Source organism: Ischnura elegans, chromosome 2, assembly GCF_921293095.1.
Source record: "Ischnura elegans chromosome 2, ioIscEleg1.1, whole genome shotgun sequence".
Classification (NCBI taxonomy): Eukaryota; Metazoa; Arthropoda; class Insecta; order Odonata; family Coenagrionidae; genus Ischnura; species Ischnura elegans.
In genome coordinates, this window is record NC_060247.1 from 118,497,568 (window position 1) to 118,741,360 (window position 243,793).

The following is a 243,793-nucleotide window of genomic DNA, read 5'->3' on the forward strand; positions in this document are numbered from 1 at the left end:
AATCAACGAAGCAGCCAGAATGACTAGACAATGAGCTACCTGTTCAGATCATGTAATCACTCGGTGGTTTAACACATTTAATGTAGACCTCAAAGCCAAGTTTATGCATATAGGTATAACGCATCACTCTCGAGTCCAACCCAATTCCAATCTTTCTGCTCGCGAAGAAAACGAAAGTACACCATCTAATGTCACTGCCGTAAATCATTAAATGAAAATGTTCGACTGTATTCTTGGAAAGTATTGTATGAAGAACATGAAATTTCCTAAACTTTTAATTCATTTTCAAAGATACTGTTAACATGTGTCGATGAGTCTTAAGTATGGTCAGGAATGAACGTGCCGTAAAATTAAAGCCCTGGATGACTGACTCCTCGATGAGCAAAGTTGCGCGTAAAAAAATCTTTTTCTAAAACTACGCCATCACCCGCACAATAACGGCTTGAGAAAAGAGTACGTAAAGATAAGAATAAACTGTGTATATGTGTCCGTAATGCGGCTAACTCCTATTACATGGAACAATTGGACAAAGTAAATCGAAATAAAAAGGAACAGTGCATGAACAAGGAAATCGGACCTTAAATGACCCAGTTATTATTGATATAGACTTCAAGAAGGAGTTCGTAAGCACATTTGAGCCTCCTAAATTGTATCCATTTGTAAATAATAATTCAATGATTGATAATTCATCAAATAGTAAAAATCATCTAAGCCTAAACTCCTTTTTGGAACCAGTCACTACGCCTGATGTATTAAAAATTGCCAATAGCCAATCTTTAAAAAAGCTGCCCGTCCGGATCAAATAAATGCTGGATTGATAAAATTATCATATAGGACATTGCAGATGTACTCTGCCATTTCTTCAATGAAAGCTTGCCAAATTTGAGGTTCCCTGCATCCTTGAAGCAAGAAATTATTGTTCCCGTTCGCGAAAAATTCGTACTACGCGGTATTCACAATTACCGTCCGATTTCTTTGCTCTAAATTTATTCTAACGTACTTGAAAAACTTGTGAAAAGAATACTGGTAAATTTTCCGGAATAGGAAGTAGTTCTGTGACAATCAATATAGTTCGAGGGTCGTTCAATAAGTCTTTAGAAAAAGGTATAAGAACAAATTGTATTGGACCAATTATTATATATGTTTGATTTTAGTTTCCTTTCAGCTCTATACTTTTTTGTAAGCAAACGTTGTCCTCTACAATCGGTAACAACAAAGAAACTATGGGGTGGATACAGTTCAAACTTCAACTGTTGACGAGTCACAAGTGCTAATTTCTGACTTATATTAATTTTGGAAACTAAGAGAGCAATTTTTCGGAAATTCCAAGGACTCATAGAACGAACCTCGTATTAGGATAGGTAAAAGTACTCAGGACGCTTGAAAAACTTAATCACCCCAATTTTTCAGTCCATTAAATGTAATAAATAAACTGCTGCTGTATACATAGTTATAAAAAAGCCTTTGATACAATAAAATACAAGATTTTTTTGGATAAACAACATATTGCAGAAATTCGTAGCATTTCTATAAAGTCATTTCGAAAGTTTCTTGACTGCGCGCTTAAAGTTTTTAAGGTACTACAATAGTCATAGAAGTTCCGAAAATATTTGTTCTGGAGTGGTTCAAGTATCAGCGTTAGGTCCAATATCATTTTTATTGTGAATCAATCATCTGTGTAATCTAAATTTCGGTGGTAAACTAACCGCCTTTGCGGATAACCTAGTCCTGTCTTACAAAAGTGTGAACCGGATTGATTTACAGCAAAGCATACATAAAATGTGATATAAACGATATCAACCAATGGTTTGCATCGAACAAACTTAAATTGAGCGAGAAAACCTAAATTATGTTAAAATTTATACAACAGCTTCCCCATTGACTAATGTTGTGTAACGTTCTTCCAAGCGTACTAAAATGACATGCTGACAGCTTCACACTGGTTCGAGTTGAGGAATACCATGGATTAGCAATTGATGAGCATCTAAAATGGAAGAATTATACATATAACATTGCAAATAGTTTGAAAAATTGTAGAACGAAACACTACTTTATTCGTAATAAGTGTTCTTTAACTGTGATTTACAATATTTATTATGCTATCGTATATTCTGGGGTAAATTATGGTATGTTGAGCTAGGCTAGTGCATTTAAAATTCGCTCAAACGTACACATACAGCTCTAAGAGCAATCACACTTGCTCCTGCAGCCGGAGCAGATGGCCTTTCACTCTCTTTTCCTATAATTTTTAAACTGCAGGTACTTACTACCCCTGAGACACTGATACATCTATTAAATGCTAAGGTTTTCTACCTTCGTGGTGGTGGAGGTAGTCCAAAAGTCTTGGATGAGCCCCAATAATACTATCTACGAACAAATACTTCATATGAATTGCCCAAACTCAATGTTATTTTATTAAAGCTTTATTTTCTTGGGACCAAAAATTTGCACTAGTTTGCGAAAAACAATCAATGAGAGTAACAACATGTATACGACTACGAGAGTAACAACATATATACCATCCTTAAGCAAGTGAACCTGGCTGTATACTAAAAAAATATTATAGGGGATATCTAATAGAACTATTTTCAAACCATATTCCTTTTTTATTGTTAATTCCATTTTTAGTTTATATTTACTGTGTGTTTCTAATGTATCAAAAGTTCATCTGGAAGGCATTTCTTGTTTCGCAGCAATATGTAAAGAATTACGACTGTATTTCTGAAGGTGATCCCTCCAACAGACAATAGACTCTGGGTCAACAATAGCTCCAAAATTATTTATGTATGTATGATATTTAACTTTTTAAATTGTTTAAGGAGAAATACATGTAACTATTATGGAGAACTGATGATAAAAATAAAAGGTAGGCATTTCACCATTGCAAGTCAAAGCCAGTGGTTAAAATCAACGGGAAACTTAAAAACGATAAACACGTTTTATTACATTTGGGTTTTAGATGCTTGCATTAATATGGCGACAGGTATGAATAAAACCGTAGGAGAAAAAGATGACTGAATAATCGACTCACTATTGTACAATTGGCTTCATAAGTAAATGTCTAGTTGCGACAGGCCACAGATAGTAGGCATAATTCGCTTGACATTTTTCCACTTTGGAAAACAGGCACGACAAGAAGAGGAAGACTCAGAGAAAATCATATTTGAACAACACTATATTTCCAGTTCCCTCAGAAACGATAATAAGAGATATTTTTTCGAATGGATGAATAATTGAATTTGTTTTCCTTCCGCACGATAAAAGAATTTAATAAATTCTGGGTAGGACTTCGTCACAGCCTTTCCTTTTTATTCGTTGACGGCTGGTTTCCTAACACTCCCTGCCACACGCTTATTGACGCGGCTTGCTGCGTAGTATACATATGTAGAATAGTAGGTACTGAGAAGTAAAGGGGGGAAGCTTCGCCTAATATATTGTGCACGAAAGTCTGCTCGTAGTCTAGACCCTATGTGGGAGGTCAATGGAAAAAGTTCGCAAAGTAACCGATCTACCACCACAAATGTTTTCACAGGAAAACTCCTGATTGGTTTCACAGGATCAAATCTAGACCTCTAAGGTCTCCCCTGTCATCACACCACCAACCCTCACCTCACATTCCATATTACATCCCTAAAGTCTTCCCTTTCAAGATTTTGAAACGACATTCATTTGATATGTCTTTCAAAACTAAAGTTATGCGAGCATTTATTGAAAGAACGAAATTTGAGTTGCGGTTGGTTCGGCATAGTTATAATTTCAGGCATTCGAGAGAAAAGAAAAGAAAATCATATTTTGTAACAAATGAAAATGACGTGTCATTACCATTAGTCAATGTTGACCTGTAATTGATTGAAACATGCTAATAATTAGTGGAAACTATTGTGCATCCTTGCATAGATGTGGAAGAAGTGTACTTGGTATTTTGTGACGTGTCCTAGATCAATGAATTTATATCAGTATCAAGAATTTCTTTTTCTTACATATATCCTTATAGATTGCCTCCTATTCCCTTCGGCAGCAGAGATAAGAGGTCTTAAGCATTTTCACGCCTAATTTGGGGGAGAGGAACCCTACTCATGTGTATGATAACAAGGAAGTTAGTTTTAGCCACGATGAGAAATACGAGAACAGGCCGGGTCGTTGTGCGCAAGTCAGTCGAAGTAAGCTAAAATCATGCATTGGGCAATTATAAATAAACGGCTCTTAAGACACTTATTTGACTTTAATGCCTACCGACTGAGAAATTGAAAAAATTATCACGAAGTGAAAGGAGAGCCTGGACTGCCCAACAGTGAACCAAGCACTAGAGACCCACGCCGCGCCGCTAAGTAAGTATTTCGCTGCAGCCCTTAGAAGGCAAAATGTCACAATAGGGTCGATTACTCAGACAAGGAACCGCAATTCATTATTAGAATTCGGTTGATGAAGTGGGAAGATTACTTACGAGGAAAAATTATTTTCTTCACTCAGCCATTCTCTGTTTAAAATGAAAAGATACGAGAAGGTACCCCCACATATCATGAGTTGGTGATGCCATTACATCTCTGATAAATCAGAACCGATCAGAGAGGGAAAGCATTTCTAACTAGAGAACCGTCTAGTTGCTCTCTTATAATAAAAGCCTAACCTTCCGAGACTAATAATTGTTGTATTTATTTTGTAAGCAGTTATTTTTTAATTGTACTCACAGTGGTGAACATTATAACACAATCTATGGGGGGGGGGCTAAGGGGACCATAGCCCCCCCCCCCTTGGGTGTCCAATTCACTTTAGATAAAATACTTATTTTATTCGGACCCCCACTACTGCTGGTCGGCTAACCCCCACTTAGCCTCCCCCCTTTTCCCTATTCTGGATCCGCCACTGCTGATCCGCATCTTACTATATTTCTACTGTTTTCATTCATGTAATGAAAGTGTTATCGTCGGAAGAAATAATTAAAATAAGCGGCAATTAACTTCGCTTGTTACGCGAGAGATGCTTGGGAGTATCTAGGGGCGGTGACTCGCTCCGCATTAATTTGTGACGGTATCAAATTTCCTGCCAAAGTCTCGACATCTTCGATTTTTCACCGAGAATTGCTCGATAAGTGGACGACGGGTTGTAAACGGAAAAATTTGTCCGTGCCATTATCAAAATCGACGATAAAAGAAAGTCCTAAACTGGTCTATTGTGTCAAAAACAAGTGTGAGCTCAAATAAAGACGTGTCACTCGAGCTGAGAAATAGATCGAAGTAAGAATGGAGCATAGGAGGCAAAGGGGACAAGTAAGCTGGGCAAATCGCAGTGCGCAAGTCATTCAAATTAACCTATAATGCTGATTATTCATGGTTATAGGTAAACCTATTTATCTGAATGAAGCTGAACAAAACTGTGAATCCTCGCAATGGATTAACATGACGACTATTAACTTATCACTGTGAAGCTGAAACATACGTTTCATTCGTTGATGATTGAAACATAATTCTAAAAAGGTTTCTTGAATGTTCTCGTGATACATGACCCTACCTAATGCCACCTCATTGCATAAAATTTTTGAGTATATTTTGGATATTTTTTCCTGGGAGTCTCCCTCGCGGAGAAACAAAGCAGACAGAGGAATCTATGTCGAGAAAAAGTTTACAATGCCCGTGAATCACCAAATGAATGGTCACTACGTCGTTAAATAGTTCTACTTTGCGAGTGCATTGAGACAATGTGAAGTAAAAGCAAAATGTAAATGAAGCAAAGGCTAAAGGAAGCGAATGAACCACCAAGGATATATAAAATTAAAATGAACGAAAATTTGACTGACTTACCATATCTTAATCAGCACACCTCTCCCATGTGACCTTATAAGGATTTCCCGCAAAATCTGATTTCACTTCACACAATCGACAGCGACAACGGATTTGCATTGCTGTAAAGAAAGAAAAATAACAAATTAAATTTCGCCTCGACTTAGTGCTCGATTCAAACGATTACTATCCTTTGTAAACCTCTAGCCACACTATAAATATTATCACTAGAAAGAATTAAAATATGCGAGAATGTCTGAGTGAGCCATATTGATACATTTTTCAAGTAGAAATAAACGAAATTAAAGAAATTTATTGGAATTCAATCCCTACCGACTGAGAATTTTAAAAAAATTCGTTCCTAATAGTGAACCAAGCGCTGCTAGTAGTCACCAGTAGTCACCCATGTATTTCGCTGCAGTATTTAGGAGGCAAAATGCCACAGTAGGGTAGATTTTTAAGACCCGAACCGCAATTCATTATACGTATTCGGTAAATGGAAGTGGGGACATTGTATTAGTTAAGAGGAAAGTCCGAAGATTATTAAGTTACGAGGAAAAATAATCTTCATAACTAAGCCATTCTCAGTTTAAAATGAAAAACATGCGAAGCTAACGCCCACATTTCACGATTTGATGACGTCATTACATCTCCGGTAAATTTAACCGTTCAGCTGGAACCAATCATACAGGGAAAGAATTTCTAACTTCTTGTGGTCTAATTTCTAATTCTTATTTCCAACTCCCTCAGAATTATGGCCCAACCTTAGTTTCAAAGAAGCGTTCCACATTATGTATAAATGTACTCATTTCCTAGACCAATCCGTGGAATAAGTGGCAGCAAGGTGGAATATACCAATTAAGATTGGCAAAATATATGATGTCACAGATTCTGATTCACATCACTACATAGTTATGGAATATACGAATACTTTGATTAACAATTTTTGACGCAACCAATATAATACACCGGTGAAAACTTGAAAAGACAACGTCAGTACCAACTGATGATGACGGTTTAGAGCAATGCACAGTCCCGAGAATCGCCGATTCAAAAGCTTACATTGAAACCCTGGTCTAAAAATTTCTGGAGCACTTCTTACGACCTTGGTTCACGCTTGCCGAGAAATAGTGAATTTAAAATTTGAGAGGCGAGAGAAATTCACCACACACAAAAATGGATATTTCATACGTTGCAAGTATTTTGCAAGTCCCAAAACATGACCAAACTAGAACGGTTCAGGTAAACGAACGATGGAAACTTCCCTCCGAAAAATATATTCACGACCATCATATCGATAACGATTACATTACGTAGCCTCAAACATCGAATAAAATATGAGAATTACTCTTGATAAGCTTGAAGACTATACGGGGTCACTGGTTCTCAGCACTTCGTTGAACACGATTTTCCGCAAAATTAATTTACTTTACGGGTTCCATAGTCACTCGCTACAACAATTATTTCACATGCCTAAAGTCGAAATCACACACAATCAACACTGAAGAAAACTTAGAAAATCCAAGTTGTTAACTTTTTTGGGAACACTCCCGTACTCACCTCTAAACTCAATGCAAGTTGCCGCCAGACTGATGAAAGATTTTCAGGAGAAGCATTGTGGGCCTCTTCGAGTGTCACGTGACAACTAGCCACCACAATAAATAGTTCCGATAAATTTAAAAAAAAAGTAAAAAGCAAGCTACAGCATAGCATAAATAACTTATAATATATTTAAATCTATTAATTTTGATATTTGATGTTGCTTATTAATTTAATAATACGTTTAGGTGCGATTAGAAAATTGATTCGATTCGCGGAAGAACGAATTTAATTTTAAGTCTTCGCGGAATAACTTTAGCGGAAAACAGTATCCTTCCGCGAGGGTCTCGATGCAATTTTTCCAACCTTTTTCGCGCCTTCTAGAAAAATCATCCCATTGTGGGAGGGGGAAAATCTGCTTCAAAGGTCATTCAAAGACGTCATCCGCAAGATTATCATCGTTTCACGAAAGTATTGCATTGTTCCATTGCCTCTCGTAACAGTCTGCTCCGCGACGTAAAATTGGGCAGTAGTCATGGCTGTTTGATGTCGAGCCTGCCTTAATTCGACGGCCTCAGTAACTGCCTTACCCCGCCTCCTATCAGGTCTTACCCCCCTCTAGTCAACTCGTCACGAACCTTGGTGCCATTTCAAGCAACTTATTTCTTGATTAGACAGCTGATAAACAAACCAACCCTCTTCGTCAATATCGCCTTCTTTCTCAGCAGTTACGAAGTTAGTGTAAGAAGACAGTGCGAAGGAGACTACGAAAGAAACATAATAACTCTTCGGATGGCAATTTACGTGAGTACGAGAATGTTTTACTGGCGGTGGAACAATTCATAGGACAAACTTACTTTGAAAAAGTCATGCGATCTATTTTACGATAATGTTCGTAATTATTTTACTGGTTGTATTTGTAGGGTGGGAAGAATCGAAAAGAAAGTGATAGGCATTTGTAAAATCTCGCTATTTGAGATGTGATTTTTTCGTCAAAATAGCAGTGCAATTAAAGGACGCAAAAATCGGTCGCTAACTGATCTCCATGACAGTGTTGAAAGCATTAAAATTATTATTTAAATGAGATAATTTGCTGCACTTTTAAGTGGGTGGTTGAGTTGTACGTTAAGATTCAATCGGATTGCTGTTTTTGTGTTGCTTATCACTTTCCATATATTTACGGTTTCGGTAGTTCCACATAGTACATTAAGAACTTAATGGTAAAGATCAACTCATCCGCATTTGCATGTATTTTCGTAATGTTTTTTCAATGAAATAATGGTAATAGCTTAAGGACATTGGCTTGGTAGCGGTGGGAAAGTCAGGGAGTTCTCAATTCCTCTTCCTATCGAAATTCAGGAGGGAATGATCATATGCGAAATCCCTCATAATGAACCCCTCCCACCCGGGCATTTTATGTGTATGGCTGGAGCAGTCGTTGTACATCGTTGTTTAGGGGGTTCATTAACTTCCATACCGCGACTTGGTGGTGTGCAATACCTGTTAGTGATATTACGTATGAAGCCTGATATACGCGGACGAGTGACTGTGGTTTTCATAAATTATTTTAAAACATTGTTCAATGATCTGGTCATGCGAAAATTTTCATTGGTAAGCCACCTAAAAGCAATTGCAATATTTTCAATTTTCCCAGAAATTACATGGGTGGTTCTATCCCCACTATGTTACGACTGCGGCCTAGATTTGAATAACGGTAAAGGTAATATAGTAACTCTCTCACGCATGGCTCACACCAATGCGATGCCTCTTCAAGTGTTTATTCAAGTGTCGAATTACTCTATTTTCTGTGCCAATTCACATAACATTCCAAAAATCATTCAAAATTCTCTGTCCATCTTGATGATTATTTTCTGCCATTTGCGTGAATATTTTCGAGACCGCAACGATTTCAACAAGTTGGGCTAAACGATGAAATTTATAGTGCCTGAGAAGTATTTTTTCTGCTGCTGCTTTCCCGTTGAGCTGCAGCGATGACTTTTTCTCTCTGGGTTTCCGTCCGGGTTAGGCTCCCCAATTTCTGCCGACGTTTCGATGGACGCGTCTCACTGTATTGCGTATGTCGGAAGTCCGAGAAAAATTCATGGCATATCCATTGCTATTCCCGTAAATACTGGGGGGCGGAAATGTTTCTCTAGGGCATGCAATTAACTGCAGGGGAATGGTGTGGCCAATTTTCTTCAATAAAAACCTTCGGTTTGCATAAATGTAACTTATTTCCTGCTAACTTTCATCTGTTGAGGCGTTAGACCTATTTACCACTCACAATAAATCTCCAGCTATTTTCCACACGTTGATATGACCGGTTAGATCCAACTTCGCATTACCTCTTTTTGGGGTGAATCAGGTAGACTCAACTGGACTGAACCTCTCTGCTCGAGTAAAGTGCCCATGTACCAATACATACCATTCTACCTCCTAACCTTTAAGATCCCACCTCTTGTCCTTGCTTCGGCCTGCACTAACCAACCAGGACAAGAAATGAACTTCTCGGCCTAAGCTAGGATCTTATCTTCGAATAACTCCTATATTTTAAGCTTTGGTTTTTCTTTTGTCTCTAGACAGGTTTGTTTTCCTTGCCTAACTTTTGCAAAGCAGCTATCGGTCTTCTACAACTCCTTACACACCTCTTAGAACTCATTTTCAGTGACGTCGCCTTGCCACAGCTCCGTTGCTTATCAGTTGCCAGCCCTAGTTAACAGCTTCGATTTATTATGCGAAAAAAATGTGCTCATACAAAAACTATCACGTAGTGCCCTACATCAGCGCTGATATTCAGTTTTAGTTTTTAAGAGGACGCATACCTCGAGCTCAATCGGTCTTTTTTGTGACGGATTACTAGCTTAAAACTCATGTACCAACTTTTCAGGGAATTTTCAGGGTGCATAAAAGAGATCTGCAAGGCAGCTGAGATGGGGAAACATCAGGCTGAGACCCTGCAAGGAGCCAAACCCGTGGATGCAGTCAGCAGGAAAAGAACGAGAGCTGAAGCATTGAAGGATTCAGAGAGGCATACTGATAAGTACCTACCTGAGACAGTAGTGAATTTGTGTAAAACGTGCAATTTTAAGCATAAAAAAAGGAGAATGTCGAGCATTTGGTAAAATTTTCAATAATTGTGGAAAGCAAAATCATTTTGCAATTGCATGTAAATTTAGAAAATTGTATAATAATACTAAAGTAAAATCAGTTGACTTATCTGCCCTAGACGTAATTGTTGAACACGATCTTAATGATTTTGTAATTGAAAGTGTTGTGAACAGTTTAAGAATGAAAGGTGATTCGAATGTCTGGTCTGAGACTATTAATGTTAATGGCGTAAACGTCAAATTTAAACTAGATATCGGTGCTCAAGTGAATGTTTTGCCTTACAGAATACTGACACATTGTAAAAGTGATAATTTGATGAAGGTGGAATTGAAACCCACGTCATAAATATTAGAATCATTTGATGGTCATAAAGTGAAGCCACTTGGAGTGGCAAGTCAAAACACTACGCAGAGGAATTTTCAAATGTTCTGGATTTCTGGATTCCGGATTTGAGGTCCTCAACTGTAATATGCAGGGAAAGTTCGTCAAGAATCGCTCTTTTTACTGAAAAGGATGAAAATTAACAGTGAAATCTACCTCTTTATCTAAATGAATTAATTAACCAGAACTTAACAACATCACTAACTCCTGAAAAATAAGTGGTAAATTTTGCATTTTTTCACTTAAAAGTTATGAGAAAATGACTGAATGAGAAATACCTTTTTTGTCATGACTTATCTTTTCCATCCACTAACAGAATTGCCTGGTAGAATTGTAATATTGGGTCTGACTGAAGGACCCCATAGGAAATGAACATGAGCTCTCGAGCATGAGCTGATTTTTTTCCCTTACCTTACACTCAATAGATGTTGGATGAAGAACATGATATTAGAATACCACTATATTTCCGGGTCCGACAGAAACGACAAATTGAGAGAGATATGAGAGAGAGATAGAGAAAAAATTGATTACTTCGGACTTGAACCCTCGCAAAATTTTCATTAAATTACAGCGCACAGTATAGACCCACTCGGCTACGGAGCCATGTATTGTTCAAATTTCCCTCCCACTGGTACTGAAAATACCGAAACTCGATTTCAAAACTGTGGCGAAAGTGGCGCCGCACCATTTGTTGCAATACTTTTGAATCCGACTGTTTCTCCCGTGCTCTCTGTCTGAATATAGTGATAGCTATTAACACGAATGGATAATTGTACGCAATGCAGGAAAAGGAAAGAGGGGAGATTAAATGCTCAAATATTTTGTCTAGATAGTTTAATCATCGATCATCATAAAACTCAAATGAAAATACTTCAACTTAATGCTAATAAATTAATCGATGAAGAGAATTGGGGAAACTCGGGGGTGGGGGGGAGGCGGATGTTAGAGGATGGGGGAGTGGTCCTTCTTTGGGAAAGGATTGCCAGAAAATTGTTTTTTACCTTCATTTTGTCCTTTTTTGTCTCTTTATTTTTTAAAATTGTGAAATCGCATTTAAATAGGTTTTTGAGGAGATTTGTAGGTTTAGGTACGATATCTGGGGAAATTTCGCAGGCTTTGTAGTGTGGTCCATCCTCGGAAGGGTCGCTAATCCGCAATTCTTTCCTCGATTAGCTTACCCTTGCTGGCTTCTGTCCTTGGCTCCCAAAGCGAAGGAATCCCCCCCGAAAACCGACCACTCTGGCTGCAATTATAAAGTTTGAAACTAGATAAGGTTAGGAAAATGATCGTTTGCATCGTACAATCGTACTATCAAGTACGTCTTTGAACCACGTTTCTGCGATAAAAATTAACCGTTTTGTGAACCATGCTCAAAATTTGGCAAATGATATCAGCAGTTACGAATGGTTGAGTTAGATATGGTCGTTTGAGTGAGTTTCTAGCATGATTTGGCCGACTCATACTAACCATTTCCCCACAGAGGCGTCGGTTACTTTACCAGAGAAGAAGTGATAATTGGCGATTTGAATTTGGCGTTCCTGGCTTCAGTGAGTGATGGATTAGTACCGATAAAATGTGAATTGGTTATTAAATGACGTAACATGACGATCTACAGTAGAATAGTTAGAAATACAAAAAGAAATATATTCGTTCATACATTTGAGTCTAGATCTAATTGATTTCTATTTTATTTCTCTGTTGTAGCCCTACTTGAATTAGGATGATTCACGAAGTTCTGACCTATGGAAGTGGCTTACGGTACTGTAAATGTACCCCCAACCCAGAGTATCCTCTCCGCATGTCATATTATAATTTACCATTTTTCTGATAAATGCTATTACCTCGTACATGTTGGCTTCATCTTGTGGTCCATTGCCTTGGTGATTGCATTCTCTTTCCATAAACGTAAGTGTAAAAGCTCTAATGAGCTTTCGACTGACCTACAACAACATAGCACCCTGCAATCCACCGCTATGGTGTTTCTCAGGGGATGACTATTCGTCATCGATATCACATTCGTCAAATCATGCTCTCACATGGGTGGCCCTGGTTCGATACTTCGTCACAACAGTACATTTTGTAGTTTTCATTTTGATCACACGGCGACGAGTTTTTCAATAATGTTACTTGCAACAAGCGTAGGCACGAGAAAAATTTTTTATCGTCACAGCGGTGTTTAGGTACTTAAATCGGTGTCATTTCGAACACGGAAATATAAAAACTACACTTGCTACCGTCCTCAAGAATATGCGGAAAAATTAACTGTGGGTAATAACAGTGGCTTTTTTTCGAAGAAATTACATTTGTAGGTGATCCTCTTGTTATTATGCTGGAGGGCTGCGGAAGATTCTGGAAGGCGGCGAGCACAAGACACATTTGGCGTAATTGTTGATTTTAAATAATCAACTTTTATTCCATCCTATTTGTTAATAGAATTAATATTTCGAAATGGCTCTTTTAGTATGTAGGTTCTTGAAATTAACTTTGGAATAATGTGATTTACAAGTGTTCGAGATATATGGTAATTTATATTCGTTTTGTCTTCTGATTTATTACATCTGCACGCATATTGCCTATCGCCACTGGCCTTGAGGACATCTGCTCTCAAAAAAAGGGGTTTTTATATTTAATCTGGAAGCTGATCAACATAAGCAATACACAAAATTTACAATTTAGCGCAAACCAAACCTTGCTTGAGTTGTCCTCATATCTCCGCGCTCGAAATTACACTGCTTAAATACCTAAAAGCCGTTATGACGATAAAAAAATTTTTCATGACTATAGTCATGAGAAAAATTTAAAGCATATAAGTCAAGCATATATGCTTCCTGCAATTAACATTAGTGAAAAACTTGTCGCGGTATGATCAAAATGAAAACTACAAAATATACTGTCGTGATGAAGTGTCGAACCCGGATCCCCGATGTGAGAGCCGGAACGGACCCTGGTAAATGGATGGTGTTATTTTGGGATTATATAACGCTTGTTAAAAATACCGCTTAGAAATTAATTAATTACAGCCAAACTTAGGCCCATTCAATGGAAGCACTATCAGTTCAGAGATGTGTTCGCCGTTCCGAATGCCATAAAAAATACGGCATTGAAAAAGGCGGAGCAAGGTAGGTACGTGGTCTCCCCTTGTTAGATTCATCTGCTTTATCTTGCGCCTGACAACAAAACAAAAACAGCTGTTTATCAGAAGGTTCTTGGCGCAAGGCATTAAACCCGAATGTGTGGGTACACCGTGGTGCGTTTACGCCAGCAGCACTTTCACGCAGTGGATTTTTTTCCAAACAGAGACACTATAACTGGCGCGCCTAAAGTCATTTGATAATAATGCTGCTTCATAGGGGCTTTTCTTGCACGATTTTGACGGATAATAACAAAAATAGCCAAAAACTGAATGCGTATAATTTTTATTTCATTTACTGCTTTATAAAACCACAATGCCTAAAATTTCTTAAGTTAAAACGTAAGAAAATTCATTGAAAAAAAATCCGCGTAAACGTGCTCCGATCCACCCTACGTAGATTCAATAAAGAAAATGTCTTTCTGACAAGCAATTTTGATACTCATTTACGTAGTTTTATTGAATTTGTACCCTTATTTTATTAAAATAAATCAAATATGTTTAAAAACGATAAAGCCGCTCTTGATTTATAAAGTGCAAGTTCTACTAACTGCAAGTTCATTGATTGTTAGGCGGTACGAAGTTCGCCGGGTCAGCTAGTCTAAAGGCCTGTTTACACGATACATTAACACGTATGAGTTAATGTCTGTTTGCGTGAATGATTTTTGTGGACCGGAACGGAACATGTACGAATGCATGAACAAAAGTAGAACAGGTTCTATTTTCTGTGTATGCATTCGCACAAGTGGGTGGTTACATGGTGCATTTTGGCGTTCATTCTCGCGTTCATACATGTAGACATAAACCCGTACGTGTTAATGTACCGTGTAAACAGGACTTAATGTATGTGCGTAAAAATACTTTCTATATATTCGTGTTTACAGCTTCAATTCCGATTCCATCAATTAGAAAACGTGAAGAAACATGACACTGAAGCTATGTATTTCTAAAAATCCGTTCAATTTAAGGATTTTTCACTTTTTTCACATTTGTCAATTTCCCTAGGGAATGCGATGCCACTCCACGTGACGTCATAGGGACCTAGTTTCTATACGAGTAGATAGGAGTTTTACATCGTCTGAGGTTACCAATGCACGCATGAGGCACAGAGCTCAGGGAAACATGTCTTAATAATCACCTATTAAAACTGCCTAAGGTCGGACAGTTTTCTTCGTTTGATAATGTATTAATAATCCTTATTTAAGCCAAGCGCTACCAGCTAGTATGGTACTCTGCTACCTGATAGCATCCTGCGTCGTATCAGCGCTCAGAGCCTCGCCCCAAGGTCACCTCAGTTGCGGCAGCGGGAACCAGAACGACGTCACACGGACTCTCTCCCGGCATTCATACTTACCCGTCGCGTTTTCGCGTGCTTGAAAATTTTCACTTTTCATTTAATCGCGAAAAATAGATATCGTCATTTAAAAATCTAAAAGCGTGAAATCGTACTCCAGGAGCAATAATCTTTCGATTTAGGCAATAAAAAAAATAATAGGAAACCACCCTATTATCCCTACCATACTCCGTTAAAGTTATTTTTTGGGTTATTTTTTTAAAATTCTTTGCCATTAAAATCTCAATGAAATACTTGCTGAATTACATTACACTATTTTCTAATTATCTTGCCAAATATTACTCCAACATTTCAGTAGCAAAATAGCTCAATATTATTTCATAGTATCAACCTTCAAATGTTACTCCTAGAACCAGGGGCGGATCTAGGATTTCTTTCTAGTGGGGGCACAAGCAAGGCTGTATGCAGGATTTTGTTCTGGGGGGGGCACAAAGATACTTCGTAATACAAAATGAGCGCTATTGTAATTGGATCGTATTAAAAATCTTGCATATTTATTTAAGAGTCTGGGGGGCACGTGCCCCCGTGCTCCCCGTCCTCCCTAGAACTTTGTCAAGGAAGATTGAATTTTTCTTTAAACATGATTTCTTTCTATAAATTTCAGCCGATAAAATTTTTTTATTTCAAAATAAAAAATGTTTCTTTGTTTATTCATTCAGGGTTAACTTCTTCAATCATTGTACGTGAAAATTCATTAGATGGTATTTCTGAATATGTAAGCAGCAACTTATTAGAGCAGGTGAAGAGAAATGTCTACTCACTACTGACAAATATTTCTCGGGTTTGCATCCAGGTTAAAGCTTTTATGTAAGCCGACGTTTCGGAAGACGACTTGTCTTCCATCCTCAAGGCTGTGTTACTTTATCGAAGTTCAATTTCACACTGAACTGGATCGACCGTTTACCGAGGACAACAATACGGCTCAGGTGTCGTCCGATTGGCTGTAGGTCTTTTGAAATTCTTCACGTTTAACCCTTATGTTTTTCATGCAGCTGATTACAGGTCTCCATGTAGTGCTTAGATGAAAGCCGGTGTCCCGATTGAAATTTTTGGGATTGAGGCGGATCTCTATTGCTTCCTTAACTAAGCGGTCCCAGTAACGTTGAGCTTGGCAAAGGATTTTGGTGTCGTCCCATTTAATAGCATGGTCTTCATTAATGCTGTGTTCCGCCACGGCCGACTTTTCTGGTTGCGCTAATCTGAAAAATCTCCGGTGTTCTTTCAGCCTCGTCTCAATCGTTCGGCCTGTCTCCCCCACATACATTTTACCACATTCACAAGGTATTCCATAAACCCCTGGTGTCTTCAACCCAATCGGATCATTCCAGCCTGGTGTTGAATTTCTCTTTGGTGGTTTTTTAAATAATACTTCTGTCAGTCTTTGGCATATATAATGCAATTAATATATTTTTTATTGGTTTTCAAGGATACGTGCTGTATATCAGCAAATTTTAACAACCCTCACCAAGCGGTGCCTTAATTTAGGTGGTGGCAGATGGACAGTTTTGATATTATACCGTCGTAGAATGCGGTGGATCTTACCATATATGGTTGACACATATGGGATTAAGGCTGTTGATAGCGGTTTTTCAGGCGGCTCATCCGGGCAACTCTTTTGTTTTATGTTGAATCTGCTTAGCGCCTTAAAAATCTCTTGTTTTCCATAGCCATTCCGTAAAAATGTTGTCTTAAGGTGGTCTAACTTGGCTGAGATGCTTGTATTATCTGATATTAACTTGGCTCTATGGACCAAGGTAGAAAATACAGCGGCCTTCTGCGATGGATGGTGGTGGCTCTGTCCGTTGAGATACAGGTCAGTATGCGTTGGCTTCCTATAAACGGAATGACCTAGGCTCCCATCTTCTTTCCTATGTATTAGGATGTCCAGGAAAGGAAGTCGCCCATTCTCTTCTACCTCCATGGTAAATGTGATGCTCGGGTGTTGGTTGTTCATATGTGTCAAAATCTTAAATCGTTTATTGTCTACTCACTAATTTTCAGGTGAATGTCTAAGCACAAGTTATGAAAGGTGCTACTTTAATAAATGATTTAATTTTAGGGGATAACAAAAATAAATTTGGGCATCAATAAAAATCATTGTTTTAATGAGAATTTGAAGCCCAGTTATCCTTGAATTTAAATTCAGCAATAATTTTTTTGAATATTGAAAAATAAATGCTATGAGTATCAAAATGAGTGGGCAATGAGGAATTACCATGAAAAATAGGAGAGAAAAGGAATCTTATGAAAATTTTAATGAAGAGATGGAAGGCTGAATTGACCATTACTCGAAGAATGATGGCAGTTGAACCCCCAAATTAATGCTCCAAGTAGAATATACATTTTTAGGTTTCTCCAATGAAGATGAATTTAACATATTTTTAAATCAAAGGTAATACATTCTTATAAATACATAATTGCTACCAGTTTTAAACTTTAATACATATGTAGTGAATTATGATATGAAACTAATGGATTGTTGAATACAGTAAAAATATAATATAACTCTACCAAAACATAATGAGAGCAATTTTTGGTGTCCCGAATACTTTCGGACAAGATAAATATGAGCTTTGGTATTCACAGGTTAGCATCAGGGTCTGTTCCATCACTGTGAATTAGTTAAGAAAAGTTCTTACATACACCCACAGCAATGACACTGTCTTCGCCATCAGAATCAATTTTTGAGAATTGATTCCTTGAAAAATTAAGCTCATTCCAGCCTGGTGTTGAATTGTTGAATTTCTCTTTGGTGGTTTTTAAAATAATACTTCTGTCAGTCTTTGGCATATATAATGCAATTAATATATTTTTTATTGGTTTTTAACGACACGTGCTGTATATCAGCAAATTTTAACTACTATTTTCATTTATTTCCTTTCTATGAGCCACAAAGCCAAGAATTTTAAATATTTATTTGGCACACGTATAAGTATCAAGTTTGAAATGAATACTCTCCTTTTTGTACACTACTTTTATGATCGCAGCGGTGATTAATTTAATTTGTGTATGTGGCCTTTTCACGTTTTTTTGCCACATATAACTTTTGAATTAAAATTTTTGTTGCCAATAAGGTAATTACAAGCAGGAGCAATTAATTTATTGTTATTAGTTTACCTCTATGGCACTGTGGATACTTTGTGAATTGCTGAGTACCCACAAAAATTTGCAACATGCACTTCATATTCAGGCTGGATTGGCAGAAGTAATTAGAGAGATCCTTAGCCAATAGCTAGTAATAAATGAAATAACCTACCAGATTGCCACATTACCGGTATAGCAGCAGCTAAGTCTGAAGCTGCATTCAAAGTTTTATCAACAGGAGTGTGTGATTGTTATGTAGCGGATCTACTGCTGTTTCATCATCAGTGGGAAAATAATGATCAGGAATGAATAAAGCATACCATTTCAGCAACAATTTTTAATTTTTATATAAAATATAAATAGTACATATTTTGAGAGTTAGCAGACATATAGGAGAAGTTTGGAGAAAGCAGTTGACAGATAAGGGAAAATCCAGATAGTTATGAAATAAATTATATAGCACCAGACTAGCCTTAATGATAGATAATCATAATAATGAAAAACTATCAACAAACTTTTTAATATTGCTCTAATAATTATTGGAATCCGAAAACTCAAGAAAATGCAAAATAAGACGTCCTTAACATAAAGCAATTTTACTATCTTGAATTAAATAATCACTTCATTATGGTTAGCTTGACTCGCTAGTCATATGGTCAAGCCAAGTCATTCCGTAGCATAAGTTTAGATATTTACAACTTTCTTGCTTAGTCTAAATTATATTTAAGAATTTATAATATTTATACAATTAGAAATAAAGAAAAACCCTCTGAGAAGCATAAGCAAAGAGTAGTTCATGATGAGATGTAATATACGTCACAATTACATTAGATTTTAAAGATACTCAGGGGTAAATAATCACCTCTAACAACATTGATTCCCTAAAAGCCACTTCTATCACAAAGAAGACATTTTTTCATTTATTTTCAGAAAACAAGTTAATTTAATCAAAATTACCAATCATAAGTTATTTAAAGCTACTGAAATTATCAAAATCATCAGGCTTGGAAAACATTCTTACCATCTGTGATTCGGATTCATAATGGGAAAAAAACATAACAAAAATATGTAGGAATACACAGTTAACTATTATGAAAGGCTTGACCATTTATCAGGTGTCAAGTTGAGACCAACAGCCGGTAAACTCTATGCCTTTTAACAATAGGAGTGTCGTCATTGAGATGTGGACATCCGCGGAATGCTTGCTGAGAAGAAACTGAGAGGTGGGCATCAGGCTGGGACCTGCAAATGAAATAGGAACTGCATTATATATGCAGCAGATTAAGAAAAATTTGTTCTTCATTCACAGAAGATTTTGCAGCTCAAAAATGCCATTTACTAATCATTTGAATCTCCAAGTCATTACAAAAATTAGTACAGTATTCTCTACTGGTCTTGCCATATGGAAGTGAAGTCAGTATCTCAGAAGAAATACAGTTGCTCCCACCTTCATAGAATACATAGATCCTACAGATGGTGTCAGAGGAAATGTTTAAACAATGCATTATCTCCTGCAAGTAGGTGTACATTTAGACAAATGCTCGGTTGGATGCACGAAATCAGAATGGGGGCTATTTCCTGGATAGGCCTTCATGCAATTTTGGTTGTGTACACTGTGCAACTTAGATGGTGAATGTGTTTACTCATCAGGTAAATGCATCATGTCAACAAGGCGAAATGAATGTTGACAAGAAGTCACTTATTAGTAGGAATTATGTGGCAATAAACAGGTTGGATACAATGATTGCCATGTGAAAATTCTTGGAAAATCATGCCCCTGTATATATATACATTCAGTATTAGCATCATTACAAATAAATTTTTAAATAAAATTTGATGCTCATGTTCCGAAACCCTTAAATAAATGGATTTTGGTGCTGAAATAACTGTGCTTTCTTTTGAAAATGAGCTCATCACCGAAAAATAAACGAAAAATTTGCAAATCATAAATGCCATAAAAGTATTAATCAGGTGAATCCTCTGCTTCTTAAATTTCATGATTTAGTGGATAATATGTCCCCTAAAATAAATGAACAAGCATGAAGAGTCAAACAAACAGGCTCATTCAAATCGATGTAGCCGTTTAACTGCTTTCTTGGTATGGATATATGTAGCTGGGGATCGGGCGTGGGCCTGGGTTCAAATCTCAACAATAGAAAAGAATTATCAGAGGTCATCCAATCCCTGCTTGAGTGTTGTACGTAGCACATTTCGAGCATAACACTTCATCCGTCAGATAAGACGTTAAGCCGTAGTCTCTTTGGCACCTATCGTTAATAGCAGGCTAATGCCAACACCGGGTTTTCCTCCACCCTTCCCCCATGGTGCAAATGCCTTAGCTGCCGCATACTCCAAATACCATACCATAAACATAATTACCCAGGTTCTGTGTTAGGGCCAAAAGGTGAATACCAATATATTGGGTGAATATCTATATAACCGGACAAATTGGAATTTGCTCGTTGTCTAATGTGTGACGATGGAAACTGTTTCAAATATTTATGATACATTTTCAGAGGAAAAAATCGCAATGTTTAATCAGGTCAAGATGGTCAAGGTTAAGGAGAATAATTTTTCCTTTCTAGAACTTTCGCACTTTAGCATTAATAAGTAAGACTTTCCGCTAGCTACATCTACATACTACCCCGCAAGCCACCTCAATAGGTGTTTGGCAGGGGGTGTTAGGACACCAGCAGTGAACAAATAACAACGAGATTTTTTTAAGAAGATCTGCTTAGCCTTTATTTAAGTCCTTAAATTTTTGGGAAAAAACGAAATCCCACACCTATATGATCGGCAAAATATCTCTACTAATTTATCGTTTCCGTTGGACCTGGAAATAAATAGGTGTCGAATATGATGCTCTCGTGTTGTTCTTAAAGATATCATGTATTCTCATTTGCTCGAGCTATCAACGCCTAGCGCGCAGCCCCCGAGGCTCTGCCTAATTTGTTTACCATCAGTGTAAACTCTTTGCATGCCCGTAGCAGTGTTTGACGAATCGCGAAGCTTTCCTTTGTATTTTATCAAGTTCACGGATTAAGTCTTTCTCCACCGGATCCCATACAATTGCTGCGTATTCAAAGCATAGCCAGAGGAGTGCAAAATAGCACCCATCTTTCACTTTTTCATCAGAAAATTTTCCCACAACCAGTAACAGATACACAAAAAAAAAACAAGGGAGGGGGCGCAGAAGATACTTTGAGCTGCCTATACTTTTATCTTAATGAAATATAATCTAGTTACAAGCAAAGTTTAAGATATTTTATTTGAAATGATTATACGCATATACAAGAGAACATTATCTTATGATTTAAAAAAGTTACGATTGAGGTTCTGTAATGTTTGGTAATGCGGGCAACTCCGCAGAGGGGGGGAGGCGCGTGCCCCCTGCGCTCCTCATATGCAGGGGCGCAACTAGGATTTAGGGCTGGGGGGGAGGTTTAGGTGCAACTAGTAATACCGTGGTGAGTGAGGGTATGGTATACCCACCAGGATAAGCGGTAGGTGCAAGATTGATAAATTGTGGAATCTTAAGATAAATGGTTCAAAATGGTGAGTTTTACGTTTTTCCGAGGGGTATTTTATTAATCCTTACACTATTCTATTAGTGATATCAATCAAATGAAGTGAAATGGATTAAACTCAAAAATTTCTCTGAGCTCTGGGGGGGGGGGGTTTATCCCCCCAACCCCCCCCTCTCACTGCGCCATTGCTCATTTGTATCCGGCCCTGCCCACAACATGCTTGGCGAATCCAAGCTTCTTACGGACTATGCCACAAATATATCTCATGTGTGTTCCCGAAGATAGATTCGAAGTTATTTTAACTCCCAGAAACTTCATCTGTCGCCTTTATGTTGACACCATCCGCAACATTTTGGGATAGTTGGACGAACTACATTTGCGTAGCCAGGAATTTCGTTCGGGGGTCCAAAACCAGGGCGGGGGGGAATTTTTGAAAAACGCTGTACTAAGTAATGGGTTTTAAACTAATTTTTACACTTTTCATAATCGAAAAAACTTTATTTGATAAAGAAATGTTTTTTAAATTCATGAATTTTCAATAATTTGCTTTCTTTTATGAAGGAAAATGATTGTGCATGATCTTAGGTTTTCTCGGCGTATCAGTCGCTGAAAAGTTTCTCGGTTTTTTTACCGGTTGATGTCGTCCATGTCTCCCGATGCGACGTTTCGATCAGCGACTCGCTGATCATTCTCAGGGGATCTTCTGAATGATCTTGGACGAGCGATGAACGATGATCTTCGGAAGATCCCCTGAGGATGATCAGCAAGTCGCTGATCGAAACGTCGGGAGACATGGACTACATCAACCGGTGGAAAACCCGAGAAATTTTTCAGAAAATGTTTGTGGTTTTTTTTATTTCGGAGGGGTCCAGACCCCCCCTGGCTACGCCACTGACGATCTAATATACGGTTGTTTCTTTAATCATACAACATAATCCTATTTCCTTTCCCGAGGGGTCAATAGAGGGTTCACAATCAATTTCCGTTTCATTTGCAAATTAAACGTCAACTTGTTCATCTACGGAATCACGAGATTTCCTTGCGGGAAATAAAAAAAACGATCGATTGGCCAGCGAGAGAAATGGAACGGAAAAATCTAGCTCTCTGTTCTTATATCGAACGATGGAATGCGGATTAGAAGGGAAAAATGTGGGTTATAAGCATTGGAATGGAATACGATAGATCTAGGAGGGATACAGTTGGTGCTGCGGCAAAAGTGTTGGCTTCCAACCCAGTAAATCCGGATTCGGATCTCGATTCGGTGACGGAGATTTTTCACAGAATGCCAGAGGCGTAGCCACGAATTTCGTTCGGGGGGGTTCCAAAACCAGGGGGGAAAATTTTTGAAAAACCGGGCTAAGTAATGGGTTTTAAACTAATTTTAACACTTTTCATAATCGAAAAAACGTAATTTGTTAAGGAGACATTTTGTAAATTCCTGATTTTTCAATATTTTGTTTTCTTTTATGGAGAAAAATGATTGTGTTTTTATATTTCGGAGAGGGGGGTACGGACCCCCAGGACAATCCCTGGCTACGCCACTGCAGAATGTTCGATCCTTGCTTGAGTGCTTTGCGCTTCCTATTATTTTTTTATTGCCTAAATCGAAAGATTATTACTCCTGGAGTACGTATTTCACGCTTTCAGATTTATAAATGACGATATATATATTTCGCGATTAAATGAAAAGTGAAAAATTTCAAGCGCGCGGAAAGGCGACCGCTAAGTATGAATGCCAGGAAAACTCCGTGTGACGTCGTTCTAGTTCCCGCTGCCGCAAGTGAGGTGACTGTAAAAATGACTGATTATGAATATGTGTTGATGCTTTGTCAGGTATTCATCATTATTCTTCATCCTCTCTGATGCTCAGGGGAACTTATAGCTTTCGCGGCTTTCCGTCTGTCATTAAAAAAATCCCCGCCCCATTCTCTCCCGTCCCCGACTACAATCACATAGAAAATTAATTTACAATGCCCTTAACTCCCACTGTTAATGTCCTAACATTGTTTCCTTCTTCAACTTCAGAGTACCTTCCCACCACACCGGTTCGACCTCCCTACTCCACATGAAAATACCCAAGCTATCAGTAATAGGGTAGTTTCCTATTATTTTTTATTGCCTAAATCGAAAGATTATTACTCCTGGAATACGTATTTCACGCTTTTAGATTTTTAAATGACGATATCTATTTTTCGCGATTAAATGAAAAGTGAAAATTTTCAAGCGCGCGAAAACACGACGGCTAAGTATGAATGCTGGGAAAACCCCGTGTGACGTCGTTCTAGTTCCCGCTGCCGCCAGTGAGGTGACCTTAGGGCGAGGCTTTGGGCGCTGATACTACGCAGGATGCTAGCAGGTAGCAGAGCACCCTGCTAGCTGGTAGCGCTTGGCTTAAATAAGGATTATTATACCTTATCAAACGAAGAAAATTTTCCGACCTTGGCCAGTTTTAATAGGTGATTATTAAGACATGTTTCCCTGAGCTTTGTGCCTCATGCATGCATTGGTAATCTCAGACGATGTAAAACTCCTATCTATTCGTATAGAAACTAGGTCCCTGTGACGTCACGTGGAGTGAAATCGCGTTGGCGCTAATCTGACCGTTTTCAAATGCGGATATAATTGACCATTGCCATTCGTCTAAACTGGGATTTCTAAAAACAAATAATTTGTATATTATGAATACACTAATGGTGGGTAACGAATCGCAATCAGTGCCTTTCGTTTTCTTTGATGAAGGAAACTACCCTATTGTTGGATGGAACGCTAACTCCAAAATCCAGAACACGCGATCATTTTTTCCGTCCCTCAGAGTGATAGGTCCAGTGATAGGTTCTCAGGGACCAATAATGTGATCGCTCGACCCATCATTTTCTGATTCACACGGTTATTCCCACCGTTCCTTTTTCTATAGATTGTTCCGTCACTTTCAGCATTGGGGGAGAGGGGATTTGAGGGGGGGAGGGCATGGCGGCACGTGCCCCCCCTCCCAGACCTTAAGAAATAGGCATTTTTAATACGGATATCATTGCTTTCATTTTGATGTGTATTACGGAGCCTCAATCATTTGATTTCATATTAATAACTTTCATATTAAAATAAAGACAATATGTTGAGAATGCCTATTTATTATGTGAATAATTTTGTAGTAACAATGTGAAATATGCCCCGTTCACATTACCATCTTTCTTAACCAGCGTAAGATGACGTCAGAACCAACGCGCGTTCACACTCAACCATGGTTAGACCCTGGCGACATCTGATGAGTGGTAGAGGAATTCCAAGTGAAAAATGAATTGACAAGAGCGAATAACTTGTTGGAAGGAAATATAGAATGTGCAGGGAAAAGTTCTTGTGTTAATTGCAATGATATTGATGATGAATTTAAACATATGTGCATATTATGAGCTGCTTATGAATTAAAAATTGCATTCCAGAGTCGACAATCATTGTTCCTTGCTACGTAGAAGGTAATTCAAATGTGTTCGTCCAACTAATCATTTCATCCATAGTGTGGCTTGCATTCTTCTACTGCTCTATTTAATACGAATGAAAGCGAATATTACTGATAATTAGGTTGATATCAACAACATATACTACTACTTGCCCTTGATTCGGATGTGTCGACAAATCATTGATGTAGGTGAAGAAAATCGAGGACCTAATCTTGAGACTTGAGCCTCAATTTGAGACACTTGTGATTTGGGATGGAGATACACTTTTCGCTGCATTACATTCTTAGCTATTATTGTATTCTGACTTTGACAAAGGACATGATCCAATCTGATGCTATACCGTAAATTAAAACTCTTTTACCTCTTCTTCAAATGTGGACGAATAACTTGCAGAAATGTGACGATTGTTGAAATTTAACTTATGAAATAAGAGAGACAACGTGGTAATTTTTGCGATATGTGGTATCACCCGACGTTTCTAAATTTATTTTCTATCGTTACATCTGACTAGCCGTTAGCCTGATACTTTATATTGATATGGGAAGAACTTTTGTTCAAGGATGAACATAAGTGATCTTTTTCAAACTGGGACAAAGAACTCTTACCAAAAGATTAAAATCATTGTGACCTTCGGATTTTATTATGGTAGTTTCGCACATTTTACTTATTTCTAGCAAAATCTTAATATAGATTATTCAATCTGTCCGTGACAATACAATACGAGCTAATAGCTAATTCACCACGAACTATAAAGTATATCGCATAACTTAAATCAGGTTTAAAATCTCATACTACAAACACATTACGGAATGAATCAATAGCACTTTCCTTTGAATTAATTCTGACGAATATAATTCAACAATAACGGCCGTCTCCTCTTCGAAACTTTATTTTCTGTTTTCTTTCCTCCTATCCCACTTCGTTGCTGCTTCGCCTTCTTCTTTTTCTAACCAGCTTTTAACCAACTTGCGTTCACACCCTCATGAACTACCGCCAACCATGGTCGGAAAACGGTGGTCAGAATCTCAACCACGGTTAACGGGAACTTGCGTTCACACCTCGTTTTGTAACCATGGTCGGGGCTAACCGGCGTAAAAAGGGAGTTTTAGAGATTGGAGAGAGGGATAACCTCAGAAAGCAACCTGATAACAGCGCCACCTCCGTTTGCCAATCGCCGTTTGCTCTTCAACTGTTTCCCCGCCGATTGTTCTTCAACTATTTTCCCGCGCGCAGTTGCCGAGTGTTGCTGTTGGTTGAGTGTGCTACAGACCCCAGCGGTTTCCGAGTTGGTTGTGTTGTTGTTGCTGCAAACCACGTGCGTCGTGGTACGTTGATAAATCGTGTAATGAATACATTTCCTCTGTGAATAGATTCGTTGTACTTAAGCTATCTTATTTTTCGCAGCATCGCCCATTCATCATTTGGTCCGTGACTATCTGCTGATTTGGTCCGTGACTATTTGCTGATTTTCTGTTCTTGGTAAGTGGTTCCCACTATATTTACTGATTATATGATTTCAAGTCGTCCTTTCCAAAGATTCCGTTTATTTATCCCTCTACGCTATCTCGTTTCAGATTGGTACCCCAAATTTTATTTTGCCCTGTTTTCCCCTCGATAAGTAGCCGTTTTCTTGGTAAGTAAATGCATAATCAAATATCCTCAAGCGGGGAGCAACAGTATTTTTCCTTTTTATTGCCAGATTTCTCCTCTGATGTTTGGTTCCTGACCCACCGATGGCTAGTTAAGTAGTAGACTACATCGTGTACAAGCTCTGCTTCGCCTTGAAGCCATTTCATTGATACTTTCTAAGTTATCTCAGTTTTTTACAGTTACGTTTTTTTATTTTATCATGCTATCATATCTTGTTTCAGATTTCCATCCCCATTGTCTTCGCCTCTTCGTGTAGCCTTTTGTTCCCGTTTTTCCTTCCGTATTGTATAATTTCTTTTGGTAAGTAATTCCACTACATACAAAATATTTGGCTTTGGTGTGTTGACTAAGCATTGCATATTGTTTGGTGTTTTGGGTGAGAACTTTCAGTGAGTATTGTGTATTTAGGAGATAAATTTCATTCTCAGTGACTATAATTTGCTTAATAATAACTTGCCGCAGGTATATCAGTAGCAGATATACCGTATGATTAGTTTGTTAATATTAATTATGAATTTAATTATACTCTCGGCACATATTTTCAGTTGTGATTATGAAGTTTTGCCTAAATTGTCACTCATCAATCTTTCAGTGTAGTACTGATTAAATTTATGACTTCTCTGTGACAGTTTGACCATGGCTGCACCTGGATTACTAGTAATTAGTGATTCCCAGTGGAAGTATGCCGTTCCTGAAGTACAGGAGTTTGGTGAATTTGATGTCAGTGTGATACCCGTATCTGGGATGCAAGTTCACCAGGTGGATTCAACAATGTTGTTGGCCACTGAATTTTTTAATGACACGGTTGTCCATTTGGGCACCAATAATTTGATATGTGGTGAGTTTACCATTGGTATTTGTTTTCTTTGGGTGTATTTCTGTGTTGAGATTATTCTGTTAGATTTTACAACAACCCTATGTACAGGTGAGACACCGGAGAGAGTAGTAGAGCACCAGCAGGAACTGTTGACGAGGATTCGCCTGAGGAATCCAAAGGTGCGGCTTTTCCTCTCTAGTGTGTTGAAGAGGAGGGTGAATTACTTCAAATCGTGGACGTTACAGCGAAACCTGTATATAGAGGAGATGAATTTGAAGATTGACAAATTAAACATGCTTATGAAGCAACTGGCTTTGAGGTAATTCATACATTTAGTCAGGGCTGTTCTTAAACATGTGTTCCTAACTGTATTGTTTGTTATACCTAACTTTGCTTTTGGCAGGATGAATGTGGTCTTCATAGACAACTGGCGGGAGTTCGAGGCCCAGAGTCAGGATCCCTTTGAGTTCTTCTTGGGAAGGGATGGCCTTCACCTGAGTAGGCGTGGTTTAAGGGTGCTCACAGGTAATGTCTATCGTGCTTGCCTCCAAGCGAGGAGGGATTACCCTCGTTCTCTTGCCTGCCTACCACCTGCACCCTCCCCTGCCTCTTCCTCTGCTCCCTCTCCTGGCCACCATCCTTTACCTTCCCCTTCGTTTTCTGATGGCGCTGGCATGAATGCTTCTCTACCTTCTTTTTCTTACTCTGATGCTCTTTGTAGTAACTTGCCCCTTCATAATGATTTAATGCAAGTCTCCAGTTTTCAGCCTTCTGTAAGACCTCTTCACCTTCCTTCTGTAACTAGAACCAATGCTTCTTCATATTCTTCTCCGCCTCTTAGTCCTTCATCTTCTACTCCCTCGTGCTTTAAGTTTACCACCGTGACTAGGAGAGGCAATCATCACTGTAATAAACCTAAAATAGTTCCAAAGCATAGTAGCTCATTCAAAATTCCCTTAAATAACCGGTGGTCTTCTCTGTCCTCTTTGAATGACTCCTTCATGCCTTCTTTTTCTTCAGTAGCAAACTGTACAAAAAAACAGTCTTGTATCAAGAAAAAATCAATCTCTCCTAAAATGTTTCCATCTTCAGCATTCTGCCGCCCATCCTCATTGCCTTTAATATCTGATGTTCGTAACACCAACAAAGATGGGACTACTAAAGAATTCCCTGCCAGACTTTGCAGGCAAATTGGTTTCAAGTTGAAAAATCCTCTTACTGATAGATTAACTATAAAAATTCAAAACGGTGGCTCATCAGAGGGAAAACTTGATATTCATTCAACTTTATATCCAAGAAAGTGTCCTAACTGCAATAAAGTGTATGCCAATAAATCTTCATTTTGTCACCATAAAGCCACTTGTCTGAGGATTGAGAAAAGTGATAGTAATATTTCCTATCCTAGAGTGTGCCAAATATGCCTGGTGTCATATTCTAACAAGTGTAACTATAGTAGGCATAAGAAAACCTGTAACGAAAAGTCACAATATATTGTATGTCCTCATGATGGGTGTAATGTTAAATTTCAAAGCCACTCCATCCTGATTTGTCATTTACAAAGCGTACATCAGGAAGATATTTGTGTTGAAGATCATGAATTCAAAGATATGTTTGATTTTAATGCATGGAAAACTAGTCAATGTCAGCTAAATTACATGTCCTTGGTCAAACACAATGGGGAGCGTGTGAATCGTGGTAAAAGGTTCATGTATTTCATCTGCAAATTTAACAATCACCACAAGAATGGCATAGTGAGCAATAAAACAAATAGAAAAAGGAAATTTGGCCGTATGCCTAATAGTGACTGCATAGCACGTATGTTGGTAAATGAAAGTGAATCGGGTGTGTCTGTGAAATATGTGAATGCTCACAATCATGACCTGGAATTTAAAAATGTTAAATTTTATCGATGGGACAATGCAACAAAGTATAAAATAAATTCCCTTCTGGAACAAAGTGTGCCAGCACATAAAATTCAAGAGTATTTTCAGCCTGCTGATCCCAGTTTAAATGAAATGCTACCCCTTAAAGAACATTTCATCACATCAACTCAAATAAACAAAATGAAGTATGATTTGAATTCTAAAAAGCACCTAAGTGATGATGATGCAGTTGCTGTTGATTTACTTGTGCACTTAATGAAAGATGAAAGTAAGGATTCGATCTTGGTTTATAAACCTATGGGCTCAGGTACAATAATAGGCAATAAGGGTTTAGATAATTTACCACACGCTTCTGAACTTTTTGTTTTGGGTATTCAGCAGAAACTTCAGTTAAAAGAAATGATAGAGGGCTGTGGTAGAATACTATGCATAGACTCTACTCATGGCACCAATCAGTACAAATTTCATTTGCTTAACTTGATTGTACCAGATGAGTATGGTGTTGGTTACCCTGTCGCCCATTTCATCACAAGCCATTTAGATGAGGAGACACTAACTTACTTATTGCAAAGTATTATGGATAGGTCCCCTGATTTGCATGTAAATGCCATCATGACAGATGGTGATGAAGCCTTAGGTAATGCAGTGAGGCGGGTTTTTGGTCACAAAACTAAACATTTACTTTGTTTGTGGCATGTGAAAAGGAACTGGCATAAAAACCTACACCAAAAAGTTAAAAATAAGGAACTGATTACGGAAGTCAACGAAGTTTTGGAAACTTTGATTGAGGAAAAAAATGATACTGTATTCAATGCTATGCTAAACTCTTTCTTAGCCAAATATTCTGATCAAGCTGGTGAATTTACAAAATATTTCAAAGATTACTATTGTAGCAAGAAAGAGAAGTGGGCCATGTGTTACAGAAATTTTCCTCATGCTGCTACAGATACCAATATGTTCGTTGAATCATTTCATAATAAGTTGAAAAGCCACTATCTGAACAGAAAAGTAAATAGGCGCCTTGATGATTTAATTCAGGTGCTTCTTACCATTCATAAAACTGTCCATTTAGGTTTAGCATATAAAAGAATGAGTAAGAAGCCTCCATTAGGATTTCAAAACTCCTATAATAATGACCACATGAAAGGATTGAAAATTTCCGATGATGAAATTTTTTCAACATCCGATGAAAATGTCTGGCATGTTAAATCTCAAAATGACCAATCTACAATATACACGGTGGAAAATATATCCCAGAATTGTCTCTACCCTGACTTGTGTTTTATAAGGTGTAATGAGTTTTCATGCCAGGACCTTTGTTGCCACTTATATACATGCTCTTGTCCTAACAACTATGCTCTTTGTAAACATGTACATAAGGTTCATTCATTTGTTGTCCGAAATAGACCTACTCCTGCACCTATGCATGAAACAATCCTAAATTTTCCTCCAGATAAACTGTTTAAGAGTGTTTCCACCTCTAAGGATTGCAAATTAGAGCACATTAATGTACAACACAGTCATGCCATTGGTCAACACCTGGATAAATTGAAAATCTTAAGCCAGCAGTGCTCTCCTGTATTACTTCCCTACATTAGCAAATCATTAAAGCTGCTGGTGGAGACGTGTCAGGGTGCCATTGAATGCAACCAAAGCAATTCCACTTTGGGGACATTATCAGCACATGATGTACCTCCAAATGCCAAACTCAGCCCTCAGCTGAAGTTACATCCTGCTATTAAGAAGAGAAGGCCCATGGTTAATCTATTTAAAAGACCTGGTTATGTCCGAAGGAAAGATATAAAAATATCACTTTTATCTAATGAGGTGAGCAGCTTCACTGAGCCAATTGTAGATGTTGCCAGTCTATCAATGGAAGTTTGCAAGGTTGGTTCATTCTCTGTCAAAATGTATGAATTGAAGTCCTTAGATTTTCTAATACCACCGGAGGAAGTCAGTGCAATTCGTAAAGTCTTCCCTGATTTTAAGAGAGGTTGGCTGTATGACACGATCATTGCAGCTTTCTTGTGGAAAATTGCTGAGTCTGTCCCTTCAGTTTTTTCAGTGGATCCAGTTATTTCTCAATATGTCACTGGAAAAATCTCTCAATCCCGGCCAATGGCAATCTTTGGTAAATCTGACCTTTCCTGTGTTACTAGAATAGTCATTCCCCTCAATGTTTGCAACTCACACTGGATGCTTATTGTTGCTTTGCCATTAGAAAGGAAATTAGAATTCTATGACCCTGCTGCAGATGTTATTCACCACACTAATAATTTCGCCATTCAAAGATGGATTAAAGTGCTTAGTGTCTCATTTGGATGCACTGAAAGGGATTGGGAAGTGTCATCGCCAGAGCATTTTAAGCAGAGAGACAGTCATAACTGTGGAGTTTTCATTTGTTGGTATGCTGAAAGAATAATACAGGGAAGGTTGATCAAAGAGCCATTTGATGCAGACAAGTATAGGAAGTATATGTTTGACATGATAACAGTACTGGACAATTGATTTATTTACTATGTATATTATTTACCATGAGTAACGTGTCACTTTGTGTGTTGACTGCATGTTATATTTTTCATTTTCTTCTTCTCTTCAACTTCTCTGTGCCATACTTGTCACTGATTTTCTGTAAATAAGTCCCTCCTTTCCACGCTTTTCTATTTCATTTCTGCTGTTATGTTTCTTTGAATTTTTTCTTAAGTTTATATATTTTATAATTGTTATTTGTTATATTTTATTTATGGTATTTTATAATTGTTATTGGTTATATTTTATTTATTGTATTTATAATTGTTATTGGCTATATTTTATTTATTTTACTATATATAATTGTTATAATACCTCATGTTGAAAATTCTCACGTTGTTTTATCAGAGAAATACTCAAATACATAATATATTTGCTAGTAATTTATCCTCCCTCTTAGAGATGCCAAAAAAGTTAGTGTAAAACTCCATTAATCATTTGTTTGTGAACTTTCTAACCAATTATTTCCTTTTTTCATGATTTTTCCTGCCCGAGTTTACATACGAGAAAGGGGGCTGTCTTCCGACCTGTCAATGCTATGCTCATCTACCTACCAGAAAGACTTCTATTATGTGAAAGTATTGGGAGAAAGACCATTTAGTTAATGAATTCACAGACAGTGATGTAATAGTGACGACTCTCAATCCGACAAGGCTTCACATTGACTATTTTGAATTTGATTGAATATTTTGTGAGCGCAATTTGAGTGCACATATGTAAATAATAGAATAGTTACTGACGCGTGGCATTTCGCCACCAGAATCACTTTTAAAGCAGCCTTTGGTGGTCCAAAGCCCACATGAAAAATGCTGATGGGAATTGATTAAAATAGTTACTGTTAATTGATTACCTTCGGAAAGAATTTGTAATTATGGCTTTTTTTCTCTGATGCAAGTACATAATTATTCAATATTATGTGTGATGTTTTATTATTGCTATAATAATTTTTTTAGCATGTTGATGATGTGTGAATCAAATGATGTTTTTACAAGGCCGTAATAAATTGTGTATTTTATTGTACCTGGTGTTCTCATTTTCCTTTGAGGTCTCCATTTAAGCCTAAGCATCCATATCTGTATGCATATTGCATGATTAATTTACCATTTCTTGGATAGGTTTTGTAAGCAGATTATACATTTCACTTTCAAATTGTTGCGATTGCAGGGTTACCACTGTATAAGATTGGTTGCTGGTGAATAATGACATCATGTCATCGTGGTTATCTCTGTTATAGTAGAAGTTTTGTCATCATTGATTATTGAAACATTACAACTAGTCATTCTGTTAATGCTTCTTACTGGGGCATGCTTTACAGTATCATCTTAACAGAATTCTGGGTGTTGTCATCAATGGTGTCATTTAGTAGGTATACATGTATTTCATTCTTAAATTCATGTGCACACCACTAAACCTTAGTATATACCTTCAAGGGATTAATTCCTGATCTTTGGGGGATGATTGGTATAATTAGAATTCAGCAGTGCTGTACTTGGGCCGGTACGGACAGGTACGGCGTACCCCCTAAAATCCAAACTCGTCATAAGCGTACCGGTTAAACTATCTTTTTAAATCTGTAAAAAATAGACTCACTCTAAATTGTCCAATGGATTTCAGAATAAGTGATTTTTGGTGAGTACCGCCTACATTTTTTCCCAACTACAGCACTGGAATTCAGTATGTGAAAGTGACAGCTAATGTGAGAAGGCAGGTAAGTTATAAGAGCAATGTTGCCTAGTACCTGTCATATTTTATTCAACCGATGAAGCAGCCATTTATCTAAAATGAATGGCTCACAAGTATCACCATACCAAATACATATCATATGAATAACACATAAGTTAATGTGTTTAGTAAACATGGGTTGCTCTTGAGGTTATCCCAGTCCTTCGAAATGAGTTGCTGCACTGTGCTTGTGTTTATTTTATTCAACCGATGAAGCAACATTTATCTAAAATGAATGGCTCACAAGTATCACGGTAATGAGTTCTTAAATACGCATTTCTTTCAATTATTTGAAAGTCGTAGGGACTGTTCCCTGTTCTGCCAACAAAGGTTGCTTTTGAGGTTATCACTGTGCATCGGAACGCTGTTTAAGGTTTTGTCCAACTTTATTTCATATAATCTTTCGTCAATAAACGATTTGTTTACAAAAGACTGTTTCGTTTTCATCCTACATGCCTTACTGTTATTTTAGATACCAAATATATATCATTTAAATAACACATAAGTTAATACGTTTAGTAAACATGGGTTGCTCTTGAGGTTATCCCAGTCCTTCGAAATGAGTTGTTGCACTGTGCTTGTGTTTATTTTATTCAACCGATGAAGCAACATTTATCTAAAATGAATGGCTCACAAGTATCACGGTAATGAGTTCTTAAATACGCATTTCTTTCAATTATTTGACGGTCGTAGGGACTGTTCCCGGTTCTGCCAACAAAGGTTGCTTTTGAGGTTATCATTGTGCATCGGAACGCTGCTCAAGATTTTGTCCAACTTTATTTCATCTAATCTTTCGTCATTAAACTATTTGTTTACAAAAGACTGTTTCGTTTTAATCCTTAACGCCTTACTGTTATTTTAGATACCAAATATATATCATTTGAATAACACATAAGTTAATGTGTTTAGTAAACATGGGTTGCTCTTGAGGTTATCCCAGTCCATCGAAGTGAGTTGTTGCACTACGTTTTTGTTTATTTTATTCAGCCGATGAAGCAACATTTATCTAAAATGAATGGCTCACAAGTATCACGGTAATGAGTTCTTAAATACGCATTTCTTTCAATTATTTGACAGTCGTAGGGACTGTTCCCTGTTCTGCCAACAAAGGTTGCTTTTGAGGTTATCACTGTGCATCGGAACGCTGTTTAAGGTTTTGTCCAACTTTATTTCATCTAATCTTTCGTCAATAAACGATTTGTTTACAAAAGACTGTTTCGTTTTCATCCTACATGCCTTACTGTTATTTTAGATACCAAATATATATCATTTAAATAACACATAAGTTATTACGTTTAGTAAACATGGGTTGCTCTTGAGGTTATCCCAGTCCTTCGAAATGAGTTGTTGCACTGTGCTTGTGTTTATTTTATTCAACCGATGAAGCAACATTTATCTAAAATGAATGGCTCACAAGTATCACGGTAATGAGTTCTTAAATACGCATTTCTTTCAATTATTTTACGGTCGTAGGGACTGTTCCCGGTTCTGCCAACAAAGGTTGCTTTTGAGGTTATCATTGTGCATCGGAACTCTGTTCAAGATTTTGTCCAACTTTATTTCATCTAATCTTTCGTCATTAAACTATTTGTTTACAAAAGACTGTTTCGTTTTAATCCTTAACGCCTTACTGTTATTTTAGATACCAAATACATATCATATGAATAACACATAAGTTAATGTGTTTAGTAAACATGGGTTGCTCTTGAGGTTATCCCAGTCCTTCGAAATGAGTTGCTGCACTGTGCTTGTGTTTATTTTATTCAACCGATGAAGCAACATTTATCTAAAATGAATGGCTCACAAGTATCACGGTAATGAGTTCTTAAATACGCATTTCTTTCAATTATTTGAAAGTCGTAGGGACTGTTCCCTGTTCTGCCAACAAAGGTTGCTTTTGAGGTTATCACTGTGCATCGGAACGCTGTTTAAGGTTTTGTCCAACTTTATTTCATCTAATCTTTCGTCATTAAACTATTTGTTTACAAAAGACTGTTTCGTTTTCATCCTACATGCCTTACTGCTATTTTAGATACCAAATATATATCACTTAAATAACACATAAGTTAATACGTTTAGTAAACATGGGTTGCTCTTGAGGTTATCCCAGTCCATCGAAGTGAGTTGTTGCACTACGTTTTTGTTTATTTTATTCAGCCGATGAAGCAACATTTATCTAAAATGAATGGCTCACAAGTATCACGGTAATGAGTTCTTAAATACGCATTTCTTTCAATTATTTGACAGTCGTAGGGACTGTTCCCTGTTCTGCCAACAAAGGTTGCTTTTGAGGTTATCACTGTGCATCGGAACGCTGTTTAAGGTTTTGTCCAACTTTATTACATCTAATCTTTCGTCAATAAACGATTTGTTTACAAAAGACTGTTTCGTTTTCATCCTACATGCCTTACTGTTATTTTAGATACCAAATATATATCATTTAAATAACACATAAGTTAATACGTTTAGTAAACATGGGTTGCTCTTGAGGTTATCCCAGTCCTTCGAAATGAGTTGTTGCACTGTGCTTGTGTTTATTTTATTCAACCGATGAAGCAACATTTATCTAAAATGAATGGCTCACAAGTATCACGGTAATGAGTTCTTAAATACGCATTTCTTTCAATTATTTGAAAGTCGTAGGGACTGTTCCCTGTTCTGCCAACAAAGGTTGCTTTTGAGGTTATCACTGTGCATCGGAACGCTGTTTAAGGTTTTGTCCAACTTTATTTCATATAATCTTTCGTCAATAAACGATTTGTTTACAAAAGACTGTTTCGTTTTCATCCTACATGCCTTACTGTTATTTTAGATACCAAATATATATCATTTAAATAACACATAAGTTAATACGTTTAGTAAACATGGGTTGCTCTTGAGGTTATCCCAGTCCTTCGAAATGAGTTGCTGCACTGTGCTTGTGTTTATTTTATTCAACCGATGAAGCAACATTTATCTAAAATGAATGGCTCACAAGTATCACGGTAATGTGTTCTTAAATACGCATTTCTTTCAATTATTTGAAAGTCGTAGGGACTGTTCCCTGTTCTGCCAACAAAGGTTGCTTTTGAGGTTATCACTGTGCATCGGAACGCTGTTTAAGGTTTTGTCCAACTTTATTTCATCTAATCTTTCGTCATTAAACTATTTGTTTACAAAAGACTGTTTCGTTTTAATCCTTAACGCCTTACTGTTATTTTAGATACCAAATATATATCATTTGAATAACACATAAGTTAATGTGTTTAGTAAACATGGGTTGCTCTTGAGGTTATCCCAGTCCATCGAAGTGAGTTGTTGCACTACGTTTTTGTTTATTTTATTCAGCCGATGAAGCAACATTTATCTAAAATGAATGGCTCACAAGTATCACGGTAATGAGTTCTTAAATACGCATTTCTTTCAATTATTTGACAGTCGTAGGGACTGTTCCCTGTTCTGCCAACAAAGGTTGCTTTTGAGGTTATCACTGTGCATCGGAACGCTGTTTAAGGTTTTGTCCAACTTTATTTCATCTAATCTTTCGTCAATAAACGATTTGTTTACAAAAGACTGTTTCGTTTTCATCCTACATGCCTTACTGTTATTTTAGATACCAAATATATATCATTTAAATAACACATAAGTTAATACGTTTAGTAAACATGGGTTGCTCTTGAGGTTATCCCAGTCCTTCGAAATGAGTTGTTGCACTGTGCTTGTGTTTATTTTATTCAACCGATGAAGCAACATTTATCTAAAATGAATGGCTCACAAGTATCACGGTAATGAGTTCTTAAATACGCATTTCTTTCAATTATTTTACGGTCGTAGGGACTGTTCCCGGTTCTGCCAACAAAGGTTGCTTTTGAGGTTATCATTGTGCATCGGAACTCTGTTCAAGATTTTGTCCAACTTTATTTCATCTAATCTTTCGTCATTAAACTATTTGTTTACAAAAGACTGTTTCGTTTTAATCCTTAACGCCTTACTGTTATTTTAGATACCAAATATATATCATTTGAATAACACATAAGTTAATGTGTTTAGTAAACATGGGTTGCTCTTGAGGTTATCCCAGTCCATCGAAGTGAGTTGTTGCACTACGTTTTTGTTTATTTTATTCAGCCGATGAAGCAACATTTATCTAAAATGAATGGCTCACAAGTATCACGGTAATGAGTTCTTAAATACGCATTTCTTTCAATTATTTGACAGTCGTAGGGACTGTTCCCGGTTCTGCCAACAAAGGTTGCTTTTGAGGTTATCATTGTGCATCGGAACGCTGTTCAAGATTTTGTCCAACTTTATTTCATCTAATCTTTCGTCATTAAACTATTTGTTTACAAAAGACTGTTTCGTTTTAATCCTTAACGCCTTACTGTTATTTAAGATACCAAATATATATCATTTGAATAACACATAAGTTAATGTGTTTAGTAAACATGGGTTGCTCTTGAGGTTATCCCAGTCCTTCGAAATGAGTTGTTGCACTGTGCTTGTGTTTATTTTATTCAACCGATGAAGCAACATTTATCTAAAATGAATGGCTCACAAGTATCACGGTAATGAGTTCTTAAATACGCATTTCTTTCAATTATTTGAAAGTCGTAGGGTCTGTTCCCTGTTCTGCTAACAAAGGTTGCTTTTGAGGTTATCACTGTGCATCGGAACGCTGTTTAAGGTTTTGTCCAACTTTATTTCATCTAATCTTTCGTCAATAAACGATTTGTTTACAAAAGACTGTTTCGTTTTCATCCTACATGCCTTACTGCTATTTTAGATACCAAATATATATCACTTAAATAACACATAAGTTAATACGTTTAGTAAACATGGGTTGCTCTTGAGGTTATCCCAGTCCTTCGAAATGAGTTGTTGCACTGTGCTTGTGTTTATTTTATTCAACCGATGAAGCAACATTTATCTAAAATGAATGGCTCACAAGTATCACGGTAATGAGTTCTTAAATACGCATTTCTTTCAATTATTTGACAGTCGTAGGGACTGTTCCCGGTTCTGCCAACAAAGGTTGCTTTTGAGGTCATCATTGTGCATCGGAACGCTGTTCAAGATTTTGTCCAACTTTATTTCATCTAATCTTTCGTCATTAAACTATTTGTTTACAAAAGACTGTTTCGTTTTAATCCTTAACGCCTTACTGTTATTTTAGATACCAAATATATATCATTTGAATAACACATAAGTTAATGTGTTTAGTAAACATGGGTTGCTCTTGAGGTTATCCCAGTCCATCGAAATGAGTTGTTGCACTACGTTTTTGTTTATTTTATTCAGCCGATGAAGCAACATTTATCTAAAACGAATGGCTCTCAAGTATCACGGTTATGCTCATTTCATATACAGTAAACATATTAACTTATATTACTTCATATATAGTAAACATATTAACTTATATGTATAAATCTATGCAAAGAAATATCCCAATTTTTTTGCGGTTACATATGTCATATATCACAACACTTTCCAATCCTGTTTTCCTTTAAAACTACATCTCTTCATTTTCACTTAATTTTTAACTTCGCGGCGTTTTGTGCCTCTTTGCGCATTTCGCCATGACAGGTTGCTTTCTGAGGTTATCCCTCTCTCCAATAAGAAGGACTCGTAAAAAGGACGTAGTGTGAACGGGGCATCAGCGCTATCTGGTGTGTGTTTTGTGCGCATGCGCCTGCTAATTGTAGATGCTCTGTTGTGTGATGCAAGTGAGCAATAGGCAGTAGCAGCCCCATGACACTTCCTATCCCACTCCATTGGGAACCCATGGTCTTTTATTGAAGTCGTTTCCTCAACCTGCCGCACGTATGCCGGGGCGGCGCCACGTATTCTGGAGGGCAAGAATTAGCGGTAAGTTAATTTCCGTATTGTTGAGCGCATACTACAGGTGAGTGGAAATAGTCATTTTTGTAATTAATTAAGATTTACTTTTCATTTATTTTCGAATGTTAGTCTTCTGCATTATTTCCTTATTGTTCTACATTAATATTTCGTGGATATATATCGCGGATTTACTGAAAAAAGGAAAATGCCGTGGACGTGTGTGGTACCGCGTTGCACCACTGGTTATGGCCACAAGACTTCGGGGATTTCGCTTTTTAGAGTCCCCAAGGCCCTGAGAAGCGATGAAATAGCTGTACGATTCCTTTTTTTTGGTGTGCTAAAGCTCCAAAATTTATACATATTTTAAATTACAGGTTCTGCTGTTCCAGTGGTCAATGTCATTCACAGTGGAGGAATGAAGTAACACTGAGAAAATGCAAGATGTGCGACGGCTTTCATCAACTATTCATCATTCTCTCCTACTAAATTGAATCTCTTAGAATGATTAGTAATTAGAAATAGAAATTAGTAATAGAAAGAATTAATAGAAATGTTAAATTTGAGTACTTAAAATTTATTTTTCATGACATTACCTTGCATTGATTGTATAAATAATCTCAGTTTCAATAGCATTGTGTAATCATTCTAGAAATGTAGATTTGATGTGTGTGTACATTATATAAGTTGGAAAAATGTGAATCGTTTTCATTCTTAATACCTCTTTCGATGCTTTCTTTTAATGCAGCTGTTATCGATGGTGCGTGCAACTCTCATGAAAAGTACATTTACCGCGTATTAGCAGTATTAGCCTGTGGTTTCTGTCGTACTACTCATCTTATTTTTGGGCGAGGGATAATATTTCAGATTTGCCAGCACCTGAAAGTGATCAGACATCCGCAAATCCCTTGGATTATATCCATTGCACTGATTTCGTGGAAGTTTATTCGGAAATTATTTGCAAAATCTCTTTCGTTCTTATCTTTCATATGGTATTTTACTTCCTTAAATCTCAAATTATTCCTCAAGGTGAGTAGGCAAGCATCGTTATAAAATAGCCTTTAACGGTGATAATGGTACTTCCGGAAATTATTCACCCTGTCCAACGATTAAATATGCCTATTCTATACCCGCAAAACGTCCCTAGGATAGAATCATTTTTTTAGGTTTGCTGTGCCCTGCTATTATTATTATCACTTGATCGAGACTCAGGAGATTAAAAACATTAACATACGTCACTTCATAAGAAGTATTTCACTTCCGCCTTGTAAAAAGCAGTTTGCGTTTCTCATATTATATTTGTTAATAGTGTTTGAAAGCAAGGAATAACATCTATATTCTTATAAGGCCGTGGAAACATGCCGATGGGCTCAGAGGCAATGGTGCGTACGTAGCTTCTATGACAACTTATATTAACGTTTACCACAATATAGCTATAAATAATTATTTCCTCAAAAATACCTTTCCTCACTACATAAGGTTTTAACTGCTGACAATCTTTCGTTATGGCTGTAACTGATTTTACAAAGGTATGGAAGCAGACGAAGCTGAAATCCAACGCCTTCCATTCGATTAATACTCACGTATGAGAACGATTTCTAGGTATTTTTCGCTATAAGATGTTAAGTGCATATGAACTTGTTAACTAGTAACCACTGTCGATGTGTTTATATTCATTTTTGCCATAAATTAGTTCATAATTACTGAAGTATCGTATACAGATACGTAGGAAACTTGCCCTTCAGGATAGGTGGCGCCCCTACCGGCCTCAACGGGAAACGGCTTCATTAAATGACCATGCTTGAACGGAGAGTGTCCAGACCTTCTCATATTCTAAGACCGTGGGCAGTAGTGATGGGCAAAGTCGATCATTTTAGTGATTCAATCATTTTGACTCGAGTCACATAAGTGATTCAATCAATTGATTCAATCACTATGATCGAAAAGACTCAAATCAAGATTCAATCACTATGATCGAAAAGACTCAAATCAAGATTCAATCACTATGATCGAAAAGACTCAAATCAAGATTCAATCACTATGATCGAAAAGACTCAAATCAAGATTCAATCACTATGATCGAAAAGACTCAATAAAGGAGTCATGATTGAAAAGACTCAAAAGGAATCATGATCGAAAAGACTCATAAGGAATCAAGATCGAAAAGACTCAATCAATGGATGTAATAAATCACTTTGAATAATCGAATAAATACTGCCTCATCTGCGAAGAGCATTGGTAACGCTGATTGCTATCCATATTATCATTTCATATACTATTTTAATTGTGAATTCCTAGATGAGTAAATTAGATTGCAAAAATGAAGGAAGCAGTGTCATGAAAATATTTGGGAAGGCGAAACTGCCACAGTTTCTTAACACTAATAAAATAATTTCTAACTATAGTTAATCAAAATATAACACAAAATACACCACACACTATGCATGAATCTGATCTGCAGGGTAATTTTATGAACGGCACAATAAAATATAACCAGCTTTAACTTCTACTTCTTAACGTTCTCCTAAAGGAGTCAACTTAATATTTTCCTTTTACGTGTATTGGTGTTATTAATACTGATAACAGCTGGAAAACATTTAAGAAAAAGATTACACAAGTATTCAGTTCTTCATAACATAGTATTTAATTTTATCACAACTATTTCTGCCCTGACGAAAAGAGATTAAGCATCGGTCGTTCCAAATTTTGAATCAAACCGGAAACTGAGATGATTGATATGAAACCGGAAGTCGGAGTGATTGATGATTGATGATCGACTTGTTTAACGAAATGAATCATGAGTCATTTGATTCACCTAGTGATTCAATCTTTTTGATCGAATCGTTCATGATCGACCCATCACTAATAGGCAGTCACTCACTAGCCAGCGTTCAGCTATGTATAGGTGAAAGATAGGAGCGAACTCTTTGTATTGAACAGTTGAATAGTTCTTTAGTTAATTAAAGCGGATCTTTAGCTTAGCTGCTTATGCGATATCCTATTTCTCGCGAACCATACCTTTCTCAACACAATATTTCGCACAGTAATTGCTGTATGTTGTTTTTAATCTCAAACATGAGAATACCTGTGATACCCTTGTGACCCCCAGAAAAAAATCCTAGATGCGCCCTTGATTTTCAGTATTTACAACTGTTATTCAATTAAAAACTAACCATTGCGTTACAATTGCTATCAGCGGTCGTTGGTTCTGTAGCCCTATCCACTAAGGCAATCTCCCGGATAGTTCGCGGTTGGTTCTCGTAAAGACGGCATAATTTCGTAATGCGCAATCCACGGTCTATCCGAACTCTCCGTCACGGAAATTGTCCGAGAGCGGCCGAATCGACGGAGGGTCTCGGAAAATTACTTTCCGTTTCTCGGAATCGGAAAGAGATGTGCCATCTGGTAGGTTATGGAATATTTTTACCGTGAAAGTGGTGCTGCAGATGCTGGTAAGAAGAACAAGTAATCTGCAATACTGGCATGGTATGTGTACTAAAAATTAAGGGAAATTGGTGATTATACACAGAATTGGGAATTAAATAAAGTTACAAGCACAACCAGTCGACAGCGTTAATACCTTTAACGCCATTAACGCTGTCAACAATGCAGTAAATTTAGCGTAGTGGATAGCATAGAAACGATTCCGAGAGACGGAAATGGAATCGGAGACGGAAACGGAAAGTTCGATTCCGAAATCTCGGAAACGAGGAGACGTAGTTACTGGATAGTGTTCCTGATGCTTGAAAGAAGGTAGCAGCGATATTTTCAGCGAGGGAAAAATGGACGAGCCCAATCATTGTGAAAGGGATGGGATTCCATCCCTGGAACTATCCTAGTAAACGATCATGCGAAACGGTCACTTTTCGCCATCATTGGAGCGATCGCTCGGAAGGGATGGAAAAAAATGATCGTTTGATTCAGGCATTAGCGTCTTTCGCTATGGCCGACGCCGGGTTTCTCTCCACTCTTCCTTCCCTACCCTTCCGTCATGCCGCAAATGTCGTAAGCTGTCTGTCGACTCCTCTGACATGAGTACTATGCCCGCAAGACCTAAGAATGCACTAAAGTCTCGCTAAGGGGAATTTTCATTCTCACACACGAGACTCATTTAATATCTTATTTTTGGAGCCGTTAAGGCCGTATTACACGGTACACGGAATTGCGCAATCTGACGTACGTGCGAAGGCGCGATCAAAATTGCGTCGTGTAAAGCGGTGAATTGCTAGAACACATGCGAGAATGCGTGGATACGAGACGGCAAAATAGCCCCTTTTCTAATTTCGTCCATGCATTCGCGCAATTCCACGCCATTTTAGAAATAAATGCAGCTCTAACCTGCGCAATTCCGTTGCCCGTGTGATACGGCCTTTAGAGCTGTGTCGTTCATGACGGAATCGTTCAAAATGAACGTATCATTGGAATGAACCGAATGAATCATAATTCTCATTACCAATGAACAAAATCATTCATGATGAACGGTGAATCCAAAATCCAATTGAGTCGATCGTAGAAGTGGTTGGTTGAGTTGCTATAGAATCAAGAAATGCGGCAGCTAATCGGTCCACCGAATATTACTCGTTATTAATGAAAGATTTTTTCAGCGGATTTATCTTTATAGTAGATATTGGATTTCGTAAAAATCCGTGAACAGGAAATTACAATTGCGACTAAGGGTATATCTTTCTTCGCCATCTTTGAAAGGGGTTTTAATACTGACAATGCAGCAGGTTGGTTGCCGTAAGGGAGAAATTTTTATCGCCGTGGATAGGAGATGTTCTGCCTAACGTATTTATTAAAGTCCTTCATTGTAAGGGGAAAAATGATTTCCCATACCAATCCGTGCGGCAAAATATCTCTCTTAAAGTATCCTTTTTGTCGGACCTGAAAATAAAATGGGGTCCTAATATGCTTTTCTCTGTGCCGCAATGATAGATATGTATTCTCATTTTCTCAAGAAATGTAAGACTAGCGCGCAGCCTCCGAGTCTCAATCAGCTCCCGGTCTAATTCGCTTAAAACCTGAGTAGCGCTTTCTGTACGCCCGCACCAGAATTGTGACGAATCGCGCTGCTTTCATTCTTATTTAATAAAGTTCACGGATAAAGTGCTTCTGCTCCGGATCCCATATACTCGCAGCGAATTCAAAGTATGGTCGGACGGTTACTCTAATTGCGTCACTGACTTTTCATGTGGGAGGAAACTATGCAAAATATTTTGTTCCTAATTTGAGAAGTCCATTTCAGAGGACATTCCTACCACATGATTACCTCAGCCTCGAAACGACTTCATTTAATTTTGTTCAAATTCATAATTTCTGCACAATAAGGGGATTATTGAACTACTGACTCCATTACACGAATCCAAAAAAAGTCTCTTAAAGGAATCATCAAGAAAAGTCATCAATCCTGACAATAAGATTGGATTGACGCAGCTCGTCACTCATTTCTCCTATCATGGAGCCTTTTATGACGTACGTATTTTTTCTGCTTTGCATCCTACATCGCCTACGCTGAGTATTTCATCCGTGGCTTACCTCTGCCGTTCTTCTTTTCAATCTGTCCTTTATCGATTTCATCAGACCATTAAATTGTCACGTCTTCTAACCAATGTTTTGAAAAGAGTTCTCTCCTATTCTTCTTGGGTATTTCACACATCTCACGCGAGCTACGCTGTTTACCTTCATAACTTTTCTGCAACAATATCTGGGAATATGGTTACTTTTTATTGGCATTGTTACTGGAAATTAACAACTACACTTGGATTTCATTGCATGAAACAAGCGACTTTGTACGCAGTCACGTGCAAATTTATGCCCACCTAGGATGAAGTTCGCCATGAAAAGATACTTAAGTTAAGCCGAATATTATTAGGGCTAAAATCCCGGCTAATTCACTGCTTTCTAATGAGTAAGGTCGATTTGTTGAAACAACAAAATTTAATCACCACAGATATGAATACTATCTTTTTATGGGGTGTTTCTTAATTTACCAAACGATACGTAGAGGGAATCCCATTCAGCTTACCTATTCATTAAAGCATCTCCACTTTCAGCCATATGGCATGTGCAATGAAGATTTTTATACCGAAACACAATTTTATTACGAGATTTGTTCACCAAACACGGCAGTTAAAAATTATAAATTGATGTAGTATATCAAAGAGTTACATCCGATTGACTCATTTCTGCACAGCAAACTTTCTGCTTGCGGTTGTGAAGGATTTTAGGTGCGAGGATGTCATGGTCGTCTTTAGGGATTCAATGAAATATTTTGATGTCGCATGAACTTGCTCCTTCAAAATGTCCCGTAGCTACATAACATATCGTTAAGGCCGTTTTACACGGTACACGGAATTGCATTAATTTCTAAAATGGCGTGGAATAGCTCGAATGCATGAACGAAATTAGAACATGGGCTATTTTGCCGTCTCGCATCCACGCATTCTCGCAATTCACCGCTTTACACGACGCAATTTTGATTGCGCCTTCACACGTACGTCAGACTGCGCAATTCCGTGTACCGTGTAAAACGGCCTTTACACTGAGCGGTGACGAGGTACTAACGAGGATCTAACGTGGCTCAATTTCTAGGAGCAACCTTGATAGAGATGATTAATATTAAGGGAAAGCATACACGATGAAGGAAAGTTGAAATAATATATACAATTCCATTTCCTTTTTATTTTTATGTTACTTGCATGTATGTAAAGCCTGAACCACACGATTATTTTTTCATCATTTTCGAGTGACCACTCCAGCGATCACTCGGAAATAATCGTCGCGCGCAATTGTTTTTCGCGATCACTCCAATGATGTGGATTCCCATCACTTATTTCATCACTCGTCTGGTCGCTTTTTCCGGCGGTGAAACCGTCCCGGAAACACCATATCAGCCAATCAGAACGCAAGCCAGTATGGAGCGATTGGAGCGCAACGTTTGACAATAGTGGGAACTGCATAGGTAAGCATAAACATGCTATATATATTTACGTGATGCCGTATCTACGACAACGAGCTGTGATATCGGAAGTGATGCGAAAGGCGACGGCGGGAGGAACCGTGTGATTAATAAAAATGATCACTAGAGCGATCACCTTTCCCGTCGCGAAAAGCGATCGCTTTAATGATCACTTTTCGCGATGAAAGAAAATGATCGTGTGATTCAGGCTTTACAGAAAATTGGCGTCCATGTATTGAATTTCCTTTCCGTCAGTGGACTTATTTCGACCGCCTTCAAAAATATGATAATGATTGGATTAAGTTACTGCAAGCCTCGACAACATATTTTTGACGATTCGATAGTAAAATGGGGTTCGGATTTCTTCAAGAGCCTTATCTATGCTCCCAATGGTAATATGTGGCCATATAGATACGGTGAGCGGAAATGGATAAATCTCATTTATGGGTAACTCAATTGCACACAACTAAAATTTTCGTGGTTAGGGTTTCCGGCTGGTGCAGTGACAAGTGTAGGCTTCCAGCCCCGTGGGCCGGGTTTCAAATCCCAGCGGTGACAGTTTTTCATTGACGTTGCTTGAGTGCTCTGGGGAGGGCGCTTCCAGAGCAGCACTCCGTCCGTCGGATGGGACTCTATGCTGTGGTCCCCTTGGCGCCTTTCGTTAAAAGCAGGCTAATGCCAAAGCCAGTTTTCCCTCCTCCCTTTTCTTCTCTATGTCGCGAATGGCCTTAGCTTTCGATAGAAGAAAGCGCCGCTCAAACCCTCCAGCTTTCACTCGGTTAACGGTAGAATCGAGCGTATACACTGAAACGTTTATTTTATTACGCAAATCAAATTAACACAAATTACAAAAACAATTGCCCTGTGTAATTACTCACGAAGAAAATTTGGGCGCGACGACACGTACCATTACTTCACAATTCAAATTATTACAACTTGCAAACACAATTGATAAATTCGGACGAAAAATCTGGAGCGACGACACGTACAACCGAACGTCATCATTACGTGACACCTTTTGTTTATTTTCGCGTCGTCAACGAGAACCAGTGTTTACCATTATTTGACTCTCATTGTTTTCTCCCGTCGTCAAGGAGAATTGTAACAACACTCGAGCCTCAAGTTAACCGAGTGCGGCTGTACTCGACCGCTCACTCGCCTCAAATCCACGGTCAGCCGTAGAATATGAACAGATTTGGGCGATTCGGCAGTTGTAACTCAAATTTGTAACCACTAAGAGCATTCTCAGGAGCTGCGACAGCGCATACAACCGAACGCCACCATTACATGACACCTTTTGTTTATTTTCGCGTCGTCAACGAGAACTGTTGTTTACCATTATTTGCACTATTTCTCGGACAGCCGGGTGAGTATGAATGTACTCTAAAGATTCGTCGTCGACCGTTGCAGAACTCGCCCTAAGTATTCCGATTATATTTTTATGGATTTATCTCCCAAACATAAAATCTATTATCGGAGTAGGTGTCTTAAATGCTCGAAGGATTTTTTGTGGATTTAGGTTGTTACAGACTCGTCACCTCGTGCAGTGGCGTAACTAGGAATATGTTTCGGCGGGAGGGGGAATGGAAGGGCCTGTGAGGGCGATCCCCCCCCCCCCAGGCAGCGGGGGTCCGGTCATTTCTCCGAAAAAAGTGGTATGGGAAATTCACGTATATTACAAAAGAGGATCCTCAAGTCGGTCCCTAAATTTGCCATACACCGCGCATTTAAATGGGTTTACAGAAGTCGCCACTCGCGTCGCTGACGGACAAATTGATCCGAGTTTCACGGGGAAAAATAAGGCATAATTAAGGGTGTTGACCGAAATTTATACACATTATGATGAGATCTATCAAAATTCATTACTTTTCCAAGCCATCTCTTACAAATACAAACATTATAATGCAAAATATTGGAAAAAAGTGGATCGCATTGTACTCATCACCACGCCACGGACATTTTTGAAAACCGATTAAAATACGACCGAAGTGGCAACGGAAATCAGCCTACCATGTGATGGAATTGAGCCTCCTCTATGCAGTCCCCCTGGGAAAATGACTCCCTTATAGCAGCCGACCGATTGTGGCCGAGTACAGAAACCGTTTAGCAGGGTTCTCGCTGCTGTTTACCTCCTCCAAATTCCATACCGTTTCATTCATATACAGGGTGTTTCAGGAGGAATCTGCAATACTTCAGGAGGTGGTGACAGCAAAACTTCAGGGGACAATTTTAAGTATTTTTTGTCCCGTAAACATGAGGTCGCAACTCTTTAGTTACTGAGCCATGGCGACGCAAACATTTTTTTGGATGCACTTTGCAGTTACCATGAAAACGGTTTTTTCTTGGGTAACAAGCTTTTCCAACATTTTATTTAATGCTCTGAATTTTTTAGGACAGTAAATAATTAAGGTTGGACAAAAATGGCCGATTATAATTGCCTGAAACAATTAATCTCAAAATGAGTGACATTGCGCAATCGTATTGTTGATACTTGCTCTCGTTTGATTAAGCCAAAATATTACTTTTTCAGACTATTACAATCGCACTATTTCGTCCAACCTTAATTTAATTATTTAATGCCCTAAAAAATCCAGTGTTTAATAAAATGTCGAAAAGACTGGATACCCAAGAAAAACCGTTTCAATGGTAACTGCAAAGTGCATACAAAAAGAATGTTTGTGATGCTATAGCTCAGTAACTGAGGAATTGTGATCCCATGTTTATGGACAAAAAATGCTCAAAATTGCCATACCCTTTATTACCTATAGTCATTGATTAATTACTATCATTGAGCCATTTGAGCAGAATTAGAGAGCTAAGGGAGTGCTCAGAGTATTTATGGTAGGTGGATACGATTTCAACGTTTGAGAAACAAAGACGGATAACTTTTTAAACAGTAACTTTATTCTTTAAGTTTGGTAATTCAGATTTGGAAAATGATGTAATTCATAGAGCACGAATATTTCCGAAAAAATATACGAATATGAGGAGCACAATCACTCACAAAATGCATCATGGATTATTTGACCATTAATTTTCTTTTATCGCTCGTCATCAATTATGATTCAAGAGTTTACACATCACAAATTCATTTTTCATACATTCTCTACAATTAATATATTTTCTGAAGGTATCATCGGAATGAACTCCATTAGTATTGAAGTATTCCTATGTATAAAATTGCTCACTAATTGCTTCTTAGTCATTTGATTCTGAGAAAGATTAAAATTACAAACACATAAGGAAACTCACCGAAATTATGCTGAATAGTGCTCTGTCGGCGGTAAAGGCCAATTGAAGGTCAAATACAACAAAAATCACTCACTCCAATTGCGGAAATATAGAAAAATTAAATTGAGCAATCACTTGTCCATCACAATATCATACTTTAGGCTGAGCCGAAAAAATACATTTCTTCTCTTCGAATAATTCTTACTTTTTCAATTTTTACCTTTTAATAGGGTCGCCGATGTTACCGTTAATTAATCCTCACAGTGAAAGAACTGGATTTCTTCAAACATTTCCTTTCCAAAAATAATAGGGTACCTATGCCATAAAAATACTGATCGAAGGTATCATGGTGAATATTTCCTTGATGATTAATAGACAATGAAGCGAAAACACAGCGAGACAGTTTTTTTCTTGGGTCGTAAAAGGAAGGTTATATTTTGGATACATGAGTAAAAAACATATTTCCCTAAATTTAGAAAGAATTGAGTTTACTATGGATTCGGGAAATGGAAAATATTTATTCGCGCTGCAGCGCCTCAGTTATATAGGATAACAAAATTCAAAACCAAAACATCAAAAAAAATATCTTTCAAAATACACAAAAGAGAAGTAAATATTCCATCTGCTTGGTGATCACTCAGGTAGAATAAGGACTACAGAGATGAGTTCATTCGTAAAATAATTTCCAATAGTTTCTATTCTCCTTAACTTTCTCCAAATCCTTTCTCTCCGACAGACAGGTTTTTCATGTAGGATATCAAGATTTGCCTGAATTTTATTTCCTTGGGGAACAGAGACACATCTGCTGGAACAATATCTGATGAAACCGTGATACAGAACACAATTTCTGCTTAATTTTTGGCCAAATTGTCTGACGATCACCAATGGACGGGATAAGTGCCGTCATCAGGTAACAACCAATCCTTTGCTTTCTAATTGTTATAATTTATATTATTTACTATCACTTTACTTCTATTTATTTTACTATTAGTTATCACAGAGTTTTTGGCTTAAGGAGAAAAATAGCCAATAATAGCGAAGCCGAACTCGGTTTGGCTATTATTGGATAATTTATTCTATAAGCTGCATTGTAGTTTGGTTATTTGCAGGGGCAGATCCAGGATTATTTTCTGGGGGGGATGGCACAAGGGTCTGACAGGCTGACGATCTTCTCATACTCGAGATTAAAAACAAGATACAACAATCACTGTGCGACATATTCTCTTTATTTTAACATGAAAGCTATAAATATGAAATTAAATGATTGAGACCCCGTAATACTCAAAATAACGAACGTAATGATAACTGTATAAAAACTTATGTCTATTTTTAAGCGTCTGAGGGGGGGGGGGGGGAGGCACATGCCACCGTTATAGGTGATTTTTTTATAATAGAGATTAGGTCCAGTTCGATGCAATGTTTTCAGAAAGAAAAAAATAAATGTAAACACTTTGTCTTTTAATATTAAGAATCCAAAATGGTTCTTGTATTTATATGAACAGCTGTAAATAATAATTACCTTTAACTTAATGGACCTCATCCGTTTCTTCCATACCGTGCCTCTTGGTACGGCATGGGAGAAAGGGAAAACTGGAATTCCAAGGAAATGAGGGACTGATGAGGAGAATTGAAGCAGGATTAATCTCCTTAGTAGATGCACAAGAAAAAGGTGATGCGAATGGAAATGTATGTAAATGAAAACTATGTAAATAAGTATAATGTAAAGGCTGGATTTCATATTTTGAAGTCAATCAGAATCAAAAAAATATATAACATCATCAACTAACCTTACATATGATATTTAGCTCAAAATTTAACAAAATGATTTTTTTTTCAAAAATAACCTACTCTTACCAAAATTGAAAAAGTGGTCCTATAATCGTCCCCTACCAATATATATTGTAGAAGAGATATTAACAGTTTAAAAACAGAGTAATTATAACAAAGATATGTTACACATTGATTTCATATTTTAACGTTAATTTTTCCCTTAGTTGTAATGAGAAAAAAGTTTTAGACAAAAGTGCCCATCGCATTATCCTTTAAGTAATCCTTACGAGTTGCCCTAGGTACACTAAATGTCTTACTCGCAGCTTTTTATCCCATTTCCTTGTTTTTCACCACACTTATAGCCGATATCATCCCTAGGTGGCATCTAAAACAAAATAAAAATATATGTTCCAAATTTCGTCCCCAGGACGGAATTATGAACAGATGGGGGGATGAAAATAGAAACATACCACTTCTCAATATGGCGGCTTCCTACGTGAAGTGAATCAAACAAAGCAAAACCCTCAGATCATTCAGTTTATATGTAAAATACAGCTAAATAAACAATAAATTGATTCGTAAAGATCACTTACAAATAGTATTTCGACAACTCACCTTTTCAAAAATCAGAGTAAGTGTTCTCAAGGGTGGACACAGCCGACTAGACGCATGAAACACTACTAACTGGTTGCCACGAGCACAAGTAACTATATATATATCACCGATGGCGCACCTGTCCTCGGAACAGAGAACCTTAGGGGGACGAAATTATGCACGGGGACGAAATTTGGTGCCTTTACCTTACGTAGAGTATATCCGCGAGACGACTGAGCTAGTGCGTGTTTGTGTCAATTTTCTTTTTCTTTTCATGACCTTTTCTTCTTTGCATTATAATCGCTTCTTTTCCTGTTTCTACCCAATACTTTTCTATTGCCATGCTCTTTCCTCTCCAACCAAAGAGTGGGGGGCTGTGGCGTTTCATTAACCCTTAGCTGGCATTGGGGGTAGCTCGTTTCCACAACCTCAGAAAGAGTGAAATTAGAGGACTAAAACGTTTGAAATTGATAAAATTAACTACATCAGTAGGTAGTAGACAAATTTTATGTGAGATCCCATAACACAGGAACCCGAAAAAACGCATCTTCGAGCGTTTCATTTATCGGTGTTGAGTAACTAATTACCGCGGTGCGGCAGCAACCGTTGCTCGGGTCAAATCATTTTTTCTCGAAATAAAACTGTTAGTTTTTTCGAGAAAGGAAGATAGAAAAACGCGGGTTTGATGTTTCTTCTGCAGAAGGCCGGCTTACGAGGAGCATAGGTTGACTTTGTGCATGACGTTCGCAGTTCAATATATTGGTTTTTATAAAATATATTGAAAATAATATTTTTTCATTTTTATAAGCGTAAATATGCATATAGAAGCCAATAAAAGCCCAAAAAAGCCAACTTCATGATGAGTTACTTTTCCCGACTGTAAATTTGCAAAATTAAAATACTTTTTGCCACATCGGCACATACTTACAGTTATTTTTATGGTAGTGCGTGCATCCCTAAAAGTTTAGATCTTAATATCGAAAAATAGCGGAGTAATGAATTAGTTTCTGAAAAAAGATCATTTACATTTTTCGGAATTCTCACATATATGACCAGTTCCTAGAGCGTCATCTATAAATAGACCGATGAAATTTATTAGGATTGTTGAAGAACTGTTTGAAAAACATAAAGCACCCAGTTAAAAGCACTAATATAGCCGTATGTTTTGAAGAACTAGTTTTTTTTCGGCGTGGGGTAACGAATTATCACGCGTAGTCGCGATTTGGGCTGGCTGAGGTGTGGCCGCTAAGGTTTAAGTAAATCCCCCAATCCACGTTACCATTTTACCTGTTTTTCTTGCAGTTCCAGTCCACCTGGACATTGCCGGTAAGAATTTTCCAAAATCGTAGCAGACGACAGTTGGCCAATCATCGCTTGTAAAAGCTCTCTCACCCAACTGCATTGAAACCACATGGAATCAACATACCTCTCAATATATAATTTTCCCACCTCTCTTAACTCTCGTACAACCGCTTTCCTTTAAGTGTAATTATAGCCATTTTCGTATTTTGATTGGTATTACTCGTTGTTGAGCTTCTTTGAAGTATAAATTCTTGTTGATTTTTTTAATTTGGGTTTGTTTTTCGTGGAGTTTTCCCTCATGTGTGCCATTGACAGGTGGAAACACTTCTTGTTCTCCACAGGACCAACGTTAGTGACCACCGGTTCGCAAACGTTACGCCACAATCTCCATGAAATCTACTCTCACCCAAAGTTTAACAGCTAATTCCCCATCCAACCCTGTGGGTCTTCAGCATCAGAGCAGAACATGTTGAGCTGTTTCATACGAAGCTGAAATACAGTCCTCCAGGTACATGTAGGAGAAGGAGAGCAGGTAAGAGGAATTATCTAAGGAATAAATATCCTCCTGTTCGGAAACGTTACGCCACACGGCCGGGGGGAATTATTTCGATCAACTCGTTTATACGTATAAAAAGGACCTATTACGATGTGTAAATAGTCTAAACTACGACTGTGATAAATCCTTTCAAATATTCACTAGTGGAAAAGAGCTCTAACCTATCCAATCTCACCAGTCTTTCGATGGTATTTCCACCGTCAATCATCAAGCCAAGCGTCGGTCTTTAAGAAGGTGACTTCGGAACCCGTTTTACATCTTGGGGCTGGAAGTCGCTAGAGACTCGGATGCTGCGCGCTAGGCTTAGATTGCTCGGACAATTTAGAATAGATATCTTTCTCAGAGACGCGGATAACATCAAATTAGAACCCCAATATATTTCCTGGTGCGACACAGGCGATGTGCTAAGAGTGATATTTTACCGAACGGATAGGTATGGGAATTTGTTTTTCCCCCGAACAATTAAGGACTTTAATAAAATGACAGTCGTAATCTCGTTTGAGCATTTTCTTTTTATTTTTTAAGGGCTGTTGTCCTAACACCTCCCACCACACGTCTAATGGGGCGGCTAGCGGGTATGTCTGATTCGCCACTGGAAGGATGCCGTCCATATCTTCGGGGATCATTCTATTATTGTTTAAACTCACGATTTTGTTAGAAACAAGGGTAGGAAATATATAAATATAATTGTATAAAATATAATTGTACTATCGATACAGGTGGTCAATTCATTCAGAGTACCACTATTTGCAACAGGAAACAAATATTTAAATATTATACCTCCAAACACACAATTGATAATGGTTTTGGCGTGATGGAATATTATTGCGCGCGTGAATATTTCACCGCAGGGACCAAACTCCATCCTCTCAACGGGTTTTGCCAACTTTACATTAACTCACATACACATACATACAACGAAACCGAATCCTTTGTTAGGGCGACCACACTACTGTTTCCTGGTTAGAACCAGGGATTCTTCACCATCTCCATTAGTCAACAATCCTAAGATTGGTTTCACGCAGCTCTCCATTCCTCTCTCCTATCCGCTATCCTTTTCTTAACTACGCATTTCTTCTCTTTTACATCCTTTACAATCTGTTCTATGTAACTCACTCGGTTCCATTCTTCCCTCCTATCAGCTAGACTTTTCATAGCTACGTAATCCTTCTCTTTTGCATCATTTATCAGGGGCGCAGCTAGGAATTAAGGCTAGGGGGGTTTCAGGCGCAACTAATACTGGGGTGCTTGGGGTATTGCATACCCTCCAGGGTTCGCAGGAGTTGCGGAGGCCTTCCGCTGGAAAAAAATTAAGATAAATGGTTCAAAATGGTGATTTTTACGGCCTTCTGAGGGATATTTTATTAAACCTCACACTATTCTATAAGCAATATTAATACAATTAGGTTAAATAGATTTAACTTAAAAATTTCTGTGAGCTCTGGGGGGGGGAGGGGGTTAATCCCCCAAAACCCCCCCCCTCGCTGCGCCACTGTCCTTTATAACCTCACCTATATAACTCATTCGGGGCCATCCCTTGCCCTTCTTCCCTTCCACCCGTCCTTCTACGATTGTCTTCATCAGGCCACCAAGCCTCAAAGTGTGGCGAACCAAGTTGTCCCGTTTTCTGATTAAGGTTTTTAGGAGGCTTCTCTTTTCTCCCACTCTTCTTAGCACATCGTCAAAACTCAATCGGTCGAACCATTTTATATTCATCATTCTTCGGTAGCACCACATTTCGAATGCTTCCACTCTTGACTTCTCTGCTGCTGTCAACGTCCAAGCCCCTCCACCAGAGAGAAACATGCTCCATATGTAGCATGTGATGAATTGTTTCTTCACTTCATTGCTTGTACTCTCAGCTGTAAGAAGATTCTTTTTTTGGTAGAAAGCCCCCTTGGCCTGCGCTATTCTACTATTCCTTTCTTGCTGTGTCCATCGTTGGTAAGAAGGCTTCCTAGGCAACAAAAGTCTTTCCTCCTCTTAAAGCTTATACTTTCTTAGGATAATTGTTGTTCTAACCCCCCTCTCTTTTTAGAGATTCTTCACAGAATCGAAAAGACCCTTTTAAGGATGCCTGGTTAATATAGCTGATGAGAACACAATCACAATGAAAAACAAATCATACACAATTTCAACCACATGCAGATGGCTCCGAATTTCCAGAGAAAAATAGCTCCAGTAGAGTGCAGTCAGATGACCGAAGGAGGAGTCGGAGGAGCATCACATACGCTTGATTACCCTTTTCCAAATACCACCTCCTGTGTGTCGAAAACCCTCATTTAAACCATCATTGGGTTTATTCATTTTTCACCCATCGCTAGAAGTAACCAAGGCCACAATATAGAGACTTCAAGTCCGAAAACATTTCGTGCAGAATGCGCACATTGTAAGTAGCACATACAAACACGATGATAGCCAAATTAATTGACATCAACAAGATTATTAACTTTTTAAGTTTTTACATGCATTTTGCTACCAATATATTTTGATGAGTTTTTGCAACTAATTAAATTTGTTGAAGCCCAATTACAATTTTTCTTTGCTGGGTTCATAACTTCAGCCGTGAGTGGAAAAGAAGCCTCTTCCCAAAGCAAATAGTGTAGCAACCAATCCTTGACACAGTTTCTGTTTTAATACTCAATTTAAAAAAATATACTGGGCTCCATTTAATTATTTATTAAATTGAAGACAACAATACTCGGAATTCCAACCAATGTTCGTCTAGATAAACACGCTTGCGTCCCCTTCAGTCTCCTAACGACACTCCCAGCAGGAGATTTATTCTGTATCTCTCAATGCAAATGCGGACCTATCTTAGTATGGGATCAACATCTGTAAGGGGAGATGAAGCAGCTGACAAAATTTCAGCGCTTAACTGGAATCTACTGCAATGAGAAATTTTAAAAGGAATAACAGAGACGATAAAAATGTTTGGCCGTAGATCATATTAAGAGTCAACGAGGAAAGAAGCACGAATTAAGGGTACATATAAAGCATACATTTGAGATCATGAGTGGGGGACCTATCAAACAGGTTAAAAGGGCCTAATTATTTGTACATAGAAAAATCATAATTTTCAAAATAGTGCCTCCAAGGAAGGTCTCAAATACACTGACACTTTCTCTCCTAAATTGGACGGAAGACTGGAATGGTGCACCCGAAGAAATATTGTCGATAGGATACCCTCCTTCATCAAAGAAAACGAAAGGTATTGATTGCGATTCGTTACCCACCCACGTGTATTCATAATATACAAATTATTTGGTTTTAGAAATCCCAGTTTAGACGAATGACAGTGGTCAATTTTAACTGCATTTGAAAAAGGCCACATTGGCGCCCATGCGATGCCACTCCATGTGACGTCACAGGGACCTAGTTTCTATAAGAGTAGATAGGAGTTTTACATCGTCTGAGAATACTAATGCATGCAATGAGTCACAGAGCTCAGGGAAACATCTCTTAATAATCACCCATTAAAACTACCTAATTTCAGAAAGTTTCGTTCGTTTGATAGGGTATTAATAATCCTTATTTAAGCCAAGCGCTACCTAATAGCAGGGTACTCTGCTACCTGCTAGCATCCTGCGTCCTATAAGCGCTCAAAGCCTCGCCCCAAGGTCACCTCACTCGCCGGCAGCGTGAACCAGAATGACGTCACACGGGATTTTCCCATTATTCATACTTACCCGTCGCGTTTTCGCGCGCTTGAAAATTTTTACTTCTCATTTGATCGCGAAAGATGGATATCGTCATTTAAAAATCTAAAAGCGTGAAATGCGTACTCCAGGAGTAATAATCTTTCGATTTAGGCAATAAAAAAAGATAATAGGAAACCACCCTATTGCCTTCCCAATTAATACCCGGATTTATATGACGAGGCTGATTAAAAATTGGGATGGTGAGGGCCTTTTTTATCATTCCAGATTTTGGACTTTATACATATTTTTGGCCTCTGAGTTATGATCCGAACACATGATCGACTTATTGCAATTTGCTTAACGATAAGAATAAAATAATAATAAATAATTACAATAAAATAATGATTATAGAAGAATTATCATCATTATTAGGATGACAATAACTCGAAGGATTGGTAAAATCGAATGGGTTTTCTTTCCACAGTGAAGATTCCCGCACCTCTTCTCCTGGAGGTAAGTTCCGAAGCACACATTCTCATCCAACATCAAAATCATGCTCCGGAGTTAGAAACCAAGAGGAGTCCCCATTCTGTCCCGTGGAAGTTTGATTTATGTCACCACTTTGGGCGCATTTTAAGCAGCTTTCAAAAAGGTCCGCAGCGCGGCGTTGAGGTGAGAGCGATCCATTTGTTCTCAATATTCACTGGATAATGTGAGAATCTTCATTTCCGGTTACTCCCACGTCGGTTGCTGTGGCTATGACAACAGTTTGTGAGGGCCTTTCGTATTTGGGATTTTATATCGCGTATTTTGGACTTCATATATTTTTGCGCAGTAGGTTACCTCTACACTGCACGATCGAGTTGTGACAATTGGTTCAGTGATGATAAATAGCGACAACAATTGTTTCGAAGCCAGGCCAAAGCAAACGGTCAATTTTGACAACAAACTGTTGTCATCGCCACAGCAACCGACGCGGTAGTAACCGGAAATGAAGGACTTCACTGAATAATACTTAGAACCGTGAGCATATAACATTGGGAAGTTGCGAATTTTATGGGTCACGCTGTCACGAATATATTTTTCGGTTTTCAGTCCTGATTATGGCTCATTTCTCAGCGAAATTCGAATCGCTCTGCCCACCAGCGATGCGAGAGTGAACTTTCGTAAACCTATTTTAAAATTCGCACGTGGGTGACATCACATCTAAATGCCAAATGGAGAATCATCTATTACAAAATTCGCGGGTTAAATAAATAATTCTCTTGGGAACACACAACAGGGAAGGTAAGAAGGCCAAACATGGAGACGGAAGAATAAGACAACCATTAGAAACAGAAACCATATATTAAATTTGTACGATAACACTAGATACCTCGTCGATGTCCGATAGAAAATGGCCGCCGATCACTTTGGAGTTCAAAAAACAGTGGAAACCAAAGGAAAATATCCCGAAGCAATTCCACTTTTGACACCCTAGGAAAGATCGGAGGATTACCTTTCTTCCATAGGTACCTGAGCCTCTTAATGTCCACGGTGTGTGGGTGTGCACGGACCGTGTAAGCCATGGTGGCATTTTCACAGTCGTCCACAATTGGCTATTAGTATTTCTATGCCTTACTATACACACAACATATGTCCCATGGAATCATCATTTAGAATTCCTGGAGTCACAGCCAGTCGGCAAAACTCGATCCGACACGCGTCTTTTTTTTTGTTCGTGTTTTCGAGATTTTAAATTGTCCTAAGAACCTTTCGGTCATTCTTTCATGTAAAATTCATCGACGCGAACGTACCCATCCTTCTCAATCTTTTCTTTGAACTGCAGGTAAGTCCTCTTGCGGTCAAAGTGCTTCACCTGAAACGACAAAAAAGAGAGACAAAAAATAAATAAATGCTCCAAAAACTCAATTACACTATTTGACACATAATGGTGAAATTAACAAAGAGAAAAACATTTAGCTCGGCCGGGATTCGAACCCGATAGAGGACTCTGGACTATCCGATCAGATATGATACCAATTATACCACCACCAAGGCGTCTTGCTCCGAAGTGACTTAAAAACGGGGTTAACCGAGCAAAGGTGCTGATGTATCAAGTCCACACTGATGCCCAATGAAACAAATGTACGCCAAGGATATTTTTTTCTATTTTTTCCAGTCTAGCTGTACGTGGTAGTTTTTTTTGCTTATTCTGTTTTATTATTTTTATATTTAATGAGATGTACTAACATCATTTGAGCAATGCAAGTAAAAACCTGTTGGTACTCTAAATACAGCCTAAGAGGGCGACTTACTAGCAAATATGTTTACAAATATTGTGTGGATCCATTTGTTTTTTTTAGAAGAATAAATTACATCAATATAAAAATATAAAAGCAAAAAACGACAAAAGATAAATAAAGTAAATATTTTAAATTAACTACATTCACATTAGATAAATGTGAATTATAGACTAACGAGTAAATCTAATGTAGGAACGTTCTTTATGAAGCCTTAACATGAAAAAGCGTGCGTAATATAGGTACACGTAACTAATGCATGCATACATGGGTAAAAATAATTCCCATTGGGAAAATCGTTTGAGAAGAGGTTTACGAAAATACTAATATCTTGGGCTAAGTCAGATTTGTGATAAGTGATATTTCTTATTAACTACGTAAGAGTACCAGTAAATTCTTAAAAAAAAAATATTTCATCACTGTTCATGGGCAGACTTTATAAAGATCTGTCCATCAAAATTACTTGTCAATCTGTATCTTGGAATGGTCATTTCATATTCTCTTAAAATTATCCTTAAGCCGGGTTGGTAGTAATGAATATAAACAGTAATACTACCTCGAATGAGGAGACAAGATAATTGGCAACAGGAGCAACACGACCAGCGGGAAGAATTAAAACGCTCTGTGCAGGTTAGTATTGATTGTTTAAGAGGATAATGTATGCACGTGGTAGAAAGTCGCAAGAGCAGGTTGTGTTTTATAAATATCGACTGGGGAGATGCACTCAGCAGGGATGTCCCCTTCAAAGTGCGCTCAACGTCGTCCAGTCAAGGGTGGAATGTGCATGGCAACGGAGGGTGTGCTCAAGTGGACGTGAGAAGCAACAGAGCGCGACCACACGGCCCATCCCGAGTTATCGGGGGAGCGGAGAAGTGTGACACGATTCCATCCCAACGGGAAATGTGTTTCTTACATAACGGTACACATTTAAATATATAAACCAAAGGTGAAGCACAAAAGAAATATATAAAGGTAATATAGGCAACTTAATTAATTAATGTTTCTGTTCTGTGACGGCTTCCTGGTGTCACCTTTGAATTTATCCTACGCTGCCTCCCCGCCAATATAAATTATTCTGTGGATTCTTGCTAGATTCTGCTTTCTTAAGGCCGTTTTACAATCTAGCAAGATTCCACAGGATAATTTATATTGGCGGAGAGACACCGGAGGATAAATTAAAAGATGACACCAGGAAGCCTTCACTCCGATACAGAACAGGAAAATTCGACTATCCTCTTCAGCTTTGAAAAAGCGGAGCGCAAAATGTGTCCATCTGTTAGATCTTAAGTTGGAGTTGGCATAGGAGGCGGGAAACTCTTCGAAGCAAGCGTTTGAAGTGCAGTGGGCGAAGGCGTGGGTTTGAGTGAATGATGATTACTTGTCAGTGGGCTGCGTGGACGTCGTAGATGCCCTAACATGAACCGGAAACCGCGAATGGTCCGTCTGTTCCCACGATAATGGAGTTCATACGCATAGAGGCAGTATAATTAAATTATTCTACCGATTAAGGTAGGTTTCCACGGAGTGCCTATGAAGAAATCCGGCACTTCCATCAAGCACTTCCATCTTCAATTCACAATAAAGTCTACTCCCCTTCATTACATCTAAAAATCCTATTCTCTTCCTTCCTCTCCCTCGTTTACCTAATATTCTACCCTTCAACATTATTTTCAACATCCCCTACCCGCTATGTACTCCCTCAATCTATACCTTATGTCTCCTCTGAATCTCATTTAAAAGTTGCCTCTCTTCACCCACCATGTCCAGTTTGGAAGTATGTAGTACTAGCTGACCCGGCGAACTTCGTACCGCCTAACATTCAATGAACTTATAGTTTAGTTGCACCATTTATAAATAAAGAGCGGCTGTATCGTTTTAATCATATTTGATTTATTATAAATTAAATGAGAAAATATTGATGAAATAAAAATTATACGCATTCAGTTGTTGCCTATTTGTGTTATTAACCGTAAAAAAAATGTTTTTAAGTCTAAGTCCGTAGCGTAAACTTGGCTCGTTCACGGGGCAGGTTAACGCAATGCTAGACCGAGACTTGACTGATGCTCAAAATAGTGTAAGAAAAGCCCCTATGAAGCAGCATTCGTATCAAATGACTTTAGGTGCGCCAGTTATAGTATCTCTGTTTGGAAAAAATGCACTGCGTAAACGTGCTGCATGCGTAAACGCACCACGGTGTGCCCTACACATTCGGGTTTAATGTCTTGCGTCAATCGCCTTCTGATAAAGATCAGTTTTTGTTTTGTTATCAGACGCAAGATAAAGCGAATGAAGCTAAATAAAAATAGCGAAGCGATGCAGGGATGCAGCGAGGGGGGTTTTTGGGGGCTAAACCCCCCCCCCCCCAAAAGCTCAGAGAATCTTTTTATAAAGCATTTGGTTATTAATATCATGACGGATGAGTCACAAAAGATTTAACTGTTCACACAGCCGCAAAACCTACCATTTTGAACCTTTTATTCTAAAAAATGCCAGCGGATGACCCCCACACCTCTCGCTTACCTTCGCGAGTTTTCTGTACCCTACAGACCCGCCAGTATTAGCTGCGCCTATCCTTAATTCCTAGCTGCGCCCTTGAAGCGAAGGGAGAAATACAGCCGATGGTTTACCGACTCGTAAACATACCACATATTATTTACCATGAGAAAATGAGAACAAACATCACAAAAACTGAAAGACTGACCATGCGATTTGTTAATCGTTATCACGAATGCAACACGAATTGGAAATTGAATACGTTTAAGCTCAAAAGGGGCATATAAGTTGGGATCATGGAATCTTCGGATTGAGAACTTCCTCATCTTTGTATTTTACTTTGAGTATAGTGTCGTGAATCACTTTCATTATCAGTTTTTTAATAAGCAAACGCTTTCCGTTGGATAGTTTTGGTTGGTTTAGGTTTCGAAACATCATGAACACAGAGCCTACCTTTAGCTGTAAATCGTGCCGTGGTAAGCCAGGTGCGTCCAAGGGCTTTAAATATTCAGATAGATAGTTGTTGGCTTCGTCTTCGTTTATTACAAAGTTAAAAGATTTGAATTCATGCAGAGTAAACGGACATTACTGATAATCAACAATTGCTTGGAGATTTGTTTACACACACGGTAGTTATGTGTTTGTTGACAACTCAATTCGAGCTGAGCCACGGCCGTCTTTAAACAGGCCGGAGGGATGATATTTGGCAACAACGCGGAGGAGGCCTGTTTATTATTTATCATTCTACAACAGTGGACTCGTGGTGAATAAGATACTCGACATGACTCGTTTGAAGTTAATTTTCTTCCTCTAAACCCTATTTTTGCAGGAGATGACGTTAGAAGATTCATTTTTTAACCTATCATATTAGCTGTAGTCGAAGGTAAGTTATCTATTTGAAGTTGAAGCGTTGGAAGAGGAGCTCATACCATGGCCATGGCTCATACTCAATCAGTTCGACCTCCTGGAAATTATGAGCAAACCAATATTAATCACTGCCGAGGAATATTCGGGTCTCAATAACGTTTGTGGGTATGGTGTCAGGAAGGCATTGCAGCACTTAATCATTGATATATGTGCATGTTCATGTATTTCAAATGAGGGTAGTGAAGATGCCTATTTCAAAGACTTTACATGGCACACGGAATTGCGCAATCTGACGTACGTGCGAAGGCGAAATCAAAATTGCGTCGTGTAAAGCGGTGAATTGCTAGAAAACATGCGAGAATGCGTGGACGCGAGACGGCAAAATAGCCCATGTTCTATTTTCGTTAGAACAGGGGCTATTTTGCCGTCTCTACTTACTACTTCCTCGGCACCACAGTCCGGTATGGGCTTTGGCCTCCGTCAAGACGCCTGTCCATTCTCTCCTGTTCTGCACTTTCTCCCACCATCTGACAATCCTCATAGCCTTTATGTCTTCTTCCACATCCTGCATCCATCTTTTCCTCGGTCTTCCTCTTTTTCTCTTTCCATCCATATTTCCATGTAGAATATTCTTAGGCATTCTTTCTTCACTCATTCTTTTTACATGACCTAGCCAAGCTAGCCGTTGGGTCTTCACAAATCTCACTATGTCTTCGCCTCGGATAATATTTTCTATTTCCTTGTTTGTTCTTATCCTCCAAGTTACCCCATCTGTTCCGGGACCATATATCTTTCGCAAAATCTTCCGTTCAAATATCCGCAGAGCTTGCTCGTTTCCAGCGGAAATGCTCCACGTTTCTGCTCCATATGTCACGACCGGTCTGATAAGTATCTTATAAATCTTGAATTTCATCTCCTTAGATAGAAAAGTTGACTTCAGGAGCTTAATATTAGCAAAGTAAGCCCTATTTCCAGCCATTATCCTCTTGTTGATCTCTTCGGTCATTGAGTTCTTACACTTTAAATTAGTACCGATGTAGCTGAAATATTTTACATTTTCAAAGTTGTACTGCCCAGGTGTAACGTTTTGAGTCCATCTTCTATCTTCCGTGGTCGACATTTTCATGTATTTCGTTTTTCTCTCATTGATTCTGAGCCCTATATTCTTACTCTTCTGTTCTAAGTTTTTGAATATTTCTTTCAGAGAATTCATATTCCGTGCCATTAGAACTATGTCGTCGGCATGGGCACATTCCTGAGTAGATTTATGCACAATTATCCCCTCTAACCCCAGTTCTTTCATGGCTTCATGTAGACACAGATTAAATAGTACTGCTGATAGAGAATCTCCTTGTCTTACTCCAGTTGTTATCTTAAAGGCTTCACTAGTCTTGCCCCCGATATAGCTTGAGATCCTTCCATAGTCATATTTACCAACTTAATTAGTTTTTTTGGTATTCCAAATTCCTCCAATACCTTCAACATTTTTCTTCTATTGACACTATCAAAAGCTTGCTGGAAATCAATGAAAAGCATATGTAGGTCAATGTTGTACTCATAACATTTCTCCATGCATGCATGTCTCATTACAAAGATTTGGTCGGTTGTTCCTCTTCCCTGCCTGAAGCCACATTGGTATTCACCAAGGATTACTTCAGCACACGTGTTAAGTCTCCTCTGCAGTATACAAGAAAGTATCTTATAAGTGACATTTAGTAATGTGATTCCCCTATAGTTGCTGCATTGCAATTTATCTCCCTTCTTGAATATAGGGCAAATTAAACCAATCTTCCATTTCTCAGGCATCTCTTCTTTCTCCCATATTTCACATATCAGTATATGTAGGTTCTTTGTTAAATTTTTTCCTCCATACTTGATTAACTCCGGTACAATTTGATCTTCCCCTGGAGCTCTCCCATTCCGCTGCCGTTTTAACGACTCCTCCACCTCCTCAATTGATGACCTACTAATACTGGTGTCCACCCTCATGTCCAACATTTCTCCATCCTCCTCATCTTCCTCATCTATCTCATTGACATTCAGCAATTCCTTAAAGTACTCGGCCCATCCTCCCATTACTTCTTCCTCTGTTCCAACCAAACTCCCATTCTTATCCTTACATGCGTTTGTTCTTGGTTGAAATTTATTTGTCATCCGTTTGATTGCCTGGTATAACTTTCTATTTTCATTTTGTGTGTTCAGTTCCTCAATCTTTTCCACATACCCTTTTAAGTACTGTTTTTTCTTTTTTCGTAGTATTTTATTTGCTTGTCTTCTGCTTTCTTTATATCTTTCGACATTTTGTCTTGTCTCTTTCTGGATGGTGTTCCTTCGATCTATATTCTTCCTTTTTATAGCTTTTCTGCACTCATCAAACGATTCTTCATTCCTTGCTCTCTTTCTTTCTCCTATGGTCTCATTTACAGTCTCTTCCATAGCCTTCTTTATATTAAGCCGTTTTCTCTCTTCCAAGTCATTTACACTCAGGTTCTCTGCTCCTTCTTCTAGTTTCTTACCCAGGATTTCCTGGTATTGGGCTACAATTTTGCCGTCTCGCATCTGTTCTAGCAATTCACCGCTTTACACGACGCAATTTTGATTGCGCCTTCGCACGTACGTCAGATTGCGCAATTCCGTGTACCGTGTAAAACGGACTTATTTCTCCTTGTATGTCGGTAATAAGTGTTGGTCTTCATGCATTGGCCATTATGACTCTAGCAGAACCTAAGTATCAGGCTACATTTCTTAAAATTATCCTCCTTGACGATAATTTAAGAGGAATTAATGACGACAGCTGTTTTCAGTGCAATGTACCGAACAGTTATTTTTTTGCAAGATTTATTAAAACTCTGACAAATGTATTTCTAAATAATTATACTAAAGTGAGGAATAACAGATTGGATGTCGCTAGACACACTTCCAATAAGAGAAAATACTCTACAATTATGTGACTGCTTTCAATTAGGTGACTAAATATTTCAATAAAATCATGTTTTATACATGACTAATTTGTAACATTCCTGTCTGCTCCTGCTCCACAATCAGCAATGATGCACGATTATCCCGTGGTAAGTAAAACAGCAGTTTTTTAGTGGATTTCCTTGCCGCAAAGCGATTTCTTTTGCCGATATTCTACGCCGAAACAATAGACTTGGTCGCAGGTGAGAGCAATCCCGCAGGCCTCCTAGATGACGGGCGCGCGACGTTGCCACATCGGTCACTCCGGCCTGTTTAAAGACGGCCGTGGCTGAGCTTACCTCTAATTCAATTATTTTAATACTATTTTAATATTACTTTAATATTTTTAACATGTTTGAACATTTAAATTTTTTAAATATTGTTAAAAATATTAGTCAATACATTAGTAAAAACGATAAAAAATTATAAATCTTATTTTTTTGACCGTCTTAACAATCAACTCCTAAAAACATATCTCTAAGGCACGTTCAGTTTGGCCTCAAGGCCCGGACTGTACAGTCCGGGCCTTGAGGCCAAACTGCGCAGTCCCGGCCTCAAGGCTCGGCCTTGAGGTCGGCAATTTTAAAATTACTAAACAATGTACATTAACTGGTAAAATTATTGACAGATTATGTACCTTCAATTTAAAGCTGTTTCAGAACCTCTGAACTATTTTATCAACCAGGATTTTTTTTCAAACCTTTGGGCCAAAGTTATCTTGAATAGGGGTCAATTAAACCAATCAAGTACAAGCATACAAATCTAATTCTCGGAGCAAAAATATTCCCCCCAAAATGTCTCTTAGAATTCTTTTTCCAGGTGTACTTTGATTTTAACCTGCAAACATATTATATCCGGGTAAATATTTAAAAAATTACTGCCACCAAAAATCCAATTTTCTACAATGCCTTCAAGTAAATATAACCACATAATGTTCAAAATTCCTTCTATTCAATGGAACTAAAATCCAAACTAATTCAGGAGTGAAGCCAGTTCTATTTATTGCCTGTCGACTGATGCGAGAACTAAGTCGATAACTAAATGCAAACGGAAAAAATTCATAACTATGAATCTTTTTAAGCCTCTGAGCCAAAGTTACCTGGAAAGATCCAAAGTTATCCCACGTGACCGTACCCTGATATCCGTAGACAACTATCCCGCACAGGGCAAATGTTATCACGAAAAAAAGTAATTTTTCGGCACGCCCCGTGTTTCACACCTTCAGTGGGGAATGACGATAAAACTGGCAGGTTTCTCGCGGACAGGGCGAGAGATCAATGCATCAACATTCACGACAGCGAGTGAAACACCCTCGGGAGCGACTGAGAAGATGGATGACGAGCAAGTATGTAGAAGCTTAAGCCGAGGATTAATCTCGCAGTGGAGGAGGAAAGCGAAATGATGGAGGTGGCAGATAAAAGGGAAAGATTCATAGCCCTGGCTCCAGCATCCACCTGTCAACGGATCCACGCGGTTCTTGGCGTGTTCCCGAGGGGCCCCACTTCATTATTTTTTGCGCGCCTGGCAACGTGTGATCTTTCTCCAGGAAAAATTCCGAAGCGTGAGCATTGTTGCAACATCTGTTGGACAAGATTTTGCCAAGGTAGAACAATCGCAGATATCACAACAATGGAATACATTTTAAACATAATACCCCGAGAGCTACCTCTAGGGTGTTTGGCAGTGGGTGACCAATCACCAGCATGCAAAACAATCCAAGGAACCAAGTAACTTATCTCCCAAGTCTCAATCTCATTCGAATCATCTGATCTGAGAAATAAAATTTTCAAAGTTGCGCGATTTCCCTAGTATTTAAGTTAGAGATATTTCCCAAGCCAAAATGAAAATCATATTTTCACTTTATTTCAATATTTCGGCAGTGGAAACACTTCTTAATTTATTTGCAATTTTTCTAAGATCCAAAAATACATGATTTTTATGTAATTTAGATTATCTATGGGCATTAAAAAAATACGCCTGAGCGAACGAATGCTGCTACGTCTTGCGCGCGTAACTTTGCTTCCTGGTAACCGGCACTGGCCCGGCGCAACCCCGTTTGGCAACATGACATTAATAGAAGTTATTAACTTTCACAAATAGAAATATTTTTATAGATTATGGATCATAAAAAATTGCAAATACATTATGAAGTGTTTCTGACAATTATATTTTTCCTTTCGGGGTAAATGTAGGTCAAGATATTGTTCAAACATTTTCGTTATTTTACAACAAAACATGCGTTCTAAAAACACGCAAAAGCCATTTTATTAATCTACACTAATGTTTGCAACTTAATGTGGAAGCTGAATGTTGTAGACGTAGTAGTTTTCCCTGGATTGAGTTACAAAGTTCATGAAGTTGACAAAACGGCTAATTTTGTGGTGCGCGGAGTCATTTATTGCACTCGCGTATCTTGATTTTTGATTTTTTTCATTAAATAAAAAATAAATCAGAATTGAGAATAAAATTTCCTTTAAATGACGTATAATTAATTGTTATGGCATGCACTGAAGTCTAGATATAAATTTGCAAAGTACAGCGGCACATCATTTTGACGCCGTCAGTAGATGGGTCAAGTCGATCGATCCATTAACCTGGCAATAGTGTTTTAGGTCAATGCTGACTATGTGCCATGCTTCACATGACGATTTTTAAGAATTAATTCTGAAAAAAACTTGATAAATCGACCGCATTTACCGAGCCTCAGGGTCCCGCGTCGCTTGGCTCAGACTTGACGCGCGATCGAAAAATCGCTCTCATTTCCTTGGTCGCAAACGTTTTTCCAAGATTTCTTCGCAGCGTTCTTAAGAAATGTCTACTTCACACTGTTATGTAAATTTCCCGATTACTGTATTTCGTAAACGAAAGATAATGTCTACTTTATTTAAAATTTCACGCGAAAATGGGTACGCCATTTTGTGTTGTAAAACCATGCAGATGTGAACCAAAATCTTCAAAAATCATGGAAAATATATCCAGAGCATTTGGTCAAAGGAATATTGTGTTTTTTATTCCATAAAAATCATACAACTGCAACACCACCTGCTTAAGTTCAAAGATTTTCGAGATCGCACGCGTTTTTAAAAAATTGGTCATGTTTGAGCTACTGTATCTCAGCAACGGATCAAATGTATGTAAAATGATATACACATCCATAATCAGCCATCATTTATGAGTATGTATGCTAAGTTTTAAGTCTCTATCTCAAGAAAAGCCATTTTGGACTTTTGTCCGGCTTTTTCCAATTTCAGACCACTGTGCGCTGTTCGTTGAAGCCACTCCCGCTCCGCACCCAGGGCGGGAGGGGGAAAACTAGAAAGGCGGCACCTTTTCATGTTGAAGCTGCTGCTGCGAGTGGATGGAGCTCATCACTCCAGGTTCTAAGACCCAAAGGACAAAGAAAGCAGTGGCGGATACATATGGGGGCGCGCGCCCCCATATGTATCCGCCAATCTCCGGCAATCCGGGTGGCCCCCCCTTCCGTTGCGGGGCCACCCGGATTGCCAAACATTGCTGAACCACAATTTTAACTTTTTTTACATCATAAGATAGCATTGCCATCTAAAAGCGTATTATCAATTTAAATAAAACTTCATTAAACTTCGCATGTGACTTAATCAATCGTCGTTACGACAAACGTGAAGTTAGCTCAAGATATCTTTTGCGCCCCCTCACCCCTTTGAGTTTTTTTTTCTGCATCCGCCACTGAAAGAACGAGAAGGCGACGGCGGAAGAAGTATGATGAAGCGGCACGAACTAAGCACACGTGATATACGTACGTGCCGGAAGAATGTGCACGCAATTAATATAGATCATGCTTCAACGACGCAATCACCTAGAAATGTTGGAGAGAAAATTCAATGTGACGCAAAGTGCTTTTCGTCGTATCCAAGAATAATACGATAGACGGTTCTCCAGACGGAAGCTAAAATGTGTCGTCACCCACTGCGCATTTAAATAGGTTTACTAAAGTCGCCACTCGTGTCGCTGATAGGTAAAGCGATCCGAATTCCAGAGAGAAACAACCTATAATTTAGGGCTATTAACCTAAATTTAACTTCTTGATGGTGTGCCGTGAGAAAATGCATGAGAAACCATTGCTACTCTTATGTTAATTTACATGTAAGGAATACCATCATGTCATATCTATGAAATTTAAAATTTGATGCACACGTTTACAAGCCCTAAATAAATTCATTTTGATGTTGGAATAAAGCCAACTGTACATTCACTGAAATATATGCTCATCACTCAATCGAAATTTTTTTTTCTGCGGCTCATAAAAGCCATAGGTATTCATTATATACTCAGAAGAATCTCCTGCTCATTACGACATTAAGGGTCAGTTTTATAACGTCCACTTCACATTTTGGTGAGTACGAAAATCGAAAATAAATAATTTCTCCAACCAAAGTAATGACTTTCTTCAAAAGTTACTCCGAGCTACTTTGCTTTTCTGTAAGTTTAAAATATTCTCAGCTTCCGGTTACGGTTATATCATGTGCCGGTCAACGCTAACCAGACATAATAAAACCGGCACTAAATGTATGCAATATCCAGAAGTAGCCCTGCAATACGAAAGTTATCTCAATACCTCCAAATGAAGACTACTGCTCGCACCATCATATAATAGGTGCAAGTGATGCTGCCTAAAGCCTTGTTTACCCGCATTTATCGCGTAAGTAGCATACGGTTTGTTATATACACGCAATCAGGCTATGGAATGGGCTATTTTTTGCACATGCAATCGTGCATTTACGCAATTTTGGATGCTCAAACCATGTAATTTCGATGGTGAATGTGTTTACGCATCTACTCGGCGGGAAAAATCTACAGTGTAAACACGCTTTAAGAATCTTCATGTCCCATAATGTAGACTATAAAGTTCTCCGATCTAGTAATTATTTTTTCCCGATGCTTTTTTTTCTCCCACAGGCGATTTTTCATTCAAAATGCATAAAAACCATTCATACAAAGTGAATAGTCAATGATGTAACTTAGTGGAAGCTACCTATCCAAGGATAATGATAAATTTTGTTGCTTACAGCACTTATTTATTCAACTAGCGTTGGCAATGTGGTAGTGTTAAGAAGAGTGGAAGAAAAGACGTCTTCTAAAAACCTCACGAAGAAGATGGGACAACGTAGTTGGCCACATTATGAGGCATGATGGCTTGATGAAAACATTCGTAGAAGGACAGGTGGAGGGGAAGAAATGTAGAGGACGGCCCCGAATGAGTTATATGGGACATGTTCTAGGACACAAAAGAGAAGATATACGTCACTATGAAAAGGCTAGCGGAATGGAGAGCTACGTCAAACCATTCTTAGGATTATTACGGAGGCTTCCGCGGTTAGTTGATTGGTGATGGTTTTCCGGGTTTACACCGCGTTGTAAACCCGGAAAACCATCACCATTCTTAGGATTGTTGACCAGCGATAACTAACCACTGGTCAACAAACCTAAGATTGGTTTGCGCAGCTCTTCACTCAATTCGACTCCTATCAGCTAATCTTTTCACACCTACGTATTTCCTCTCTTTCACATCCTTCTCTACCTGTTCCATATATTTCATTCGAGGTCTTCCTTTTCCGATTTTGCCATCTACTTGTCCCGCAACGACTTTCTTCATTAGGCCATCATATCTCAAAATATGGCCAATAAGGTAATTCCGACTTCTTATTAAGGTTTTCATGAGGCTTCTCTTCTCTCCTTAGGACTTCCTCACTACTTACTCGATCGATCCACTACACACTCATCATTCTTCTGCACAACCACATTCCGAAAGCCTCCAATCTTCTCCGCTGCTGTCAATGTCCAAGCCTCACTTCCATAGAACAGCAACATTCCATTCACAACCCCGTGGGCGCACTCGGCAGCTTTATTCTTAGACGCGAGATTTTTCACCCCAAACAGAAAAATTAATTAGCCGTGAGCCAAAAAATTCACGATTTCGCCCTTGAAAGCTATCGTAGGAATGCGACAGGGATGAGGCAAGGAGAGGTGAGGAGGAGGAGGATACATAAAATTTTCGCGCGGACACTCACGAGGAATGGCCGAGAATAAAAATAGAAACGCAAAAAATAGGAGGGGAAAAACGAGAGCGGACCTAGGGGAGGGGGGAATGGAAAAAAAATGCACGAAATGCTGTCTCGAAAAATTGCGCACTTCCGCTTTCATAAAAGAATTTCATAAACATTTGGCCCCGATGCATTAATCATACGATCTGTTAGATCAGGGGTTCCCAAACTGGGGGGCGCGCCCCCCTGGGGGGGGGGGAGCGTGGAGAAAGTCCAGGGGGGGCGTGACACCCAAATGAAATAAATAAAAAAATGACAAAAGTAATTTCCTCAGATCTTTGAAATAAAGTCTTTCTAAGTTTTCGTAATTGTTTTTGCAAAGTTTCAATAAAGTTGTAAACTTTATCAAAGAAGGTTACAGTTTTTAAGACTACAAAACACACAACTTGTACGAGTACAAGTACTTGTACAAGTAGGAGTTGGTATGTACGGCACCGTGGAAATAGGGTATTGCAAAATGGAAATCTGATATGTGTAGCGGGGGGGGGGGGGGGGGGGTGGTACAAAAAAGTTTGAGAACCCCTGTGTTAGATCTTCATATTTCTTCTATAAAACCACATTTCGAAAGCTTTTTACTACTACTAGGTAGGCAATCCGCATCATTCCGATTACTCGAGCCACGTGATTTGTTTCATGCCAACGAATCGTTCTTTCAAATCTTTCAAAATGACCCGTATGAACTGACTGCACCATCACCATGAGCCCTAACATTGGTTTGCCGCAGCCATCCACTCAAATCTCATATCGGATAATCTGTTAATACCTTCATAATTCTTCTGCTTTGCGTCCTACATCATCTGCTCCACGTATATCACCCGTGTTCTACGTCCGCCATTCTTCCCTTCTGCCTGTCCTTCAACGGTAATCTTCATTAGTCTCTCGTGTTTCATTATTTTGTTGATTATATTGTCCCGTCTCCCACCCAAGATTTGCAAAAGACCTTTTCTCTTCTACTCTTCTCAGAACTTCCACATCACTCACACGATCTATCGAATCGACCTGGGGGATCGGGTTGGTGAGGTAGCTTGAGTGTTGGCTTCCCACCCGGCGGGCCCGGGTTCAAATCCCGGAATTGGCAGAGAATTTTCAGAGACCTGCCCGATCCCTGCTTGAGTGTTGTGTGGAGGACATTTCAAGCGTGACACTCCGTCCGTCGGATGGGACGTTAAGCCGTGATCCCCTTGGCGCCTTTCGTAAAGAGCAGGCTAACGCCGACGCCGGGTTTCTCTCCACCCTTCCATCCATACCCTTCCCTCATGGCGCAAATGACCTCAGCTGTCGGTCGCCTCCTCCAAATACCATACCATACCATCGATTCCACCTCCATCATTCTCCTACAACAGCACATTTCGAAAGCTTCCAACCTTAATTTCACGGCGAATACCATCGTCCATGCCTCACTACTGAGATGCAAGCTCAAACATAAGTCCTATTAACTCGCTTCCTTGCTAATGACTCTATTCCATAATATACCCGGCTACGTTTTTCCATGACACGCGACTAATGAGGCGGTTCGCAGGGCAGAGGGTGCGCGTACATGCGCCTTGCTGCATTGTTCCCACACATCCTTATATGAGTGGGTGGGAAGACAAGGGGTGCAAGTGATTTCTTTTTCTAAACAGAGTTAGGTACAGAAATCAGCTATAGAAAACAAACGAGATCAATTAGATGTTTAGAAGTGCATTTGGTTTTCCACTCGATGTCAGCACAGAACAGAGACTCACTCGTTTCCCTTGGCAACCAGGTTTTTTTTGCTTCTCTTCTAACAATTAACCTTACTCCGCTGAGAAAAATATCACTTGTACCCCTTGGCTTCTCACCCTCTCATATTTGACTGCTTTGCCATCGATATTAATTCGGGGAAATTTTTAATATTTTGACTAGGAATCGGGGAAAAGTCAGTGAAACAGAAAATGGAAAATTGATACGAGTTGCGTCATAGGTGGAAAGAAAGGAGTCGGAGGTTGAAAGCCAGAAAGGTAAAGATAGAGTCTATAAAGGCGTAACTCGCAAAAAAGTTGTATCACTACAGTTATTGATTTTTTCAGTTTCAAAGGTAGGATAAACTTAGAACTTGACGGTGGCCGTTACTCGGTGGAAGCCGAGAGGTAGGTATATACAGTGCATTTCAGCATTCAACTATGATAAATGGTGCACGCTTGTTGAGAAAACGTGAAGAAATGAACGGTTAGGATGGAAACAGGTATTAAACATAACGACGGCTAAGTTGTAACAACACGTACCTCAAAAATAGCAACTTTTCAGAAGACCAATAGAAACTATTTATATTCTTAATTGCACACTGAAATTAAAAACAAAAAATCCATAAAACTGAAAAGAAGAATACATTTGCAAACAAAGAGTTGTTATTGCTAGAATTTTATTTTTTTAATGTCATTACACTTTTTTTAAAGATACCTGTCTCAAACCGGTCAAATTTTGAGATACGTGTTGTTAGAACTTAACCATCGATAATGAAAAGCACTTGTCTATTTCCTTGCTTATTTACTCCAACCCACCCCGGATTCGGCACATAACGCCATTTTCAAGACATTTCAACCTTCAAAATGCATTATTTGCCGAAACCTGGGTCGGGTGGAATTAAGAAGTGTGGAAATAGACAAGTACTTTTAATTACGCTAAGTGTCGCACATTTCCACCGAATTACGCCGGAAAATGTATCTTTTATAGAAGTAGGTAGTAATATTGATACTTATATGCAGATGAAATGAATGGAAATGCCTTTTATGCTATTTTTTGAAGTTGCGTACCTATGTGCACGCTAGGCCATTTATATAATTACACGTATGTTACATGTATAAAGACGCCTCGGTAGCTTAACTGGCTAAAGCACTCGACCGGAAATCGGGGGATCCGGGTTCGAATCCCGGTCAAAGCGGATGATGTTTTCTCTGTGGATCTTTCGCACGATTGTGCATTGCGGGTGACTCCCGTATAAGTTATCACCGCGGCTAGTCCCGGTATACTTTTAAGTTATATAATTACAGACTAAATCAATGCAAAAGAACACAGTTATCGATTCATCACAGTTACCTTTGGCCGATTGACTACAGATGGCCCCGATTCTGATCCGAACCAACGCCATTGGAGTTTATCCCAAGTCTTCCCGTTCCTCCATTTCGAAATATTTTATTTCGGAATAAAATGGCAAAACACATTCCGAGCGTTCAAACTAATGACACGCTTGAGAGAAACTATAAATATATAGGAGCTGGCAATAATTTTAACCGCGCTCCCAGGATAGAGTTGTAGGAGTGGGGAGAAAGAAGCCAAATCCACCACACTAGTAGCGAAGTATTTTCCACGATTTTAAAATAGACAAACTCAAGATACGCGCGAAAACTTTTCGCATGGGTACTTCGTTGTTTATAATAATTGTGAAGCTTGGACTCGCTCCACTAGATAGGAAGGAACGATCACGAATTCAAAAATAAGTTCAAGAAGTAGAAAACGGACATTTTGAAGTAATCCTTACATAAAAATCCTTAAGTAAATTTTGTGGCAATACATTAGTAACATAACATCAATAAATATGTACAAAGTTTAGAGGTATGTCAAAATTTTTTGTGTATTCTATTCTGTTCTTATACATATAGATGTGTATATATGTATATATTTTTAATTATATTATTGTGTAAAAAAATGCGATCGTAACTTTTTTATGTAAAAATATTGTACATCGTTGTTATCTTTGTATTTTATATTGTTCATGTTTTTTCTTTCATAGCTCTGATGATGATTTAAAATAAATCGAAACGTTGGCTATAACTTGTTTTCATTAAATGCATTGACCTAAACTCCAGGAAATATCATAACATGTATTAAACAAGGTCAAGATAAGAAGAGAGAAAAAATAATAGTAATCCTTCCTGCATAGAGGAATGAACGAGTGGATTGAGCTCCCTGAAGACATTTTTAAGATCTCCCTCGCAAATATTAAATTTTTTAATTTTGATTCCTCGATTCTTTGTTGATGTCATTGTGGTGTCATAGAAAAATTGTGAAAATCAAAGCGATGGATCTTGTGGGTAACGCGCGGAAGTTCTACGAAAATTAGAAGAGAAGACTCGACATCATGAAATTTTCGCGACATATCACCGGATTACGTTACTTTTATTAATTTGAAGCCATGACACTACCTTAAAACACGACCTTAATAAATAATAAGTCGAAATGTCACCACTATGAAGTTCCTTTGACAGTATGTCTTCCGAAGAGGCGATGTGCCCCATTTTCAGTTCAAAAGGTCACAGGTCATATAGGTCAAGTGTTCTAAGACTTCACTCGCTGTCGGATACAACCCACGACGCTCTGGTTCGAAGCCAATAATCTATCTTCTACGGAGATCCTCTTTAACCACAGAAATTCAAATGGTTAAAACTACCTGTATGTTGTAATTCTACACCACTTTTTTCTTTATAACTGACGGGGATGAGTCTTTAAATTATAATTAAACGTCTACCTTCATTATCAAAGCTTTGATCTTATATACGGACATCACTAGGACTGATTACAACAACATTAGTAAAAATGTTGACTCATAGAGGCGTTTTTCGGAGGTTTCTAAAGATATGTTTATGTTTTTTTTTATATTTATTCCAGTTAATACCACAAATGTTGGAGGATTGATTCAAATATGAAGTACCAATAATAATGTGCCCCAATAACTAATTCTAAGTTAATTATCCCTTTTAAAAGTGCATCGATTTTGTTACATAAGCTATGAGGTGTACGTGTGGCACCCTCACATGATTATAAACCTAAAGATGGAATTGATTAAACTCCGAAACGTTGAAAAAAGAATAATTTTTGAATTGCGCAAACTGGCGACTTACACTCGATATTTTCAATGGATACAATATAAAAAACATTGGAAATCGTCGGATAGATTTATACACGGTTCTCTTCTTTGGGGAATAAATTATGCTCTTCTTCTTCCCGACCTTCATGCATAAATACCGCCGCTCAACGCATATCCTTTGAATTTAAAAGACCCGATGATGGTGTAGCAACGATAACCAACGGAAGAATTCTGTTATAAATCAGTGGAATACACAAAGTTGTGTTAATATTTCAACATGGAAAGATTCCACGATGTGAGATCTAAGAATTACGATTTTACAAGATTTATCGGGTTCCACATCTTCCGCACACCCATCTTCTCTCAACATTTCAATAAGCGACTCGCCAATTGCGCTCAGATATTCAGCAATCCAAATGGAATGATGTATCAAAAATCTTACCCGGAATGGAACCCGATAAATATTCACAGTCATTGTTGGCCGGGAAAAAAATCAGGCATTACACAAAGTTTGCAAGTAATTTTGCAAAACAAAAACTTACACACTGGGAGCAAGAACTTTTCAAGTACTTACAAAATAATTACAATATGGTAACATGAATATAAATGATTGTACTTATCCGATGATTTTTAGTATCATTTTATTATAATTCATTACTCACGAAGTAGGAGTTTGGAGAAACAGAAAAACCGGAGAAGATAGATTTATAATGAGCCGCATTAATTGCAAAAATTAAAAGCGAACGTTTAAGATGGCTGGGCCATACATTAAGAAGGGACAAAATTAGCATGATAAAATAGGTTTTTAATGGTTTACCTAATACTTAAAGATCTCGAGGAAGACCAAGACTGTATTAGAGATAGAGCAAACACTGAAGGATATAAGAAGACTTGAAATATAAATGACGGGAGACAGCGTAGAGTTGAGACGGGTCTTTGGCGAGGTGAAAAGCCATCTTGGGTTTCCATGGCCATAGGAGTAAATAAAAATTTTATCGTAAAATTACTTACGCTATATTATTAATGGTGCTGTAATCAGCCCTGGTGATGTTTGCATAAAAGAGCAGAACGTAGGCGAAATTTTGTCAAATTATCACATTCGGAACATCACACTTCAAAAACCCATCCTCATCAGTTATTAATAAATTACAACCTTCGAATGGAATCTCTTCGATTTTTTTCACGCTCTCAGGCGAATCGCGTAAAATTGAAAGCTAATTCAGTCTCCGTGAGTGACTCAAAGGAAAGACAGTATTGATTAGCTGTTTTGATGGCTTGGTGTGAGCCACCTGGCCCGTGGCTAGTTTCGCCCCATCGAGACTGGAGTATCTTCCAAAAATAACAAAGTGAAAAAGTGGATCGCTAATTTAACATTAATTCCTCTAGCCTCTCCACGAGGCTCCGCTCAACCATAAATAAACCACACGGGAAACCAGAACAAACCTCAAGGGTCGGTTTAAAAATATCTGGTTAACGTCAATCATTAGACGACACAACCTCTGACTTTACATGGAGGGTAGTAAAAAATACGGCATTGTAACATTTGCACTGAATTCCTTTCCGCACGATCCGATTCGTTGCTACGCAATATTTGAAACATCGTTGTTGTGGCAACGCAAAATGATGTTGTTGTAACAAGGAAACGCATCGAGCGAAAATAGATTCTGAGGAAATATTGCAATGTCTATTCAACTAACATTAAGAATTTCCACCACATCCTGCCACACTTCATACAAGGTGTTATTACCTGGATAGATGGTCGAAAGTTCCGGGTAATTTCCGTTTAAGACAAGACTTCAAGCCAACCAAAACATTCAGTCAGCGCTAGATTAAGTGGAAGCTTGTATCATCTTACGGCTAGCGATAACCAGATCTCATAAAATAGCTTTAAGCGTTGGTAATTAAAAGGACTTAGCGAAACGAAAAAAAGGTCGTTAGCAAATGAAATTGAAAATGTACAATGAAATTTTCTACCAGTAAAAACTAACTCGGATCCAATATAGGCACACAGTTCCACAGCGAAAGTTGATATCTCAAAAATAAAGATATCCAATCGTATAGATAAACGACGAATAGCGAGGAACCCTCAGGATTTAACCTCGTAATATTAATAAATTGAATGAAAAAGTAAATATTATCCGGTGTGCTGTTTCCCACCCCTAACAAGAGAGTATCATTTTGCTATTTACATCTATATAAAACCCCACATCAATAGGCATCGGGCCGGGGGTGGGAAGAAATAAAAAGTAAATGCTCAAACGAATTTCGGCCTAGCATTTATTTAAGTCATTTATTTTTCGGGGGAAAAACGGATTCCCATACCTATCCGTTCGGCAAAATAACTCTCTAAATTAATCGTTTATGTCGGACCCACAAACATGGTCGGGTTCCAATATGATATTCTCCGCATAGCCCTGAAATTAGTTACCACTTCACTCCGTCTATTCCATCCCTAACAACGGTAACCAACAGTAACGTCACCGACCCATTCAATAATTGTCGGAGACTTAATTAATTCATTATAAACGTTGGTTGGCAGCGAAAAGCTTAGTTAATTATCACAGAAGGCATAATTCAGGGCAGTCAAGGTAGTCAAAATTTAACCATAGCATTACTATCAGAAATATTTTTGGCAGAGCCCTAAAGAAGCTAGGATTGGTCAAGCGTGTTTTGGGAAGATTTTCGGATGAAACAGTAAAAGAGAGGTACTATTTATCACTCATTCGGCTGCATCTAGATTATGCCGGGAGCATATGGGATCCAGCCCAGAAAGACTTAGTTCAGTAACACATCTCCCATAATTATCGTTCCTGTCGGAGTTGATCACATTGCGGGGTTCTAATTTCATGTTCTCATGCTGAAAAATATCTATTGCCAATTGCTAAAGCAATCTAAGCATAACGCGCAGGCCCCCGAGTCTCTAGCGGCTCCCAGCCTAATTTGTGCAAAAAAACGCTAGGTGTTATACTATTGTTGAATGCATTGGTAAATATCACATAGGTGTAAAGTATTTAAAAAAAGGTATCCATGTTTTACAAAGATGATACTACATAACGGCATCTAGCCCAAGATAAATTCTCTTTACTTACTAAGCGAGCGAGAAATATAAACAGATAAAGAACGCAACGGGCAAGTGATGCGAAAGAAAACATTCTCGTAAGCCATAAACACCACAAATTGCGGGAGGTCCGTAAATATAGACGCAATGTACGTTGAGTTAGAATGAGCACGCAGGCAGGAAAATGAGGCTTCCAAAGTAACTGTCGCTATTTCTAGCGCTAAATTTACAACCCGAACCTTCGAAAAGCCCCCTTCTCACATGGAATGAATCACTAATGATCTCTTCCGGAAGGAAAAAAATCCACCAATAAATTCTTTGGCGAACGCCACGGCAGCAAGGGCACTCAACCATTAAGGGCACTCGAGACCTAATTACGTCAGATCTAACAATGGTGCAGGAACCAATCAAGCTCAAGCTAAATCCTCAACGACCAACTATAAAAATGGATGAAATGTCCTTCAGGGAATTAATAATAACAGATCAATATTCATGCAAAACCATAATTGATCGAGAACTTACCTTTAAGGTACGTCTAGCTTAATAATATTCCAATTGATTCCAACTTTCCATTCGAGTCTTTGACAGCTAGTTTCCTACAGATAATACAAGTACACATATGCAAAATCTTATCATTGTTCAAATTAAAAATACTATTTATTTATATAATAAAATATTTGACGCACAATTTGTATCAATATTTATGCTACTTTAACTCATGGTGTAATTGTCTTCTTGCTCTGATTATTTGATTGCTGCGTTAAAATTGTGAAAAATTGTTGAAATTATCAATGAATGGAAAATTTATTTTGATTTCTTCGTCGAACTCTAAACTAATGATGTGAACCTATGCCATGCTTCTAAGGTGCCTAGTCACAAAATATATACAAATGTTAATACTATCATTATAACGGATATTATAAAAAGAGCATTTTTATAGGTATTAAGTGGAGACGCCAGTTAATGATAATGCCCTGACATTGGATTCGGCATTTAACAGCCTACTTCAGTGTAAATACATGTAACCTACTTCAGTGTAAATACATATAACCTACTTCAGTGTATATACATTTCAATTGATACGAGTACCTGTCAACCATAATGACGTATCTCCACAGTTCATCTTCGATCCGAAATCCAGTATCGGCAATATATCCCCCTATTTCCCATCATTTCGTCCGATTGATTATTCGATTTAGATATCCATTCGTAAGGCCTCCCCGCTGAATGGAGTCCAAAGCCATACAGCGAGGCTGAAGCTTTCAAAAGGGAGAGTACAGAACTTATGACATTCTTGTTGCAAGAACTCCGTTTTTTACCTCTAATTATGAATCTATGCTATTTTACTGGTAGTATTTTGAATTAACTAAATCATGGAGGGTAACATGAGACCAAAGCCAGTATTTTTTGCATTATGCTGACGACCAAATAAGAATTTTCAACGAAAAAATACTTCATCCATCGAAAATAGTTTCCTTTAGATAGATAATTTAAATGTTAAGCAAGACCGGGAACAACGAATAAAAATACGTCGGAACATTAATGCACTCAGAGCCTTACAAAAATCAACTAAATTGAAGACCGAAAAAGTTTAAAATAAACATCCAAAAAAGGGCAGAGTAATACACAAATTTCAACACACCATAAGAGCAGTTGCGTAATAAAAGTAGTAATAAGAATTCCACCACAGAGCACATGGTGTCCACTAAAATATTTAGCTCAAATTGCATGACCTTTTCTAACGTTCAAAGCCAATTTCGTAATTTCACACAGTTTGAAGAAAAGTATTTCATGGCATATTCATGTCTACACGAGATAAAAATAATTCCTCAACAGAATTATTATTATTACATTGAAAGGCGTCGGTTGATTAAACCCTAACAGAAATTGCAAGTTAATTTACAGCGTCAAATAATTTTTCAGTAGCTATGCAGCACACTCAATTGACATGAAGGGAATGAATGTTCAAATATCTAGTGGGTATGTATATCCATGAGTATGAAATAGAACGAGAGGTCTTACCTAAAGCGAATGAGAGGGACCAAAATCGATTCGGCGAGGACCTTCGCTCGATGACATGGATATGGTATCGATTTCCATTCTATCACTCCGCAAGAAGAAAACAATTCATCGTTTCTAATGGACCTGGAAATAAAGTCGGGTTCTAATATGGTGTACTCATTGTCGCTATGAAATTAGTTACCACTTCACTCTGTCCATTCCAGCCCTAACAACGGTAACCAACGGTAACGTCACGGCCCAATCAATAATTGACGGATACTTTATTATATATATTAATTTATCATAAACGTTGCTCAGCAACAAAAACCTAAGTTAATCATCACACATGGCATAATTCAAGGCAGTCCAGTCCAAAATTCAACCATAGCATTACTATCAGAAATATTTGTGGCAGAGTCCCGAAGAAGCTAGGACTGGTCAAGCGTGTTGTGGGAAGATTTTCGAATGAAAAAGAAAATGAGAGGTGATACTTCGTCCACTTCGTTCAATACGCAGTGAACATATGTGATCCGGCGCAGAAATACATAGTCAGTTCAGTAAAATATCTCTCTTAATTTTCGTTCCTGTCGGGCTTACTGTGGGGTCTTACTTACTGTGTCTATACTGTGGGGTTCCAATTTCATGTTCTCCATATCGAACTGAAATGCATCTCTTCTCAATTAATCAAGCAATCTAATCATAGCGGGCAAATTCATGCGGTGCGGTTCCCAGCCTAATTCGTGTAAAGTTGTACGACGCTAGATGTTACATAGTTGAATGAAACCCAAACCAAGCCCCTCGCTTAATGTATAATACAGGGACATTTTTCGAATCAAATTAGCAATAAGTTAACCATAGAGAGCACTTAGCGTGAGATTCTAGTAAACACAAGTACATAAGTGGCGGCGTAGAGAGAAAAAAATAGCGCGGAACATGGAGAAATTAGCGCAAAAATTAGTGTTGGGGTACCACGACTTTGACGAGACGGGACAATAGGGAAGATTCCTTCATGGAAAAAAACGATAGGCATTGATTGCGATTCGTAACCAACCATTAGTGTATTCATAATATTGTTAGCAGCATTTGAATTCGCGCTAGTATCACGGCGGAGGGATACGTCGGGCTGACGACGGATGTGGCGGAAGGAGCGCCGCTAGCGTGCGCGAGGGGAAGGAGAACTGACGACGAGCTAAGCCTGTCCGGAGGCGGCATATTGGATGCGAGCCCTGGCCTGAGCACACGCTTGGTCGTGTTGTACTTGTGCTAATAATGTGTAAAGCCGAGAGTTTCGTGTCATTTTTAAAAGATCTAACAATATACAAATTATTTGGTTTAAGAAATACCGGTTTAGACGAATAGCAATGGTCCATTTTAACCGCATTTGAAAAAGGCCATATTGGCGTCCATGCGATGCCACTCCACGTGACGTCACAGGGACCCAGATTCTATACGGGTAGTCGGGAGTTTTACATCGTCTTGTGAGATTACCAATGAATGCATGTGGCACAGAGCTCAGGGAAACATTTCTTAATAATCACCTATTATAATTGCCTATGGTCCGAAAGTTTCCTTCGTTTGATAGGGTATTAATAATCCTTATTTAAGCCAAGCACTACCTGCTGTCAGCCTGCATCATATCAGCGCTCATAGCGTCGCCCCAATGTCACCTCATAGGGCGGCAGCGGGAACCAGAATGACGTCACACGAGCTTTTCCCAGCATTCACACTTAGCCGTTGCGTTTTCGCACGTTTAAAATTGTTCACCTTTCATTAAATCGCAAATATAGATATAGTCATTTAAAAATCTAAAAGCGTGAAATACATATTCCAGGAGTTGTGTTAATTTTTTCCATGCGCCATTTCCCCATGTATTGTCAATGCAAATCGTGAACAATAGAGAAAAACGTATATTGGATGAAAAAAGCATAGACATAATAAGTAATGCAGAAGTTAGCCACGGAAAAGACATCGATGTAGCTAAGAAGCCACTCGATTCGATTTAAATACAGTGTGAGCGGCATATAGAGATTAGTTCTTCTGGAGAATAATAGATGGCGCCCAGTACGCGTAAATTTTTTATAAGCCCTCACAGACAGTGCTCTAATTTTTCCCATACTGTTTTCCCGTATTTTCTCAAGTGCTCCATTCTATTTTTCGCTCATTAGTTCTTCCTGGAAACAGGCCTATAGACTTCATTTATTTTAACGCCGAGGAGAGTATGCAAACGGCTGAACATTCAGTAACGCGGGTTGCGGACACAAGGCGTTGCATTATTCTTCGACAGTATCACTTGGCAATCGAAGGGACACCCATTCGATTGCCAAATGAAACCCCCCTGGACGTTGAATCAAAATCATTCATGATCCCTTTTAAGATTATGAACGCTTTCCAAAACCGAAATGCAGATAATATTTATACACGGATAACAACTCCTATAGTCTTGTACAAATCTCAATAATTCTCATTTTGTAAACATTGCTTTTTGTTGGAAGAAATAAAAACTTAAAATTATACATAATTATGCCTTCCACCACATGAATTTGAAGGAAAATACCGAAATTCCAATCCTCTTTGCAACAGGACAATGTTCAGTGATAACTACTCGTAAAGATTCAAAGTATGAAACTCATAATTAAAAAACAGCAAGAGTAAAATCATCATTATGCTTGCGGCAAAGTAAACAGTCAGGTGATTAATTAGACTGACTAGCTGTCCGATGGGCACGTGTAGTCCGGTCAAAACTTGACGGCCACTGAATGCGCAGAACTCCAGCGAGTGAAGGGAAAGTTGAAATGGGTGGGGATCTGCGGAGGGGAAGCAAAGCGCTTCGCACTGGGTCAAGTCGCAACAAACAAGGGAAAAATTTAACCTGCACAGTGTAGATACTATAAAATACCCCGCAAGCCGCCTAAAAGGCGTGTGGCAGCGGGTGTTAGGACACCAGCCATATACACATAAAAGATGAAGTGCTCTAACGAAGTTGGGACTAGCGTTTATCAAAGTCCTTAATGGTTAGGGGAAAAAACGAATTCCCATATCTATCCGTTCGGCAAAACATCTCTCTTAATTTATCGCTTCTGTCGGACCTGGAAAAATAGTGTGGCTCTAATATTATGTTCTCTGTGTCGCTCTTAAAGATATCAATTCTCAATTGTTCAAGCAATCTAAGCCTAGCGCGCAGCCTCCGAGTCTCTAGCTGCTCCCAGCCTAATTCGCTTAACATCTGAGTGACTTTGTCTGTACGCCCGTAGCGGTTTTTGACGAACTGCGCAGCCTTCATTTGCATTTTGCTGAGTTCGCGAATTAAGTCTTTCTGCATCGGATCCCATACGATCGCTGCATATTCAAGGTGCGGTCGGACGAGAGCGAAATAGCACCTTCCTTTCACTTTCTCATCCGAAAATCTTCCCACATTACGCTTGACGAATCCTAATTTCTTCAGAGCTATGCCGCAAATATTCTTTATGTGTTCCCCACGTGAGTTTCGAGGTTATCGTAACTCCCAGGTATTTCACTTCGTCTGTTGCCTTTATGTTAATACCATCCACTGCATAAACATGGCTAGAATTGGACGAATTCCGCAAGAAATGTAACGCCATGCATTTGCTCAGATTAAGTTCGAGTCCCCACTCTTGGCTCCACAAATGAACGTTGTTTAGGTCAGATGATAGAATTTCATAGTAAGAGTGATCACTATTTTCACGATAGATGACAGCGTCGTCAGCAAATAAGCATATTTTACTGCTAACGCGGGAGCAGAGATCATTAATGTATATAATGAACAAAAGGGGGCCGATTACGCTTCCTTGTGGAACACCTGATGTAACTTTTACTACATCAGAGCTAATTCCGTCGAGAACTACTTTTTGTTTGCCATCTCTGAGAAATAGGTATGACGGAAAATTTAAGAAATCAGATCAGATTGTGATAGAAGCAGGCCACTAGGTAGGAATGTCCGGAACACCAAGTACGAGGTGTGCGTAGAAAATATAGGGGCCTGCATTTTGAAATTTCTCATGATTTTGAAGAATTCGACTGTCGGAATTTTTTTATTATGTTTCATACATGCTCCTGAAATATGATAAAATTTTCAGTTGTATTTATCGTTGCATTTGTCTCTGGAAGCCGCTGAGGTTAGACGTTAGACACCTTGTGCACCACCTGTGACGTTACTTCTTCTATATAGAATAGGTCATGCCCAAAATCGACGTCTCCGCCAGGGACACCCAAGTTTTAAACGGACTTCAAACTGAACCACACGATCATTTTTTCCTTACGAGCGATAGCTACAGCGATGGCTACAATTACGTCGGAAAAATGATCGTTTCACGCAACCATTTTCAATGATGGGAATCCAAGGATGGAAATCCTACCCCTTTTTCCATAACTCGGCGATTGTTTTTTTTCTATTGCTTAAAACCATCATTTGTACCGTATGACAACCAGTCAGAACGTACGGACGCTAACAGCGATTGTAGCGCCACGGAATAACAGTTGTGAATTCGGAAAGTGAAGAAATAAGCGAAATGGTAAATGATGGGTGGAGCGATCACTCTTTTGGTCCGTGGAAATCCATCCCTGAAGCTATCACTCTGAGGAACCGAAAAAAGGATCGTGAGATTCTGGCTCGAGCGTATTTTGCGCGAAGAACATTCAAGCGCCCACGACTTTTGAATCATGATTCACACTGACAGCGATCAGGATGATCACGCTTATTTTCATCTAAAATGTAGAAATAAATAAAAGGTTCGCGAATGGGACTTACGTTTATAACGCTCACAATTGGAGTTCGAAAAAATAGCTCTCGCATTATAGAAAGCTCAATTCGCGTTAGCGTTGATTGGCGGTCGATTTATATTTACTTCCAGAATAATGCAAGACTTCTTCCGATCTGATTTCTCGACTGACCTCCACTGAAACTGAAAGGCGTCAATCGTCTCGGTGAAGGCGAGATACTTGCCCCGTCCTCATCAATCACGCCGCAGAGTGGTCCAGGAATGTGAAAAATTCGGCACGGCAAACAATCGAAATCAAAGGATGAGTATTCATAGATCTTAGAGATCGTTGATTACCAATTTCACGTCGCTACTCTGTAAAAGAATTAGGGATACTAAAAATCTGAACGCGCGTTCGGTTACTCTTCAAATCTTGTGATCTGGAAAGTCTACCCACTAAATAAGATTTGTCAATAAATTATTGCTGTGCCAAAAAATGATGCTTGTTGAGTACAGAGCACGATTTTATGACTTTTCTGTTAAAGAGATACCAGCTATATGCTCCTAAACACTTGGTTCAGAGTTGCTTGTAAAAACTACACGCAAGGTACATAATAATCAGGAGAAATTTTGGACGTTGCCGTCGTTTTTGGAGCATAACTTTCGAATCTGTAAATTTCTACACGTTATCGAACTTGCATTTTAAAAATTAAAATTTTAATAATAACAAAAATTAGATGTTTTGGCTAAGTAAGACGTAGATAAAAACCGTCCGGCACTCTCTCCCAACTTTAGGAGTTGAAGGAATAAAAACTTTGTTTCTTCCACATGGCGATTTATTCTGTCCGATCATGTTTTTCGTGACTGTGCATAGTGGGCTGAAATAAAAAAAAGCTGGCCAAAACCCCAAAAAGGATTTTTTTGGAGCTGGGAAGTTGAAACTTGGCATGTACATTGTCAAATTTGAAATATAAATTGTGCATAACTTTCCCTATTTATTCTTTCCTGAGCCCACAAGTTAACAGTATCTATGAGGTTAAAGTTGAACAAAAGCGAAAAACGACCAACCTCTAAAAATTGCCTACTTTATCCTCTTACAGTGGTTTTATGAATAGCTTTAAATACAAACTGTTAAATCATACAAATGAACACTTTTCTCTCTTCCATTTCGATGCAGCGGCGGTGAAACTCTCCCCTTTACCGCACACCAACACACAGATTTCTTTTTGTTAAGAAGACGAGCGATGGGAAATATTACACGGCCATTATGAGTTTTTCATTCCATACTGCACATTTCGTCTTCGGGCGTTTTCCTGATTTTTGCGGGGTCCCTGAACCATTGTGCACCGCCAGCAATTCCTCCCCCCTTCTCATCCCTTCCACTCCTTTATTTACAACCCCCACGAGCGCCCCCAATACGCGGGGTGCTGAAAGAATCTCTCTCTGGAGTCGATGACGGAAGAAGACGAGAATCGCCACCAATAAACAGCACGTCGAAATGAGCTCAAACAACGCGCCCCAATTCTTCCTTCAACCCCCATCCACCCGCGGTCGGAAACACGAAAACAAACCTTGATCTTTGGTTATTATTCTTTCGGCTATGACGGATTCTATGGTTTCCGCTAACACGACGTTTCAGACTGCTTCAAGTTAAGGCACAATTCGAATTCGATACATTTCAATATCCACTGCTGACGCGTATGCCCATCCTGTTGACGTTAGGTGGATAGATATATAGGTAGAATAGGTATGTTCTCCTAGTACTGCAGGTCCTTCGAACATAAAATGTATAACACAAAATTATATTAGTTTAACTTACATCATCTCTACTTTCATTAAATGAGTGGCCTTAGAAACATATCGATATCAAATTTATTTATTTAAAAAAATTGAAACTAATAGTACAAATACTAGCATTTAAGTATTCCGTAAATTACTGAAATAATACTACACTAACAATTAACACAATGATTAATAACTCATGAACAACTGCAATTACAAAAAATCAACCAATTACTAGGAATTTAAATTGATCGATTAGACCTTGCGCTGTTGCTATAGACAATTACTAACAAGACTTGTAAGACTCTTACGGGTCACCACTATAGTAGGTAACAGGTACAACCGAAAAATTGAGAAATCAGATCAGATTGCGATAGAGGCAAGCCACTTCGTAGGAATTTCCAGAACACCAAGTACGCGGTGCGTTCAGAAAACAAAGGGAACTAAATTTTTCAATTTCTCGTGATTTTGGAGAGTTCGACCGTCGGAATTTTTTTATTATGTTGGCATACATGTCCTTGAAATATGATAAAATTCACAGTTGTATGCATCGTTTAATTTGTCTGTGGAGGCCGTTGAGGTTAGACGTGTTCTTGTGATCTCGGCGATTTTCGGCTAACACTTCATTGCTTGTCCGTGAACTTTTGGTCGTACACCAATCTGAAGTCCCGTTCACAATACTTTATCTTAGGATAACTTGACTGAATACCCCGTCGTGAATGTAAACGCCGGTTTAGAATAAAATTAGCAATATACTTAAATTTAGTACTTAACGGAAAATTAGCTTTACAACTTTGAGCGTGTATGAAACAATCAGTGGAATGGACTGGACGCCATCAGCCATTCTCCCGCAATCTGCCACGCACACTGTACTGTATTTGAGGCGTTTCTTAGCTGGTTCAGTGTCTTTCCAGAGTTTATTTCTCCATTTCTCCACTATAATATCCATGTTATTGTTCATCACAAGATATTTTCTCCCGTAATTCACAGTTTTAATCGAGGGGACTGCATGGAGGATGCCCAATTCCATTCCATGAAAGGCTGACTTCTGTTGCCACTTGCCACTTCGGTCGGGTTTTAATCGGTTTACAAAAATGTCCGCGGCGCGGTGATGAGTGCAATGCAATGCTCAGTGAGAACTATGTGATTCAAAACCATACTGGAAAATTGGCTAGGTGGCAATCCATTGAACTCATTTCCAGATTACTTTGAGCTGGACTTTCCAATGGTTGTGTTGGAAACCTTTTGCTGTAATATATTGTTTTTTGAATATGTTTCAAGCAATAATTGACAACACCCGCGTGGGCTTCTCCACGCCATGTACGAATTTTAAACGAATTAGGCTGTGATCCGCTAGAAACTCGGAGGCCGCGCGCTGGCCTTAGATTGCTTGAGCAATTGAAAATTGATATCTTTCACATCGACACGGAGAAAATCACATTATAACCCCACTTTATTTCCAGGTCTGACGATAAATGCCTCTAATAAATGCTACGCTAATTTCTCATTCCATTTTATACTCTCAAAAAATGCAACACACATTGTGTGTCATGCTATACTTTTATATATTATGAGTCCTTCCTATATTTACGAATTCCGTAGATCGCATGGCAGATAAATTTTCGGTGAAAATAAAATTCTACTGTCGCATCCATACATTATTGGTCATGATTGATTTTGATTTTGGCAGGTCGTCAATACAGTGATAGCCCTCACCGTGACGGAAACTTTCTACTTCCTCGATTAAGGTTCCTCAAAATCATGTCTTCTCGATATTTCAATGTGTGAATCAAATACTTTCTCCTGAAATAATGGGTCTCTTTTAAAGTTCTCCGGGTTAAGTCAGGTGATCATTTCGCAATATTAGAATGGCTTCCTTACGACTGAAATTCACACTTCTTACACCGTTTGTCCCTTCTACGATTTTGGTCGCACAATGGGGGTTATTCTGCGTTTACGAAGGAAAATGACCACCGATTTGGAGAGCTTTTAGATATATAAATGAACTGTTCAAGAAACCATTCAATGTTGGAGGCAACGCCGATGGCACGATGGAACTGAACCGTTCCCATTGCATGGAGTCCTTTAAGTTAGAATGAAGTGGGGGGGGGGTGTTCTCGATACTGTTCGGAATTATTCCCAACGGTTGTCAACCCGAACGTTCGATTCCAATCGTTGGCAATGCGATCGGAATATGTTGTTTTTGAAAATGTTTACTCGGTCAGTTTATAGGCTCACTTCGAGGGCTGACATCGTTTTCGTGCGAATATTTTCAAATCACGAAAAGTTCCGATCGCTTTGTAAGAAATCGGACTCGACTGTTTGGAGTGCTAAACGATCGTAACAATGGGGAACATGCATGAAATTTGTTCATCATAGTAGTAAGTCTCACTGAATAGACAATTTTCTCACGAGCCCCAATGTATAAGCCAAAACTCACATAGTACTCCACAAACGTCATTAAATGCTAATTAAAAGTGCTCGAATATCGCTTGAAGTCACGTGACCCGAAACGCCTTCTGATGTCATCGGACGGTAAACTATTCACTTCGCTGAGAGAGTAGAGCGGTAAAGCCTTGAATGCAAGATATCGAAGTAAAAATAGCAGTTATTTTCGCCAAATTTGCGTTTGAGCCCCTGCATAGACCGATTTTCTATCCGCTTCCTTACTGCCATCAGTAGATACCGTACCGTGACGTCACCCTCCTTTGACGTCGTGTTTTAAAGCTGCCGATGAAGATTTATTTTTAAAGACTAATAACTCAGCTAAAAAAACATTATTCATCAGCCAGATTTTCGGCGAGTACATTCGAGGTAGGGACCTTCTTTTTATAGTACTTTTTAAAAATTCTGCATGTTCCCTATTGCGAGCGGCGTACTTCAGTCTCACGTTTGCAGTCACTTTCTGAAATGTGGCCCAAAGCGATGATTGAAGTAAATCTTTGATAAGTGTTAGGGTACTCCCATAGTGAGAAGGTAGATTTGGAGGTGGAGATACAGGTAGAGATGAAGATTAAGGTGGAGGTAGAGATTGTTTCGCAAAGTAAAGAGGTTTACGCACGCAGCTTTCCCATAGCCTCGACCACGAGCCAGTCTTTCACCATGTGGCATCAAGTATAACGGTTATTTGGTTAGTTGTAGCATTTTTACAACGTTAAGCGATAGTAGTGGTGATGGTGACGCCATGTCGTCAGTATGTAAGTGGTGGCTGATTGGTGCGTAAGGTAATCGCGAATTCAGTGCTCATACAATAAATCAAGTGCGAGAATGTCACCATCTGTATTTACAACTGAAAGAATACCTAGACAGATTTTAGGAATGCATGAGGATGTCACCTGAAACGGTCCTTGAACGCACCAATCACGGAGAAGCCTCCCGATATACCTCGTGACACACCGCACGAAAGACAAACTCGTTTGTCTTTGAAAGCGGTCTCGCGCGGCCTCCTGGTGAACCTTGAGGTAAACCTCTACCTCGACTTGCTCACTATCCTCGCGCCCGTAAAACGCAATGCATTTGTGTTACCTCGAGGTACCGCGACCTCTACCTCTATCTCCACCTCTTACCTCCTCACTATGTGTGATAGAATAATTTTGCATTTACCATTATACCCTAACGTTTTGCTTGCATCTTCACCCGTGACAATTTAGGACGGTGCTGCACCCTGTTCATCTTCCGCGGAGTTAGTTTGCGCCTCGATGCGTGCCCGCACGTTTTCGCCACCTTCCTCAGGTCCCTTCCTCAATCTCTCGTCACTCCGCCCACCCCATCAACATTGGACGCATCCCACGACTCCCTTCCCTCTCCCTTGCGAGTTGATTTACCTCGCTCTCCCGCGCTACGCCTGAAAGCCTGCCGCAGCCTCCTGGCCTCTAGGGGCTTCCAGCCTAATTCGTTCAAAATTTTATGTGACGCTTTCTGTACCTTCGATTCAATTTTTTTTTACGAACCGAGAAGATTTCCATACCAATTTACGGGTATTTATCAAGTTTATTGGTATAATTTTAGTACCTCAAGAATTTAATAAAACTCCATGTAATTAAGTTAACATGTGATAAGAAACGAACTTCAAGTAAAAATTAAAAGATGGTTGATTGAAGAATTGTATTATTCAAAATGAAAAAAAAAATTGTGTTGAGTTGAAACACGGATAAATTTAGAAATATCACCAACGAATACGAAATTTTCCTAAATATTTTATGGTGTATTGGTATTTTATGCCACATCGAATACTGGGTATTTAAATTGTACATTTGATTGCATATCGAAACCTCCACTAGGGCTAATAGATGAGCGGATTTGATTCGGTGGGCGATTGTTGAGCGTTTGCGCAGAGGAAGTATCGATAGAGAGTATTGGAACGGGATCATGCACATATATTATAAAATGGAAAACGTTGCCAAAAAATAATAAATATTTAAACGGTGACACCTTTCGACAAACCCTTAACAAGCTAGCGGTGATCTACAGAGTCCATTTATTTTATGCGCATGGATATTTTGTACTTTTTTGTGCTATTTAAGACATGTTATGGGGATTTTGGCTCACCCACTGCGCCGGACACGACGTCTCGTACAGCTTCCTGAGCTGAAGGCACTGTTCCTTCTCCTCTGGGGCGACATCCAGACAGCTCCAATATTTGTCCCTGGCGTCCCAGCATTTCTTGCGCTCGTCCTTTGTTGGGAAAGACATCGCTCTGCAAAATGAAAGCAAGCGGGAAGTGATTAGACAGCGAAAATATGATTCAATTCTTTCCCGGCGAATTATTTGCGTGAAGACTTCTCGGGATTTCGGAATATCGGTGGCATTTTAGACTTGGACATCCCGATAACTCTGCCGTGGCTGAACCGAGCATCATTAGGGACAACAAGATAAAATGAAATAGCGCCAAGTTAATCTGCCCTTTCAACAACTTCTAGAACAGGCATGCTAAGGAGGCCATTAAGATAAGATGTAATGAATTATTTTAAAAAGAGACGGAGGGTATTAACTTAGTAATGCTTGGAAATACATTCTAATAATAATAAAAATAATACAACTATAGTAATGGAATTATAATAATGGAAATATTATCATAGAACTTGACAAATTATTTAGCATTAGCATGATGACCACCAAAAGAGATCTCTACGAGTCAATATTTACAACACTCAATCGTTCATACGACAACAGAGCAACTGACTCTCGGTGAATACACTTATAAACACCAATATAAATCCTTAACACTTTGCGTGCCATGGACGTAATATTACGTCCTGTTAACCTTTCTGAAGATTGCCATGGACGTAATATTACGTCTTTCTATTAAATTGGCTTTGTATGCGTGAAGCCGTAATATTTCGCCCGTGGTACCTTTCCAGTTTACTGCTTAGTGGTTCTGTTTTTTCAAAAATCAACTGCTCTATGGAAAAAGAGTTCACTTTATGTCTTGAGGACGAAAAGTCCTCTGTAGCTACCGGCATCCTTAACTTAGGCCACTTTGTGTGAAAATTCTTTTGCGGAAAGAACCGTTCGTTGAGGGTGCAGTGACCCTTTTTGTCATCTAGGATTTATAATGCTTTGCTTGGAACAATGCTTTTTTATGATTTCCATGCTTTAAATAGTTCAAATTGAGCGTAATAAAAATTATTATGCATGTTATGGCGGTACATTATATGTTGTAACTTTTTTTATTTAAAAAAACAGTAGGTTTTCATTGTTAAATTATATATTTAAAAATTAGCAATAAATTTTATTCAACTAATTCATAAAGAAGAGAAAAGTCCATTTTTACTGAAATACACATCGATGTAAATATATTTTTGATGCTAATGTTTTAAAAAATGTACGAATTTAGTAAAAATGGCTGGATTTTTTAGTAGGGCTTTAAAATAAGCAGCCGGTACTCAAAGTGTTAAATAACAATAAAACGTAAGTTTACAGAAATATATATTCATGAATGAAAACATATATACCATCACCACATATTTTTTATGTTTTACGTGTCATTAAAAATGGTAAATGCCGACGAATTGTGCATTTCTCATCATTCTCAACGGGAAATTGAAAATAAACTCCACACGTCTCGACGTCTATGCTTCAGCTAAAGATGGGTCGATTCCAAACGTCCATTCTCGATACCACCGATTCACTGCCACGGAATCTAGAATCGATCGCCTGAAATCGATTCTTGATTCTAGGAAGATAAATATTTTGAAAATAGACTATAAGCTTGGGGCATAAATGCCTCCACACACATGAGCCATTGTTGACTATTAAGATAACAATTTATTTCTGAAACATTTAAAGTGTTCATCATTTTATTAAAGCTGAGGATATATATCAATAGTACTAATTCGCTACTTTTTGAACATATTTTTAATAAAATTGTCATTTTATTCCATTAAATTCTTAATTTTATATGACAGCGAAGCTACTGAAAATTCAACATCCCACCAGTTAGTATGAATAAGAATAGATGAAATCGGAATCGATAATCGGGAATCGATTCGAAATAATCGGAAATGGATTTAAAAAAAGTGGAATCGGCTCATCCCTAGCTTCAACACAGTCCGCCATTAATGGAGGACCTCCACGACTCCACTACTTCGCAGTTATTACGAGGAATTCTAGAGGACACTGCCTTTTGCTAGTTTTAAAATTAAAATAAAAGCATATCCTGTCCCTCCACTCGTTCGTATATTTCACAAAGCCGACCCAAGGGACGGACGTCAACTTAAAAAAAAAAACACTATCGTCTCCCGAGAGAGAGAGAATCATGGGCAGTTGGCTTAAATGTACGCCCGGCAGCTTCCGCTCCGCCAGGGATTTCAAACTTCCCCGCGCCAATAAAATCCAGAATCTCGTGGGAGAGAGAGCTTTGGTCGTCAGATGTGACCTTCCCTCCATCTCCATGGAGCCAGCCACTCCGCTGTGCTGACAGGCCACTGGATGAGGAGTCGTGTCGTTCATGAGTGAACCGTTCATCACGCACGATTCATTGCAATGAACCACATGAATTGAATCATGTTATTCTGAACTACGATTGATTACATTTTAATTGATGCTACGAATACATTGAGTGTTATAGTGTAACATGCGCCCGACATTTTTCGCTGTATACGAAGCAAATAATTTAGATACCCTGCCCGGCTCAGAACATTAATTCTCAGAAAATCCTTAGAAAAACGTGGTAGTTTATAAAATTTATTTTTATATTTTAATCTAAAATGTTTATATTGTAATCTAAAAAATACGTTCGTAAGTGGTGCTTCAATTTACTTTTAGGCCGCGCAAACGCCCTCTGCCAGGTGGGTACCCAAACAGCTCACCTAAGACCACCAGAGGCAGCGCGTGGAATGTGCTGAAGAGATTTTGGGCCATTTTGAAGAGGAAGGGGATGATTTTTGGACCATTATCACCCAGCGATTTCCACGTGTTGCTCGCCCTGAAGGAACATCTCGGAGAAATGAAGTTCGCTACGGACGACGAGGTGTAAGAGGAGATCAACGCCCATCATAGCGACACGGAAAGCTGTTATGACGACCGGATTCAAAAGTTCATCGTGCAGATGAGTAAAGTAATTGAGCTCCAGGGCAACTACGTCGAAAAAAATCTGGAGCCATTCCAACGATATATCCAAGAACGTAAATAAATATCATACTCAATTATTTAAAAAAATTGGAGACCTTACTTTTAAGTTTACCCTCGTATATGCAGGAGTGAATTATATATATGTACCATTATTTCGGTTAGGGCAATGGAATCACACGGAAAAGAATTTCGCCCATTGTAATGTCCCAAATGAAAGGATTATTCATCTAAAGAGGTGATAGTTTTGAAAATGAATAATAAATTTGGAATATTAAATATTTGAATAGAAATTTGAAATTAAATATTTTGAAATAATAATAACGAATATATTACTGGCATTTGGAGAATTTCAAGGATCGTATGACACGAAGAAGAGTAAAAAAATAATACCTCAGGCAAATGCTTGCATAAGTATTTCAAGTGAAAAATGTACAGTGTATGCACAACTGTGCAATCAACAATTTGACATTATTATCTCGGAAATACACTTCTAACATTTCAACTGGAAAATTTCGTTGTTTCAGAAATTCTGGTGGTATACCATCGATTTAATCGACAGCACCACGAAGGGCAATCTAGGAGGGATTTACTGTACGTCTTGGTCATTTTTTATCGTGCCATCGTTTGGTGCGCAGTTCTTTTTGATCGCTACAGTTCATTTGGCTCTCAAGTTAGATTTAATATCAACGCAAGGATAACAAACGTACTGGTCTGCAGAGAAAGAAAAGAGGCGAAGACCAACCTGACGCTGGGAAACCATAAACTTGCGGAGGTTAAGGCGTTCTGCTACTTCATAGGGTAGCCTTAGACATCACTTGAGTTTCGTCGAAAGAGATGATGTGGTCTCCTGATTAGTGATGAGCGATATATCGCTAACTGTAATTGAATCACCGTTACTGAAAAGTAGCTATCACTGTCGGTGACTGAATACTCGAAATCACTGTGACTGCGATTCGGTGATGATAGCCATGCTGGTGATAGGCTGCTACCTAGTGATCAGCGACGTATCGCTACCTGTGATTGAAGAGAAGTAGCCGATCACTGCCGCCGGAGACTATATCATCGAATGCTCGAAATCACTGCAACTGTGAATACGATGAAGATAGCTTCGGCTGCTACCAACAGTATAATAAAGGATGTCTTATTGATCTTTTATGATGAATAAGATATTCTTCACGAAATAAACAGCTAACGGATTTAATATAATATGTTAAAAAAATGCCGACGGGATTTTAATCATTGTCCCTTAACAATTAATTTACCGTATCAAATTTGCTTACTTATCGTAATATAAAATCATTTTCCCTCAAAAAAATATTCTGCCTAATTTTTCAATTTTCAATAAGTTTATTCGCTCACTTTGCGGAGAGCTCATTCATAGGAATTGGACAAAGTAGCAGGAATTTAAGAAACATTCTCCTCGGTGATCGCAATCACAGTTAAGAATCACCGTTACTGATGAGTAGCAGTCACAGGTAACGAAGTGATTGGAATATCACAGTTCCGCTCATCACTACTCCTGATAAGCTATGCTCATTAAATTTACACGGTTCATTGTGTTCATTTGGTTCACATGGTTAGTTGTGCTCACCTGTTTATATTTGTTTATATTTTGAAAGATTTGAAAGACCGATTCATCGGCATGAAGCAAATCACACGACTCGGATCATCGAAACGCCCGCCCCTAGTGGGTGGCTAGGTGTGTGCATGTGTTCGAGATGTGGGTGGGGAGGGAGGGAGGGAAGAAAGGGGCGGGAGGAAGGATTTACGACTTGAGTGAGTTCCCAAGGTTTGAGCCGAACGAACGGAATCCAATTAAGTGTATTCTGAGAAAATTCCCCAGAGTGAGGGACACTGATCCAAGCGGAAAAGTCCACTTAACAATTTATGCTCCAACTGGAACAACCTTGCGTAAAGACCCGTTTATACAAAAAATATCAATTAATTTAAAGCCAACGCTCAACGAAAAATTAGCTTCACAGCGTTGGGGCATTTATCGTACTAATTGGGTAAAAAAATAAATGAATGATCACTCCAAAATGAAGACTTAGCTTAGTTACCTATTATCAATGAACAAATATGAGCAAAATTAAGTTATGTCAATTTCTTTGTATTCTCTTCTTAATTTTTAAATTAATTTTGTAAAAAAACTCTTTCGTAAAAATTATTTATGTAACAATAACATATATCATTGTATTTTATTTTGTTCTCTTGTTTTCATTCATAGCCCTGATGATAGTTTTAAATAAACTGAACCGTTGGCTAACAACTTTTTTGCATCATATATGACCTATACTCCAAGAATTATTTAATCATTAATAATATGTGGTCAAGATAAGAGGAAAATGAAGACTTATCAGCATTCTAAAGGCCAATTTATAGAGAAAAAAATTAGCAATAAAGCATCCAGACGGTACATTAAGCTTGATATTGTAGTTCCCGTGCGTCAACGCTGGGCTGTCTAGAAAATAACATACGTTTTGAAATCAAAAATAAAAGTAATAATTTTTTTGTATACATTTTTAAGCCAAACTTTTTTTCTATTTTTACCCATAATCGCCATTTAAATTAAGGCATTTATCATGACGTGGTGCAAGCCCTTCAATACCCTCTCGGTGGAATTCTGCCGCCAGCGAGTTCAACCACTCGTTTAGATACGCCGCCTTGCAGTTCAGCGTCAGTGTCTAATCGTTGCGCAGCGAGCCACTTCTTCATCGATGGGGACGGGTGTTAAGTCCCGGATGTCCCTCAGCGCCGAATCCGGGCTGTGCGGCGGTTTACTGAAGACTTTCCCACCCATAACCGTCTCAGATCTCAGTGGTTCAAATTGCCATGTGTGGACGAGCGCTGTCGTGGATAAACACATTTTTCTTGCTGAGTGTTCCCCGATGCCTTGTTTTTTTGTTGCGCGTGTCAATTTTTGGAGTGATTATTCCTTGACCATACACATAACAAATCTAGCGATTAATTTCAAATGAAATCGAAACTTGAAGCTTTTACGTGGTGGAAGGGCTCCATATTTATAATGAAATACACTTTGTTACTTACACAAAATTCACGGAGTTTCTATTTTATAATTTTATTAAATGGAAACTCTGTGAATTTTGTGGAAGTAACAAAGTGTATTTCATTACTAATAATTTCAAATGGTTTGAAATTTTTCGCATACAAAAAAATTATCACAGCTCGCACTTGGCAACTGGCGGAATTTTCAATTTGAAGCGCTCATTTTAACACCCTACTATATCCTAAGTAGAATAGGTACGATGCGCAAGATACCCCAGCTGGCTGAGTGCGGAGCGTAGGAACACTCTGACGACAAGATAGCGGCGCTAATCCCACCCAGTGCCTAGCCATCGCGATACGTGCGTTACTTTATGGACAACCACAACCTAACCCTCGTAGATAAACTTAGCATGTAACATGATGGAATAGGGTGGTTTCCTATTATTTTTTTATTGCCTAAATCGAAAGATTATTACTCCTGGAGTACGTATTTCACGTTTTTAGATTTTTAAATGACGATATCTATTTTTCGCGATCAAATGAAAAGTGAAAAATTTCAAGCGCGCGAAAACGCGACGCGTAAGTAGGAATGAAGGGAAAAAGTCCGTGCGACGCATTTCTGGTTCCCCCTCCCGCCTGGTAGGTGACCTTGATCGAGTCTCTGACCGCTGATAGGACGCAGGATGCTAACGGGTAGCTGAGTACCTTCCTGTTAGCGCATGGCTTAAAAAAGGTTTATTAATACCTTATCAAGCGAAGAAAACTTTCCGACCTTAGCCAGTTTTAATAGGTGATTATTAAGACATGTTTCCCTGAGCTCTGTGCCTCATGCATGCATTGGTAGCCTCTGACGATGCATAACTCCTATCCTCTCGTGTAGAAACTAGGTCCCTGTGACGTCATGCGGAGTGGAATCGCATGGGCGCCAATCTGGCCTTTTTCAAATGAGGATAGAATTTGACCCTTGCCATTCGTCTAAACCGGTATTTCAAAAACCAAATAATTTGTGTATTATGAATACACTAATGGTGGGTAACGAATCGCCATCAATGCCTTTTGTTTTCTTTGATGAAGGAAACTACCCTATTGGCGTGGGGTTCGGCCGATTTTGAATTGACGGGAAAATTAGCATGAAAGTTTGGAGCGTGAAGGGTCGCATTCAATTTTTTCATGCTCTTTGCATTCACGTTTTGTTAGCACCGACCGTGAACTGAGGATAAAGACACCTCAGTAGGAAAAATGACGAGTATGTAAAGATGGAATAGAGAAGTAACCTCCGGAAAAAAAATCGATACGGGTAAGATACACCTCACCTCAATCTCAATAACTGGTGTGCGGAAGTAATAGTTCTGCAGAATAATAATAGATGGCGTCCAGTCCACGCTAAATTTTATATTTGAACGCCCCGAAGTAATGAAGCTAATTTTATCGTTTATTTATATTTATTAATTTTTTCCACACACCGGTCTTTAGCATCATTATTGTCAAAACTGCAGACATTCGAAAATTTACCGCGTTCCCCGGTTGACTGCTATGTTGATATTAGCATATGAGAGGTAAATAAATTACCCTTTAATCACTGAAGTCATGATGAAATGACCGCGTATTACTTCTTCATAGAAAAATTTTGTCGAGGAATTTGGATTGATGACAGGGAAATGTCAGAGAATTTTAAAGTTTCAATCTGCGGCTGCCCTATACAAGCTCTATTATCTCGCAATGCGAAGGTGTCCAAAATGAGGTTAAACTGTTCTCCATCTTAGGCCATTAAATACCATGTATTATCAACGAACAAACTTTATCGGAATGCCGGTGTAGGATAATGTTATTTATCTTGAAGGCAATCATGAGTGATTTTAATTCTTGACTTGTTATTTTCCCATTCATTGTAAAGCCCCATTTCCGTTGGCGTTGGTGATTACCAACACCAACGACTGAATAGAATTGTGCGACGCCTTATATCCGCAACCCGCGTAACTAACGGTTGAGCAGTTTGCATACTCTCCTCGTCGTTAAATTTCCTATTGTATGCACGGTAATTTTCATCCCGTGTTTTTCCATGACGCACGATTAGGACCGACAAAACAGGGGTAAAAGCGTACAAAAAATGACTACGACACTGCGTCTTTCAAATTTAAACGCTAATTTTCCCGCCAATTCAAAAATGGGCCTAACCGCGCAATAATTTATCCCACAATAAGCTTATTTCCTCGATGAACGCAGACAAATGGGCACTGGAACCTCACGATAAGAGAATTATTTACGGTTAATGTATATATATTTTCTTTCATTAAACCCGCGAAGTGGAGACGAACCGCAAGACCTTTTCGACACATTTGCATATCACGCTTGAAAAGTGCGGGGCGAGGGAAGTTTGCTTGCGTGAACGTACAACCACGGCGCTGCCAGTCAATCGACGAACGGTTAATTGGGTTTGCAGGCCCAGACGTTTTAAGACGCGCTCTCCCGCAGGCAACGCATTCCAAGTCATGAGTTATCCAGAGCATCCGGCAACAGGGCAAACTCGCGGCCAATCGGAGCGCTTGGCTCAAAGTTTCTGTAGTTTAGAAATGGTGAGTTTTCAACTTATACATCATTAGTAGATACGTGAAAATATAATTTTAATTTTAATTTTAGAGCACTTTTAATTACAGTTTAAAGCATTTTGTAAAATCTATTTTTTTCCTTATTTTCATATTTATTATATTTTTCTTACATCATTTTTAGATGACGAAAAACTGTGGTGAAAACAGTTAATTGACAAAATACGGAATTATTTAAATAATTATGGGTAGAAAAATTATAAATTAAGGATTAAAAGGCATCGTAAATAATTAAATATGAGATTAATAGCCTGAATATCATTTACACTAGTTGAACATCAACATTGAACAAGTTTCAAAGCTTTCTTCCTTCAACCGGTTGCGTCAATCAGTCACAAGTAGATTATACTGGCTGAAAAACCTCTCCGCATCCACGATGCTAATTGGTGTCCAGATTGTGTGGAGTGCAGCATTACCAAACTCAGTTATTTCTAGGCAGATGGCACGAAATGCTTGCTTAGCGTCGCAGAAGCTACCAGGTTCCTCCCTCAACCTCTCTAGCGGCTGCCGATGAAAATACATGTGAATAAACGTCTATGAAGCAGTTAGGCCCAACGTCCAGTGGCGTAGCGAGGGTCGGGCTCGGCTCTAAATATAAGAATTTTGATATCGAAAAGGCAAACTTGCTGTTTAAATATCATTTAAGTCCAGTCATCGCGCCTACGTCGAATTTATTCACGTGTATCGCATCAATATCGCATTTATCGCACACGCGATTTCCACGTATCACTAATCATTAGTAATTTTGGTTCCTAATGGCATGAGCTATCCCGCGTCAAAATGTCGTGACACAACTTTTCTCCACCCTGTAAAAGTAGGCGTTGGCTTACCCTCGGACGCGTCCGATGAAATTCGCCGCATCTTTTAGTTGGAAGAAGGCGACCAACAGCTTAGGTCATTTGCGGCAGGGTACGGGAAGAAAGGGTGAAGAGAATCCCGGAATCGGCGTCAGCCTTCTCCCAAAAAACAGTCACCAAGGCGACCACGGCTAAACATCCAATCTGACGGACGGAGTGATGTGCTTAAAGTGCACTCCACAAAGCACTCAATCAGGGATCGCACAGTACCTAAATGAAAACCTTCTGCCACCGTAATAAAAAACTGTCCCCAACGAAAACTTAGCTGAATGGCTCCGGTGCGTCTATAGAAAAAATAACGCGCAATCGACGCTATCAACCATTCTTGTGCAGACCTAAAACAGCTAATGGACGCTCTCAATGCATTGTACATGCGGTATCATTCATGTAGCAATACAAATATTCTGAAGCCTATGTTTTCCAGGGCAATTGATTTGTTTTCCATGGTGCTATATATTCGTAGACTTGAAAATTTCGTCCCCATATTCTCATGGGGTAAAAAATTACTAACCACCGAAAAAGTGGACTAGCCATTATAATGTTGTGAATAACATCTTTAGGCGAAAGAAAAAATTCTACCAACGCAAGTTATCCTGATTGAATGGGATTAAAATAAAAGTTTACATAACCTATTATAACTTCAGCCAACATTTGAAAAAAGAGTAAAAAATAGCACAGACTATATAGCACTATTCTGAGTTTCACAAATAATATCACCGCGGACGTTCTCAGGCAACTCCTCCAAAATATTTCTACCTCAAACATTCTCAGCATGACGGCGAGTATGAACTATGAACCACCTTGGATAGAAACTGCAGCGTCCTGGAATTGAAGCCCAGTATCCTCACACAGATCTGCTGACAAGTATCCAAATATGAGCTGCAAGTATGTGAATGAGTGAGGAACATCCAGTAATCAATAAATTCTGACGGAAAATTCTCGCGATTAAATGTAATTGGAAGAGGAACCTTCACTGAAGCCATTTTGAGTTATGTGAAAAATTAGAAACACGTCTATAAAAATAAAAAATATTTTATATTTTGCACTGCTCTGGGTGGTTGCTATTCATGATAATTCACTCGTGATAATTCAACTATTTAAGTCAGGGGCACAATCAACGTGTGACGTGATTCTTTACCGGCAATACGCTGAGAGGACGCCGACGAGAAAGCATACGGGGTACGGATATAACCGACGTGATTGCGAACGTGGTACGTGAACGTGAGACATGGCCAGCTTCCATCTCTTCACGCTTCTCGTTCACGAAGAACCAATCTGGATCCCTCTGGGCAAAGGGAGACACCTATCGCAAATCATAGAAGATACAAAGAGAGAAGATTTCCGAGTTGTGAACACGTTCGTCAACTGGAGAAGATGAATAATATTTTAAAGGTAATATTTTTTGCCGCTATTTTTAAAATTATTTTAAACCGTTGCCCCTGCTCAGAAAGATGCCCCTCCCCAATAGCTTAGCAATTACGAGACACGAGCCGCATCACCGTCCAACGACCGCCTGAACACCCCTGAAAGTGGTCCGCACATGTACAATAGGGCGGATCGGAAAAATCGATTATTTTCAAATCCATCTAGCCCAATGAAAAAAAGTTGTGGGACCGATCAAAAATAAGGCATGAAAAATTTGAGACCTCTAGGTGAACCCCTGACCCTCGCTCAAATGCAATTTAGGGGGGGGGGGGGAATGCTAAAATTCGAAAAATATAATATTTTATGGTCATTCCTTATAGATTTTGCCGAGTTATTGCCCTTTCACGGCAATAATGTCGTGCATTTTGACGTATCTACCACCGTTTAGCCACAAAATGTCTAATTTGAGTCCGCGCCCGCGAAGAGAATATATTACAACGCCCACTCAGCGTCGCGGATACAAGAGCGGCCGGCCGATCCCGTCCTCTCCCCGCTCGCTTCCACCCCTCCCACGCCTCGAATACAGCAAAATTCATCCCGCGTGTGCTGCTAGGAGGGCGTTCATCCTTGATAATATAGATCGGAAGATGGTAGAAGGTATGAAAGGATGCGTATTGAGTCGACTTGTTCCTTATTTGGCACCTCGTCGGCGTTAAACAAAGCGATGTTACCAAGTTTTAGAGAAGTGATGAAATATTTTTAGATCCGAGAACGCAGGAAAGGAGCTTACGGTCTATGAAAAGGCCTCTTTGATGGGAACAAAAAAACTTGGGCCGAGGGCATCTACTTGCCTATTACTCACTCCCGATGAAAGTCTCCTTTCGCCGCGGTATGCACACCGGGACGACGCTAAACAATGAAATAACCACCTATTTGACCGCAGGGCCATGCAATGTGAGTTGAAATAAGAACAGGATAACGCTTTCATTCGATAATTTCAATTAAACATTTGCACACATGAAATTAATCATACCCTGATGACGTGAAGAATGCTATGCAATGATTGGTGAAACAAATGAACAGAGATGAGAAAACGTGAAAGAATTTAAGCTAGATAACATAAATTAGTATGAAATACAATTATATTCATATGATTATTCTCTTGAGATCCTTTTCGTTGAACAGTTATTTTTAATAAAACAAAAAACGACACTGTGCACTTGGTAATAACAATCAATGGAGGGACGGGACACTTGTCAGAGACGAAAGAACAACAGCTAGATACTCTCGTACGGAGAATATCTCCGTAAATTGTGGCACGAACACTCGCAGACAAACTGCTTCAAAAGGGGTTCACTGGTTCGGAATTTCACATGCTTACGTAAACCCGGTGAGATGTCCACGGAGGATCTGCGTCACTCCGAGTAAAGTAAGGCAGCTTCACCAGTCGTTCGCTGTGAAGCTCTCTCTCTCTTCCGGCCACTTCGCGCGATCATTGCAATTCAGTCTCAATCGACCGTCCGCCTTCGTGTCATGAACCGTTCTCTCCTCTCTCTCAACCTTGTCATTTTCCTCGTCACCTTCCTCATACCCTTAATGCACCGCAAACACATAGAAACACCCTCTATCGGATTCATTTTAAATCACTTGACTCACACGCGGGAATATGAACACAAAAAACACACAGTCATACAAATCATACGTAGGTAACTAAACAATTTTGTTACAGTTAATCCTTATCTCTTGTATTTACAGTACACTCTCCGAAATGGATGTCGGAGATTTAAAAGACTCAGAACTCAGAAGGTCCGAAAAAATCATTGTGACCTACCCGAAGAGGAAGGAGAGGAGGGACCTTCAATAGGACATGTTAAAGTTTAACTAAGAATTAAACCTTTACTGAAGGGTGAAGTGGCATATATTCAAATGAAGAATGAGCACATGTTAATTGCATACCCTCCTGAAGATTATTCTTACAAATCAATCAAGTTCAAGGCATCAACATCATTTGGGTACAAGTTTTCTAGAATATATGGCCCAGAAACATCCCAAAAAGAGATGCTTGAAGTTACACTTCTGCCTATTGTAAATGAATTTTTGAAGGGAAAAGATGGTTTACTCTTCGCATATGGGACAACCAGTGCAGGGAAGACATTTACAATGCAAGGCAATGAAAAAACCCCGGGAATAATTCCAAGAACATTGGATTTACTCTTCAATAGTTAGGATGGAAAAATAATGTCCGAGATTAGGCATAAACCCACCAGTAATTACGGAGTCAAAATACTGGCTGACGAAGTTGCAGAATCTGAGGCTCATCTCAAAGAAATGATTCTGAAGTGGAATCCAAATACATTCATGAAAGATGAAGAAAATTCATTGCTAAAGAATGAGAACTCATCTCTGAAAGCTAAGGAGGAAAGTTCGGAGGCTAAAATAAAGAAACTAGAAGAAACTCTTCAGGATGGATATGTGGAATGTTCTTCTCTGACTGATACCCTGACCAATTTAGAAGGTAGAACTGAGTGATAAAAACCAAATTATTGCTAGAATGGAACTTCATATTGCTCAACTGAAAGATGAAGTTGAGGTTTCTCATAAACTAATTCAAAACTCTGACTGGGAATTGGAGAAAAAAGAGAATATCATTTTGAATCTTGAGAAAGAGTTGCAGGCCAAAGATTCAGGAATCTCAGTTGATATTCAATGTGATTTATCAATAGAGGAGCACATTAAGGAAAAGGAATCGATGGAGAAGGCCCTCGCAGGTATGAAGGTGAAATTAACACATGGCAATTCGTAATCTTGAAATATGTACCTAATTTGGAGAATTTTCAATAAATCCCATTGTGTTTACTTTAGTTTTTTCAACTTCCATTTTTCTTCACAGAAGCATTTGAAACGTGATTGGATGAAATTTGTGTGAGAGTATTATTCAATAAATGCTTATGCAGTGGATTTAATTGCTAAGCTATTGGGGAGGGGCATCCTTCTGAGCAGGGGCAACCGTTACATAATTTGGTAAAGGCAATGGGAGACACCTATCGGAAATCATAGAAGGTACAAAGAGAGAATATTTCCGAGTTGTGAACACGTTCGTCTACTGGAGAAGATGAATAATATTTTAAAGGTAATATTTTTTGCCGCTATTTTTTAAATTATTAAATTTTCGTTCCAAGAAGACCAAAAATAATTTGAATGAAATGTATTATGATAAAAAAAACTTAAAGAAGTCTAAAATACATCGCTCCGTCTTCACCCATTTCTCCGTACAATATATTTTAATCAAACGAGGTAAAAGATAGCAAGCCAACCTTTGTATACATTCGTTCTTGCTCGGATTCATGGTTGCGCTTATCGACAGTCAATTTTTCCAGGAGTCGCGCCGCTACGTCGATTGCGTCCGTGGAGGGAATCTTCCGTCATACGTCACTCGTGGCACACGGTTTCCGTCACAAGTTTACGTTGATTGCATCCCAGCCTTTAGCCATAATTTCCTAAGAAATAAATTAAGAGATGCAAACAAAAATATGAATACTACTAGTTTCCGTAAAAACTATATGTTCAGTTCTAAAGGCTAACTACATTTATATACATATTTTTAAAGTCTTGCGCTATGTACGATTCTTAGGACTCATTTAGAAGTAGCTTATTGCTCTGGAAGAAAAGGCCCCAAGCTTTTTGTAAATAATGCTGATTTATAAATACATTACGCGAATACGATTCATGAATAAAATACATACACCCTTACCCTGCCCTCATACAGATTTTACCCCCACCCCACCCTACGGCGATGGTTGCTTAGCCAACCGAAAAATTGGCTTCCGAGATATTAATTCCTATTGTAATTGGCTACATGACGTAAACTTCTAAATTTCACAGCAAATATAAACGATGAAATTTCATTAAGTTTTGGATGGATTCAAAAACATTAAGTCCAAAACAAGATAATTTCTCACCATACCATTTTATTCATCATTGGACTCGAGTTATTACGATTTAATTATTATAGAAGATTTTTAATATGTGTCCCTACCACGGACTTAGATAATTTATCTCTTTATCTTAAAGAGGAAGATTGCAAGTTATATCCGCCTCAGATTAAAGGTAGTCTGGACACGCTCGCTAAATTAAGTTGTCACGAGAGATTATGAATATTTTTTTCTCTAGATGCCTGCGCTTAAATACATAAATAAGTACACCAATAATTGTCATTGAATGCCAACAACGTCATAATTAATAATTAACACTTAAAATTTTCTTCTTTTAAATGGTTACTTACATTGTTCATGTGTCGGCCGACCCTAAGATATTTTGTTTCTGATAATGAAATACACACTAGAAAAATAAATGCTAACAGTTGTTACTTGGCATAAAGAGGACTATCAAAGGCAAAACTGTACTCTTAAGAAAGGCCAAACTACTGGTCTATAAAACCATTATAAAGCCTGTTATCTAGCACAGTTCAGAAATATGGGCAACGTTAAATCTGAATGAAAAGAAGCTGACAGTGATCGAAAATAAAATTTTAAGCTGAATTTATGGTTCTATTAACGATGTCGGAATGTGGAGGATCAGAACCATCAAAGGACAAAGAGGGATATAGGTATATTCACCCAGGCATAAAGGCACATATATCAAAAGTAGAAGACTCAGATGGGCAAGCCATCTATCGAGGAGAGAACATATCACATTGATAAAAACTGTATAAGGAGGATTACCGAGAGGAAAGCGAGATCTGGGACGGACACGACATCACTAGAGATGCGTGAAAATCGCATATGCGATAAATGCGATGTGCGCAAATAATTGCGACATAGATGAGATGACTGGACTTTTATGGTATTTTTACGCAAATTTGCCTTTTCGACGGCAAAATTCGTACATTTTGTGCCGAGCGCAGTTTAAATGCACCGCCGACACTCATCACATAAAGGATGTCAGCGACTGGCCAGCTGCTAGTTGGCTGGGACTCTACGTGGCCGCGAACTACAAGTGGGCGCGGGCAAGCTACACCTCCACCACTATATGTCTTATTCCTTAAGTTCTATCAATTAATAATTTAAAATATTCTGTATTTTGTTATATAACTGTGTTTCACCAACATTTATCATCTACCTTATTATGAAAATAAAAAATAGACGCTACAAAATACGATAAACTGTTATTGAAAGTGCGATAAAATAAAAATGAAAGTGCGATTTTCACGTATCTAAAGTGCGATATTCACATCACTGAAAGGACCAAATCGTAGACGACATGAGAAGAGTTGGAACAGAAGTCGAGAGGATGCAAGATCGAGAGAGATGGCGAGAGACTGCTGGCAAGGCCAAAAGCCTTCCGAGGTTTGAGTGGCCTCCGAGATAGGTAACACTAGCAAATTACAATTTTTTCCGTAAGAATAAACACGTTTTCCACATTTAGACATCTGCCAACCAGTGCTTTAGTAATTCAGCTCAACCAGATTTAATTGTTACGTAAATATTGCAGTGAAATTCAGTTATGTTCTTCAAATACATGATTACTGATCAATTTTATGTATGTACTATTATTAAGTTATTTCCACCATTAAGTAAAGTAGGCTACACGTCCTAGCGAAAGTAGTACGCCACACTGTGACTTAGCCATGACTATGACAATGAAAAATATTGAAATGACAAATAAATTGAAACCCTAGAAAGACAGCCTAAAGGTTGGGAATAGCGATGACATCAACTATAAATATCGGCGAAGCGTCCAAGCGAAATTATGGACTCAATTTTCCTGGGTAATTACTCACGAAGAAAATTCGAGAGCGACGACGCGTACCATTACTTCACAAATCAAATTAGCACAATTTTCAAACACAACTGATAAGTATTCAGGACGAAAGTTCGGAAATGACGTGTACGAGCGAATGACACTATTTCCATTATATGACTCCCTTTTTATTTTCTCGTCGCCAACGAGAATTGTTGTTTACTAACATTTCACTCCCATTGTTTTCTCCCGTCGCCATGGAGAATTGTTACATAGCTATGGTGAAGCAAAAACCCAGTACTGTCCTACAAACTTTTATTTGCGGTCGACTAAGTTTGAAAAGAAGTAAGTAGAAGTTCTGAAGTAAGAAGAAGTTTTATTCGAGTCGACAGCAAATAAAAGTTTGTAAACAGTACTGGGATTTATCTTCACTATGAATATCACATCGTACCACCAAGTCACGCCAAAATCAGTTGATTTCATTCGATACATAGCATTCACTGCCTACTTAATTACTTGTTTTTTTTTAGGTTTCACACGGCGGGCAGGGGAAGGTTCACAGGCGTAACCCTTGGTTATGGATTTGAAATTTTACGAGGCATTGCTTCACGTTTTTAGGTCAGTTTCACCGCTGTCAGTGCGCCTAGAGGACGCTAATCGTTTCCTCGGCGCTATAATAAAAGTCTTGAGATGAGGAAAAGGTGAGGAAACTGATTGAGAGTTGCGGGGGAGAGGGCGGGCTTTGTTGGATGAAAGATCGCGAGATTAAAATAGACTACGGATAGCCTTGAGGTCCTCTTCAATGATTCGCATCCTTATAATCCCTCCACCCGCACGCCCCAGATCGGTATATAAATATAATTTTTTAACGATCTCCGAAACTGGATTTGTCCCCGCACGAATCAAGAGTGGAATTTAATTCGGAGGCGGTCCTCTACCTACACCTGTATACTATCCGACAAGCTGCTTCAAAGAGCAAGCTAATCGCTCCAGTCGCCTGTACGGACTGTTTATCGAAATAAATATCCAGTAATCATCCAACCAGAGCACTTGGTTTAAGATTCTAGAGACCATACGACAACGGCGGATTCATAATAAATGGAAATAAAATTAAAAATATTTAAAAAATCACACTTTTCCAAAAAGCATGTAAAATGCACTAAAAAGAAAAAAATAGCTTATATAATCACTAGAATAATAAAGCGTGGGTGCTGATTAAGTTAATTAGAAATGAGTGCAGAAGAGCCTAAAAATAAGAATTGACACATATAATTTATATCTAAACCTAATCGGCACCCACGCCTAATTCTCCAATAATCACGGGGCTGAAATTTTTTAGTTGGTCCTCGAAGTGTGAGGATGCGCTAATGTGGTGGGGCGGGCGTGCGGGTGTATCGAGAGGGATATGAAGCAATATCCGCGGAAGACGCGACGGAAACTTGTTGGAAGCTTTCCGACGGAAGCGACGGAACACATCCCTCTTGAAGCACTCGAGGCGTGCGCCCCGCCGAGAGGACGCTCGCTTGCAAGGAATGCTGGACCCCGATATCCACGGCTCGAGGAAATGATGCACTTGGCACATACAGATGGGCGTCTTGCTCCTCCGGATGCAGAATGCACTAATTGATGCACGATCCGAATTCTTTTCTTTCTGTGGCGGAGATTCCTGGACGAATAAGTTGCGAATTTGAGGGAACGATTTTCGCCGGAATGCCTGCTGAGAATTAACGAGAAGTTCTCCACGATGAAAACAAGGTATAAAGTTTGAAAGTATAATACACATAGTAGCCACTCTGTAGAAACGAAAGCTGTCGCCTATGCTACCGGTAGCTAAGGCCAACAATGAAATCATATGTAACTAAGGAATTATGCTGATCATTGGAAATGAGTTCCATTTGAAATTTACATGACGGCTCCCGCGAAATTCTATCCAGTTTTCACGGAAGTTCCCGCATTTTTTATGAGACGTTATCTTAGGAAAAATATTTTTTAAATGGGAAACATTCATGCTGCAGGTTTACCGAGGAAGGGATGATTTATTAAAAATGTTAGTAATTCAATCTTTTGAAAAATATCCAAATTATAGTTATATGCCATTAGTTTAATATGAACATTGCGTTCAATGAAATTAACATTTCTACTTAAACTCGCCTTTTAAATCAAACTTAATACGGATATCTGTGGTTACATTCTGTAGGCATAACAAAGGTGGTGGGATAATTCTGCCTTTACTTGAACCTACCGCAAAGAGTAATACACTGCTTTAGAGTAATTGCAAAGCAACATTTTATTTTTCACCACCACTTGATTCAACGGGTACCGGTTGCTAGAACAAGAACGCTCGCTCGTAATAAATGCAGGACCCCGATATCCACGGCTCAAGCCAGGAGACAATGCACTTGGCACAAACAGATTAGCGTGAGTTTCTCCTCCGGATGGAGAATGCACTCATAGAAGCAGACTCCGAACTTTTTTCTGCGGCGAAGATTCCTGGACGAATAAGTTGCCAATTTGAGGGAAAGGGGGTCGCCAGAATACCTACTGAGAGTAAACGAAAAGTGCGCCACGTTGTAAACAAAGTATAAACGTAGATGCTCAATTTAAAAAAAACCGGCGTCGAGGCCAGCCAAAAAATCATACTTAATTAAATCGAAACTTGAAGCTTGTACGAGGTGGAAGGACTCCATACTAGCAATAAAAGACACTTTATTCCTTCCACAATATATTTTTAATGGATTTAAAAAAATATATATTGGAAGTAACAAAGTGTCTTTCAATGCTAAAATCATACGTAACTAAGTAACTATGCGCCGATTACTGGAAAAGAATTTTGTTTGTGGTTCCACTATGACTCGTTCGAAATTACATCCCGGTTTTTTATGTTTCTGTTGACGGCTGGTGTCCTGGCACCCTCTGCCACTCCCCTTGTCACCTACACTTAAATATTATTCCGCAAGCCGCCTAAATAAGCATGTGGCAGAAGGTATTTGTTCTCCAGCCGTTGACGAATAAAAAGGAAAGGCGCATAAGAAGTTCCGTCTAGCATTTATTAAAGTCCCTCGTTGTTCGGAGAAAAAATCATTCCCGCACCTATCCGTTCGGCAAAACATCTCTCTTATTTTATCATTTCTGTCGTTCGTAGAAATATATTGGGGTTATAATATGATGTTCTTAGAGTCCCTCTAAAAGATATCTATTCTCAATTGCTCAATCAATTTAAGCCTAACACGAAGTCTCCGAGTCTCTATCGGCTCCCGGCTTAATTCATTTAACACCAGTGTAACGCTTTCTGTATGTTCGCAGTAATTTTTACGAATCCCTCAGCTTTCCTTCGTATTTTATAAAGTTGAAGCAGCTCGAGGAGTAGTTTGTATTTGAAGATAACTTTAAGTACACAATCCTCCTACGCCTAACCAAGAGAAGGGCGATCATTGATTGAAAGTCTTTCCGTCCGATTGCAGCACTTCAGCCGTCACCCTCAAGCGCCATCCAGAGCTAACCTCTCGATATTCCTCCCTCCGAATTCTATATTTGACCGATTCAATCAAGCTATCAATGAGCATAAAGCACTGGTCCACATCATGTACATCCCACTTCAAAGTTGACGAGCTACAGAGACCTCTAAGTGGGTCACTCCACGCCAACTCGGACTAGAGCTTGGGGCAGATTAACACACTCAATGCTGAGAAAATTTATCATAACATACCGCCACGCGGAAAAAATATTTTGCAATAATATCAGATATTGTGTCTTCCTTAATCGTATACAATCATACATAGTTGAAAATCATTAAAATTTTCACTATTAATAAAAAAAATATTAAATATTATAATAAAATTATAATAAATATATTATAATAAAAAGAAGGCAAAAAATCTGCTGCAAGCAAACGACATGTATCCAGTCACAGGAGAAGACACACAGAGACGCTGGGCACAATGGCAGGGTCTAGTAGAAGACGCGGAGGCAGATGGCGGGCCGAGAAACCTAACGAGACCGATGCCTTGTATTCAAGGCATCCGCGTCCTAGGCTAGCGCGGGATGCCTTGAATTCAAGGCATCCGCATTGAGTGTGGGTCGTCGTTTTGTAAGGAGGGGAGCAGTTCCTTACATTACTCGGCGCCTTTAAGGAATGCAACCCATTCCTAAAATGCGTCTGAGGTCTGATAAGCGTAGATATGTGGCTTTTAGGACATTCATCAATTTTTATATATATATATAAGAGATCGTAGCACTTTTCCACAATTTTTTTACTGCGTACAACGCGTTTCGGCATAAATATGTCTAACTTCCACCAATTGAAGCCTGAATCTGTTGAACTCATTCATCGATTATTTTTAAACATTGTTTTTCAAATCGGTGAATTAAAAATGTTCATTGGAGAGCCACCTTAACGATAGCTATCTTTACAATGCAGGTAGATACATGCAACTTAAAAACGGCTAAAAACTGCTACGGGAGACCGGAAACCGTTAAACAGGCCGTGAGCCGCTAGAGACTCGGGAGGCTGCGCGCAAGACTTACACTGCTTAGGCAAATGAAAATGTTTCAGAGCGACTCGGAGAATATCATATTGGAGTCCCACTTTATTTCCAGGTCGGACAGAAACGATCAATTATGAGAGATATTTTGCCGAACGGATAGGTATGGTAATTCGTTTTTCCCCTAACAATTAAGGACTTTGAAACATTTTTGGCTGTACTACGTTAGAGAATTTCATTTTGATTCGTTAACGGCTGGCGTCCTAACACCCCCCATGCCACACGCCCATTGAGGCGGCTTGCGGAGTATTATGTAGATTTACAGAGAGTATTCAGGAAGAAAATCAGTAGTATATCCAATAATGATTGATGAAATACATTATACAGGACTCAGCAGTGACCATCGATTTTAAATTGAGCGAATGGAATCGAAATTAGAAGGTTTACGTTTTTTGTAGTAACTTTCCTAATTTTGGTGGTATAAAGAATTTTTTTCCTGCAAAAAGTTAGAAATAGACCAAAATCCTAATGTTAGAACCGAAATTTATGAGAACAAAAACTTCGGGTATAGTAAGCGCCCAAATGTGGAACTGAAATTTATCGCTTCATTTGGTTCCTCAAACCTTTCTTCATTTACAGGAAGTAGAGACTGACAGTACGAAATAATTGATACCAGATGAAACGGGAAAAGAAACCCTTAGAAAAACACCTTCATCACCGGAGTAATGCGTTTAAATGTTCAAGTCGATCGATCCATTACCATGCTAATAGCCTCAGTATAGAGTTTTAGGCCGATAATGAATATTTTCCGTGATTTAAACGACGATTTTCAAGAATTTTTTTAATTGGAAAAAATCGATCGCCTTTACCGAGCCTCAGGGTTCCGAGTCGTGTAGCTCAGCCTTGACGCGCGATCGAAAAATCGCTCTCATTTCTGCAGACGCAAACGTTTTTGCGAAAATTTTGCTTGGCATTCTTTTAAATCATCCCTACTTTACACTGTGATTTAAATTTCCCGAGTTTAAAATATATCGTTAAAGAAAGAAATTGTCTACTTAATATCAAATTTCACATGAAAAACGGATACGCCGTTTTGCGTTGAAAAACCAGACAGATGTGAGCCAAAATCTTCTTAAGTCTTGGACTCTATAAACAAAGCATCAGGCCAAGGGAATATTGTGTTTGTTTATTCTATAAAAATCGTACCACCGCAAAGCAAACTGATTAATTCAAAGATATTCGAAGAGAGAAGAGATAGCACGTGTTTCTGACAAAACTGTTATGTTTGGTCTACTGTAACTCAGGGTCGCATTTATGAAAAATTACACATATTAGGGTAGTTTCCTTCATCAAAGAAAACGAAAGGCATTGATTGCGATTCGTTACCCACCATTAGTGTATTCATAATATACAAAATTATTTGGTTTTAGAAATACCGGTTTAGACGAATGGCAATGGTCAATTTTATCCTCATTTGAAAAAGGCCAGATTGGCGCCCATGCGATGCCACTCCACGTGACGTCACAGGGACCTAGTTTCTATACGAGTAGATAGGAGTTTTACATCGTCTGAGATCACCAATGCATGCATGAGGCACAGAGCTCAGGGAAACATGTCTTAATAATCACCTATTAAAACTGCCTATGGTCGGCAGGAAGGTTTCTTCGTTTGATAAAGTATTAATAATCCTTATTTATGCCAATCGCTACCTGCTATCATCCTGCGTCGTATCAGCGCTTAAAGCCTCGCCCCAAGGTCACCTCACTTGCGGCAGCGGGAAGCAGAACGACGTCACACGGAGATTTCCCAGCATTCATACTTAGCCGTCGCGTTTTCGCGCGCTTGAAAATTTTCACTTTTCATTTAATCGCTAAAAATAGATACCGTCATTTAAAAATCTAAAAGCGTGAAATACGTACTCCAGGAGTAATAATCTTTCGATTTAGGCAATAAAATATAATAGGAAACTACCCTATTGGTATTAATTATGAGTATGCAGGCTAAGTTTCAAGTCGCTAACTAAAAACAAAAATATCCAACTTGGACTTTTTCTCCGGCTTTTTCCGATTTTCGGACCACTGTGCCTTAATGTAAGCGTCACGAGACTCCATTAACTTCACTTGTTTACACAACAACGGTATGATGCAGTGGATTCATATACAGGTGGTATGACTTGTGCTTCCCGCGTTCTGGCTCGGTGACAGACGCGACGATACAATACGAGGGGGAAAACGACCAGTCAAACCACGTCCGCGATGTTTGTTTCCACAAAAAAAAAAGAAGACGATCGCTGAACGAGAGTTGGCAACCCGCTCCGCATTCGCATAGATTTAACCGCACGAGCCGAGGCGGTTGAAACAAAAGAAAGATAATTGGTGGAACGTTGGCCTGACACCAAGCAATGGTTGTCATTTAACTGAGTGAATTAATGGAGTGGCCACACGATAAAAATTTAAAAAATAAAAGAAAAACACCGCCCATGATATGTAGGAGAACGACTTTAAAACTCGATAAATAAATACATTATTCTTTCACGACAGTGAGTGGTACAAGCAACACTTACCTTGCATGAGAAAAATACGACCCAGTAATGGGAGAGTGAGTGTTAGTTTTGAAAAATAAATATATTTATCTTCCAAGACAGTGGACACCGTAAGAGAAAATACAACTTATTTCCACAAAAACGAAATAAAGTCACTATTGTACATCATGTTTTTAATGCGACTATTTTTGTGAAAATATCAACGTGAACGCTCCGTGGGTCAAAGCACAGCATGATTACTGTCACCATTTCTTCATCGAGGCTTCCCATACAAACACTGGAGAGGCTATATTAACGAATCACAAACAAACTAGTAGGTATTTAAGAATTTCAACTTTCTATTTTATGCCCACATCGCGTCCTTATATCGAAGAAATAAATTCGTGCATTCCTAATTACAACTTGTCTAAAGTAATGCGATTAAAATAAAGGATTAAAACAGGATTAAAATCGATAAAAAGTACCACTCATCGACAGCTGAAGTAATTCCTGAATGTTTCAAGCTCTCCTAAATTAATTTGAGAGGTGATTACTTGAATGTACATTGAATCAGAAACTAAAGCTAACATGCATAAGAGAATCACTGATGTTTGCGGGTTTTGAAATTGTAAAATCTTCCTTTCCTTTACGTGTAATTTTAACTGCATATTTACATAACGATATGAAATAAAACAACTCCTTTATCAAGGGTCAAGGTGGGTCAAGAATTAAATTCCAAATTTACGGCGAAAAAAGCGAAACAAATGGTGACATCGCAATATGCTACAGAACTTTTGAAGGGAAAACCTAAAATTTTTTGCTAAACAAGCAAATCTCATCGAAAATATTATTTTCATGTACAAATTTATTTGGTTATTCTCAAGGTTTATTATAACTTCTCCATGCATTAAGATTAATCAATGCGAAGATCGCACAAAAGGAAGAGTAGGCACAACTACATAATACTTATGTTCATCAGTGTCTTGAATAATTTAAATGCAACTTTTTGCCAACTTCGGTACATTTTACATCTTCATCAGGGTTATGAATGAATATGGTTCATAGATTTGATACATGAAGGCATTAAATGTTATCACAATGTTTTTGCAATAATAAAATAAAAAATAACAAAAAAGAATTCAGTAGTAAATTAATTAAAAAAGAGGAGAAACTTCAACCAGTTTGAACCGGAGAAGACATTACTTTTTTTAATTAATTTAATTAAAACTTAATTTCCTAATACCTTCACCGCCCCGAAAACAGTGCATTACAGGCCTTAACAACGGGGGAATATAACGAATAACAACAATGGGCGATCAGAAACACTGACGCCATGGAGAGGGACAATATACCCCGGCGGGGCTCGAACCTTTTTGTATGGACGTGTACCTTCGGTTTGGCAAGCGTAGACTCCTACCCCCACCAACTCTGAGATGGGATAATGAATGAATGTTTTTGAAACCGACTTGGCGGACGTGAATGTTTAAGAAACAGAGCGAGGAAACTGTGAAAGTTACTCCAATAAAAAACTATTCAACCACATTGGGTTTCAAATGTTACACAGTAATTAGCGTAGAATACTCAGTTAATTGATTCCACTCCATTGTGCACGGCATAAGAATATACATATAGTCTTGAAATAACATTAAACTGTATAAAACTACCTGCGTAATTGAGCCAAAGGAAGCTTTGAAATTAGCCAAGAACTATCTTTAAATTGGTTGCGTCTTGAAAATGTCTTGTTTCAATGCAATGCAATTGCCATAACATGTCGCCACAAAATCTACTCGCAATTACTGCTGAAGATTTTAGGCATAGCGTGGTAATGGTGATGCAAAAATACCTTTTTTATGGAAATAATAATTCTCTTTTTTGCTGTTAAAAACATTAAAAATATATGAGAGACAATTCATTAGCTGAGTAAATTATATGAGAGGGTAAGAAGCCAAGGGGTATAAGTGATACTTTTCTCAATATAGTTAGAAAAAGTTAATTGTTAGAATAAATACACAAAAACTTTATTGCCAAGGGATACGAATGAGTCTCTGTTCTGCGTTGACATCGAGTGGAAAATCAAATGCACTACTAAATATCTAATCGATCTTGTTTTGTTTTCTATACCTACCTTTTCTGTACCTAACTCTGTATAAAAAAAGAAATCACTGTACCCCTTGGCTTCTTACCCACTCATATATAAAATTACCACCGATTCAGGTGAAGTAACGATAGGTTTTGAGCCCCCAGGAAGTAAATAAATGTAAAAAAAGTGGATTATGTGGACGTCCGTATTAGTGGGACTGTATGTCAAAGAAAGGTTACTTACCCCACGAAAAAGGGACTGAAAATCGCCTCGCACCACACGATAAGGGTTTAACGGCGTCGGTTCCGTCTCACTGTAGTCGCGACCTCTTTCCGCGAACCGAGAAGTAAGAGCACTGTTGCGCTTCTTCAGCCGGACGATATTCCTCGCGGGGCAGGAGGCGATCACCTTGGGGCCGGCCGGAGCTGGAAAAAGATTTCGCGACCAATGGTTAGGGATGGGAGGTGCCCGCCACCTGCGGACCAATGGCGGAATACTTCCGCACCGCCAAACCCATCGCAGTGGGGGGGGGCGCAACCCCCCCCCCCCACCCTCCTCTTGGACGACCGCGCGAAATTTGGGGGAAGAAGGAGATTATTTGGGCGGAGGGCCACCAGCTGATCGCAATACGGCGAAACTCTCGTTATACGAGGGAGGGAGAAGGAAGAATGTGAAAGACATGGAGGAAAAGGGTAATCATTCCAATGTCGCAGAGAATTGTAACAGGCGGCTCACTGTGTCCGCACAAAATGCAGACATGTCAGTGAAAATTTTTGCGATTTACTCCAAAACGGGAGAAGCTGTTTTTTTACACCGGGGAAGTCTTTATTACCGGTGAAGTGATATTATTATTTTGGCTTGCAGTAGTTGTGTTGGCATATTTAATAATAGTATTTTATTCTCGCTCTTCTATTGCAAACTTTAAAAAAAATATGCAGATGAATTTAAGTATACCGGGACTAGCCACGGTGATAACTTGATTTTTTCTCTGTGGATTTTTCGCACAATTTATGCAGATGAATTTTAATAAATGTTTTCCTATATACTTTGCACTCGGCTTTTTAAATTGTGAATAGTGCATTAATTCATATTTAATTTTTTTTACTTAATTAGAACTAAATCTATTTTTCTATTTATGTTGCTAAAAAATGTATACTCTTACGTTCTAACGCGCCAATTAATTGAGAGAAAAAAGAATTTCCGGCTTCGGTGGCGGAGGGGGGGAGGGTAACGTCCTCGCCTGCCAAACAAGAGGTCGCGGGTTCGAGTGCCGCCAGGGATAGATTTCTCCTGTCCAGCGCATGGTTGTTTGTGTACGCTTAATTGTTAAATTTGTTGAATACCCCGATATAAAATGGCCAATATGAGCTGTATTCGGTGGTTTGAGAATGAAATAAAATTTTTTTTAAAATTAAAAAAAAGAAAGATTCAGGGCTTTACCGGTGAATAGACTCCGTAACATGTTCTCGGGATCGCCACCGGGCCAGGAACTGCATAACTGCCGATATTTCGATTTCCGACTCCGCCATCGTCCTCAGGGCTGTGAGGGACGTCCAGTTCCTGACCCGGCGGCGATCCCGAGAACATTTTACGAAATAAATATAAGTCTTTTCGGGATTTCCACTGCATTAAATACCATCGCTACAACAATTTATAAAAAAAAGGTTGGAATAAAGCAAAGAGATAAGATGAATCATAAATAGGAAACGAAAAAAAAAACTTAAAAATAATAATATGGGAAAAAAGCGAAATTATGGAACCTGCCGTCCCGGCGAGAGCAGCGACTTCATGATCGAACTACATTTCGTTTGAGCCATAAAACCCACTCAGGAGGAGTACGAACACCATGCCCCTTCGAAAAATATACATCCGTTGCTCATTTATCACCTGACCTACTTCAGGGACTAAACGACCAAGGTAATAAATAAATAATTTCAGTATGAGTAAGGAGGCATCATAGCATGTTAATAAAATGAAAGTAACTGGCATTTGGTCAAAAATTATAACTTACTTTAGTTTCACTTAACGATCTGTTTCAATGCATTATTTTACTATCTTAAAGGGGTTATTTTGAATTTCCGAATGTAAATGATCACATTCGGAGAGCTGTTGTTGTATCTTCAAATGAATCACTCAACGAATGTCATCCGAATTTGAGCTCAAATTCGGAAATACAGAATAATCCTCCGGGTGTGAAAAAGTCCGAAGACAGGAAATCCAAATGGCAACTATAATTGGCAGGAAAAATATCTCCGAAACCGGTTTTTCGATTGCCTTTAGCAATCATCAACAGGGAAGAGAACAGGTGTGAATCCACCGAGGGCTTGTCAGGTGTGAAGATAAGAAGATAATACGAATGATATGAGGATAGCATAAAATGAATTTAAACCAGACGCGAGTTGAAATCAAAGTATTTGTGAAAACTCGACAGTAAATTGTAATTTACTAATAATTCAACTACCGTCTTTTTACTGAGGTCATTACGGGATTTAAACCGGTTTAATTAATTCAATACATCAGCAACGTTTCTACGGAAGACAAGCCCATCGTCATCAGGGTGAGTGAATTAGTTTAAGGTATAAAAAAACCGTTGCAACGCAACTATAAACAATCACAACAATCAGGTCACTTGTGTAACTCTAATTGGCCGTAATTATCCTGGTATTTCCATGGACGTCATTCAACGTCTTCAATCACACTCAAAAGCAAGCCGGTGAGAGGAAGAGATGGGCTTAAAAACAGACACTTAGACGCCTAAAGCATCCCTCAAAGGTGCACTCAACATACAGTGACTAAAATACGGAGAAATAGCAACAGCGCACAATGCTTGACACGAATGTTAACACAGCTGATGCATCACACGAAAGTAGACCGAAGAGCTTGCGAAATTCTAGTTTTATTTCTTAGCGCTGAGAGACACGAGTCAAAGAAGAATCACAAAAGGAAGGGAGTAGTCCCCAACCAACAACTCTTCCTCGAGCCAAAACTATTTCAACGTTGAATCGACTTTCAGCGCCCGCCTTTAAGACCACCCCGACCTCAACCTTCCTTCCTTCCTTACTCCAGATATGTTCCGAGTTCTCCAAGTGGATGAGAGAATAGTCCCGTGGTGTAGAAATGGCAAAATCAGAGTTAGGGTAGTGCTCATATGTAGCATTGGGAAGTTTAGAATCACTTCCTTCACGATTTTGACACCGCACCTCCTGCATGAATTTGAAAGGAATGGGTCTTTTATCGGTATGTGCCTACCTAATACTAAAGATTTGAAATCGTTGAAAATCACGGAAGTATCCGAACCAATGATCCATCTATACATAACAGAAGAGCGGGATACCTACCACTGGAGGTTTGGAAAGAATAACTGAAATATTGGGATGGTAATTACATTTTCAAGTTTCCTTACCAATTCACATTAATCATCTTCATCTACATTCTACCCCACAAGCCCACCCCAATAGGCGTGTAGCGGGAGGTGTTAGAACATCAGCCGGTTTTAAACAAATATTATATGTTCCAACGAAGTTCAGTACTATTACTACAATTAAAGTCCTGTACTATTCGAGGGGAAAATGAATTCCTATAGACATCCGTTATATGGAAAAATATCTCTCTTAATTCATTGTTTCTGCCGGAGCTGGAAATAGAGTAGTCACACTGCGAACTTAATGAAATGCAAAGGAAAACTTCGCGATTCTTAAGAACAAAAACTGATGCTAGAATACAGAAAGCGTTACAAATATGTTAAACGAATTAGGCTGGGAGCTGCTAGATACTGGGATGCGACGCGCTATTAGACTGCTTCAGCAATCAAGAGTAGATATATTTCAGTGCGACAGGGAAAATATATTAGAACCCCACGAAAACGTATAGGTCGACAGAAACGATAAATTACGAGATATATTTTGCTGATCGGAGTAAGTCTTTCTGCGCTGGATCCCATATGCTCGCTGCCTATTCAAGTCGTGGCTGGACGAGTGCGAAATATCACCTCTCTTTTATTTGTTCATCAGAAAACCTTCCAACTACACGACTGACGAATCTCGGCTTCTCCAGGGCTCTGCCACATATATTTCTCATAGTTATTCTATTATGGAATTTTGGCTTCCTGGACTGCCTTGAATTATGCCATCTATGATGATTATCTAAGATTTCGTTACTAAGCAGCGTCAATTACGAATGAATTATGTCACCATGAATTGTTGAATGGGTCGGTGACGTTGCCGTTGGTTACCGTCGTTAGGGCTGGAATGTACAGTGTGTAGTGGCATCGGTTTTTCGTTAGTCATGTATGGTGAAAGGGATAAAAAGTGTCAGTACTTAGTATTGGACCCTTAAAAATTAAAATTCCTGATTCTCCCGGTTTCCCCGGTCACAGGATACCCTGCTATATACGAGGGCGGTTTTTTTCAACCACCGATGGGTCATGAACAGAAGACGAAGTGATTAACTACAAATTATTTTATTGATAAATATTGAGTACAATTGTGGTGTCCTATCGACATAATGGCCTCGGCGATTGAAGGATTGGTCGTGCCTGTGGACATAGTTTACTATATCTTCTTCATAGAATGTTGCCGCCAATAACTTCCAATCAATTTTTCCTTTGCCCTGAAGTTTATTGTCCGTTTTAAAACGCTTCCCTCCTAGCCACATCTTCATTTCAGCGTAAACATGAAAGTCACAATGTGAAGATGAAGGCAATAGGTTGGCATTGCACGGCGGGTGATCGAAAATGTCCCATTGAAATTGCTCAAGGAGCAGTTGGGCTGCATCAGCGCTGAGATGACGGGCGTTGTCATGGATCAGAACACTTCCAGAAGTCAGCACGTCTCTTCTTTTGTTTTGCATAGGAATGGACGTAATGTTTCACACTCCAGCCACAGTGCATTAAAGAAAAATTCTCCTATATCGGCATAAAGGTCAAGACATGTCAATGCTGAAGCCATTCAGCGAGTTTTCTGGCTGTCGCTCCGCGGTGCGCACTTGGCGGGAGAATCAATTGAGGCAGAGTAATTAATGAGATTGCTAATAACCTTAAACTAACAACCTACGATCAGAAATGACTTGGGCGTGTGGTGCAGAGGATGCGCAGTCGCCCTATCCGCGCAGTGTCCGCATGTCGCTTTTACGGCGTTTTTGCTGAGCGGATCGGAGGTTGAAAAAAATTCCGTATAAGCCTGGCTGTTTTTTTTTTTGGAGATTACTGAAAGTGTTTTTAAAACTCCTGGGTATTACAAGCATTTTAAATATCTATTTTTTTTTATAATATTACATTTTGTCATTAATGCGCACGAATTATGATATTTTTTCATGGTGAACACTTAAACTGTGCATAAACTTGCCTTAATGCTTAGATATTATTGTTTGTCTGTGCTGTCATACATATCGGATGGTAACCACAGCAATGGAGTGCTCTTCTGGGGTGTTTCTTTTCATTTCATTATAGCTGATCCTTATTGTATGCTATGAATTACGTAAATACATGAAATGAAGATACATATCATTTCTATTATTATTCACAACTGATTGCCACACCCTGAAGCGTGGAGGTGAAATTTAAGCAAATTAAAGTGTTTTATGAAAGCATCACTCCCTTCCCCTTATCAACAGCATAGGCCGTTTCATTATCTCTCTTTTGTTTTTTTTTTACATCATGCCATTCGTTTCGTCAGTAATGTCGAGACTATGTACTTGCGAGCAAGGGGGCGACAAAACTGCGATATATCGTATGGAAAACCTCTTTTGTTTTGATTTTTCCGGAGCCCCAGTGGTCCAACGGCCTACCCAACATAGAGGCGCTGGTGTAGCCTGTTTCTCAGAGCAGTAACGAACTGGGGGCTGCCATATTGAATCTCGCTGTAAACAAACGTGATATTGAGGCTTATTGATAGTCATTAGTGTTAACTGCAGACTTTTTTTATTGCTTACAGTGTCCCTTACGATTTTGGAATGTGCTCGATGAAGGATACGAGTCTCAATGATCTTGGTTATTGCTAAATTGCGTGGGTATGAAATGTATTTGGTGATGAAAGTGTGAGTAATTCTGTTTCCTTCATTATTCCATTTTGATTTCAACCTGTGATTAGCTAACCTTTTCTCATGTTTTCAAAATTTTATGGTGTCTTGTATTCCTTATATTTCAATATGTTTTTCATTGTACTTGCAGTTTTTCTAGTGTTCAAACTACTCATTTATCGCTAGTGCTATTCTTAGGTTTGTTTAATGCTAATCATTTTGTTGGTTATGTATGTAATTTGCTATTTCAACTCTGTCCTTTCAACTGTTTAATTGTCATTAATTGAGCATTATTCATTAAGTGTTCTACGATGTTTACATTTCTTAAAACTTTAATCTCTTTCCCTTTGAAGTAAGAACTTAATTTCTACTACATTGGTATAAAATATTCTTCACTTTTCTTGTTTTCTACTTTTGGGATACTTTCTTTCGTATAAGTGATGGATATTAACTTACAAGAACCTTTCATTTTAAGACTCCTCTGCCGACATATGCTATCTTAATGGGTACTCGTCATGAACTACTACCTACGAAATAATGTCCTCCTTTCATAATTAAATAATTATCTCCCATGAAATGATATTCAAAATTGCATGCTTATTTCTAGTGAAGTAATGTTATGGTCTATGGTTTCAGGATTAGCATTATTTTCCCTGTCCCAGAGGTGTTGCAAGATACATCTACCTCAAGGAACACTGGGTCACCCTCTTTGTCTGTAACTGTGGAGTGTTTACTTAAGTAATGGAATCTTTCTCCTATTACGCAAAGGCTGCTTTCTCATGTTGTAATTGATATTTGTTGCTTGTGCATCTCATGTGCTTGTAGAATTGTTAACTTCCACAGATTTCATCTCTAGTATGTCATATTGAAATTGTTATTGTTGTATTTCTTTTACCAGTTATTGTATCAATAAATACCAATGTCCACTGAAGTAAGTTTCCGAGATCATTATTCTAACCAACCACCAGATCGCCAGTTGACTTTGCACATGAATCTTGTATTATGGTTACTAGTTAAGTAACCTGGGGAAGTTCATCAGGAAGATTTTCTTACATTCATTGCTTTTAAGTTTCTCGCAATCGCAGTAGCATTATTAAGCCTGAATAGCACGCCCTATCGTGACGCGTAAAAGAACAGGCGCCGAGATGTCCATTCAAATTTCGCGGCAGCCTTGGACCACTGGCATAGATGGCACTGATGTATCAAAACCTATACGCATTATCCTTATGGGTATGTCGCCCCCTTGCTTGCGAGGAAAGTTCGGATCCTGCGTCCAGATGCCGTTGCTGGCACAGTTGTTATTTTTAGTCGCTCGATGTAATTTACGGCGGATACACGGCATGCACACACGTCCGGCTCGGGATGACGCAGGGCACATCCCCCCCACCCCCCACCCCTAAAGGCGTTCCCACAAATTAAACCAAATAATCCAGTCCCTCGTGGGGATTGCGACGTAAACAAGACGGCCGCCCCAGGGACCCTCAAATTATACCCCCCTCATATTTCCCCTTTCTAATCGCTCGCTGGAGCCGTCAACGTGGTGGGCGAGGGATGCCTCTGAGACTCCATTCCGTCAGAGAATCTCATTTACTCGTCAACCACGCATTCTTTACCGTGAACCATATACAGTAGGACCTCGGTTAGCGAACGCCTCTGATAACGACCAAAAATTTCGAGAATAAGTTAAGAAAGGCTATACGATAGGTTGGAGTCAATCGAGCAAGCGATATCGAGATCAATAACTCATCGATATGTGGATTTCAACACTTCTTCTCTCACTCAGAAAATTAAATCCTCATCACTGGTGAACAATCCTAAGATTGGTTACACGTAACTCTCTCCTCACTTCTTCTAATTCAGCTATCTTTTCACACCTATATATTTCTCCTCTTTCACATCCCTCTTTAACCGCTCCATACATTTTATTCGAGGCTTCTCTTTTCCATTCTTTCAATACTTTTGTCCCTCGCTGATTGTATTCAAAAGGTCATCATGTCTCAAGATATAGCCGATTACGTTGTTTCGTCTCCTTGTCACGGGGCTTCTCTTCTCTCCTACCCTCTCTAAGAGCTATCACTTACTTAGTAAATTTAATTTAGCATTCTGTTAAATGAACAGTTTTAAATGGGAATTGGACGTTGCGGAAAACTTAGCTAAAGTATGACAAAAATCTGTTTCCTTAATTTCCTCAGCTCTACGGTTCATCTAAGAGAAGTCGTATTAGCTAGCGTTTCAACAGAAATCTTCAGGTTTGAAGTTCTGGTGCTGAGTATTCGTACGTAATTTGAATCTCAGGTTTCTGGCGGGCGGGATGAGGTGTCTCCTGATTGGCCGTTGAATTATAATACTTTCATCATCTTCACTAGTCAACAATTTCAAGATTAGTTTGACGCAGCTCTCCATTGAATTCTCCTATCAGTTAATCTTTTCACTTCTTGGTATTTCATTTCTTATAAAGTAATTCCGCCTTCTTATTAGGGTTTTCACGAGGCTGCTCTTCTCTCCTACTTTTCTTAGGACTTCTTCACGACTTGCCCGGTCGATCCACTATACACTCATTATTCTCCTGTGGCACAGCATTTCGAAAGCCTCCAATCTTCTCCGCTGCTCTCATTGTCCATGCCTCACTTCCGTAGAACGGCATATTCCATTCGCAACCCCGCGAACGCACTCGGGAGCATTATCCTAAGGCGCGAGACTGTTCACCCCATACATAGAAATTAATTAGCCGAGAGCCAAAAATTCACGATTTCGCCCTTGAAAGCTATCGTAGGAATGCGAAAGGGATGAGGTAAGCAGATGTAAGGAGGAGGAGGAGGATACATAAATATTCCCTGTGGACACTGATGAAGATTAGGAATGGCCGAGAATAAAAATGGACGCGCGAATAAAAATTGGAGGGGAAAAAACGACAGTGGCCCAAGGGGAAAGGAAAAAATGCAGGAAATGCTGCCTCAAAAAATCTCGCGCCCTCCAGATTTCGCGAAAGAATGCCCACACTGCATAAACAGTTGGCCCCGATTCTGATCTGTGTCACTGCAACGCACATCGGGGTTTATCCCAAATCGCCATTCCCCCCTTTCGAAATATTTCATTTCGGAATAAAATGGCAAAACACATTCCGAGGACTCCTACTAATGACACGCTTGGGAGAGACTATAAATATAGAGGAGCTGGCAGCTTACTCTCATAACTTATTCGGTCGATCCATTATGTTTTCATCTTTCTTTTGCAGCACTCCAGAACCCCCTCTCTTTTCCGTATCACATCTAAGACCTTTCTCTCCTCATCCACCATGTTTGGTACTTTGTCAATCTTTTTCATACCCGACCAATTCACCTCCTTCAGTAAGGATTACACAGGCCAACAAAAAGATTTTGTTTGAAAACTTTTTTTATTTTGATAGGTGATCTTTATAGATTTTGATGAGCCGAATCCAAACATGGCCTTAGTTTTTTTGTATCACCCATGTTTTCCAAGCAATACGTATTTAATATTTAGTCTAATACCCCTATACGGTATAAAGGGAAATCAATTAATCACTGTGTTACATCATAAAATTGTTTGTATTTACTGTTCACTACATCGTGATTAAATTGTTTGTATTTACTACAGCGTGATAATACAGGGTTCACTTGTCAGCTGGAATTGGTATACATTTTCTTTCCCTTTTTTTCTTTGAAGCTTCTTGTGTAGCTTTTTCTGCGATGAATCGCTTGCTGAACTTCTCGGTGAAGTACCAACAGTAATCCCCATTATCTTAGTTCATTAGACCTACTTTTTCAATTTTATTATAATTATAAAAAAGCTGTTAAATTCTAAAAATATTGCTTGTTTTCATAAATTTAACTGTAAAATGTGAATAAATGGTGGGTGATACAACTTTAAAACCATCATATTTGGATTCAGAAACTTTAAAAATATAAGAATAAGGTGTTTTCAGTAAAAAAAGTTTTTTCATTGTTGGCCTGTGTTATTGCACGGTGAAGATTCACTCGACTCAGCATTCCTAATCCCTCCCAAGAAAATCTCAACTATTTCTTTTCTATGGTAGACTCTTGCTTTACAATTCTAATCCGTTCATAAGGAATGATCGTAAATCGATGTCCATTGAATGCCGAATCTGCATTATTTCAGGACGAGGGATCAGTTCGTGGATCATTAGCTCAAGTATATTTTTCTGTATTAAATTTTTTAAATAATTTTTTGTTAGTTTAAATAATTTTTCGAATTGCTCCACCCTTGATGTCTATGCTTCTTCTATGGTATATGCTTCACTTCCTTAAAGAAGCAACTCCAAGTATGAGTTCTTATATATTGCTTCCTAACTCCTATGTTTAAATTTCCCACTGTGAGCGGATCTTTCTTTTTGTGGAATTCCCCCATTCATTTCTTTCGTGCTTTTTCCGGTAGTGGGCATAGAATCATGTGGATTCTTGCAAAGAGAAAGAAATCATTTTTTCAGCACGTGCGACCTTTAAAAATTTACTTTTTAATAGATTATACAGTCGAAGATCAACTACCATAAAAAATAGATAAAATTTTATCGAAGTCCACTTTTTCGAGTGAGAATCCGATAATTGGGCCAATTTACTAGGGATACTAGTGGTAGGTCTAGTATAGTCTTGTCCGGCTACGCGGTCCTATGCACAGGTTGTGATTCGTTCTTCCGTTTCAAACCGGTGTTTTTACTAATATTTCGGATGACCCGAACAATCGAGTAATTCGAACAGAGTTCGGTCCCAATCAGTTGGTATTAGCGGGACTTTGCTGTAAATTTTCCAAGTGGCAACCTCGTCCGAATTATATGAGCTGAGCACATAAATTTCACAGTTGCGCGATTCGCCACATATTTTTATCGAGCGGAATTCTGTGTGTCTTCTCAAGATGACCAGATGCGCAATTTCGTGAATAAAATTGGATAGGGAATGTTACCATTCAATTATTGAAAGTAGGCCGATGAGATAGAGGAGACACCACTCAGTTCGGTCGAAGCTTGATTTTTATGTCCACTAAGGCCACCGAGTAATCGGTTTTCAAAAATGTCCGCAAAGCGGCGATAAGATCAGAGAGATCCATTTATTCTCAACATTTACTGGGCATTATATTTTCAATCGTGAAGAATAGCACTGAAAACTTATGAATTTGATAGATCACAAATGCATGTTCAAACATGAACGATATGCATCACAAATGAAAATTTTCACCTACCAGTCTCATTTTAGCTTAACTCTCTGTAAAATTCGAATCGCTCTGCCCGTCAGCGACGCGAGTGGCGCCTTTTTGAAGCCCGTGGTGTTTGGTTTATCATAGTAAGTCAACAATCCTAAGATTGGTTTGACGCAGCTCTCCATTCCTCTCTCCCACCTGCTAAACTTTTCATAGCGACAGTATATCCAGATGCCAATTGGAGAATGCTCTATCGTGATATTCGTGGTTTAGAGTTCAATGATGGAAGTACGTAGGCATCTCTCGTATCGATGTTGATCGTATTGCGATATATCACGGCTCAGAGTCTTTCCGAACACATCCACAGCTCACACACCCACGTCGAGTGCTTCTTCCTCTCCACGCGTTCCCCACCTGGCCATTGCCCAACGAAGACGAAGGGGCGTCCAATTTTACGCGCACAGCAGAGGCGGATTTAACGAGTGAAGGAAGCGTGGGCGTCTTCGACCGGAGAAAAAACAGAAGAAGAAGAAAATGCGTGGGAGCGGAATGGAGGAGCCTCCGTGGGAGGAGAGACACGCCGACTTGAATGGGCTCAACATACATATCCATATTATTTAAACTTTCATTTTTATTAACCACTCATTTACAACTTCGAGATTTGAAAAGCTTTAGTAATTGAGAATAGATCATATACAACGAAATTAGTGATCACTTTGAATTTGGAATTCTATCGACGAAGTTAAACAACGATCATTTGTGGAGCCAAGAATGAATACTAGAATTAAATTTGAGTAAATGCACGGCTGTATATTTCTTGCGTAGATCGCCCAACTATCCCAATGTACATGTTGCGGATGGCGTCTAAATAAAGGCGAAAGATGAAGTGTGGCATTATGGGTCTTAGGGTAGCATTTAACCTGCAGGGGGGAACACAAAAGAAATGTTTGTCCCAGAGTCCTCAAGAAGCTAGGATTCGTCAGGAGTGTTGTGGGAAAATTTTAGGATGAAAAAGTAAAAAAGAGGTACTATGAGAAACATACACATACATAGGTTCGACATACGAGATGGTCTCGTATGTCCAACTCTGACCACCACACCTTTAATATACAGCTAGCATATGGGATCCGGCACTGAGAGAATTAATCTGTGAACTTAATGATATGCCACAGGAAAGCAGTGCGATTCTTCGTAACAGTACCCCGGCGTACAGAAAGCGTTACAAAGATAAATATAAAATCAGAGAAATAAAAAAAATCGGACTGAAATCGGGGAGAATCCAAAGTAGACAGTTGGTATTAAACCTTTGAGATCAGTGATGTCACTCTAGTCCTTCATGTGGCTTTTTTTGTTTCAAGGTCATTTTCATTACTTACTCTGTTCACCGCGCTATCCTTACAGCATCCAGGTTTCATGACGACACGTAACAACGTATTTTTTACTTTTCCGAAAAATGAATGTCGCCTTTTTGTTATTTTTGAAGTGAAAACTTGTTATGGCGCGTTGAGCACTTTTGTAGATGGGTAAAAGACATTGGATTCACGACACCGTCACCGTCAACGCTACTACATCCATGTATAATTAAGTATATTGAACTGAAAACTTCTTATGGCGCGTTGAGCACTTTTGTAGATGGGTAAAAGACATTGGACTCGCGACACCGTCACCGCTACTACATGTATGCATAATTAAGTATATTTTTAAGTGAAAACTTCTTATGGCGCGTTAGCCACTTTTGTAGATGGGTAAAAGACATTGGACTCACAGTATACTCGCTATATACACAGTACTTGTGGAGGGATTCAAACCATTAGACTCGCATCACCGTCACCACTCCATACTCGTGCAGGAGAGTGTACTCGATATAAGAAGAGTGAAGGTTAGTACAATATAACTCAATTTCTTTTAATAAGTTCAATTTGTGTAGCTTATTCGAATGTTGTGCCATAAAATTAATTTATAAATGTGAAGTATTTACATTTATTTTTTGTAGAAATATAAAAAAGGAAACAGGTCTACTTTCTACTGATTAATAAAACACTTCATTAGAAATTATCCCTTACACTCAAAAATGCTCACGTTATTTCAGGTTTTCACTCCTGTCGGCACTCCCGGAGTGCAGCTGCATTTTTATTTTTTATGTTAACCTTACTCTTGTTTCACAATTTATAGCATTTCACAGCAAGGCCGTAGAGAATTCGAGGAGCCCAAACCACCCGAGAAAAAGGAAAAGAATCGTATTTTTACGCACAAAACGGTGGATAAGCAAGAAAAAAATAATTTTTTCATTTATAGGACACGGTGGCTGGGCAAGTTCATTTAACTTCGACCAAAACATCAAAAACTATAGATAAGATAAATACCATCTACATCTGCACAAGCCGCCTCAAGGGGCGTTTGGCGGGGGGTATTAGCACACAAGCCGTTAACAATTAAAAAGGAAGTGCTCCAACGAACTTCCAACAAGCATTTTATTCAAGCTCCTGATTGTTCGGGGAAAAAACAAATTCCCATACCTATCCGTTCGGAGAAAATTTCTCCCTTAATTTATCCAATTCCAGGAGTCCAAATATTCCGAGAAAGAAAAGAAAACAACAATATCACATCATTCTGATTGCGTTCAGAAAAAAAGAGAGTTGGAAAGGCGGATGCAATATTCTCACGCGGAAAAGAAGCGTATCTTCATCCAAACGACTTGGCAGGATAAGGGAAATAACGAGTTAAAACGCACGTGTCACACTATATCCATGCATTATTCATCACGCTGTCGACCACACGACATTCCGACCTTCTGAGCACGGATGTAACCCGCAAATGTTGCGCACACAATGGAGTGTCGTCGGTATAATTCAACACGGGCGGAGAGTATTGTGCTCGCGGCATGAACGTCGGTCGTTGAATCCAGAGTCGAGCACGCTTTTCGAGAATCACTTTCTTTCACGCGCCACATAACCACAGCTGAGCACCAATCAGGGTCGTATTATTTTTAAACGTTCCCTCAAGGTACGACGCTACCTTTATGAAGCGTTAGTAGCGACAGCTCAACCTACAAGCCTTTTTTTTATAACGTTCCTTTTCAGTTGCCGGGTCAACGCTCCCTGCAAACAAACCGATGCTCTTCCTTAATTTAGAGGGAGGTACACTATTAACCATTCCTCTTGCGTTAAAGCGACGCCTCCAATGCCTAATATAGCGAAATGCGTTGATCACCAATGGATTTCGGCATATGATATTTCAAATTGAATATCGAGACAAGATAATTTTTACAAATCGCGATAGTGGTGACGTACCGCGGGAATGATAAAATTATGACATTTTGATATTAGGACAACGATATATACTAACATATTTCGCGATTACATCGTTCATGACTGCATAACGAACCATTTCAAAATTCAACTGGTGGAATTCGCCGGGAGAAAAGAATTCCGCTCGGCCGGGAGTCGAACCCGGATCCATCGATTAGGTAGGCTAATAGTTACATCAGTGGCAATACCTGACCAGTAATCGGAGGATCTGGTTTCGAATCCCGGCTCAGCCGAATGATTTTTTCATGGAGAATTCCACCCTTGATTGATATTTGACTGCGAGACAGCGAAGGTATCACTTATAGCAAGCAGTGCTAAATTTTATCTTCGCAGTACGTGAGTTTACTGCGATATCTGGCGATACATTTTAGTATATCGGCCATATCAAAGAACAATGCCTCTAATCTATGATTCGGAGTTCTGAAGAGGAGGTTCGGGAGATTAGGGTAGGGTGGTCAAGGAATCAAAGCTTTCAGAATGTTACCGGAGTTTCTGCTAATACACGTAGTTTCCCATGGGGAAATTTTTTAAATCACAAAAAAGGACGGCCTGACTGGATTAACGATGATGTTTTTCGTAACTGAGACACGGAACATCCCATGGTGGTTTAAAAAAAAAACTTTTTTTAGAGTTACAACTATGACAGTCAAGAGTAAGACTTGTTCGCTGGCATGCACAAAATTCCCCGTTGTACTTTTTAAAAACGCCTTTCAACATTATTCGATTAAGTTAAGATCCTGTCATTTAAAATTGCTACGGAAATAACATTCAAAAGGAAACAGTTACTGAACAAGAAGAATTGAAAATACCTGGACAAAGTCATAAGAAGAAAAATTCTGTAGCTACTACCTCTTAACCCTTCAGCTGCGGTTGCTAAATCGAAAGTCTTTCACTCAGTGGAGAAAAATTTGCCGGCGGTCCAGAGCAATTTTTCCACAGGGATGGGCGGTGCATCAAAAGACCCTCATAATCCTCTCCCGGTCCTTTTCATAAGGGTACGTGGGGAGCACCCTATCCACTAGGGCAAGGATTAGCAGAATTTCGGGTAAGTTGGAGAAATTATTTCATTTGCCAAAATCTAAGATACAAAATTATACACGAAGTTTGATCGTCATTAACTGTTCAATTTATTTTTTTATTTGAAATAAAATGGTACAAAAACAGCAAGAATTTCAATTAAAAGTGCACTTATTGCAATAAAAATAAAACAAAGAAGTTAAAAATATTACAAATCAAACCGTTACAAACCAATGAACCGATACGGCAAGTTAATAGGGTAGTTTCCTTCATCAAAGAAAACGAAAGGCATTGATTGCGATTCCTTACCCACCATTAGTGTATTCATAATATACGAATTATTTGGTTTTAGAAATCCCAGTTTAGACGAATGTTAATGGTCAATTTTAACCTCATTTGAAAAAGGCCAGATTGGCGCCCATGCGATGCCACTCCACGTGACGTCACAGGGACCTAGTTTCTATACGAGTAGATAGGAGTTTTACATCACCTGAGATTACCAATGCATGCATGAGTCACAGAGCTCAGGGAAACATGTCTTAATAATCACCCATTAAAATTGCCCAAGTTCGGAAAGTTTTCTTCGTTTGATAAGGTATTAATAATCCCTATTTAAGCCAAACGCTACCTGCTAGCAGGGTACTCTGCTACCTGCTAGGAGCCTGCGTCGTATCATTCCTCAAAGCCTCGCCCCAAGGTCACCTCACACGGCGATAGCTGGAACCAGAAATACGTTACACGGACTTTTCCCATCATTCCTACTTAGCCGTCGCGTTTTCGCACGCTTGAAAATTTTCACTTTCCGTTTAATCTGGAAAAATAGATATCGTGATTTTAAAATCTAAGAGCGTAAAATGCGTACTCCAAGAGTAATAATCTTTCGATTTAGACATGAAAAAAATAATAGGAAACCACCCTATTGGTTATTTTGTGTGCAATGAGATCATGCCAAGTCAGTAAAATATTTATTTGATAAAGGAAAGGGATCAACATTAGAAGAGAATTAGTTAATGCAGAGGGAGAGACAACACAAAAGAGAATGGTCAATAATTGATACACTGGATAAAGGCCTGTGAATTGGGGAGTTCAATCAGCTGTGGTGGGATGCCCTAGTTTACATCAAAAACCAAAGAAATTGGCTGATATTTACATGTAATGGTTAAAATGCTCTTTCATGCATCTAACTTCTCGCATCCACTCACCAGAGCACACTGAGAGGATAATTGATGGACAGGCTAGTAGCTCAACGGAATGGAATGCGAACTCTTGTTTGTAAGGGAGAGATAAGTTTGTAATAATTGAAACAGGTGAAGTAATTTTCTACACTTTTGTAATCTTTCTCGACCGGTTTCATTTACACTGTTAACAGTTACACATCATTTTCAAAGCTGTCTCTTTTCTTGTCTGTTTTCAAGACAGCTCTTGAAAATGACATGTAAGAATTTAAACTGGTCGAGAAAGATTAAAAAAGTGTAGAAAATTACTACAGCTGTTTCAATTATTACTATCCATGGACTTCTACAAAGTCAACTCGTCAACAATCAGTCTGAGATTATTTTGGGTAAGAAGGGAGGGATACCAATAGTCCAATTCATGAAAGAAAGAGTTTGGGCCATAGAGCTATGAACGGTCTAGGAGACCAGGGGAGACGAGATGGTTGAATGTTCTTGTGCCTAACTACTGCAGTCACCACTTCATTCGAGAATATAAATTACCGCAACTGAGAGCTTAAGGGTCAGCCTCCTTTTAGGTCTATTCAGCTCACTAGTTTCTTAAATATTGAAGCCTGTCTCACACAGTCTCACTTAAGATTTCAGTCAGTCACAGTTAAGGCATGACATTTGTTTCCAAGTTCTAGGCTTAAATTTTCAATGCGTGTGGCATATGGTAAACTTCTTCGGCCCTCCCTTTCCTCTCACAGCTTGGGTGAAAGGGTAATCCCATAAATTTATCTTGTTTATCCACAATAATCAGCTGCAGAGAGGTCCATCACAGTCTGTTATAAAATCATAAATTCAATGCATAAGTAACCAGATTCAACTTCAGAGGGGTAGAAGTTTAATATTTCCTGTTGCTCTCTACCTGACAGTATGTAACAGCTATGTATTAAAAATTAAGATGAGATCTCAGCTGCTGTAAAATGAGAGATCTTCTATGCAATAATGTGGTCTCTACATTCACTCGCATGATAAATGGCTGGTGCACACCTTTGCTCCTTGTATATTACAGTGTTTAATTAATCATCAGTAGAGATGCGTGAAAATCGCAAAGGAGATAAATGCGATATAGATGTGATGTGCGCAAATAAATACGACATAGATGCGATGACTGGACGTTAATGATATTTTTACAGCAACTGGCCAGCTGCTAGTTCGCTGGGACTCTACGTGGCCGCAAACTACAAGTGGGCATGGACAAGCCTCACCTCCGCCACTATATGTCTTATTCCTTAATTTATTATTGTTCTACAACATAATCATTTAAAATATTCTGTATTTTGCCAAATAACTGTGTTTCACTACTTTTCATCGTCATCTATTTCATTATGAAAATAAAAAATAGACGCTACAAAATGCGATAAACAGTTATTGAAAGTGCGATAAAATAAAAATGAAAGTGCGATTTTCACGTATCTCTAATCATCAGCCATTGGGTGAAGACTACTGATAGCATAAGATGAGTCTAAAACTTACTTTTAAAATGTCCTGGATTACTTTTTAAAACTATTTAACTTAAACATTAGACAAAACTAAATTAAAAAGGGAAAGAGAAAGATTATCTCTACTTCACAAACTTCAACTATTTCTTTTCTAACAAATAGTAAAAAGCCATGAGTATTGCCAAGAGAGTGGCTACTACAATGAAATTCCCTGACAACAGTACTTTTTGGACAAGAGTATGAGTAACCAGCTATTATTAAGCACGAATTTTGAGAAAAAATAATTCATATTGTTTGCAGGTATTATTTCATATTTTTATCATTATTGTTTATTGATAATACCCTACATTAAACAGGGAGGTAGCTGAGTTCATAACTACAGAAATTCCATCAAAACTAAGACAGTGTTCAAAGGACACAGCATCAATAGAAAAATCACTTGCAATAAGAGCAAGAGAATGCAGTTCTGGTCCCATTATCACACCAGTATTCTATTATTAAATCACTTATTACCAATACCACAAAGTAATGGATTCAGCAGCAATTTGTTACTCAAAAGAAACTTCGTCGAGGAATGAAGAAAACAACAAGGCACCGAAGAGACCCTTGTAAATACTGAGGAAACCGATCTCAAAAGCAAATGACTTGATCCACCACAACGATACATATATGGAAAGAAACTGCCACATTGAAATTAAAATATTACAAGGAGGGAGATTAAGCTGAGTGGTAAACATTTATGACAGTGAACAAGGGCCAAACGATTCTTCACCCATGGGAGCAAGACAATTAAGTGTAATTTGCTGAGGGCTTTCTAGGGGATTGCTGCATTAATGAAACTTGTAAGCCAATGAAAATATATAATAGAAAACAATGAAATGCAAGAAAAAAAATAGCAGCATTAAAATTATACCTACAGCTTGAAGAAACCTGAGCATACATTCAGTCTCAGGCATTGAAGATATGACTTGGGAATTTAATAGAATATGGTAATGGGTGGATAGAAAGGTATGATAGAAGGAAAAAATAATCACATAATTCAACAAGAATGGTAGGTTTATAATTATTGCAAGCATGCATCTGGATGTATGAAATTTGGTTGCCGGGAAGTTAAAGGAACAAGAACTACAGGGTTTGTCCGGAAAGTAATAGGACTGATTTTCTTCCACCGTGACTGTTCTTCGGAGCGTGTTTGCACCGACTGAATTTGGTAGAGGGTGTTCCTAGCTAACGAACGAGCGGCTGTTCAGTTGTCTGCGAGCACCTGGAGAGTCAGGACAGACGTTTTTGCACGACATGTTTCTGTGAGTGGTGCAAGCCGAAAATGCAGCGTTCGATACAGCAGAGGTACGCGATTGAATTCTGAGTGAAACTCGGTAAATATGCGACAGAGACGTTTGTTATGATCAAGTAGGCTTACCCAGATGTTGCTTTAGCAAGAAGTGGTGCGTTTCGGTAGCACTGGGCCTTTTTGGAGGGCCGGGAAGAGGTTGCTGATGAAGACGGTGCTGGAAGACCTGTGACTTCGGCAAACACCGACATTTTGACTCGTGTGCACAAAGTTTTGAACTCAGACCGTCGACTAAGCATTCGTTTAATTGCCCAGATGTTACATTTATCAAAGTCTGTGGTTCATGACATTGTGACGGAGCATTTGAACATGCGCAAGATGTGTGCGCGAAGATGGTCCCAAAAGTGCTCACTGACGACTAGAAATTGAGGCTCACATCGCCTTTCATGTGAACAGCTAATTAACCAATGCCGGCATCCCAACGCTTCCGCAGCCGCCCTACAGCCCAGATGTGGCCTCCAGACTTTTTTTTGTTTCCTAGTGTGAAATGGCCGATGAAAGGCAAGCATTTTGAGCCGACATAGGGGATCCAATCAGCATGCACCTCGGCTCTCGAGGCTATTTCGGAGAATGTCTTCTGTGATGCCTTCAATAATTGGAAATCGCACTGGCAGCGATGCATCAACGCAGAAGGAGCCTATTTTGAAAATTTTTAAAGAATTGTAACGATTGGCTCAATAATTTTTTTTTATTGACTCAGTCCTATTACTTTCCGGACAAACCCTGTATTTTAAAGATTTATTTGAACACGGTGCATTTTATTGTTTCAACAACGTATTTGACAATCTAATAAATCCTATGGAAATATTGCAATGTTTTATTTAACTAATACATATTAAGAACTTCCACCATACTGTGCCTCATATCATGCAATAAATGGATGAGATATAAATTAAATTAGGTTTGCAGGTGATACTGCAACTGAGGCAGGAATAACAAAAGATATAAGTAAAGAGATTCGTATAATATCCATAGACTTGGTGAAGTGGAAATGGAAAATAAACAATAAAACCAAAAAATCAATTAAAGCAAAGATAGTAACAGATAAGAAAACAGCTCCAATGTAAATTTAATGATTAAGGAATCGATAATGAACCAAGTTAAGCATTATCTATTCCTATAGTACATAGAGAAGAAACAGAAGTATATCTGCAGTGAATTTTTTTCATTGCAAACCAAAATTTTTAATCAATAAAGAGTCCTGGGGGAGTGAGCACAGTGGCTTAGTGGGCAGAGTGTTTAGCTGCCATTCCAGGGGTGCTGGGTTCAAACCCCAGATGAAGCCTTCCGACACCCCCAAATAATATCCTTGATGTATGTGGTGGCTCAGGAAAGAAAGTGCCCCCCACCCTTACCCTAAATGCGTGATTTCTGTATGCTTTTGAATAAGTCTGGGGAAAGATATAGCCCAACCTACAAAGTCATCCTTTACAGTGAGTGATAAAGAGAGGGTCCATTTGGGTAGCAATGCCGGTTGGTATATTTATATGAATCACAAACAGTCTGCAAGTGCTGACCAAGGGAAATTGCTTTCCCAGCTCTTGCATGGACTTTAAAAAAATTGCCTCCTGCCTGACCGGCAAAATAACTCAGAGCAAATTGCGATTGTTGTAAAAGTTAAGCGTTAAGAGCGATAAAGTCATTTATTATGACTAATGAAACAAAGAATTTTCTCTTCAAGGAGTAGGCCATATTTCTAAATAATTTCACAGTCAAAAGTGCATAATTTTGAGCATTTATTTTTATTTTATTTATTTTATTTTATCCTCAAACCACCGAATACAGCTCCTATTGGCCATTTTACATCGGGGTATTCAACAAATGATTTTATATGCACATGAGTAAGTTAGAGCAGTTGGGGCTACATTTTTTTGTGAATGATTCACTGGTATTGTACTTGGAGGAGGTGACCGACAGCTGAGGTCATTTGCGTCATGAGGGAAGGGTATGGAAGGACGGGTGGAGAGAAACCCGGCATTGGCATTAGCCTGCTCTTAACGAAAGGCGCCAAGGGGACCATGGCTTAACGTCCCATCCGACGGACGGAGTGTTGCGCTTGAGATGTCCTCCACACAACACTCAAGTAGGGGTAGGGCAGTCTCTGAAAATTCTCTGCCACTGCTGGGATTTGAACCCCAGCCCGCCTGGTGGGAAGCCAACACTTGTGAATGATTCACATCCTGCCATTGTCGCCCATGAGTAATTGATTCCAAGGCTATTGCCAGGAAGGTCGCGAGACGAATGTAGGGCAACGGGGACAGGAACAATCATCTAACCATGAGTGCCAATCATGAGCACCTGGTGCAGGGTTTAGGGGATAGTGCATGGCTGTCTTTGATGTTAAAATGATTTAATTTCTCAAAAACTGTTGCTCGGACGTAAAAATGGAGTGAGTTTTGGCCCACATGAACAGCAACTTTTCTCTTTCATCCTAAATATGATGTTGCTAAGTCCATTAAAAAGAATAATTGTTCCTTAATTTAGGGCTCTTGAGCCACCTCTTTCTGCTAAAAAAAATCCACATAATTTTTTCAGCATATTAATTCTACTCCCCCATAGCACATTTTCAGAATTGGCAGAAGCGTGGTGAGCATGAGATAATTCACACTCTGCTGTAGCGGCACTTGCACACCGATTACAATCATTTCATATTAAAGCATCCCTTGTGCAGTTCCATGCTTTGAAAACCCATTTCATTATTCACTTGAATTTCCAATGGAACATTAAGAGAGGCAAGAAATTCCCAACTGAAAAGTAAATTTCTCCTGAGCTTTCCCCATTTGACAGACATACTCGGGGATTCAATGCAAATGCTTATTTGGATATGTGAGGTTAGAGCACACTTTTGACTAGGCCGTAGGTATGCAAAGTTCAGTCATGCAGGGTAGGTTCCTTTCCCTGAGCCAACGCACTCAGCGGATTTTTGATTTGGGGTGTCCAAAGGCTTGACCAAGAATTTGAACCCCTCAATCAGCAGCCAATTAGTCTACCAACTAGGCTAACAAACTCTCCCCTTCCGACAGAGCGGCTATATTTTTTCCTAGAATTCCTGGTTGGTAAACCCCATCAGTCAGGAAGAGAAAGAGGGATGAATATTGCTTAGCCTTCGGAAGATGATGATGAAATAGTGATTCAAGCCAACCAAAAAGAGGTTTGGGATGGCCTAAACTAAACCATAGATGGTTAAAACCAAAAACAATAGTTAATCTTTGTGACCAGAGTTAGCTATTGTGCTTGCTCTTGACAAAATCTACAAGACCCAAATTGGTACAACCATCTACCTCACTAAGGCCTGAATCACACAATCATTTATGCCATCCCTTAAATGGTAGCTCCGGAAGTAGCTTTTCATGGACCAAAAAAGTGATCACTTAACACATCATTTTCTGAATCACTAAGTCATTGCCACCATCCCTTTCCTTATCGCTCTTCAGTCGCTTTCCTTAATTATAATTATCATTAACCCTTTTACTGCCATCCCATTTCAGGTGGGATGTGTGAAGACTGCCAAGGCTATTTTCCGGAATTTGCAACATTTCAGATTTTAAAATTTTTCAGCTATTTAATTTTATATAATGCATCTAGATTTTTTCCCAATACTTAAGAGATATTTATCTCTAATAACCATTTATAGATTTGAGGGTTTACTTAAATTACAGCTGTCGTAAAGGCCACAATCACGAAAAAAGTCAAATAAGCCGATAAATCAGTTTTCCCTCGACAAGCAAGGGCCGATATATCGGACCGGTGGCAGTAAAACGGTTAAATCAAAAACCAAATGTGGCACTACAATCCCCGTTAGCAGATGTGAGTTCCCATCAGCTGACAGATAATACCAGCATCAGCTTTAAGCGATGGAAAAAAGGACGAGTCGACTATTGAAAAAAGGGATGGGATTTCCATCCATTGAGCCATTACGGAAAATAATTGCCTGAAATGCTCATTTTTCCATTCTTTCATAGAGAGAGAGAGATAATGAAGCAAAGTCCAGTGATGAGAACAGCAAGGAATTGAAACTCTGAGATTTTAATTTATCTTCAATCCCAAAAAAAAGCTAAGGCCTATCTAACAGAAAAATCAAATATGTATTGACAAAAAAAAAAAACAGTCCAAAGCCAAGCTCTAATGATTCACATGCATTAAATTAGTAGATTGGTTGCCAACACTGTCATATCCAAGCTTACGTAGGTATTAAGATATGGTAGAAGAGGTCACCACCACAAATTCTAAGACAAGGTGGAAGAGATAAAATGCCCAGGAGGGTCCATGCAAAGGGACTTGTAAGGGTTTGTAAGCATTGGTTATTTCATAGTTATTCAAAGGCAAGGCAGTAAATACCCATAGACTCAGCCTGGCTATTACAAGTCCTGGTGAACATGGTAGTAACAACCAAACAGTATCTCATTGCTTCCCCTGGTATCTGTGAAGCATATAATTTTAGAATTTGACGATTGGGTAAAAAACACTTTGGGCAGAGATACTGTGAATATAGTTCAACAATAAGGCCTGTCCCAAAAGTTAAGGTTAACTTTACTCATTGGACATCCAAAACTCCTGGAACTTCTTGTGCTATTCATATTGCCCTTTGCAAAGGTTTGTCTACAAACTTATTATTCATCCATGTCATTTTTACCCTGTTAAATGCATAATTTAACTGCATAACGCTTCCTCAAATTTGGGAATTTGGGCCTGAAAATCGCTGATTGTGGACATGATTTCTGATTGGCTGCAAGTGGTGCTAGCGATGGCTTCAGTGACTGAAATAGGGATGTGCGAAGAGATAGAAAATGGGATTGGATTTCCATCCCTGGAGCCATCGAGTAAAATTATCGAGTGTAACTTTTCTCAGTTCCCAGCGATGTATTGACCCTAACCACAGACACTGATGGCAGGGTAATACATTGCTGGGACTTTTCGGACACAAAACCTTCCCAAGAACAGTAAAAAGAATGCAGTAATTTTTGTGTGTACTTTCAACAATTCAAATGTGTCAATTTTGATTCCACTCACAAAATATGCGATCAATTCCTTAATTGTATGTCTAATAGGGTAGTTTCCTTCTTCAAAGAAAACGAAAAGCATTGATTGCGATTCTTCACCCACCGTTAGTGTTCTGCTAATATAGAAATTATTTGGTTTTAGAAATCTCAGTTTAGACTAATGTTAATGGTCAATTATAACCTCATTTGAAAAAGGCTAGATTGGCACCCATGCAATGCCACTCCACGTGACATCACAGGGACTTAGATTCTATACGAGTAGATACCTGAGATTACCAATGCATGCATGAGGCACAGAGCTCAGGGAATCATCTTTTAATAATTACCTATTAAAACTGACTATGGTCAGAAAGTTTCCTTCGTTTGATAGGGTATTAATAATCCTTATTTAAGCCAAGCGCTACCAGCTAGCAGGGTACTCTACGCTACTGCCATGCTTGGCAGCAAGCAGCCTGCATCGTAGTGGCATTCATAGTCTCGAACCCAGGTGGCCTCACACAGCTGCAGCCAGACGTCACATGCACTTTTTCCAGCATTCATACTTAGCTTTTGCATGCTTGAAAATTTTCACTTTTTATTTGATCACGAAAAATATAAATAGTCTTTTAAAAATCTAAAAGCATGAAATACGTACTCCAGGAGTAATAATCTTTCAATTTAGGCAATAAAACAATAATAGGAAACCACCCTATTAGCTACACAAACAAATTTTTAATACTTGCAAAATATACTTGTGCTAATGATCCACAAACTGATCACTCATCCTGAAATAATGCAGATTCGGCATTCAATGGACATCGCTTAACGACCATTCCTTATGAATAGATTGGAATTGTAAAGCAGGAGTCTACCAAAGAGAAGAAATAGTTGAGATTTTCTTGGGTGGGATTAGGAATGCTGAGCCGAGTGAATTTCCACTGTCCAATAATCCTTACTGGAGGAGGTGACGTGGATGGGTATAAAAAAGATTGACAAAGTACTAAACATGGTGGATAAGGAGAGAAAGATCTTAGATGAGATCCAGAAAAGAAAGAGTGTTTGGATTGCGTGAGTATTGAGCAGGGGGGGCGTTAAAAACCGTGCTAGAGGGAAGAATGCCCAGTAGACCGGTAAGGAAGCTAAACGTAATCCATAACACATCCATCACGTGTGGATATATCTCTCAAATCTGACAAATGACTATGTCTACTCTTAACACAATACTCCATAAGCCTCAGATCACCCTTTCTCCTTGAGCAAAGTCAAATGTTTAGAGCATTCTGTTCTTCATTTTTATTCCTGCTGGCCCTTATCTCAACGCCTACGTATCAGGTAATTCTTTCCTCATCTTTCTCTTCGGCCATAATGGAGAAAGGATTCTTAAATGGCATGTAACTATTCAGTGATAAAGAATAAGGATTGCACACTTGCAATATTCCATGAGAATCAATTTTTTTTATTTGATCATATCAGTTAACATATGACCAAAAATATGAAATCAATATTGGGTAAAAAGTTCCTAGAAAATAAAAGCAAGGAAATCATTCATTAATTTTAATCAAGGAAATAAATAAATAATTTCCCAGTTACTTAATACGTGACTGACCAATGGCTATCAGACTCAAAAACGACTTGGTCACGAAATGAAGGAATTAAAATGAATACCCAATAAAAAAAATGGTGAGCTAACATGACATCATTACCAGCATTAAAGGGTTGACAATGTATTTTTTAAGGTCCAAACAGTAGATCATTGGTTTAGTAGGCTCTGATCTCTTAAACAGTTTCATATGCACCATCTGAAACCTTTCCAGTGTAGGAAGGGACAACCATGAATGACAAATATGTAAAGCCCTATAGGTCATGAGTATCCCCATACAGTCTATTTCATGTTTGAGGAGGCTGGGGACCTCTCAAGAACAAGCATAGTCAAATTTTAATCATGGTGACAACATTCAGCGATTTGAAGCAACTACCTACAAAATATTACTTTTGTTCCAGTTACATTAACTAAATGATGTTACACTGTGTGAGCTTATATATCTCCTTGCGCGAAAGTTATTGACGTAACAAACGCATGAACCATATTAAAACAGGTTCGACTTCCTATTCATGCATTCGTTCGTTGGTTACATAATGCTTAATTTATTTTCATCAGTTTATTCGCAAGTTCATTAACTCACCTGTTAACATGCATATGTTCGTGTACGCCTAACTATCTTAAGATAATACGAAGAGAGTGATTATGGAATAACATTTCGTCAGATAGCAGAGAACCAGGCCTCAATATATGAGGATGATGAGAAACACAGCATCACAGCTAGGAATATTCTCTGGACAGAAAATTACGGAAACAAAAAGCTATCGAATAGCACCAAAGGTTAACAGATTGATGATGAACATTATGAACAGAGCTCTATGAATAGTGAAAGGCGAGCTCGATGCGAAATTAAGTAGATTTTCATGTGAGTAGAAATCATGAATCGACACCTTCGGCAGACACAAGAAAAATGCTGTGACTAATCAGATTGGTATTGCTCACAAATTATAAGAAACAAATACTTCTAAATGATCCAGTGAATAAACAGAAACTAATTTCCTAAGATAATTAAGAATTCATAAATAATTATTCAACTTACAGTATTCCGGTCAATTGAACTGCAGTTGAACCTCGGAGAGCTAGCGCCACCTGATTTCATCACTTTGAAAACAAAAGCGAATCGTATTAATTAATACTCTACGTTCATTTAAAATCCTATTTTAATATTTCAAAATTTGCCCGTTAGGATATGATTTTCCTAAATAATAGTGGTTTCATCACAAATTACATAATTATACTTCAAGGCGATGACATATAAAAATATTGACGAAGCATACCCACAATGCATTGCTCAAATTTCAAGATGGTTTCTCTCTGGTAACGACGTAAAGGGAATTGCAAGTTTCCAGTGATGAACGGTTGACCATATCTTGCGGTAGAGCGAAGATGTTTGCAAATATCAGCATGAAACATATATTAGACTACTAGTATTCTCAATATCCGGAATTATATTTCTCACAAAATGGACAACGACTTGCAGGCCCTAGAAGTAAAGAGGCCTGTTGCACCTGTATTACCTCAAGTGAGGGCGAATGTGACGAAGGGAGTGCTGAGTGAAGCCTGCGAGAATGAAGACTTTTCGTCCGCTTCTGAAAAGAAAATCAGTTCGTCCTTAATTTCCACTCAAAATAATTTCAGCGACAAAACCTCCGACAAAATGAGTGCAGTGACGCAAGTATCAGTACAGCTGAAGGAAAGAATCTCCCTAAAGAATGTTTCAGGGGTCAATGGATTAATCAATGGTTTGGGGAATAGTTTGGATACATCTCATAATGACAGTGACTCCAAATCTAATGACTGTAATTTAATCTTAGATTCTACCGATGCCTCTGAACACCATAGGAATGTAAAGGAAAATGACTGTGGCTCGACGGCAGATTCTTCTAGTCCTTGTGAACAATGTGAGAAAAATTGCGACAACAGTGAAACTCATTCAGTTGAAAACTGTGAAGTTTCGTCAAATTGTGTTCATAGCGTTGCACCCACTTCTACATGCAAAGATTCTCCTAGCCTAGAGAGTAGCAAATATGAACAGACTGATGTGAAATCTGCTGTGACTCAACATGAAGAAAAGGATGATAGTGGAGAGATAAAGTATGTGTCGTATGAATCAGAGTTGCAAATGCCAGACATAATGAGACTGATACAGAAAGATTTGTCAGAGCCGTATTCTATATACACGTACAGATATTTCATTCACAATTGGCCTAAACTTTGCTTCTTGGTAAGTATTGCAAATTAAATATTTAGTGCCCTCATATCGTTCTTAGCCATATGTATTGGTCGCACTGAAATTATTCATGCTCTCCATAGGCTATTAATGGCAATGAATGCGTTGGTGCTATTGTTTGCAAGTTGGATGTACACAGGAGAGTGGTAAGAAGAGGATACATAGCGATGTTGGCTGTCGATGAAAAATATAGAAAACGAAAAATAGGTATGCTTGTTATTTATAGTTGAATTTAAGGCACTACCTCTGGACACCACATTGGCGATATGATCAATTATTCTTCATTGTGAATTTCTCATTCATTGCAGGTTCAAATCTCGTGCTGAAGGCAATTAGGGCGATGGTAGCTGATGACGCTGATGAAGTAAGTCTGCTCGCTATTTATTGGCCATTGAGGATGAAATCACATTTAAATTCTTTTCTCTGTGTCTTATATGTTTATGTTTCTCTTTTTCTAGGTCGTACTGGAGACGGAAATCACTAATAAACCGGCTTTGCGTTTGTATGAAAACTTGGGTTTTGTGAGGGACAAAAGATTATTTCGGTATTACCTTAATGGAGTTGATGCTCTGCGCCTGAAACTCTGGCTCAAATGAAAGCTTTTTTGTGTAGGTAGGCTAATAATATAGCTAAAAAATAGTGTACAGAACATTTTTTGTTTAGAGATTCCCCTATAATTTTCGTTATTTTTTTCTAATGTCGATAGGAAAAATCACTGTTGCTTGCTTTGTGTGATGAATCAGGAATAGACGGTGGTGAGCTGCTTAAATTATACATAATAGGATGGGTAAAATAACGAGCACATTATCATCTTTTATCAACTCTGCCATCCATGTTTTGTTTTAGCACCCAACTCTATTGAGTGGTTGGGCACAGCAGCTCACTATCGAGTTCAGAATTGGGGTGTGGCAATGGACCAATTGAAGGTATCTTTTATAGAATATGTTTGTAATTCCTGATCAGTAAGAAAGGAGAGTGCTTTCATTTTGAATGCATGAACTGAAAGTGTTGTATAATCTATTGAGCTAAAGAATTAAGCTTGTATGATGAAATCATTTTGTATACATGTTTTGTTTGCCTAATTTTAGGGAATTTTATTTATTTATAATCTAAATTTCTAGAGAGTAAACAATGGGCATATGATAGAGGGAGTGAGTAAAGTTAACCTGTGTGGTCATTAATTGGCAACTGGGACACTTGAACCTCTAAGGCTGTACCAATTACCCACTTAAGGCTGTGGGCATCGTCAAATTTGTTGTGGCCATATCAGCTGATTAAAATCATGTGGCATTTAATGCAAGAAATGTGTTGACCTGGTTTCAATTGAGTTCTATCATTTAAGCTCTGATATTTCTAGCCGGTAACAAGTACTGTATTGTGCGGTAGGCCTTAGGTAAATTAAACTGCTTGTTAAATTATTCCATTAGTACCCAGTGTTTGTAAAGCTATTACAGCTGTCCATTTCTCAATCAAATTATATTTGAAAAAAGAATTATTTCCTCAAAATATCCTAATGTTTATAACGTGAAACTGTACATAACAATTTGTTGAAAATATATAGAACTCAATTTAGTGTCTGGTGAATTTATGACTGCCTATTTTCACAAGATCATGTGTACCAAACTGTTCTGAAGTCAATTTTGTTTATCTGGAATGAAATACCTCAAAATTGTAATAAACATTTAGAGAGAGATTTTCTACTGGATTTAGTAATAATTTTTATGGCTTCAGTAGTCATATGACCAGCATAGTAACATTTTTAAGTTCAAAACATTTTTGTTGACCATTTTCATTCACATTTGCCTAATAATTCCATGCTTCACCTGTTTTTGGCCATTTGCTTTCTGATGAAGCATTTTTCTGAATTGCTTGTCTGGTGGTGATCAAAGATGCCGAAAAAAATAAGTATTCTTTCTAACACAGTATTACAATATCTAAGATTATCCAAGTATACTTCCATTGTTCATTATTGATTGGTGCAGTATCAACGTTTGTGTGCAATCCAAAATATCGAATGAAAGTTGTAGAGAACTCATTGTTTCTCGAATCCCTTGCTAAATCACAGGAAAACCAAGTTTACCATTTTACCGGTCCTCACTAATACTAGATTATCCAGTATTGTCAGAAATGGATTGGGTCTGTGGTGTACTCTTGAATCAGCCAACTTTTCAGGGAAAATATTTCATCTTTGAAGGGTTTAGTTGCCAGTATTTGAATCTCTGAAAATACAACTATGTAATTATAAGTATATACAGTAAAACCTCTTTACATTGTAATGGAGGGGACCGAAATTTGGACAATTTGATCTATGGAGGTTCACTATAGAGAGGTTTCAGTGATAGGCATAGGATTTTTTCATAACCTTCGGAAATGAAGACACTGCTGTCTTTTAAACCATTATATTTATGTGTTTAAACGAACATGCATGCATTAGTGAACATGTTATTATTATTATTATTTAATAATTACAGAAAGCAAGTGCTATCGCATGATTTTTGCCATGATTTCAGAGAAAACAATGTGATCTCTCTTAATTCAACAGTCACTTAAAATGATTAGGATAGTTGGATACCTTTTTTCTTATTTACTGTTAGATATGCTATCATATGGAACAAAATGGCCACAACTATTGATTAACGTGAAAATTACAACATATTAAAGGTGAATGAGAAAAAAAAGAGTGAAACATCGCTGAAAATGTCATTCCATGTACGTTATCACGGCTGCATTAATGGTCTCTAGTTGTATCGGTAAGATTTGCGGAGGTAGTTAGGCAGTCTCAAGGGTGTCTCCTTGGTATGATAAGTAGAGTATTTAGATAAAGAGGTTCACTACTAAGAGGTTTGCCTATAAATTTACATGTAAATCAGACGGGACAATAGAGGTGGTATGAAGTATGCAGGTTTATGACATAAAGAGGTTCACTACATAGAGGTTTTACTGTAAAATTTAATTTTCCATTCCTATGTAGGAAGGCCCTGCCTTGTCATTGATTTCTCAATCTCATTCGGGAGTACTTGTCATTAATGAGGGAAATAAGGAAGGTCAGTAGTTCAAAAGTATTTGTGTATCTTGATTCGTATTAATAATAAAAAGTAGCCTTCCATTAGGTTGAAGTTTGAACATCTCTTGACATAACGTATACGTTGGAGTACTGAATTTTGAGTGAACAGGAAAGAACTGTGGAAGTTCCTTGGCAAAAAAATTCAAATTTCCTTACTTAAACAGCTAGTGCACCCTGTGAGCCATAGGGGCTGAGGTTATAAAAGTTCTCCCTATTCAGGATTTATAATGGTTTGAGGAATGACAAATTGGGATTGGATTCAATGCTAATGTCAGGGAAATAAGACGCTTCGTCAGTGAAAACCCTCAGAGATGCTGTTTCGAAGCGTGGTTGTTTACGTGCAAAGCTGTGTTCACATTGATTGCCAAAAGAAAAAAATTCTGCGGAAATGCAGGGGATTATGTGCTTCCAAAAAGCCACTCCCATTGCAGCACTAACTTGGTAGCAAATCTGGTTTATCTTAACCCTGCTGTTTGAATAGCAGTGAGGATTTATTTATTCCCATGAGAAAAAAATCCCTGGAACTGGGAATCAAAGCGTGAATCTTTAGCTTTCCAGGTCACTGAGCAGATCACTACAGTTCTTTATTTTCTGAGATTAATAATTACTAGTTAGTGTGGCTGTATGACTTCATGTGTACAAGTGGGGTGGGCATTTTATTTCCATACTGGCAGGGTGGCAAGAGGTAGGGCCAACTCAGGGCTACTTGACTTAATTTTACAATATTCCTTGCAGCATTTTCTTTGCCTTTCCATTGACATTAGGTCAGGGATTATTTTAAAAATTGGACCGGAAATCGAAAATGGGAAGGTGGTATTGATCATCCTATTTAATAATGTAAATAGGTAATAAATCCTATTATTGCTACAATTTGAATTCCATGTATGTAAAACTCAATCTTTAATTAGGCAACTTATCCCTTCTGTGCTGATGCATCATTTTCACTGCAATTAATATTCCGAAAAGCATTGCAATTTTCTGTATCATGTATGCATTCCTCTGCATTATTTTGTCCAAATTGATTTGGTCATTTTTTTGCATTGATAAATTAGTTTATTTCAACTAGAATGCCTGGCCCTTTATTTTCATCATATGTGCAGTATTCGGGAACATGAGGATGGCTCTACTTATTGTCCTTATTTCTCTGCTACTGTTAGTGAGCATTCTAGTTGGGAAGTAAAGTACAAAGTTGTATTATTATTCCGGACACAAACTGCATCAGTATTTTGGTGGCATCCTGGGTTGTTGAGATAGGGTAATAGAATTCCACAGCCTCACATTTGGACATAATATTACTTATTCTGTTTCATGATAACTCTGGAAGGCTCGCACTTTCTTGATGTCAAATTAAGTATGTAAATGTCCTATGCTCAAATTGATTCAAAAATCGGCTGTGAGATAGAAGTTGTTGTCTGTTTGCCATTATTCGAACAAAGTATCATCCTTTATAGGTCATGGCAATTTTGCATTCCTTATGTTCTAGAAATTGTCATTCATGAAATTTCTATTGTTTTTACTATCTACGTATTCTCACAATGTTTGGGATCGCTACGGGTGAGCGTAGAGTTGTTGCAGTTTTTTAAAGGAAAGTCAAGGTTAAGGTCATGTTGTAAGCACTCAACCACCCTCAATTAAAATAACTATTCATAAAAAAAGTTTCAAAATGAAAAAAAATTTAGAACAGCAGAATATGGTGATAAAATTTTCAGCCAAGTGGCCTAAGTTTATCTATCTACTCAACTCAAGTAAGTGCAGGAAAGTCATTTCAATTCTCCCAACCATTTGCAAAATCTATTGAAATTGATTACGAAATGTCCCTAACTGCAGCTGCAAATATTGTCCAAATATGAAATCCTGCCCTTTACCATGGGCTACAACCTTGCTGCAGTGGAAAGGCTTGTGCCTATTCCTATGACTGCAAGAGCTGCACTGGCAGGATAAATTCATAATTGCTTCTAGAAGGGCTTCAGTAAGGTCGGATAGATATCTTAGGATTATATACAAAGTGAGATGGAGGGATGGTGGGGACTGCCGGAGTGATCGGTTTTGGGTTATATATACCATATATGTCTGAATATAGTACCCCCTTTTTTTTCAAAAATGCCTGTGGTAAAAGTAAAGGGGGGAGGACTATATTCGAAGGCATTCTTTTAACTTTTCTCGAAACTGAAGCCTCAAAATTAGGGGGGGGGGGGGACTATATTTAGAGAAATATGGTAATAGTGGAGAGGAAAGTCAAGAGGGGGTAGATTTAGTGTTAAAGGGAGAGATGGTTAAGAAAGTGGTAAGTATAGATCAGGTAAGCGATATGATTCAGGGGTATAAATTAAGGCATGATCCAGCACATGCCATGGCATGATCTTGTGGTTCAAGTTTAGATGCCCAGTCGCAATCATAGGAAGGAAGACTGGATGAGGTGTATGAACAGCTCAAGGAAATAACTAGGGAAATCCCAGGTAGGAAAAATCTAGCAGTCATGCGGGACTGGAAAGCATCAGTCAGGGATGGAAACAGAATGGATTAGAAATGCAAGACAACAGAGGAGAGAAAGTAGCGTTAGGAATGTGGGACTCAAGGTAGAAGTACGTGGGCATAAACATCAGTAGGTAGAGGAATGCAACTACATATTTTGGCAGCACATTAGAGTAAAACCGATACAGCAGTTAGGGCATCAGAAAGAGAATTGCATTGGCTAAGGAGGCATTCATGAACAGAAAGGAGCGTATGAAAGGATCGTTGTGTAAGAGTTTAAAGAAAAGGCTAGTTGAAGAGTCTGATCTGGAGTGTAGTGTGTTACGGTGCTGAAACATGGACACTTAGGAAGGAGGACGTGAGAAGACTGGAGGTGTTCGAGATGGAGAAGGTGAAGTGGACAGGGAGGAGGAGGGACGAAAAAGTGCTGGACATGTTGGGTGAGGAGAGGCAGCTTTTAGATGAGATGGAAGGTTAAGATGGATCGGGCGGAGAAGGGAAGTTGAAAACGGTGTTAGAGGGTAGAATGTTGAGTTTTTAAACGTCGAAACTAGTAGACTGTTAAAATGAAAGTTTGTGGAATAGTACTGAGTTTTTGTTTCACCACGCCATAATACTTCATAAGTACTCCATAGAAACCTACCTTAATCAGCAGAATACTTTAATAATGAAATCATGGGTTAAGTACAGCTATAAAGCCTTCCTTGAAACAAATTCCTCTGATGGACTTTAAAAAGAATTATTATCATAGAATTTTCCTTTGCTTTACTAACTAAAGTAAAAATAACTTCATAGACAGTCATGCATGATGGAGACCTTCTGAAATATTCTCGAAATACAGTAGGGCACATTTAGGTTATGGCCCCTTGCTAACTCTCACAGATGTGGCCACAGAGAGTTTGCTTTCATAACAGCTTGCAGGTCTCAAACTCAGAGCTCTTGCTAAGCACAGAAGCAGAATGCTACATAACATATTCACAGCCACTCTGAATGGGAAAAGTCATTTGAGAGTTATGGTGGACCTTTTGAATCATCCAAAGCATAACATTGGCCGATAGAACTAAAATTTGAGCTGCCACAAGTCAGCAATGAGTGCTCAGGTAAATAACAGCTTCATAGACTGCTCGGAGAAATGACCGAGTACCTAATCACACAGGCCTGTCATGTAGCAGTCTCATTTAGGGGGATATTTCACAGCTGTTTTGATAATGCCCTGAGGGCTCACTGAATGCACCCTATGTCATAAAACACCTGCGACAGTGTTGTTTGGCAAGTTTTTGTGTCAAAAACACCTGGACAGCCAGTTATTGGTATTAAATAATTTTTTTCATAGAACAAGTGTACCTACTCTTGCAGCACTATATGCATAGTTCATAGACACTGAGGTAAATAAATGCCCAGTTCTGCTCCCATGAGGTAATCCAGACACTGGATAAAATATCCATTAAGTTGAAACAAATTGAAGACATAAACAACTTTTTAATAAAAAAATTCATTGTAAATATTATTTTCAATCTGTTAACATTTTTGTTTCTTTTTTGCTTTCAAATTTTCTGCTTTTCTCTTCACTGATTTCACCAGCAATGACAGCTCTGCATCATTCTTCTTAGTTGTGTCAGGTTCCTCAGAAGTTTTCTGTAAGGAAAAAACATATTATGCAATAAAAATTAAAAATATTAGGGTATGTGATAGACCGGAGATGATTTAGGATCACTTACCTCACTGCTAACATCCAGCTGATTCCTCCTGTTCAGCTTTTCATTCACCAAAGCTTCCATGGCTTTAGTTTTTTTGAAGTGTGGATCGGCTGGGTCAATATTGTACAGATGAGAACTGTAAAGTGCCTCAAACCTAGGATCTTTAACATTTAACTGAAATATAGGAGGATCAAATTAGGTGCTGCATCTTTACAGACAAAACCCTCAACTACATTAGATATTAAGGTCTGGGGCCTTATTCACGAAGGCCTCAATTTTGTCGAATCCTCGACAATGTCGAGGTGGCGACATTCAAGCCTCGACGTTTCCGTAAGTTGCAATTCACGAACCTTATTGCCGCCGTTTCGAGGCTGCGCCAGACGGATGAAATATCGAGGCGATGTAGGCCTCAACAATTATTTCGAGTCACCATCAACTATTACGTCAATAGTTGACGTAATAGTTGATGGTGATCACGGTCTTATTTCATATATTGAAGAATGCAAAATAGGTATAATGATACGTATAGTTGTATAATTTTATAATATGATTATTCCAAAAACCGAAGTTTCGTACGGTTGTTTCATGAGCTATCACCAGTGAACTAGCCTTGTAGTTATTTTCTATGAAGAATCGTGATTAAATCGCCATCACGAGTCTTAGTCACAATAGAAATATATTTTTATAGCGGATTTCACAGCCCCTAAATATTAGGAGTTAGGCAATACTCATGAACTCCCGGTTACTGATTTTGGGTTGTGTTCGCTCGTGTTGATTTTGTGATTATTATTAAGGGTCGTGTTCTTCATTCTGTTGTGCGTTAGCTCTGTTTTCTGCTGTAGGTGAGCGATGTAGCTATGCTGGAAAAGAGGAAAATCTCTGTAGTAAAATTAAGAAAATGAGCTACTTAATTGAGGCTTATTATTTTTACCTATACGCTTGCTCGCCAACATCGGAACAACTTGTAGATGTAAATGAATGTGTTTGTATTTAACAGTACGGGGTTATTCTCTTCAAACTTCATCATTTATAGAGTACCAAATACGTTATACATATATGTGGGTAGTGCGATATTACAATTTTTACATATTGTGTTCATAATATTCGTTCATGATATTGTGTATTGCCTTTCATTTCATTGGCTTCATTGGTACTATCTTGTGATACCGTGTGGACTATAAATTATTGTTTTCATTGTGTATCAATTTCCTGATGTTGCATTTTTCATGACCGTGTACCATATCATAAATCCTAGTGTTTACATTTCACTGATACTTTCCTAAGCTATTAAGGGATGATAATTGAGAGATATATTTGCGTCACTCGTAGGTATTGCTAAGGCTTTATATAAATTTTGCTAAAGTTTTATAGATAAGAATACCCTTACATACTAACTGTAAGAGGTTTTTACTAAAGATTAAGATTCGCAAGATTTGAGAGTAAGTACCAGCTTCATGTACTATGTACAACTGGGGTAGAACACTAGCAAAGTCGATATGCAATGTACTGCAATGTAAGTGCACACTTCAACGATCAATTTCTTACAAAGCCAGAGGTTATTTACCTATGGACCGCTAAAGTCCACATCAGAAAGCATTAGACAACCTCAAACACAAATCAATCTAAGTTAGGCGGCTGGTTTCACAAATTTGATTGCTAGCGGTGGACGATGGAATGCAAATATGTATCTAAGAAAAATGGTACAAAATTTCAGTAGCAATTTCGAGTGAGAGCCATGTAAAATCAACAAATTTTTGGTGATCCAGAAGCTCACCATCTTAAATTTGAATAATTTCTCCCCTGAAGGAGGTTCCAACTTAAGTGAAGAAAATTCCAAAATATTTTGCCTCATTTTAACATCAAGGCTTTCCATGATGAGAGTTAATGTATTATTTGTCTCTTGAGATTTGGGCTTTTCCCTCTTCGTATCCTCTCCTTGTATCGGGAATAATGTTTAAATCACTATGGTATCCAGTTTCTACTTCAGCCAGCAGAGGTAAAACCTGAATTATATGATTACTTTTCTATCCCACAGAGTGATAGCTCCATGGATAGGTTTTGAGGGCCCAAAAGAGTGACCAGCTCAATGACCCATCAGTTTCTGAATCACACGGTCATTACCATCATCCCTTTTTCCTTCGCTTATTCTAACACTTTCTACATTTAAAACTGTCGTTCAATTATAATCCAAGCATGATGTTACAATTGTTGTTAGCAGATGTGAGTTCCGATTGGCTGAAAAACAGTACCAGCGATGGTTTCAGTGATGGAAAAAGGGACATTCCGCAGGATGGGAAAAGGGATTGAATTTCCATCCCTGGAGGCATCGTGGAAAATGACTGCATGGAGGATTTATTTTCCCTCAACCACTGGAGCTATTGCTCGGAAGGGACAGAAAAAATTATCATATGCTTCAGGCTTAATCACCGAAATATTTGCTATTAATAACAGTGCTGAAGTCAGTCTTACCTCAAAATCATCCTTCACAGGCTTTTCTTCTTCTGTCTTTTTCGCCTTCCTCTTTTTCTTCTTACCGCTCTCCTTTTCTTGCTTCATGATTTCATCCATGTTGAAATGATTTTTTTTCTCTTCGAAGTCCATCATTAAAAGCTTCAATTGAGCCTGAAAGAAGGTTAATTCCATGCATGTTGTTACATATTTAGTGTATGTAACAATGAAAAAATGTAAAAAATAACAAGAAACAAATTCCTCAGAAGAATTTCGATAGGTAATAAGGTAAGGAATTATTTAAAAAAGCTACAAATGACCAATTACTCATGCATTATTGATTATGGGAAAGATGTTGGCAAAGAGAAATTTGTCAATGGTAAACATGAAGTTCTTTCCCTTATACACTGACCATCACATGAAAAATGTGAGAAAAAGTGTTCCATTCACAGGAAGAACTCCATAGCCAAGTAATTGACAGCAGAAATGTGTTACTTAAAAGCAATTAGAAGGAATCCATCATTTCATGTAGATCTATGCAAGGACATGGAGCAGAAAAAAACACCAATTAAATAAACTGGAAATGAAAAAACTCCAATGGCCATAACAGGGAGAAAGCGGATGTCCTCCCCAATCAAGGAAATCTTAGTTCTCAGTTGTCTGAATTTATTAAGCTCAAATGACAGGAAAGCCATAACGAGAGATGTAAATACTTGACCAGATTTACTTATATTATTTCTCAGGTTTCATTGAAGTGAACAATGATTTTTAGAAATGGAAAATCAGATTACATTTTATACATTAGGCATATAGCTGATGCTATTATGAAAACTTGCAATTAAGCAGGAATGACTTTTCACGTTAGAAGCATTGATTGGATAGGTTACAATTTTAATCAATATCTCATGGATGTTCCCCATTCCAGTCCTCATTGTTGGATTGATCCTCCAATGCCAAGTTGCTTCAAAAATTACAGTGATTCATCTTCATAGAATACTGTTTCCTCAGAATCTCCATGAGAGGTATTAAAATATTTAGCAAAATGGTTTTAAAATGGAATTGAGACGTAAATTCCAGAAAAAAACATTGATGCCGCCAATAAACAACTCAACTCCATTTCAATACCGTGAGTGCAGCAGTTTTCTGGTATAGCTGGTATTTTGCTGAAGAATGACAGATGCCATTGAGTACCCATTAATTTTTTCTGTCGATTCCCCAAAGCTGTAATGTTAATTTTTGCTTGGTGCATGCTTAAATTTATAGCTAATTTTCCCTAAATACCAAATAAATGTAGAGTGTGAGCTGTTAATGCAGCTGATTTGTGTTTGATAAATGAAAGGAAAGCTCTGAGAAAATAAATCCTTCCTCCGAAAATGAATTTTTAAAGATTTTCTGGCAGAAGATTATTTGCATGAAACCCAAAGAAAAAATTATCAAAATTTGGATAGCTTCCATAAATTTTAATTAAATCACAAAATGAGACTCATAAAGGAGGCATTATGTAATTGTAGAGAAATTTTTAAATAAATGAAAAAGAGCTTAATCCTATGTTTACTGCAACATAATTCTATATAGCAGAAATTAATTCTGTAATCAAACCTTCAGTTAATCAGCTGGGAGTTTGTTTCACTTCACTTTAAGTTTGACTAACTTCAAGCTAAACCAACGAAGTGAACCAAAGAACTAATTCAGATTTCCTGCTTACCCTGTAATTCTCCCGTCTTGCTTCCTCAGCAGAATCCTTAATTTTTGCAGAGTCACCTTTCTTCTTTGCTTTGCCTTTTTTTAATCCTTCAAGTTCTTCTTTAAAATAAGGATCATCCAAATCCACATCAGATGGGAGATCATCATCACTGAATGCGGCATCGTCATCCTACAATGATTCAGCATTGTATATTACACATACATAGTAATTATAGCATTCGTGCAAACCATGTTTCTGAATCTGTGATACGGATGTGTGGTTTTCAGAAACCAGGTATTGCATGGAGCAGTAAGGATATGAGTGCAATCATCGTATTGCCACTAAAAAGATCGCAGTCGGGAAAAGAAAGCTCATAATGATTCCGAAAATAAATCTAAAATAACACAAAATGTGCATAGACAATAACAGACTGATGAATTTATGTAAATGATGAAAGTTACAAGAAATTAATGTGAAAGCTTGGAACTTAGGCTTTCGCAGCGAGATGCATCATTGTCAATGGCTTTCGGGAGCAGCTGCGTGTTGCGCTTTGTTGTACGAGCTTTCACGCCCATTGCAGGTCGCATCATCAGGCGATGAAGATTTCATCACCTAATGATGCGACCTGCAATGGGCTTGAAAGCTCGCACGACAAAGCGAAACACTCAGCTGCTCCCGAAAGCCATTGACAACAATTAATGTGAAAGTTGGGATTATTCGTGCCTCCCCACCCCATAATTAGCCCAGATAATTGGGAGTTTACTGTATGCAATCAAAGATTGTAGATAACATTTATCTTAATTCAGAATTGCTTAAGCATTGAATAGTCTTCCAAAATTAATCAAGAGTTTTTTTTCCCCGCCACTGATCATCATCTGCAATGCTAGAGCAGACGTTCAAGTGAACTAGAAAAATTCCTTGTGAGCAAGTAAATAAAATAATCTCATTTTACTCAGGGCAATCTAATGGCAATAATTATTCTGGGGTAGCCTTGAATTATAATGCAAATATCCTGGCGCTTTTGCCTATGATTTCAATTTTTATAAAGATCACGGAAAAATTGACAGTGTGTGCACTCCTGCATGGATAATCCGCAACACAGATAAACTGCAGCCTGATGGATAATAGATTATGTATCGGACATCTATTGATACCTTCAAAACCAAAGGTAAACCAAAACTTCATTCATTCAGAACTTCAAAATCATTAAGATTTCCGAAAAAAACTTCAAATTTTTCAAAAGTTACCCCCCCTCCATTACCTTGGAATTAGCCTGCTTTCTCTCTTTCCTCTTCTGCTTTCTTTTCTCTTTCCTCTTCTCCAAGTATTTCTCAAAGGGCGTCAGCTCCTCTTGCTCTTTCAGCTTCTGCTTGACTAGTTTCTCAGTTTCATTCTTGAGGCCAATACCCCATGTGACTTCCATCTCGACATCCTTAGAAGACTTGGCCTTCTCTTTTTCCTGTATGTCTGCAATCAGAGCTCGATACTTTGCTATTCTCTCCTCTTCATCTCCATCAATTTTAGCATTATCATCTTCCAATTTCTCACTCTCAGCTGCAGGAGAAATACAGGAATTTTATGAATACACACCATTACTGTCAACTATTTGTTGGAGATTTTATTTGATTATTACCATACATACAGCTGCATTCATTATGCTTTATAGCTAATTACATATGATGACTTCAATTAGCAATAATGATTTCTACATATGAAAGCAGTTTTCATCAAAAAACTAATCTTGAGACTCAGTTGCTTTGTAGCAAAAACCGTATTAAGCAAATTTATGTTTAGTGAGTCTTATATGTATTCATCTGCAGAATAGAAGCAGTAACTCAGGATTTGGTGCTTTAAACAAGCTTTGAAGTTTCCTAGTGCCCTCTAATCTTTCAAATATCTGAGCATATGCATATAAATTCTTGTACTCACTTTAATGGGGCTACTGTTGAAGACAGAAAGCTTTTATTATCTCACTCCTTAGTTATCTACGCTTCTCGTAAGGTAGTTACTAATATCATGATTCCTGATAAAGGACAACTAAAATTAAATTCTGAAATTAACACTGCACTGTACACGTAAATACAAGGTAAAGGAAGGATCTCTAACAGTTAAAATAGGTTACAACAGCCTGCTTACTTCCCAGCTTTCCAGATAATTCTGACTGCATTTTTGTCATTCCCCCTGTAATTCAAATGTAAAATTCAAAAACATGGACTGCCTAAAATTGAAAATATTAAGGTCCATATTGCTCAGCTCTTTGTCTCATGAAACTTTTGAAGTTTCATAAGTGTTGAAAACCCATACGATTTTTTGGTAGGTATTAATAAAACCGTGAACCTGTTTATTGATACGTCAGGGGAAAAGAAAACACTGTTTCTGATAATTTCAAATTTGTCTGAGTCATTACAAAATGCTCATCTACATGTTTCATCAAAATATTTTAAGGGGGGTTCGCCTTATGGGGCCCACTGATAATGTCACTGCCGTGGGACTTAAACAATGAGCTTGTATCACCACTTTGCCCCTGATTGGAAATTAAATAAATATTTACTTGCATTTTCAACTTTTCATGTCCACCCTATCTACAGCAGACATAACAGCTTAAAATTCTGATGGATGAAAGGTAGCATACCTTCACTTTCACCACTTGATGAAGCTAGATAGGCTTGAATATCTTCATCATCCACTTCTCCATTTGATTTCATAATTTTCTCTGCTATCTCCAGTCTATCAGGGTTAGTCTCATCCCAAGTACATTCAACTTTAGCCTGCTGTAATGCTTTCGTGATGAAAAACCTGGGTTTATACTTAGTAGGGTCAGGAATTCCATTGCAGACTTCACGAGGTTTCTAAATTGGGATGTAGAGAATAGAGCACAAATTAACATTATGAATTCATGAGCAGGATAGGTTATAACTAGGGATAGAATGTCGGAATAGTAAAATTACCAAAAACCTCAAACGATGAGCTTAATACAGTATTCAATTTCCGAGGAATTCACTAAACCACGTTCAAATTTCAAATACACATCACGGATCGCCCGTGATTTTCTTTAAATCCATGGAAAATGGTTGAGTCTTCCATGTCGGCTTGTAGATTTGGTTGGTTCAATTCTTTAAATAATATTTTAATGAAAACTTCCTATTCAAGTTAAGCATTAATTATAATTTTTGTGAGTCCACAAGAACAACATGAAGTATGTTTGAACTTTCACAAGCCCACAATATTGACTATTCCTTTTGTCTGTAAATTTGTATGATGAAATTTACATTTTACACAGTCAAAATTTAAAGTATGTAATAGCAATTTTTTAAAATTTAATTGAAAGTTTGCAAAAAATCCAGTAAAACATTAAAAATAATACAATCTTCCATACTCGTATAATAAAAAAATATACTGTGTCAAATGAATCCTCCATTAGGAGATTTATCAATAACATATCACCCTTCACAAGTAGTTCTGTTTTCAAAAGACAAAATTGATACCTGACATGAAATCTTCATTCTTTAAAAATCACTAATATATGTATATACCATTTTTGGAGTAACCATAGGAAATTCATAGCCATTTACACAAAAAATTTCCAATTTTCTCTGTTTTCACTATCAGTCCAGAAGACATTATGTAATTGCATTTCAAAGCCTTTCTTTAATGAAACCAATGAGAAGCCCACATTACACTCCAAGACCCGGAAAATGATATCAATGATAGCGCAATAATAATTATTCAAGAAACAAAATCACCATAAGGATCAAGTTACCTGGTCAAATACCATATCATCTGGAATGAATCGAAGATCCAGCCTAATAGCACTGCTTTCATACTCCAGTCCATCACATTCTGCATACAATTTATCTGCAGTGGCGACTGAATCACATTCCACAACAGCATAAAAATACTTCAAACGATTCAATTGGTATTTCCTTAATATCTCCATATGATAAGAACCACCTTCTTCATCCTATGGAGAAAATAGAACTGATATAAAAGTTAATTTAAAATGAAATCATGAAATTGAGCTCAAAGTTGTAAATAAAAGCTACATTCATTAAAATCTTATCTTTACTCAAAGAACCAATACAAAGGGAAAAAAGTCAGATTCAAGAAGAATAAAAATATATTTTCAACTTGGCACCAGAAGACTAAACTTCAGATTGATGAGCACAATAACTTAGAAAGATTTGATTTAACATTTTAATTAACACTTAATCATCATTAAAACATTTCTTTGCCTACAGCATAACAGGAAAAAATGAAGTTTTCAACTCATCATGAATGTAAGTAGAGGCTCGTGATTGAGCTGAAGTTATATCACCAAAAATATCCTAAGCATATATTTTCCATTTAACATTTTTTATCAGGTCATACGCCAGTTTTATATTTCCAAGAAAGCATGGAATATTAAATGTGGTCTAGATTTCAATGCAAGGCATTGTGTTGAAGCTCTTTGGAGGCTTTGTGGACTGGAAACTGTAAGACACTCACTATGCTTACCAACCAAGCTCAGATCGGTCTGAACACAAACTGATCCGAAAAGAAAAAGTGCAGTTAGCTCTGTGCATTGCTTTACCAACATGGATTTAGCACATCAATCTTCACCTATTGATTCTGCCATCCTTCTGCTCACCCCTCTACCATGCGTTTCCGTTCTGCAGTATGCCCCTTTATCTAGAATAGTAAACTAGTTTCCAAAAAAGGAATTAGAGACCATAGCAGTGGCATGGAACTATGGTATTTTTGAGCACCCCCAAAAAATTTTTCCTTGGACAATTTACCCTCCTGACATAGCTGCAGGACTTCAGCAAAAGGAATTTGCACTAAGGACATTTGCACGAAGGATGACAAAAATACCTCAAAAGCTGGAGACCCTAACACCGCAACTCTACCCACAACCTGCCAACCAGCAGTTCAAATCTCAAATAGCAGTCCCGCAGTAGAATACATGGGTTTTTGGGAGTACAGGAGAATGATTTCACGACCCATATTCCACATTTTTCAATGAGAATTAATACACAATCCTTCAATCATCTCCCTCCCTCCAAGTACTCATCCTTCCTTTTCCTGCACTTCCATAGCTACCACTCGTCTGCCTGAATTATCTTCTCATTCCACCTGTAACCTGGTGATCAGACAGGAGTATGAATGGGGGGAGCGAATCAAGGAGCTATTTCCCTGCTTGCAGTATTGCCTCCCCTCCATGTTGGTGTATTACAGGTTTTTCCTGAAGTTCCAGTCCACCCAAACAATGCTAAGAAGAATTCTCCAGAAATTGGCAGACAGGAGTTGGCCAATCATCGCTCGTAAAAGCTTCCTCACTCAATTGCCTTGAACCCTCAAGGAAGCAGCACATCTCTCCTAATTTCCCGTACTCTCATGACTCACAGAGAACAAACATCCCTTCTTCGATGTAATCCCAATTTATTCAAGTCCCTCTCTTGCATTGCAACTGGTCCAGATGCTGTTAATGGCATACAAGGCGTGATAAAAAAAGACCGGACTGATTTTATAACTTGTTTATTTTAACGGATACAGCTTAATCGAACTTGTTACCCTCGAAGTACATGGCTTAGCTGACGACACACCTTTGCCAATGTTTCTTCCAGCTCTCATACCTTGACTCGTAAGCCGCCTTAAGGATCCTATTCAGGTCCACTGTACAATTAGTTTTAATATCCACAACAGAGTTGAATCAGTGCCCTTTCAGTTCAGTGCTTGATTTTAATTTTGGAAACAGAATAAAGTTTGATGGAGCCACTTCTGGAGAGTAGCGTGGCCGCGAGATCACAGAAGTCCTAGTTTGGCAAAAAACTCTGTCACGATCAGCATGTGACCCAGCGCGTTATCGTGGTGGAAACGCCATCATGAGGGACGAATTTTGATGTGACGTGCATTGTGCCTAAAATGTCTATCAAAAAATATCAAAAATGGATCCAAAACTAATGTTCACTTCTTAGGCTACCTCCCTAACATTTAAATGGCGATTTTCCTCCACTAAATCATTCATCAGTTTGACATTGTTGGGGTCTGTTGATGTGGAAGGCCACCCCGTTCGTGAATCTTCATCTGTCGAGGGACAGCTGGCCAAAAGACTGCGGTCGTTTGGGTAAAAAAAGAGTGATAATCGCAAAGAGAAGTACAATGAAAAAGCGGCCCCCAGGAAATAAGCTAACGCTTTTAATCCTGGGGGGGTGGTGGAGGGTCCGTGGGGGCTTGCCCCCAAACCAGCTGTCGAGGTTCTATCCGATTTAAAACGACTGTACCACTCAAAACACTGGTTTCGACTCACAGCTTCATTAACAAAGGCTTGCTGAATAATTCCAAACGTCTCCGTATTCCAAGTTTGAAACAAAATTTCATGCACACAGGCTGTTCCTCTAGCTCCTTCATGGCTGCCGTTGCAAACGGCAATGTATAGTTTAAGACACATACTGCTGCTGCTAAGTAACAGCACGATGTAAACAAATGCAACATCTGTCGTTTTAGTCGACAAATGTGTCGCAAGATGGCACTTTTTGTTTATTTTTGATCTGCTGAATGGTTTGCACAGAATAAAATCAGTCCAGTCTCCTTTGATCACACCTTGTATTAACACCAATATTGGCTACTGGTGAATCGATGGGAACACCGGCAAAGATTACGTGCCATTTTAAGGGAATTTAGTCAGTCAATATCCACCTTAGTAAGCATCTAAATAGAAGATTCATCATGTGTTCTTCATAGGAGTGCACCATGAGAACACCTAACAAAAGTTAAGGATAGCCGTCTTGGAGTATAAATCTGAAACACAGAGTCAAAATTAAATATTCAAGAGAAAGAAAAAAAACTCAATTGAGAATATTGGAAGTGCTTTTAGAACTCTTGCTTTGGGCTTACTTGATAAGCAATATAATAAGTATCCATAAATTTTTTTGCTATAAGTATTTCTATTTTGTTGTTTTTGAGCACTGATTTTGATATTTTTGTAATAATTAGCACTTTTCTGTGCATAAACTTGCCTTGATGCTTCTAGATATTTTTGTTTGTCTGTGCTATCATATGCATCAGATGGCAGCCCCACCAAAAGGGTGCCTAATTTCATAATTTCATTCTATTATAGCTTATGCTAAGTGTATGCTATGAATTATGTAATAGAATGAAATGAAGTCATATACTTATGTATTAAAATATAATTATAATATTTATTGATATTTTTTTCCATAAACCGGCCTCGTGGTGGGTTGCTGACACCCTCCCTTTAATCAGACACTGACTCTAAGTGACCAGATGGTGCATGCACCAATGCCAACATGCTTATGTCTATGGCCACATGATTTTTGAGATACTTGTGTGTTTGAGTCACAGGATATGAGGGAGTGATACAAAGAAACTGCTACCAAACACAACTTATAATCCCTGATCTTTTCTCAGCAGCTTTTCCCGTAAGGGGTCGCTGTTCCTAACCTGTCACCTCTAAACGACTCGATCCTGGACATCGATTCCTTTCCATCGAACCCTTCTCCCTCAAATCATTCTCTACTCAATCTTCTCTTTGGTCTTCCCCTCGTTCTCTTCCCTTCTACATTCCATTAAATGCTATTAATTATATTAAATGAAATTAATTCCCTTCTACGTTACATTAAATTTGGAGTTCTGTTTCCCACAAACTCCTCATCCCCCCTTTAAATATACGACCGAACCACTGCATCCTTCCCTCATACACCTTTATTATGATCTCAACCACTACTGCCATCTCCCTTATCGTCTTATTCCTAATCCTATCTCTTCTTTTTTCCAATCATCCATCTCAGCATTCTCATCTCTGCCACATCCATTTTCTTTTTGTTGGCTTTCTTTGTAGGTCAGGTTTCACTGCCATATGAAAGTACTGGTCACACAACAGTTTTTATATTTTTCCCTGTCTTTACATGCCTCTAAATTGTGTTTTAAAGCCATAATTAAGAAGGATATTTTTTTCAATTTCGTTCCAAAATGCAGTTCCTGAACATATTTTGTAATGATTATGATTCCATCTTTTGCAAGTCTCCCTAGAGCTCATTGGGTGTAGATAGGTGTAGATTCTAGGTTCATATCAAATGCAGGCAAGAAGATTTAGGTGTAGGTCATAGGTGAGGACAGGAAAGGTCAGGAGATTTTTAAACATTTTAAACACAGGCAATCAATATATGTATCAAAGTTGAAAATATTAATGAATAACTTAAGATGATCTTTACAATTGGCAACCAAAAGTACAAGTGAGAAAAGGAGTGAAAGTGCAGGCCAAACTTCAAACAAAACTTTAGGAATTAACCCCCATTCTCATAAAATTATCCAGGAATATTTTGATCTGTTTATAAATATATTTACATAAAGCAGAATATTTGGCCCAATCATTTCTTATAATTAATTAAATTTGTATTTGTCCATGAATATGATAATCAGCGTTTCTTTTTATGAATCAAAATGTCTTTCATATGATTAATGTACATGTGTCATTATTGAAAGACTGTGTGTAAGGTAAGTTTGATTGAAGTAACCGGTAGGAGGATGACATAAGGAAAAGGGGCTTACTAAGTTCAAATAAAACAATTTTTGCTGAAGGGTTTACCTCATTGTCTTCTTCTTCTTTCCGCTTTTCTGACACCAACTCGGTGGGACCCTTAACGTCTTCCTCCTTCATTCTTTCCAGACCAAATTCTGATGGGTAAATCTGCATGAAAAGATTAATTGTCTGGATTAATGTGGCCCCTAGCTTCAGAAATCTCACACTACAGTGGACCGACAAAGCCAATGTACAATTAGTAAGTATAATATCCAACATTACCATCAATTAAATGTGAGAGAAACAGCAAAAAAATTAAATATGTAAATTTGAAAGGAATTCCAAACCAAAATGAAAATAACCAAAAAGTAACCAAATAAAAAGGCCATTGACTTGGAAAATATGAAATTGATTATTAGTAATATACACATAAAACACACTATACTATCACGTCAGAAACATTTAAGAAAAATGTCAGTGCTGAAGGTTCATCATCAATGAAGATTAAAATTTCACAAATCCATTTCACCGATCATTTCTTGTAACAACTTGTATGGCATGTAAGTAACAAATGTAGTGGAAGTTTACTAGATTTGAATGTTTGAAATAAGACTCAAATTTTTAAAAACAGTACCAACTCACCATTAGATTATAAATCTTTTTCATTATCCATTAGAAATACCATTCCATTACATGGATAACTAACAAGCACCTTACAGCATTTGCCCTAGTTTACTGAGTGATTGTATACATGCAACCATCATCTGACGCCAAGACAAGAATTTCAGATACTTAAGGATAGTACTTTTTTATAACTGCTGAGAAAATATACTACTTTGAAAGTATCCTTACAGTGTAGGTCGAAATCTAGCTATATGTAGCCACATGAGTGAAGCAAGGAAAGATAGAAACTACAAATACCAAGTTATTTCACAATAATAATGAGGATCAAATGGATCGACCAAGTTGTTAACGAGGAAGTCCTAAGAAGAATAGGAGGGAAGAGAAGCCTCATGAAAACCTTAATAAGAAGACAGAACAACCTTTTAGGCCACATCTCGAGACATGATGGCCTGATGAAGACAATCGTCGAGGGACAAGTACTTAGATAGTGAGAATGGAAAAGGAAGACCTCAAACAAAATATAAGGAACAGGTAAAGAAGGATGTGAAAGAGACGAAATACATAGGTGTTAAAAGATTGGTTGATAGGAAAATTGAGTGGAGAACTGCGTCAAACTAATATTAGGATTGTTGACCAGCGATGATGGTGACATTGAAAACCGACGTACTTCCAAAAAGATAGCTGGGAAGGCCCGATATTAGCTCTACTCCTTGGATTTTGGTGAATTCAGTCATATTACTTTTCCTACTTCACTCAACACACTCATCTATAAAAAGCATAAATCATTCACCTTTCTCCAATCAGTCCCCCCTGCATGTCTAGTTTACTAGACCTGTAGGCCACTGCTGTAATTTTCTGCTGAAGCTGGCGGGGTGTAAAGAGCAAATATATCACCATTTTTTATGTTGAAGCCATATCAGATGAGTTGACGAATGAGAAATTACTCCCAGTAAACATTGTCAGAATAATGAGGGATGTACATACCGTCACAGATTTTACATATCCTTCAACTGGCGTAAATGAACTGAAAAGCACCATAAGATCGGCGGCCCTTATACGATCCCAATCCATGTTGCACACTGCCAAACGAGATGTTGACTGGTCAGTAGTACCCGCATCTTTATCGAGTTCTCCCCACTCGTGTGCCATTTTCTCTTCGAATTCGGCCACTAGAATAAAATTGTAGCATTTAAAAAGCATTGAATAAGTCGACATATAATCACTCAAATTATTCCACAGTAGAAACTCAAAATTAAAATTCAGAATACCAGAATCATCACTAGATTCGTCATCTGAAGAGCTGTCTGTTAAAATTGCACTTTCCCCCCTAGCATAATCAACATCTAAATTTTTCAGTTTCTCCCGAACCTTATCACTGATTTTCTCTTTCTTTGCCTTAGCTGCATTAATTATCGGTTTCGGTACCGAAAGGTTCGTGACCTTAAAGCCACCGCTGGTCCTGGAAGATTTGGTCTTCTCCTTGTCTGGCTCTTGCTTTTCATCAGACGTAAAAGGCTTAGAGTCTTCATCGTATAACACTTTTTCCGTTATATTTGCGACCTCTTCACCACTGATACTCTCTAAAACAGGGCTTTCTTCATCTTCAAAATCGTCTGAACTAGTTTTACCATTGTCTTCCTCTTCGTCAGATGATAGAGCGTAATATTTACGAAGATTTTCGTTGGAAGAATAACTAACTGGTCGGCCCCTTTTATCGACAGCATACCTCACTTTAAACTTGTCGTCCTGAAATATAGGTGTTAATGTCATTGAAAAAATGAAAACAATAGTAAATGCAATAATCAATGATGCGATAATCGCTACAAACCGTGAACATAGACTGAAAACGTTTATCAATTTTCACTTTTCTCTCATACTTCGGCGCCCTTCTAAAGCTAGGGTCAGTGGCGAGGTGAGAAAATCTGTTATCCTTGACTAAATTTTCCATGGTATAATCTCTTAAGATAATCACGACATACAACAGAATATAATAGAACTTCTATGCATGAAACACCTCGTGCATTCGAACTGGACCAAAACACGTAATTCGATTGTCATTTCACCATTTTACGAAACTGACAAGACAACATCGTATTTTTCGACGCCAGTCAACTTTTCAGCGCCACGGTTGTTTTGACCACAGATTCCCTCATATTTTTGTACATAAATAGGCTATTTGAGGGTGTTACTGTTGATAGTTTGTAATTATACGGTTATATCGTCATTATTTTTTATTTTTAAAGTACCTATAGTCGTCTCAGTGTTCATTTTAAGTATTATTTACTATGACAACTCTGCGGCCTTTTACCTGCAATGACATGTTCAAGTTCAATAATGTGTAAGTTTCTCTCCTATGTTTTTGTCTAATATAGTTGAAAAACTCCGCAGCAGATCATTTATTTTTTGTGTCTTCTTTACAGGAACTTGGACCCTCTCACAGAAACCGTATCCTTGAATTACCAACATTGTTTACAATTCACTGAAGTTATCATATTGTTTCTTATTTTTATTTAATCGCCTTATGGACAAAAATAAACATTATTAAGTATTCTACCGTGTTATGTAGTACAAGATTTCTAGTCAATTGAGATTTTTTCTGCAAAAATGCCGTACGACTCCTGCGGCTAGTGATAGCTGTAGTTGCCTATCCGCAATTGTTACCCGAGTGTAGCTTGTATTTGGTATCACTTATATAAGGAGGTTCCTCTATAATAAAATTTACCTCCACGATAAAAGGTGCTTAAAAGATGTTCTTCCTTGTTCTCCCGGGTGGAAGTGCCCCGCAAAATTCTGTACTATTACACTGTATTTTCAAATTATGATCGCAAAATCACGTACATAATCTTAAAGGCTCAGTTTTACATGTTCAGCGTGTTTTCCTTAATCAATTTAAGTACGGACTCTCCTTTTACATGCAATACTTAGCTCACTGGCCTGAGTACTTCCAAGTTGCGGAATCGCCCAGTGGAGAAATTATGGGCTATAGTGAGTTCTTTGGTATTTTTATTATAGAGTTAATTTCATCCAAGTTTATTCTTTTTGACGCTCCATTTTATTTGCCTAGTCATGGGAAAAGCAGAAGGACATGGAGAGAATTGGCATGGTCATGTTACAGCTCTCACAGTTTCACCTGAATTTAGAAGGCTTGGATTAGCTGGAACCTTGATGGCATGGCTTGAAGATGTCTCGGAAAAGTAAGTGATTCTTTTGAATATTTGCTTTTGCTCGGACGAATTCGTTTGTCAAACTTTTATTGACTCTTATTTATAGGAAAAGTGCGTACTTCGTGGATCTCTTCGTGAGGGTATCCAACAAGGGTGCAATTACTATGTACAAGCGATTGGGTTACATAGTTTACCGTACTGTGCTGGAATATTATTCAGGAGATCCGGATGAGGACGCATTTGGTAAGCGGGGAACATCTTTAAATTATCCCTTTTAATTGAGTTATTAGATTTATCAACTCTCTCATGGTCAGGTTGTGCTGTATTACAAACTTTCAGCAGAATATTCATCTTAGGAATGGTAATCTCTTATTTATTCATTTATTAAAAGTTTTAATTTAATTTTGATCAGAAATCCTAATAAAGTGTCATATCATTGTAGTTTTTTTTCATATGTTGTCTTCGTGGAATATTTGTTTCAGATATGAGGAAAGCACTGTCGCGAGATGTGAAGAAAAGATCAGTTATACCTCTGACACATCCTGTGAGGCCAGAAGACGTGGATTGATATCTTTCCAAAGCCTGAGATTTGGTTGTATCATTTAGTGGATGGATGGATAAAATTTGATTAATTTGTTGACTAAAGTTTTGTGAACCCAATATTTTGTGTGCAATTGTGGTAGTTTCTTCAGTGGATTAGGTTGATATGTCAAAATGAAGAAAATCCTTTTGAAATACCTTTTGAATGCCTTGGAATAAATGTAAGTAAATTATATCTTGAAATAAATATTTCTTTGTTGATCATATTTTTATGGTTACTCTTTTGTTGCATCTGTTGAGCGAATGTGTACAACACTCATTAATACCGATTAAATTTCTATTTTTTGGTCAATTTGTCTGTGGGTGACGTACTTTTTATAAAATTGTCTGGCATTGATAAAATGAGTTGAAAGTTGTGGTGATGCTTGTTTTGGCCTTGTCTGTGACAAAACTGAAGGAAGGAAGGTCAGGGGCATAACTAAGGGGGGGGGGGATGAGGGGATAGATCCTCCCCCAATGCCTCGGAGATATAAAAAAATATTTAAAACTATTGTCTAGTTTTGACATATAATAACTGCATTTACTTAAACTTCAATTTTTAGTGCCAAAATGATGCAGAATATATTCCCAAGCATGTCATTTTTCAAGACTTTTACCAGATTTCGCCACCCTAGGCTATCTCATCCCTCCCCCCCTAAGCATACTCCTCATTACGCTATTGAGGAAGGTAATCTAGCTCACAGAACCCTCAAAATTAAATAGTGTGCTTGATAAGGCTATGTGTAAAATTTTATCGAAATAATTACATTGATATTCTATAACTTTTCTTTAATCAGTTCCTTCACCAGTGGCATCACTTGAATCTGCTGCTACTTATTTCCCAATCTCAACTTCTCTAAGTAGCAGATACTCATAAGCATTAAAGAGACTAGCCTATAAAATTCGAAGAATCAAGCGAGATGGAGTGGAATTGATTCATAATGAAACACTGACTTGCAATTTTCCACAAAAATAAAATTTAATTCGACTCGAGTTTCGATGTTACTACATCATTTTCACGGTACAACAGTTGTACCTTGAAAATGATGTAGTAACATCGAAACTCAAGTCGAATTAAATTTTATTTTTGTGGAAAATTGCAAATCAGTGTTTCATTAGAGACTAGCCTCTTGTCGCTCAAGAATGATAATGAGGAGTATGTAAGCAACTGACCGCAGATGGGCATTTGTGCATGCACCGTTTGGTCATTTCAAGGATATGCCAGCATCTAGACTCCCAATCACTTAAATACAATGTACTCCACTGGCATTTAGTTAAAATGCCTTGGTCTCCAGCTTTTGTGGAAACATGAAAATGGATAATATGAATTATATGCTCGATAAATATTCAACTGTAATTATTTTAGATTTCATCTGTCTCTTGAAGAGCCTTCAGATTCTGCCCTGTACCATTTCCATTGTTGAAACTATTTTACTATCACAGGAGAGCTGTTAATTCATTCCATTAACCCCATATTTATTCTACAGAACTGCTTTCAATTAATAATGCATTTTTATAATTTGCAAAACTACATCAGTGGCATTAAATATCCCAGGGTTGAGTGATCTTTGGGATGATATGTAATACCTGTTGTTTGACCCTTTTAGTCTATGTGCGTAAAAATATGCACGGGGCATAAGTATAATTAGTTTGTTTTTGGATAACTATTAGCTGCAATTTGAATGCAAAATACTTGTTTTAAAAGCAGTTTTCATGCAAATGCCTTCAGAAATATGAAGAGTCTTGTTGAAGCCAATTTCATGTGTAATTTATTTTTCAAGGCCATTAGCTCAATGAAAAATATTTATTCTGCCCCCAATAGTTATTGCACTGGATTTTTTGTTCATTTTTTTCTCTTCATCACCCCGAAAAGAGCTAAATTAAGGCCTTTAGACATCGGTGGGTAATAACATATAACAACGACTATCATACACAACCATGACCTGGGTAGAGGAAATCTAATCAGGTGGGACTCGAACCGGGGACCTTCGGCTTGACGGACGAGGACTTTACCCTGCCGCCATTGATGCCGGTAAAGAAATCATTTGTAGATACCTAGCACACTCAGCACTATTTTCCAGAAACTTTGGGGAATAAGTTATAACTACAGGAGGAATGGGAAGTGGGTGTCCATATGGCTTGTGGCATCATTGAAGTGAAATTGGTAATGTATATTTAATGAGAAGCGGTGTGTTAAAAATTCATGAAAGTTATATGGGCAACAACCACAAAAGGACATATGAGTTTCAATAATTATTAGGGCGGTATACACATTTCAATTTTGCGAACGATCATTAATGAGTAGTGATAATACTTTGTCCAGTAATACAATTAACAATAATACCATTAATGATAAAAAATACCATTATGCATCATTATTTTAATTTTACAATACTGTTGAGATTCATACTTTAATTCTGCCAAAGGACATGCATCAGAATTAAACCAAGGGCACTGCCATTTTGGTATGGCACAGCAGCTCGTTGATAATGTAATATCGTAGGTAATAAATATCGTACCGAGGTTTTCCAGGGGGAAGGGCTGTTCGGATTTTCTACCTGTCAATGACCATCATGATTAATTAGGTTTGTTTTTGGATTAGTCATGGAATGACTATTTAAATACTCCATCGCAGTTTTAAAGGATATTTTTACAAATATCTCTGATATCCTCGGCTTACTATTGCGTGAAAACATTTCAGTTGTGCAGATATAAATATAAATCGGTTTGACTCCCGCGGGTCAAATAAAAAAGCATCAAAATATAAATTAACAGTTGAAGAGCGTAAAATAATAAACCGCACTACGAAGCAAGGAGCGAGGAAGTGGCGTCTGTTGTTACCTGTAATATTTTAAATAATGCTTTAAATATCGATACCCTCTGGGTTGATCTAACATCTTGTTCTCTAAACGTATTGATAACAAATATAGTCCAGGTCTTCTTTGAAATATGGAGGCCAAACCTCAGAAAATGCCCAAAGTGGCGAAGGTAAATATTTATCAATTTTCCTTTCTTAGATTCGTGCATCTCGTACTTTTCTGCTTGTTAATATTTTTCTTACACGTGCTATACAATTTATTCCCTTTATTACAATTTCTTTAGGTAAAAAACAAGGCTCCGGCAGAGATTCAAATTACTGCCGAGCAGCTGCTCCGTGAAGCCAAGGAGAGAGATTTAGAAATATTACCTCCTGTAAGTTCCTCTCTTTCATTTATTGTCTTATTTACGGCATATTTCCTTTTTATCCATTGCTCCCGTCACATTTATTGTTCCGAACTAGCCTCTAATGACATGTTCCTTACGTTAACTTTTTTATTCAACCTTCTAGCCTCCCAAACAAAAAATATCGGATCCCGAAGAGCTTGCCGACTATCAACACAGAAAAAGAAAGTTATTTGAAGACAATATTAGGAAAAATCGTACTGTTATCAGTAACTGGATCAAGTATGCTCAATGGGAGGAAAGTCAGAAGGAGGTACACAGGTAAATTATGATTCGGCAACTGGCCATCTTTTTGTTACCTCAGCACAATTTTGGATACAATTTGTATACTTTTCAAATTTCCCTGTGAGTGTCTTAAAATTGCGTATTGACAATATTTAGGCTAGTGGAACATATGGCTGTTTGAATAGTGCTATTTTAGCTGCTTATGGGTCTTATGAAACTGTTTATCTTAGAAAAGTTAGAACTTAGCAAATAGAAAAAATGAATGATTGAATTTGGTTGAGAAAAGTAGAAATGGAAATGTGTTAAATTTCCCCCGAACATTTTCCCCTAACAGGGCACGTTCAATATATGAACGAGCATTGGACGTCGATCACAGAAATATTGCACTATGGCTCAAGTATACTGAATTGGAGATGCGTAATCGACAAGTTAACCATGCCAGGAATTTATGGGACCGTGCTGTTACCATTCTTCCCAGGGCTAATCAGTTTTGGTATAAGTATACGTACATGGAGGAAATGCTTGGTAATATTGCTGGTAAGTCATACTCAAGTCAATAATACTCTTCCTTTTCTGTGATATTCATTAGTTTATGATTTCAAGGTATATTTGCCTAAAATATTTTCATTACTGGTTACTCAATTATAACTTATGCCCCTGTCTTGAAGTGTTGCTTTTTTAGAACTAATCGATCAAAAACAATTACAATGATTTTGAGACTCAACTGCATCATGTGTTCAACTAAAGTACATACCAGCAAATGTGGTTTTTCCACTTGCTGTGGCAACATTACATTCAGGAGCAGTGAGCTATCTAGAGTGCCACAAACCAGCTACAACATTACCCTCAACCTTGCCACCACAGTCAACTGTTGTAGTGATGCAGATACACTGCTCGTAAATGCCGAAAAATGGAACCATGAAGAATATTCCACTTATGTATTGCATTAATTTTTTACATTGGTTTTCTACCAGGACGGTATCTCCATCCCTGCCGAGGTATCAATGGAAAACTTTTCCATCATCCTCAGGGCTGATTGGTTTGCTAAAGTGACAGACTTTTATTCTTTTGAGAAATGGGTGAGGCCTGTTGTAGTTGGAGGAGGCAGGTGTGAGATTTTGTTATGGTGGGAAAAGTCATTGGGGCATCAATCCTTTTTTTTTTTTTGAATCTACAACTTTTCCATCATCCTTGATGCTTAATTACCTGAATTATGATGGAAAAGTTTATTCATGTCTGGCACATCCAATTAACCAGCCTCGCCCATCTGCAATGCTTTCTTAGTCACAGAATTGCAAAAAAAAAAGGCGCTGAATTCAATACAAATATTTAAAATAAATATATTCTTGCTATATTTGGCAAATGGTAAGGAAACTTAATGACTTTGACCTCTTTTGTAGTTGTGAAATATCACAGGAATGTTGCCATCGTCTACTTTTAGATGTAAATTTCATACAGACTACAGAAAGTGTTCCTTACATCATAATTTAGCCATACGTGTTCATTTTTTCCTGTGTTCCCATTCTAATGTGCATGTATTTAGGGCTGTGGTAATTTTTAATCTTTCTAAATTCTGTTGAACTTGACCATTTTGTTGCAGGTAAATGAAATTTAGTAATACAGTACACTCCCGATTATCCGGGGTAATGATGGGGAGAGATGGCACGAATAATCGGAAAACACGGATAATCCAAACTTTCAGTTAAATGTCTTTTAATGTTCATAATTTACGTAAAACAAACAATATATTATTATTTATGCAGTTATTGTGTTGCTTTAGAGTGCTTCCAGGACTCCTTGAGAGCTTTCTTCGCCAGTTCGCGATCTTTTTTTTTAGCGACGATAGCGTGGATGTACTCGTATTATTAATGCTTTGTGTATGGCCTGGTTTCGAAAACAACGCATCCGTGGCTGTGTGATAACGGATACAGGAAAAAGGTTTGCACGAATGCTTCAAAACCACTGCTACACGTCGCAAACTACACTGTCAGGCACTACGCCACGTACTCGCGTCTCGCACAAGTTGCCCGGGTTGAAACTGCTGCGGGACTTATATCCGTGATCAAGGAGCACGGTCGCGCACTGCGAGGCTTGGAAAACAGGAACACGGTGCTCCCGTGAATGCAACTAGAGCGCGATCGCTTCCGTTTTACGAAGGGGATTCTAACGGAAATGATAAGCCCCGTATGTCCTAGCATTGATGCAGTAATTCTGGTGATTTTGCGTAGGATTTTTAAAAACAAAGATCGCGGAAAAATTGAGCGAGAGTGAAAATCATGCACGGATAATCCGCAACCCGGATAAACCGCAGCCGGATAATCGGGAGTCTACTGTACTTTGTATTGTCTACCTTTCAATGCATTCAAGTTGTATTTCTCATTATTTAACTCATACTCTTAATTGTGTAGGTTTTTTTAAATAACATTCCAGTGCAGCAAAATGGTTTTGATGAAGTGGATTCCTAATAATTTTTAATAATGAGATCTGAAATAAAAAGCATTCATTATTCTTTTCAGGGGCACGTCAAGTATTTGAAAGATGGATGGAATGGGAGCCTGATGAGCAAGCATGGCTGACTTACATAAAATTTGAATTGAGGTACAAAGAAATTGATCGTAGCCGAGCAATATATGAAAGATTTGTGTATGTTCATCCAGATGTGAAAAACTGGATAAAATTCGCAAGGTAATCAGCACATGGGTTATGCTGTTTCTTTTTTGTACTGGATGCCAATTGCTATTGTAGAATACATATCTTTTCATTATATTTTGTTGTAAGTCAGTAGTAAAATTTTAGTGTTGTAGTTGGATGGTCTAACTAATTCATACTAATACACTAGAACTTCTTGATTTGTGCAAAATTATTTATTCATGCCTATAGCATCACATATTTTTCACAACATTATTTCATGTAATTTTATTTAGGTTTGAAGAGCAGCATAACTTTATCGCAAGTGCTCGGAGAGTATATGAAAGAGCTGTAGAATTCTTTGGAGAAGAAACTATGGATGAAAGGTTGTACATAGCATTTGCAAAATTTGAGGAAGGACAGAAAGAGGTGAGCCAGGAGTACTGTTTCTATTTTTGTTCAGTTTGATATTCCTGATTTTACGCTTTTAAGCACATAATAATGAGTAAATGTAAATGAATTTGCCTACTCATGGATGATCTGTGTAAATAATATTATAACGATTTTTAGATAAAATTCTTTAAATTAATGGTTCCTGTCTACTTTAGCATGACCGTGCTCGAGTTATTTACAAGTATGCCCTCGATCACATCCCCAAAGAGAGAGCTCAAGAACTTTATAAGGCATACACAGTTCATGAGAAAAAGTATGGTGACAGGACTGGTATTGAGGATGTTATTGTCAGTAAAAGGAAGTTTCAATATGAAGAGGTAGGTACAGCATATGCATACTGTTGTTGAGAACTGACTTAGTTTTCTTTTTTGATGAATTGGTTAAAATACTTTTATTTTTTTTGGATTCCAGGAAGTAAAAGTCAACCCAGAAAACTATGATGCCTGGTTTGATTACTTACGCTTGGTAGAAAGTGAGGGTAACTTGGAGATCATTCGGGAAACCTACGAACGTGCCATTGCCAATGTTCCTCCTACTAAGGTATGCTAGACTTATTCATATGTTAAACGCTTTCATTGCTGACGATTCACCTGTTTATCCTTTGTAGTCTTGGTTTGTTTGCCATGGAGGTACTCATTTGACTTGCTGTTTTGACAAGAAATTAGTGCTAGAAATTGAAATAGTTTACATCAAAGTGATCAGCAGTGAAAGTGTTGACTTATTTTTAGAATGAATTAAATGATCAGTTTTAGATTTAAATCATTAGAAGATAAAAGAGAAGTGAATAGATGTGAAGTTTGTTAGCTCATGATAGCTTGTTTTTAATGTTCAGAGGCCAGAGCATCTGTCCAGTATGACTTAAAAATTTGAAGATTATAACCACCTCTGTTAGCAATCATCACTTTAACAGACCAAAAGTTTGATCTGTTATGAGTAGCTAGAAATTTCTACCGCCATTTTAGTGAATTTGAATGCTGTGACCTACAGTACTTTACAAGTTGCTGTACACTAATTTATGATTACTCGCATTTTGAAAATATGGAAGATTTAGGATTTATTTTTTATCCAGACTGTATAATTCTGTGTGTGAGCGTATGAAAATTGAAAGTGCTCCTATTAAAGATCTTTTCATTAATTCAATTCAATTAAGAAGCTTTTGTAATGAAAGTTAGAACTCTGTTTCACATTGCTTAAGTTTTTCATGTGTTTTATTTCCAGGAAAAACAATTTTGGAGGCGGTATATATATTTATGGATTAATTATGCCCTGTTCGAAGAACTAGAAGCTGAAGATATGGAACGCACAAGACAAGTATACCGTGCTTGTTTGGAATTAATACCCCATAAAATATTTACCTTCACAAAAATGTGGCTTTTATATGCTCAGTTTGAAATTCGACAAAAGAACCTCACGGCTGCTAGAAAAACCTTGGTAAGGCCGACCATTATTTTCATTGATAATTTTACTACATAATTCTTTTTATGATTGAATTTTTTGAACTGCCGTGGGTCTTATGTATGTGAGCATTTGCTACAATGTGTATATTTATTTCAATATTTTAGGGTATGGCACTTGGTAGATGTCCCAAAGACAAACTTTTCCGAGGCTACATTGATCTTGAAATTCAGCTGCGTGAATTTGATCGATGTAGAATATTGTATGAAAAATTTCTTGAATTTGGTCCTGAGAATTGCATCACATGGATGAAGGTACAGTATTGTTTACAATATTGTCACATATGTAGTTCCTTTAACATAAAATAATGACAGCAATTGAAAACTTTCTTTCTTCTTTTTTAAAGTTGCCACGCATCAGGTTTATGTAATAAATTGCTTTATCAGGCTTTTCTGACTCTGAACTTGAAATGAAATGTTTTAAAATATTTTGGTCAGTGGTGTAGCGTGGAGGGAGGTCTGGGGGGTCCAAACCTCCTCCTCCCCCCTTAAATACAAGAACACAATTACTTTCCTTCATAAAAGAACAAAATATTGAAAAATCATGTTTTATCTAAAGATTTATTTGACAACTGAATTTTTTTCTACTGTGTTAAAATTAGTTTAAAACCCTCTAATTAGTGACCTGTTTTTCAAAAAATTTCCTTCCTGGTTTTGGACCCTCCCCCCCCTGAACAAAATTCCTGGCTATCCCACTGATTTTGGTGCTTTCTTTTTTAGTTTTTGGTGGATGCTGTCTCTACTTCCTATAAATGTATTTATGTACTTTCTTGCAAGTATGTCAGGAGCATTGGGTTTTCTTATTTCAGTTTGCTGAGCTGGAGACACTTCTTGGGGATAATGACAGAGCTAGAGCAATATATGAATTGGCAGTCAATCAGCCTCGCTTGGATATGCCAGAATTGTTGTGGAAGGCATATATTGACTTTGAAGTTGGGCTTGGAGAAATGGATAAAGCAAGAGAGCTGTATGAAAGGTTATTGGAAAGGACACTTCATGTCAAGGTAGTGTATGATACATTTTTGTTAAGTGTTAGTTATTTTTAATGAGAATGATTCTCAAAGGATGTGATGGAACTGTTATGTATTAAACAGCTCGGTAGATATGAAAGTAGTGAGTGAAATAGGTAAATAAATTTTAATAATTGTAGCAAGTGTTGCAAATTTCTGGATAAAAGTTATATGCTCCATTTTTTCAATAATACATTTTTTCCATGTTATTTCTTATTTAAGTTGACCGAGGTTTATTTTATTGGATGAATCAAAATATCACAAATATTTAACTTGTGATGATTTCCTGGATTTATCAATTCATGGAGTACTAGATGTTCATTTTTGAAACAATTTCTTACAGCCACATTCTTTCTGCACTCTCTTTCACATTCAACTCTTTAGTGCGTTGTCAACTTTTTATAATATTTTTGACAAAAATATTTTGTCTGCTAATTATATTTTCATCATACATAATTGATACTCTAGCATACTTTTCACCTTTTAATGGAAATGTTCAGTGTGCGAAACTGAAGTGATGGTGATCTGTCCATATTAAATGTCAAGTGACGTAGTAGTAAGTACGTGATCCATCATTTTTTGTGTCTTCAATTGCATCTTATCATTAATAATTGGGAAATTAGTTTGTTGCGACTCTTTTATTGATTAGTCTTAATTTTAATTTTTTTAATAACCATTCCATTTATGCTTATATTTGTGTAACAAATTTATTTGTAAAATTGGACATTGCAATTGTCTAATTTTACTAATATTAAAAACTTCCACCACATCGTGCCTCGCATCATGAAAGATAACAAATTTATATTTTAATGTCTAATATTGAATCTCTAGGTATGGATGAGTTATGCTCAATTTGAGCTGTCTGCTATTGAAGAGGGTGAAGATGAGTCAAAGGGTGAGGAGGAACGTATATCCCGGGCGAGGAGAATATACGACCGGGCAAACCAGTCACTGCGGAGCCGAGGTCCCTCAGAGAAGGAGGAACGGGTTCTGTTGTTGGAGGCCTGGAGGGATTTTGAAGCCCGACTGGGAGATGAGAACAGCCAAAACCGTGTCAAGCAGCTCATGCCTCGCCGTATCAAGAGACGACAACGCGTTCGAGCTGAGGATGGGGTGAGTTTCATTTCTGAGGTTTTTTGTTTTTACTTTTTCATTATCCTTCACAGAAAATTGATGAAGCTTTTTAAAAATTGAGTCAATGACTTCAGGTCATACTTAGTGGGAATTTTGTAATATGGGATTTAGATTGTGTAATTGAATTAATGTATTTCTCCAAATATAGTCCCCCTCTGAATATATCACCCCCTCTGAATTATTTTGAGGCCTCAGTTTTGCGAAAAATTTTAAAAAATATGCTTGAAAACCCCTCTGTACTTTTTCCAGGGGCATTTTTTGGAAAAAAGGGGGGACTATATTCAGATATATACGGTAGATCGATAGGCTTATGTTACACTTGATAATGCTTTTTGTAACAATGAAACCCGTTGTGTCTAAATAAAACCCGGTGGAAATATGTCAATGTCCAATTTTACTAATATTCCTGAAGTATCCTGACATGCATGATCAGCTATCATCACAAAGGGTAAGCTCTGCATTTAGGCCAAACGAATGGTTAGAGTTGATGGTGGCAATCCCCTGAGGGAGAGTATCAGAGAAGGGGTGGGTCCCTACCAATGGAGGATTTCTATGCTTCACTGAGTGGAATGGAGGAAATAGGTTGTAAGAGAAGAGAGGATAAAAAAATTTCAGCCATGCCAAAGGCTTAGGGTCAATTGGAAACTGCCTGCTTTACTATATACAGTACTAATAATAATACTTCTTCTTCTTTCTCTTATCCCCTTTTGCTGTGAGGCGTCCGGTTCCACAAGCCACTTTCTAAACTCCCTCCTATTCTGAGCGAGCCATAATAATAATACTTAGTTCAACATTAAACACAACACAGGGTCTTTTTCAATAAAAGCTAAATCTATAAATCGTAATTCATTTTATTGCTCTCCAAAACTTCATTTAGTGAATAGAATGTTTGAACTTTGGAAATATGCAATCTCTGGCCTCTTGTAGTCGGTGTTTAAAAAGGCATAGTTTAACATAGTAAAAAAAATTCTAGTTGAAAGCTTGCATTGAGGCTGTATCAAATTATTTTTACCTTTTTTTTTAATGACACATAGACACTTTTTTATTACATCAGCACCAGTTTTATGGCTGTCAAGGTTCTCTTTTACATTAAATAGACATTCAAATATACTTTGACCATGTAATGTCATAATCCGTAGCTCCTTAAATAATAGTTTACAATGTTCCCCTACAGTAGAACCTTAGCATAATGAAATTCAGGGGACTCAAAAAGTAGTGGATTTGTTGTTGTGCAGTATAATTATTGCAAAGCTCAACGGTGCTGGAGTAAAGTTTCAATGAATTTGTAGTTTGTAATGTGAGTTTCACTGAAATCGTCAGAAGATTTTTGGCTTCGCAAACTTTCCTCTTATTTACTTGAAAATAATGATTTTTTTTAAATCATTAAAAATTCAAATGTACTCTGAAAAATTCCTTAAACAATTTTTAAAGCCTTTATGTACTTAATTGTGAAAAAAGTGTCATATCTAAGAGGAACGTGTTTATTGGCTGTTTTATTTGTTGAAGACAATGTCCGCTCCTGTTTTTTGCGGCTGGCATGTGGCAGTGCACTGGCCACTGGTTTGTGTGATCCAGAACATGTCAGTAAATGCATTCTGCAGTCAAAATTTTCTTCTAATAATTCTCTAGACCATTATTCTTATGACTGAGGGGACCACCAAAAATTTAACAGTTGTAGTGAGTGTTATTCTGTATGTGAATTTTTACTGTTTCACCCGACTTCAGTTGAACTTATAGTTTGATGTCATGGAAGCCAATTTTCTTGCATATATTTTGTGTACACATTCAAAGGTTAGAGGTAATTTGCTAATATAGCAGCATTTGGCTGTTTTCAAACTTTGCTGGCCTATTATATTTTGTGTAACAATTTACGTTAATTTTTTCAGAGTGAAGTTGGATGGGAAGAATTCTTTGATTATATATTTCCTGAAGATGAAGCTGTCAAACCAAATCTCAAACTGCTGGCAATGGCGAAAGCATGGAAGAAGAAACAAGAAATATCCCCTGAAGCTGATGAGGATGAAGAAAATGACAATGAAAGTTAACATAAAATTTCAATGTTTTTGTGTACATATGACGTGTAAATATTCTATTTTTATAGTAAAGATTTTTACTCTATCATGTTGCACTCTCTTATGATCCACCAATTTTATCAATTTCATGCTTAAACGTATATGTTATGTAATGTGTTCGAAAGCAGCTCACAAGTCAGTTTCACAGAGACCGATTTTCTTACATTTGGAAAAAAAATAATATAAGTAAAACATACCTTTATATAGCCAGTTGTGGTGATACACATGCAGTCTCTGATTGCTTCAAGTGTGTCTAGGCATAGCTGTTAAATCATTATGTAAGGGCAAGCATGCACTAATGGAACTATGATTTTATTTTCACCACATGGGTACCTACTGAATAGATCATGAGCAATGATAATCAGTGGATCGGTCATGTTTGAGTAAAGTCAGAGACTCTGTATGTAATTCCATAGCAATGTGTGTTATTTATCGCAGCTAAGGCTAGGAATCATCAGTCAACCATAAATTATTGTTGGCACACATCATCCAACCACGACTACTCTGTAACTATTTTGGTCAAGTCAGAATGAAGCTGTAGGCAGTCGGCGACACACGCTAACATTGTGTGCTATTTCAGTCACCAATACTGGTCATTTGAGAGCAACCAAAATCAAATTTTGTTTTGTCAATTCAGATCCAACCCATGTGCTTCGTGTACAATACACCATTTGCTCTGTTGGCACTGGCTGATACAAACAGCTGTCATTTCTGCTACATCGGTTATTTACACTTTTCCTATCTCCCCATTTGGCTCCTGCAAAGGTTAAGTAACTTAATAGGTAGCTGTGACTACATCAAGATCTTTGAATGCACATTTATCCGTGCTTAGGTTGACTGATCGTTTGAATAAAGAGATGAAACAATATTAATAGAATTTATTACATCTTTCAAAAATAATAAAAAAATAATGACACAATCGAAAAAGTTAAATTTAGATAATTCAAACTTTTAGAAATCAAGATCTCACCTCAGACACTTCCAGATGTCAGATTTTGTTTTAAATATCAACAATTTCTAATGATGAAGTTAGCTCCAATTTTCCAATAAAAACTTAAAACCGAAGCGTCTCACTTTTGAAAAGGATATTAAATAGTTGATCACTTGACTTAACCCTTTTTGTTCGAGCTTATCAAACATAATTTACGGCGGCCCACCTCTTTTTCTTTAAATCAATTCAAAGTCGCTTATGAACTTTAACTAAGCATTCGAGACGGATTGTTATTTGAATTAATGGCGCGAAAGATATTGTAGATTGAAAAAAATGTCAGTTGCTCAGCAAAATTTTTGCGATGAATTGTAGAATGGAGTATTCAAATGTAATTTGAATATTTTTTAACCTACTTAATGAGTGAAATAGGTCATATTCATTGTCATATTTGTGTTTAAAATGAAGAACGGATAGGTTTTAATTCTTGTAAAGTTGGCTATGCCGAGGTATGCATATCAAGTTAACAATTTTAGCATAGGCACTGTTCATTTATATGCATATCAAATAATTATTAAAGGTGTTAATAATATTTTTATTTGATATTGTAAAATAATCATTAATAACGGTTCTATTTCAATTCTTTCGACCGAATGTTGTCGTGTTTTTGACCAGGCGGCATGTACACACGGCTGTCTTGAAAGATGTCGTCCATGTAATTCCGTGGGTGTAATGCCGTGTGATGTATGTGCTTTTTAGATGATCATGTGCTTTTGTTTTGATCAAGCCGCCACTTATTACCTACTTAGCCCATAATTTTGATTTTCGGAGTGTAATCTAAGGACTGGTGGGCTTAAATGACTTGATATGTTTTTGTAAACACTCAGGTTTTTTTGATCACCGCCAGTTATTTACTAGAAGACCAGCGAGATATTTATTTCGTGGCAACAAGAAGATATAAACACGGTTTTGTGGAAGGCGGTGTTCCAACCTAGTAGAATCATCGAGACAAATGGATGTAAGTAAATTTGTTCACCTTGTTATCGGAAAGTATCTCAAGCCCATAAATGAAAGAGATGCCATACAAAGAGAAATTTTCAGTGTTCTTTTTTTGCTTAACGTGGAAGATGATAGTCAATGTTTGTTATGGAAGAATATTTTTATTTTCCTGTTATTGTTCTTTCGCACCATTGATGGCAATTTCAGGTACGGAAATTTTATGAAAATATATTATGGTATTGACATTAAAGACTTCGTCAATTCATACCGGAGATATCATCTGTGGAGTTTTTATTTGTTATTAGTGCTTTTTTAAGCCGTGGAGAATATTATTATAAATCATAATTTTCAAGTGACGGTATCAACATCGAATCGTTCATCTGAAACTTCTAATACTCTTGAATTGGATATGTGGATACGCTGATCTGAAATAATTCTTATCACCGTAGTGCTGAATGTACATAATTTTTGGAGGTTGTTAGTCTGATTGAAAACTTAATAGGAATAGTAATGCTTGCACTAGTGTCGTTGTGAAGGGGGGTTTCATCTCAAAACAGGAGGAGGGATAATAGGTGACAGTCCCCGAGGATGCTTCTTTTGCACTTATAACGTTTAAAAGAGAAATCGGTGATGGTCGCCTTACATGATTTTGCACAATCTGCCTGTATTTAGACGAAAATAGCCCTTGATGTATTATGAAAAAATACCAGCAAGTCAAGATTCTGACTCCGATTTTTACATTCTACAATTTTATTTCACAAGTACGAAATACAGTCATGCATTGGCTTGGTTGTAGAGTACCGATCTTAACATAAGTCCCAGTTATATTAGGTTATTTTTTGTAATATTTTAATATAATTTATTGCTGCTTCATGGGCAGAGCACTTGAGTTACTAATGGTTTGCATTTAACATGATTGTGAAAATATAATTTTTTGGGGAAGGAAGAAAAAATGTGATTGGCTGCTGGTAATGGTTGAGAGGTAGCTTAAGCATCAGCTACATGTGAGGAAGGAATGAGGTTACTCACTAGGAGGTTTAGATGAGATAAAAGGATAGGTAGCCAGAAATGACATTTTGATGATAGTTAGTTCTTGCTGATTATAGAAATGGTTGGTTAGTTTTTTATTTTTTTATTCTTGCAGATTTGAGTGAGGAAAAAATAATCACATTTTTATTGGATTGGTGGGGTGCATGGGATGAGCCATGGAAGATGATGAACATTGGCATTGCAGTAGAAATTTAGAGGAATGTCCCTTTGAGCTGGCAGTCACAAAATAGGTTGAAAATCGATAGTCATGAAATTAAGTTAAATTTTTACCTAATTTGCTTGAGTTTGAGGCAAAGAGTCCATAAAAGCTGAGGAGATTGGCCTGGTTAGTAAGGAACATCAAAGAAAACTGCTTGAGAAAGCTCCCAGTCATATTCGGCCTGTTTACATGGTGCATTAACATGTACAAGTTAATGTCTGTTTGTGTGAATGATTTTTGTGGACCGGGACGGAACATATACAAATGTATGAACCGAATTGGAACACATTCTATTTTCTGTTAATTCATTCACATAAGTTGTGTTCTGTGCATTTTGGTGTTCATTCATACATTAGACATAATTTGTACTTGTTAATACTCCGTATAAACAGGCCTCTAGAAACATATAATTCATTCAATTGGGATGACTCCGTTATTCTTATTCCATAATTATTAATTGTAAGGGTATTTCACCTTGTTTCTTCCGTGCAACTTCACATCAAGTAGCTTTGACAAACTGAAATACATTGTTATCATCATGTAACAGTAAGTGCTGTGGGAATAGAATTAATAAAGGAAAACTTGTTCAAGCAATGCGACCAAGTTTCATTGATTCAAGATCTTTCTGTTTTCAGAACTATGGAGGACTTTCGTGTATAAAAGAAATAAAATCCAGAATCTCTTTCTACCAACATTCGGTTAGGCTAAACTTTTGTATTTCGTGTGTTAATAATTAAGTAATATTTTGGCTTGAGTTCAAACCCAGGATAGCTTCATGGTGATCGATTTGGGTTTCATTTAGGGTGGTATTCGAATATCTTGTTAATTTCAAACGAAAGATAAAGACTACCAGAATTTAGATTTTATCTCGATTTGTAACTGTGCTCATATCGATAGGTTGGTAATCAGTGACAAGGTAATTAGCTATTATTCCTTAAGTTTGTATTCTAATAAATTGGTCTGATTAATATTCTCCCCAACCATATTATGACTACTAAACGTTTGGAAAACTGGGATATTTCGTTTAACCATCTTGAATGCATAGCCGTAGTGGAAGGGAATTGCTTTGGTATACTGTATTGCTGTTGGTTCCATAATCTTGAAGTCTCAAATTTGGATACATAAAACTAGGTAAATGAAGGATACAGACTAGCTACTAAATTGTTAATCTTCATTTTCTTTGTTTGACCTCATTTTTTAGACTCCAATTTCTCTTTGTAAGTCATTGTAATATTTTGTATTGCTGTTTTCATGAAGAAAAGTACCCCATTTTTGGGGATATTCAAGAAAAGCTTATATTTTGACGATTCATAACTTGCAAAGCAGTCAGTCAATTACAGTCAACATTGAGCACTTGCTATGCTATCATCTACATTTTGATTTTACTGTGGACTATTCAGGGAAATCCTATCCATGCTTTTTGAGCAGAATATCAAACAGTTAATTATGTGTAATAAAATATAATAGCACTAACATATCCCTGTGCTTCAAAATAATCTCTTTCATTGTCCATATATGTTTAACAACAAAATTATTCATTGTATTACCTGAACATTAAGTAATTTTTCTTTATGTGACAAAAGAAAGGTAAACTGAATTAACACTGAGCTATGTACACTGTTATTAATAAGGGCAATGTTGAACTTAAAACGTGGTACAGGCTATTGATACATTTTTTCTGCCTAATCTGTTAGTTTCAAACCTATAAATAATTTCATAAATGCTAACTTAATTCATTGGATCTCTACTATTGAGAAATATTTGTGCCATGAGTAGGGAATAATAATGAGAGAATGGGTTTGGAGTATGTATATTTTGTATGTTGTACACAAATGTAATTGAAAGGGAAATGTTAAAGAATATAAAATTATGCATAAAGAAGTATGGAAACTGCATGGTGAAAAATCTAAATAAAGAGTTCACTCTAAGTTTGCATTGCCTGTTACTTTGAAGTCTTTCGTTGATGGTAATAATTAAAAATCTGTTTATATTTCAGCTGGATGAGCCAAGTGAAGAGAGAATTGTGCGAAGGACTAGTTCGAAAGAAAAAAGAGGAATTTCCGAGTTAAGTTCCCGTGAGGGAGACAAAGGGAATTTGCATGATGAGCTGTATTTTGACAGGGAGGATGATTACCCCCCTGAAGTAGATGATAAATTTTTGAATTGGAAAGGTCAGAGAAGAGGAGCCGGGGGTAGGTACAGAAATAGGTGGCCTGGTCGCAGAATGAGTTTTGGGCGGTCAAGGGTAGGTAGCCGTGGTAGTCGTCGGGAGGACCTGGATGAAGGAGAGATATTTGAATTGGCTACAGATAATGCTGAGGGTAATGAAGTATTGGACGAGTGGGTTGTAGAGGGAACAGAATTTGCCAATGATGGTTCTTTAATTGTGGAAGAATACGTTCTTGATGATGAAAGTTTGCAAGCTGGTCTGCAGAGATATAACTCTAAGTATCTCAGGGGCAGAGGTGGTTTCAGGAGAGCCTCCAGGGGAGCAAGAAAATCATATGAGAGACAGCGACCTTACGAAAAGTATGAAATAATTGATGATAAAACATTTGGAAATTACGCAACACGCACTAGAGGCAGGAGCCCTGCATATCGAGATAATGATAATTATCGTGAGCCATATGATGCCGAAGCAAATCCCCATGGCTCACGTGAATGGAGCAAGAGGGGGTGGAGCAGAGAGGATAATGCAGGGTATCGCAAGAAGAGTCTCTCTCCAAACAATCCAGCTGCTGGCGAAGACGAGAGATATTCTGGAAGGGGTGACTCAGGTAAACAGTACTATGACCCAAGGTACCTCTCCTCGAGTAAAGCTCTGGAAGGGGGAGAGTCACCTGCTGCTCGGAGAAAAGGTGCTCATGGGAAGAGGGAAGAAGGAAGCCCTGCTGCAGATGCGGAGGAATACAGTCCTGTTGCTTCTCGGAAGCATGGGTGGACAAGGGATCGTAGTCCATCAGCTCAGCACCACAGCCAGGAGCGGTCTTGGCCCAGAAACAGGAGGGAATTGAGCCCACCTGCTGCCTACAAATTGAGAAGCCAATCACCACCAGAGAAGAGAAGAGCTTACAGCCCCAGTGTCACTGATAAGAGGGAAAGTTCACCTAAACGCTCAAGAGGTATTGTGTTTCTCCATTTCCAGTTGCTTGTGATGCTATAATTAATATCTCATTGTAGGTGTCATTAAGTATTATTTATTGTTATTAAATTAAATTAATTTTAAAAGTTTTTCTTAATTTCTCTTTGTACGATCCATCTCTAAGGAAATGAGACTCCTCCATATTTTTGCTTTTGTGTTCAATAATCTTCTTCTCTGTATCATGCGCTGAATATTTTTATGGCATCTATTTTACCTCCTGACCTACATATACTTCATGGATTGGAGCTGGGTGTATATTTATTTGTTTTTTGGGAAGCAACCCCACGTAATGGATGGATAGTTTATTAATCAGTAATCTTAATTTGCCTGAATGAGGATATGTATATACATCTGTGACTATGCTGCTGTTAATTATTTAGGTGTATAAGTACTGGAGAAGAGAGGAAAGAGTAGATGCAGTTTAATGATAATCTTTGTTTTTATTTTCATGATAGCGGTGCCTGTGGTATCAAATAAAGGTGCATTGAGTATATTTGAGTATCAAAATTGTGGAATGCATAATTGATAATAATGTGTTGTAGGCTACTCTATTTTCATTACATTTCATTGTCCTCCATCCCCTGCATGAACATTAGGTAAAGATGGCTCCCCCAAGAAGAGGGGCCGCAGCATTTCCCCTCACCAAAGAGGCAGCACCGTCTCGAGTGGGAAAGGGGGCCACTCTGTCTCCCCAGTTGGACGCAAGTCAGGTAAATCATCCCGCAAGAGAAGTCCCCCATCTGGTTCAAGGAAGAGGGGACGAAGTTCGTCATCGTCTTCTAGCCAGGGAGGTAGAAGCAGTCGTTCAGATTCCAGGGACAGCCCAGAGAGGGGCGCGGACGGTAGAGATGAGCACCATTCGTCTTACTCGTCGAGGGCTGGTGCTCACTCGAGAGATCCTCGTCGGGCTGGTTCTAGTGTGGGCCAACCTGCGCAACAAGACACTGCATGGAAGCAGCCTGTGGAGCCTGCCCATGATTATTCTGCCATGCACCAGCAACATCAGCAGTTTGGGATGGATTCCGGAGGAATGGCATCAGCAGCTGCTTCGACTGTCTATCCGGTTAGATGCTATTTTCCATTGTGGTTGTTACTTCTTGAGTTTTTGCATTGCATATGTTATGTGTAGATGATAATCTTCTTTAGCATAATATTCTTTACAGGATAGCTTGTTCATTATGCTATTTTGTCTGTGAATGCTTTCTTATAATCTTGGTGTGCATCATGGAATGGAAAATTTAAGGGATCAAAAGGTCTAATTAGCATCTGACATCATGGAATTGCAATGGCTTTTCATTGTTGTTACTGGGTTTGTACCCTTTTTTTGTTTGTGTGAGAATTTCTTGTGAATCCAGTGGATTGAAAATTTGGTTGAATTTTAATGTGTGCAGGGGACCTACACTGCGTATGCAGCTCAGCCTGACATGTCAGCAGCAGGGTACCATCAGGCAGGCCACGCGGGATATGACATGTACAACTATCAAGCGTACTACCAGCAAAGTGCGATGCAGCCTACTTATGGTGGAGTAAGTATTACTTGAATGAGAAAGTTTTAGTAGCAGAAAGATTACGTAAAGAGTATAGAGTTTTTATCAGTAAATTACGAAAGAGTTATGAAAATTACTGAGGAAAACAATGCCGAGAGGAGACCTTTTCATTTTCAGTGATTTTCTTCTTCAGAATTATGAAATGATAACTGCTGATCAGCATGTCCACAAGTCAGTTGACTGATTATTTGTAGCAACTCCAAGATAATGCTGGAATGGTGTCTATCTGCCAGAGTGTGAGCCAACCACTGATTTTGTTGTGTGCCACAGATAAGATGCAGTTAAATGAAATCGAAGCTCAATTGATGTTGACACTAATTATTTTTGCCATGTAAATATTTATTGCTTACTTACTGATGTTTTTTTTGTTTCAATACTGCCTCAAAAATGGTATCATTATGCTTTGTAACTTGTAAAGGAATATCAAATGATTCAACTATAAAGTGGTTATGGCCCATATTCGAAAGGTAAGTTTTGGTCTTAAAACTTGATATTTGTAAAGGACTGGTTTAGCTTGATTATTCTCCACTGTTGCATTTAACTTAGTGTTAACTTGTGCTGTTTTCTTTTTAAAAAAGCAGTGGAATGATGAAATGTTTTTGATAATTGCAAATTAGAACAAAATTTCAGTTCATAAATTCAAAATTTTCATGCATAAATGACCTGTGAATTCTTTATGGGATGTAAAGAGAGCTGTGATTTGTTTTTCAGGAGTTTGTCCCTCACCAAGTTCATCCAGAATGGAGTGAAGCGGGGGTAGTCCTTCCTGACATGACACAGCCACCTCCGTTGCAGCATCAGATGTCAGGTACAGTGGAAATAAAATGCCTTTTCTCCAGAATAGTAGCAATCAGTCACATGTAAATTTGGAAGTCGTTTTGGTTTTACTTACTGCCTTCTGTTAGTGGTAGCTCTCGTTAATTTTGAGATGAAATATTTGATGGTTTTGGAAGCTAGAAATCTGCCTTACATTCCTTAGTGTGTATTTGTAGAAAATAGATTGTTTCAAAGTATTACCTCCAAAGTGTACCACCTCACAAAGTGTTTTTTAGGCACCTAAAGTATTTAGAAGTATCAAAAATTGATTCTGAAGTAATATATACAGCATATCCCGATTATCCGGTCTAATGAAGGGGAGAGGCGGCGGGAATAATCGGAAAACACGAGTAATCCAAACTTTCAGAATTATTTCATGTAATTTTTATAATTCAAGTAAATCAAACAATTTGATATTATTGATGCACATTTTCTGCTGTTTTACATTGCTTTCCGGAATCAGTCACAGCTATCTTTTCCCGACGCGATCTTTATAGCGGCGGTAACGTGATGACACTCCGATTCCTACTGCTCCATGTAATGTCTGGTTTCCGAAAACCACGCACCCGTGTCTACGAGATTCAGAAAATTGACTTGCAAGTTGGAATGCTTCAAAACCGCTGCTCAACGGCGGACACTACACTGTCATGCTGCGTAGTTGCATCTCGTGCAAGTTGCCCGGTATGCAACTGCAGTGGGATGCGGTTCTGAGATCACTGAATGCGATCACCCACCATGATGTTTAGATAAGATGTACACAGAGCTTCCGTGAATAGAATAGGTGTGCATCAGCGGTTATTGGAAACCAGGACTTTTGGCAATTTGTGTACGCAGGCAAGTGCCAGGCTATGACTCATGCTATCTCTCCTTCCGCTTCCCCCGCTGTCTTCACTTCTACTATTCCCTTCCTCTCCATTTTGACCTTGACTAGTCACAGCGTAAATTCGTCCGTGTGTGATGAAATTTCTGGTTCCTCTGGGCCATATTCAACCAAATGCGAGACCACGGCAATAATTGCAAATTTTCGGTGTGCAATATGCAATAGGGTGGTTTCCTATTTTTTTTTTTATTACCTAAATCGAAAGATTATTACTTCTGGAATACGTATTTCACGCTTTTAGATTTTTAAATGACTATATGTATTTTTCGCTATTAAATGAAAAGTGAAAATTTTCAAGCACGCGAATACGCGACGGCTAAGTATGAATGCTGGGAAAACCCCGTGTGACGTCATCCTGGTTCCCGCTACCGCCGAGTGAGGTGACCTTGGGGTGAGGGTATGTGCTTCGCTGCTATGCAAGCTGCTAGCTGGTAGCGCTTGGCTTAAATAAGGATTATTAATACCCTATCAAACGAAGGAAACTTTCTGACCATAGGCAATTTTAATAGGTGATTATTAAGAAATGTTTCCCTGAGCTCTGTGCCACATGCATGCATTGGTAATCTCAGACGATGTAAAACTCCTGACTACCCGTAAAGAATCTGGGTCCCTGTGACGTCACGTGGAGTGGCATCGCCTAGTCGCCAATCTGTCCTTTTTCAAATGAGGTTAAAATTGACCATTAACATACATCTAAACTGGGATTTTCTAAAACCAAATAATTTGTATGTTATGAATACACTAATGGTGGGTAACAAATAGCAATCAATCCCTTTCGCTTTCTTTGATGAAGGAAACTACCCTATTATAGATCGTAGACAACATTTCTTTTAATTAGCGATTGGTTAACCATTAAAGAATCTTCTAAAATTGATCAAGAGTTTTTTCCTGCCGCTGATTGTGATCTGTATTTAAAAGCAGACGTCCAAGTAAACTTGAAACATCCCTTGACAAAAAGTAAATAATATAATTCCCTTTACAAAGGGGATTCTAATGGAAATAATATGACTGGTTGTAGCCTTGTTTTAAAATGCAAATGTCCTGATGCTTTTACGGCTGGTTGATTCTATATGAAGATCACGGAAAACATCAAAGAAGTGTTAAACTCTTGCACTAATAAGCTGCGACATGGATAAACTGCAGCCGGATAATCAGGAGTCTGTGGCACATCCAAATGGTAGCCTGAGAGAAAATTGCTATGCTACATTAAATTTAATGACATTTCCGTTCTTCGTTCTTCATGTTAGTTTTCCTGAAGCAAACAAAGTTTTTTTGTAGCTTTATGTATGCATCATGAGATGGCTAAAGTTGATCCGTGATCCTGAGGGTCTGGGTTCACATTGTGGCAATGATGTCAGTTTTGGTAGGTATCCAGATCCTCTAGGATGCTGTAAGGAAAGAAAATCAAGGTCAGTACTCCATCCAATCAGATGAGGCGCTTCACTCTTGTCTTAGGTGTACATTTATGTAAGAGCAAACTAGTTCATACTGAAGTACATATATTCGTGTAAAAGTTAATCCTCTTTTTAAATATGTTGTGGAAAATCTATCAGGAAACCTCGAAAAAATTAAAATTGCTAATGAAATAGAATATTTTTGGGTGAAGTATTATTAGTAGAGACATGCAAAAGGTGGCATTGTTGTATTAAAGTCAAAAGTGGTACATATATTATAATGGCAAAATAATGGATGTTAATTATGTGCTATCCTTATAGTAGGCCCACCTTTCAGCTCCAAGTTTCTTGTACCGTTGACTGGGATAGAGTTTAGCAAATAGGTAACCTGCACTAAGCAATTTATGCACATTATATATTATTCAGTCATTATTGAGGGGTAAGTCAGCTGGCACTGAGTTTATTTGGAATAGAAATGGGGAATAAATCCCATTGCATAAAACAAAGGAATTGCTGCATTACAAAATTTATGGAAACTGCTTTAAACACTGTTTTTAGTCTTTCCTGGAAAATGGAAGCATAGTTAATCGTGATACAATAAACACCGTTGACATTACAGGGCTGTCATTTGCAAATTTTGCATGTCCCTAATTATAAGTAAGCTTGTGGTAGCCATAATCATAAATGCACATGACAGCAATCATAAATTTTATTGTTTTACTTTTTCAAATTTCAGTAGGAATCTAGTTAGCTCTACCCTTTCCGACCAGTAATATTAAGGCTGTCTCACTGTTACCAGTGGAACTGTGACCTTAAATATATGATTTTCTTTAAATCTGGAAATTTTATTCATGTCTAGATAGCCACAAAGCGTGTTTTTCTTCTCTGATTAATTTAGAAAATGGTAGAAAATGTCAATTAATAATCATGTAGTAATGTTAAGTATTTGCTGGAAATAATTATTTGTTTGGAAAAGCATAAGTCCTTTTACCTACTGATTGTCGAAAAAAATTAATGTGTCAAGCATGGAAATGTTCATGATCGTCTACTCCACCGGTCCATGTATGCCAGATCAAGTCATTTGGTATTTGTTTGTGTGTAAGTCCTCTTAATTGCAGACATTGAAGTGCAGGAAGAAAAACCGACCAGCTTTAGAGGGATTTATAGACTGAAAATTTAAAGTTCTGTTCTGAAAAGCCTCAGAAATTAATTTTTCATCACTGTATTGATATTTTGTCTTATATATTGTAGACTTTCAGTGCATTCCACTGTGAAGAATAATAATGGTACATCTTCTTAAATGCATTACATTTAGATTTTGATGAAGCATTCTGCATGGTAATTTCAGAGGGAAATACTGTATCTCTACAGATTAAAAAAATATATCAGTTGATAAGATCAAAAAAATAGTTTAAATTATTTGTCCAACACAGTATCGTCGTGGAAATAAAAATGTATTCTTTTGATCAAATTAAACATGAGATATTGAAGGATTTATATAGAGGTTTGCTGTTAATTAAAATGTAATCTTAATCATAACTAATTTCGTAATTCCTGCCTAGTCTGATTGTTCTGATTAGGCTGGAATTATTGCTGTTCTTCTGATTTTTTTAAACTTCTTTTGTTTATGTTGTGTTCATTCAATGATTTTCTCTCAGATCTCTTGTAGTGGTTGTACTTCCCCAGTTTTTTTCTTCTAAACAAATCAAAAGTCACCCATGATTATTCGATTTTACATATAATCCATTGTTTTCTCTTTTCCTTGTTATTAATCAGTTAATTATGATTTTTTAATATTAACAGAATAATTACTCTATTATTTTTTGTTTCTTTAGTGTGTTTAATCCTATGACTATTTCAGATCTCCATTTTTGTTACTTTACTAGTTTTTCCTTCTTTTGCAATCCGAGAGAATTCTTACGAATTCCTTTCATACCTTTTTTTCATGAGATTAGACAAACATTAGTTATGAATTAAATTATTTTTAACAAATTTGTTGATATTACAAAGGATGTTACCCATTTTCTTTAACTCTCATAGTTTACTTTCTTGTTTTTTTTTGTGTTTCACAAATTGTTTGGAAAATTTGATTAAGTATTCTAGTAATTGAACATTTTTCTAATTTGAATTACTTTTTCGATTTGACATTTGTCTTTCTATTTAATTTCTTGAGTCTCTCTCAATTTTCATTTCCTGAAACTTTCCTCATTAGTATTAAACAAGTACATAATAATGAAAAACCCTTAACAGCACGCCTTTATTTTTTTATTTGTTTTATGTGTTCAAAAGGGGAGCCGTTTATCTTATTAGCCAGGAAGCACGCCTCTGTTTATCTATTTACTCATTTGTGTATTATTGCTACGCATTGTATTATCTCTGAATGCCATTATTTAATTCATGATAGCACTACTCTTTGTAGTTGAATTGCCAAAAATTACATAGGATCAAATATTACATGATTCATTTACGTGTATAATCTTTATTGCAATTGTACAAATGCCATTACTGAGGGCTCGTCTGAGCAGTTTGGAAGCATACATGAATTACATTGACGAAATATTACTAGAGGTATATTCATTTCAATTGTGGTTATTTAACTTTTTAAGGTACTTAAATTTTCATTCATCTCCTAACTTTGACATAATTGTCATCAACGTTCCTCATTATCTTTTCCCATTTAGATCAAGCTAAGCATTCAGAAAAGAAAATTCACAAGGGAATTGGAAAAATAAGAATACATTGGAGCATGCGTTGAAGCATTGCCTAGTTCAGGAATTGCCATACTCAACTCGACACTCCCGAGTAGTTTCAACTCGACTCGATACTCGACTAGAGATCTAAAAGTACTACACGCTCATCCCTAAAAATTATACATCCCTTTAGTTTATTATTATTAGAGATCCTTAACTCTGTGTTAAGTCACTCGTTTCCTAAAGCATACCACTTCCTTAATTTTGACAAAAGTCTTTTTAACAGTGAGTAGTTGCATAGTAAATAAAGGATGTCTCCTAGCAGAATGGTTCTTAGAAGATTCATTATTCTTAATTAAAGTCATTCCAGTAAATTAGTTCCAGACATGATCAGTGGACTGTTATGCTATATTCATCGTTAAAGTAGGTATTTTTCTAGTATATGTGTAAATCAATAGCTAGATTCCAATTAAGCTGAAGTCTTCCTTTTATGTATTCTTGATGTTTTTTTTGTTGGATACTCAATTGATGAATCATGTGTTTTCATTGCTTTTAATGTTGTTAGTTTTGTCTTTAACAATCCCTTTTCTCTGAAAAAAAACTAATGGAAGTTTTTTTAGAGGAAAAAATCCATAGACACTTTGAAATATGTTTAATTTCCTAAGTAGACTGTTAAGATAAGCTCTTTTTTCTGGAGCTGAAAAATCTGGAAGCTATCCACTTCATTTTTTTCTTACTTTCTGTTCTGTGTCATTGTTTCAACGTTTATTGTCTACCCATAGAGAAAGATTAACTTGTCATTTAGAAATAATTTATGCAGTTCACCTTTTCCAATTTTTAGGACTTCAGGGGTCTCTAATAAATGCCTGAGCCCTGTGTATCCTCTAAGAAATAAGAAAATCTAGTTTGTTGTAGTTAGGAAATTTGGTGTTAAATCTTTCACGGATTGACGTACCTCTTTTGTTATTTATCACTTTGAGCTGGTTTTATTTACTTCAAATAACTAATTAAGTCCAAGGATCTCCTGTATTCTCTTCCCTCTTTCCTTATCTTAATTTCTCCCATGTTTTAAAATAAATTGTAATTGCTCTTTTCCTCAATTATTGTTATGGGTGCGATGCATTTCAGCTCACTAAGCCATCAAGTACAAGTATATGAGAACGTCACATTTATGCATTTTAGGAAGAGGTGTGGAAGGATTTGGCAAGGTTGGGGGAGGGGTGGGAAACAGAAGTATGGTGGGGAGACTGTGAGTAAAGAGACAACCAGGTATTTTTTGCAGTATTGTTCCTTTTGGCTGTGTTATAATCATTACTGGATGCGTCGTATGCATTAAAATAACTGTGCAAAAGTGCAATAACGTTTTATTTTAATTTGTCAAACTTCCACGATGTCATACCTGAATCTGTGGAATTTCTCCCATGTTTCCCACGTCATACCCACTGCAGAAAAGTTTCTTCAGATTTGTGTAATGTGTTGCTGATTTTTGTTATTTTGTCAGAAATATTTAAATGTCCAGTTTTTTCTCATTTATTTCATTAAAGTGATGATCATGTTGGTACACATACAGCCATGTTCGACATATCCCAGTGTAGCTGATTGATGAGACGTTTGTGCATGTATCTTTAATGTCATATCGTTGAGTTCATAGAACCCAATTGGATTACACCAATTGTTTCAAATTCCTCGTTCAAATATGAGCTAATTTGATTTCCCATTTGAAGATATAAATTTTCTGCACCAATAATATAAAGTAACATTTATATGCTATGATTTATTCCTGTCTGCGTTGATTACAAATCATTTTTGTCAACTGATGACTTAGGGGATCTTAATTATTTTTTGCCATGCTGAAAGGGTGCCTTCCTCTTTATATGTCTAATTTTACTGGCTTTGTAAAGATTAGTGCCTTCTGATACATATTTGTCTCTCATGGTAGTAATACCCCAAATCTTGTGTATGCCATTAAAAGAAGTTTATTTGAGTGTCCATACGCTTCTTTTCATTTAAGAAAAACCTTTAATGTGTGTACCAAAGTATAATTACTGTGCCTAAGTGTCAGTTGTTCATTTTATAATAGTTGGAATTCTCTGCTTCCCCTGTGACCATTATGTATTCTTTGGTTGTCATTAAGTAGATATTTTCTGTGTTAACTTGTTTGTTGTACGAGATTATCTATCTTTTCCATTGTCTGTAAGATTAAATGGGCTCAGTAAAGTATTTTTCCCCTCTGTCTTCTTATCATTGTGATTGATAAACAAAATATTATTAAGCTGAAAGCTACATGTATTGATTCCTTCTCTATTATCTGATATCGGTTTTTCTATGAAAATGTAACATAATTAGTTTAACTGGCCATTTTTGCTGTCTTTTATTCCCATACTGGATCTGATTTGTTCTTTTGCTTCTGTAGGGTCCCATGAAACTGAACCTGAATCAAAGGCTGATTTGAAGAAAAGTGAAGAGGCTCGCAAGGAAGGTGGGATATGTTATCTATTATCCTAGTTAATACTTGAAATTATGTATGTCAACATTTGTGATTTTCATCTTCATTAAAATATTATTTCAGTGTTGGTATTTACCCCAGCTACATGTAGCTATAGGTTTCTGTAAAAGTATATGTTTAAAATGAATGGGAATTCCAATGCTCTTAAATTCCTTAGCTAAGAATGTTACTTCTATGAAGCTTGTGAGTAATAATCATTCTTTCAGGTCAGTATAATTTAAAGGAAATTTTCCTGTTCAGTGTGTTGAATTTGTGAGAAATTGGGTCTGTCACGGGTATTATTTTTTTAATTCACAGCAATAAAAAAGGAGCAGAAAGAACAAAAGCTTACTCTCATAAAGCAGCGTGAAGAATATTTTAAGAAATCTGGTGTTTTGATGCGGGAGTTGGAGCTGTTGCGTGAACAAAAGGAGGAGTTGCTGGAAGAGAAGTCTTGTGACAATGACCGAATATTGAAAGAAAATGGAAAACTTCAGGTCTGTGTCCCATGCCTTTTCATTTCTTGTCACATCTAATAATTTCTAAATGGTAAATGTGTCATGCTCATGCCTTCATGTAAAGGCTATGATGTACATAACTCACTCACAAGGGGAGACCACGTACCTTGCTCCGCCTTTTTCAATGCCGTATTTTTTATGGCCTTCGGAATGGTGAACACATCCCTGAACTAGTAGTGGTTCCGTTGAATGGGCCTTAGTTTGGCTGTAATTAATTAATTTTCATGCGGTACTTTTCACAACCCGCATATAGTGTTATGATATCGCACCCGTCCTCATAAGGGTCAGGTGGGGTAGTGGTTAGCGTTTATGGCTACCACCCGGGGGGCCAGGGTTCAAGTCTCCGTGATGGCTTTATATTTTCTTGTCTTCATTGTGATCACACGGCGTCAACTTTTTCATTAATTTTAATTGCGACAAGCATAGACATAAGACTATTTTTTTATCACCATTATGACGTTTAGGTATTTAAGCAGTGTCATTTTCAACGCGGAGAAGTGATGGCTCCACTTTCTACCTAAAAACATAACGAAAGATTAACGGGGGGCTAAAGCAGTGGCTTTTTTTTTGGAAGAAATGACATTTGTTGGTGCATACCTTGTTATTATATTGGAAGGGCTACGGAAGATTTTGAGAAGCGGCGAGCACAAGACACATTTGGTGTAATTGTTGCTTTTAACCCTCTAGCGGGCGCGACTGTTATTTCTTCACAACCGGGCGAATGGCGTACTTTTCCCATGTTATGTGCATATATGATAATACTCGATTTTTGTTAAAATTAATCTTTATTAGTAGAAATTAGTATAATCTTGTACATTTATAGGTGATACAGATATATAGGTACAGAGGTGGTATACGGCCGGTCGCCCGGCGTAATGAATACGCCACGTGTGACGGGTTCCTCTTGCTGATCTAAAAAAAATTAGCTACAATACCTCGAACATTGAAAACTCGCAATATAGACAGTCAAAGTACATTGTAGGAATACACGAGACCATTCTAGCCCAGAATGTACGTACGATGTTGAAATCCTTGGCTTTCGAAGATTGACGTATTTTATACGCCAGCACGTCCGGTCCAGGGTCATAAACTTTTATTTCATCCTATTTATTAATGAAAATTATATTTCGGAATGGTTCTTTTAGCACATAGGTACTGTGTAAGTAAACTCCCTTTGGAGTAAAGTGAATTACAAGTGTTCGAGAGATATGGCATTTTATATTCGTTTTGTGTTCTTATTAATTATGTCTGTACGCATGTTGTTGGTCGCCGCGAGCCTATAATGCCATGTGCTCTTGCAAGAGTGGTTTCCATTTTTAATGTGGAAGTTGATCAGTATAAGCAATGAAGAAATTAACAATTTGGCGCACACCAACCATTGCTTGTGTAGTCGTCGTATCTCCGTGTTTGAAATGACACTGCTTAAATACCTAAACGTCATTATGGTAATAAAAAATAGTCTTATGTCTATGCTTGTCGCAATTAAAATTAATGAAAAAGTTGACGACGTGTGATCACAATGAAGACAAGAAAATATAAAGCCATCACGGAGCCTTGAACCCTGGCCCCCCGGGTGGTGGCCATAAACGCTAACCACTACCCCACCTGACCCTTCTGAGGACGGGTGCGATATCATAACACTATATACGGGTTGTGAAAAGTACCGCATGAAAATTAATTAATTACAGCCAAACTAAGGCCCATTCAACGGAACCACTACTAGTTCAGGGATGTGTTCACCATTCCGAAGGCCATAAAAAATACGGCATTGAAAAAGGCGGAGCAAGGTACGTGGTCTCCCCTTGTCAGTGACTCAGCCCAAAGATTGGTTTGGAAGTACATTGTATATGGACAGTGATAATAACCCCTGATGAAATTTACAGACGAAATGCATGAATCCAATGATACTATTGTACATGATCATCATTAGCCAACAATTCGGAGATTGAGTTGATGCAGCTCTCCATTCTACTCTTCAATGTGCTAGCCTTTTTGTAGCGATGTATTTTTTTCTCTTTTAAGCCTTTTATAACCGTTTCCTATGCAATTCATTTGGGGCTGTCCCTTACCCTACTTTCCGTCCACCTGTCCATCTCTGATTGTTGTCGTCAGGCCATCATGCCTCATAATGTGGCCAACTAATTTGTCCTGTGTTCTTCTCAGGGATTTGAGAAGAATTCTCTTTTCTTCCCCTATTCGTAGCACTTCCTCATTACTTACGTGGTCAATCTATTTTATCTTTATCATTCTTCAGTAGCACCACATTTCGAATGCTTCCACTCATTACTTCTCTGCTGCTGTTAATGTTTAAGCCTCACTCCTATAGAAAAACATGCTCCATATGTAGCATCTAGTGAACTGTTTTCTAACTTCTATGCTTGTTTTTTCAGCTGTTGGTAGATTATTATTCTTGTAGAAAATTCGCCTTTGCTATTCTACTATTATTAGATTCCTTTCTTGCTTTGTCCATTGGAGGTTAACAAGCTTCTTATTGAACAAAACTCTTAACTGTACAGTTAAGCTGTTTAATAGCTCAATCACCATTTCACTTGTTAATGGCTTGGTGTGGCTGAATGAATTTTACAAAATGGTGTTGTACAAACAGGTTTCAAAAGTACTTGAACTTTTATAAATTGTCATTTAACAAAATTGAAAGTACCATCATGATCACAATGGACACCCAACAAATTCTTGAATCATACCTGCTAGGTTATTGCAAACTGAACAAAGTAGAAGTAGACTCTAATTTCCATTTAAATATAAAATATTTTAATTAACCTTCAAAACTGTAGAGAAGCAATTGATTGTGCTCACGTTGCTGTAATTTATACCTTGATAGTGCATGTCAGGTTGCCTAATTAGTTACTTAAGTCATTTATACTCTACTAAGAGACCCCCTATTACTTTTCTGCAGGGGATTTTGTGGGTTAGGACTATTCGAAGAAAAATGGCGTTGTTACGGGTTAGTTATGGTAACTTCCTGGTTGATAAATGATATGATAGCCGGTGCATTAACTGTTTAAAAGACTTGATGCCTTAGGTAGCATTCAAATGTGAGAATATTGATGGGGGCAAAGATTTTTTCAGTACTAAAATATTGGACTTCATGAAAGTTACGAAGTTCACTTAATTTTTCATCTTTGAGGAATAAATATTCGAAAAATGTTAAGATCACCCAAAATTGTGTCGGCATTTTAAATAGGGTTGATGTGTTGACATATTCTTTCATTTTATTTTGACTTGATGTTAGATATACATTCTGTGTGTGTTACATCAGATCAGTCTCTTTCACTGTGGAATTTTATGTTTACCTACTGTATCCATGTGTGTAGATTAATTTTATTAGAATCATATTTTGTTCATTTACTGCTCAGAGAGTAGAGCCTTTGTAAGCTAGCAGAATAAAGTAGTAAGGTTGAACACCTGTGACATGAAAACTTTTACATGCATGCAAACATTTTAGAATGCATTGAATAAGTGTTTTTTGTTGCTAGTTGTGAAGATGGTTATTCCACTAAAGATGATTATTCCTGTTTAAGTATGAGTACAATGGTTTATCAATGCTAATCAATGTAAGGTGAGGGCCCAAATAATTTAAAAACATGGATAATCGATAATATAATTATAAAAAATAAACCTTTTTTTGTAATATGAAAAATTCAGGATATCATTTACATTACTTTTAAATGCATTTAATTGAGGTTCATCAAACTTTCAATAGTGCAAAGCAAAAATATTGAAACTCAAAGCTTCAATATTTTTCCTTTGCAATATTCTTTTTATTTTAAGATAAGATAATGTTTACAGTAGACTCTTGTTATTACAAAGTTCACTGGACCGAAAAACCGGAGGTTCATAATAATGAAGTTCTTATGAACGTTTCTATTAGGAATCACCGAAAGAAAAAAAGCATACTTTGTCAAAATTTCTCGTCTCTTCAATCTCCGGCACTTATAATCTTTAGAGTCAAGTGTATAATATAGGCGATTGAATTATGGGCAAGTCTTCCATGTACGAAGAAGATGCATTCAGAGACCTTGCTAGTAAGTTTATAAACATATACAAAGCGTCCAGGAGAGTTGTTATCCTGCAGAATGCAACACTGCCTCACAACCGTGCACTAGTTTACGATTGTGACTGAAGTGATCTAGCTTGCAACCTAGCCAAAGCCGAAAAAATCGCTATCCGCAGAAAGAAGTTGTGAGCGAAAAGCTGAACAGTTCCTGACTTCACACTGGATTAAATGCTTCTTTGTTCAGATTATGCCCAAAGTGCAAGTTCCTCTATGCCATGTCCTGTCGCATCGGCGAACTCCTAAGGCACCAAATTTTAAATTTTGGCTGCGCTTTAATTTTTCCAATCTTCGTATCTCTGAGAGTTCATAAATCTAATGTGCATAGGAAGAGGACTAACTGTACGTCCAATTTACGAGCATTAATGAGTAGGTGACCATTATTCCACAGGAATGAAGGTTATTATATGATGTTGCATTCATATTGAAGTATCTCCTACTGAAGAAAGAACCATAATTGACGCTCTTGGGCACAGTACGCGAGGAGAACTTAAACATGGTGCAATTATTAAAACTATTCATAGTGTATATCCACCTAAATTCCGTTGCTTGTTCGTGGAACTTCGTAATAAAGTTCATTTTGTAACTGCCGGGACCGGGACTGAGGTTATGATACGGTAATAACGAAAATTTTGTGATAACATTTCTTTTACTATAGATTGTCGGGACCAACGATTTGGCTCGTAATAGCGAGAACTTCGTAATAATGTTGTTTGTATTTACGAGAGTCTACTGTACTTACTTTAGGACTATTTAGTCGCAGCAAGCATAAATCATGGCAATTGTATCGCCATTTATAGCTGCTTATACGAAAAGGGTTGCAAAAGCAACGTAAATTAAAAGCTATGTAATGATATACAGGAAGTATATATATAGGGGCAGGCACTTCGTCAGGATACATGATATAAAAAGATTAAAGGTACTTACAATGCTTTATATGCATATACAACCACCAATCACTTAATTTATCAAATCCAAACATAGAAACAAGCAAATTTTACATTTGAAACGCTTACATTAGAACATAAATACTGTTTCAGAGCACTCTTGAACGCTTCCACAGTTGAAACAATGTTACATAGAATTATTTAATGTAAGTATAATTTACTTCTTCAGCATAGTCAAATTGTACTCCTTCAACAGTTATTTTATGAAGGCGGTATGGAAAATTTTGTGTTCAGGGAGGAGAAAAAGAGCCAGGGTAATCCATAAACCAGGTCATTGGATGCGGGATAATTGATATTTTACTGTACTTTGTATTACTGATTTTTCCTTTACTTGGTGAAAGTGATCCCCAGCAGTTATTCACAGATATTTGATTTTTGTCTTTTTCTGATAATTTCCTGTTTTGTAGTCCAGTATTATGTGTTTACTACTCCATTAGCATACTTTTTTCATTACCGGCTACGCTAATAGGAGTCCTTAGCATTGATATATACATTCTGTGAAATCTAAAAGCCGCTCATACATTTGGATGCTTTTCTAGTTTTGATTTGAAGTGGGTGACTGCATGCTCGTTGATGAAAGTTTTCTGTTTTTAATTCACGTTTGTTCCAAATGTTAAAAATCCTTAACAATAAGTTTAATTCCTATGAATTATTGTAGTCTTGTTCTGAATCTTACCAGAATCTTAAAAGCATATTAATCTGATGTTCCACCTATCCATGATCGACAAGGGAATTGAAAATATTTAACGTGATGGATCTAACACATATGGGAAAATTGCTTTAGTATTTTATCATGTTCTGTGGAGGAATTCTGAAAAAAATGCTTTCCGCGGATGAAACTCTGATGGGAAGGATCTGGAATTGAGAATACATGTAGGAGGGAGAGTATTGGGCAAGTTGTTGAAGGACTGAGAGATGGACATCTTGCTAACTCTTCATGAAATGTGGGATAATTGACAATCTGTTGTTCCCAATTATCATATCTATGAAAATTGTGGTGCAAGTCATACTTTTTAGTTCCTTGAATTGTCTGATTATGTGAATGGAAGTGGTAACTAATTTTTTAAAAATCATTTTCACCGTGGTCGGTGATCATTAACTCTGTGCAATTCAAAGGTACATGAGAACCCTATTTTGAACTATGGCAATATTATTGTCATGCATTTCTCTTGCTTGGGAGTTTCTAAAATTGTTATTAATTTTTCAGCTGGAGATACAAAATAAGCTGAAGGCGATCAACAATGTGATTGACATGCTGACTGGGATCATTGGTGATAAGAAGGATAAAAAAGAAGAGAAAAGAAAATCAACAAAGGAAGAGAGTAAAAGTGAAAAGGTAATTTAATTTTTTTTCTCGCAATTCTTAAAAGTCAGATGCATTTTGAAATCAATCGATTCAGCTTTCACTTGATGAAAATTCATGCTGGATGAATATGTTCAACCATTGTGAATTTTCTCAGTTTTCTATTTGGTAAGATGCGTTTTGATGCCAAGGCGATGAGGTTTTGTACCTGGCCCCTGCTCAAATTTATTTTAATCTTGAATTCCTCCAGAATGTCTATCTTCTTCCCCTTCTTGGAATGGTGTAGAATCCCGAATATGAAGTTGCTGTGGTGTTCAGCTTCTTACAACAGTATAGTAAAGGATGTCTTATTCATCTTTTTATGATGAATATGACATCCTTTACGAAATATACAGCTAATGGTGTGAATATAAAATTTGTTAAAAAAATGCTGATGGAATTTTAATGATTGCCACTTATCAATTCCTTTACCATATGAAATTTACTTAATTATGGTAGTGTAAACTGGGAATCAGAAGTATTCCCTCAAAAAAAAAATATTTTGTCTAATTTTCCAATCCTCTCATTCATTCAAATTCGAGCAGAGAAAAACACTTTCTCTTCTTCTGAGCTCGTATTTGGCCTTGTTGATTGCATGAAATATTGTGGTATCTTGAGAGGGTGGTAAAACATAGCGCTCTCTAGCGTTAAACTTTGAATGCATTGAAGGCTATTTTTCCAGCCTCTGTCTAACTCCCTCTCAGCGGAGGTTGCCCATTGTCATGGTTTTTTTTTGCAATTGCTAATTGTAGGAGATGTACAATGTGTTGTTGATTCAAATGTAGTTGCCGGTATCCAATTTATGACATTGGTCGTTAGCAGATTCTTACCATGGTGACCGAGTACAAAAATTCTTATAACTAAGTAATACATATTAATAATATAAAAACCTGGTAATTCTGTATTTTTGAGTTTGTAAGCCATAGGAACTACTGACTTCCCATCAGTGAACTTTATGTTAAGAAGAAGTATCGCTAGTGTTCATTTTTTATGCATTTACACTGTATTTTCACTTCTGTTTTGGGTCCTAGTTGTTATGTTTTGGTTATTTTTTGTGATGTCTAATCTCACCATCCAGTGTATCCTCTCCAGGAAAAAATGTAAGTGTGCAAAAAAAAAAATACCTTCACATATGTTGCCCATAGTAGGTGCCATTTAAAAGCCTTTACGTGTTGTGGTTTTGTGTGTAAGTGCCCTCTCATTCGATGTGTGGGAATTCCTGATTTTTTTCATAGCGACTCCCTAAAATCATTTATTTCTCTTATGTTCAGCACAAATCTTCAGAAGCCAAATCAAAAGTGGTTGTGCACGAAGAAGATGAGGAAGAAATTGAAGACCCGGTGTATAATTATGTCTACTATGATCCAGAAGTACATTGGTGCAGAGTGTGTGACGTCTTCCCTAGGACAGCCAAGGAATACCTTCATCATCTGCATTGCACTGAGCATAAAGAACTTACGGCGGTAAGAGCATCTTTAATTTGAATGCTAATGAATAATATTTACTGAGCTTGGTTTGAAAATACTGGCGTACTTCATTTTGTGATTGCTGTGATATTTTTAAAAAAAACAGTGAATTCTCCTTTTTTTTAATATTTCTCCAAGTCGCCATTCACATTTTTCACAGTTTTTGTGGTAAATCAATTGGTTCTCATTTCTCTAACTGAGGTGAGGGTTTGTTTTTTTTCTTATAATAAAAAAAAACAGTGATATTGTTCTCATGTTCTTATGCTCAGGTTTGGTACATTTTAGTTAAAATCACTGACATCCTGTAAAAGTCTTTAAATTTAACATTGGGCATTGAAAGCCAGGAAATTTGATGTGGAGTCGGTAGTTTTAACAGTGTTAATGGATGCTCAAATATTTTTATGCAAGTGTAGTTGAATGCCTCCCCATCTACATGTCTACTGGCCACACATTTCTCTTGTAATACTTTGTTGCTCACTCATTTTTTAGGTTCATCTTCTATATTAAAACTAGAGTTCATAGTCGAAAAATCATTTTTTAAATGACTTGGAAATTGCAAGCTGGTCAAATTACAAAAAATGTCCATATTGTTTAATGACCTCTGATATGACAATGATTATTTAGTATCAGGTTTGGTTATGATAGGGGGAAGGATTGCTGAAATAAATTCTTTGGAAGATAAACCAAAAATATTTGATCGAAGGTAGCTTTTTGATTTAAGGAGTATTCTTGCTAAGAACAAGTAGCTTAGAATTCTGAAGCCCTCAGTTATTTGCAATTGTTAGTGATTTTGGGCTATTTAGCAATAGAGGCAATAATTCTTTATTTTTTTGTTGCCTGGTATAAACCATTCATGTAATTACATGGATGTAATATTGTAATGTTGCAAAGTATCTTGCAGTTTTTTTTTCACCTCTCTGGAAAAGCAGGTTTTATCTTTTTAATTGATTCCACAGTTATCTAAATTTTAATAGAAGTAAAATAAATTTGAATTTTCTTTAATAAATCATTAGTCAAGATTGTATCATGTGATTGGAAAGCCCTATTTAAAAACTTAAAATGCACAGAGGTACTAATAAAGCTTACGTTTTTAGTGGGTTCGTATATTTCTACAAGATCATGTTTTATACTCCAAATACTTAAGTCGAAAGTATCTATTAAGTGATTTGGATGATAGCAGTGCAATATGTATTGTACCATCTTCTTCAGTAGAAATTAATTCCTGGAATATAGTTTTTTCATTAAAAATAAAGTAATAATAATAGTAATGGTAATAATATAATTTATCCTTCACAGATTGTTTTACTAATGAAAGTCATTGCATTTGCTTTTTATATTCTGTCTCATCTTTGGAACTCAATTGCTCTATTAATTACAGTTTAATGTCTAACTTTAGAAATTATTGAAAATCAGCAACAAATGAATATATACAACAAAGGAAAATGTGAAACACAATGTAGAAATATACATAAATGAATATACAGCATGCAAGGCCAACATTTTGGTACTTAATTGTCCCATCATCAAACCTTTCCTGGAAAGATTTTATGGTTAATAACTATATGATTAAGATATAATAATGTAACAATTAATTTCTGAAATGACGGCCTACCATGATTTGTTGATGAAGAAATAGTAGATCTCTACTCTAATAAATAATAGTCTACAAATAGATTAACAAGTTTAGAATACAATTATTCGGTGAATTAAATCATAATCTTATGATTACAGAAAAAGAAAATGGTGGACATGCCATGGCACAAGAATAAGGCCGAACCGGAGGTTCCCTACTACAAAGGAGCGCCCTCCAAAAGAACCTCTATCAAAGGTAGGCTCTCATTCCAGTGAACTCTCGCATCTCATTCTAGTGTACTCTTGGTGGGCAGTGAAGCCTATTGGGTTGAGAAGTTACTGCTCAGTGAGGAGTCCCACTTCATGCTTGGGATTTGAATTTGGACCTTCGGATGCTCACAAGCCAAAATATTCCATGTGCAAGGTGGCTGAGGAAGAGGAACTGGCCCCTCATTCATACCCTCAATGTGTGAAGTTCACACCTCTGGCTTAGTGTGGGGCAAACTTGACCCTCATCTATCCAACCAGCCTTATGGTTGAATCAGTGTTTGAGTAACAATATCCTCTGTTGTTGGATCCATTGTTATTTGCTTACTGTTTGGCTCCAGTCACGTAGAAATTTGTGTTCTTTTGTAAAGAATGTTTTTCTTTAGTGTAAGGTTAGCATAGGCAGAATTGCATTGCACAAATTTTGCCTTCAATTCCATCGTTAGATTTTGTTTGTGAAAGGCAATCTTATGTGAAGGTAATGTATTACTGTATTGCATTTCATTAATGCTTTACATGACTAGTCAGAGAAAGCGTTACTGCAGAGTTCAGATCAGAGAAGTGAGATAGATTCTCCATACTTACTGACAATGAGCCAAGTGTGAGAGAACTATTTTTTTTTTAAAACTTCCATCTCAAGTTATTTAGGTAGGGAACCAATATCTTGATGTTATTATTCTTTGTTTTTTCCATTTTTAGACTCATTTAAGTTTGGTTCAAAATTACATGTTTATATTTTCAAAGGGCCAGACTCAAAATATTACCATGTCTAGCTCTGAAATTCCCTTATGCTCTTACTGTCATCTGTAAAATAATTGTCATATGTGTATACAGTAAAACTTTGATTTTACGCACTTTGATTTTACATCAAGTCTCGTTTTTATGCAGTGACACTCAAGTCCGGCCGGAAAGCATAGGTAATTGCAATGGTGAAACATTGATTTTACATCTTTTCTTGATTTTATGCAGTTTTCGATTTTGCGCAGCATAACCTCAGCCCCAAAGAGGCCGCTAATCTTGATTTTACGCAGTTGTCTTTCAACTTGTTTTGAAAATCCCAACTGGAGTAATATGAAGTTAGGTTATTTATTCGTCTCAATGAGTTGCAAAAATGAATACAGGAACGGTTGAAATGAGGTTGCGCTGTTGAGCATGAAACTAAACACATCGCGAATCTAATTATTGCTTCCCCCTGTGCCCTATCAGTAATATTTCAGGCTCCTTTACGAACGCGAATATCGCTCTTAGTTCAAATTTGCCGTAGAATGATATCGAAACTTAAAACATACGGCAATCGCTGTTTATGCGTAACTACTTTTGATTAAGACAGTCGCCGGAGATATTAACATTATCACCTTTCATTTATTATTCGACTTATTGATCGATGCTGATTATAACAGATTTATTGTAATTACAGTAGATGGTCCAGAATTATGAACCACAGAATATCTATCCATAACGGAAGGTTTACTAGAATTTTGCCAAGTGTTATCCTGAAAACTATACTCCTCCTCAATACCAACTCTTGATTTTACACAGTGCCCATATTTCAGTTCCTCCAAATGCGTAAAATCAAAGTTTTACTGTATGCATTTTTTGATTGGTTAAAATAAAAAGAAAAATTTTCTCTGAGGTGCATTTGAAAAGTTAATGTTCGAGCCCACCAGTGCTTAATTTCCTAAATTTTAGATTTTGGAACACATGCCATCACATTTAATCCACATAATTTTCAGATATAACCCCTTCCTAAAACTTTCAATTTTTTAAAATATTAAATAAAATTTACAATGGGGAATCATGTTTTACCATAACTATATAAATATTTAATACAAATATACGTCCATAAAAAACAGGAATATTTTTTACATGGGCCTATTTTTCAAAAGAGGTGTCGGAACACCACTCTAGCCAAGATTATGCACTTAAACCCAATACAATGTAATACTCTTGATACATATATTGAATGTTTATTAACACCCCTTTTTTTAGAATGTTGATGAAGTTGGTGAAAATTATACATACACTTATATTTTATGGCGTGGTAATTGTTCTTCATTAATAGCTTGTTTTTAATTTTATAAATTTTTTTTTAAGGTCTCCAGTTCCTTATTTCTGTATCTGCGTGGTACTGTAAACTGTGTGATACTTGGATCGGAGATCTCCACTGTGTCTCTCTCCATTTAAAATCCAAATTGCATCTGGACAATTACAAAGTAAGTTTGGTTACTCTAAATATTTTGATCTCTTGTTTTGGATGGGATGCAGAGGTAAAACAATTAGAACTCCATTATGTTGAGTCAGCTCTTCAAAGGAATGAAATTTGTAACATTGAAGCTTTTAGCTATAGCGTAAAAAAATTTCATATTGTTTCCATTGGCTGCTGTTTTTATAGCTTGTTTGGTCATCTTAGGGATAAAAAAAAATAGATAAGATACAATGGAACCTCGATCTATCGTTTTTTCAGGGGGATGAATGAAAGAAACGATGAATGAGGGAAAATGATCAATGCGGGAATGTTTGGCTATGTCACAGGAAACACTGTATTTTGGCAAGTAATTATGATATTCATTAAGGGATTCAAACAAGATTTTAGCTGATTGCAGGAATATTAGTGCTTCATTGAAACACTTAAGTACTTAAGTCATTATGTTGATCCGACTTATATCTCTTTCAAATATCCTAAATGAACACGCCACCTTGCTAAAAAATGTTTGCACTCCACTTTGCATTTGCATTGCTATTATGGATTTCTGTCTGATGTAAAAATTCTTATCCATCAAATACCATTACAAGTTCATGTATTTACGAGAGCAATGTGCATGTTATGCCTAAAACAACTGCTTTCGTCGATGCAGTGATTGGTCGTGAGATGGATCATATAGGCCAAAAATAGTCAATTATTTGTAATGTTCCTGTCTAATAAATATATTTTTCATGTAATTTAGGCAATGTGTAAAGCGTGAACCATATTGCGTTAATCATCAGCGGCACGCCCGCCTGAGCCTCGGCTTCATCCCATTTCTTGTTTTCACTAGGTATGTTGCTCTACCCACACCCCTGGCATCATGTGCTAGTGGACAACCAAAGGCGTAGCAATACTCACGTGCTACTAGCCCGGATTCTTTTCTTTATCTTCAATTATTTTCAGTCCATTTTTTAAAGTTCTCACTTGTTTCTTCGGAAGGGCCGTGGTCCGAAGAGGGATAAAAATAAAACTAATAAAAATGAAACCTAGGCTTCTTGGCAGTTAATGTGGCATTTTTCAAAAAAAAAAAAAAGATATCAGGTTATTATTAGTTATCAATTTACGAGTTATACTATAAGTCTCACTTGTAAGAGTTACTGAGGAAGGGATATCTTCTCAGGATATTTTGTTTCTCCCTACTAACAATCCGAATTCATCTACTCATCTGGCACTACACTAATTAGAAAAGAATTTGTAAGTTGCCTTCTCTTTAGGACAAAAAATTTCATGGCGCGGTCATATGTTTATGCTTAACTGTCTGCAGTTTATTCTGCTTAAGACGTACGCGATAGTATCAGAACTTCACCTCGCACGAGTGGTTCCGTACTTTCCAGGGTGGGTTGACTTCAAATTAGCGAGTGTTTTCCGTGTGGGTTTAATTATGTCAGGTTTCATTTTTATTTGTTTTATTTTTATCCGTCCTTGGATCATGGCCCTTCCGAAGAAACAAGTGAGTACTTTAAAAGATTGCCTGAAAATAATTGAATATGAAAAAAGCATCTTGGATAGAAGCGCGTGAATATTGGAGAATGCCTCAGGCTGTCCGCTAGCACATGATGTTAGGGATGGGGTAGAGCGAGCTACCTGGTGAAAACAAGAAGTGGGATGAAGCCGAGGCTCAGGCGGGCGTGCCGCTGACGATTAACGCAGCATGGTTCACGCTTTACACATTGCCTAAATTACATGAAAAATATATATTTATTAGACAGGAACATTACAAATAATTGACTATTTTTGGCCTATATGATCCATCTCACGACCAATCACTGCGCCGGCGAAAGCAGTTGTTTTAGGCCTAACATGCACATTGCTCTCGTGAATAAGTGTACTAGAAATGGCGTTTAATGGATTTTTACATCAGAGAGAAATCCATAATAGCAGGGTAAATGGCGAGTGGATAGCAAACATTTTTTAGCGAGGTGGCGTGTTCCTTTAGGATATTTGAAAGAGATAATATTCTAATCAATAATATGACCTAAGTGTCTTGATGAAGTACTAGTATTCCTGTAATTGGCTAAAATCTTGTTTGAATCCTTTAACGAATATCATAATTACACGCCAAAAACCCTGCATTTCCTGGGACATAGGCAACCTAGCCAACCATTCCCGCATCGATCGTTTTCCCGCGTTCATCGTTTTTTTTGTCCATCCCCCTGAAAAACGTTAGATCGAGGTTCCACTGTATAAACAGGATAATTCGTTTCAGTTTCTCAACAGAAGAATGTGGCATGACGTAATCGAAGGTTGAAATCTTCCTGAAAACAGTAAGCCCAATATACGAACTAGATTCCTTGATAAGACCTTGTTCCTAAGTTAATATACGTGCTGTCCGGCCACCGAGAGTTGTCCGTTGACAGGCAGAATGGTCTATGTTGGGGCAGCGTTGCCAGGTAAGAAAGGGAAAAGCCCAGAAAAGGCTCTGTGACGAAAGGAGCCAGACAGGACAACGAGCGCAAAGGACCCAGTGGAAGAATCACTTGTTTTGGTGATTCGAAGAAAGGGATCACTTGTTTTGGTGGATCAGGCTTATTTCGGTGGTCCTGATGCATTTGACAACGTTGTATGACTAGGCGAAGGTGTGAGGTGTGTTTGGTGGACAGTGATTGGCTGTAAACCGTGCTGGTACAGGGTTATCCGCCCCACCTATTGTGCCGTCATCGGACAACTCTTGCTGGCCGGGCTGTATGCAAGACATCGAGGGTTGCGGTTATCCTGCAGAATGCAACACTGCACAACAATTGTGCGCTAACTCACGATTGTGACAAACTGATCTAGCTGGGTGTGCAACGCAGCTGGAGCAGAAAACAATTGCTTTCCGTGGCAAGGAAGAACGGGCGAAACGCTGAACAGTTCCTAAATTCACACAGGATTTAATGATACCTTTTTCAGATTATGCCCACAGTCAAGCTCCTCTATGCCGCACCACATAGCAACGCCCAAATCAAAAGATGCCAAATTTGAAATTTTTGAATGCCGGTATCTCTGAAAGTTCGTAAATGGAATATGCATAGGAAGAGGACTAACTAAACATCAAATTTACGAGCTGTAATGAGTCTGTCACCATGATTCCCCAGGAATGAAGCTTATCATATGACGTTGCATGTATGGTAAAGAAAGAGCCATAATTGATGCTCTTGGTCACCATGGATTAATTCAATTAAACTAGATTTTCCGTTGTATATCACGCAATATTATTTTTATCATTTTTATATATTTTTTGTATAGATAACACGTGTGATATCTACCAGAAAATGCGGTACTTTTTTTCGACGATTCCTGATAGTTCATACAACTTCATTATAACGAACATCCAGTTTTTTGGTCCCATGAACTTCATAATAACTATAGTCTACTGTAACTGGACAGTAGTGAAAACAGCCATCCCAACTACACTTTATTAGTTACTCTTCATTGTAGGGATGTGTTATGTAGTTTCTGTAATTGAAATGGATAATAGATGCTATGTGTCTGATTTTAACTATTTTTGAGTCACTTTAGTCTTCATACTATCTTTATTTATTTCTTTATTGAGGAAATTAATGCTCCAGACTTCTTCATAATTGTAACATAGGTCCATTCAGAAAAATCATTACTTATAATGAGTGCTTACCTGTTGCAGGATGTTCTTTTGAAGTTGGTGGTTGGAGGCGTCACTTTGTGGAATTCATTCATCAGAATGTTCTTTTCTTCCCAAGATGTATTATGTGGGAAATGTTGTGCTAAGCTTTGTTTTCCATTTATCAATGGGTACTATTTCTTTATAATGTCGCAAAAGTGGCTCCAATTTAATCGCCTTATGCATTTGGTCATTTTTTTCTTCGTTAATATTCTGTTTTTATTGGTATTCTTTTGGTAAGCATTAAATCATCATGGCCCTTATGCTTTGGTGTGATAATCAGTGGGATTATTATTGTCAAATTTTAATTTCTTTTTCATCAATCTTGTAGGATTTCACTGATAAGAACCCTAAGTGGGAGTTGGAGTGGCTGGCTGAAAGAGAGCAAGCTTTTCAGCGTAAAAATGAGGAGAAACTTCACATCCGAGAGGGATCAAGTAAGGGTCATATGCCTCTGGATTTTGAATCTAAAGTGAAAGAAGAAAATGACTCTGAAGAGGAAAGGGAAGGCCCATTATTGCCCAAGATGCCTCCCAAAGAGAAGGCCAAGTCATCGGGAGGAACATGGGCTGAAGTCGTGGCTGCCCCAGCCCGTGTCACTAGGATACCAACGACAACGGCCTTGGGTGGTGTGGCTCATCGAACCAAGCCCAGAACTGTGCTTGGTGGAGATGATAGTTCTGAGAGTGAAGAGGGGGAAGTGAAGACAGGTCGGAGTATAAGAGTCTCAATGAGGAACAAGCCCAAAATGGGGCTGCATGAGGCTGGTCGCAACTCTTGGACCACTGTGGAACCAGGTAAGGGAACAATAAAGGTGAAAGGTGAGGTTGGTGACTCAGAGGAAGAAGGTGAGGTGCAGAAAAGTGCATCTTCACGCCGGGACGAGAAGAGTTTCCAAGAATGGATGCCTAAAGCACCTGCAACTATTTCAGACGATGATAGACAGTTGCTGAGTAATATTAAGGACAGGTTGAAACAAAAGCAGGAGGCAGAGAAGGAAAAAGATGAGGAGAAGGTAGATGAGAAGGATAAGAAGAACGATCGCGAAGCAAAGAAGATGGATGAAAAGGCAAAGCCAGAGCATGACAGGTATGAAAGAGGCAGGAGTTGGGACCGAGATAGAAGCCCTGATAAAGATTGGTATCGGGAGAGAGATCGCAGGGATCGCAGTAGGGAAAGAAGTCGAGAGAGGAAGAGGGGTGGTCGCTCCAAGAGATACGGCTCCACATCACCTAGGAGAAGGTCACCTGATAGGAGAGGCCGGTATGACAAAAAATATGACTCTTACAAGGATAGGAGAAGGGAGAGAGGTGATTTCAGGTCTGACTCTAGGCCAGAGCGGGATTTGAGGGATGAGAAAGTGTTTCCACCCAAAGTTGAAGAGCTAGAGAAAAAGTTTGATCCGTTCAGCAAGAAAGAAAAGAAACCAGAGCCAAAACCGGTGAAGGCACCTAAGAAACCCCCACCTGATCCAAATTTGTCGAAGACGAAATTACCATTCATTGGAAGGATGCCTCTTCTCAAGCACATAGCCAAGAAGAAGGGGCCAGGTGGGGGATCAAAAGGAGAGGATGGGAAAGATGACGCAGATGCCGAAGGTGGGGCCCCTGGTTCATCACCCTCCCATGAAGGTGGAAAGGATGGTGGTTCTGAAGAAATGGGGAAGATAGAGGGAGTTCAGGATATGGACATTGACGATGATAATTCCGATACAGAGCTGGGTGACAGTCAAGAAAAAGATGGCACTTACATGCAAGACGAGGAAGCTTCAAAAGATGGTTTGAAACAAGATATCCCCCCATCTGGCATTCCTGGCTCCGAGGCAAACCCTAATTTACTTATGCATGGATCAGAAGCTCCAACAAGTGTTGCTCCAGTTGTGACCAAAGTTTCAAGGTTTGGTCCTTTGATGGAGATGAGTTCTGGACCAAAGCTCTTAACAAGTTTTGACCAACCTTCTGGAGTTCAAATTCAGTTGTGCAACCCGGTAAGGCTCTCATCGGTTCAGCCAGGAAATGCGCTTATGCCCCCTGGCACCATGGCAGAAACTCCTGCAGGTGAGATGGGTGAGACCAAACCCAAAAAGGTGGTAGACGAAATCCCTTTGCCGAAAGATTTCCAGGACGCCCTGAACATCCTGTTCCCAGAGAAATCTGCCATGGGAGAACAAAACCCTCTCGCTCCCCCTGGTGTGTCCACTCCTCCCGGGGTAGGGGAAGCAGGCGATCAGGACGGTACGGACCCCCACGCCATGATGCAGCACATGGGCATGCCGATGCCACATGGGATCCCACACGGCATGCATGGACCCATGGACCCATCCGCTCACCACCACATGTATTCTGCCCCACCCCCCATGCACATGCCGCCTCCCATGCACCAGATGGCGATGGGTGCTCCGCCCGCAGTCCTGATGTCGGGACCAGTGATGGGGGCGAACCCGATGGAGCAGCAGATGGTGGGAGCCATGGAACAGCACCAGCAGATGGCGCCCATGGTTCAAGAGGGAGGGGATGAGGGTATGTCAATGCCTGGCGAAGAGATGCCAGCGGGAGAGCCAGAAGTTCCTGAAGTGGCCCCTGAAAAGGCTCCGCGGAAGAAGTACATGGAGATGGGGGAAGACGAGTTGGCCATGCTTGGCATTGACCCAGAGGATATGGCTGCACAGACATTTGCTCCCCAGAGGCCATATCCGTAACTTTTCTCACATAATTCCACGCTTAGTGACTGGAAAAGTGAATTAGTTGTCTTCTCTTATTTTCCTATGTTAGTGAGTAATAATTTGTTATGCGTATGAAATACAATTTTTTTATTTTGAAAACTAAAAAATTCATCTCGTTTACATTTACCGTGTAAAATATTTCAAGTGTACAAATCAGGTTTGAAGGATATTTGACGCTTCCCTCAAGAGATGGCTCTGAGAGCCTTTCGGCCCCGTAAAGTTTTTACTTATGGCTATGAAATTATTACTTATGCATGTTATAATTTCATGTCTCAGTATAGGTCTGAATGTGTCAACTGCTTATTTTGAATGTTCAAGTGAATGTCAACCAACCATGATACGTGAATTACACATTTAAATGCCATAAAATGCTGTCTTTTTTCCAATCCTTGAAAAATTCTGGATTACGAAGATTTCTGTCTGAAATCTAGCTGTCTTCAAAATTTGTCTTCCATGATTTGGTATCCTGCAGATGAGAAATTAGTGCATCAGTATTATGGTTCTATAATGGCATATCTTTTTCTATGCCAACTGTTAATTAGCTGTAAATACTTGCCTAAATTGAATTACTCTGTTTTTGCCGCTGTGACTTCATCTATTTTGTTCTCTATTTATTACTTCAGATTAGCTTTCTTTTTTCAATTTTCATACTTTTACTCCTGTTGGATGGAGCAAGAATTTTATTCTACGTTTAACTAATGAATGTAAATTCATTTTAATTCATACCAATTTTAAATCAGGAAAGGTTTAAAATTGATTGATGCACCATCCATCATCTCTATTTTTAATTACAAGAAAAGGGTGTCATAATCAGCTGTTAACAAATAATAGATGGGTTATAGTGTAATGATTGTTGATGTAATCACTGCTGGATGTGAGTTCATCAAATTGATGTTATCATATCCGAGCCTAAAAACATCAAATCATTGATATTAGTTGTAAAATTTTTATGGTGACTCTAAATTTGGATATCAGTTCTGTAGTGGTATGATGACCATTAGTGATAAAAAGACTCTATTACCCCTATAGATTTGATTTATCCAAAATCACACATCATGTTTGCTTTTAGCTGTAATTTACCTCTTCAATGCAGTTATCTCCTTCATTTGAAAAATAATGAGCAAAAGATACACGGTAAAAAACTTTATTTTAAGAGGATATGTTTGTAACATCACACACTTCTGCCGAAAGGGGTCACTACTTCTTAGCTTCTTTTGGTTCATTATTGCTTAAACTCGTGTGAGTAATGCCTTAACTCAATGAACACTTCTCCCTGAACAAAATGAACTGAAACTCACATGATGTCACCAACACATGGAAAGGGGGCAGAAAATTTCTCGTTTTTTATTTTAAACTTATAACAGAATGGCTGAATGAAGAGTTTTTTTTTTCATTGTAAATAATCTTTTCCTCTAATTTACCAAATTCTTTCATTGAATTGCAATCTGTGGTCTGGGTGAATGACCTCATTATTTAGGTACATAATTGCTTCATCAATACATATTACCTCGAGAGCATCTGTAATCTGTAAATATTTCATGGTTAGTCGACCATTTTAATAAGCCCATTCAACTTTTGCATTTCTGGTGATTGGAAAATCATTATTACGTTCTGCATATTTGAGTTTAATTCTTTGAATGGGTGTAAGGATTAAATGATTCAGAAGAGTACCAATTTATCGGATCAATATAGATGATGATGATGATTTACTCACACGCACATGAGTGAAAATAAACCCACCCTTTATCTATCAATCGTTATGGAATGGCTGAAAGTATCTGATATAACAATTCATTTACGTAGAAAATTGCATAATTCGAGTCTTTTTTTTATCTCATTGCCCTTGTGGAAATCCTATGGGATCTCCTGGAAAAAGTTAAATTTAAATCTTAAAACTTTCTTCACATTTAATATTATGTTAAGACTGTTGAGGACATGGAAGACTAGGTATGGGATTTACAATAAGTGTGTATTAGCACTAATTGTTCATAAACTTTCCAGGTTAAGGAGAAACATTCATTTTTGACAGGGTAGCTATTGCTGTTAAGTTCTCGTTTGCAATCATGCTTAGAATACGTTAATTATGATAAGGTTAACAATTTTTTCTCGCCTCTCCCATGTAATTACACTGGTGGGAACAAAATTTGGTTATTTTTGTTTTAATCTAATTTGTTATGATGGATTTATAGCATCACCTCCCTGAAATGTTTCAGTAAATCATAACAACAAGAATATTCAGTATTAAATCTCTGTAAGATAATATTAATATATATATACATTCCTGGTAGCGCAACTGGTAGAGCACCTGGCCGGCAACCAGGAGGTTCTGGGTTCGAGTCCCAGTCAGGCCGCATTTTTACCCTCTGATTTCTGGCTTTTTTTCCACCTACCACAGCACCGTTGTCCTCGTCCTTTTTCCATTAAATGTTCCTATCCCTTTCTTTCCTCACCTCTGAATTTATACGTATGTTTGCGCTTAAGGCGCCGTGTGAATGAATGAAGTAGTATATATATACATATAATATATATATATTTGAAATTTCATAAATATTTTAGGTGAGCATCACTATGCCAAGTTTCAGGTATGTTACATGTTGGGAATATGGACAAATTTGTGAGCTTAGGGTAAGCATTGCTTTAAAAAAATAAGAAGCAGCCAAGTATCCCACCTGAAGTTGGTCCTTCATTTTGGTTGATGTTTCCTTTTTTCATACTTTCTGGCCAAAATTTCCCCAAAAATTTGTTGTAAATTTGCTATTTTCAGTTAATTTGCATTTTGTGAATGATTTTAAGTGGTATCAATTTCCATTTTATTAGCATTTTAATGTGAAAATGTCACCATTAAAATCCCATTGTTGAATTGTGTGTCATAGCCTTTGACACAACATTTCAAGAGTTGGTGAAACTCTACTTGAGCATTTTTGCTCGTTTTTCTTTCATGTTTCTGGTTGCAATAGGGACTTGTCTGCTTACATTGTCAATAATGCATGCCAAGTTACCACCTATCATCTCTTAAAGGGGGACACTGAAAAATACGATAAGGTTCATTGAAAAATATGTGATTTACACTGTCTATGATCAAATCTGAAAAATTCTCTTTACCTTGTGGAATTGCCTTAATCTGATTGCAGCTGGCATTAAGTCATTCAATAGCTTCTCTCTCTTGGCATACTGAGGGTGGGTGGACAGCCATTCAGCTGGTGGGATTTGGGCATCCTTAACACTGTTTTTTACCATGTTATTCCAAAATTTGCTCGATTCTCTTACATCAAAACAAGCCTGTAAGGGTGCCATGGGGCCTAATTTGGTTTAATAGCTCAAAATGAAGCCAGTAATTAATCATCTTTTTTGCCTTTTTACAATACATAATTGCCATGAGAAAAAATTCCCCTCCAATGGGAATGGAACCACATACATTTGGCTTTCCGGGTTACTTTGCAGACCACTAAGCTATCCAGGTTACATGATTCCCTTGACAATTTACTGAGGTTCAGGGTGCCAGATGCTAGGCCCTTATGGTTCACCATAGATGGTAATGCCAAAGAATTGGACTTCAAAGAGGTCACTACCAATGGTTGAACCCCATACCTACGCTAAGACACTGCATGGCAGTAAGTATGATGTATTTCTAACCTTTGGAAATGACGGCAGTGAAATTCACGTTATTTGTCATGGGAAATAATTCCCCTGGACTGGGATCTAAAAAAATTGGGCCTTTGGCTTTCTGGGCCACAACACTGACCACTTATGTCATCCAGGTTCCCTGAATCTCACGGCAATTTATGGAGGTTAATGGTGCTAGAAGTTAAGAAAACACAGAGTCCTCTAGATTACGTTCTCAACACTACTCCATCTCTACTACATCTACTTTATGTTCCTGTCTGTTTCCAGCTATTGTGTGTGTATCTTTCCTTTCATTCTTATGTCCTTGTCCATTTCTTCTATTGGTGAGTGGTGAGCTGCCCCAGTGCCATCAATTGGTTTCTCTTGTGGGCCAAAACAAAGGGAGTTTTCTGTGCATAAACCCCTGCCAAAATCATGGTAAATCTAAGCGTCCTGGTAGAGTACCTGGCCGGCGACCAGGAGGTTCTGGTTTCAAGTCCCAGTCAGGCTGCATTTTTACCCTCTGATTTCTGGCATTTTTTCCATCTACTACTGCACTGTTGAATCACTGTCACCGTTGACTCAATTTAGCCGAACGGTGAATTGCCATGAGAATCAGGGAATCTGGAAAGCGTAGTGGAGTGTGCATTGGAAAGCCAAAGGTGCATAACAAGATTCTCGGTCTGAGGGAATATTTTCTCATGGCAATTACAGTGAATTTCATCACCATTAACGGGGTAGGAATAAAAAACAACTAGCCTTGGACCATGATCCCTCCCCATTTTCATTTTGCTCCAACTATTCTAAACAATTCAACTCCTATTTCCTGTGGTTGTTTTCAACGTATATATTTCATTTTAGCAGCTTAGAACTGATTTAGGGAACATGATTGCATTACTGTGATTTATGGGTTCATTTATAGTTAAATTCCTGCGTAGGTTTCCGCGGCGATGATCATGGTGCGTATGGGTTTCCGGGCGCTCCAGCCGCGTTCGTCGGTTTTGGGTGACCACGGTTTCGAGAGCCATCCTGCTCCCGTCTTCAGGTCGAAGTGGGGAAGCTTAATTTTCCGCCGAGTTATATAGCGTGGCCCCTGGGCGCTGATTGGCCAGGACCCTCTTCCATGTCTTATCGATCGGGTAGCCGTGGTCTCTATTGTGGCCAATCTATTCATGGAGAGGTTTGAAGCGGAGGCCATCAACACCTACGGCAAGAAACCTAAAATATGGCTGTGGTATGTTGATGATACATTCATTATCTGGCCCCACGGAACAGAAGAACTGGACCGATTCCTTAATCACCTCAACAGTCGGCACCAAAACATCCGGTTTACCATGGAAAAGGAGAGAGATGGCAAGCTACCATTCTTGGACGTCATGGTCAGGAGGAAAGGTGATGGGAGTCTTGGACATGCCGTCTACAGAAAGGCCACTCATACCAACCGCTACCTAAACGCAATGTCACACCACCATCCCGCCCAAAAGGCCTCTGTGGTATCCTCTCTACTCCACCGCACCTTCACTGTCTCTGACGCCGATTCCCTGGAATCCGAGAAAAGACTCCTGACCACAGCTCTACGCAAGAATGGATACAACCAGAAAATGGTCCTTAAAAGGGCCGAAAATGTCGCCAAGCTTCACGCCCGGCCACCTATGGAACGCCACACCACTGAGGAGGATTCGGTGGCACCAGCAGCGAAACTGACTATCCCGTATATCGCAGGGACTTCGGAGAGGATCGCCAGAGTTCTCAAAAAGCATGACGTGGTCACCCGATTCAACTGTGACCAAGATCCATGATGCTGTGCCCGGGCCGAAAGACCAAATCCCACAGGAGCTATACGAGGGTGTCTACCAAGTGCCCTGCTCATGTGGGAAATCGTATGTAGGAGAGACGTGTTGAGGGATGGCCACAAGGATGAAGGAACACGCCCGAGCCATGAGGCAGAAGCAGTTCAACTTGTCAGCCATCGCAGAACACGCATGGAGTGAGCCGGGACATACCATTGAGTTCGACAAGGCAAGAATACTGGTAAAGGAGAGCCGTTACTACCCACGGCAAATAAGAGAAGCCCTGGAGATAAACAAAACGAAGAACTTCAATAGAGACCACGGCTACCCGATCGATAAGACATGGAAGAGGGTCCTGGCCAATCAGCGCCCAGGGGCCACGCTATATAACTCGGCGGAAAATTAAGCTTCTCCATTTCGACCTGAAGACGGGAGCAGGATGGATCTCGAAACCGTCGTCACCCAAAACCAACGAACGCGGCTGGAGCGCCTGGAAACCCATACGCACCTTCATTTATAGTTATTTAATTTCATATTTTAATTCTGATGAAAAATATATGATCACTGAAAATGATACATATAGGTATGAAGATGCTGAAATGCAGTTTTGACAGTGATGAAAGAATCTTGTGAAAATCTAGTCACCATATTTATGGCTCAGTTCAAATGCACTGATTTTCTAGCTTGTGTCATTCATATCCCTACTTTAATATATTGGGCACTGCTCTCATGTTATTATTGATCAAAAAGGTCTAGTGTTCAATATGGACTGGTGAAAGCGAGAAATGCACATACCTTTGCAATGAGTTGTAATGCCACGTAGTCTGCCTCCATTTCAGTACGTCTACAAAATGGCAGTGTTATCATGAAATGATTCATTCTGTTTGTAAGCCAGTGGGATACTATAGCCAATTCTATAGGCATAGTTGCCCAAAATAAAATTATTGGCATCAAAATAAACAGCTCCATGCAGTAGCCCCTTGAAATGTTTTCCTCCTGCGAGAGGATAAATTGGATTAGATTAAATCTGTGGTGATTTCCATGAGTTAAGGTTATCCTTACTCTTTTTGAATATGAAATTAACATTTTAATTGGCAGTCATCTCAATTCTTAAAGGTAAGTGAAGTAGAATGACTCAGTATTTTTTAATGTGCTTGAATACTTTCTTTTATCTAGTTTCACTTGACTGCAGTTTTCATTGTTCTTGTTTTTTACTTGTTGGTATTCCATAAGGAAAATAAGTGTACATTCCTGATTTTTACTAAACTGTGATTTGGCTCCAGTGTGAGTCATAAAGCCGTGAAGAAGACTTAATGCTTTAGAGGGAGTCCAGAGAAACTCTATCAAGGATTCTTTAGGCTGTCTTAGCTTGGAGAATTCACTTACTTAAGCTGCATGCAGCTTTCCATAAGGAAGAACTGTCTCTCAGGGACAACTTTAAACCCTAATGAAACTCTTAGTGTTTCAGCTCCAGCTCCATCATCAAAAAAGATGTTGGGTTAAGAGCCTAATTCGTTATCATCTGGTACTCCTAGAAGGTTGGTGATTTTTTTCAACCACAGAAATTTTTGGAAATGATTGGTTGTTCAGACACCTTTGTTGTGATTGATTAAGTCAAATTTGGGAGTAGGATGTAATATTGAAGGCTATAAGAGGGGGATCCTCTTATCTCTTAAGTGATCTATCACAATGCCATCACCTCTTTATGCAAGCTGATGAACTCTACCCCTTACACTCATAGTATGAAATTATTTGAATCATTGCATTTGCTTGTTTTTGATGTTGAAAACAAAATAAATGAGCATCTTGCCCTTTGTATTAATTGAAAAAATGTACTTAATTGCAGAGTGTACTTCGAGTCAGTCCACAGAAAACAAATATTGTTTTAGTATGTACTTGTGGTATAAGATCATCATAAATAGTAAAAATTTAAAAAAATGGTGAGTCACCCCTCTTCAGAATTATTGGGATACGTAATGTAAAAAAGACATTATTTACCACATGTGACATGACGACATGAGATATTTCATGAGCCAGCACAAAAGCTAGTTGATCATCATTTTTGCAAACATCTAGTATTCCAGTGAAAACATAAATACTTCCATCCTGTAAAAGTAACATATCATAAACAAGTGAGTTTTTTTATTTTGGGCTACATTTATTCATATTTAAATAAAAGATCGTAGCACTTATTTTAAGCATCGTAGAATTAATCATAAAGATCATAGCATTTATTTGAATGTCTAACTTCCACCAATTGAAGCCTGAATCTGTTATACATTTATTCAAATTATGATCCGTTGTTTTGAAACCTTACTTGTTATGTTTCGTCAGGGAGAACTGGGACCCACAATTTATGAAATGTGGAAGTATGGATTGGGCATTTTTCATAATTTATCCAAGTTCAGGTTAACCCTGTCACAGGTATGAGTAAATACTGTTTTTCAGTGTGATTTTAAAAGGCATAACACATTCTTACTGATTTTTTTGTGTGTACTTTTCATTAGTGCATTTACTTAGATGATACATTTTTTTGGAATTACATATTAATCAAGTTCTAGTTTCAAATATTGATCAAGGATTCTGAAAGGTGGATAAAGGTCTGCATAAAAAAGAGCCAGCCTCCTGTTGGCAGCTACTGCACAAAACGTTTTATAACCCTTTCAAAAAATTGTTGCGATATTGAGAATACCACGTGACACATTCCTAGGTAAAGTTTTTAATGTCCCTGATTTTATTTGGTTAAAACAATTAGATATCATAAATTCACTAAATAGATACTTACTGGTAATACAAACACATTTCTATGGAGAGGGTCATTGATTACATGCACTGACCAAGGAACATCCCTTACTTCTGGTATATCTTGGTTTTTCTCCAGTATTGATTTAACTATTCTGTCCACTTTAATGTATGCTAGACTATTAGGTGGGAGCATTTTTGTGTCATGTAGGTTTTGCAGCTGTGGAAACAGAAATTAAGCAAAATGAATCATTATATACATGTTTAGCAACCACAGCTGCAGCTCCTTACTACCCTCACATCACAGATTCTTTCTTGCCATTTGCCTTTTTCGTGGAGGGACTCCCAGCCACGAGCTTCCTCTTCACAATGAAAGTCAATTATACGAACAATTGCATTTTCTAAGAACAGATCACAAAGTCCAGTATCTATCAGTCGAGGACCAAGTGATCCAATTGACAGGTGGAGTGAATGATTACATGAACTACCAACTTGATTTTATCACAGAAAAATATGTATATACATCAATTAATGAACCATTATAACCAATTATGAACAAAATAAGATGATGTCAAAATCGATTATAACTTCACTAATTCGGCCAATTTCAGGGAAATCCAAATTTCATCTCACCTTAGCCAACCAAGGCCAGTGTTATCATCAACAAATGAATTTTAGGTGTTTTTTCTCTTATCACCCATATTTTGTTTGAAATGTTTTTTTGCCCATTCATCTAGTCCAATAATTATACGAATGCATTCAGCTGACAGTAGCGGAAGCACAAATACTCAACTCCAAAGCATCGAGAATTGGAGTTGAGTGGTTATGCTCCGGCTACTGCCAGCTGAGCGCATTCATATATTGTTGGTTTACTAGATGAGTGGATTTGATTAGGTGGGCGTTTGCAGGGGCGGATCCAGGATTTCTTTCTGGGGGGGACACAAGCAAGGCCGTATCCAGGATTTGTTCTGGGGGGCACAAGGATATCACATAATACAAAACGAACGCAATGATAATGGGACCGTATTAAAAATCTTGCATATTTTTGAGGGCCTGAGGGGGGGCATGTGCCCCCATGCCCCTCCCCTGGATCCACCTATGAGCGTTAGTGCAGTCGAGGTATCGATTTGCTCTACGAGGATAGCTAACATATAGCTCTTAAAACCCATCAAAAATGGTATATTAAAATAAATATTGTCCTTGCACTTAGGTCCTGAATCTCTCATTTATTGAATTTATGCTACCAGAACTTTAAACCATAAATGGTAATCGTGCAGGAGCCTATTTGGACATACTAAGCATATGAACAGATATACCAATTGACTGTCATTGATTTAAATTTCTGAGAAAAATAGGATGAGGCAGAACTTTTGACATTAAATACTTACAAATTTGTTCTGGATATCAGAGATTTGAAGCAGCATGTTCTTTGAGAACACAATGAATCTTCTTCTTCGCGTTATGGGTGCATCTGAGAGGTGACTCAAGTAGAAAATACAACAACCAATGCCAAAAATTCCACAACCAACTGAGAGAAAAAGTGAAATGCTTAGTTCTCTGAATATTACACCAGCGACTTTTAGAGGAGTGACATCACATTAAATGCACTCAAACTTTTTAATTTTACACACTTCCCACCTGAAATATGTAGAGATTTAGATTTCAATGTGTCCAAAAGTTTGGCTTTCCTTTCCGGTGTTAGAGCGCTCCACCTAGATTTGAATCTCCTTCCAACGATGATCCCAAAAATATTAACCAATGGCTTGAAAAAAGCGTAGATAAAAGGACCAATTGATTGCCGTCTTTTTGATGTGTGAAATTCAGCTCTTACTTTAGGAGACACACTGAAAACTCCATCATTATGATAAATTGGCCGAATTTTTTTTATTTTTGTAGTTATTAAAGTATTTTCTTTGATTAAAATTGAAGATCTATTCACTGGAAAATGACCGAAGCTGCGGCGGAAACTCGGAGAAAAAAGGGAACGCCCACCATTAGAATATTTCAGAAACGTAAATACGGAATGACAGCTTCTTGATAATTGACTACTCATAATTTTCATACACAATACGATTATTTACATCACCGAAACGCTAGCAACAACAGCAACAGTGATCGCCAACTATCGCACGGTATTTTCATTTTGGTGTTTGTGCTTCAGAATTTTTTTATTGGATGAGTTTTTGTATCCTTTTATAACTACTTATTACGAAAAATAATTTGCCCAACTATCCAGTGAGGTTACTATTTTCCTCAAAAAATGCAGGCTAATTCAATAACTTACAATTTCATTGAAAAAAACTTCGTATAGCCAGTCACGAGATTCTAATGTATCCTGCCAAATTGAAATAGCAATCAATCGTCGTAATCATGTCGTAATTATCGCGCCTCAAAACAAGCAACAGCGATCGCGCGTGCTGGAGGCCATGGCGGTTAACGAGAGATCATTTGAAATTACGTTCGCACTGAAAAGAAACTAATATATCTATGCTAATCAGGGGCGGATCCAGGATTTTTTTCTGGGAGGGGCACAAGCAAGGCCGTATCCAGGATTTTGTTCTGGGTGGGGCACAAGGATACCTCGTAATACAAAACGAACGCAATGATAATGGGACCATATTAAAAATCATGCATATTTTTGAGGATCTGGGGGGGGCACGTGCCCCCGTGCCTCCCCCCTGGATCCGCCTATGATGCCAATGGTAAATTATTATGCATATTTGTTTCGCAGCCGCTAGCAATTTGCAATCTCCCACTGCTATCGTTTAGAAACCTGATAATGGATGAAAGAGTCGATTTTTTTCATGATGTCTGGGTCATTAATTATTCCTACCAAAATAAAATCTAAAATTGGTCAATAATAAGCAGATTTTTAAACTCACAAGATATTAACAGAAGTCAAATGTGAAATCGTTCGTTAGACATTGACACTGCAGTGCGAACAGTTGTTTAGACTGTGGCACAGAGCTAAAGTCACTAATCCAAAAGTTGTGGCCACTCTAGGCAAATGACTTTGGAATACCAATATTTATAGTAAAGTAGCTGTAACAAAACCATAGCCGGAGGAATGGGGGCATGTGACCAGGCGCTTAAAAAATAGACAATATTTTTAACACGGTTATCATTTATTTCGTTTTATTTTGTGTATAGGGAAATTGCATACTTTTTATAAACAGTATGCTGATATACTACAGTAAACACTTAGTACCGCAATATACTTTTTTCCGCTTAAAATTCAGTTTATACACTAGAAAATGACTCCCAAAAGTCTCCCGAGTTTCGCGGGCTAAAAAATACCGCCCCCACTAATATTTGGCCGTGACGTCATAGTTCAGTAGGAGTCCAAGATCCAAGCCCAAACTGCAGGTTTGGAAGAGCCACGTTGCGTTTTAAGGAGGACATGGGTGAAGTAAGGAAAAATTACAAGTGGTGCATTGCTCCTCTGTGCAATAACACCCCAGAAAAAATTTTCGTCTGCATTCCCACGGAGGAAATTAGAAGAAAAGCCTCAATGTATGCCGTCTGTCGGGATGAGCGTTACGGAAAATAAGAGTATAATAAACAGAATGATAAACCCGTGTGCTATGTGAGCGAAGATAGCTTTAATATAAATAATATTTCCATATTTCATTGACTGAATAACTTGAAACTGAGATTTTTCGATAATTCGGCCGCCGTAGAATAAAAACTCAAATTCACAACAAAAATCGAGATAGGTGTTTCTCGATGGTTACGATGGACTCAAATTATTTATGGCACTTGTTCAATTTCAGTTACGGAAGGACATAGAAAATTCCATGATGTTTAAAATCAAGGGAGGAAATATGAAAATATAGAGCAACGTTGATCCTCATGCATTCGAGTGCCAGCCAATAAGACAGCGTTTTCTTCTACTGTCGGCGTCAAAATGATGTGCCGCTGTACTTTGCAAATTTATATCCTGGCTTCACTGCATGCTATAATAGTGAACTATACGTCATTTTAAAGGAAATTTTATCCTAAATTCTGATTTATTTTATTACAAAAAAAATTGAAAAATGTAGACACGGCCTGTGCAATAAATGACTCCGCGCACCGAAAAATTAGCAGTTTTGTCAATTTCATGAACTTTGCAACTCAACCTAAGGAAAACTACTACGTCTACAGCATTCATCTTCCACATTAATTTACACTCATCAGTGCGGATTAATAAAATGACTTTTGGGTAATTTTAGAACTTTTATTTTGTTATAAATTAATGAAAATATTTAAACATTATCTTGTCCCATAGTTTACCCCGAAAGATAAAGGAATTTGTAGATGGAAAAAGAATGGAATCCAGAGGTGGTCACAAAAAATGAATCGCAGCATTCTTTGGTTTTATTCTACGCCGGCTTGCTTTTCAGAAAAAGTTGAGTCACAAGAGGAATGTTCCGCGGCCCTTGATTTGGAAACTGTGGAGATAAGAAGAAGACATGTGTGGATCAGCAATTTCGATTGGTTGTCAGGATAAACAAAGGATCCATTTAAAGGTTGTCAGGCCATCGTATGAAGTAGGACTGATGCGCACCATAGGGGAAACAGGGTGTTTGAGGGAAAGTCAAACCCAAAGTTGCCCAAAGAATGTGGAGTTCTATCTTGCTCTTTCCCCAGTTAAAACCAAATAGAAATAGGATTGGGATGATATTTTCACCACGGGTTCTAGTGATAGTGAGAGTGCAGGTGATCATGGTCATCGTCGAAGGTCATCCCTCTAGGATTTCCGATACGGAATTTTTAAGTGACAACCGATCGCAATGAAGATTAGCTCCCCCCTTTAGAGTAGGTTTCAGATATATCGTGAGAAAAGCTCCCAAAATGTATAAAAGACTCTGTTTGGAAAACATTCACATTTTAATGCTAATTTAGGAAGGATTTCATTACAAAAGTAACTTATTAACACCTGAAGACGTTGTGTTTATTATATTGATCGAAGTGCGATTGACCGATTCTTTCTGCAGAATAGGAAGTGGCTTCGGGGTTTTGAGTCACAAGATGGTACATTGTGTTGGAAGTTCGTCTGTATTATCGCTACTAAATTGAAAAATTAATAGTCTGGCTTCCTCAGAGCTTCCTGTCGCCCTCCAGGCAAGGTATTTTTAAATTGAAAGTATCATCGACAGCTTCGAGGTGGAAATAAGTTCACCATAAGACTCTACCGGACTGCCAAAAGAATACACATTTCACATGAGTATACGCTTTCGCCAATATTATACGCAAGTCTTACTTTTTTATGAACTATAAAACATTTCAGATGCACATCAGCTACCTTACCATTTCTCGACATCGACTTTCCGCGCCGACGAAGTCTACAGTTTCACTAAAATACCCTGTTATCATGATGGAATCAGTAACAGGAAGCTTGCTAGGATCAGCCTAAGAATAACCATATTCCTTCATCTTTACGCAATCTATCGATTTCAATGGAGGAAAAATAGATCAAATAATAGCCCTGAAGTCACACTGAACAACTCCGATACGTCTGCACTTCAATAAATGAATCATAACCACGCCATCGCATGTAATCAATTCAAGTACTATGGCCGTGCCTCCTCGTACTGAACTATGACGTCACTTTTCTACCAGCCAATCATCGGGCGTTTTCGCTTCTCACTTGCATTTGAAAATTCTCGTGAACTTTGATGCATTAAATATCGCAAACCACTTCATAAAATAACAAAAAAACTTTCACCGAGGTATGCAAACATATATTTTTATATAATTTTGGGGTTATTGATTATATCTGAAATGTATGCAAGTTCCCTATTATGGAACCTCAATGATTTAATATAATATGCATATTCATGAATAACTTGCAAATGAAATTAAAGAAATTATTACAGTAATTGTTGTATTTTGTTTTTAATCTCAAATATGAGGACCTGTCAGACCCTTGTGCCCCCTCAGAAAAAATCCTGGATCTGCTCCTGAACAAAACTATTATTTTTCATTCATGTCTATTGCACAAAAATATTCATCATCATAACCGGTTGAAATGACAAATGTGTCGGGTCTGTTCCCTCATGTTTCACACGTTCAACACAGAGTTGATGCCAGAGGGATCGAAAGGTAGGTGTGGACTTCATTCATGGATGACATCCCTCTCATTAAGCAATACCAACATATATAATTGTTATCATAGAGTACTATGATTCACTTAAAATATGTCACTCTAATTTTTTTCATATACATTGTTCCAGCCCTGTCACAAAATAATAATAAATATATTTTTGCCATACAGTGTTTTTTCATCCGGTGTGTTAGAAACCCAAAACTGTCCATGTAGCACATCATATGATATCGAGGTAAGCTTGAAGGAAGAGATAAGGAAGCTACTTATTGTTCAGTAAGAATCTAAGCCAGGACGATATGTCAGGAGAGGAACTGGTTTGAGTAATAAGGAAGGGTTGCAAATAGTTCCATCCTTGAGAGAGTGTTTGGGCTAATAAGATTAAGAGGGCCTGGGAGCGCAGGTAAGAAATGATGGATGAACGTTTTCATATGTTTTTCCTGTAGTTATCCGTATGCTATACATATATGTTTCCTGCCGCTTGAGGGTTTATCTGGTAAGAGGAAATGTTTTAGTTCAAGAAATGAAGATATTCCTAGCTTGCTGCTTGAGTATATTTCACAAAGACAGTCCAGCCAAGTAAATTTAAAAACAAAATCAAATGATCACTTTCCATTTCATTTTCTGAGCACAATGGAAACAACCGGAGGTGAAAGAGTTATATCATTTGGGAAGCCAAGTAACAAGCAAGGAAGTAATCAGTAGGATAGCCAGAGTGAAGAGGATATTCTACAAAAAGAATCTTTGGACAAATGTGAATACAAGCCTAGAAGTAAGGAAAAAATTCATGAGAACCCATACTCAGTATATTTCTCAATGGCAGTGGGTCATGGATGATGGCTACTGCAGAAAAATCTCAGTTGAGCTCTTGAAATGTGGTGCTACTGAGGAATGATGAAAATAAACTTGATGAAAGGAGAAGTAGATGATACAGTCTTAAGAAGATGCAGAAATACAATTGGTCACACAGGGAAATGTCACAGGCCACATCATGGGAAATTATGAACACTGTTAAATAAAATTTTCTAAGGCCTGGTTACACAGTACAATAACCTGTGCGAGTTAATGTCTAAATGTACGACCACATAAATGTACAGTGTAGCCATCCAACTTATATGAATGCACGACCAGAAAATAGACTCAATTCCACTTTGTTTCATACGTTCATGTTAGTTTCTTTCCTCCAAATTCATTCATGCATACAAAAATTAACTTGTATAAATTATTGCTCACTTAGCCATGCCTTAAGGTCAAGTGAACGGAAAGAGTAGCTAAGGAAGACCTGGTACAAGATACATAGACGACATGGTGATGGATGTAAATGAAAAGAAATACATAAGCGTGAAAATGTTAACTGATGGAAGAATTCAATGAACAGCTTTCTCTAGTCAATCTTAGGATCATGACTTCGGTGATGACGATGAAGGAATTTGAGTGTTAAAATGATAGCTTCAATTAAATGTTTCAGCCTCAGGAAGCTGTGGCTTCATGATCCCTGAATGTCTACAGTGATAATAGCCATATGATCTGGCCATCCTCCTCCTCCTTCCATGATCTGCCATATGATTGCCAGCCTCGGTGGCCGCAGGGTAAAGTCCTCGCCTGCCAAATCAAAGGTCGTGGGTTCAAGCCCCGCCTGGGTACCCCTATCCAGGGCATGGATGTTTGTGCACGCTTGATTGCTAACCCTTTTACTGCCACCGGGCCTATATATTGGCCCTCTCTGTTTGTGCGAAAACTGATTTATCAGCCCGACTTATTTCACTTTTATAAATTTCATAATTGTTGCCTCTTCAATGGCTGCTGTCTCATTTACACACGTGTGCTTTATCTCTGATGCTTACTAAGATGGTTTCCCCATAAATAATAAAATTAAGTAGCTGAAATAATTTGAAATCTGAAATCTTGCAAATTCTGGAAAATAGCCTTGGCGGTCTTCGCACATCCCACCCAAAATGGGCTGGCAGTAAAAGGATTAAATGTTATCAACCTCGATGTGAAGGCCAAACAGTGCTGTTTTTGGTGGTATGTGAAATAAATAAATCTAGACTGAATTTGTGAGTGTGAACAAATTCACAGACCACATGGAATTGGTCGACAAGGCCATTCCAAGTACATACATGCGAAACTCAGGTTTTTTTAAGAAACATATTTTTATTTTATTTTTATTTTATTCTCAAACCACCAGATACAGCTCTTATTGGCCATTTTACACTGGGGTGTTCAACAAATGTAACAAGTAAACGTGCACAAACGACCATGCCCTGGACCGGGGAAACCTACCCAGGCGGGACTCGAACCCGCGACCTCTTGTTTGGCAGGCGAGAACGTTACCCCGCCGCCACCGAGGCCGGCAAAAGCTTGCACAAAAAAACATCCTTCAGTGGCCAATATCACTGACAATGAAAACAGAATTTTCATGTGCACATCCCCCGTGCATTTTTTTTATTGGTAGAAAAACTTTTCACAAGATAAAAATTTTCAGCAAAAAGCATTCTATGAAGAATGTGCATTCATTCATGATATCAATTAATCACTGTACATATCTTCTTAGTAAATAGTAAAATCATAAATTGGCTAAAAAATTGAATGGCACATAGGAATAAGTATTTGTTTAATATCAACGAAAAACTTTCATGATTCTTCTTTTTTCTGTATTTTCAGCTCATAATCCTCTGGGCGGCTGCAAGGATCTAGGCCATGACTCTTAAGCTGGACTGCCAAGTCAAACAGGTAATCATAACATTCCGCCCTGAGAAAATATTTTCAGTTATATACTGGCATCCATATAGTCAACTTCAGAGCCTCAACTTGATGGCTAATAACTTACATGGTTTTTGCCTGCTGCCAAGTATCACCCCAAACATACACTCCATGACGACGCACCAGTATAGCACATGTCGCTGGATATTCTTCAATAGTTTTGGCCATTCTGTCCTTTAGATCTTCCTCCCAAGGAGTGTTTTCAATGATAGGAACAACCAATTCTTCATCATACCTATAGTTCCTCCCGAGTTTAGGATTCTTTATACCCTAAAATCCAAAAAGAACTCATTCATTAGCAAATACCACATTGTGCGAATCTTTAAACCACATTTTTATGGTGTTTATCGATACCAAATGAAGTAACTTCATCTCAACTCTCATACTTCCTGTATTTTGAGCGTTCTGGAAAACGCCAATCAATTCGTCCCCAGCAATAATAGTAAGAGCTACAGTCTCTCTAAAATGTTGTGTTTTTATGTATATTTTCCTTCTCATGAAAAAAAATAGAACCTGCACATGACAAACTCATATTTTTTACTTTTGAATTCATTATGTATTAGATTCATGCTATGATTATTTGCTTAATCATATAGAACGGTGGAGTAAGAAAAAAACATTTCAACACATTAGTATGAAGGGCTAACACCAACTACCATACTCATGAAAAGGAAATCTTGAGTGTAAATTTGAACGACAAAGCAAGGAAAAAGCCACATATTTTATTTTTACAGATGCTGAGTCATATCTTTACAATAGGGTGGTTTCCTATTATTTTTTTATTGCCTAAATCGAAAGATTATTACTCCTGGAGTACGTATTTCGCGCTTTTAGATTTTTAAATGACGATATCTATTTTTCGCGATTAAATGAAAAGTGAAAAATTTCAAGCGCGCAAAAACGCGACGCGTAAGTAGGAAAGTCCACGCGACGCATTTCTGGTTCCCCCTCTCTCCTTGTGAAGTGACCTTGATCGAGACTCTGAGCGCTGATAGGACGCAGGATGCTAGCGGATAGCTGAGTACCTTGCTGAATGGTAGCGCTTGGCTTAAAATAGGTTTATTAATACCTTATCAAACGAAGAAAACTTTCCGACCTTAGCCAGTTTTAATAGGTGATTATTAAGACATGTTTCCCTGAGCTCTGTGCCTCATGCATCCATTGGTAACCTCAGACGATGTATAACTCCTATCCTCTCGTGTAGAAACTAGGTCCCTGTGACGTCACGTGGAGTGGAATCGCATGGGCACCAATCTGGCCTTTTTCAAATGAGGATAAAATTTGACCCTTGCCATTCGTCTAAACCGGTATTTCAAAAACCAAATAATTTGTGTATATATAATACACTAATGGTGGGTAACGAATCGCAATCAATGCCTATCGTTTTCTTTGATTAAGGAAACTACCCTATTGTTAGAAAAGAATTTAGCTAGATTAACACATTGCCTTGGTCAACAATTGCTATTTTATAAAACCATGTTTTTTCATAAAAGTTTCTAAAATCTTATGAAACATGAGCTTAGAGAATATTCTATATTCCTAAGGATATTTTTTAATTTATACTTGAGTTTCTCACACCAACTAAATTGACCTGCAAATTTTTATAAGAATTCGATGAAAAATGAGACTGAGCCAATTTCCGTATGGAAGTAACAGGCCTTCGGAGACATCATCCATTGAAAAACAGCAGTTTCAATCAAACATGGAATGGTTGTGAATAAAATCTCATAGAGATATAAAATAAAATTTTGACATGGTTACATTCCTACATAGAAGGATGAAAATTGGCAATTTTCATCTAAATATGAGTCTTTACCTGTCTTGCCTGGCATTATTGGTCCTTATTGCCTGGTCCTATCTGACATTAAATGACCCCAGTGCTATCCCCCAGACAAGAGAGATCTCAGTAGAGGGCAAAGGAATATCCTTAAATCAGGTATGGGAGCATCAGTTGAGTAGGCAAAGGAGTGCCGACCCATTACGTGTACAAAGGTGTGGGCCAGTCATTTCACTGCACTGCCACCTCACTCAAAAAAAAACTCCCCTGGATTTGCTCCAATTTCTGAGTAGTTCCAGCAGAGAAACATGGAACATGGAGTTTCATGGTTGGGTCAGCCAAGGGCGCAGCTAAGAATTAAGGCTTGGGGGGTTTTAGGCGCAACTAATACTTATTCGTGTGGGGTATTGTATACCCTCCAGGGTAAGCGGGAGGTGCGGGAGCCCTCCTCCAGAAAATTTTTAAGATTAATGGCTCAAAATGCTGAGTTTTACGGCTTTCGGAAGGATATTTCATCAATACTAACAATGTTCTATAAGTAATACTATTCCAATTAAGTAAGACGGATTAAACTTAAAAATTTCTCTGAGCTCTGAGGGGGGTTTTATCCCCCAAAACCTCCCCCTTGCTGCGCCACTGGGGTCAGCCCAGTTTCAGTTAAGTCTCAAAGGAGAAATGTTAACTAGACTAAACATTAAGGGGGCCAGAGTCAATGTTTTCCAGGGTGATCCTTTTACAGAAAGCTGAAAAGTATATAAAGAACGAAGAGAAACCAAACATGCATGTACACTAATTCATTAATAACTATACCTTAGACGTTGTTATGCATCTATCATCTGAATGCACACAATCATCACATGTAGATGATATGAGCACAATTTCTTATAGAAATAAATAACAATAATTCTGAAGGTAAGTTAAACTTACTGTGACTTGTTAGTCACTAGCAATTCTTGGTCGCCAGGTTCATTGATCACTGCAATAAAATCGTTAGCAAAAAGCAAGAGTGTGGCCCATTTCTATGAATACAACATTTAATAAAAGAAAATATAGAAAGACACTAAATATTTAATTCAACACTCACTTTAATCATTTCCAAGTGAGATACTTTAAATTCCTTGCCAGGGTACAGCATTGTTGCCATTACTGCGGATTTTGAGTGAGAATGTATGACTGCTCCTGCATTCCTGGCTAGAGAGTAAGTAAATGATGTTAAGTTATTGTAAGTGAAAACAAAGAGGTAGTGATGGATGTGTAAAGAACTAACCAGTATAAGCACACATAAATAAGGGCGTGCACTGGCTCTTTTTAAGTTTCTTGTGAGGTGGTGGTAACTCCAAATCATGGCCTGTAATATCCTGAACAAAGAGATCATCGGGGGCCAATCGTTCTTTTTGAACTCCAGAAGGTGCAATGTATATGTGCTCCCTAGATATAAACATTGATTATGTTAAGCGTTTTCGGAGCAGTAAATGAAGTTAAAGAGATCTTATTAGCCCAAGGAAGAGCGACTAAATTTCCTATTTACCCTTCCTTAATGCTGATTCCACCACCGGTTCCGGTAACCCAACCTAAATGATAAAACTGGTAACATAATTGAGGAATCAGGTTCCTTGGGTGTTCCTGTTAATATAATATGGGAATACGTCAATTAAATACAAAGAGCAAAACATTACGGCTTTCATTGAGTGACGCAAAGAAAATTCTTACCTACCTCATCAAAGTTGGGATCGTGTTTTAAAGACGTCGTCATACTGTCTACTTAGCGAATTGAATAAGAATAAAAAACTACGAGGGGATAGAAGGAGAACAAACCACGTGTCAAAGTCCAACACAATGCAAATGTATATCAAAACATCAACAGTCTAAGACGAGACTTGGACACGCGAGATTCCTGCGAGGTACACATACCAAGGCCAGAAACAAGCGAATAAATATCACATTTGGTCACGGCGGCATTACTTCATACTAGAGTTCAACAGATTTACGAAAGGAAACTAATCATTTCTACGCATTATAATTCTATCCAAAAATATGTCATCACTACCCGACCATATTTTCTGTCGTGCAAATATATAACTAAAAATCATGCCTCTTCCTCTGAGCTGTGGTGTCCGAGTGGTTAAGGAGTTGGACTCGAAATCCAATGGGCTTTGCCCGCACAGGTTCGAATCCTGTCCACAGCGGTATTTTTTATATCGCTCGAGTCGCATTTTAATATCTTATTCGGGATGGGGATGTTGCGTGATTTTCAAAGGACTACTTGAATGATTTTTCTGGCGTTATAAAAATATTATTACTGGCCACTTGACCTTCTTTGCTAAAGTGAATAAAATTCTCACAAATCGATATTTTGTAAAAGGGCTAAAAATGCGGTAAAATGGTTAAGAATACGATTTATTATAATAATAGAAATGCATTTCCAATGGAAGGAAGATGTCTGTTGAAGCGGAAGTTAAATGTATGGGTTATTTCTCGGAGGTGAGGGGTTAAACTCGGGCGCGGTCTGGGGTGATACAGGGCCCTCGGCTAGGGCTCATGAAGAAGTTCTCCTTACTGGGGGTCCGGGTGTCCTCTCCCGGGAAATTTTTGGAAATCGCATGCCCGGAAAAAGATTTTGACGCTATTCCGGCTCTTGTAAAATAAGCAGAAGTTAATAAAAAATGGCATTTCGAAAGAAAAAAAAATACTATGAAAAGTGAGAATTTCACAGCTTACAAAGTTTGATTATGTATTATGGTTATTTTGTCTAATTAGCGAATCGATCCATTGAATCTGCACTGAAAGCTTTAAAGAAATATAAAATAACCTTTTCGAATAACTATTTCAGAAAAGCATCATGTTCTCTTTTATCTTCTGACACCTTTATTTTATTTTTATATACAATCTTTTTACACTTCATTAGTATGTTGCGAATGAAGCAAATAATGAAAACGTATTATTATATAAATGAAAAAAAAAACTTTGGTTCGACTAATCTGAGTCTGTTTTTGTTACTCCTTTCACATGCGCTTCACGATAGATGCGATCGTTATGGGGCCCCATAAACCTCTGGGCCCTTGGCGATTGTCGACCACCCGCACCGGCCAGACCGCTTGTGTGTCAAGCTTGTCGATTTTCCCCGGAGTGTCCTGATATCGAGATTCGATTAATCAGGATTCTCATGTTGATCACATGACTCTTCTAAAATGCTTAAAAATCTTAAAACTCACTACTTAGAAATTTTCCAGGGGCAAGATCCCCGGTTTGGGCCCCCCAATATTTTTTATAAGTCGGCGTCCCTGTCAACGGCACCTAAATTGAACTTAGGTTGGTTAAACTTTACTTTAGGTGGAATTGCCACGGCCCGTCTTACAGGGACTGAGTTCCCCAGCTGAATTTTATAGCCTGTAGACTTCGCTGCGATCAAACGGAGATCAGGGAAACATCACCCCCTCAGTGATTTAACATGAAGGTTAGATTGGATTGGTAAGGTTAGAGCTCTCCCAGACTGAGCCAAAGGCGCATGAATGCAATAAATTTATGGTTGGGGGGCTAGTTCCTTCCTCTGTGAAACCTTTCGAGGATTTTGATTTGGGGTGCCCCAAGACGTCACCCTGGATTAGAAACTGGCACTCCTTGATCAGTAAATAAGTGACCAACCCTCTTGGCTACCCCACTCCCCTTTTTGTTCATAAGTTTTCGTAAATCTGAACAATTATGGCCGACCTCGAGCTGATCACAAATATTTGAGAAATCATCAGAATGCAGGGGTCTCTATTTTTCAAGGGGTATTTTGTTGGCTCTAATGAATGCATCTTTCATAACGTAGTTTAAATGATATCTGCACAGTTTGATTTCTCTTATAGTATTTGATTAATAATTGAGATATTTTAGATTTTTGTAAATAGTTTGGCACTGGCGTAACCAGGAATATGTTTCGGGGGAGGTGAGATACGTGGGGTGGCGACCCCTACCCCCAGGCAATGGGGACCGGGAAAATTTTTTAAAAATTACGTGCTTGGAAATTCGTTTTACATGATTTTGGCACCTTAAGCAGGTGCAGTTATTATTTGTGAAAACGAGACTATATTTTTAAATATTTTTTTAATTCTCGCAGGTATTATATATGTCAAAACGAGACAATAGTTTTAAATATTTTTTTCATTTCTCTGAGGCTTTGGGGGGATATATCCCCTTATCCTCCCATGGTTCCGCCACTGTAGTGTAGCGAAATCTATTGTATGAGGATGGTCTACCTCATTGCGAATATTTCTTGCTTGATTTTAGAGCTTTGGCGAGGTGGTTGTGGCAGAATACGACAATATCGAATCCAATCTATAGTAGGGTTGCAAAATTTACCTTCCATCAAACGCATAAAACCATCGCTAGAATACTTGTCAACGCAACTGAATATGTCAACAATTTTCTCTGGTATTCCAGTCGGCAAGAACACGCACGTGTTTTGGCTTTTGAAAGGAATTTTTCTTGAAATATGAGAAACGAAATTTTACGTTATCGTCTAGAATCATGGTATTTTGATCTATCTCTTGATTTGCGTGTGTGAGTGTAGTATTTAGCTTCGGTTTTATTGTCATAACCATCATCATTGGTCGTTAAATCCTGAGATAGGTTGACTGAAGCCCTCCCAACCTATCTAATGCTACCTAGTTGGCTTACTTCCTCGTATCTCCTCCTTTGCACTTTTTAAAGTTTATTTGGCCCATGTAATTGTGCCTGGGCATTCCTCTTGAGGATTTTCCCAATATTTTCTCTCCAATTATGTATTCTTAACGAATCCATTATTCCTTAGAATGTGATCAATCCATCTGGTCCCTCTTGTATGAGTAGTGTACCATAAGGATTTGTTATCTATTAATACGTAGAACTGGGCCTTAAGGGCGTTAATCCTGGAGTAATAGGGTAGTTTCCTTCATCAATGAAAACGAAAGGTATTGATTGCGATTCCTTAACCACCATTAGTGTATTCATAATATACAAATTACTTGGTTTTAGAAATCCCAGTTTAGACGAATGGCAATGGTCAATTTTAACCTCATCTGAAAAAGGCCGCTTGGCGCCCATGCGATGCCACTCCACGTGACGTCACAGGGACCTAGTTTCTATACGAGTAGATACGAGGAGTTTTACATCGTATGAGATTACCAATGCATGCATGAGGCACAGAGCTCAGGGAAACATGTCTTAATAATCACCTATCTGCCTATGGTCGGAAAGTTTCCTTCGTTTGATAAGGTATTAATAATCCTTATTTAAGCCAAGCGCTAACTGCTACCCGGGTACTCTGCTACCTGCTAGCAGCCTACATCGCAGCGGCGCACATATCCTCGCTCCAAGGTCACCTCACTTGCGGCAGCGGGAACCAGAACGACGTCACACGGAGTTTTCCCGGCATTCATACTTACCCGTCGCGTTTTCGCGCGCTTGAAAATTTTCACTTTTCATTTAATCGCGAAAAATAGATATCGTCATTTAAAAATCTAAAAGCGTGAAATGCATACTCCAGGAGTAATAAATAATCTTTCGATTTAGGCAATTAAAAAAATAATAGGAAACCACCCTATTGCAACACTCCGTCCATCGGATGGGACGCTAAGCCGTGGTCCCCTTGGCGCCTTTCGTTAAGCACAGGCTAATTCCGACGCCGGGTTTCTCTCCACCCTTCCCTAACTACCCCTTCCCTCATGGCGCAAATGACCTCAGCTGTCGGTCGCCTCCTCCAAATACCGCACCATCAATTTTTCCAGATATTACGGGGGTAATTACAGTAAAACTGAATCCATCACTGCACCTATCCACCTTACCAATTGAGAATATCTAATATTTAGTTCTTCAATCCCGTGGCTCTCAATGTCGTACCTAGGATCATAACTGGGAAGTGGGGGGCAAGCCATGGTCTAGGGGGAGGGCAAGCCAAGTTGTGACATTAGTTTATGAATTATTTCCTTGAAATAATGGTTTTATTTTATTTACATATCTTATACTCATACGTATCAGTTTTCGTGTGTTTAAAGAAAATTTGTTGAATACTTTCGTTTCAATTCAGCAGGGATTTTTCATAAAGACTTTTGCAATTTTTGCTTTTAGGGGGGCAGCTGCCCCTCCACTGCCCCTCGCTGGGTACGCCCATGGTGGCTCTCACCGGCGGGAAACTTTCCCCTAGCTTTCATCCGGCTGCATATCGCGAAAACAGGGAGAGCGTGCTAGCTTGCTATCTCTCGCACCGACTCCCCCGCAGAGATCAGCGCCGCGT

General features: G+C 38.1%; 9 protein-coding genes and 1 non-coding gene across 17 annotated transcripts; 6 read left to right on the plus strand and 4 right to left on the minus strand.

Annotated features, from left to right (window-relative positions):
- Window positions 1–18,695: 18,695 nt before the first annotated feature.
- On the minus strand, window positions 18,696–146,335 carry LOC124154493 (cytochrome c oxidase assembly factor 6 homolog). Of its 4 annotated transcripts, XM_046528266.1 has the most exons (6): window positions 146,242–146,335; window positions 119,348–119,529; window positions 107,598–107,780; window positions 93,429–93,576; window positions 59,619–59,680; window positions 18,696–19,615 (listed from the first exon to the last, which is right to left on the minus strand). In XM_046528266.1, the coding sequence occupies exons 3-6, from the start codon at window positions 107,627–107,629 to the stop codon at window positions 19,492–19,494; spliced, it is 366 nt and encodes a 121-aa protein (XP_046384222.1). In that variant the 5' UTR covers window positions 107,630–107,780; window positions 119,348–119,529; window positions 146,242–146,335; the 3' UTR covers window positions 18,696–19,491. The 4 variants fall into 4 exon arrangements, with proteins under 4 accessions (XP_046384222.1, XP_046384224.1, XP_046384223.1 ...); XM_046528268.1 differs by lacking the exon at window positions 107,598–107,780 and having other exon boundaries at window positions 146,242–146,334; XM_046528267.1 differs by lacking the exon at window positions 119,348–119,529 and having other exon boundaries at window positions 146,242–146,257.
- LOC124154490 lies at window positions 26,631–32,427 on the plus strand. Its single transcript, XM_046528264.1, has 6 exons — window positions 26,631–26,680; window positions 26,760–26,834; window positions 26,930–27,305; window positions 27,635–27,843; window positions 27,931–28,141; window positions 28,226–32,427. The coding sequence occupies exons 4-6, from the start codon at window positions 27,642–27,644 to the stop codon at window positions 32,211–32,213; spliced, it is 4,401 nt and encodes a 1,466-aa protein (XP_046384220.1). The 5' UTR covers window positions 26,631–26,680; window positions 26,760–26,834; window positions 26,930–27,305; window positions 27,635–27,641; the 3' UTR covers window positions 32,214–32,427.
- A 150-nt stretch (window positions 146,336–146,485) lies between the features above and the next one.
- LOC124154492 (N-alpha-acetyltransferase 30A-like) lies at window positions 146,486–149,125 on the plus strand. The gene is made up of 4 exons (XM_046528265.1): window positions 146,486–147,426; window positions 147,516–147,639; window positions 147,741–147,796; window positions 147,891–149,125. Exons 1-4 carry the CDS (start codon window positions 146,665–146,667, stop codon window positions 148,026–148,028), a joined length of 1,080 nt encoding a protein of 359 aa, XP_046384221.1. The 5' UTR covers window positions 146,486–146,664; the 3' UTR covers window positions 148,029–149,125.
- Window positions 149,126–153,693: 4,568 nt separating this feature from the next.
- LOC124154494 (ESF1 homolog) lies at window positions 153,694–169,986 on the minus strand. The gene is made up of 11 exons (XM_046528270.1): window positions 169,768–169,986; window positions 169,208–169,685; window positions 168,924–169,108; window positions 167,382–167,483; window positions 162,558–162,758; window positions 161,430–161,646; window positions 160,059–160,351; window positions 158,819–158,986; window positions 157,135–157,287; window positions 154,687–154,839; window positions 153,694–154,603 (listed from the first exon to the last, which is right to left on the minus strand). Exons 1-11 carry the CDS (start codon window positions 169,885–169,887, stop codon window positions 154,487–154,489), a joined length of 2,187 nt encoding a protein of 728 aa, XP_046384226.1. The 5' UTR covers window positions 169,888–169,986; the 3' UTR covers window positions 153,694–154,486.
- A 73-nt stretch (window positions 169,987–170,059) lies between these two features.
- Window positions 170,060–171,909, plus strand: LOC124154495 (N-alpha-acetyltransferase 20). Its single transcript, XM_046528271.1, has 6 exons — window positions 170,060–170,277; window positions 170,360–170,384; window positions 170,834–170,924; window positions 171,004–171,133; window positions 171,210–171,346; window positions 171,586–171,909. Exons 1-6 carry the CDS (start codon window positions 170,225–170,227, stop codon window positions 171,669–171,671), a joined length of 522 nt encoding a protein of 173 aa, XP_046384227.1. The 5' UTR covers window positions 170,060–170,224; the 3' UTR covers window positions 171,672–171,909.
- Window positions 171,910–174,465: 2,556 nt separating this feature from the next.
- LOC124154496 (protein crooked neck) lies at window positions 174,466–183,926 on the plus strand. Its single transcript, XM_046528272.1, has 13 exons — window positions 174,466–174,670; window positions 174,785–174,874; window positions 175,011–175,165; window positions 175,464–175,666; window positions 177,646–177,814; window positions 178,054–178,186; window positions 178,366–178,527; window positions 178,622–178,750; window positions 179,429–179,641; window positions 179,773–179,919; window positions 180,474–180,668; window positions 181,506–181,787; window positions 183,695–183,926. Exons 1-13 carry the CDS (start codon window positions 174,632–174,634, stop codon window positions 183,851–183,853), a joined length of 2,076 nt encoding a protein of 691 aa, XP_046384228.1. The 5' UTR covers window positions 174,466–174,631; the 3' UTR covers window positions 183,854–183,926.
- Window positions 183,927–185,486: 1,560 nt separating this feature from the next.
- Window positions 185,487–219,146, plus strand: LOC124154499 (zinc finger matrin-type protein CG9776-like). 2 transcript variants are annotated; one of them, XM_046528273.1, is made up of 13 exons: window positions 185,487–185,826; window positions 189,053–190,178; window positions 190,654–190,677; window positions 190,795–191,261; window positions 191,590–191,724; window positions 192,457–192,553; window positions 199,939–200,004; window positions 200,329–200,507; window positions 206,755–206,883; window positions 208,161–208,352; window positions 210,087–210,183; window positions 212,289–212,407; window positions 216,387–219,146. In XM_046528273.1, exons 1-13 carry the CDS (start codon window positions 185,821–185,823, stop codon window positions 218,751–218,753), a joined length of 5,004 nt encoding a protein of 1,667 aa, XP_046384229.1. In that variant the 5' UTR covers window positions 185,487–185,820; the 3' UTR covers window positions 218,754–219,146. The 2 variants fall into 2 exon arrangements, with proteins under 2 accessions (XP_046384229.1, XP_046384230.1); XM_046528274.1 differs by lacking the exon at window positions 190,654–190,677.
- On the minus strand, window positions 218,848–229,226 carry LOC124154500 (metalloendopeptidase OMA1, mitochondrial-like). 4 transcript variants are annotated; one of them, XR_006863937.1, is made up of 8 exons: window positions 228,551–228,967; window positions 228,301–228,440; window positions 226,956–227,132; window positions 226,169–226,276; window positions 224,966–225,166; window positions 221,880–222,056; window positions 221,447–221,802; window positions 218,848–219,243 (listed from the first exon to the last, which is right to left on the minus strand). XR_006863937.1 is itself a non-coding variant. In XM_046528278.1 (8 exons), exons 3-8 carry the CDS (start codon window positions 228,334–228,336, stop codon window positions 221,773–221,775), a joined length of 729 nt encoding a protein of 242 aa, XP_046384234.1. In that variant the 5' UTR covers window positions 228,337–228,440; window positions 228,551–228,879; window positions 228,994–229,226; the 3' UTR covers window positions 221,492–221,772. The 4 variants fall into 4 exon arrangements, 3 of the variants coding, with proteins under 3 accessions (XP_046384231.1, XP_046384234.1, XP_046384233.1); XM_046528278.1 differs by lacking the exon at window positions 218,848–219,243 and adding an exon at window positions 228,994–229,226 and having other exon boundaries at window positions 221,492–221,802; window positions 228,551–228,879; XM_046528277.1 differs by lacking the exon at window positions 218,848–219,243 and adding an exon at window positions 228,977–229,226 and having other exon boundaries at window positions 221,492–221,802; window positions 228,551–228,879.
- A 6,188-nt stretch (window positions 229,227–235,414) lies between these two features.
- On the minus strand, window positions 235,415–239,558 carry LOC124154501 (methylthioribulose-1-phosphate dehydratase). The gene is made up of 6 exons (XM_046528279.1): window positions 239,255–239,558; window positions 239,069–239,163; window positions 238,808–238,968; window positions 238,625–238,731; window positions 235,831–236,033; window positions 235,415–235,752 (listed from the first exon to the last, which is right to left on the minus strand). The coding sequence occupies exons 1-6, from the start codon at window positions 239,291–239,293 to the stop codon at window positions 235,635–235,637; spliced, it is 723 nt and encodes a 240-aa protein (XP_046384235.1). The 5' UTR covers window positions 239,294–239,558; the 3' UTR covers window positions 235,415–235,634.
- Window positions 239,559–239,644: 86 nt separating this feature from the next.
- Window positions 239,645–239,726, plus strand: Trnas-cga. The gene has a single exon. It is a non-coding gene; the product is annotated as a tRNA-Ser (tRNA).
- The last annotated feature ends 4,067 nt before the right edge of the window (window positions 239,727–243,793 follow it).

Excerpts from the sequence above, each read along its gene's own strand:
- LOC124154490 (XM_046528264.1), top strand. The coding sequence starts at position 27,642 with ATGGCTGCACCTGGATTACTAGTAATTAGTGATTCCCAGTGGAAGTAT. Across the intron at positions 27,844-27,930 it reads CACCAATAATTTGATATGTG|GTGAGACACCGGAGAGAGTA; the intron begins GTGAGTTTACCA and ends CCCTATGTACAG. Across the intron at positions 28,142-28,225 it reads ATGAAGCAACTGGCTTTGAG|GATGAATGTGGTCTTCATAG; the intron begins GTAATTCATACA and ends TGCTTTTGGCAG.
- LOC124154493 (XM_046528266.1), bottom strand. The coding sequence starts at position 107,629 with ATGAATCCGAGCAAGAACGAATGTATACAAAG. Across the intron at positions 93,577-107,597 it reads AAGAACGAATGTATACAAAG|AGCGATGTCTTTCCCAACAA; the intron begins GTTGGCTTGCTA and ends TTCATTTTGCAG. Across the intron at positions 19,616-59,618 it reads GAAAAGATTGAGAAGGATGG|GTCCCAGCCTGATGCCCACC; the intron begins GTACGTTCGCGT and ends TTTCATTTGCAG.
- LOC124154492 (XM_046528265.1), top strand. The coding sequence starts at position 146,665 with ATGGACAACGACTTGCAGGCCCTAGAAGTAAAGAGGCCTGTTGCACCT. Across the intron at positions 147,427-147,515 it reads GGCCTAAACTTTGCTTCTTG|GCTATTAATGGCAATGAATG; the intron begins GTAAGTATTGCA and ends TGCTCTCCATAG. Across the intron at positions 147,640-147,740 it reads ATATAGAAAACGAAAAATAG|GTTCAAATCTCGTGCTGAAG; the intron begins GTATGCTTGTTA and ends CATTCATTGCAG.
- LOC124154494 (XM_046528270.1), bottom strand. The coding sequence starts at position 169,887 with ATGGAAAATTTAGTCAAGGATAACAGATTTTCTCACCTCGCCACTGAC. Across the intron at positions 167,484-168,923 it reads GATATGTAAAATCTGTGACG|ATTTACCCATCAGAATTTGG; the intron begins GTATGTACATCC and ends CTTTTCATGCAG. Across the intron at positions 160,352-161,429 it reads ATCAAGTGGTGAAAGTGAAG|CTGAGAGTGAGAAATTGGAA; the intron begins GTATGCTACCTT and ends TTTCTCCTGCAG.
- LOC124154495 (XM_046528271.1), top strand. The coding sequence starts at position 170,225 with ATGACAACTCTGCGGCCTTTTACCTGCAATGACATGTTCAAGTTCAAT. Across the intron at positions 170,385-170,833 it reads TGGACCCTCTCACAGAAACC|TACGGACTCTCCTTTTACAT; the intron begins GTATCCTTGAAT and ends AATCAATTTAAG. Across the intron at positions 171,347-171,585 it reads TCCGGATGAGGACGCATTTG|ATATGAGGAAAGCACTGTCG; the intron begins GTAAGCGGGGAA and ends TATTTGTTTCAG.
- LOC124154496 (XM_046528272.1), top strand. The coding sequence starts at position 174,632 with ATGGAGGCCAAACCTCAGAAAATGCCCAAAGTGGCGAAG. Across the intron at positions 174,875-175,010 it reads ATTTAGAAATATTACCTCCT|CCTCCCAAACAAAAAATATC; the intron begins GTAAGTTCCTCT and ends TCAACCTTCTAG. Across the intron at positions 181,788-183,694 it reads GCGTTCGAGCTGAGGATGGG|AGTGAAGTTGGATGGGAAGA; the intron begins GTGAGTTTCATT and ends TAATTTTTTCAG.
- LOC124154499 (XM_046528273.1), top strand. Across the intron at positions 190,678-190,794 it reads GCCTGTGGTATCAAATAAAG|GTAAAGATGGCTCCCCCAAG; the intron begins GTGCATTGAGTA and ends CATGAACATTAG. Across the intron at positions 192,554-199,938 it reads GTTGCAGCATCAGATGTCAG|GGTCCCATGAAACTGAACCT; the intron begins GTACAGTGGAAA and ends TTGCTTCTGTAG.
- LOC124154500 (XM_046528275.1), bottom strand. The coding sequence starts at position 228,965 with ATGAGTAGTCAATTATCAAGAAGCTGTCATTCCGTATTTACGTTTCTG. Across the intron at positions 228,441-228,550 it reads TAAATCTCTACATATTTCAG|TTGGTTGTGGAATTTTTGGC; the intron begins GTGGGAAGTGTG and ends TTTTTCTCTCAG. Across the intron at positions 221,803-221,879 it reads GATTAAGGCAATTCCACAAG|TGTCCCCCTTTAAGAGATGA; the intron begins GTAAAGAGAATT and ends CGTATTTTTCAG.
- LOC124154501 (XM_046528279.1), bottom strand. The coding sequence starts at position 239,293 with ATGACGACGTCTTTAAAACACGATCCCAACTTTGATGAG. Across the intron at positions 238,969-239,068 it reads GGAATCAGCATTAAGGAAGG|GGAGCACATATACATTGCAC; the intron begins GTAAATAGGAAA and ends GTTTATATCTAG. Across the intron at positions 235,753-235,830 it reads TGGCAGCAGGCAAAAACCAT|GGCGGAATGTTATGATTACC; the intron begins GTAAGTTATTAG and ends ATATTTTCTCAG.